Source organism: Panulirus ornatus, chromosome 20 (genome assembly GCF_036320965.1).
Source record: "Panulirus ornatus isolate Po-2019 chromosome 20, ASM3632096v1, whole genome shotgun sequence".
Taxonomy (NCBI): Eukaryota; Metazoa; Arthropoda; class Malacostraca; order Decapoda; family Palinuridae; genus Panulirus; species Panulirus ornatus.
Genome location: NC_092243.1, coordinates 61420702 through 61709059, shown reverse-complemented (window position 1 = coordinate 61709059; position 288358 = coordinate 61420702). Strand labels below are relative to the sequence as shown.

The 288358-nt window shown below is 43.6% G+C and overlaps 4 protein-coding genes and 1 long non-coding RNA gene across 17 annotated transcripts in view; 2 read left to right on the top strand and 3 right to left on the bottom strand.

Moving 5' to 3' along the window:
• Positions 1 to 31867: 31867 nt before the first annotated feature.
• LOC139755822 (uncharacterized) lies at positions 31868 to 34797 on the top strand. The gene is made up of 2 exons (XM_071674427.1): positions 31868 to 32786; positions 33125 to 34797. The coding sequence occupies exons 1-2, from the start codon at positions 31992 to 31994 to the stop codon at positions 33542 to 33544; spliced, it is 1215 nt and encodes a 404-aa protein (XP_071530528.1). The 5' UTR covers positions 31868 to 31991; the 3' UTR covers positions 33545 to 34797.
• Positions 34798 to 47251: 12454 nt separating this feature from the next.
• Positions 47252 to 73487, bottom strand: LOC139756066 (glycosyltransferase 1 domain-containing protein 1-like). 3 transcript variants are annotated; one of them, XM_071675073.1, is made up of 8 exons: positions 73362 to 73487; positions 67854 to 68164; positions 65815 to 65972; positions 65031 to 65189; positions 63923 to 64366; positions 59124 to 59251; positions 58144 to 58277; positions 47252 to 48909 (listed from the first exon to the last, which is right to left on the bottom strand). In XM_071675073.1, exons 2-8 carry the CDS (start codon positions 68140 to 68142, stop codon positions 48653 to 48655), a joined length of 1569 nt encoding a protein of 522 aa, XP_071531174.1. In that variant the 5' UTR covers positions 68143 to 68164; positions 73362 to 73487; the 3' UTR covers positions 47252 to 48652. The 3 variants fall into 3 exon arrangements, with proteins under 3 accessions (XP_071531174.1, XP_071531173.1, XP_071531176.1); XM_071675072.1 differs by lacking the exon at positions 73362 to 73487 and adding an exon at positions 72672 to 72900; XM_071675075.1 differs by lacking the exon at positions 73362 to 73487 and adding an exon at positions 71221 to 71344.
• Positions 73488 to 77558: 4071 nt separating this feature from the next.
• Positions 77559 to 134415, top strand: LOC139756065 (uncharacterized). Of its 3 annotated transcripts, none has more exons than XR_011714253.1 (4): positions 77559 to 77788; positions 106009 to 106272; positions 117443 to 117621; positions 134056 to 134415. It is a non-coding gene; the product is annotated as an uncharacterized lncRNA (long non-coding RNA). The 3 variants fall into 3 exon arrangements; XR_011714252.1 differs by lacking the exon at positions 134056 to 134415 and adding an exon at positions 128347 to 128484; XR_011714251.1 differs by lacking the exon at positions 134056 to 134415 and adding an exon at positions 128532 to 128663 and having other exon boundaries at positions 77560 to 77788.
• On the bottom strand, positions 86898 to 165984 carry LOC139756063 (uncharacterized). 7 transcript variants are annotated; one of them, XM_071675068.1, is made up of 4 exons: positions 165147 to 165984; positions 114545 to 114599; positions 106049 to 106265; positions 86898 to 88963 (listed from the first exon to the last, which is right to left on the bottom strand). In XM_071675068.1, exons 2-4 carry the CDS (start codon positions 114581 to 114583, stop codon positions 88461 to 88463), a joined length of 759 nt encoding a protein of 252 aa, XP_071531169.1. In that variant the 5' UTR covers positions 114584 to 114599; positions 165147 to 165984; the 3' UTR covers positions 86898 to 88460. The 7 variants fall into 7 exon arrangements, with proteins under 7 accessions (XP_071531169.1, XP_071531170.1, XP_071531168.1 ...); XM_071675069.1 differs by lacking the exon at positions 165147 to 165984 and adding an exon at positions 162369 to 162655; XM_071675067.1 differs by lacking the exon at positions 165147 to 165984 and adding an exon at positions 128524 to 128657.
• An 11760-nt stretch (positions 165985 to 177744) lies between these two features.
• The window catches only part of Clic (chloride intracellular channel protein 5), a 153723-nt gene continuing 43109 nt past the window's right edge, over positions 177745 to 288358 (bottom strand). The window contains exons 2-7 of one of the 3 annotated variants that reach the window (XM_071675064.1): positions 252886 to 252951; positions 205332 to 205474; positions 196369 to 196531; positions 194033 to 194207; positions 191888 to 192027; positions 177745 to 179459 (exon numbers count right to left, since the gene is read on the bottom strand). In XM_071675064.1, the coding sequence (XP_071531165.1) occupies positions 179382 to 179459; positions 191888 to 192027; positions 194033 to 194207; positions 196369 to 196531; positions 205332 to 205417 (642 nt within the window). In that variant the 5' untranslated portion in view covers positions 205418 to 205474; positions 252886 to 252951 and the 3' untranslated portion in view covers positions 177745 to 179381. Of the gene's footprint in view, positions 179460 to 191887; positions 192028 to 194032; positions 194208 to 196368; positions 196532 to 205331; positions 205475 to 251429; positions 251466 to 252885; positions 252952 to 288358 lie in introns of those variants that run through there. The other 2 variants (XM_071675062.1, XM_071675063.1) reach the window with 2 other exon arrangements.

Here is a 288358-nt window from a genome sequence, read left to right as displayed (position 1 = left end):
TTGTTCAGTGAAACATTCGGTTGCCATGATGAACCATAGTCATTCATGACGTATTTACCTTCAAATTCTTAATCTTGCTCCATGGATATATGAACGTGTAATACACACTGCTGATCGAGAAATTGTTATTGTGCATTACGATGGCACTTGACCAGGGGGAAAATTGAAGGCGACAGACCTCGAGCAATTGACGTCTGAGACAGTTGAGGAATATTGGCTCGTCGACTCTTCGAAATCCAATTAAATCGTCACGAATAATAAAACATCTTGACCGCCATGATGTCTCGTGAGAATTTCCTAACGGTAACTGGTAGAGTCATTTCCCATTTGGCGTAAGAGCAGTTTGATGTACCGGTGATCAGTAGGATGTAGCTCCTTCCGTCTCATGCGATTGGATCCTTTCACTTGCTCCTGCTTCGTTCGTTCTTGAATAGCCAGCAAACCATGTTAACGGTAGTTAGCCCAGAACCAAGTCATGGTGGTGTTCGGCCCAGAACTCGGTCGCCGTTTTCTGTCCAAAGCTCAGTTCACGACGTTCACCCCTAAAACAGGGTCATTGGCTTTTGGCCTTTGACCGTACCTCCTCTCTCTCTCTCTCTCTCTCTCTCTCTCTCTCTCTCTCTCTCTCTCTCTCTCTCTCTCTCTCTCTCTCTCTCTCTCTCTCTCTCTCTCTCTAGCCTCCTCATCCCTACACTGCCTGACCATTCCTGATCACCTTCTCTAGTGTCTCATTACACCAAATTCTATTACTGACTCGGGTTAGCAGGTCAGTTCAACCTTCTTGTCACTATCCATAAAGACCTGTGCTACATTTTTTCCCAGCCTGAGAGGTTATGATATGATAGGATGGGGTGGTAGAGTGTAGAGTGTTTGGGTCGGTGAGGTATGCGAAGTGAGAGAGTCATTAAGAAGTGTGTCAGGTGTAAAGAGAAGAGGTGTGGTGAAAAAATCCTTGCATACGATGAAGTGCTACTTGCTACAAAATGGCACAGGACCCCTTGCTAAGTGCAGTCATCAGCACCATATGCCAAGCGAACCTGTGTAGAGAGTTTGTGCACATACCGTGAGCCTCAAGGACGTGGATGCTCCCCGGGTCCACGAAGTATATAGAGGTCTGTCTCCGTGAGCTTTCTAACCCCTGCTGGCTGCTGATTGACTGGGTATCTGCTTTCCAGGGTACTGTGGCCCCACTCTGTGTCCGGCGGCGCTGCAAGTCTTGAGACACACATTATATATATTTGCTGTGAAGTATACCATTACTCTGTGACATATATCTTTATCTGTCATTCGATGTGAGTTGTTTGGTTCTCACTTTACCAGTGATATCGTACTCCATCTAGAGCAATACATATGATGTTTTATCTGAAGGACTTTATGATTTTTTTTTTTTTCCGGTATGAGGGTTAGTAAACGTAAAGATCCATTATCAGTGGTTGAACTGAGCACTCTAACCCCTTACGACTTGCTGATGAGTTGGTGTTCTTTAAGTCGTTTGTACATAGTCGAGGGATATTCAACTCGCCTTGTATACACTCGACGGACTCTTAACTCGCCTTGTATACACTCGACGGACTCTTAACTCGTCTTGTACACACTCGACGGACTCTTAACTCGTCTTGTACACACTCGACGGGCTCTTAACTCGTCTTGTACACACTCGACGGGCTCTTAACTCGTCTTGTACACACTCGACGGGCTCTTAACTCGTCTTGTACACACTCGACGGGCTCTTAACTCGTCTTGTACACACTCGACGGGCTCTTAACTCGTCTTGTACACACTCGACGGACTCTTAACTCGTCTTGTACACGCTCGACGGACTCTTAACTCGTCTTGTACACACTCGACGGACTCTTAACTCGTCTTGTACACACTCGACGGGCTCTTAACTCGTCTTGTATACACTCGACGGACTCTTAACTCGTCTTGTACACACTCGACGGACTCTTAACTCGTCTTGTACACACCACTCCACTTCCCCTCTCAGTAACCTCCCTGCTGTGAGATCTTTTCTACCACCATTGCATGTCTAATCTTCCCTGACTCCTGCACCATCCTGACTACCCCCTTTAATCATCCCTGTTAAAAGCCATGTTCCGGCCTGTCTAGCCTCCCTGCAGAACCGTACATAACTCAAACAATTAGGGAGATTTATGTTTTCCTGGTAACTGCTTTCTCTTAAGAATCACGGCTGAAGGAGGCGCTGTCTGCCATCACCCACTGGGATGTTCTCGCACCACAGGGGTTCATAACCACCTCCCTCAACTCCATCCTCCTCTGCCTGCTCCCTCCCTCCTCATACTCCTCTGCCTGCTCCCTCCCTCCTCGTCCTCCTCTGCCTGCTTCCTCTCTCCTCATCCTCCTCTGCCTGCTTCCTCTCTCCTCATCCTCCTCTGCCTGCTTCCTCTCTCCTCATCCTCCTCTGCCTGCTCCCTCTCTCCTCATCCTCCTCTGCCTGCTTCCTCTCTCCTCATCCTCGTCTGCCTGCTCCCTCTCTCCTCATCCTCCTCTGCCTGCTTCCTTTCTCCTCATCCTCCTCTGCCTGCTTCCTCTCTCCTCATCCTCCTCTGCCTGCTTCCTCTCTCCTCATCCTCCTCTGCCTGCTCCCTCTCTCCTCATCCTCCTCTGCCTGCTTCCTCTCTCCTCATCCTCGTCTGCCTGCTTCCTCCCTCTTCATCCTCGTCTGCCTGCTTCCTCCCTCCTCGTTACTACACATCCCTCATAGAGAAAACTCTGTAAACTCTTTGTAAACTCTGGACGCTGCTGTTAACTTCCTTACCCCCCGTTTTCTTTATTTAGTGCATCTTATGATTTTACTTCTGGTCTTGCACAGTACCTGGTATCCCATGGTTCTCTGGTGCTAGGGGTGTCCACACTCTCTCCTACACCTTCACCTTTGCTAATCTTTTTACTCTTCATTATTCAGCTTTCTCCACCTTGCCCCCATGTTCTGTCTTCTGTCGATAAACATGCGACTGAATTTTTCATTTTTTTGCGAGATGGTTCGGCTTCTCGCAAGACACGTTAAGTCTTCCTTCGGCTGCAGTGTTAACTTTTGATGGCTGTGTCCTCTATTCTTACTGACTCCTTGAGTCCATCCTTCGTCCGATGCTGTGACCATTGTCTTCTGGTCTAGATCTTCCACGAAATCCCTTTGTGTCGTTCTTCTTATTTTTTTTAAGGAATCCAGTCCACTTTACTGCCCTCTTTGGCCTTTGTAAACCCCCATCCGATCCGTCTCTTTCCGCTTCACGTCTCATTAATGTTGGATTTTTTTTTTTGCCTTATCTTTTTTACGCTCTCTCTCACCATCCATTGTCTGTACTCTATAGCCGTCCAGACCAAACTCTCCATTTCTCCCTTTCCCATTATAACTGCCTCTCCCTAACTCCTAACACTCCCCTTTTAACCCCATTCCCAACGTCTGTATAACCCCTCAACCCCGACACCCTCCCTCTGCCCTTGATATCACTGAAGAAGCCACCAATGCCGCTTACGCCACTAACCTCTGATGATGAAGCCACTACTGCAGCTCACGCCACTAACCTCTGATGATGAAGCCACTACTGCAGCTCATTCCACTTAACCTCTGATGATGAAGCCACAACAGCAGCTCACGCCACTAACCTCTGATGATGAAGCCACTACTGCAGCTCATTCCACTTAACCTCTGATGATGAAGCCACAACAGCAGCTCACGCCACTTAACCTCTGATGATGAAGCCACAACAGCAGCTCACGCCACTAACCTCTGATGATGAAGCCACTACTGCAGCTCACGCCACTAACCTCTGATGATGAAGCCACTACTGCAGCTCACGCCACTAACCTCTGATGATGAAGCCACAACAGCAGCTCACGCCACTAACCTCTGATGATGAAGCCACTACTGCAGCTCACGCCACTAACCTCTGATGATGAAGCCACAACAGCAGCTCACGCCACTTAACCTCTGATGATGAAGCCACTACTGCAGCTCACACTACTAACCTCTGATGATGAAGCCACTACAGCAGCTCACGCAAAGCTGAAAATATTCACTGACCTCATTGTCTCATCTCCATTGATCATAAGTAAGTCTCTTTCTCATCTCCACTGATCACAAGTAAGTCTCTTTCTCATCTCCATTGATCATAAGTAAGTCTCTTTCTCATCTCCATTGGTCATAAGTAAGTCTCTTTCTCATCTCCATTGATCACAAGTAAGTCTCTTTCTCGTCTCCATTGATCATAAGTAAGTCTCTTTCTCATCTCCATTGATCATAAGTCTCTTTCTCATCTCCATTGATCATAAGTAAGTCTCTTTCTCATCTCCATTGATCATAAGTAAGTCTCTTTCTCATCTCCATTGATCACAAGTAAGTCTCTTTCTCATCTCCATTGATCACAAGTAAGTCGTTTCTCATCTCCATTGATCACAAGTAAGTCTCTGTCTCATCTCCATTGATCACAAGTAAGTCTCTTTCTCATCTCCATTGATCACAAGTAAGTCTCTTTCTCATCTCCATTGATCACAAGTAAGTCTCTTTCTCATCTCCATTGATCATAAGTAAGTCTCTTTCTCATCTCCATTGATCATAAGTAAGTCTCTTTCTCATCTCCATTGATCATAAGTAAGTCTATTTCTCATCTCCATTGATCATAAGTAAGTCTTTTTCTCATCTCCATTGATCACAAGTAAGTCTCTTTCTCATCTCCATTGATCATAAGTAAGTCGTTTCTCATCTCCATTGATCACAAGTAAGTCTCTTTCTCATCTCCATTGATCACAAGTAAGTCTCTTTCTCATCTCCATTGATCACAAGTAAGTCGTTTCTCATCTCCATTGATCATAAGTAAGTCGTTTCTCATCTCCATTGATCACAAGTAAGTCTCTTTCTCATCTCCATTGATCACAAGTAAGTCTCTTTCTCATCTCCATTGATCACAAGTAAGTCGTTTCTCATCTCCATTGATCATAAGTAAGTCGTTTCTCATCTCCATTGATCACAAGTAAGTCGTTTCTCATCTCCATTGATCATAAGTAAGTCTCTGTCTCATCTCCATTGATCATAAGAACAGCGTCGTTGCCCAGATGAGAAGCCTGGGAGCCACACTCCAAAAGATCAATATTTTTGAGGTGGTTTCCGTTGTTCGTCATCATAACTACTAATATTCTGGTGGTTGTGTGGAGGAACGTCCTACGAGAAGTGGTTCTTTCATTCAACAGCCTCTCTGTTCCTTGAAATGTCGACATCCACTTTTCCTTTTAACGTATACAACATCTCTACAGATAAAAGACATCTAGTTATTTTTTTCCACAAGTGTATAAATTTCTGGGAAAGATTTATAGTTCCTACATCATTAAAAAACCTACGACAGTCTGCCCAGGATAAGAAATTCTATATGGAGAGGAAGTCGGGCGGATGCGCATAGATGCCTAATCGTGTTGAAAAAGATTAGAATCTTATTATGGCCTCCTGCCTAAGGGGATACGAGCGTAATACATGTCTATAATGGCAGTAGACAGGAGCTCTAACGCCATTCCTCGAGGCTGGAGAGGAAGGGAAGGAACCAGGGAAGAGACCGGGGTATACATAGATGGGAGGGAAAGTTGAGAGTATCTTGGAAAGAACAGACAGACGATAGGTACGAACAGAATGGTATATTGGAGACTGAAAAGCTGGTTCCTATTACTCGCTTGCCGCCTTTCAACAACTATCAACCTCCCTCATGCTAGCTCCTTCGTCTCCAGAACCCCCTCTACACCGTCTTCAGGCGCCGCCTGAGCCATTCAGCTGAGCCGCAAGTTCCAAGATGTAAGTGGTTCCCATCTGGCTCCCTGGAGAAGTTAGGAGCAACTCCACCTCTCATGTAAGATAAGTGACAGAGATCCGTCGTCACTGTGTTCTCCATCTGAGGATCATCACTTCCCGGGCCAAGTACCCAGACTTCTGAGTGTTGATATCTGTGTATATATATATATATATATATATATATATATATATATATATATATATATATATATATATATATATATATATATATATATATATATATATATATATATGACAATGAGATGTTTGAGGACAATGTGTGGTGTGAGGTGGTTTGATCGAGTAAGTAACGTAAGGGTAAGAGAGATGTGTGGAAATAAAAAGAGCGTGGTTGAGAGAGCAGAAGAGGGTGTTTTGAAATGGTTTGGGCACATGGAGAGAATGAGTGAGGAAAGGTTGACCAAGAGGATATATGTGTCGGAGGTGGAGGGAACGAGGAGAAGAGGGAGACCAAATTGGAGGTGGAAAGATGGAGTGAAAAAGATTTTGTGTGATCGGGGCCTGAACATGCAGGAGGGTGAAAGGAGGGCAAAGAATAGAGTGAATTGGAGCGATGTGGTATACCGGGGTTGACGTGCTGTCAGTGGATTAAATCAAGGCATGTGTATGGGGGTGGGTTGGGCCATTTCTTTCGTCTGTTTCCTTGCGCTACCTCGCAAACGCGGGAGACAGCGACAAAGCAAAAAAAAAAAAAAAAAAAAAAAAAAATATATATATATATATATATATATATATATATATATATATATATATATATAATCCCTTCCCAGCGTCAGCGAGATTGTGCTAGGGACAGACAAAGAAAGAGCCGCATCCGCTCACATCCATTCTCTAGCAGCAATGTGTACTGCGCCTAAACCACAGCTTCCAGTTCACTCTATCCTGTGCACTCCTTTCACCCTCCTGCATGTTCAGGACCCGATCGCTCAAAATCTTTTTCACTCCCTCTTTCCGTCTCCAATTTGGTGTAAAAGAAATCATGAGGGATCGGGGCCTGAACCTGCAGGAAGGTGAGAGGCGTGCACGTCTCTCTATCACGTGTAATGAAGGTATGTCACCAGCCGCTAGCTGGAGGACGATATTCCTCAGTGTTGCATTATCTGAGGACCACAAGCGTTTGGGAGTTCGATCATACAAACTCAGTGGGCTCGAACCTGCGACTCGCTTTCCACACCACTAGCTCGACCCTGCGACTCGCTTTCCACACCACCAGCTCGAACCTGCGACTCGCTTTCCACACCACCAGCTCGAACCTGCGACTCGCTTTCCACACCACCACCATCTCGGTGACATCCCAAGGTTTCCATTTGTCGTCTGCAGTCCAGTTGATCGCTGTGAAATGTCAAGCCAGCTCTTGAATCATCTATATTTGTTATGATATATAACATGCAACGTTCACCCGTTGCTTCATCATCTGTAAATGACTTTGATAAACAGGGAAACAACTCGTTGTGTTTGCTCGAAAATTTATTCGTAAGTCAGCCCTCTGTGAACAGCGTATTTTACCTGTCCGTTGTTTTGTCATATACTCCACAAAGCAATTCAATTCATATTCCTGACAGTTACAATCCAAGTTCCAATTGCAGTACAATTTTTATACTTTTCAAAACACTCACACACACACACACTCACACAAGCAAACACGCACCACATACACACAAAGCTGGCTAAAAGATAAGCTCTCTCCCGCTCTATCCAGATGAGTACATGATAGCAAGAAAGGAAACGACGAGTGCACAAAGGAAGAGGTTTGACCTTCTTAGAGAGCGAGACCACAAACGAGGACTTCGTTGATAAGAGACAACGTAACAATTTCGTATATAAGGAAAGCTGGCCCATTGAGAGAGCACATTATATTAAACATTACAGGAAGGTCATCTCACACCATGACTTGAGTTCCTTTTCCTTACCAACAGGGACGACTGGGCCTCACTGTAGCTACCTTTGAGATACCCCAAAGACCCCCGAGTTTAACACCAGACCAGCTCCCTCCGAGCCACCAAGCCTTAAACACACAAGAGTCCTGCTAAAATTTGAGACAGTGTCCTTAACGCCTATACTCCCAGGTAATGTCACAGCGAATTACACTTATTTGTACCTAATATCCACCCATCCCCCGCGACACAGACACGCGCCTACTGAGATCATGGCAATGATTCCCAGGGCGCTGGATCATGTCTTTGTTTATCTCTGGTCGCCTAACAGTGCTACCAACCCTGTCGACACGCTCTTCCAGGATTGCAACAGACCCCGTTATATTAAAATCTCACTAAATCCACCCTTATATGTACACACACACACACACACACACACACACACACACACACACACACACACGCTTTACTTTTCTGTTGCAGAAACGCTTTCTATGGAACTCCTTCAGTGCTCAGGGAGCTGGACTCATCCACTGGGAGGGACCGCAGGTCAATAAGGAGCAGTAGTATTTTTATGATTGCATAAGAACAGTGCAGGACATCTGAGGTGTGTGTGTGTGTGTGTGTGTGTGTGTGTGTGTGTGTGTGTGAGTGGCCAGCATCATGAGATGGAAGTTACATCATATGGCATGACAGATCCTGTGATGTGATGTGTGGTGTCTCGAATGTAAAGTAGAAAGTGTCACTCGAACATGCCGAGGGAGAGTAGTTTTAGATGTATGTGTAAGTGGGGTAAAAATTAAGACTGGGTATGGGAGGGAGTTGTATGGTGCTTGTCAATACCACGTTCGTTTAGATGTGAAGATGGGAAGCAGGACTAAGTGTTTTATACTTCTACTGGCCTTAACGTAGCATGGTTTAGATGGAAGGTATTGAAAAGGCTTTTGAAGAAAACTGGTTGACGAACATACTGATGAACTCTCTGTTTCACTTCGCAGGTATTCATTGTTCATTGTTGTGAGGCAGTCAGTGATTGTTCTGAGGGCCGTTGTTTTGTGTGGTTCGTAGTTTTGTTATGTTTGCTTTTCACATGGCCATTGACCAAACACTCGAGGCGTTGTTTTGGCTGGAGCAGAGTTGAAATGTTTGTGGAGGATACAAAGGAATTCTTACCCTTGTCCCAAAATGTTGTGGTAAGTATTTTTAGGGCGATTAGATATTTATGACCTCGTGTTTGCTCTTTGTGGTGTGTCGAGTAAATGTCATGTGACTGTGTGTGTGTGTGTGTGTGTGTGTGTGTGTGTGGAGAGGGAGGGAGGGGAAGGGCGCATGTGATGCCTAGTGTGGTTGAGGTTCCGTTGAGAGGAAGAGTCAGACTATCAAGGGTTATGGGTGGGTGAGGGTTGGTATCGTGTCCGTCCGATGGTTTTGGTTGAAGTCATCCAGGATATGTTTTGTGAGCTCTGTGTACAGTGTTCCAGCGGGAACACTTGAGTCTAAAGCTATGCTGTGTGGCTGAGAAAGGGACTTCCTGCTGGAATCTGCTGTAGATCAGTATTTTGCAAAGGAACCCCATCCTCTCATTGGCTGCTGAGCGTAACACATCCTTGGGCTTCAGGAGCTCTTGCAAAGAGGGGGTCTTGGTGTAACATCAGCACCCTTTCAGAATAGGAGTCTGTGGGAAACATAATTTTTCTCGTGACAAAACAGTACTTCCAATCACTGCTAATGTCTTTGCTAGGTATTGTCAGTGTCGGTCCATGACAGGCCAATGACTGCTGCAACAGTGCAGCAGGAGAGGCAACCACGCCACTGTTAGTTGAATATTGTAAATACAAGTTCTCGGTGTATTCTACTGAGAAGGGTATCTTGAGTGTACTTTTTTCTCTAGCTCACATCTACTTTCTCAAGACTATTCCATAATGTTCCTTTTCCATCTCATCTAACTTTCTTCGTGTGTATTGAATGCTGAAGAGTGTATTCAACATGAATATCAGGAATATATAAATTCATGTCAACACCTTACACTCGATAAGGCTCATCTTCTAGTAAATCAACTTCTCAGTAACTGACTAACTACACCACTGTTGATCATCATAGCTTAAGCTTAGACTTACTACACCACTGTTGATCATCATAGCTTCAGCTTAAACTAACTACACCACTTTTGATCATCATAGCTTCAGCTTAGACTAACTACACCACTGTTGATCATCATAGCTTCAGCTTAGACTAACTACACCCCTGTTGATCATCATAGCTTCAGCTTAGACCAACTACACCACTGTTGATCATATAGCTTAAGCTTAGACTTACTACACCACTGTTGATCATCATAGCTTCAGCTTAGACTAACTACACCACTGTTGATCATCATAGCTTCAGCTTAGACTAACTACACCACTGTTGATCATCATAGCTTCAGCTTAGACTAACTACACCACTGTTGATCATCATAGCTTCAGCTTAGACTAACTACACCACTGTTGATCATCATAGCTTCAGCTTAGACTAACTACACCACTGTTGATCATCATAGCTTCAGCTTAGACTAACTACACCACTGTTGATCATCATAGCTTCAGCTTAGACTAACTACACCACTGTTGATCATCACAGCTTGAGCCTAGATTAAAGAACTTCCTCTGCCTTCCTAATATACAGTTTCCTCATCCAACCTCCCACCTGCACAACTTCTCTCTTCTGACTTCCCATAATCCTCCATATACGCACCATTTCCCTAGATAACTTCTCTTAGTCCTCCACTTCGTCAGATAACTTCCTTGAGCCCGCCACTTTCCTGGATGACTTTCCCTGTTCCCGCTATCCCTCCACTTCCCTTGATCACTTCCCCTATCCTACCACTTCCTTAGATAACTTCTTGTAGCCTGCCACTTCCCTGGAAATCTATCTCCCTTACCCGTGCCACTTACCTGAAGAGCTCCTCCCTCCCCCGCCACTTCCCTCTAACCAGCCACCTGCACCTGGCTACGAGGGGTCACCATAGCAACCAGGAGAGACGACGACAACCCAACCTGCTGGTTCGTATGGCCGGGTTATTCCTCTCTTCCCTTCTTCTTCTTCTTCTTCTTCTTCTTCTTCTTCTTCTTCTTCTTCTTCTTCTTCTTCTTCCTCTTCTTCTTCTTCTTCTTCTTCTTCTTCTTCTTCTTCTTCTTCTTCTTCTTCTTCTTCTTCTTCTTCCTCTTCTTCTTCTTCTTCCTCTTCTTCTTCTTCTTCTTCTTCTTCTTCTTCTTCTTCCTCTTCTTCTTCTTCTTTTTCTTCTTCTTCTTCTTCTTCTTCTTCTTCTTCTTCTTCTTCTTCTTTTTCTTCTTCTTCTTCTTCTTCTTCTTCTTCTTCTTCTTCTTCTTCTTCTTCTTCTTCTTCTTCTTGTCTCTCTCTCTCTCTCTCTCTCTCTCTCTCTCTCTCTCTCTCTCTCTCTCTCTCTCTCTCTCTCTCTCTCTCTCTCTCTCTCTCTCTCTCTCTCTCTCTGTTTCACGTCCATTCACAACCTTATTTCTCTCTCAGTTCGTCCCACTTTCCTCGACCAACATCAACCTTATCACATATCAAGCAATTATGATATAAGAAATACTAACGACATGGCTCAGCGTATCGGAGAAAGTGATACTAAAGAATGTATTTCTACCACAAAGGAGTCACAGGATATCTCTCAGCGAGTGACAGTCTATCACAGATGATAAGCAAACCTTGAACCAGTAGCTCTCTCCAAGAAGCTACGAGCTTGGCAGACCTTCAGACAGACCACGTAAGCTGAGGAGGACACAGTTATCACTCACTCATCAACCCTACAGTAGATGTATAGGCCATAAGGTGTCCACGTCACACCACCTGCCTGCCTCTGACAGGTACTACTGCTCTTCTACATCGGGGATTCTCAAGCCTGAGGGCGTCAAGCCATTGAGATTTCTCCAGTGGCTGTCAACACCAAATTTGGTGGTTCTCTTCCCCGCGTTCTTACGTTCTGTGTCTTTGTGTCCCCTGCGGCTTCTTGTGGGTCGATGACCTCTACGTCTGTACAATCTTTGAGCAGTAGACAAACACATCACCTGACCTCGCTCTAGCCTCCTCAGTGCAGTTCCTTTGTACTTTCTCTAAAGGGAGTTAGCACTAGCGTTAGTATGATTAGAGTGGAGGCTGTTCACATTTTATTTATGGCACCGTAGGAGAAAACAGCTTTGTTCCCAGACATTATAATACAGAGGAGACAAAGACAGTTATCCGTGCCCTGGTGTAGTGCTGGTCTTAGCCCCAGTTTGCACAGAGTTTATTCTGAGATAGGGAGCAAGTCGATCTATATTTTAGAAGACATATATTGTACCTGAGCTGTTTTGCTGTGTTTGGTGTATCTTGTGACCCTAGGCTCCCTAGCTTTCCCTAACATTCTGCTTTTGATTGATAATTCTATCACAAATAAGCTGTTTTATTCTTGATTCGATTTGCAATAACCTTCGAAAAATTGACATGGGTTGTCATAGATTAGAAGCTGATACCCACTCTTCTTCAGTGTTCCGGCTACATCGAAATCTGTGTGTATTTCCAAGCAAGAAGCCACAGCCTCTGACCAGCGTGTGTGGAATCGACATGATGATCATCTTACTGCCAAGTGAAGGCGACAGACTGAAGCACATCCATAAATGTTCAGATGAGGCTTGTGTTGTGGTAGAAGGATCGAATCCCTTTAGAACTTAGTGGAGCTCCTCCAAAGAGGACACCTGAGGAGAAGATCCAACATATTGAGAAAAACTTTGCTCTTTCAGACATATGGACGAGGACGATGATGATGAGAAGTTTCGTTAACAACAACGAAAATCTCGAGAGTCAAGAAATGTCTTAGATGTGGACTGCAACTGGCATATGGAACCACTAGCTTTGATTAGATTAAATCTGCCCCATGGAAAGACCTTGTCCAGATATGAGGGACAGAAGTGAGGCAAGACTCAGTACCTTCTTGTAAGGAAGGATGGTATTCACTGGGAATGAAAGCAGTGCATCGCTCTATGTGTGTGTGTGTGTGTGTGTGTGTGTGTGTGTGTGTGTGTGTGTGTGTGTGCTTCGGGGTAACGTTCTGCACTCGTAAGACCCCCGACATTTCTGAGCCCTACCCTTGTCATACAGTATCTTGAACGTTTTTAACGTTCCCCTCATTCACTAGTTTAGCTTGTTCATACACTTGTGTGTGTGTGTGTGTGTGTGTGTGTGTGTGTGTGTGTGTGTGTGTGTGTGTGACCGTTCACTTGAGCGTACTAAGACATCACGTAGGGTCCGATTTCTGAGCCTCACTTTCCTATTTACACTCGCCGTTTCTTCAGAGAGCTTGCTCCATTCCTCCGCCATCCTGTAGCTATAAGAGTGGTGCTCCTCCTCCTCCTCCTCCTCCTCCTCCTCCTCCTCCTCCTCCTTCGCATCCCACTGCCACCCTGAACGTATCAGTGTCGTCAACTGCTGAGTGTAAAAATAGTCGTGAGGTCAAACAACCCTCCGTTTTTTTTTTTTTGCCCCTCATGAGAGACCCACGTGGATGAACTCCCACGAGCCGCGTCTCCACCTGCAGGAGAAATCCCAGGCTTCGAGCGACGCTGTTGATTCTACGCTAACCTTAGCGCTGGAGAGAGACGAAGTTACCAATACTTTCTAAACAATTGTATTTAGGGGAGTATCGAGGCCTTTCTTTGTCTTCGGGAGAGACTCCTTGCGCGGTTAGAATCGCTCCAGTGACCTTTGAGTGTCTGGTAACGTAAATGGAAGTATTTATTGTAGAGGGTGATAACACCTACCTTAATTATATAGAGCGTATTGACCTATTGAAACCACTCACTGGAAGGATATCTATCTATCTATCTACTTATCTATCTATCTATCTATCTATCTATCCTGCAATTTCAAGGTTGTGTTACTTCCAGCAGCAGGGAAATGATGGAATCCTTGAGAGCGAGAATTTCTTCGTCAAGACTGTACCTTCTGTAGAGCCTAGCCAAAGGTGTCTTTTCACTCGCTGTGTAACCTCAAAGCAGAGGCGGAACCAAGTCATCGTCGACCAGGACTTGGAAATCAGATATTTACTTTTTTGTCCTCAATTTAATAGAACAGTTCCCTTTGTATCCCACCATTGCTCGTGCATCCATTCCCTCTCGTGTGTGTCTTGTGTCCTTACGTCATGAGACGCAGTCTCTCACTGCCTCTCCTGTTCTTATCATCCTGTAAGCTCCTTATATAATCCCACTGTATGTCAGTATTAATCACAAATAGGTAAAACTAAAGTGGATCATTTTCATTGATCCCTATTGGTCATCAGAGGTCAAATGATTCCTCAGTCAATAATCAAAATGAGAGTTTATGCCGTTCTTCTAATCATCCTTAACACATGAAGAAGATGGTAAAAGATTTTATGTGTTGGTGTTGACAGCCTTTCAGTGACCCTGGCGATTGACATGTGCCCAAAGCCAAGTCAGCCAACCACCCACGATCTTGTTGTGATCTCCTCTAGGTTCAGTGGAGATGGTTGCCACTTGAAGGGTTTACTGCCACCTAGAGAATGTGCAACAGGTCAGTAGCATCTGGGGAGCGCAATGATACCTCGAGGCATCTGAGGAGAATTTCGATGGTTGATGCTGTCTAGGAAGTATACACAGTATAGTGCCAGCTGGGTATCACAGGCGGTTAGTGCCAACTATAAGTAGTTTGTAAGTGGTTTGTTCTGGGTAGTGCCAACTATAGGTAGTTTGTAAGTGGTTTGTTCTGGGTTGTGCCAACTATAGGTAGTTTGTAAGTGGTTTGTTCTGGGTAGTGCCAACTATAGGTAGTTTGTAAGTGGTTTGTTCTGGGTTGTGCCAACTATAGGTAGTTTGTGAGTGGTTTGTTCTGGGTAGTGCCAACTATAGGTAGTTTGTGAGTGGTTTGTGCTAGCTGGGTAGTTAATTCAATGGGGTTGTACCCAACTGGGGATGAAAGGTCATTAAAACTAGGTGGGTAGTTTTGTCTTTCACTTACTAAATATCTTATCTTCAAGCCACACTGCTGATAAATGCAGTAATGAACTGTAGTAAATCAAAACTGTAAAAACGAATGAGACCTAGATAGACACCTGGCCATATCTATGATGATAGAAGTTTTAAATTGTCGATTAGTATCCAAACATATTCAATTCCCCGCCTGATAGTCACTTGTTTACTTAATCTTCTCAACTCATTTTTATGAGACATTTAACTATCAAAGTTCCGGACGGAAGTGATATCCTGAAGTGGATTATTAAGATTTTGTTACAAGCTGCAGAAAAAGTGTTCAAGATGGATGTGAGACGTGATGGGAAGAGTTGTATCATTACGACGGACATTAAAACGGGGATGAGAGGGACGGGAGCCCTCGCTCTGTTACCAGGCCTTTCCTGACGGTGCTTATACCCGTGTTACCAGGTCTGCAGCTGTGTTATCAGGCCTGCCTCGAAGGTGATGAAGGCTGTGTTATCAGGTCTCTCCTGACGGTGCCTTCTGCTGTATGACCGGGTCTCTCTGACAGCTGTGGTACCTGGTCTTTCCTGACGGTACCTGCAGCTGTGGTATCAGGTTCTCCTGACGGTGCTGACAGTTGTGACAGTATGGCTGACCCTGGGCAGGTAATGACAGCGAAGTAGCGCGGCTGACGCTTATGAAGTGTTCGATCAAGTCCATGGCAGAGACCTGTAGTAGTGGTCCCTGAACGCGATTGGGTGACGTAGGAAGAGGATCAAGAATTTTGTCCCTCGTATTTCGGATCTAGATAGATTGCAAAAGCACGTCTCTCATCTCACTGCTTTACGCTCCACGATCATACGCATCCAACATCTGCGTAGCTGGAGGGCGGGTTCGGGAGTGAGAAGTGTGCGGGAGCCACGCAGATGCAGAATTGTAAGCAAAACATCACAAAAACATCACTAAACCCTAGCCACCACTCTGCGGAGGATCGTCTGTGTGTCTGTTCGTATTCATGTGTGTGATTATTATTTTTGTGTTACACGGAGAGAGAGAGTCTTACACTCGTGTTGCCCAATCTCAACTTTCTATTCATGTCTTTATTTATATGTGTTTTCACACACACACACACACACACACACACACACACACACACACACACACACACACACAACAATCTGAGTCCGATGTGTTATGTATGCGTGTTTGTGTGAGAATTTACAACAAAAATCTGTTAATAACAAAAACTTTTCAAAACATAAAGGAGAATTTCTATAGAATTTTTACATATGTCTGTGTAAGATATACACGTAGTAGATTGGCCATACCCAACATCCCTCACAAATGAGTCACAGACAATATTCATTCCAGGCGGTGAATTCTAAGGCTGCAAATAAGACTAGTTTTCAATAATGTTCATCCTGGAGTTTGAACACGATCGCTCATTTGTGACGGGTGACCCAGGTTCACACTGTGATACACCTGTGAGTAATATGATGAAATTTTAATCGCCACCTAATCATTGACTATCCCATTCAGAGAGATATTACTCGCCACGTAATCATACATAATCCCACTGAGACATTTCGTTACTATATATTTTTCAGAATGGCTCCTACAGGTAGTAAGATGACCTCCTTATTCTGATAGCCTAATGAATTGTTATATCGCGATAATTGTCATACAGTTTTTTTTTTTTTCAACTCATGGTAAAGACGACCTCCTCTCTCTCTCTCTCTCTCTCTCTCTCTCTCTCTCTCTCTCTCTCTCTCTCTCTCTCTCTCTCTCTCTCTCTCTCTCTCTCTCTCTCTCTCTCTCTCTCTCTCTCTCTCTCTCTCTCTCTCTCTCTCTCTCTCTCTCTCTCTCTCTCTCTCTCTCTCTCTCTCTCTCTCTCTCTTTTCCCACCCATGAATATCCAAAAAGTCTCCATGACCTGGTGGCCCCAAGGGCGATACATATACATTGGTAAAAGCTTCATCTGAAGACCAAAGACGATTTTCGCACGTTTCAGAATTTCAGCCACACATCAGGTATGCAAATGTCTCGGGTCCGTTTACCCTACGGCTGCCGGGAATTTATACAGATGGTCACCGAAAAGTTTATCTGATGGTCGATGAAACCTTCAGGTCGAGTCGCGATAGACGTGTAGTTTATGGCAGGCTCTTGAGACGTCAGGAATGGAAGTGCTTTACGCTTATACCTTCTCCTCTGAGGGGGATAGACCATGTCCTCCGTATGGGGGATGCTTGCTTCGAGGCTACCTAGACAGAGGAATCGAATTAGAAAGCCTACAAAGCTATTGATTTTTACCTTAGAAAGCCTACAAATGTAGGAGAGAAGCTATTGATTTTTACCCTTATTCTTTCATTTGGGTATTTTTCAATATCTACGATTTTAAGAGTACTTGCGGGTTAATCATCCACTTCTTTCACCTGTTTTCCTCACATATTGGTAATGTATAGCCATCTGAACGGTCGGCGAAGACCAGCAATTAGCTGAACCTGAACCCTTCGTAGACCTGCATGTGAGGGTGGACCTTAGCATGAAGCTAACAGTACCTGGAAGGAGAATCACATCACAGACAAGTGAATCTATCTTCCCGTACCATACTAATCTATGAGTTTCTGATCTCTTAACGCTGTCACAAACAGCTTCGAAAGGACCCATTCCAAGCTGGTCTGTGGTGTCGCTGTTTGAATTCCTTTGTGGTCGTATGTCGGTCCCGGTCACTAGGGAGAGGTGGGTCAGTAAAAGACTGACACAGTAACTGTTGTGACCGGACGAAGCCAGACGTGTGATTTCCTGTAAAGTCACAAAGGACGGTTTCACTAGTCTGAACAGCTTCATTAGCTCACTGTTCCAGTTGTGTGTGTGTGTGTGTGTGTGTGTGTGTGTGTGTGTGTGTGTGTGTGTGTGTGTGTGTGTTTGTGTGTGTGTGTGTGTGTGTGTGTGTGTGTGTGTGTGTGTGTGTGTGTTACGGGGAGGGAGTTTTATACTGCTGTTTCCCCGTCTCTTAACCTTGTACATATATTTACCAAGTCTTTACTCCTATGTATATACGTACAAAAATGCACACACACACACACATGTCCCAGCCTAAGCCAGGTTTGTGTGTGTGTAAGAGAGAGAGAGAGAGAGAGAGAGAGAGAGAGAGAGAGAGAGAGAGAGAGAGAGAGAGAGAGAGAGAATATTTGTGATTACTGTTTATGTTACGGGAAACGGTGTTGCCCCGTCTCATAACTGTGGTACGTCTGCCGTGTCTGTACTCTTGCATGTGTGTGTATAACGTACGGGAGGGTGGTGTACACTCGTGGGGGGAGCCCCCATCTTTTGACCATATTCTGGTGCCATACAACTTTCTAGATGTATGTATGCCGTCTGCATTAACCAAGTCCTCAGGCGTTCTTCTCCGTACATCCACCAAGTCCTCAGGCGTTCTTCTCCGTTCATCCACCACTCATACTATAACAGTACTTCCCATCTTTTTCAACGAGGTTCTTGCTTGATTTTATGTGAGGTCCTCAGGTTCTTCTGTACCTTCATCTCTCGACGAACTGCTCACTGTCTGCGTCATCAATCTGTTCCAAAAAAATGAAAGATTGTGATCCTGTCACCCCTAACTCTATTTTCTCTTCCATGTTAAGCAGAGCTAAAGCTTCTTGCCTTCGCCTATAACTCTGCTCTCTTAATTTTGGTACCATCTCTGTTGCTATCCTGTAGATCTTCTCTATTACCTCTTTTAGTACCATCTCTCTTGCTCTCCTGTAGATCTTCTCTATTACCTCTTTTGGTACCATCTCTGTTGCTCTCCTGTAGACCATCTCTATTACCTCTTTTGGTACCATCTCTGTTGCTCTCCTGTAGACCATCTCTATTACCTCTTTTGGTTACATCTCTCTTGCTCTCCTGTAGACCTTCTCTATTAACTCTTTTAGCTTCTTTAGTTGTAGCGACCAAACGCGGGAAGCATATTCTAAATTTGGCCTCATGTAGGATATGAACACTTGATGAATATTTCCTCACCCAAGAAGTTGAATGTAGTTTTAATACTTGCTAACAGACATCTGATCTCCGTAACTACTTTCCTAATGTTGAACTCTGGCGGCAGGTTAGGGATGATGTCTTTCTTACACACAGGTTCCTGCCGCTTTCATTTCCCGCTAGCTGATATTCTTATCGAGGCCTTCTTTCTGTTATGACTCATTTTCGTTACTTTGAGTTTGCTCTGGTTGAATTATATCGTCTATGCATCAGACCAGCTTTGGAGTCTGTCAAAGTCCCCTTGTAACTTGGTGCAGTCACACTGACCCATTTTGAAAAAAGACTTCCCCTGACATGCGTCTTTCGTACCTTTCCATAAAGATGATCTTCTAACTATCGAGGGAGTTTCCATCTTATCCCTTCTTGGTGATCCAGCATCTTAATCGGTCCTCCCATTCGGTTACAGTGTCAAATGCTTTCTGGCAGTCCAGATATGAGCAACCCGCTCAGCCTTCTCTTTGGTCCAACGTTGAGTCGCGCGCTTGTAGGAACCTTTCCATTAAGATGATCTAACCATCGAGGGAGTTTCCATCTTATCCCTGCTTGGTGATCCAGCATCTTGATCGGTCCTCCCATTCGGTTACAGTGTCAAATGCTTTCTGGCAGTCCAGATATGAGCAATCCGCTCAGACTTCTCTTTTGTCCAAGGCTGAGTCGCTCGCTTGTAGGAACCTTTCCATTAAGATGATCTTCTAACCATCGAGGGAGTTTCCATCTTATCCCTGCTTGGTGATCCAGCACCTTAATCGGTCCTCCCATTCGGTTACAGCGTCAAATGCTTTCTGGCAGTCCAGATATGAGAAACCCGCTCAGCCTTCTCTTTGGTCCAAGGCTGAGTCGCTCGCTTGTAGGAACCTTTCCATTAAGATGATCTTCTAACTATCGAGGGAGTTTCCATCTTATTCCTGCTTAGTGATCCAGCATCTTAATCGGTCCTCCCATTCGGTTACAGCGTCAAATGCTTTCTGGAAGTCCAGATATGAGCAACCCGCTCATCCTTCTCTTTGGTCCAAGGTTGAGTCGCTCGCTTGTAGGAACCTGAGATGTTCGTCACGGAAGACCTGCTTTCCTTGTAGCCTTGTATGTGAGTGTACCGCCTGGTGGATCATTGTACCACCTGCTGGATGATTGCACCACCTGGTGGATGATATGTCCTTCTGCTGGATGGTTATACCACCTGATCAGTGCATGTACCGCCAGGTGGATGATTGTACCACCTGATGTATGATTGCACCACCTGGTGGATGATTGAACCACCTAGTGGATGATTATACCACCTGATGGGTGAATGTGCCGCCAGGTGGATGACTGTACCACCTGGTGGATGATTGCACCACCTGATGGATGATATATCCTTCTGCTGGAAGATTATACCACCTGATGGGTGATTGTACCGCTAGGTGGATGATTGTACCTGGGGGTGGGTGATATATCACGAAACCCGATCTTTTTCGATGATCTTCCGTGATGTATGATGGCCCGCGTTGTGATGACCCTCGCTATACGAACCCTGATGACTCTTGCTGTGATGACCTGCACTGTAATGACCCATACTGTAATGACCCCTCACTCTAATTAATCGCACTATAATGACCAACATTATGATGTCCCACACTATAATGACCCACACTATAATCAACCGCTCTATATTGACCCGCATTATTATGACCCATACTATAATGACCTATCTTATAATGACCCACACTATAATTAACCGCATTATAATGACCCATGTTATAATGACCCACACTATAATTAACCGCATTATAATGACCTATGTTATAATGACCCACACTATAATGAACCACACCATAACCACCCACTTTATACCGACCCTCTGTGTAATGACTCATGCTATAATGACCCACAGTGTAATGACCTGCCTTGCGAAGACAGACCCCCCGCACTATATAATAACCCGCGCTGTAATCACTTATGCAATAATGTCCCATGATATAATGCTCCTCAGCCCCAAATCCGCCCTAATGACTGACGCAGCTGCTCTCGTGGAGTGGCGCGTGCACCAAGTGTGTCTGGAGACCTCGCCAGGACCACGATAGACAGCGGTGACGGGTTACCTGGAGGAGGCAGGTGAAGGCGCCGGGACGCACACAGGAGAGACAGGGATAGACAGAGAGACAGAGAGATTATACATACAACCTCATGCATATAACCACCTACATTAGAGCCACGGACATCTGTCATCAATACCATATAGCCAAATATGTATATATATATATATATGTATATATATATATATATATATATATATATATATATATATATATATATATATATATATATATATATATATATATACAATACTATCCACTTAACGTAGTGGGATGTCTTAGAGCACGTTCACCCTACTTATACGTATTCTCAGTATGCTGGAAAGATGTATGTCAACACGTCTCCCTCACCCGCGTGCAATCACCTGCATAAGGAGGGCGAGGCAGGAGGAATAATGCATGAAATCACCACCTCAGCCATACGACGGTCGACACCCACCCTTAACCCTCCCATCTGTCTGACTTGATATGTTTACACCACCATCACCGTGTAGCGACTCTGTAGCTTACTTGACTCCACTCCCTCAGTGCCTGTGGAAATGCAAGTGTATTAAGCGTTCTTCAGGTAGATTTAAGCCACGCACTCAGCGGCAAATGAAAAGACAGCCATCAGTTAATCAATAACAATATAATCATTGACATATTCTAGTCGCCTTCTACGACACGCAGGGAATACGTGGGAAGTATTCTTTCTCCCCTATTCCCAGGGATAATATATATATATATATATATATATATATATATATATATATATATATATATATATATATATATATATATATATATATATATATATATATATATATTATCTGTCATCAGACTCGTGCAGAATATTTTCTAATCAACAGTCCACGAACGTGTACTGGCTCAGTGATATACCAATCTGCTTTTCTCTACTCGTATCATCATTTTTTTTTCCTGATTCATTAGTTTCCCTGGATGATGAATAATGGTCCGCTTAAAAGAGTTCGAACGATCATTCATGCATTAAGAGTTGGGAGCTCTCAGATAAGTTGGCTTACAGTGCGTGCGTGCTTGCGATAATACGACAGACGATACTTAGGGGAGCATCTGAGAAGATGAATGGCTGCTGCCTCGCCCCCGCCCAGCGAAGACTGACGCCATGCATGCGATTTATAACACCCGTGATGCTTGTGGGGTGTAGGTAGTGTGTTATAAGTCCGGCATGCCGTACAGCCTCTCTCTCTCTCTCTCTCTCTCTCTCTCTCTCTCTCTCTCTCTCTCTCTCTCTCTCTCTCTCTCTCTCTCTCTCTCTCTCTCTCTTGAATATATATATATATATATATATATATATATATATATATATATATATATATATATATATATATATATATATATATATATATATATATATATATAAAGTATTTCCAAACTCTCTGACCCACTTCATCTAAGCTCCGTCTAAGTTTCGGCAGTTCCAAGAACCAATGCATCATCTCACCTCCCCAATAAATCTCAGCTGAAGATAGCGATTTACTGCTACGTTCAGCTTAAACTGTTTCAACGGGCAATCTGCCCCTCACATAATTCCCACAGAAGGCCTTGGTTCTGATTATATATTCGGCCCATTTGCACATTTATCGCCGTATTGAATCAGCGACTTGGAAGAATGTAAACAAGCACTCCCCTGCCAGACGTTCAATGCACTTTAAAGGATCACAGATAATATACTGAAGGGAAGGAGAATTGGATTTCCATAGCTTTCTTGATCGTGTCTTCCTGAATCCTTTCTCCAGGTCACCCATCATGACTACGTGTGTGTGATCGCATTCTTCAATCACCGTTATTTGCTAATCCAATACTATCATAAGTTGATCAGTTATGTGTTAAGTGTTCACTGTTCGTGTCACATTTTAATCAGTCACTTATTTTAGTATCATCATTAATGGTTACGTCAGTTGTCTTCATAAGATAACAACATCTGTTAACCAGGGATTTTCCCGCTTGATAAGCTGTTCCACTGTCCACTTTGCTTGACAGTGACGGAGGGGAAAAAAAAAGTGAAGAAAAATATATGTATTGGTTGTATAGCAATGAAAGTGGGAGATCTTCACGTACCGGTATCGAAATGAGTACAATTGTTCCCCAGTATGTGCCACCGTGGACCATACATGAACTCTGCATGACAGTGACTTAATGTAATGGGGTGAGACACCTGTTCGTACTGTGGATACATCAGGTATAGTTCTAAGTACAGTCGAGGATTGATTTCGTCCATTGTGTCGAGGGTACAGAGAGGTTTTGAAACAGGGAGTCACCGACAGATTATATACGACTTTTCCAGGGAGATTTCGATGCTGATTTTAATGTTCTTCGTCACAAGATACACGCCTTATTGACTATAAACTCCTCTTTATTCAAGTAACTTTTCTTCCATGTCATATGTTCTTTCATTTTCTCAGTGTTGCTCTATCATTAGGTGGGTGATCAAACACCAGTTGCCCAGAAGTAGATCTACTTTATTTCAGTCAAGCTTTTGTCTTCACATAGGCATCATCAGGAATCTACAGAGAAGAGAGAGAAAATCCTGCGTCACCTGCTGGTAGATCAATATTGAGAAAATTCAGAACTGTAAATGCGCTGTCGCATTCAGTTCTTTGTTCATATATATATATATATATATATATATATATATATATATATATATATATATATATATATATATATATATACGGCACTAATGATATGGCCTTAATTAGGTCATTTAGTTGCCCGTGCCGACCCAGCTTATAAAAGAAAGATTATCATTACTAGAAATCCATTATGATGATGATGATGATGATGATGATGATGATAAAAATGATAATGGTGATGATGATAATGATGATGATCAGAATGATAATGATGATAATGATGATAATAATGATGATGAACGAGCCTTTTACGCTCGTTCAGTGTGTCATCGAGTCCATCATATGATGATGATGATGATGATGGTGATGATGATGATGATGATGATGATGCTTACATACATCCGGCAGGTCCCTGTGGGGGCCTCGGCATCCTGTCCTCAGCCCCCAGGAAGCCACCGCCGTCACAGGACGCGTGTGGCAGGACTCCGTCATGGTGTGAGCCGCTGAGCTGAACGATGATGATGACGGATCATCTGGGTCATGGTGGTGACACATAGGCTGCAGTGACCTGTGGCACATGAGTCGTCGTCAACCACTGGAAAGACGACGGAACGACTGAGTATCAAATGACTACGTAGCGCTGTTATTCTTCAACTCCTTCCCACCCCTCAACCGTACTTGATCGCCGTTTCCCTCCGTTAAGGGAGGTAACGCCAAGAACAGACGAAGAATGGTCGCGTCCGCTCACATTCATTATCTAGATGTTGTGTGTAATGCACTGAAAACCACAGCTTCCTGTCCACAACCAGGCCCCACAGACCTTTATATGCTAACGCGGGAAATGGGGAATATATATATATATATATATATATATATATATATATATATATATATATATATATATATATATATTTTGTCGCTGTCTCCCGCGACATATATATATATATATATATATATATATATATATATATATATATATATATATATATATATATATATATATATATATATATATGTATATTACTTGGCAGGCTCCAGTCACGATAGATTTCCACATTAATGCCGGGTCTTAATTTAAATGTGGAGCGGTTAATGAAAGGGAAGAAGAAAACACAAGGGGGGAATTTATAAATTTAGGAGGAAGTGAAAAACCTGCCTTACAAAATGTGCCACGTCATAAGTGTTAGGCAAGACATGAGAAGACAGAAAGTTCCAAGGCTTTGAGGTGTGAGGAAAGGAACAGTCATCAAATCGGCCCACCCTTGAGTTGCCAATGACCACATAGTAATCGTTTGACACAGCAACTTGCCGAGTGTTGTGTGGTCTAGCTAGTGGTGGGGGGTACACATACAGCCAGATCCCGGGAGCAAAAACCAGAGTAATATCTATCAAAGAGGGAAAGTGAACCAACATTGCGGCGTAGGGTAAGAAGGTCAAGTTTGGAAGTCAGCATGGGAGAACCTATAAGTCGGACCGCTTTCGACGCACGTAAGGATGCAGAGCTAAAACCACCCCAGATGTGAGGGCAGTGCTCAACACAGGGACAATTCAATCCTTTGTATAAACGGAGCAACTGTTCGAAAGGAAAGAAATTTCGACATCTGAACAGGACACCGAGTTTCTTAGAGGCAGACTTAGCTAGTCCCATAATCTAGTATTTCCGAGAAAAGAGTGGATGTTACTGTAATACCAAGGATGTCCACTGAGTCAAGTGGTGGAATTACATAACCGTCACAGGAGATACGAGAGTTGTGAGGAATTTTCGATGGAGAGTTGGGTAGAAACTGGATCTTGGAGGCAATAAACCAAACTAGATTTCGTATATGCTGTTAGCCACCAAGAAAATCAAACAAAGATTCGATCGCTTTTGTAAATATTTTACATATTTAGGAATACAGAGATAATAAGCAAATGTAGATTTAAAGGCATATATATATATATATATATATATATATATATATATATATATATATATATATATATATATATATATATATATATATATATATATATATATATATATATATATATATTATTATATATATATATATATATATATATATATATATATATATATATATATATATATATATATATATATATACAATCTTAATTTTGATCTTTACGTGGTTTTGTATACGTGCATATAGATATATATTTATGTATATATCGCAAAGTAATGCGACGAATTACCAAATCATAGAAAGAGGTTAGTCATGTCCATCAAGCTATCGTACTCGTTTACCTCCAGGTTTTAAATCTGAACTGTGGAACTCTTTCGGGCTCAGTATCCCTTGAGGTGTACTTGATCCTCCTTCACTGATGGTGGTGATGACCCTTGCCACCTCCACACACGGCTCAGTGACGAACCTCCAGTATCATCTGGACAAGCGCTCAGGGTATGTAGTGAGGCCCAGAATGAACAGTTTGGCTCTTATTCTTCACACACGGGAGAGAGAGAGAGAGAGAGAGAGAGAGAGAGAGAGAGAGAGAGAGAGAGAGAGAGAGAGAGAGAGAGAGAGAGAGGTCAGATGCCCACATTATATAGGCTGATGAAGACGTTTTACCCCCTCACCAAAACGTTATTTTCCTCATGAATTTCACCCTCCTGACCTACGCCACAGACGACCTGACATGGCGTGCAAACTCCCAACCCAAAAAATGATAACATGTGATGATATAGCTGACAGCGCCATGGGTTTACGTAGGATATGATCACAGAAGGTGATCAAGAAGGTGAGGGACACACTACCAGAGGTCTTCAAAAGACCTGCGTCACTTCATGGCTATCCTGGAACCTCTCATGCAGAGATACGCACAGCGCACCGGTAGATCATTTGGAGACAAGAGAAGGGATAGATCGCTTAAAAGAATAATATATACTGAATAACTTATATAGAAAAAAAAAAAAATCTTTGTCTTCATCCAGCCTGTGATGATACAGACGCATGCTTCGCTCCCGCCTTTGTTTCGCTCACTGTCTGGCTTCATTTTCATACGTGTGAGGCACAAACATACCCCTAATACGTCATCTCCCGTGTGATTTAATCCTGGCAATAATTTCCAGGCATAGATAACGCAACAGCGATCATTAGTAATGTTTATGGGCAGTGGTGGAAATATATTTGTATCCCCCAGAGCAATGTACGTCTGTTGTAAGGGTGATGGCCTTTTAGTATGTTTGTTGGTATTATGGGTATTTCTGTGAGGATTCGTCCACCTGCAAACGAATGTGAGTGACTCATTAAGTCTATTGATTATTCACATAAATTTCGTGGTTTCATGAATACGTTTCTAGTGTGAAAACAGTCAAGAAAACGAGGGCTTTTAAAAGGATAAATGGTCGAATCCCTTACCGAGCATAGGCTAACATGTGCCTTAGTCTCTCGGTTATATATATATATATATATATATATATATATATATATATATATATATATATATATATATATATATATATATATATATATATATATATATATCCCCTGGGGATAGGGGAGAAAGAATACTTCAAACGTATTCCCTGCGTGTCGTAGAAGGCGACTAAAAGGGGAAGGAGCGGGGGGCTGGAAATCCTCCCCTCTCATTTTTTTTTTAATTTTCCAAAAGAAGGAACAGAGAAGGGGGCCTGGTGAGGACATTCCCTCAAAGGCCCAGTCCTCTGTTCTTAACGCTACCTCGCTAACGCGGGAAATGACGAATAGTTTGAAAGAAAAGAAAATAATATATATATATATATATATATATATATATATATATATATATATATATATATATAAATATCTATATAATCAAACACTACTTTGTTGAGATAAGGTAATGTATATGCTACCCTCCCTTCCAGACACATATGACATAAACATTCTAATGGAAAGTTGGCATATCCGAAAACAGAGACACCGCCGTTGTCAACGCATTCCCTCATCCTGTGGCTAGTATTGTCGTAATATCCCTTCGCCTCTTCACCACCTCGCACTCGTAACTCACCACAAAGATACTGATATAGTGCCATGTATGGTTCAGTGAGCAACAACCACACCTCATTCTCTAAGATGCGTCGTTTGTCTTGCTTATGTATTCGGCGAGTGTGGGCGCTCATCGCCTTTATAGACCAGACGATCGGGAGAATGTTGGCAAACACTCCACCATCAGGCGGTGCATGCATCTGAAAGGATTACGGAGATGTGAAGGGAAACAGGATCGCATCGGGTGAATTTGCCGGAGCACTTAGCCAACCCTTCTTAACCCCATATGATCATTGCTCATACAAGAAGTATAGGTTGATCACGCATCCTTAAAGTCATATGATACGACCGATCAACGATCCTCATTTGTTATTCAGGATCACGCGTTTGCTGGTTATCGTCGTAAGGTGATCAGTCTCCATACGTCGCCATCATGTTGGTCAATCTAATCATCTATATGTTACTCAATCATCTTTCTATGATGACCGTATGATGATCAACCGTCGTCTCTTTCATACGACCAACCATCGCCATGTATATTACCCAACCCCCCTCTCGTCTGTATGTTGATCGTTAATCACTTACCATTTTAAATTTAAACGCACTGGCTTGATTAGAATGTCTTCTCACCCAGCAGGTCTAAGAACATCATTTGTAAAGAAAATGGTAAAGGAAGAAACATCGAGACACTACCATTCTCACAGACAGTAAAGCCCCTGATGGTAGAACATTCAAATGACAAAGAGATGGACTGAGAGAAAACGAAGACTATGCCTGTATCACTGTGACGTCCTCAAGTCTGCGTAGAGCAGAGGGAACCTAGTACGATGGCATCACTTGGTGTTGTAACCAGACGAAGACCTCATTGAGGTGACACTTGCTGTTGCCTCTTGAAGCTGACACACATGACTGGCCCACGGCCGTGATGCCTTCACTTGGTTATGGAACTCGAGACGAGAACGGTGAACCAGCCTCATACACATCTACGTGCCGTTCGATGAGTCAAAATACGAAACGTCCCAAGATATACGACGCTTAACGGAAGTATTTAGACACCTTGACCTGTTGATAATTCTACATTTAACGAAGCTTTGTCACACAGTTGTAGATATAACGAGACAAAATGAAACGTAAACATCAGATGTAATATCTCGAAGGATATAACTTATTAATCTATCAACATTACGTATTAATCAATACACTCAGTAGGTATTTGATTACCATAGCACTACCAACAGATTACATTGCTACATAAGCTTCTGACGTTATATACCAAGGACCGGCGAAACTAGGAACGAACAGACCGAAGAGAAGCTTAACATAATAACTCGTGGAGGTAAGAAAAGTACCACGAAACGACACGAACTGAGACTGACACATATGATACGCCCTTGGCCACGTACACAGTGAGAGTGTACTGGGTCGTAGGATTATCCTTAACACATGAAGAAGGTTTTGTAAGATTTGTCACATGACGGATTTAGCTTGACGTTCTCGGTCTTACAGATATACAGATACACTGATATACTAGATATACAGATATACTGATATACTAGATATACTAGATATACAGATATACTGATATACTAGATATACTAGATATACAGATATACTGATATACTAGATATACAGATATACTGATATACTAGATATACAGATATACTGATATACTAGTTATACTAGATATACAGATATAGTGATATACTAGTTATACTAGATATACAGATATACTGATATACTAGATATACTGATATACTAGATATACAGATATACAGATATACTGATAACAAATAACGACGTAAACTTAATCTCAAATATCAGCGCCTCACAAAACCGAGCCGCAGTACGAGGGCAGTTGACCGTATCCCGTAGTGGTCTACTCCCAGCTGTCATGTCAAGGGTTCATGACACATCTTCGAGGAATTCTTGATATTTCTTCGAACTCTGCGTTGCCAAGGACGACGTGAAACTCACAAAAGAGAAATTTGGAAATAATCTCAAGGTATCTTGATCCAGCCCCCTCCTAAGCACACACACACACACACACACACACACACACACACACACACACACACACACACACACAGAGTATATTCAAAGGAGGAGCAATGTGGAGTGACTGACGCTCACAAAGCGTATGATGATGGCTGGTAAATTGGCCTTTACACCTGTCATCTGCCTGGGTCATTAAGGCAGTGAACGTCAGTTCATAACCACCATTTCGAACGATACTGAATCAGGCGCTCAAGTTAATTCTGTGGCCATGCAAACCCTCACTGTATGTATGGCCCTTGCATACTTCACACTTCAGTAGACAAACTCTAGGGGCCTTAAGACTAAATACTGTTATTAGTATGAAAAGCAAAAATGGGTATGTTTGAAGGAATAGTGGTTCCAACAATGTTGTATGGTTGCGAGGCGTGGGCTATGGATAGAGTTGTGCGCAGGAGGGTGGATGTGCTGGAAACGAGATGTTTGAGGACAATATGTGGTGTGAGGTGGTAATTGAATGCCGCTAGTTATCAAGATAGATACCTGACAAGCAATTATTTGTACGTGCAGAGTGAGAGAGAGAGAGTATGTATGATGATGTTAGGAAACAGTCATGATCATGTAGTGCTTAGAGGGGTCAGAACCCCATTGCCACTCCGTCTGATATGGCCAAGAAGGCAAATGCGGCCAGTGCTCCCGTGGTCATGTCGAGCAATACGGCCACAGTACAGTTCGACCTGTTCATGACTTGTTCATGAGTACGTGGACTCTAATAATCATCCAGCGCAACTGTGCGTCGGGGTTAATTAAACAATGGGCAGCAATTCAACTAACCAGGACCTTGCTCGCCAGCCTCATCTCGCAAGCCGTAATGACCCTCCGTAGCAAGCGAGTTAATTATTTGTGTGTCTCAAAGTTAATTACAGTTTCCCTTCGTTAAGTTTGCCTGTAATTGGCTTAGCAGTCTTGGAGAGCTGTGTATACCCCAGCCCCTGGATATTCAACCTTAGTTGGCACGGGGGTGAGGAGAGGAGGGGTGGAGGAGAGGAGGCCGTTGTGTCTGGCTTTGTTCTGAAGTGGCTAATTGCATGGTGTTGTTGTGTGCCGGACTTCAAGACGCACGTTGCTGGCACTGGGAGGATGAGTGAATGTTAGACATATGCAACAAGTTCCCTTCATTAAGATTCACGGAGTAGGTTGGGTCTCTCTGTATACACCAGCTGCTGTGTTGACGTATGTCGTCCGGATGTGTGGACGAAGGTGGACAGGAATGACGTGGTAGGTGTCTCCGTCAGGTGGTCAGAGCTCAGGGGAACCAGAGAATGGAGCGATGGAGTATAGATAAGGAATGCTTGGAGGAGAGGGAGATGTGAGTTTACTTGCCTATTGTCATTTAGAGAGATGTTAGTGTTAGATTCCTTATCAGTCACGTCTGGGGTAGAAACTACACTCAAACGACACAAGTAGGACTAAGCCACACTACCATGAAGCACTGAGCCACATATACCCAGGCACTGCCATGTTATACATGTGCAAATCTGACGCAGGATATAGGTATGGAGAGTTGAATCACATTAGTCCAAATTCTCTTCAAAACAATCGGTAGTTATTGACCTCAAAGACTTGTAACCATCCATGTTATTGTATAATAACTTCCATCCATGATTTCTTTTCTTCTTGTTTATCTTAAGAAATTCTTATCTTATAGCCATATATTCCGTCTAATAACCATGAACGTAATTGCTTTCTTGGTTATGGTGTGACGTCATATGCTGTTCTTTATCTGTCACGTGAGCAAGCGTCAACAAACAATGCTTCCTGTGCTGAAATGCTCAGGATCATCGGGCGCGTTGGACTGCCATTATAAAGGAAGAAATTACTTGATGGTGCCCCATATTCTGCACTGAGCTGCTCTTCATACGGATCTCTTACTTCCGCTCTGGATATTGTGGAATAGACGTGATGCAGTGAACAATACGTCTCAGTAACATGCAAATGCGGTGATTATATATCATTCTGCGTGTTGTTTACGAGATGTAAATTTTGCACATTGATGAAATATTGTGGCTCAGAGAATACTAATGGAAATGGGAGTTTGTAGCGACGTAGCTTATAGGGATTTTTGGAAATTGTGGTGAGGCAAGTCGGGGAATCATTTTCATTATATTATGCCGTTCAATGTTTATTTTTGAAGTGATAACCTTTCATGGCATTTGTCTTTGTTGAGGCGATCACAAAATGATTGTGTAGACCTTGGGATTCCCAGTAGTCGAGTGGAACAAGAGCGACCTTCCACGTCAGTGTGATAATATCGTGTTGTTAGAATTCCCTCGAAGTATGAATGGCTGGTCAGCTCTTGCGCAAGATGCTGGCCGGCGTGTGTGAGCCAGACTGGTCAGGTAGGGAGCAAATGAGAAGAACAAAGACAGTGAGTCAGCCTCGCTACGTTCATTTGTTTACGTGCGAGGCATTCGCCTCATATCCCTGAGTCACATCCTTCAAGATCCTAGCCCATCCGCCCTTTGCCTGTGGCCAAGACACTCAGTGGTACCCTGGACCTCCACCACGACGGACAGTGGCACTCCAGGGCACGGCAGTGAGGAACAAGACGGTTGGTTGTATTGTATAGTTACCGACTCTAGAAACCCCAGGGGTATCCCCGAAGACGCCACTATGTTATCCCTGTTGCCGCTAAGTGTCGTCTTTTGTTTGGCTGTGTGTAGTCACGGACAGAGCATCATAACCACACGCAGCATCACCCCTCCTCCAGAGCCTAGCGATAGCAGTCTCTTGCCAGACACTGCTCTAAGAGACGAAGTGAAGCCTTATGCCAGATATGCCTCAGAATCGCTTGTGATGGATGACGAACACCTGACGCGGAATGACGGAGAGGTGACTGGGGTGAAAGACTGCAAAATCGTCAACGCTACAGCATCTCGCTTAGGCCTTCAGGAGATCCAGAGGGTGAGGGAGGAAGCTCTGACGTTCTACGTGCGCCCCAAACCCTCTTTCAGGAGACTGGTGTTCAGGATGAGGCTACGGAGTGTATTAGATCTATCGGACGAATTTTACTCGGGGGACGCGATAGACGTCGACACCTCCGACCTAGAACGGTCCGAATCGGAGCCATGGACGGTCATCAAAGTGAAGCATTACCAGCATGAGTCTAGAGGGCCCGACTCCCACGCTCTTCGCGTAACAGCCGGCAGCACGACGCTGTCGTTGGTGACGCACTACTGGTGGCTCTACAATTACGAAGGCTTTGTCGTCTACGCTGAGGGAGGAGCAGAGATCCTCTTCAACTGCTCGCCGCAGGATCTTCAGGCGCCACGTGTGATCAGTGGGGTCTGGCTGATGGCTGGACTACTGATCACAGCGATAGTCTTGCTGACGTTGCTCTTCGGCGTGTGGGTATCTATAAGGTGTCGAAAGAAGAGTGAAGCAGCACCAACGCTCCCTCAGTACCCAGTGAGTAGAAAGTAAATCTCTTCGTATTTTAGGTTCTACAGTGAAACACATATATTTTCTCTCCCTCTCTTTTTTAAACCATATGAAAGGCTTGTGCTTTGAAGAACATCTATCATCCTATCAGAGTAAACACATTTCTGCAATGACTAAATCTAGAGCCAGGATGAGACTCTAACTGTGCTTAGTTATCAAATTGAGCCATCAATTAATGTTTGATAATTGTCGTTTTCATCACAGGTTTGTGAAAGAGTTTTTATACAAAGGTCCTCATTTAATCATAGCCTTACAACAACTTACAAAGAGGAGCTAAATGATTTATTTCTCTTTTCCAAAAACAGGTTTACGACGAATTCGATGAGGAGGTCTTAACCAACATCCGGAAGAAGGTTGAAGCGCTCCGAAGCGTCAAGTCTCAAGATGGGAACGCGCAGACGGAGAACCCTTACGTGGTGGAAATGACTCTATTGAAGGAAGCTGACCCAGCACCAACAACCGAGCAGAATGACAACCTGGACGAACGTCTCTATCAAAACGTGTACCATGTGAGGCCCACGCCTGCTGTCAGGAAGACCAGGGAGTCACAAGATGCTCAGGCACACTATCAGAACTTGTCTTCCCTTACGAACCCCACGAAGGAGGTTGGCGACGAAGAGTCCACAGAGAGAGGTCCTGCTGATGACATGGGAACAGAGGGGCCCTACCAGAATTTGTCTTCCCTCTCAAATTCTCGAGGAGATGCCACCAACGACTTGTCCTGATGAGGCCCTTTGTTGTATGATGGGGTGCCTCATTGTGTGGTGGGGTGTCTTATTCTATGGCGGGGTGCCTCATTGTGTGGTGGGGTGCCTTATTGTATGATGGAATGTGGCGCCTCATTGCGTAGTGGGGTGTTTCACCGTGTGCTCGGATACCTTACCGGTTGTAAGGTGTGCCTCATCCTCGCTGTATGGTGTGGTACACCTCACTGTGTGGTAGGGTGCTTCACTGTGTGGTAGGGTGCCTCACTGTGTGGTAGGGTGTCTCACTGTGTGGTAGGGTGTCTCAAAGTGTGGTAGGGTGCTTCACTGTGTGGTAGGGTGCTTCACTGTGTGGTAGGATGCCTCACTGTGTGGTAGGGTGTCTCACTGTGTGGTCGGGTGCCTCACTGTGCGGTAGGGTGCTTCACTGTGTGGTAGGGTGCCTCACTGTGTGGTAGGGTGCCTCACTGTGTGGTAGGGTGCTTCACTGTGTGGTAGGGTGCTTCACTGTGTGGTAGGGTGCCTCACTATGTAGTGGTTTGTCTCGCTGTGTGGTGTGATCATTCATCCCTCACTGTATGCCGGGTTGCCTCACAATATGATGAGTTGCCTCACTGTATGGGAGATTGCCTCACTATGTGGCGCTGTGCCTCCCTATGTGGCGGAGTACTTCACAGAGTGCCACTGGCTCGCTTAGCTCGTTTATAGAGCCCATGGGTTGGACCACAAGTTGGGAGAGCTTCCTTGCATCTCGTGCCTCCGTCCACTCAGCCCCCGGCAGTAGCATGAGCACAGTGAATGGTGAAAGACATTGGAGGCAGACAGGTGGAAAGGACCATGAGGTCAAAGACCACTCCACTGAATGAGACCCTCATCCACTGCAGGTTATCAATGTTCAAGATTCAAGGATTCGGAGATTCGAATGAGCTCGATCTCGACTATGAATCACTATTGTATCTCTTTAACTTATATTCATGTCATGCAAACCATCAGACTTTTACCTGATCCATATTCTCCATATATTCATAACGCGAACACCTTTTTTTTTTCCTCCCCTCTGTATGTTCACTGCAACAGAAACTATGAATATAATCACACATGTTTCTGTTCTGAAAACTTACAGCCGATAGACCACGTAGGATGTATACGTTCAGTGGCTCAATGTAAGATTTTTGTATCGCATTTTGTATCTATAAATACAGAAAACGTTCAGTGGCTCAATGTAAGATTTTTGTATTGCATTTTGTATCTATAAATACAGAAAACACATTCTGGCTATTGATTTTGATGTCCTTTTGTTAGTGGTACGTAAGTGACCATTAAACAGTTCTTCATGCAAATATGAAGAACAACGCTCTATTAAGGCTTCTCAAACAACGTTCGCAATCTGGGATTTTAAACAGATCAAACGTTTATTGACTACAGTGTTAGATTATGGCATCATGTCCATGGTAAGTGTATGTTCATGGTTGTGGGACCGATAGTAGTAGTGGAACACAGAAGATCATTATTGAAACCCAGATTTAAACACCCTCCGAGGCAATGTCTTTGAGAATAGAGTTATACAACCAGGATTGTACCGATAAGATAAATTCACGTATCTCCGTTATGCATGAGAGTGGTTGTCTATAGAGGAGGAGGAAAGGAAACACCCCCACATGGCGTCGAAGTAAGTCTTGGATGGCAAGGCAGAAGAGCTGTCGTCTTAACTAGAATGTTACAACACTTGGGACGGTTTCGACCACGTTCGTGACGCACACTTGTGTATCCGTTCGAGGAACTTAGGAGACTGCACAACCACTTTGGCGTTTACAGATCCTCCCAGACGAAAGAAATTGTAAGGCCACACAGACTTCTCTCCTTATAGAAGACTCGACCATAAGACTCGTTCATCACATTCATCAGACTTTTCATCAAACGTTGAGTTAGTTACTTCAGTTGAACTGTTATGATTTTAGGGTGTTTCTCTTTTTTTTTATTTTTTAAACTTCGTTTGACATCACTAATTACTGCATTTTTATAGATTTGATATTCAAATGACGAATGTAAGTGATTGAAGAAAAAAGTGATACTTTGGTTTATACTGAAGAAAACGGCTGTGTGTGTGCAAGCTGTATGGATGAGTCAAGCAAGACTCGAGTCACAAAGGCGGGTGTGGCTCGCTCTCCACCCAGGTACCACTGTGTGAGTCTGTCTCTCACAGAGTCGTGTGTCTGATCTTCCAGCTTCACACTTCTCTCTGAGCCTGATTATCAGAGACTCACATATCTGGCTCTCCAACCTGACAAACGCCACTCTGAGACTGTTATGTGTATCGTGTGTGTGTGTGTGTGTCGTGTGTGTGTGTGTGTGTGTGTGTGTGTGTGTGTGTGTGTGTGATTTCACTATCCCATATGTATATCATTTACGTCTCGTTTTTTATAGACGTATTCCTTTATTTTTTTACCTTTTTTTTCTTAGTCTCGTACGTCAATGTTTCTCTCCTAACAAAACCTCCGAAATTACTGATCAATATACCCTCATAACTCGACATGAATGTCTCTACTACATCCTCACAACTCAGTAAAGATGTTCATGGCTATTTTCAGGAGAGAAAATTCTTGATCACACCTTCGATAGTTTGAATAGTGACATTACCTAAGCGCATTGCTATTGACAACTCAAGTAAAGCAGTGGCATGTAGCGGGTTGTATACCTCGCTCCCATACAGGATACTGTGGCCTTGTATGGAGTAATGAATCACACACAGTCTGTCTCGTCCCCACCTCCCTCACTCACTCAACGGTTGTGGGGAATACTGACCGCTTTGTGTCCAGGCTCGATCTCTGTCCTAGACACACACACAAAAGAGGTAACGGGTGCTAGCCACAGTGTGCCATCGAGGTCGCTTTGTGGCAGAGGGTGAAAGTCAGACACTCGGGTCTTTCAAGGGTTACTTTGATATATTTCAAAAGCGTTTTATTTATCTATTTTTCTTGACCAATGTCGTTATGAGCGAAGGCGAAAGAAAAAGATATGTGGAAACTGTCCATAAAAACTTTCGTCAAACTGATTGCTTTAGTATCGTGGGTGATTTGTGCCATATTGCTGCTCAAATCTGCTCCTTTTCCGTGATAGATCCTCGCGGAAAAGTGAATCAACTCGAAAAGGGAATATTTCAGAGGCACTGCTTGTGTGCTCCTGCTGGCATCCGTGGCGATGTGACCCAGTGGTCGGCTTACACTACCCTGCCTCAGAGATACGTTATTATCAGTTCCTTTGTACTCTCTCTCTCTCTCTCTCTCTCTCTCTCTCTCTCTCTCTCTCTCTCTCTCTCTCTCTCTCTCTCTCTCTCTCTCTCTCTCTCTCTCTCTCTCTCTCTCTTGGTGAGGCTCTCTTTTTTTTTTCTTAGTGGCCTTCGACACATCCCGAGCATTTCTTAAGCTTCCCTCCTGTAGTCTCTCTGCTTCTCTGTGTTTCTCGACGTCCGTATGAGTTCCTCTGCGGCCGATGCGTTGCTGTAGTTATTGATGGATGGATGGATGATATTCTCCTCCTCCTCCCATCTTATCCACATTGGTGTTCCTCAGGGTACTTGTCCGATCGCCCATGCTCCTACTTTTTCTCCATAGTTTATCTTCTTGCATTAACCTCTCACCTTATCCACTCCTTCGGTGATGATTCCACTTTACCCACTGTACCTCACTTTTCCTCCTTCCCCCATCCTCTCATTCTAACACTCGTGCGCTTTCTCGAACTGAAAACATATTTCTTCTCTCTCTTCGGATCTGTGCAGTATCTAGGATTAGGGAGGCAGTAGTGTGGTTAGATTAAGCGTTGCTAAGACACAAATTCTCCCTCTATCTCTGTATGAGTATCGCTCAAATCATCATGTCTAGTTTCAATACACCGCATTTCAAGCTTGGGCTAACATCAGCATGCTGGGCATAGCCATTGCCTCCACTCCATCCACTTGACCCCCTTCTCTGTTCCTTCTTTTGGAAAAGTAACAACTGGAGGGAAGGATTTCCAGCCCCCCCCGCTCCCTCCCCTTTTAGTCGCCTTCTACGACACGCTGGAAATACGTGGGAAGTATTCTTTCTCCTCTATCCCCAGGGATGAAATATATATCCTGATTATAATGATATTTAAGGCAATATCCTCACACTTCCAAGTAGCAACTCCATATGCGCTTGCCGCCAGCACAACTCATATCATAACCGGAGCAACAACGCTCTTACAACTCATTCTTAAAATATGAGTCGAAGCAGAAATCTGGATCCGTTGGCCCAGCCAGCCAGCCAGCAGCCAGCTCCTCCTAAACCACAGCCTTCCTCCTCCTCCTCCTCCTCCTCCTCCCCACACACACACACACACACACACCACCACCACACACCACCACCAACACCACCGCTGAAATGGTTTCCGTGGGTATTTATGACAACAGGCAGTTTAACCAGGGCCTGAAGGGGGGGTGGGGGTAAAAAAAAAAAAACTGCCAATGGAATAGATTTACAGTAAGAAGTAATCCGAACATACGAGTCTCGAGCCCTCGGCAGAACACATGAATATGTGTTCGATTATGTGCATAAATTTCTTACCAATACTCTGCTCCGATACAGAACCTATGGAACTTGGAATTGGGTTCGGACGTTTGAAGGCAACTCCTTCTCGACAAAAGGCTTTCGATTCAGAATTCCACCTTCTTAGCGTCAGCTCAAGCGGCCGATTCTGTAGCGACGTTCTGTTGGCTTGCCTGAACGCGATGGGATCTGCTTCCCCCGTGACGTATGACGTAGCCAAGGATTCGCTTGTGAAAGCGCGTCAGTCAGTTGTTGGTGAAGTGGTCGTGACTTGTCAATAGCCGCTGAAAGTTGGCTTCTCCTACGCTTCTAAAACCAATGGAGGTCCAGGTTACTTTCACCACACACACACACACACACAGACATATTGAAACTAAGGTATGCAAGTACAGGTGGATACTCGTGGTAGGTAAATGGAACAGAGATCGAATTACGGAAAAACAAACATGATACAGTTGGAGTACTGCAGACAAGACTTATGGTAAAGATGAGGTCTGGTCTAACCTGTAACATCACAGAGATACGTGATAACAAGTGGAAAAAGCGAAGGCAAGAGAAAAGAGAGATTAGCCCTTAATAAAGGTACATCCTTTAGTTTTAGAAGATACTGGTTAATAGTCCAATCAAATAGTACGAAACGGAAGGAGTAACTATAGGAAAGAATTGCATAGTGGTATTGATGACTTTCATTCCTCCAAAGAAATTTGATGAAACCAGAACACTAACAATGAATGGACAGTCAGGATGATACATGATGCAGTGAACTATACACTTCTCGAGGCAGTGAAGTTCTAATGATGAGGGATAACAGTGATAAAAGGAAAGATGGACTGGGAGAATTTGTCTTCTCATGCAAACAGGGAGTCATGGAGACACAGGTTCCCTACAGTGTATACGAGTTCCTGATTTAGATTGTCACTTGACCATACTCGAATCAGAGTGGCTAAAACACCATCAGTCTTATTTTCATAATCGTTAACATGGAGACTGACAGTATCATATGTGATACACTTGTTGAAGGAAGTGATCAATGCACTGCTTGACCTTGATGATGTGGTAATTGACGACATAAAAAGAACAGAGATGAAGCAAGTCTCAAAGGAGCTGCGTAATCATGGAAACAACGCGGGACTGTACACTTTCTGTCACAACACAAGTTAAGAAATGGAGTTCTGTGATCATGCAGCAGGTCCTCTGAAATACACAGTACTAGAGTAGGAACAAGGGTACCTTTCGCTTTCAGTGAAATGGGGCACTCAACGAGAAGAGAGATATATATGCTTAACTAAATGATGTCAAAAACCAGTAGAGCTTAGACAAGTGTTGTGAAGATACAGATGGCGCCACAACCAGCCAGGATAAGGTGGGAAAAGAAGTGAAACTATAAAGAGTAAACAAAGCAGGCGATGATCCAGAATTTTTCCATAGATTCTTCAGGGATAAATCGCCTGTTCACGAGCATCTAACCAGGCTAAGATATTCAGAAGGAGGAGTTGTGAAGGATGTTGTTAAGATGGGCGAGGAGCTGAATGACAAGTTCAAATGTGTTTCCACGGTGGAGGTTACATATAGCCCAGCAGTAATGAGATGGAATGGAGGTGAGATCTTGGAAAGCATTGAAATATCTTGAGAAGACGTAAACAGATTGACTAAACTTGCCTTGACGTGTGTGCACTTCATAGTCCTGATGAAGTTTCTCCACACGTGTGCAGAATAAGAGTTCAGGTACGATTGACAGACAATTTGTAGTGTTGGGCCAAGTAGTCGCTGGAGGACGCTAACGTGCCAAGGGAGTGGGTGAGGACGGATGTTATCGTACCTGTCTTTCAGAAAGGAGACAAGGGAAATTGGGCTGAACTACAGCCTAGGGATGTGATCCGTTGTACACTGAAAAAAAAAGACCATCAGAAAGCAAATGACTTATACCAAAAGGGAAGCTATAAGAGAAGATGGATCTTGAGACAGGAGTAAGAAAAAGACTCACTCGATGGACAGAAGAATAACTGAGTGGAAGAGAACAAAGGACGCAATGCCAAGGTAGCAGCCTTCTCGAGTCACTAGTGGCGTGCTGCAGGATTCAGTTGTGGGACCATCGCTCTTCTCTGCCAAAAGGATGGATGTCATTCACCTCATTCTAGAAAGTAGATGATGACAGCCCGCTGCTTCTAGAGGGCACTGTTGGCAGGTTGAGTGATTCTGGAGGGCAGTGGCGGACCTGCTGTTTCTGGAGGGTAGACATCGCAGATCTGGTGCTTCTAAAGGGTAGTGTTGACAGACCTACTGTATTTGGTGGTGGCAGGCCTCGTGCTTCTAGACGGTAGTGGTGGCAGGACTGGTGTTTCTAGACGGTAGTGGTGGCAGGACTGGTGACTTCCAGAGAGCAGCGGATATGAGTCAGTGTTTGGCCAGTAGCCGCCACCACCACTACGACATAACCCTTCCCTAAGTTCTACTGCCAGGTGACCAGTCACGGCCACACACACACTCACTCTCTCTCTCTCTCTCTCTCTCTCTCTCTCTCTCTCTCTCTCTCTCTCTCTCTCTCTCTCTCTCTCTCTCTCTCTCTCTCTCTCTCTCTCTCTATCCATGTCTGTCTATCTATCTATCTATCTATCCATGTCTGCCTATCTATCTATCTATCTATCTATCTTTATCTATCGATCTATCTATCTATCTATCATTCATTCATTTCCCCCCTTCCCCTCGTCTTCTTCTCACGTGTTCACAGCCACACCTTCCCCCCTCTCATCCTCTCCCTTGCTCTGTACGTTAACCTCTGTATCTTTCTCGGAGCCTCACAGCGTAGCCGGCCATTATAATCTGAGATCATGTGATTATGAAATCGTGTCTAGTAGGAGAGTAAGGCTGACAGAAAGACAGATGGACAGTCGGGTAGCAAAGGAGACAGATAGAGAGAAGATGGAATGGGTTGATAGACAGGCTGTGGAAAGACAGTTTGACGAAAGCATCTATGGTAGGGTTAGACAGGTCACAACACAGACAGGAAGAAGAGAAGGAGGTAGGTAATAAGGCGGAGAGGAACTCATGCAGTGAAGGAGGTGGTAGACATGAGGCAGGTTGGTGCGTGAAAAGATACATGAAAATCAGGCAAATAATCAGCGAGAGAAATAAGATCGAGATGGAGAAAAACGATTAGTAGAGAAAAAAAAACATAAAAGCAACATATGTAACACAAGAAAAGCTAAAAAAACAAAAGACTTACGAAAAACAATCAACAAAAGACACCCAGGAGATCTTAAAGACATAAACTGACGTAAGAAAACGTAAGAAAATAGAAAATGGAATTGAGAAAATAAGATGCGAAATGAACAATTGCTAAAGACTGGAAGAGAGAGAGAGAGAGAGAGAGAGAGAGAGAGAGAGAGAGAGAGAGAGAGAGAGAGAGAGAGAGAGAGAGAGAGAGAGAGGAAAAAGAAAGTCCTTCCTTCCGATGCACACCTCTCCTCCTCCTCCTCCTCCTCCTCCTCCTCCTCCTCCTCCTCCCACTCCCCTCGAACACGGGGGAGATGTGTGAGTCATCCCCTCTAACTCCCCAGGCCACACGGAGGACGTCCACCTCCACCCTGCTACCACTCCAGTGATTCGAAGGGCCACAACAAGTAAGTGTACCTGTGCCATAGGGTGGTCAGCGCCACAAACACCTCTACGACCAGTCATTCCTGTGCCTACCATACGTGCACTTCCATGGCCCACCACAAGAAGCACTGCTGTTCACTTATGTACCTGCCACACACACACACACACACACACACACACACACACACACACACACACTCCCATGGCCTGCCACACCACCACCACCACTGCCAACACCGCCATTCGCACGCATGCCATACATGCTCCTGTCAAAGCCCCTTCACTCCCAAAACCAGCCATATGGCCAATCTTGGCCCACCACTCTCATATGGCCCATCATGGCCCACCACTCTCATATGGCCCATCATGGCCTACCACTCTCATATGGCCCATCATGGCCCACCACTCTCATATGGCCCATCATGGCCCACCACTCTCATATGGCCCATCATGGCCCACGACTCTCATATGGCCCATCATGGCCCACCACTCTCATATGGCCCATCATGGCCCACCACTCATATGGCCCACCACTCTCATATGGCCCATCATGGCCCACCACTCATATGGCCCATCATGGCCCACCACTCATATGGCCCACCACTCTCATATGGCCCATCATGGCCCACCACTCATATGGCCCATCATGGCCCACCACTCTCATATGGCCCATCATGGCCCACCACTCATATGGCCCATCATAGCCCACCACTCTCATTTGGCCCATCATGGCCCACCACTCTCATTTGGCCCATCATAGCCCACCACTCTCATTTGGCCCATCATGGCCCACCACTCTCATATGGCCCATCATGGCCTACCACTCTCATTTGGCCCATCATGGCCCACCACTCTCATATGGCCCATCATGGCCCACCACTCTCATATGGCCCATCATGGCCCACGACTCTCATATGGCCCATCATGGCCCACCACTCTCATATGGCCCATCATGGCCCACCACTCTCATATGGCCCATCATGGCCCACCACTCTCATATGGCCCATCATGGCCCACCACTCATATGGCCCATCATGGCCCACCACTCATATGGCCCACCACTCTCATATGGCCCATCATGGCCCACCACTCATATGGCCCATCATGGCCCACCACTCTCATATGGCCCATCATGGCCCACCACTCATATGGCCCATCATAGCCCACCACTCTCATTTGGCCCATCATGGCTCAACGCCTCCCTTCCCACCTCCTGATTCCTTTCCTCTCACTTGGCTGGCCCATCAATGTGTTGCGTAGCACAGATGATTTCTTGATAAGAGACGCTTCATAAAATCTTTTTGGCTAACTTCTATTTGCATAAATGATTTCCGAGGCTCACACACACACACACACACACACACACACACACACACACACACACACACACACACACACACACACAGGTAATCTGTTACTGGTTTCACTAACGGAATACCTCGTTCACTGAAATGTACAATTTATCCACAGTTTTCGCTAAGTTTTCCTTGCTCTTTCGCATTTCCTTCCTGAGCAGTTCCTGAACGGATTTCTCTGTACGATATGTGATCTTGATTCTTTGATAACATCGTCGAATCTGAATGACGGAACCAAACGCGGCTTCATCTTTCGTATTCATTCATTTGTTATGATCAACTCGCCTGTTGTAGATAACGACAGTAGATTGTTTCCTTACCTTATGCCAACAGTACGAACGACATCGTCCAAAGATGGTATCTTAAAGTCATACGCCCCTAATCCCACGGCTCACATTGTATCGTTACACCTTAGTGTCCCTTCGTCAAAGGCCATTTAAAGTGATGGGAATGTATGTATCCTGGTATTAACGTACTCTCAGGTATGGATACCTTCATAGGCGGTGGGACAAGCCCTGTTGCCTGTATGTTACAACAGCGTTGGTGCAGAGGTTGTCAAGGGTAGATGTCTGCAACGCTGTTCAAGTAAGCACCTATATGTTCACTTCTGTATAAGGACGGGTCCGGTTTGAGTTTTTGAGGCCAGGTTACTTTGCGTCTGTAGACAGAAGTATGGTTCTCAGAGAGAGAATTGGAGGTAGGTAGGAGGCGATGAAGAGAGGTCAGCTTGAGTATTGGAGGCAGGATGCAGGGAGATCCCCAGCTTAAGCGATGAAGGCAAGTTAGAAGGGCTGCAGGGAAATCGCCAGCTTGAGCGATGGAGGTAGTACTAAAAGCGTTGCAGGAGGTTCCTCATCTTGAGCGATGGAGACAGGATAGTGACACTGCAAGAAGGTCCTCAGCTTGAGAGGGGAGCGCACTGCAAGGAAGTCCTTAGCTCGAATATGGTACGCTAGTTGGGTGTACTGTATGTAGGAACTTAGCTTATAGAGTGGAAGACAGGCTTGAATTGCTGCTTGAGCATGGAAGGCACACTGGGGGTTGTTACAAGGAGGTAATTAGCTATTAGCATGGGAGGTAAGCTGCTAGAGGCACATCATTGAGGTTGGATGATGATACCAACACAGCTGGACGTGAGCTCTGCAGCAAAACTGAAGAGTTTTGAGATTTTCAAGGAGACACAACAACACCTTCATACTTTCTTATGAAACCTTTGAACTTTATTGTTTTGGAAGCACAGGTGATGACAAAACATACCTGGGTAAGAATGTCTCCTGTTTTAATTCATCGAGTGCTAAGGCTGCTGGAAAAAAAAGGGACGGTGAAAGATAATCGGCTAATGCCTCAGTTCCAGTTGTGTTGCGAACGTCTGCTCAAGTGCTTCATTTTTCCACAGGTTACCGAAGCTTCCTCCTGGGTACGAAAACACCTTTCGAGGCAATCTCCACAGCACCTCGTGTACCACGTTATATGAACACTATCTGCTGGCCATGATTTATGGCTACTGCCTAAAATGGGACGATTTAGTTGCTAATCATGGACAAGCGAGGAGAGAAAGGGAGAGCAAGAGGATGGTGTACCTCTGCATCGCTGGGTTCGTCTATTACGAGCGAACGAACCTCTGAGGTGTTACGAGGTGGTAAAGATAACTGGAGAGATACTGTCCTAAGGGAAGAGAGGGAGGGTGTGGGGTGGGTGTTGACTAGACCATCAGGGGAGATACTCTAGGCTGGAGTGAGGGTATGGTAAGGCCATGACATGATCATCATAGGCGATACGGTGCTGGAGAAGGAGTATGGGACGATGAAAAGACCATCATGGGAGAGTCAGACCTGAGAGAAGAAGGGGTGTGGGATGATGAAAATATCATGTGAGGAGGTTTGTCTACCACGAAAGAGGGAAGACTAAGGGGTGACTTGATCACAGATTTTTCACCAGTCTGTTGAAGTCAGAAATGAAAAGGTCTTAGAGAGATACAAAATCAAAACAAACAGAGGTCAAAGCGTGAAATTAAACAAGAGGTTTTTTTTGAAATATGAAAATGGTAAAGTACTTCTATATCATATGAGCAGTGGATGAATGGGAGAAACTAGATGATGAAACTATGAATGCGTAACAGCGTACGGAAGTTTAACAAGACGAAAGACAGTAGGAAAAGTTTAATGAATTTGGGCCCACGAGTGTACGCTTCCCTTCCCGTACTGCACATATGAGTAATTGTATACACAAACACCAACCCATGTACACAGAACAGCATCTCAGTAATGGGTTCTCTCCAAAATAGTTCATCACGAATAAGTGCATCTTATCACACCCTCCCGGTGTCGTGAACCAGATAATTAGGCTCATTAAGCAAGGAATTTCTAATCCCCCAGTGTGTCATTAGGTTTGATGAGATGGGTGATTAGTAACTTCTTAATGTAACACATTTCTTTTGGAGTAATTTGTCCTAAGTATCCAATATCTGTAAAAGTAGCATTAAGAACAGGGGACTGAGACTAAGGGAGAATATCCTCAATTGGCCCCCTTCTCTGTTCCTTATTTTGGAAAAGTAAAAACTGGAGGGGAGGATATCCAGCACCCCGCTCCCTCCCCTTTTAGTCGCCTTTTACGACACGCAAGGAATACTCGGGAAGTATTCTTTCAGCCCTATCCCCAGGGATAATATATATATATATATATATATATATATATATATATATATATATATATATATCATACAAAGCTCCATCAGCCAGGATCGAACCTGGCTGATGGAGCTTTGTATGTTCTATGAAGGTGCGCGTTCATATACACTTTATTCGTATATATATATATATATATATATATATATATATATATATATATATATATATATATATATATATATATATATATATATATATATATATATAAAACATACGTTCACTATTGTCAACAAACAGTATGTATGAGATAGTGAATATTCATCAGATAATGGTACACACATTATTCACAAAGTGTCCTTACGTATTATATTACGTCTTTGTAATTACACTGACACTATTCCATATCCTACATCAAGTTTCCATAATAGAACATCCGGTGGGTTCACAGCCCCTCCTTCATGCTCTGGGTCATACAAACGTCCGTTGAAGCTATGAGGAAAATATACCTTGAAAACGTCTGTATTAACAGTTGTTCTGTGAGTAGTGAGAGAGAGAGAGAGAGAGAGAGAGAGAGAGAGAGAGAGAGAGAGAGAGAGAGAGAGAGAGAGAGAGAGAGTTAGGATGTTCCAGCGACTGCCTAAGATTTAACGTTAAGGAAAACATTTTTTCCCTTAGTGTTCGTGGTCATTATCGTTAAAGCTGTCCATAACGTATGACGCATGGCCTTCCCATAATGGTTATTAACAAGGCTGTTGGACAGAGATAAGCGAGAAATATGAGTATTTCTTTCTTCTCTCTCTCACTCTCTCTTGCCGGCTTTACCTACCCAAATCGCTCTATAGTGCTGGGCGTTTTCTCTTCGTACGTTCTCATTCAATTCCATTGCCAAGAGATTCTAAAACTGTGGTATCTAAGACACCCCCCTTAATTTTTTCTTCTTATTTTTGAACATCAGTCTTTTCGTACGTGGAGGGATGTCTGTAATCAAGTCGTGCACCGTAGAAAAGAAGTGATACTGAAAAGAGAATATCTCATAGATTGATTTCTAGAGATCATAAGAATGTCAGTTCATGTCATAACACAATGTTGTACCACGCGTCTCCTGTTAATGATATGAACCAGTATAGAAGACATGTGATCCCCATTACATGATATGATAATCCTTTGGGCCATGGGCCACCAAGTGTAACGTGAGAGTGTATATGTGATCTCACAATATCATTTCCATCACCTTGAAGATCGTGTTCAAGATATTTTTCTTCTTGCTTCCGTGATGTAGTAGTTTGACGCTGACGGCCTTACTGACCCTCCAGCACGTGGAAAGACCTGTTGCCCAAGCAACGTCTCCCTGGTCTTCGAGTTACCTCTTAATACCCGAGGGTGTTTAAGAGATTTTTCGGTGGATGATATGCTGACGTGTACGGCCTTAACGATCCTGGCAGTTGATAAGCGTAAAACCCAGTTAACCTAACCAACCATCTCTTTGGTTAGTGGGTCTAATCGGCGGACCCCGAAGACTGAAACATACCCTGTACTTTCCCGTAACCTGTAACCTGAATGATACAGGATAAAGACTGAAAGTACAGCGTCATACAAAATTTATTTTACTCTTCCAAACAGTTTACAAAGATACATGGGAGATACAACTGAGCTGTTGTTGTACGTATGGTTATTTCCAACCTTCTTCGGTTTTCTTAAAGGAACGTAGGCCACGCCTTCCTTCAGCTGGATGTAGCGCTACCACCTCACCTTCTCACGCACCGAACTCATGCACAAAATGTTGAGCTTCATCATATTGTAGAATATACACTTCTGAGCCTCGACCAGAAGGAAGAGTGAGGCAGTAAAACTTGCCTCGTCGATAAGAACATGATCTTTCCATTCTTCAACAATGATGCATTGCATGCGCGACCTCGCAAGGTCTAAAACCATTTCATGAACGTATTCCAGTTCACCAAACGCTGCTAACGGCTCATTTTGCAGCCAGATCAGGATTTTCTTTCATTTCTTACGAGAGAGAAGTGGTGCTGAAACACAATATTATTTTCCAACCACTGTACAAATTTTCCTCGAAAGATACAATCTAATGAAGCAATGGAAAAGATAAAAGACGACAACTCCTCCGATATATATATATATATATATATATATATATATATATATATATATATATATATATATATATATATATATATATATATATATATATTCCTTCCCTAAAGCACATCTGACATCTTGCCAATCAAGGGATACGAACCATATTTTTTTTCTTTTCCTTCTTGAGCTGTACTTGTAACTTTCATAAGTTCTCTGTCGCTGGTGACGTTCCCAAGCTGCCTCAGTCTTCGAACAAGTCGGGTCAGTTTCTCTTTCATTCCCCCAAGAAACTCACAAACATGTTTTCCACGTCTCCATGGGGCACTACGTGAAGCGGCAGTCAACATCTTTATGACGAGAGATGACAATCTTGCCTCTCCCTCACATAAATCAATTACATACCCTTTTACTCTGGAGAAGTTCGAATGTTCTTGTATAAATTGGTCTCTTAACTCTACCATTGCTTATATATATATATATATATATATATATATATATATATATATATATATATATATATATATATATTGGAAAGGATCACAATTTTGCGCGTGATCAACATATTCCTATGAGTCCACGGGGAAAATGAAACACGATAAGTTCCCAAGTGCACTTTCGTGTATGTTTTGGACAATCACATGTTTACCAAATGGCGTCCTAGCTTCGTCTCTTCGATGTATATCTACTGACTTTTATTTCTCTTTTGTGTCTCCCCTGATGATGTGATTATTACACGAAAGTGCACTTGGGAACTTATCGTGTTTCATTTTCTCCGTGGACTCATAGGAATATATATATATATATATATATATATATATATATATATATATATATATATATATATATATATATATATATATATATATATATATATACGCTGGAGGACGTCCGTTAAGGCCCTGCAGGCTCCACTCTTTCCACCAACCCTTGAAGGATCCTCAAGAAGTTGTCTCGTTCCCGCTCGAGGGAGTGGTGGCGTCTGACTCGATCCTCGGCGGCGGCGACGAGGGAGGCCCTCAGGTGTGGCTGGTGCAGGAGGGCGTCGAGGCCCTGCAGGAAGGTGGCCGGGCTGGAGAAGACTAAGCCAGTCTCGCCATGAGCGACGAGTGAGGCGTTGCCCGGGATGTCTCGCGCCAACACGGGCGTTCCTTTAGGGAAAGACAGAGAAAAAGAAAACGTTATCAGGATTGGGCTGAAAACTCTAAGTGGGAAGAGAGTACTGTTTATATGTGGATACATGAGAAAGATTTTCATATGTAGAGACGCTCGATCGACCAGTTTTCTATCAAGACAAAAGAAAGGAGAGGGGGGAAAAATGGTGACAAATGAGAAGAGGGAAAATTCAACATTTCAAGACACGAAAGACGAAAATTATCATTTTGCAGTAATAGAACTAACAGACAATTCTTACGCCACATGAGAAGGAACAAACATGGATAGAAGTACGTACATCATTATTGCATGTCAGAAAAAAAAAAAACTTAAGATTTATTTCTGTGAGATGAGATGGTCCTAAGGAGTGGTGGTCCTTGGTGATCTGGCGCACCGTAATTATCTTCATACATTACCTGATCCCTTGACTGGTGGTGGGCAGGTTACGCTGTGGCAAGTCTAAGATCGAGTTATTCAGCCTCCTTGAGGGTCTCAGTCCTCAGGCAGAACTTGACGACGATGAACAGTGACGACTGTGATTATGATGGACGTGAGGACGATGAACAGTGACGACTGTGATTATGATGGACGTGAGGACGATGCCCAGTGACGACTGTGATTATGATGGACGTGAGGACGATGATCAGTGACGACTGTGATTATGATGGACGTGAGGACGATGACCAGTGACGACTGTGATTATGATGGACGTGGCGACGATGACCAGTGATGACTGTGATTATGATGGACGTGAGGACGATGACCAGTGACGACTGTGATTATGATGGACGTAAGGACGATGAACAGTGACGACTGTGATTATGATGGACGTGAGGACGATGAACAGTGACGACTGTGATTATGATGGACGTGACGACGATGATGTGAGGTGATGTGAGTGATGATAATGATGACGACTGTGATTATCTGTAGATTATTTTAGATTGTCGCCTCATCTGATAATTGATACTTGTATGGAATGGTACGAAAGTACAAGTAGACTCAGTCTTGTACCTAACCACTGCCTCACGAATCAAACCTGGTCAGGTGTAAGCGAGTGTTCGAACGATGGTTTGGTCGGAGATAAGCGAGACACTGAGACCTTAAGTGTTGATGCTTCGAAATGTGTCATATATGTCGCGATACATTGCTCCAATTTTCATACATTTTGTACTTTGTGTGTGTGTAAGTGTGTGTGTGTGTGTGTGTGTGTGTGTGTAAATAAGCGAGTTCACCCCTGGCAGAATATTTACGCCCACAGGCATTCAGATGTAAATGAAAAAAAACACGCGAGACCTTGTACTTGCACCAGATCCCATAAAGTCCATGGAGACTCGTCCTCAACAAGGTACCTGGCACTGGAGACCTCCAGAATATTAGATATGAAAAGTCTGCAGTAATCCAGCTTGCCTTTCAGATACTCCGAACAATATCCCCAAAAGAGACAGACAGACAGACAGAGGAGAGAAAGGGAGGGAGGGAGGGAGAGAGCTTTCCAATAATCTCAGTCCGTGTGAGAATTCCAGACACAACCTTCAGTATCATCCTATTGCTGGAACCTTTATATAAAGGCCGAATGAAAGAGCTGTTCCTCCTCTCCATCATTTCCCTCAACTCACCATATCAATCCTTCTACCATCAACAACAGTCCTTTTTCCCGGGCGACGAATGTAAACATGAAATTTTCCCACCGACGTAGACCCCCCCACCCGGGACTATAGGGGCTCTCCATGGCTGTGAATCTTGACGGAACACCGTCAACAAACGCCTTTGTCGTTGTTCACAGCCGGGAAAGGTTTCGCGCACCAGAGAGTGCCCCGTGTATCCAGCTGTTTGCCTTCCAAACAAGACTCGAAAAAATCCCGACGCCTTTGAAGCCATCGACGGGGAAAAGGCAACAGGAGTCTGTTGTAGAGAGAGTTTGTGGAAATGGAATAATTTGTATCGGCAGGTAAGATGGCTAGCTTCGGGTCACTTTTACTGAGCCCCTGCAGCTGTCAAGGCCATGCTCCAGGTGAGAGCAAGGTAAGATAGGATCCTATACGGAGAGGAATGCCTAGACAACGCCCTGTACTCCTTTCCGTCTACTGATGATATTACAGCCTCGATATATGTGAATATATATCATTTATATTTATTATTATACTTTGTAGCTGTCTCCCGCGTTAGCGAGGTAGCGCAAGGAAACAGACGAAAGAATGGCCCAACCCACCCACATACACATGTATATACATAAACGCCCACACACGCATATATACATACCTATACATTTCAACGTATACATGCATATACATACACAGACATATACATATATACACATATACATATTCATACATGCTGCCTTCATCCAATCTCGCCGCCAACCCACCACACACCACCCACCGCGTGCGCTCGAGTTAGCTCTAAGAAAAGACAACAAAGGCCACATTCGTTCACACTCAGTCTCTAGCTGTCATGTAATAATGCACCGAAACCACAGTTCCCTTTCCACATCCAGGCCCAACAGAACTTTCCATGGTTTACCCCAGACGCTTCACATGCCCTGGTTCAATCTATTGACAGCACGTCGACCCCGGTATACCACATCGTTCCAATTCACTCTATTCCTTACACGCCTTTCACCCTCCTGTATGTTCAGGCCCCGATTACTCAAAATCTTTTTCACTCCATCTTTCCACCTCCAATTTAGTCTCCCACTTCTCCTCGTTCCCTCCACCTCTGACGCATATATCCTCTTTGTCAATCGCTTGTGAGTTTGTTCGTTACGTGAAAAGCTACCCACGCCTTCACAACTAAGCATTACACGATCATTTTTCCAGTTGGTGTATCATGTATGATAATCTCAATATCATGATAGAATGTGTGAGGATAAGATGCAGCAATGATAGTATTTCCCTCCGTCTCACCCTAGTATGTACACTTGGTGCTATGAATTTTCCCATACGTATTCATCGATACTTGTCTCCATGAACCACTGTCACCATGAGAATCCACAAAGTCCCCCAAATCTGTTTCTCTCTGAGTGACACTCCCCATTATCAGTACTTCATCTTCTGTGTGAAGCGCATGCTTTCTATACCATCTTTCAGAGTTCCTCCAGCGTCATCATTGTAAGGGTTGTTTTGAATCGTTGAGATTATTTGGTGGGCTGCGCGATGTCTACCCCACTGCGCACTTCATTCTTACACTCACTTTCTCCCAGTATTATGTACTGTCTGAATGGGTTTATTTTCCTGATACGTAACATAAGGCTGTCTCTTCCTGGAAGGTGCCAGTCTTCATCCTTCTTTTGTCTTCTCTTTCCCTCCTTACTATCGTTTACCCGTCTGGACAGAGCGGGTGAGGTCGTCTCTCTTCAGTAACTTTTGCTTCCACAACTTGAACATGATCAATTGTTGGTACTGGAGATGCCCATCTGTTACTCTGGATAACTCGCTGGCACTGGAGATACCCATCTGTTACTCTGCATAACCAGCTGGTACTAAAGATGCCTATCTTTTACTCTAGATAACCAGCTAGTACCAAAGATTCCTATCTTTTACCCTGGGTAACCAGCTGGTAATGGAGATGCCTATCTGTTACCTTGGATAACCAGCTGGCACTTGAGATACTCGTCTGGAACTTCAAGTACCATCAATCCATCTGGGACACATACGTCTCACCTGACAACTTAAGAGCCACTTGAGACAGCCAGCGGCCACTTGAGACAAGCAGCTGGCACTTGAGACAAGCAGCTGGCACGTGAGGCCCTCGGCGGATATGAACAGCACCCACAGGAAACCTTGGGAGGGCACGACCTAATGGCACCCGAGGCGCCTAAATGACATTTCAAACATCCTGTTGGCCATGAGGTGCCCAGTACATAGTACCAGACAAATCTAGGTGACACGTGAGGCACCTACGAGCACCTGGGAGAGGGAAATGCCTCTTCAGAGGTGCAGTAGATATATGAGGAATATACCCCACGTCTTACGTACCCAGTTGACATGTGAGGTATATAATTGTCACCGTAGGCAGCCACATTTTTCGACGCCTGGGGCAACAAACAGACATCCGAAGGAAGCAGCGAGCGAACTGGCGAGACGCGAGGAGGGGGATTTCAGACGGCTGTTCAGTGGGTCAGCACGTCGTAATCGAGTGATTCTCTAGACTGCATGACCCGACGACTCGGGGGTCCATTTCCTTCAAGATGGAGCGCTTGGGTGAGTTCCCTCGCATCACACACGAGGGAGTTCCCTCCGACATGTGAAGGAGGTCGTTCTACACACGTGTCTCCACACACACATATGACACGAGACGTTCACACATTGGCACTGCGTGTAACAATAATAATGATAATGATAATAATGATAATGATAATAATAATGATAATAATAATGATAATGATAATCATAATGATAATAATAATAATAATAATAATAATAATGATAATAATAATTATAATAATAATAATGATTATAATAATGATAATAATGATAATGATAATAATAATAGTAATAATAATATTAATGATAATAATAATGATAATAATGATAATGTCCCAAAATATACAGAGAGACACCCACTAAAGACATCGGGTCTACAACATAAAGACAGAGTATCAGACAAACTTTACAAACAAAAAACATTATGACGTATGTAAGATGTTCACAAGGGTTGGAGTGAAGACTATTGTTGTAGCAGTCAGTCAGTTTGTTTTGGATTGGTTGTCGACGACGTACTTGGCGGTAGTCTGGCTCCGAAGCTTGTTAAAGGTGTTCTGGAGGGTTGTGTGGTTGTTAAAGGTGTTCTGGAGGGTTGTGTGGTTGTTAAAGGTGTTCTGGAGGGTTGTGTGGTTGTTAAAGGTGTTCTGGAGGGTTGTGTGGTTGTTAAAGGTGTTCTGGAGGGTTGTGTGGTTGAGGTGACGATCGTCAATGTGGACGCCAGTGACTGGATTGTCTTCACACCTACATGGAGCGAGGGATTACACTAAGGCATTGTTTATGAGGATAAGGAAGCACTGTGAGGGGTTTCAAAGGAAGTGGAGATGGCCCCCCTCCAACACGTCCATACTGGCAGCGCTCACCCAGTAAGTCTGAAGTCGTGGAATGATATTTCTGCGCAGCCCAGTGCTGTTGAGTGATATTTCTGCGCAGCCCAGTGCTGTTGAGTGATATTTCTGCGCAGCCCAGTGCTGTTGAGCTCATCTGTGACTATGTTATGGATGAGTGGGTCAAAAGCCATGGTGAAGTCAATGAAGGTGAGAACCATAGAGGTCTTGCGTCTCCTTAGGTTGTTACAACCACAATCTAAGAAGCTGACGAGGTAGGATGGTGGCAGACGTCTTGAAAATACCCAGTTGTTGAGAGTCTGTTAAACATGCAGTGTCCATTATAAGCGACAGGCTGTGGCTTACTGAGAGACTGTGTAGGTGTGTTGGCTCTGGTGCTGGGGAGACATATGCTGAAGTCTCCCAGTCTATGGGGCATCTTAAGTGAGGGATGAAGACAATGATCACGGAGCAGGAGTGTTTGCTAGCTCGGGGCAGAACTCCACCTCAGTTTCATAAGTCATTGGGTGTAATAGAGGGCTTGACCTTAAGGCTGGGGCTGGAAGGTAGGATAGGAGGTGGGTAGTGTCGAGGAGAGGGAGTCTCGCTCACTCACATGGCTATGAAGTGGTGGTCGTTGGCTTCTTCGTCGGAAAGGTGACCGACGCAGGGAGAGGAGGACATGTGCTTGATCAGACCTCTCAGTCCTTTCCTCTTCCTGTACCACTGGCTGATCTCACACTGTCCCTGGCGTTGTGTCTCGGTAAGGAGAATGGAATTTCCTCTCAGGATATACATCGTGAGTCACTCGTGTTACACAGAGCCCTGTAGAGACTCGTGCTGTTGTAGAAGATCCAGTCTGGATCCTGCTTGGGTCTCTCAGTGTGGAATGTGATCCAGAGTACGTTCGATGGGTGGAGTCTTAACAGATTTCTCCGGGAAGAGGTGTGTGTGTGTGTGTGTGTGTGTGTGTGTGTGTGTGTGTCTGTCTGTCTGTCTGTCTGTCTGTCTGTCTGTGTGGTAAAAATTATTTTCTTCAAAGCTTTCTTCAAGTGCTTACACTAAATCTTTAAGAAACTGTTTCTCAGACACTTAGTTTCTGATGTGCGTCACTATTAAACCTGTGTAAATCTCTCTCTCTCTCTCTCTCTCTCTCTCTCTCTCTCTCTCTCTATATATATATATATATATATATATATATATATATATATATATATATAGTATGGTTTTCATCGTCCCACTTTAGCTACATGTCTCGCGCAATGAAACAAGAGTTTTCATTTTCTATCATTTCAGATTCTCGTTCCACTAGAGACATGCTGTATTCTTTCTCCTCCTCCTCGACAGCTTTACTCCAGCAGGCTCCATCCCAGGAGTCAAGTTCTCAGTACTTCAAAACACAAAGTCCGCCCCAGGGGAGTGTGTGTGTGTGTGTGTGTGTGTGTGTGTGTGTGTGTGTGTGTGTGTGCGTTCGTCATTGTGTGCGAGCTCCCTGACGAGCCAGTTATTCTCGTTTTCTTCACACATACGGAGGGAGGGAAGATGAAAGACTCTCTCGCTTCGTTAAACCTGCAGATATTTTACAGAACGTCAGTTGCGTTTTTTTTTTGTAAACACCGCTCATGCATAGAGACTAACCATTTTTTTTCGTAATATAATTTCAAAACATTAAATCTGACATAGATATTTGGTCATGTATGATTCATGGCTTATTATCTAATCAATAAACCAAGTTTAACGAAGATCATCGTTTGATCTGTAGGGAAACACTACCATGGTCAATGCTATGGTTGAGACTACATATATCCCCTTGTGACTGATATGTCTCTACCCTCGGGCAGGCTGGCTGCTGGTGAGGTTAGAAGGCCTCTCTCAGCGCTGAGGACACTCCCACAGTGTGTTCGTGATGATGTTTGTGAGGTGCCCTTAGTGCTGAGGACATCCTGTGGGGTCCATCACCCTCAGTGTATAGCGATGGTTGATAGTGAGTGTGTGTCCTCCCTCAACGCTGAGGACACCCTGTGGATCACCCTCCCTCAGTGTGTGTGTGTGTGTGTGTGTGTGTGTGTGTGTGTGTGTGTGTGTGTGTGGTGGTGCTGGTGATATGTGACTCTCCTTTCATCCCTTGGGGAACGTCCCGGGTCAGAGTTAGTCAGCGCCGCGTCATGTGGTGGGTGCGGCGGGCTCTGTGGTGAGTGTGGTGTGACGGACACACACCCACATGAGGTCAAGGCATTGGGGTAAAGACATGAGATATGAGCTACTCCATCACTCACACACACACGAAGTGACGTGAGAAGCCCCTCTGGATTGCCATCACCACCACCACCACGACGAGAAACGACGGGATATCTTCTTTTGTCCCCTGTGACCATAAAGTCTTTTCTTTGTTTCAATCTGGAATACGAACAACAGAGCTGGAACAGACGGATATATTCTAAGACTTGAACGATCGCCACTCACGCGCGCGAACCAAAGGCTGGAACCAGTAAATCAAGACGCTGTTCCAGGAATACCTTCCAGGAGGACAAAGGCAACACTCGAGGCATGGCTAAGTGCCACACCTCTTGCCTTTGTTGTTGGCACTTGGACCTCAGGTGCCAATTTCCAGCCTGGCAGAGAGCCATTATTATCTCTGCCGCTGACAGCTGTTGTGCCCCAAAGGCAGTCCATGTGTGTGTGTGGCTTTCTGAATAAGAAATCCATTTTCATATTTCATGTGATGCTGCTGACGTCATACGCACTCCAGGAATGCCAAGAGCATCTGGAGGATACTACAAGTACCGGAGGGAAGATAAGAACACCACAGGGACACTACGAGAACCAGAGAGAAGATAAGAGCACCCCAGGGTCACCACAAACACCTTAGGGAAAAGGTGATCCCGAGAGCATAAAGCTACGGTGATGGCAGTGATGTTAGCAGCGCCACAGGAGGCCCCCCTAGATGCACTGACGTAGGGCTGTAATCATGGTACTGACCCCAGAGGCACAGCAGTGTAGGCCACAAGCACCGCGGTAACACTCGGAGCAACACAGTGCGGAGGAGCATAACAGTGTTGCCAGCAGCAGCAACTCGAGGACGTCTAAGAATCACCCAGTAACATTAGACAATTTAGTCATTGACAGCTGGAAGCATTAGACGTGCGTCCGTCAAAATCACGTTCAAAGTGTCGACGATGCATCTGTAGCACGTCAGTAGCCTTAGAAACACGTCAGTCTCATTATAAGTATCACGAACTTAAAAGTCAAAAGTAAAAAGTACCTACCCTTGGTAGGCACAGTTGGCCACTCAGAGAGAGAGAGCCATGGCCCCGGATGTGGACGCTCATGGGTTAACTTGCGACGTGTTACTCCTAGCTGTCTGGTGACTGTTGCCCGTCACAACTGTTGTGCTCTGCCCCATCCAGTGTTGGTGTCCTGCTCTTACCTACCACCCAGAGGAAGGATGAAGCGCTGGGTGATCTGTGCGCCGTCTGAACCGCGCCGGGGGTTTGAGAGGTTTGGAGGATCTCATTCACGTCGAAGTCACTTCGCAAGAAGAGGTCGAAGAATCAACAGTGAGACATCCCCTCCAAAAGAGTTGCATTTTGAAGTGTAGCAAGCAGAGAGAGAGAGAGAGAGAGAGAGAGAGAGAGAGAGAGAGAGAGAGAGAGAGAGAGAGAGAGACCAAACACAGGGGGACTACGAACGTTGTGTGTTCAGAACAAGGACACGCGACGCCCTGATCCAAGTCAAGGAGACACAGAGTAACGACATATTCGTATCGTGACCACAAGCTACACAGTGCATGGGAGACCAGGGAGACTTGACCACCAGAAACACGTACGAGAATGTCATGCAAGACAAAGACATGCATCATAGCGACGCGCACCACGGACAAGTACTTAGAAAACAAATAAACACCCATATCAGAACGTTACGAACAAAGCACACACACACACACACACACACACACACACACACACACACACACACACACACACACACACACACACACACACACACACACACACTTCACGGACATACACCACAGATAAAAACTAAAAAAAAAAGAAGAAAATAAAAAGGAAGAGAAAAAAAAGCACGACAAAAGCACCGGTGACAAAGACATGCTCCACAAAGAAAACATGACAAAGAGGCGGCTGCAAGGGAGAGCTCTAGCTGTGCGAAGCCCCTCACTCGTGAAGCAGGTGGTACTCACCAAGCAGCATGGCCTCCAGCAGGGAGGAGGGCATGCTCTCAGAGAGGGACGAGTTGACTAACACGGTGGCGCTCCTCATGACGGCCTGGCATTCCCGTGGGGGTAGGCTGGCGGCCACACGAACTCCGCTCATCCTACAGGAGAGTCAGTTAGGTTTATACGTGGTAGAGATGGCTGATGATGTGTTGGTTCTAGATATTCAACGAGACATAGTAAGTTTTTACCTCACTTCTTGGGTAAATCGATTGCCATTATAAACATGTTTTTCAGTCAAGTATGTTGTTATATTCCACAAGATGCAGGGGTTCGTTAGCCTCTCTCTCGTCTCCTCACGCACCTCTCACAAGATCTCATCATCTCATCTGTCGTCAGTTACTTGCTCTTTATCGCTCACTTAACCCCACCTCAAGTTTTCCTTTTTTTTCCACAGAGTACCCCTGGTCCACATCTTAACTTCCATGAGCACCTCTAGCCGCACACCCATCTACCATGGGTATATCTGGACCCACATTCATATCTAAGCCCCCACTGGCCATATACACGTCTTCCATGATCATTTCGGGCCCCAGGAGTTAACTATCTGACCCACAAATACATCTTCTATGAGCATCGCTGGCCCCGTAACCCATCTTCCGTGAGCAAAACCTTTTGCCCCTCTACCCCTCTATGAACACCCCTGACCAAACATCCATCTTCCATGAGCTTCTCTCTCTCTCTCTCTCTCTCTCTCTCTCTCTCTCTCTCTCTCTCTCTCTCTCTCTCTCTCTCTCTCTCTCTCTCTCCACCCACCCCCCCCCCCCGTCTAATCCCCAAAACCCATCTTCCATGAGCATCCCTGACTTCGCCAACGCTGACCATCATTCACACCCACGTGACACTACACACACACACCCTCCTGCCTCAGCCCGCACCGTGAAGCCTCCCTCTCTCACCTCCACCTGTTATCCCCCCCCATAATATATCCTCCCCCCCATACTCACCTTGCAGCTTGGGCGTGGACGTGGGCGGCGTAGTCAGGGTCTAGGGTGGGGCCGAGGATGACCAATCGACCACGCCCACCGTGCGTCCGGTGCCACGTGCTCCACGCCTCCGCCACGTACAACACGTCCTGAGGGATCACGCGCGCACCGGTGACCGTAACACGTGCAAGGTAAAGGGTATCAGGAGGATTACGTTGGACATGGGGTATAGTGAGAGTGTGAGTATAAAGATGAACGTGTACACACACACACACACACACACACACACACACACACACACACACACACACACACACACACACACAAATTGCACTGCAGCCAGCCACCTTATGCATGGCACAAAAGAGCAAAGAACATATACAGCAGGATAAAGAAAGGAGAAACAGCGAAATTTTGGGATGAATATTATGAATATTTGGCATAAATAAGTCAGAAGTTGATTGTTAGATAAAGACCAGCCAGTCAGGTTAAGAGATAAAGAGGGGAGGAAAATAGATGTGGATGATGTAAGGATAAGTGAGGAACTGACAAACTAACTGATTCAAAAGTGTTTTCACAGTGGAAGACACTGTAGCCCCTCCACTAGTGACATGGGATGGGCAGGAGGTTTTAGAAAACCTGGAGATATCTAGAATGGGCATTAAGAGAATACTAAAACAAGGCACATGATGATGAACTCTCCACCGTATGTGCTGAAGATTTGTGTGGATACCATAGACAGACCTAGCGAAACACTGTTCAAGATGTCGTTGGAGAAGTCAGAGTGCCGAAGGGGGTGGATAAGGGGCAAACGTCATATCTGTCTGTGTGAAAGGCGACTGGGAAGAGGCACTGAACAACACTGACCAGTCTCCTGGACGAGTGGAGTCTGTAAGGTTCTGGAAGATTTAATCGGAGAACAAATGGATGACTTTCTACAGAGGAGAAATTATCTAAGAGGCAACACGGTCTTAGGAAAAGGAGATCATGTATAACGAGCCTCATAGCTTTCTATAAGAGATGTGAGTTCTGTCTTAGACAAAAGGGAAGTTTGGGTAGAATGCTTGGTATCTGGACTGCCAGAGAGCATTCAACACTATAGCATAAAGGAAGCTTGCAAAGATGGATCTCTAAAGCAGGAACAAGAAGAAGACTATATTACATTCAGCAAGCTGTTTACCTCACACATAAGACCAACACTGGAACGTGCTTCTTAGGTTTGATCTCCACAGTTAAAAAAAAAAAATAGTTCAAAAGTCAAAAAGAGAAGGTCTGAAGGAAGACAACATCAAACATGGTACCAGAATTAAGAAAGCTGAGTTATATGTATAGGTTAGAACCCTTGAATTTGTCCACCATTGAAGAAAAAAAGAGTAAGGGGTGACCCAATCAGACCCTATAAGCTTTTAAAACAGTCTGATGATGTAAGGTGTGAACGGCTCTTTGAAATATACAAGGAGAGAACAACCAGTGGACGCAACAAAAAATAAAGCAAAAAAAAAGTCAGGAGAAATATAAAGAAGTACTTGTATAAGAGTATTAGATTAATGAAGTGCACGGAATGATAAAAGTGTAAATATGGACAGTACAAGGAAGTTATTGATTCATAGGTGGTTGCTATTTCCCGCACGAGTGAGGTAGTTCTGAGAACGGATGAATAGGGACTTAAAAGAATGTAATTCTTCATTGGCTCTCACCTCTGTTCCGTCTTTTGGAAAGTAATGCACGAATGGAAGATTTCTAGCCATCTGCTCCCGACCCTCTTAGTCGCCTCCTACGACACGCAGGAGATAATGGGCAGTATTTTTTTTCCACTATCCCCGGGGATTTTTGCAGGGAAAAAATGAAATTGAGTGGGAGACGTATAAAAGAAAGAGACAGGAGGTCAAGAGAAAGGTGCAAGAGGTGAAAAAAAGGGCAAATGAGAGTTGGGGTGAGAGAGTATCATTAAATTTTAGGGAGAATAAAAAGATGTTCTGGAAGGAGGTAAATAAAGTGCGTAAGACAAGGGAGCAAATGGGAACTTCAGTGAAGGGCGCAAATGGGAAGGTGATAACAAGTAGTGGTGATGTGAGAAGGAGATGGAGTGAGTATTTTGAAGGTTTGTTGAATGTGTTTGATGATAGAGTGGCAGATATAGGGTGTTTTGGTCGAGGTGGTGTGCAAAGTGCGAGGGTTAGGGAAAATGATTTGGTAAACAGAGAAGAGGTAGTAAAAGCTTTGCGGAAGATGAAAGCCGGCAAGGCAGCAGGTTTGGATGGTATTGCAGTGGAATTTATTAAAAAAGGGGGTGACTGTATTGTTGACTGGTTGGTAAGGTTATTTAATGTATGTATGACTCATGGTGAGGTGCCTGAGGATTGGCGGAATGCGTGCATAGTGCCATTGTACAAAGGCAAAGGGGATAAGAGTGAGTGCTCAAATTACAGAGGTATAAGTTTGTTGAGTATTCCTGGCAAATTGTATGGGAGGGTATTGATTGAGAGGGTGAAGGCATGTACAGAGCATCAGATTGGGAAGAGCAGTGTGGTTTCAGAAGTGGTAGAGGATGTGTGGATCAGGTGTTTGCTTTGAAGAATGTATATGAGAAATACTTAGAAAAGCAAATGGATTTGTATATAGCATTTATGGATCTGGAGAAGGCATATGATAGAGTTGATAGAGATGCTCTGTGGAAGGTATTAAGAATATATGGTGTGGGAGGCAAGTTGTTGGAAGCAGTGAAAAGTTTTTATCGAGGATGTAAGGCATGTGTACGTGTAGGAAGAGAGGAAAGTGATTGGTTCTCAGTGAATGTAGGTTTGCGGCAGGGGTGTGTGATGTCTCCATGGTTGTTTAATTTGTTTATGGATGGGGTTGTTAGGGAGGTGAATGCAAGAGTTTTGGAAAGAGGGGCAAGGATGAAGTCTGTTGGGGATGAGAGAGCTTGGGAAGTGAGTCAGTTGTTGTTCGCTGATGATACAGCGCTGGTGGCTGATTCATGTGAGAAACTGCAGAAGCTGGTGACTGAGTTTGGTAAAGTGTGTGAAAGAAGAAAGTTAAGAGTAAATGTGAATAAGAGCAAGGTTATTAGGTACAGTAGGGTTGAGGGTCAAGTCAATTGGGAGGTGAGTTTGAATGGAGAAAAACTGAGGAAGTGAAGTGTTTTAGATATCTGGGAGTGGATCTGGCAGCGGATGGAAACATGGAAGCGGAAGTGGATCATAGGGTGGCGGAGGGGGCGAAAATTCTGGGAGCCTTGAAGAATGTGTGGAAGTCGAGAACATTATCTCGGAAAGCAAAAATGGGTATGTTTGAAGGAATAGTGGTTCCAACAATGTTGTATGGTTGCGAGGCGTGGACTATGGATAGAGTTGTGCGCAGGAGGATGGATGTGCTGGAAATGAGATGTTTGAGGACAATGTGTGGTGTGAGGTGGTTTGATCGAGTAAGTAACGTAAGGGTAAGAGAGATGTGTGGAAATAAAAAGAGCGTGGTTGAGAGAGCAGAAGAGGGTGTTTTGAAATGGTTTGGTCACATGGAGAGAATGAGTGAGGAAAGATTGACCAAGAGGATATATGTGTCGGAGGTGGAGGGAACGAGGAGAAGAGGGAGACCAAATTGGAGGTGGAAAGATGGAGTGAAAAAGATTTTGTGTGATCGGGGCCTGAACATGCAGGAGGGTGAAAGGAGGGCAAGGAATAGAGTGAATTGGAGCGATGTGGTATACCGGGGTTGACGTGCTGTCAGTGGATTGAATCAAGGCATGTGAAGCGTCTGGGGTAAACCATGGAAAGCTGTGTAGGTATGTATATTTGCGTGTGTGGACGTATGTATATACATGTGTATGGGGTGGGTGGGCCATTTCTTTCGTCTGTTTCCTTGCGCTACCTCGCAAACGCGGGAGACAGCGACAAAGCAAAAAAAAAAAAAAAAAATATATATATATATATATATATATATATATATATATATATATATATGTTTGTGCGTTTGTGTGGAGAAGGGAAGAAAGAAATCTTTCTCCGTATGTGTCGTCGAAGGTGATTAAAGGGGACGGGATCAGGGGGCTGGAAATCCACCGTTCTTATATTTAAAGTTCTGAAAAAAACGGAACAAAAGAAGGAATCAAGCGGAGAGTACTCATCCTCCTCGAAGGCTCAGATTGAGGTGTCTGAATGTGTGTGGATTTAACTAAGATGAGAAGAGAGGAGAGATAGGTAGTATGTTTGAGGAAAGGAACCTAGTGAGAATATACGAGGAATTGGAGGTACTCAAGGAAGCAGTGCTGGCGTGTGCGAGAGTGGTGACTGAGAGGGTGAGGGTATGTACGGAGCATTAGATTAGGGTGGAATAGTGTGGTTTCATAAATGGCATAGGGTGTATGGATCAGGCATATGCTTTCAAGAATGTGTGTGTATATTCTACGGCCTGAGTGGAAGAAGACATTTCATAATTTATGCTTGGCCACAAACCAAGGGTTTCTAAACGAGGAAGCAATATATATGCTTTAAAGCGTTACAGTATGGAAGAAACGGGTTAATCATGTCTACAATAATACCTTGGAAAATACCATAAAGATATGAAACAAATGAGAAAAAGCTCGAAATAGATGGAAAGGTTGATACATGTACTACCACGTAAAGGGATGAATACAGAAACATTAAAGAAAATGTTAATGGCTAAAATCAGTTCTAAATGAGCCCAAGACAGACAAGTATACAATGTGCGTGGAAGCTAAGTAAAACAGTATCGTTAGGCAAGCAATATGGACTGGCCCATACCTCACTAGCAAAATGTCACTACAGATACTCGTAGGTAGGTATGTAGGTAGAACAAACCTTGACGGGTCGCAGGCCTGCAACTAGTAGTACTAACGGCTGGAAGATCTCTGGTAAGTCATGAATACTCTCAGGTGAACTCATCTCTTGTAATGGTGTGATAGACTTGCCTTTCTGTAGAGTTTCTGTCGATTTATTATTTTGTTTGAGTCCCCCAGGTAACACTTCACAACAATAAACATTTTCTCTGGGAGCATCATTTTCTTTTACACTCGTCCGGTCTTTTGAGGGGTGTATATAGTTTTCTTTAACCGACACATTTGTTATGGTCACTTTTGAATCAACGTTTTGCGATAACTCCGACATTTGGTCATTATAGAGTGGACGATGCTTTTCATGATCGTTGTCTAGAGTCTTGAGGTAGGCTGATACGTCAACGTCGGGGCTAGGGTCGACAAGAACAGCTTGAGGCAATGTAGACATCACCCCTGGGTCAAGTGTTGGCTGTTGGAGAAACAGTGACACATTTGATGACAAATCCACTTTCCATCGTTCGAATTCAGTTTCGGTCCTTCACAAATCCTCATCATATTAGTACTGTTTATTATTAATCAAGAAGAGGATTACAGTTGAGATGCAACTACATGTACTGGAGAAATGAATATCATTTACACTTTAATAATAGCCATGATAAGACAGAGAAAGATTTTGTGAAATGCATAGCATAGTAAGTAGTTAACCTAATCTGATCACTCTGTTATCGGTAAATACTAGATGATCATGGAAAGTTGTATGGTGCCTGATTGTGGATAAGGAGCTGTGGTTTCGGTGCATTACACATTATAGCTAGAGACTGATTGTAGACGAATGTGGTCTTTTCTTCGTCTGTTCCTTTCGCTACCAGGCAGGGGGGAAAAACAGGTTCTGACACACTAGGCAATTTACCTCCCACAAGTCTTTCTAAACTACTTCAGATCAGCCAAAACCACCACAGTATGAACATGAACCAAAGACTATGACCTTACAATAATTGTTCTTGTCCCACAAACCCCTTCACTTACCTACCCTGTCACTATCCTACCCACGTAAGACTTACCGCTTCATTCATGCCCTAACTCCACAAGCCTCGACCTGACTTACTCAGGACCTGCGGGCAGGTATGACTCACCCAGGTAGCGAGCACCAGGTCCCGCATGATGCTGTCGAAGACCACCAGGTGCCTGGCTCCGCCCACCACACGCCTCATGACCTCCAGCTTCGTCGCCTCCTTCGCGCACTCGTTCATGTCCGTACCTCCGAACACCACCACGTAGGGCACGCCCACCTCCTGCAGGGGAAGATATATAGACAAACACACACACACACACACACACACACACACACACACACACACACACACACACACACACACACCTAAACCATCGCTCTCGTGTCCATAAAACTCAACACGTCATCTTGAATAAACCCCAGGCTTGATAAACCCCAAACTAAATACTCAGCCAAAGGCAAAACAGACCTCTGCCATACATATGGACTTCGTGATATATATGACCTGCCCTCCATATGACCTACCTTACACAAGGGCTGACTTACACATGACCCATCAATACACATGATCTAGTCTACATATGAGCTGCCCTATACATGATCTAGTTTACATATGAGCGGCCCTATACATGCCCTACTCTCCACACAAGCTGCCTTACATATGACCTATCCTAAATATGAGCCCTGCACATGACCTACCCTACATATAGGCTGCCCTACACATGACCTACCCTGCATATGGGCTGCCCTGCATATGACTTACCCTCAATATGACCTACACTACGCATAACCTACCCTATATATAGGCTGCCCTGCACATGACTCACCCTACACATGACCTTTCCTACTTATAGACTACCCTACACATGACCTCTACATATGGGCCTACCCTACACATGACCTACCTTACAAGCAGAGAGGACGTGAGCGGTACGATAAGCGTGCAGACCTACAACGGCAACGATATTATGAGACCTGACCAGGTGCTGGAGGGACCCGAGGTCAGGCAGGTCATCCAGGTCGCGGGTCACGCCCAACCATCCACCGCTCCCCCGCGTAACGGCTGCCGGACGAGGTCAAAGTTCAAGTCTTAACATTAAAACTAATAAGGTCATATTCTCAATCCTCTGTTCTGTTATATCGACGAACTTATTCATACGTATTTTAAGTATTTTTTTATATATTTTTTATATACTTTCATAACTTTCATCATCATCTGTTCTAGCAGTATTTATTAACGTACTTTTACGACAGTACCAACGCTTTTCACTCAACATAATCTATGAGAAGGAAATTTTACCCGGGTAATTTGTCAAGATGCCTTGAAGAATATCTGTCATTATGACCTTTATATATATTCAGAACAAAAGTGAATGACTAAGAGAGAGAGAGAGAGAGAGAGAGAGAGAGAGAGAGAGAGAGAGAGAGAGAGAGAGAGAGAGAGAGAGAGAGAGAGAGAGAGAGTTAAGGAGACGTAGAAACAGCAGTTGCGTAATTAACAGGCAATCAAACTTCATCATCTTTTAACGAGGCAATATACAATCATTATCCAAGTGCCTGTGAAAGCCTCATTAAACCCCCAGCTTACTCTTATGACCACACACTTAAAAACCTCCTTGTAGTTGGATCTCCTGACTTTACATTTCAGAATCAACGGACAGTTAAGTGTTAAGTGTCAGTTTCTGTTCCAAACGTTGAGTCTTTCGAATTACTACAGAGCTTCAGATAAGTGTCTTATCAAGCATTTAAGTGACGTGTAGTAAGTGTAAAAGTATTTAACTTTAAGACGCTACTGAAGGATAAGAAAGTACTTATTTTAGTGGCAGAGACAATATATACGTGTATATGTTTGAAAAGGATCACAATTTTGCGCGTGATCAAGATATTCCTATGAGTCCACGGTGGAAAATGAAACACGATAAGTTCCCAAGTGCACTTCCGTGTAATAATCACATCATCAGGGGAGACAAGAGAGAAATATGTCAGTTGATATACATCGAAGAGACGAAGCTAGGACACCATTTGGTAAACATGTGATTGTCCAAAACATACGTTTTTGTCCAAAACATACGTTTTGGACAATCACATGTTTACCAAATGGCGTCCTAGCTTCGTCTCTTCGATGTATATCAACTGACTTATATTTCTCTCTTGTGTCTCCCCTGATGATGTGATTATTACACGAAAGTGCACTTGGGAACTTATCGTGTTTCATTTTCCCCGTGGACTCATAGGATATATATATATATATATATATATATATATATATATATATATATATATATATATATATATATATATATATATATATATATATATATATGCCACTGTGACTTACCAATGGTGTACAAAACTGAAGTGTGTTGTGGTCAGGATTTAGAAATATCTGATTTGTTCAGTATGAGGTGTTCAGTGTGCTGCTCAGTGTCAAGCAGATGCTCAATTTTCAATGAAGATTCGCCGTTAGGTGTTCTTTTGACACTATCAGGTGTTCAGAAGATACCGTGCCGTTCTATAGTGTTCAGTGTTCAGCAAGTATTACGTGTCGTGTTCAGTATTCTGCACCTTCGCTGTGTAGCGGTTAGCGTTCCTGACTATGACGCATTCGCGGACGGGCCGCCCAGGGTCGAGTGCATTGGTTCGAATCCTGGTTGCGACAGTTGGCCCTACAGTCGACCCTGCTGTTCATCCTCCCCTAAAGCATGGTTTTAAGCCATGTTTGTCTGACGTGAGGTGAGGAGTCTGGTTTAATTACCTCTAACCACTGGTAGCCATTATAACCAACAAAACATGTATATGATGTTCATTATGTATTCTAACCCCTTGAGTAGGACGGTACGACCCCCCCCCTCGAGAACGAGCGAACGATCCTCGAGATCAACGACTTGCACGACCGTGAAGCCCGACTGTACACACACACACACACACAGCTGGACACACTCACCACAGTCGGGCCAGGGTGGTGGCGTTCCCAGTCTCCCTGATCTTGCACTTGCCAACGAGCAAGATCCCAGGTGGTGCCTCGGATGGTCTAGCCTCCCCTGGCGGTGCTGTGGGGAGACCTGTAGGTGATAGTGGCTGTCTGGCCTCCCTAGGGAGTGCTGTGGATAGTCCAGCAAGTGGACTACTCTCCCCACGTGATGGTGGTTCATGTGTACCCAGCTCCCTGGGCGCACCCTCCTCCACACCGAGACACCGGAGTTCCTCCACTGATCGTTGTTCGTCTTCGTCATGAAGCAGCTTCTCCATTTTGGTCTGAAGATGAAATACATAGGTGATCATCACGCCCACGGCAGATGCACTTATAGCTATGCATTACACGTATCCTGTTGATCATAAAGACATCAGCAGTGAACACTACTTTTAGAAGAACGCCTCAGAGCTTAACTCTCAAGTTGCTTCGATTACTTTCAAGATCAAAATGTAAGTAAGCATATTACAAAGACGTTAGCGTCTGCCTTTTGTAACGTAAGACCTTTGATCTTTGGTTATCATAAGAAAGAGAAACCAAATATATACGACATATTAGCTTAAGCTCATCCTTTGTGATATGGCTCAAAAAAAAAAAAGTTATATCACATACTGGTTTATAAACCACTTAAAACCAGAGCAGCAAAATACAAGCACAAAAAAAAAAAACTTTCTCTTTGCCCAAAAACAGGGATCTCACAGACAAGCCCTACAGCGTCGTTGTTAATGTTTACATTCGATTGTCCAGTTAGGCAACAGACGCATCGCCCGGTACAACGCTCACAACACAACCTGGTGACAGCTGTGTTAGGGTACACCCCATGATCACTAGATAAGGGAACAGAGAGGAATGTACACACCTACAGAGAACTAGACTCCTCCGAGGCAGTTTAATGAAGGTCGAGAGAGAGATGGGAAACATTGAGCTTTGTGTGGAAACGAAAGCAAAATCATATGCCTTGAGGAGAAACACCTGCGAGTTCTTTTGACTTCGAAAGCGCAAGTAAGTCGTGGGGTTAAAAGCAAGGTGATTACAGGGTCTACTTCCAAACATATCACTGGCGTTGATTCTGAATACTTTCATTGCAGCAGTGCCACTAGAAAAAAAAAAAAAAGAGTATATTGCCTCTCTCGTAGAAAATCGTTTACTTACGAATATGTATTCGTCTCTGCGGGTTAAATCAGACTTATCTTCTCTAGATAAGTGTTGAGATAAGATTGTTGAAGCCTATGTTATCTTCTCGTACACAAGTGTTGAGATAAGACTGTTGAAGCCTATGTTATTTCTAAATACCTGTACTTGGTTACATCTTAACCCTCTCTTTTCCAAGTGGAGTAAGTTAACGGTCGTATATATTGTTGTCTCCTGTAGGGATTTTTTCCCTTCAGTCTGGGAATGATCGGGGTAGCTCGCTGCTGTCCTCTGTGCCTTATAATATTTTTTTTTTCAAGTCACTGTGACGAAAACTGGAATGGAATTTCAAGGTGGGGTCGCACCGGTAGATTATATAGATTGAGACTTACTTTCTCAAATTAGATCCGAATGGCTTGCTGATGAAAGCTGATAAGTGAAGAAGACTTAAATACTGATCATAGGAGTGAATGCTCTACGTCTATATTCTCCAAAATGAAAACATGTAATCCTTATGTAGAAGAGTATAGGTGTGTGTGTGTGTGTGTGTGTGTGTGTGTGTGTGTGTGTGTGTGTGTGTGTGTGTGTGTGTGTGTGTGTGTGTGTGTATGTGTGTGTGTGTGTGTGTGTTTACCCATCTCCGCAGTATGTGGAGGGATGCCTACGCTCATGAGACCCTCTGATTAATCGCACTAATTCTTTCTATCCCATGCACGCCTTACACCCTCCTGCATGCTCGGTTCCCGATCACTGATATCATTTACACTCCGTGCTTCCATCTCCAAATTGGTCTCCGCCTTCTCCTCGTTCCCTCCACTACAGACATATAGAGCCTCTTTGTCTGTCTCTCCCTGCTAATTCTCTCCATGTGCCCAAACCATTTCAAATGCACACCCACGGTACAACTCCACTTGACGAGGATTGTGAAGAGCTTGCTTATAGATATTACAATTCTGTTAACATACATGGATAAGGAAATTAAGGGAAATCATTCGCAGCGTATGTCATGCCAAAACTGAGGCTATGCGTCTCATGCCTGGTCACCACAGTCAAAGAAGAGTGAAGCGATAACAGAAAAGATCCAGAGGGTACGAGAGACGGTGCCAGAATCTGCTCACCGTAAAAGAGCAAAAGAGTGAGGGGTGACTTGATCACGGATATCAAGTCTATTAACCAGTTTGACGATGGTGACAAGGAAGTTATTCGAAAGATGCAGTATAAGCAGAGGCTATTACAAGGATCTCGTTAGGAAGTATATATATAAAAAAAAACCACTTTTATTAAAGTATGAGAGTAATGGGATAATGAATGGAAGAAGCTAGCGTGATGAGATAGTAAAGTCTCAAAACTTTGAACAGCTGTAAATACAGTAGGAAAAATTCAAGAAATGGGACCTTCCCCATTGAAAATCTCCTCCGCACAGTTCAAATAGATGATAACTAGTAGATACATCAGCTAAGGTCGATGGTCAGTATGTGTGGTGTGTGTGTGTGTGTGTGTGTGTGTGTGTGTGTGTGTCTGTGTCTGTGTCTGTGTGTTTGTGTGTGTTGTAATTACAGTTTGTATGTTGCGAGGAGAGAGTTTTACGCCCGTGTTACCCTGTCTTGTAATATTGTATGTATGAAATCTTTACTCTTATGTACACACACACACACACACACACACACACACACACACACATACACACACACATACACACACACACACACACCAGCCTTAGCCGGATACCCTATCATCGACTATCCCCGGGGGAAGGATGAACGCCTGAGTTGGATGTGGGACGAGTGCCACTCCCAAGTTTCGAACCTCATGCAGGCCCGACCCTGGGCGCGCCCACGATGACTCATGGTCATTATTGCTATCCAGTCCACTACGGATGCCCTTGTGTGTGTGTGTGTTTGTGTGTGTGTGTGATTTGTGCAGCATTATATATCTATATCACCCCTGTTATCACTCCAGTACAACTCCCTTCACTCACACTCTCTCTCTCTCTCTCTCTCTCTCTCTCTCTCTCTCTCTCTCTCTCTCTCTCTCTCTCTCTCTCTCTCTCTCATCATCCCAGGATCATGTGTCTGTACACCAACACAATACTGATATAAGTACGACCGAACCTAACCCATTATGATATGCCAGGTAGGCTGAACACCGTAGCCAGCTCACCAGTACTCACACCGCCACCTCCAATACCACATGTCAATGGTCTGTTTACCTTCAGTGACTCGCTCACAAACCCGAACTCAAACCACCCGGGTACTTCATGACGTTCCCGGAATCGCTGTGGTCCTGTTCACCATCACGTAGTCCTCCTCACTGAGCTAAAGGAGTGAACTGTGATCTATCCACACGACCAGTGGTAACGTTTTCCCGCGCTGCCCTCATGCCTGCCCGGTATTGCCAGCCAGTCAGCGTATGAGATGCAAGTGTCACACTCTGCATTGATGGCGGTTCCTTCCATCTCTCTCTCTCTCTCTCTCTCTCTCTCTCTCTCTCTCTCTCTCTCTCTCTCTCTCTCTCTCTCTCTCCCACCTACATAATTGCTTGTTGCAGTCGGAGAGCTTTTGTGGACCCCGTCATTCCGTATTACTCCCAAGGACGACCTGTTTGTGGTTTTGAACTTTGATCGATCAACCTGACGGCACTATACTCATATCCACAACCCACCCAAAATGATCAAGAAATGATCTATTTTTCTGTCTGACGAAGACTTTTCCCAGAGCTACGAAACGTCTCCTGGCGATGCTTCTGTTAACGAACAACATTTGGCGCGAACCTGACACCTTAAGTGAAATTCATGGGTTAGTAAGATAGGAGAACAATAGACCCACATACCCTCTGAAGGAGGAGGAGGAGGGTAAGATGAAGTAGCCAATTCCTATGGGCACAGATCCTGGACGAGTGAATAGCCTCAACACTGTTGATAAAGTGTCCACATGAGTTTGGTGCTAATTCGCATCTTATAACTCTACAGCATGAAACTGTATGTTAGATATCCATTATTTTCAAAACTACTACCTTGTTTCCTTCACTTGCTGGGTCGTACACTTGACAGATTCATTGGTAAGGACCTTTGTCACGGCGGTTTTACTACCATATCTCTACTTCCTTCCGTTTACGTCCAAAATCTGTTCGTATTTCCCCCGTCGTTACATCCGTTCGTAACGTTCCCGTTACGTCTGTCCTCCTTACGTCCCTTAGTCACGTATATCCCCAAGATACTTCAGTACGTGTGTATACCCTTTATGAGTCCGACCTAAGTTCCGTCTCATCGTCTATCTCCTACGTTATGTCTGTCCGTACGTTCCTTAAGTTGCCTTTCCGTGCCCTCTCTCACCGCAGGTTCCCAGGTCTTGCCCGTCCGCGTGTACCCCAGTCCTAAACGAGGCTGGGCGACCAGCCGTCGTGCGTTGCTCACCAACAACGAACGAACGTAAGCGAAATTCTAGACCACTTGTGGCACGCGTCATGCCTCCCGCAACCCTATACCCTTCCTGGCCTCATGTACATGACATTCTTCCGTCGTCATGCAGTAACACAGATGGTTAACCTTGACCCCATGACTCTCAGAGGTTACCACTCACTCACTTTCATTTACATTCTACATCTGGTCCTCCATTTGTGGAATTCCGCTCATGGACAAACAAGATGATCTTGCCAACTTACGCTTTCCGCAGGTGATAAACCTTGCCCTTATGAACGTGAAGGAAACCACTGGTTATTATCCACTTGATATATGTCGAGTAAGATAAAAGCACGATTAAATTTCACTAGCCAGGTTGCTAGATTCACTCGCCCACCAGTCGAGACAAAAACACAGCCTTGCCCATGTCGGAGAGCTGGCAATGTGTGGGCCCGGGTTGTCGACCACTACGTCACCGAGTGGTTGCTGCTGCTCACAGGCTTCCTTGATCCACACCTCCGCCGCCCCTCCCAATGCCCTCACTCCATTTGCCGTCGTCTCTCCTCCCTCCCACCCTTCTGACAGTTCGTAATGAGGGGCAGTAAAGGACGACAGGTGTGAGTTAAGACTCTTATAATCGGTAAATTGCCACTCATACAACAGCGTGTCTGATTGATGTTAAGCAAGTAAGCTGATAACTCCGAAGTGATTACGTAACGTTAGTTGACGACGGTGACCTGGTTTCTCAATTCGATAATACGAAAGCGAATTTTCTTTTTTATCATAATAACGCAAAATAACGAATTGATAACCAACATTTATCGATATGAGGTGTGCCAAGTGCTTGCGTGGAGTTCACGTACTGGCTCCAGTTATTACGTCCGGGTAGTATTATTACAACACATACTCAAAGCAGCAACCTCAGCGCTTGCGTGCCTGAGCCACTTCCTCACCTCGCCTACATTTGTAGCAGAACCGTATCCTCTTATCCTCCGTCCCTTCACCTCGTCTGCTTAGTGTCCCTCAACACCACACACCACACACCATCCTCGCCTCGTCTGCAGGTGCATCTAACGAACACCCTTGCCGAAGCTGAGGCTTCGAACTTGGGTTGTAAGTTGAGGCTGTCGATATCGTCCTTGACTATGGGTGAAAAGTCGACAGAGTATCTTTCTGAGTAGGATGATAACATCCTCTCAGTGCACTAGACCCTAAAACTGCAGTCGATCATATATCTCATGAAGCAGCACAGGTCTGTATGATGTACACTAAGGCTAGAGATTCGAGACTTCGAATGAGGTCGCACAGCCCGTTATTTGGGGGCTTCGAACACTCATCCCGAGGCGTGAAAAGCAACGAATCGTGAAATATGGGATTACGTGACAACATATCTTACGGATGCCTTGACACACATGGTACTGAACAGACTTGTTCTTTGTATATATAAGTTCATCTAGAAATGTTCTCCCTCTTCTAAATGATTACATTTAAGTAATGCTCTTTTGATATGCAGAAGTTCAGCTGCCAAGGTCCCTTGTATCCCCAGTTGCACAGTAATCTTATCGTACCAGAGATGGCTGGAGTGTTGTGTTTGTCTCTGTTCGCTACTGCTGTCACCACTCATGGCTCCCAGCGTTCGTGAAACTATCCTTTATTCTTTATTGATTCATCTTTTTCTTCTCTTAACTGTTTCATCTACCTTCCCAAGAATCAGCACCTTGACCCTAGCTCAGTCAGGGAGGTCAGACGTGTTCTCACCCGGGACGGATTAACAACAGGGCTTGAATAGCATAGGTCGGGGGCCCCTAGAGTGTCTATGAGGAACACAGGCCTGGGGCCCTCAAGTGCCTGAGGAACATAGGCTAGGGCCCTCAAGTGCATGAGGAACACAGGCCAGGGGCCCTCGAGTGCCTGAGGAACATAGGCCAGGGGCCCTCAAGTGCCTGAGGAACATAGGCCGGGGGCCCTCGAGTGCCTGAGGAACATAGGCCAGGGGCCCTCGAGTGCCTGAGGAATATAGGTCGGGGGCCCCAAGAGTGTCTGAGGGACATAGGCCAGGGGCCCTCGAGTGCCTGAGGAACATAGGCCGGGGGCCCTCGAGTGCCTGAGGAACATAGACCGGGGGGCCCTCGAGTGCCTGAGGAACATAGGCTAGGGCCCTCAAGTGCCTGAGGAACACAGGCCTGGGGCCCTCAAGTGCCTGAGGAACATAGGCGGGGGCCCTCGAGTGTCTGAGGAACATAGGCGGGGGCCCTCAAATGCTTGAATAGCATAGGTCGGGGGCCCCTCGAGTGCCTGAGGAAATAGGCCGGGGGCCCTCGAGTATTTGAAATAGATAGGTACATTCTTTCCCATGTCTTTCCCTCTGCCGTTCCTCATATCATGATTCCCTTTCAATTTCCATTCCATGTAACGGTAATCCTCTCCTTCAGACTTATAATGTATCCTGCGCTCACCAACAGTTCACAAAACTGAAGTTTAACAACTTGTCTTAATCTCTCTTGGGTTCACCTTAACAAACTATATTCTTCTTCATAAATATTTCGAACCAGTTTTTCAAAGGACATTTTGCACTTTGGTTTAAATGTTCTTCACCAGTGCTGTAAGATATGATAGATTTTCTCTCTTCATTTGGTATTCCCTCCCAGACTTTCGTAGGTTTTCTAGACAATTTTTCATGTTAGAATAACAATCAATTCGACTTCCAGAAACCTCCGTTACGGAAAATCGTTAGACAGTTATAATTGTTCAGTTTTCTTGTGACCAAGTTAATTGAGCGAAAGTGTTTGGTTGTCTGTCATAACATCACATGATCTCTAACTTAGTCCTACTACAAAAATTGATTCGAAACCTTCCATACTTTTCAAGCTTTAAGCTTGATACATTATGAGCATCTTTTACGGATTCTGACATTGATTGTTTAAAGGCTAAAACCGATTTTGATGTAAGCCCAGACTCCTTTCATGACGACATTTTCAAAGGTAGTCCGTAAATGTTACAGTGAAATAATATCCCCAATAAGCGTGGGAAAACGTCATTAAAAAAAGTCAAAGGCTTATTCCCGCATATCTTATGGTATTACTATGTAGGCTACGTATGCTACAGATCATGGTTGTACATAATGTGAAGACCTGTCCTTCCTATTTACAGCAGTGTACCCATGAAATGAACAAAAAGAGAACGCTAGTTAAGGTCTTCATAGAAAACGAAATATTTACTTCCAGGGTAACTAAACAAAATTGCAATTCGCAGTACCGTTCACGATATTCATATCTTTCACGTACAAAAGTTGGTATTTCTATGGTTTACGGTCTACGGAAGTTATGAAGTTTTTGTCATACACAATCGATAGATCTAGTTTCTTCTAGCTCCACGTTAGTTTAAGTGAGTTGAGGTAAAGTAAGGTGAGTTGAGGTGAGGTTAGGTTGGTGAGGTTAGGTTCTTCAACATTTCCTGAAGCCACTGAGGGAAAGGTAATGAAAGTGAATCATGATTTTCAACATGTTTCATTGAATAAGACTCCATATTCAGCGTTTATCGGTTTCTTACTTATGCTATTAACTTTGTTTCTCTTATGAATAACCTGGCCAAAGTTCATAACAGGGGTGGAACTAAATCAATTTAAAAGCCAGTTGTATAATTCTTCTTAGGTATATAGTAACGTAACGTAACGGTAAGTGACTCGTGTCACATTCTCAAGTGTAAAGACCGTACGGCATGATCTGGGTTAATGAACTAAAGTCAAAAATCAAAAGAAAATTTCTTAACCAATGAGAGATGAATACGGCAGGCACCTACCCCATTCTCTCACCAATGAAAACTTTGGTAATAGATAATTAGATTTATTATCTGATCGTCTTTGGTAGGCCTCAGGGTTTTCTTGATTATGCCCTTGACCACACATTCATCCATCTTGTTATGAAGTGGACATGAAGGCCGAGTGGTAAAGACAGATGGAGTCAGGGGGCGCTGTCTGATTTGGGAGCGTCTGGTTCGATGGTTGTCTGATTGTGTGGTTCCCTCGCTACCATCTCTCCCACGTCTTGCGAATAGAGGAGCAGCTACGTGTATGTAATTGGCTCCCGACCAGGCGTTATATACGTTCTGCCAAAAGTGCATAAGGATGATTGTTCCCTGTGATCTATACTCTCGGCGATTTGCCCTTACAGTTTAGCTAAATTCGTAGTTCCAGTTATTTCACCAATAACTAATAATAAATTTACAACAAAGGATTCTTTCTCATATGTAAAAGAAATATGTAATATGGATTTCAGCAGTCGCTTCATGGCCAGCTTGGACGTAAAATCTTTGTTTACTGACGACCTGTTCAGCGAGAGAAACACAGCTCATAGGTTAACTAAGTCTTAGTTTAAGGAATTATTATCTTCATCTGGTGATCGTGCTGTTTATTCAATGGCGATACATATAATGATGGGTTCCCACTGGGTCCAATATCAGCTAACGAGTTTTTATGCCACCGTAAAGTTAGATGGCTGGGTGAGTGTCCATCATATTTCAGACCTTTGGTTTATAGACAATATGTAGATGATACATTTTCTGTCTTTTAAGTCTGTGAATGATATTCCATTAGCTTTGAATTGTTTGACCTCTACATAACAACATTGAATTCATCTCGGAAGTGGAAAAACACTGATATCTCTCCTCTTTTCTTGCAATTAAGTAGATATGGGAATTCCTCCACAACATCAGCACAGGAAACCAACATTACTAGTCTTTGCGCGAAATTTACTTCTTTTATATTATTCTGATCGAATGTAAATAAACACAGTGGTAACCCTAGCCACGCGAACACTCTTTATATATGTTCTGATTATCTTAAATTCCTCAGAAATATAATCACAGTAAAAGCATCATCTGTTCCTGGGATGTGATATATTTTCCATACTCGTTCACTGAGAAGGGTAGTTAAACGTTTCGTTAAGATACTGACTATATCATTACGTGAATTTTACCCACAAGTTAACATTAGTCGTCGTTTTTAAAAGCAAGAAAAACAATTCAGTCATTTTTGAAGATCAAGGATATCTATCATTCCTACGGAGTTGCAGTCGTCATTTGTCAGCCAGTATAAGTGCAACAACTTCAGTGCTTTGTATATTGACAAGACGAAGCGGCACCTCAGGACGCGCATTCATGGACACCTTGGTCGGTCAGTACGAACGAACTGCTTAACTACCATACCTCCCCTTCTCAACAACACGCTCACAACAGTAGCCAGCCAGTATGGGCAGCAAGCTTCCCCGTGCTGGCCAGTGGGTCATCAGACACCGATCTGTTAATAGTGTAGTCCTGCCAGTCCAACACGAACAAACCCTCTATAAGCAGCAATGAAGTGTCGCCCGAGTTATTGTGTTATTAGGTAAGTTTTATTAGGTTTGAGGAGAATTGTGTAGTTGTTTTGGAATTTATATCTTAACGGTAGGATATTTAATTATGAAAAATGTAGAATTCTAAATTCTGGACTAGGAAAGATTTTGAATTTGTTATAAGTTACGCTTTAATGTATTTTGGATAGGGTTGGAGTGTTGGTCATCAATATTCTTTATTCCTCCCGGTTGTTCATTTCCATTTGGGCTTTTATGATGTATATTTTTCATGGAACATTTTAGACATTATGCATTTAACAAACTCGTAACGTATACATTACATGCATATTATTTCTTTATTTGCTGTAATGATTGGTTATGTGATTACCGAAACTTCAGCCAATTCAGCCAAATACATTCGTCCTAGCACAGGTGATTTTCGTTTATATGAAATGAGGGAAGTTGACAAGTAGTTAAGTAGTCTGTCCGGGGATTGGTAGCCGTGAACAAATAATAGATTTCATTTCCGTTACGTGTAGAGGAAAATCTTACCGTTATCTTAGCAGTTATGTGGCCGAGCTGTGGAACAAGGTTGTTGTATATGGTGCATAGAGTCATGGTCGTGATAATTTTCGGGAATACCTGGCAGTGAGATTGTTGTTGATTTTTAACACGAATCAGATGTTGGCGACTCGGCTTCGTCTGAGGGACGTTGGTCGTGAGACGACGCTACTCTATCCAGAATTTGTACAGCAGGTTCTGTCCTGTGACGCTGTGTCACGGACGGCCGCACTGAGGCCAAGGGATACCTTAGGGAGAGGAAATGTGCCATGTAAGATCTACCTGGTCCTGTGGAGTGGGGTACAATCTTCCAAGCTGTAGGTAGCTAGGCTGCGCGGGTATTGATGCTAAGTTGGAGGGAGTCGATTACACTAATCGTGAAACGGATTAGAATACGTGTGAAGTCAGTGTTGGGTTAGACTTTAAGTGCAACAAAGTGGTGATGGAGTTAAGGGTTTAGCGTGTAGAGAAGTTTATAGGCACAGACAGGGTAAAAGTGAGTGAACTGTTGAATGACTTGAGTTGCCAAGCATTGTGTTAATGGTCACCACCGTGGATGGGAACTACTTGCGAACGTTTTGAGAAATATTGTACTTGATGTGAATAAGGTTTCGTTTAGTCTTGAGAGGAATTTGACTTTTTCTGCATTTGACAGATTATTCTTTCAATATTTCTTATGAGTTTTTTTTATGAGATGCAGGAATTCATCCGCACTTTAATTTTCTCTGTTTGTGAGGCGAGCCCTGTGTCAATTGTGTCCGAGGGCAGTTTCGCCTCGTTACTGAAATGGTAGCAGACCCTGGTTGAGCTCGTCATTTTGGGTTAATTAACATCACTGATTCCTGCTTGGGTTCAGTAGTATATACGACATGGCGAGTTATAATTATGTAACAAAGGGAATGATTCCCATTCCCTGGTCTCCATAGAGAACAGAGTTGTAATTGTCACCAGGGATTGAGGACTCCCTGCTTCATTTGACTAACCAGGCTGGCCATCTGTGGTGGAATTAGGTCAAAGGGTGTCTGGTGTTATGGGGTCCAAAGATATTGTTCTCTCCCGGTCATCGCCCTCGATTCAAATTCTCTGGAAGACCAGAGCAGGTTTGGCGTGAGGGATACAGAGGAGGATTTAGAGCAGATAGGCTTGCAGGTTCAGGATGCAATCGCCAAATTGTGTGGATTTTTGGAGCGTCCAGCCTTTCCTAAGGTTCGCAACAGGCGTGTGAACAAAGCCAGGGGAATTGTTCAGTCGTTCGCAGGAGGCTTCTTAGGGATAAGGTAAGTTATGTAGAGCTGGAGAAACAATTCAAGGGACGGGCTGAGCAGCTGCAGGAAGTGTGGGCGTACGATTTTATGTTAAGGGAGATGGGGAGGGGGGGGGGGGAATTTGCATTAAGTACGGCATAGAGGCGCAGAAGAGCGGAAGTGGTTGATGCATACTTGGTTTTGTAGGAATCTGAGAGGAAAACTGGAATGAAACTGCAGATGAGGTAGGAGGAACATCCCACTCCATCATGGGAATAGCTCGTTCATCGTGCAGAAGACAGAGTGAGGGAGGCAGAGCGGACGGACGCAGGAGGAGGATTTGAGGAAACCGATGAGACCTGGGAGAGTGGTGAGAGGTGGATGTGGAAATGTTCCCACGCCATGCTGTGTTCTGTGTGGTCGACGGACATCGTGGGTGTCGGTGTGAAAGATTCAAAGATTCCGATATCATACGGCCCGGGAAACTGTTATGAATAAGGTTCCATTTAGTTTTGAGAGGAAATTGAGTGGTTTGTTTTGTATTTGACGGAGATTATTCTTGCAATAGAATGGCTATGCGTTGATGAAGGGTATTTGTGTCTTCTCAGATTATGATTAAGGTGGCCAGAGGCAAGTGCTGTGTACCGTTGGCCAGTGAGAGTAAAACGGACATAGAATTCGGGCCGCAGCGGAAACTTGCTAAGTGTCATATGGACGGGACGTGAGAAAAATGTGTTAGCAACCATACAGTTGAGGAAACCGTGTCCCCAGAAGTGGCTTGGGATTTTCTGGTAGCGTGTGAGTGTGCATGTGGAAGAAGACGGTATGGATCAAAGCCATTTGCAGCAGATAGATCAATCACTGTTTCGGTATACGTGTGTTTTTGTCGAGACTGGTACGAGTTGAGCTGTGGCACTGAGATACACCTCGCGAGTGAAGTACCAGTTCGGTTACCGTATAGGCACGATTCTCCCAGTACTATGACCGAGGTGGAAGCACTCGTAAAGGGATTGTTGGAGCAAGGAGTGGTACAGGAGAGGTGCATCCTTATGCTGCACGTACAGTATTGATGAGGAAGAAAGAGAAAGCATTAGGACTGTGTAAATTACAGATGGTTGAATGAGATTATTGTCAAGGATGCTGCCAAGGATCCAGGACACATCAAATGCTCTAGCAGGAGTACAGTACTTTCCCTCCTTTGACCTGACTGCTGGGTATTATCATTTTCATATGTAGGCAGAAGCTAGTCTTAAAACTGCCTTTGTGACGCCGTTTGGACATCATCAGTATGCGAGGCCCGATGGAATTGACTTGCTGTCCTGCTACATTCCAGAAGCCTATGGAATACATGTTCAGAAATCACGTTTTTTTTTTTATTATCATTCCATAGTGCACCTGAATGCTTTGTTAGTCTTTGGTCGGATTACTGATGATCACTTGTATAGGGTAAAACTTATTCTGGAGTTGTGTACAGACATGGGTTGAGGTTGAAACCCTCCAAATGTCGTATTTGGAAACCTCGGGTCAAATACATTGGGTTTGTAAGCTCAAAAGAAGGAATCCGCAGTGACCCAGAGATGATCCCGGCTGCTTAGCAATGGTCTACCACTACATAATGTGAAAGAAGGCAGATTGTTTGTGGCAATCCTGCTCTTTTTAAAGGAGGTTCGTGGCAGGGTTTGCTAAGATGGCTGCTGCTCTGCATACTTTGATGAGTCTGCAGTCAAAAACAGAGTGACCAAATACTGAGAAATAGCAGAGGCCGAGACTTTTGAACAGTTCGAGAGAATGATTCGAGCCCCCATACTATAGGATGCTTATTACACTTAGCACTTCTTAGTAGAGGCTAATGCAAGTTTTGAATGAATAGGGGCTGTTCTCTCGGGGGAGCATGAAGGAAAATTAACCCCAGTGGCATTTGCGAGAAGAGGGTTGAGATCTGAGAAAGATATGAGTAATTATAACACCAGAAAGCTAGAACTGTTGGCTTTGATGTTAGCAGTGACGGAGCAGTTGAAAAACTGTGTGGCTGGAGGACAATTACTTGTGCTAACGGGGAACTGTAAAGTTGGGGGCAGTAGAAAGTAAGAGGTTGGGTGATGTGAATGGATTTGATTTTATGGTAGAAAAACTTTGGAAAAAAAAATGCCAATACGGATAGGCTGTCGCGGAAGCCGCGCAAGGAGCTGAAGGAAGAGGCATATGAGATGTGGTGGATGTCTCGGGGACGTACTTCAACAGGAAGAGTAGCAATTCTGAAGAAATGGGCAAACGTCGAGTTTAGATAAAATGAGAGGAACCCAGAAACCGTTCTCCATAATAGGCAAGTTGTGGATGTAGATGACTGGGAAGCCCTGAAACCGTTCCCCGTTAATAGGCAAGTTGTGGATGTAGATGACTGGGAAGCCCTAAAACCGTTCCCCGTAATAGGCAAGTTGTGGATGTAGATGACTGGGAAACCCAGAAACCGTTCCCCATAATAGGCAAGTTGTGGATGTAGATGACTGGGAAGCTAAAGTGTGAAGTTTTAAAAACTCTACCGCAACTAACTACGTTTAGGCAGCTGTGGAGAGTAAGGAAGTCGTTGATCATGAGGACCAGTGAGATTCATTGGAGAGGATCTCCTGGTAGTCGCTGCACCTGGAGGCCAACCAGTGTTACTGGTAGGCAAACGAAAGGAAGTTCTACGAGCAGCACGAACAATGGTGCCATCAGGGAATGGCTAGGACCACAGCTCTACTGCTTAGGATTATATGATGTTAAGACCCATCCATGCTGCCTAGTGTAAGAGCTGTGCTGTGGATAAAGAGGAAGATGTGCGGGTTAAAACTAAGCTGGGGACAGTGGATGCTAGCAAGCTTTGGGAGAAGCCATTGACTTCACACTTTTAGACTCTTCGAGATGGGAAGGGAAATGTGTTAATTGTGACCGATGCGTTTCCCAAATTCTTTTAGGGTTTCCAATTAAGAACCAGAAAGTTCCCTCGTTGCCAAGATTTTGGTGAATGAAATTTGTAATGTTTGGCTCTCAATTGAGGCTGCATAGTAACCAGGGTTCTGAGGGCCAGTTGGTGTGGGAGCTGTGCAAGTATTACCACATTGACGAGTCTAGTACTACGCCCAACCACCCTTAAGGAAATGGTACCTGTGAACGATTGGGCTGTATGATAAAAGGCGACACTAGGCAGGGAGCAGAGGCTTAGATATTTGTCAAGTTTGACGGCGATCTATATTAGTACCCAACACCCGGTCACAGGATTACCTCCCTATTGCCTCGTGTTTGAGGTGGAACCTCATCTGCCCTTGCACTGAAGAGGCCACTGGAACCCATTGTCAATGGATAAAAAAAAAAGATGGGAGAATCACCAGACTGCCTGCCTGGAGAGTGGCTAAAGGGAACATACATCGGTACCAGGTGGAACGAACAGGGCAAAGCGGTGCTGTTGCAGTTGGGGACAACTAGTACTACTGAAGACCCGTCATATGCGGTGGGAAGATCCAAGATCCAGCCCAAGCATGGTGAGGAGGCACGAGCAGTAATGGAGGTGATGGATGACGGCAGTGGAGTTTATCTGGTGAAACTAGAGAAGGAATAAGGACCTAGTAGTGCTGCACCGGGGAAATTAGCGGCCATGGATGGGGATGGAAGAATCGGACTCGGAGGAGCAGACAGAAAAGAGGAAGTTGCAGGATGAGGGGACTTTAAGGAGCATTGGAAGCAATGGAGATGCCTGGTATGGCTGAGGTTTTGCGGATTGGTGACGACAGACAGTCTGGAGATGACTGAAGGAGAGATTGATGACGATATGGTGGAATAAGATGTAGAGTTGGAACCCCCGGAAGAATTCGGGGACGTTAGGGTCGCCGCCCAGAGCAAGGATGATTAGTGTGGAGGGAAGTGGGAAGAGAGAAATGGGATGGATGCGGAGGTAATTCCTCCCAGGCTTTCCTTGAGAATTTCAGGTCGGGTGAAAGCTGGTTGTGTGAGTGAGGGCACGCACAAAGATTTACGGGCAGAGTGTAATGAGGGAAGTTAGCTGGTTGAGGTTGGCAGGCCTGCGGCGAGCCTGTCCGGCAGGTTGGTAGCTTGGGGAAGACATGTATATCTGTAACAACAACACCTCCCGAACTAGTTGAAATTTTGCCTTTATCTATGCAAGTATATGGACGAGTTGTAGATCAAGGTTTTATATGGTGCATAGAGAGTCATGGACGATTATGATGACTGGGGGGAATGACTGGCAGTGAATGAATTGTGTATTTTTGACGGGAGTGTTGGCGACTCTGAGTCGTCAACAGACGCTGGATGTGAGTGGGTACATTGTCACGGACGGCCGGATTGAGGCCACGGAATCCCTTAGGGAGAAGAAATGTGCCACGTAAGATCTACCCGGTTCTGTCGGGTGGCATACAATCTTGCAAGCTGTAGCTAGATTGCGCAGATATTAGCGCTAAGCTGGCAGACCTCGGCTAAGCTGGCGGACCACGAGGTTACGAGGAAGGGTCGCTTTAACTCAGGCTGGGTTCCAGATCCGAATTGCATTAGAATGGCAAGGCTAATTAACATGTAGAGTTAGAGTTTAGAATAGAACTTTGAGTATGACGGTGATGCTGGAGTTAAGGTTTAAAGCGTACAGAAAAGCGTACAGAAGTTAATGGACGGAGGTAGTTAGGGTAAAAGTGGTTAACTGTTGAATGACATAGTAAGGTTTGGCCACAATGACCAAAGTGTATTGTGATTAAGAAAGATGTCTGGGAGTGTCAGTAGTGAACACCCTGGATGCGAACAATTTGTGGACTTGTAGAAATATTTTATGTCGTAGGGTTTCATTTAGTGTCGTAAGGAACTTGACCTGTATTTTAATTGTTTTTGGCAGAGATTATTCTTGTAACATTTCTTTTGTAAATAACGAAGTATATTTTTGTTTCAATACGCCTATACAGGAATCCATTTATATTTTGATTTTCTCAGTGAGGTGAGGCAAGGCCTGTGTATTTTTTTTTTAGGGCAGTTTCGCCATATATGTAAAATTCTGTGAATAGGTTTCGATAATATTCCATCAATTGTTTCAGTAATGAGGGAGGAAAATGTCATACGAGTTTTTTTTATCTTTTTTTTACAAAATTGCGGATAAATGTATTTGCTAGTGTTTAGTATAGAGCAAGAAACAGTAACGCAAACATGTACACATCTCCACCTCTCAACAGTTTAAAAGAGTTTGATGATCTAGTTGGTGATATGAGGAAATATAGTCAAAGCGTATTGGTCTGAGTTTGTTGGCTGCTCTGACGTCACTATTAACCTTGTGGCTGACTGACTGAAGACGACCCAGCAGCGTGTTGCCTGAGGTCATTTCTCCTGCCAGGGGTTATTGTAGGGCTTCCACTGGCTTCCATAGGTCGGCTGCTTATGTGGTTTAGTTCCTATACAGGAGTTAAGGCCAGACCACCACGCTTGGACCTCTCTCTCTCTCTCTCTCTCTCTCTTCACGAACGAACCTCCACGACCCCAACACAAGCCATAAGATGGCGTTTTTCCAGTCACTTCGTCCTATTTCGTATCTTTCATACATAACATGGTTTAAGAGCGATTATGAAATAGAACTACATGTTTTGGCTTTCTGCTGCGGATATATATATATATATATATATATATATATATATATATATATATATATATATATATATATATATATATATATATATTGCTTTGTTGCTGTCTCCCGCGTTAGCGAGGTAGCGCAAGATAACATACGAAAGAATGGCCCAACCCACCCACATACACATGTATATACATACACGTCCACACACGCAAATATACATACCTATACATCTCTACATATACATATATATACACACAGACATATACATATATACACATGTACATAATTCATACTGTCTGCCTTTATTCATTCCCATCGCCACCCCGCCACACATGAAATAGCAACCCCCCTCCCCCGCATGTGCGCGAGGTAGCGCCAGGAAAAGACAACAAAGGCCACATTCGTTCACACTCGGTCTCTAGCTGTCATGTATAATGCACTGAAACCACAGCTCCCTTTCCACATCCAGGCCCCACAGAACTTTCCATGGTTTACCCCAGACGCTTCACACGCCCTGGTTCAATCCATTGACAGCACGTCGACCCCGGTATACCACATCGTTCCAATTCACCCTATTCCTTGCACGCCTTTCACCCTCCTGCATATATATATATATATATATATATATATATATATATATGCAAGGTTATTAGGTACAGTAGGGTTGAGGGTCAAGTCAATTGGGAGGTGAGTTTGAATGGAGAAAAACTGGAGGAAGTAAAGTGTTTTAGATATCTGGGAGTGGATCTGGCAGCGGATGGAACCATGGAAGCGGAAGTGGATCACAGGGTGGGGGAGGGGGCGAAAATTCTGGGAGCCTTGAAGAATGTATGGAAGTCGAGAACATTATCTCGGAAAGCAAAAATGGGTATGTTTGAAGGAATAGTGGTTCCAACAATGTTGTATGGTTGCGAGGCGTGGGCTATGGATAGAGTGGTGCGCAGGAGGATGGATGTGCTGGAAATGAGATGTTTGAGGACAATGTGTGGTGTGAGGTGGTTTGATCGAGTAAGTAACGTAAGGGTAAGAGAGATGTGTGGAAATAAAAAGAGCGTGGTTGAGAGAGCAGAAGAGGGTGTTTTGAAATGGTTTGGGCACATGGAGAGAATGAGTGAGGAAAGGTTGACCAAGAGGATATATGTGTCGGAGGTGGAGGGAACGAGGAGAAGAGGGAGACCAAATTGGAGGTGGAAAGATGGAGTGAAAAAGATTTTGTGTGATCGGGGCCTTGAACATGCAGGAGGGTGAAAGGAGGGCAAGGAATAGAGTGAATTGGAGCGATGTGGTATACCGGGGTTGACGTGCTGTCAGTGGATTGAATCAGGGCATGTGAAGCGTCTGGGGTAAACCATGGAAAGCTGTGTAGGTATGTATATTTGCGTGTGTGGACGTATGTATATACATGTGTATGGGGGTGGGTTGGGCCATTTCTTTCGTCTGTTTCCTTGCGCTACCTCGCAAACGCGGGAGACAGCGACAAAAAAAGAAAAAAAAAAAAAATATATATATATATATATATATATATATATATATATATATATATATATATATATATATATATATTGTGTGTATCAGTATCAACTAATCAAGATTAAAGCCTTTTTCGATTGATATATTTTATACGTTCTCTGTTCTTATCTTTGTCATATACATACATACATATCTAGAACTACTTCATAACCCATGCATCATTGTTTTTTAGGTACATGGTTACAGAGATCAAGGGTTTACGGTAGGAATAACATTTTTATCCAATTTACTGTAAATTTTATTTATTTATCACTCTAATAACAAATCTTAAAGGCTAATAAACGATTTTGCAAGTTTATGTAGGGGAAAATTTCATAAAGACTTCGTACTACAATTATGTATTCATAATTACCTTTTGGACTCCTTTCTGAAAGAGACTCTGGTGTTGCCCCAGGATACCTTTTCATCCTGCAGCTCGAGGCTGTGCTACACTCAGTAGCAGGGACATGGTGGCTTCCTTTAAAGCTAAATCTTTTTTTTAAGGGCCTGCTTAGGTTTCCTCAAAAGTGACACTTCTCTCGCGGTGTAACCGTTGTCTGGTGACACAACATATACAAAATAATATATAGTGCCTTGCTTTACTTTTTGTCTCACTTCTGTATCACAATTTGACTTGTATGATCCAAACATCAGCATACCCCCAGCAGAAGGCTTTTGGATGACCTAGTGGCACTAGGAGTCGGGTTCAAACCTCCATCAAGCCACACTAGCAGGTCTCGGGTTAGGTCTATAGACCTGAGTCGAGTCTGAGCCAGATCCGCTAGTCTCTGATTGGTCCCTAAGACCTGAAGGTCGTAAATGGCCACATAAGCAGGTCCCCTGGTTGGGTCTATAGACCTAACTGTTAGGTCTGAGCCAAATAAATGAGTCTGATTGGTCCCTATGACCTGAAAGTCATATATAACTACACTAGCAGGTTTCTGGTTGGGTCTATAGACTAGAGTCAGGTGTGAGCCAGATGAACGAGTCTCTGATTGGTCCATATGACATTAAAGTCCTATATGGCTACACTAGCAGGTCCCTGGTTGGTTCTACGGACGAGAGAGTCAGGTCTTTGCCAGATGAACGAGTCTCTGAAAGTCGTATATGGCTACACTCTCAGGCCCCTTGCAGACCTTGATGTCTAGTGTGTCAGCCAGATAAGCTGAGATGGCGTCCAGAAGTATATGATTTCTCCAGATAACATCACCATTTTCTGTCTTCTCTCTCAACACACAACAATATTTTGGTCTAAAGGTTTTTGAGACTCTGCACAACATGGGATCATCCAGACACTGATGCTTATTTAGTTCCGACAATATATATACAGGGATATTACTACACTACACACACACTCCCGTATACATGTGGAAAAGCTTTGCTTTGGCTACGTGGAATAGTAAATGTCGTATAATATGATTGTTCTCGTCTTACAACAACTTGAAATACATAAACCTACGAAAGACTGGGTTTGAGGAGTACCTATGGAGCACCGCACAAACCTTAACACTATGTGCTCGTTCACTGGCCGTCACGTAGCGGCGTTCGGAGGCCCATAGTGACTCTGAACGCCCCGTGTAGCCTGAGCAGCCTTATAGTATGGGAGTGCGCAGTCCCTCCCCACACACACACACGCGGGACTGCGCACTCTCCGCTTATTACTAGCGTGGCCTCCACACAGCGCTGCCCCCACACGTTTCCGCTTTGGAATATCTACAGTGAATGGACGATGGATGATTTGTTTTACATGACATGATGATAAGTGAAGCCAGGGGGGTGTGGCAGGAGAGAGAGGGAGGGTACACACTACTACCTCCGGTGGGAGTGTTGTCTTGGGGCGTAAGGTGGCGGCAGGTCGGCTATGGTGTGAGGGGCGGGCGGCGAGGCAATCACCCTCGAGCCTTGGCTACCTGTAGAGAGCCTCGAGCCTTGGCTACCTGTAGAGAGCATCGGGCCGACCACCCGCCTCCCAGACCGACCTCCTGCAGGGTACGACGCCGCGGTGTAACTCGGAGGTGGGTCTGGTGGGTAGTGTGGGTTTCTTGGATAGCTGGGGCTGTGTGGGTGACCATTACTCTGTGGGGGTATCTTGCTGGTGATGGGAGGTGCTGCTGTCCTTGGGGCGCGGTGGTGATGGTGTGGGGTGGTGTCCGTCTCGGGAGCCGAGGGCCTGGGACCTGCCTGCTGGTGGTGGTTGTGGGTGGTGACGCCGCTCAGGGTGAAGATAGAAGAGCCGTTCTCAGTACCCAGCTGGTGAGGAGGGTTCGAAGTGGCCAGGCAACAGCCCCCGCACGCTGCCAGCCCCGTCATGCCTGTCATACACAGATGATAATAGTGAACATGACATGACATGAAGTTAGCGAACATGACAAACGTTGAACAATTAATAATATCGCAAAAAGAAGTGCAATATCGTCAAAAAAGTAAACTTGATACAAGGATTAAGATTTTATACAGCCAGGAAGTCGGAATATTTGATCTAAAGTGTAGGAGGTAACATTTGACAGATGAGGAATGGAGTGTAAGATGTTAATATGAATCGGCAATATACGAAGGTTAGAGACGAGGAGTGAAAAGTTTAAGGGAGAAGCTAATTACAAAATATAACAATGATGTCAGAACACACACACACACACACACACACACACACACATGTAGCCACCGATCAGGGAGGAACTACACAGTCTTGGTATTAGAATTGATGACGACGTTGTTGTTGAGCTCGCGCTACAGTGGCCGTCAAATTCCATTCCCTGGCTCGGGTCGTCATCTTTCCTTTCTGCTTGCCTCGCAGACACGTGGTGTGTGGGCACTCGGTCGACAAACATATTTTTTTTTTCCCTTGTAACTCACAACACTTTCACTCCGAGATATTCATGCGGGGAGCAGTACGCGCAATCCCTGCTTTATACTGCACTTAACCTTGTTTATATATATCATATTTTTCCTCCTGTACACACACACACACACACACACACACACACACCGTAGTGTGCTAGTTAGCGCTATTGATCGTCATATATGCATGGGGTCGTCTGAGATCATACCCGCATAGGTTCGAATCCTAATGTGACAGCCGGTCCACAGTCCACCCATCTGCTCATCTTCCCCTAGCTACCTAGTACTGGCCAAGGTGTGTGTGTGTGTGTGTGTGTGTGTGTGTGTACTCGGGAGTAACGACACGGTACATATATATATACAAGGTTAAGAGACGGGGCAACACGAGCGTAAAACTTTCTCCATATAACACGCAAATAGTAATCACACACACAAACATCCCAGCCTAAGCTATTTACCCATATATCGACCAACCCCGAGGGGAGGATGAACAGCTGGGATTGACTGAGGGTAGATTATCGTTTCCTGGATTCTTAACCCATGCGCACACGACCACAGGCTAGTCAGTGTTGACTCATGGTCAGTAAGGCTAACTACTTCATCTCGTCCAGGGCATTTATAGTTTCCACATATACCACTGATTGAAATTGCAAACGACATATTGTAATGACACAATTTTTTACACTTTGTCTGATGGCAATATATATTACTTGATTTCGACTCCACGAATATTGTAACGCATGAAAAACATGTTTATATGTCAGGACTCGAGAGATCCCTTGGCGACTATAAACACACATCCCTCCGCAACATTGTAATCAATCGGTATGTTGAGGAATATATATATATATGCAGGTTTGGATGGTATTGCAGTGGAATTTATTAAAAAAGGGGGTGACTGTATTGTTGACTGGTTGGTAAGGTTATTTAATGTATGTATGACTCATGGTGAGGTGCCTGAGGATTGGCGGAATGCGTGCATAGTGCCATTGTACAAAGGCAAAGGGGATAAGAGTGAGTGCTCAAATTACAGAGGTATAAGTTTGTTGAGTATTCCTGGCAAATTATATGGGAGGGTATTGATTGAGAGGGTGAAGGCATGTACAGAGCATCAGATTGGGGAAGAGCAGTGTGGCTTCAGAAGTGGTAGAGGATGTGTGGATCAGGTGTTTGCTTTGAAGAATGTATGTGAGAAATACTTAGAAAAGCAAATGGATTTGTATGTAGCATTTATGGATCTGGAGAAGGCATATGATAGAGTTGATAGAGATGCTCTGTGGAAGGTATTAAGAATATATGGTGTGGGAGGCAAGTTGTTAGAAGCAGTGAAAAGTTTTTATCGAGGATGTAAGGCATGTGTACGTGTAGGAAGAGAGGAAAGTGATTGGTTCTCAGTGAATGTAGGTTTGCGGCAGGGGTGTGTGATGTCTCCATGGTTGTTTAATTTGTTTATGGATGGGGTTGTTAGGGAGGTGAATGCAAGAGTTTTGGAAAGAGGGGCAAGTATGAAGTCTGTTGGGGATGAGAGAGCTTGGGAAGTGAGTCAGTTGTTGTTCGCTGATGATACAGCGCTGGTGGCTGATTCATGTGAGAAACTGCAGAAGCTGGTGACTGAGTTTGGTAAAGTGTGTGAAAGAAGAAAGTTAAGAGTAAATGTGAAATAAGAGCAAGGTTATTAGGTACAGCAGGGTTGAGGGTCAATTCAATTGGGAGGTGAGTTTGAATGGAGAAAAACTGGAGGAAGTGAAGTGTTTTAGATATCTGGGAGTGGATCTGGCAGCGGATGGAACCATGGAAGCGGAAGTGGATCATAGAGTGGCGGAGGGGCGAAAATTCTGGGAGCCTTGAAGAATGTGTGGAAGTCGAGAACATTATCTCGGAAAGCAAAAATGGGTATGTTTGAAGGAATAGTGGTTCCAACAATGTTGTATGGTTGCGAGGCGTGGACTATGGATAGAGTTGTGCGCAGGAGGATGGATGTGCTGGAAATGAGATGTTTGAGGACAATGTGTGGTGTGAGGTGGTTTGATCGAGTAAGTAACGTAAGGGTAAGAGAGATGTGTGGAAATAAAAAGAGCGTGGTTGAGAGAGCAGAAGAGGGTGTTTTGAAATGGTTTGGTCACGTGGAGAGAATGAGTGAGGAAAGATTGACCAAGAGGATATATGTGTCGGAGGTGGAGGGAACGAGGAGAAGAGGGAGACCAAATTGGAGATGGAAAGATGGAGTGAAAAAGATTTTGTGTGATCGGGGCCTGAACATGCAGGAGGGTGAAAGGAGGGCAAAGAATAGAGTGAATTGGAGCAATGTGGTATACCGGGGTTGACGTGCTGTCAGTGGATTGAATCAAGGCATGTGTATGGGGGTGGGTTGAGCCATTTCTTTCGTCTGTTTCCTTGCGCTACCTCGCAAACGCGGGAGACAGCGACAAAGCAAAAAAAAAAAAATATATATATATATATATATAATTACGATTGCAAGTTCAGAAGGTGCGCGTTTAAGTTCATGGTTATCTAGTCTTGTCCTCCCTGTAGTTCTTGCTCCGAGCAGCAGCTCTTGAGTTCTCCTTGCCCTTTCAGGCTAATTTCCCTCCTGCTTTAGTATCAAAAGAGCCCTAGTGTCCACAGTGATGAAGATTTCGTATGGTATTTTATGGTGCCGTAGAATCTGTCTTATGCCCCACATGTCGAACATTGGCGTCGAAGGTAAAGTGTTTCGGCTTATCACCCAGCGTAACAGTTACATGTTGAAGGGCAGTCTCGCTCTCCGTGATGTGTGTCTGTGTGTGTGTGTGTGTGTGTGTGTGTGTGTGTGTGTGAGGACCATGAGCCGTTATGAGTCAGGTGTTTCAGGTGGTCAGGTTGGGAGGGCACAGTTGTCAAGATGTGGTCACTTGTAGCGCCTGATGGTGATGATGTCCTAGGGGGCCTAGCCTAGTCGACACCTCCTGACACCACTGTGTACACACCGTAGCCACACACACAGCACTTCCCTGTCTCCTCCCACATCATCCCTCCTCTCCTTCTCCACCATATGTAGACCTATTCCTACTCCTTGATACCCCACCACTCTACCAGTACCTTCCTTTACTACCGGTCCACTACAGTAGGCTCTTTCACCTCCTGATGCCCCATTCCATCCTTCAGTTTAGCCACTCCAGCAGCTCTGGAAAGGTGTTTCCCTCCTGTGGGTTTTAGACCGTCGAGAAATGAACAGATGAGGGTGTTGAACTGTTAAAGAGTTTCTCTTTATACATAAATGTTACATACACGAGTAGATCAGTAAAAATTATAAAACGGCAACATCTGAGGTTAAGCTTAACCACTGAGGCCCGGAGTGAAATTTAATCAGGATCTAATTTTTCACGAAGCTAAATAGAAATTGGTTGGTAGTGGGAGGGAAAAAAAATCGCACCTGCACTTGTCCTATTTACAGTCGAAAGGTCACGAGGGTAGAGTTTTACGACATCACCCCTGATGCAGGACGACGTCAAGCAGGCGTCTTGCACTGGCTATGAGAGAGAGAGAGAGAGAGAGAGAGAGAGAGAGAGAGAGGCGCCAACCAATGACCCTTGGTAAACCAGCCACCGACCAGCGAACCAACCGCGGCCGACAAACGATCCTGTGTGTGTGTGTGTGGTAGGTAACCCGAGGACCTGACACCCGAGCTGACCCACTGGTATGGAGACCATCACATTAGTCACCCGGGTCAGAGAGGAGATTGTAGGTCAGTCAGTGACGAGTGGCGCCTGGCCCACGCCACCACCACACCACCACCACATCGGCACATACAGCACACACAACACACACGCACACACAAATACGCCTCAAAATACAACGCTCGAGAGAGACGCGCATCCGACCTCTGCCGGGATTGGAACACGACAGAGAACAACAACAGATCTATACCAGAGAACAGTGATGACAGTAGCCCGTGCCAGGCTTGAATCTGGCGAATCTTTATACACACACACACACACATACACACACTCACTCACTCACACATATAGGCTTAAGGCTAGGGCGTGTGTGTGGGCGAGTTTATACATAGGAATAAAAAAATGGAACATGTATACGAAGTTGTGACGGGGCAACACGAATGTAAAACTTTCTCCCTTTAACAGTCAACATACACACACACACACACACACACACACACACACACACACACACACCTCATCAGTATGGGCCCAGCGAGACTTCTCGTCCCTGGTGCTGACCACATGTGAAAACCATTCTCATTTGCATCTCTGAATAATGTCTGTACACACACACACACACACACACACACACACACACACACACACATAGGTCTGTATGACTATGCCAGACACGAGAGAGAGAGAGAGAGAGAGAGAGAGAGAGAGAGAGAGAGAGAGAGAGAGAGAGAGAGAGAGGCAGGCGTTAAGTCTCGGTAAAGCAATGGTCATCAAATGCACCACGTCAGAGGAAGTGGATGAAGGATTAACGTAGAGGTTAGAGAAAAACTAGAACTCTAGCTAACACTGAACACTTTTCCTCCTCGTACTGTACTGGATGAGGCAACCACTGGACAGGATGGGGCAACACGTGTTAGAAATCTCAGTGTCACTGGGTGAAGAAAGACTTAAGATTAGATACGCTTGTGAAACTGTCATGAAAAGTCGTGACAGATTTCTTAAGGTGAACGCATTCCAGAACAGAAATGAATATTGTCAATTCACGCGTTTAGATTGAACATAAGAAAGTTAATGGTCGTTTTCATGAAATTCAAGTCATTGGCATTTTTTTCTTTTTTTTTTTTTGTTCAATTCTATGAAATCTTGCAGAACAAGACTACGTCTTCTGTGATCACACCTTTTACACAGATGATTTGTGCGTGCGTGTAACCCCGACAAGATTATTGTGCATCCCATGCTCATCCTGCGAGCGGTAGCGCAAAAGGATTGTATAGGTCACACACAAATAGTCGTTGGGGAAAGTAGTGATACAATTGTGTACACTTTTGCCACGGATGGAACCATTAATCTTAGGTGACGTGTTCTCTCTCTGTATCGTAGTCTGTTGAGCACCATCCTCTCAGAGACGAAATTCATCGGGTCCATAGAGTAAATGACCCGTGGTATAACTCGTATTATATAGGTTACACACGTCTTGGAAGTCTACTAATTGTCATTAGTGATAACATACTCCTTAGGGGCACTGCCCGCCCTTGCCTGTTGGTAAGAGCTGCATTTAAGTTCGAACTCCGTAAATGGCAACATCGCATTCATCACGTTGCTTGATTAGCATGACTTGTGTAAGATCTTCTCTTCCTCTGGATTTGTAGTACAAAACATTCCCTAGTCTCGGGTGGCCGCATGTTATAGCTAGAGGTATGAGCCCATTTCGTGATTAATGCGTTACCCTTCTGCAGTGGGATGGGATGAGGTACTTGACTGTGTTTCGTTCCAGTGGTTCTGTTTATAAACGTTCCAGGTTTGGCTCAGAGGAGTGTGTTGATTTAGTCCACAAACAAACTGTTTCCAGTCATTTTGTATGTGTTAATTCATTCGTTCCCTCGCTGCTACAAGAGATGTTTGAAATATTATTAGCATTTTGGGTGTTCGAAGCTGTCTGACCTTTAATTATTTGCCTAACTATAAATTTGGGCCGTTTCAGTTTGGTGACATTATAGTGCTGACGTGGCCAAGTGTGAGGTGCATTCTTTCTGCTCTCTGAAGTTGGCTCGCCTCGCTTAAAGAAGTTGTATATTGACGTCTCAAGGTTAACATTAAAAGTTTGTACATTTGTGGGTTCATTATCTTCGTACCGGTCAGAGATATGATCCAAGAACTTATCTGAAGTTCTTGTGTCGCTATTAATCTTTTTCTCTTCGGTGTGACGCCAGGGATGTTAGTTAACCTAAGCTACATGTAACCGTAACTCGTGAGTGGTAAGACAGATCATCAACAATATCAGAACTGCGAGTTGTGCCCGACGAGTTGAAGCCTATACACCCAGGTGTCAAGGACTCCTTTTATAAATGTGTGTTGCCTGATTCTTACTGATGCTTTGACTATAATCATATACATGTAGCAGTTTGATTAATCTTCTTCCACTGTGTTAGTGAAGAGATCACCCAGATTCTGGTGTCGAGTGTTTAGGGTCTCCAATTAAGACGGTAGGTTCAGTATGAATAAAGCTGGGCAGATCTTCTGTAGTGGAGGAGGTTGGTAGGTGCATAGGAATTTAGTACATTGAGTGTATATAATTGCCAACTGTACCTTGATATTGAGGCATAAGAATCCGTCTGGCTTTTGGGAAGATATTGGTACACGAGGTAATGCCTGTTTCACATACATTAGATAAGCGTTGGTAGACCTAGGACTGTGATTGGGTAATTTACGTGGGGGGGTTTACCAGGAGGCGTTCGACATTCTTGTAGACATATGACGTCAATGCCTTCGGTGATGACCTTGTGATGGAGGTCAGAATATCCGTTTTTTGTTGTTTTCGAAAGCAATGCTCCAACCGAGTGTTGTGATGCAACTATATTCTTGACTAATGTTCCTGTTGGCCATTTTCATTTAAAAGCTGCTTTCATCTTCCTTATGATGTCAAGTCTTTCATGTATTTCTTTACACCTGTTTAGCGCAACGCTTCTGACATTTCCAGTCCTGCAGAATGACTTAATAGGTCTCATTTTCTTTCACCAGCGAAGTCTTTTGGATTTGTCTCCTTCTTTCATCTCCTTGTCATCATCATCATCTACGAGGAGCAACACCGTATCTCCTGACAGTGATACACTGTTGTTGATCTTTTCATTTTTTAAGTATTATTTGTTTTTGCTGCTCGGTAACCTTCTCGCTTGCACCAATGTCATTTCTCGCTAAGTACATCAATATGAACACATAAGACCTCGTCACCATGAAGGATCCACAGAATCCTGCCTTCATACTCGCAGCCTTCTCACGACTCTTATTACCTCATGTATGTGTATACATTCAGTCCATCACGAACAACCCGTCTCCCAACAATCCCCACTCCCTTGGTCACACACACACACACACACACACACACACACACACACACACACACACACACATAGCGTCCTAGCTACGTCTCTTCGTCGTATATCAGCTGACAGTTGTATTTCCTTTCTTGGATCTCCCCTGATGATGTGATTATTACACGAAAGTGCATTTGGGAAGCTATCGTGTTTCATTTCTCCATGGTCTCGTAGGAATAAATATATATATATATATATATATATATATATATATATATATATATATATATATATATATATATATAGATAGATAGATAGATATAGATATATAATGAACGGAAAAATGGAATGAGGAGAGGAGCTTGCAATTGGAAGCACAGCCTTTGCGAATCCTTGTTTTACTATTGATGTCGTTATTGATGGACACGTGAGTGATGGAAGTTAAAATGGTGATGAGGATGATGACAGATACAAAACACTATGATTAACACCAGGACAAATTAGAGTAAAATATTAACCTTTAACAGCGTGAGAGGAAGGACCACATGGAAATTATCGGTTTCATAGGACAAGAGCTGAAGTTATGGGAGATGGTTTGATTATTTGCGAGTAGTGTAGTGGATAGTGTAGTGTGGTGAAGCCAGTGAGAACAGGAAGGCTGGCACTTGTGAGGTTGGGTATGGAAGCTGCTGACAAGAACCTTAGGAACCAAGACAGAAGCGAGTCAATGACGTAGTGTTGCCAGTCCTGTTGTACGGAGCAACAACATGGACGCTGACAGCCACTGAAAAGAAGAAAAAAGAAAGACTGAATGCCACTGAAACGGAACTACTGAGAAGATTGTCAACGTCAGATGTAAAGATTTTTGTAAGGTATAAAGATTTAAGGACATACAGTTGAACAGTTCCCAGAGAGACTGCGTCTCCGAACAGCGAGTATGAAATGGTCTGGACATGTGGAGAAGACGGGAGACAATGGGGAACCCAGGAGGGCGTTGAGGGAGGAGGTGCCTGGAGGTGGGAGGTGGAGGTGGAGATGATCTCGTGGTGAAGCCAAGACAGCTAGCTGGATGTGGTGACGCAGGACCTGAGGGACGCGGAACTCTGCGGGGAAAAGCAAACGAGAAAGAGTCGAGGATGAAGGAATGTGAGTGGGAAGACGTGGCATCAGCCTCATAGTGCTAGAGAGAGAGAGAGAGAGAGAGAGAGAGAGAGAAAGAGAGAGAGAGAGAGAGCCATGGTGCGTTCAAAAATGCATTTTCTTCACTACATGTGACATATTACTCCCCATCAGACATAGCCTGCTAATCAGACCGTATACACTTGTAGTTACTGCTGTAACTACGTACATCACAGTCAAACAATAACCAAATGAAACGATACAACCAACCTAACCTTGAGTGAATGGCTGCAACTGCTAGAGTGAAGTGGCGTACTTGTGTTACATTTAAACGTCGCATTGAAGACCGCAGAAATAATGTATGACTTTAAGTACACTTGCTATCATGCACAAGGACACACACACACACACACACACACACACACACACACACAATAATTAAGCTTCCATCCCTTGTCATTAATTCTCGATGACCCTTATAGATAAATAATCGCCAATCGCACAGTTTAGCTCATCTGATCCCATGATTATACCGATCTGAACACACTACCCGCCAGGTGATGTAAAAGGGATTGGCCAAAAAGCCGTTTCTACGGGAATGATTGTATCTGACGCCACGATCAGCAGCTACGCAATAGACGAAAAAGAATTTGTTTTTCCTCTCTATTTTTTTTTTTTCTTCTGGTATCATATCCAGGTTGCCCTAATAATCATACGGCCTCCACCCAACACTTTCACCACCAGACACTGTAAACGTCCAATCATATTTACAACTAGATATGATTTACAATCCTTACTAACTTTTTTTTTTTACTTCAACAGCAAACATTGAAAAAGATGAACAGTTCAAGATCACAGCTTACATGAAGGTAAACCTGGTTATCTGTTGGAGATTATGGACGAAAAGTATTGGAAACAGATGTATGAAACATCATTGTAGTATATATATAAGAATGCTTATCCAAGAAGGGAGATATGTAACGTAATTCATTTGAAAATTTCTATTTTTCTCTATATCACTGAGTCGCAGAAAATCGATTCATTTGTCAATTGTATAAAGGACTTTCATCCTACAATTTTGATGCGCATCCAAAATGCGAATAACACCGAAAATGTTTTGCTATTTCATTCTTATTACAGACTTCGTCTACAGTAATTTACCGTTGATGACAGTCAGTATCAGCATATTACTAGCACGTATAAGCCAAAGGCAATTGTCGCTTGGAATATTACGATTACATTTCTCACTCGTATCATTCGTAAATCGATTAACAAGTAGTTCGATTAACAAGTCCGTCACAAATTGTTTTCTAGATATGAATATACGACACATTTATCGTCACTCGTCTTTCCTTTCGCCTTCAGTGTGTCAGCCGCTCTCTTTGTCATCGTCTTTGGCTTCAGTAAACTGCAAGATATAACACGAAGGGGTTTTTTCCCCGGCAAGCGATGAGACATGATTGATCCAGAGTTGTTTCAGGACCTCGTATTATCATCCGTGAGCGAGAGGATCCGGAGACGGTATGCGGGAAGGTTGCCAATTTCTGCAACATCCGCCGAGAAAGGAGGGGGATGCTTCCGTTAGCCCCACTGAGGCATGGCTTTCCGTAATGTGTGGACTTTAAGATCGCTTATGACGGATTTACACAGGTGACTGCTATTTACTAAGCATATATGGTGGTCCGCGCGTAAAAATTTGCCTCACTCTTACGGTCAGTACTTGTTTACATGGCTTCACAGTATTCTAGTCTCCTTGGCAAAATGTAATTGTTTTTTCCTAATATTTTCCTCTTAAGTCTTTCGACTTCCCTGTCTTTTTCCCTCCTGCAGGAAAGTTATTTTTTTTTTTTATCATTTTCCGTGTTTTCCGTGGGGCAACCTGTCATTACCTAGTCTGTAGTTACTTGTTCGTGTTGTAAGGTGTGGGAGATCTATACTCGTGAGGCCGCCACACGTAGCTGGGGCATGGGATGGGAGTGAGGACTGATGACACACACACACACACACACACACACACATAGTGTATGTATACGTGGTCTTCACATAGTGTATGATGTATGTAGTCAATGACATACCCATAACACCTGAGGATGGTGTTCAAACGCTTTTCGTATTGATGGATGTAGTTTGATTCTGACGGCTTTAAAGACCGTGAGCAGTTAACCCCAACCACCCAATTGACTGACTTGACTGATTGACGGAAATCATAAGTGTTTGTTTTTTCCTTCGTGTCAGAAGCTATGTATGAGTGAGCCAGTGACAGTACGAAAGTGGTACACGAGACTGAAAGTTTTATTTGAGGACTACGTTAACATTATCCTGTTATCAGTCCTCTGTCATTGGTTTATTACAACTTGGTTAACGATGCTGTCTGTATTGCTGGTTTATTACAACTCTCTTAACGATGCTGTATTGCTGGTGTATTACAACTTTTCCTGCTTGATGGAAGTCTGAACATTTTTGTTACACAATACTTGATAGCTGCAGCGTCACAGTTAACCTTCGAGGCAACGTTGTCAGTAAGATTTCCATGAAATGTGGTCTCAGTCACTCGCATAATCTACACACACACACACACACACACACACACACACACACACAGAGGAGATGAGGAGGACCAGCGAGTGGAGAACCCCTCTACCCGCACAGTACATATAGGTGATTATCCATACACAGACGAACTCTCTCTCACACACACACACACACACACACACACACACACACACACAAACTAATACACCAATGTATGGAGATATTTGATGAAACTCAGCCAAGAATGGACGAACTATGAAATGCATCGGAGGAAAACACTCTTCGTCTGGTTCTGTCAGCTCGCCTGGGTTAGTGAGGTGTTGATCCGATAAAAAACAATAAATAAAAAGGTTCCCCATGGCCGAGCAGAACCCGGCCCACCGCCTCTTTACGTGACCACACCCTCATTCCAAGACACTGCCTCCATGAGAGGAGGATGAAGAATTTTTAGCTAACGTTTAGCTGTTTTCCCTTACGTCTACACAAGGCCTGCTACAGTGTAGCCAGTTGTCATCTGCCTAGGCTTCCTCTTGCCTTACGGTATCCTACATCGAATTACCTTAGCAAAATACTGCCCAGTTTTCGACCCTGGACAGAATATACGTTCACTTTCTACCCGTCCGAATATTTATGAGTAAAAATGCGTCATAGCTCAGACAACTGTGTGTGGGTCGGTATGTGTGAGAGAGAGGAGGTTGAAATGCGATTTTGAAGCGAAGATAGTGTGAGTTACTTATACGATGTCTGAAATTGTTTATTTTATGTTAGCCGACACATCACGGACAACTGAATGCCCTAATAAATGTCATCTCATTAACGGTGTATATATATATATATATATATATATATATATATATATATATATATATATATATATATATATATATATATATATACGCTAGTCTAAGCCAGACACCCAATTTTTCGACTTGACCCCAAAAGGAGGATAAACAGCTGGATTGACTGTGTACAGACTGCCGCAACCAGGACTGGAGCCTGTGCGCTCGACCCTGAATGCGTCACGGTTAGTAGCACTAACCGCTACACCACGACGGAGGAGAAAAAATACTGCTAATGGCGACGGACACAGCTCGAGCGAGACAAAGGAAGAGCGGTCGGCAATGCTTAGTAGCCTCAGGGGCCAACTGACTCTATGCTCGCCAACCACCGACCTTCACTACGTCCCCTTCAGGCAAAAACCTGAAGACCCTCGCTAGGTCCTGGTGGCTTGGCTAGGCCCTCCTTTGGTCCAGGGTACGACACACACCGCCCTCTACCCCCCCAAACCTCTTTCTTTACCGCTGCGCACCAGTGGGCTCCACAGAATCGCAAAGGACGTGAGGGGTTTCGAGAGCGAGGTGGTGTGTGCACTCGCTTGAGCAAGACTTCTTTTACAATGCTAGATGGTGAGGTACTCGTCCCCATTGACGGACAGGCCCTTAACCTGCCTTAGAACTGAAAAAAAAAAACTACATTTGTTCCAGTGGATAATACCACATTAGGGCCCATCCTGGAGGGTAGAAAAATGAGGAATTTCAGAGCCCCGTTTTCTCATGTTTTACCTTCGCCACAGAAGATTGATATAGAAAATGAATGACTTCAGGTTATTGCTAGTCTGTCTACGCACATGGCAACGGGTGGCATAGTTTGTGTGTGTGTGTGTGTGTGTGTGTGTGTGTGTGTGTGTGTAAACAAGGTCCTCCAAACAAGTTTGGGAGAAAAAAAAATTCTGAAAACCTCTTACCTTCGGAAGAGGACCCCTCACACCCTCTCCCAGCTACTCGGAAGAAGTTGGTCTATATTTCCGAGTATTGTGGCTCTTCCCATTCCTTCCCGGCCTCACAACCTACCTCTCCCTGAACACACATACACCCTCCTCTCCCCAGCGCCCTCGACCACTGCCAAACATATACTTTACCTGACTCTTTTTCCTACCGTTCGCCCGCGAGGCTACGTCGCCATGAAATTCACACCGCTTATTAGAGCCCCCATTTTTTTAACCCATCTTAGACGTCCGTAAGAACTAGTTCAGCTGCTTATGTTTGCCCTTGGGATGGAGGCCACAGAGTTATTTACATTAGCGTCTCCTCAGTGTATTGTCCTTATCATGGAGAAGGAAATCATGCGCGCATGATTCTTGAGCTCGTGGAGGCAATTCCAGTGAGGTCATGTTTGCTTGGTATATTTCTATGAAAATTATGTTCGAAATTTTCTTTTATAAATAACGTCGTCTGTGTCACCATAATTATCATGCAGGGGAAAAACTTGTTCACATGAACATGCACAAAATGATATGTATGCGACTCGGGTTGAATATACGGTCCTTCTTGTGTATAGCGCTCATATATTTCTAACTCCTTTCGTCACTGGATGGGATGAATCAAGTGTGCAGATTCTAAAAAAACACGTCCACGTCAATCTCCACCTCCACGTGACCGTGGGAGGATGAAATATCCTTCATATACATAGGATCTCGGCATGTTTTTCACTACCTGCTTCCCTCGTCCAGGTAAACATGCGTCTCTTACCCATCAAGCACCTCCATTGGAAACGGTGTTATTACCCAGTCGAAATCCCTCAATGTCTTGGCAATTCATTCATGACTACATTTGCCTCAATCTTTGTCCGCCTCCTCCTCGTATATCCTCTCGCACAAACTGTCGTAATTTTACGAGGACGTAATTTACTCGTCAACACCGTCGTAATACTTGTAAGACTAATTTACTCCCCATTACACATGCATGAGACTCTCACGACTTTTGTATAATGTACAGACGCCTCCACTTCCAACTGGGACAGCCAGCGTTTTCAGTTCTCTCTTTCCGTGAGATGTGAACCCAGCGAGTATCGACTCGCTACTTCGAAGCTTTCATTTGAATAGATTTAGCTCTCGTAGCCCGGTGTTCTGCTCATCACTTCGAGGTCGTTATTAGTCTCCGCAACCTCTAACTATATGTGTCGTTAACTTCGGTGTCGATAAACTAACTAACAAGGTGTTGTGATGTCACGCCTTCCTCTCTATGGCATGTGAACCTGAGATCAACTCGTGAGTTCGAAGCCAAAAGTGGGTCAACAGAGGAGGTGTCTGAGCTCGGGATGTGAGGCCACGCTAGTCACCCTGTGACGCCAGGGTGACTGTGGTGTCGGCTTAATTGTTCAAACACAATAATAGGTATATGGTAGGCATTTTCTTAGAGCGTGGCGTGAGTGTGGTGCGAGTTCTGTGGTGATGGTGGTGGTCACTACGGGATGGGTCACATATTAGCTAGGAGTCGTCACGAATGATTCATACAGATATCCTCCAGCTTGGCATCAGACGGTGAGATTACAGTGAAGTCTGTATTGCTTCGCCTTGTATATGAGCTTTGAAATGCCTTTTCCGAATATACCCCACGTCACCATACTCGATATGAACTGGAAAATGACAGAATTGGAAAATGACAAGTGGGCATTATCTGACCAACCGACATTTTCATTTATACCCATTTTACCAGTTTGCACAAATTTGCTTACGCGATACTAATTTACAATGTGTTATTACATTCTTCCTATCATTAGAATCATCAGATGAGCTTGTGATAAATCATGTTTCTCAAATGTAGCAGCAACCATTCTCGTGCTCTAGGTATTGCCGGAAGCGAACAAGGACCACAGCTTATATTTCTACATGACACAGCGGACAGGATGCAGTAACTTGTTACTTTACCGGGACCAAACCACCACCACAATATGATGCCTACCATTTCCACAAAGATTGCTTACTGACCACAACATATTGGCACACCTATGTGGTGTTGACCCGACCCCTTTCTCCTGACATCACAACATCTCGCTATACACACCGCCACACTGTAGCCAACACCATACTTCTGTTACAGCCTGTAAACTGGGATACATTACATGGATCAATTCATATTCGTTATACATAAGAATGTTTGGCAGCTTCCTGGGGCATTAAACTGAGAACGAAATGGTCAAGTAACTATTCAGATGCGACCTTTACTACTACGCGGGTCGTAAGAGCTGGCCCCTTACGACAAACCCAGCAGCAGGTGTGAAGGTCACCTTCGAGTAGATAACATTTTGCTTATGTCGCTGGAAGGAATGACGTGGCCTGTGGGTGTTTGTGTGTCTGTGTGCTAATTAAAGGTGGGTGGGTGGAGTTGCATCATCATCATCATGGAATAATCTCTAACACAAACTGCGAATAACGTCATAATTTGCGATTAACATCGCCCACCAGCATTTTTGCTTAGTCCTCCTTGTTTCGACATTTGTTTCGTACAATATTGCGTTGGATGTATGTAGGTGTCGACTACCAGCGTCGTCCTCTGTCACCCGTCTCCACTTCTTGCCTTGTCATTCCCCCTCACACTCCCGCTGCCCCAACCCAAGTTACTCGTGAAAGCTTCGAGGTGGTAGGTCGATTTCTCCCCCTGGGTTCACACCGCACGGAAACGGAGGACTGACAACGCCGACTGTCCCTTGTTGGAAGCGGAGGCGACTCTGCATAACTCTTACTCGCACCCTCATTTTCTCCAGGGACACCTCCTCTCTCCCCTTTAGGGCTAGCTACAGCAGCTTCCCTCTCTCCCTTAGAGTTAGAGCTTTCCCTCTCTAGAGCTTCCTTCCCTCCCACCCAGGGTTTGCACACCAGCCCCTCTTATCGTGAAGTCTGCACTTTGTCTGCTTCTCTGTGGCTTTGAGACTCGACTTCCGTTCCTTGAAGTACTCTAATATCAAGCACTGCTAACCCCCCCCCCCCCACACACACAAACACACACACACAAAGTCATCTTAAACGAATGCTTCTCCGAATCATTACCATTTAAACTGGCATTACGCTACTCTTTTCAAAGCACGGAAGCTTTGATATTAGTTGCATTTAATTTCAACTTTTACCACCTGCACCCTTCGTAATATAATACCTCTCTCTCTCTCTCTCTCTCTCTCTCTCTCTCTCTCTCTCTCTCTCTCTCTCTCTCTCTCTCTCTCTCTTCCTATCTATCTATCTCCTTCATCCCTTATTCAATGTCTCGTTTCCCTTCATTGTTTACCCCCTGCTGTATAACTTAATATTTGAATTCTCCGACCCCCTTTCTCTGAATATCTTTCTTCACTCATATCTATCCCCGTATCTACCATTATTTATTTGATCGTGGTCTCGCCGAGGACAATCTCGTGGAAAAACATCTCAATCCAATGGAGTCTATCCTTTCCCTACTACTGATTGCGGCGCAGCCTTGAAGCTGCAGAGTCACGCATGGTGAAGGAATCTTTGGGCTTATATGGTAATGATAATAATTAATAATAATAATAATGCGCTTCAATGTCTTATTTTTTTTTTTTTAACTTTTTCAGCTTTCCAGTATGTTGTACCTGCCTCACCTCGACGTCTTTTGATGTTGCATACCTCACCACTGTAGCAGTCTTAGCCAGTACGGTCATGGCGACACCAGCCATCCTTTGACTAGACCCTTTTTTTTCTTTTTGTCATCTTATGTTTCCATTTCCTAAAACCTCTCCATTCCCTCTCGTCTATCTTCCATTCACACTAGTCCCTAAAACATTTGGAGCACGTCAGAAACGACTTCATTAGCCTCGTTCCCAGCAGCCTAATTGTCGTATTCCCTCTAACCTAAACGAGGCAAATCTTGGTATCATCTACTCGAAAATATTCCCCCTTAAACTGTCATTCATATATTTATGACCGTTGAAAATTATACCCTCCAGCTCGAGTAAACTTCGCCTTTCAATCTCTTTTTTTTCCCCCATCCTGTTGCTTATATATATATATATATATATATATATATATATATATATATATATATATATATATATATATATATATATAATACACCCATTCCAATCGGCCATTACAATAGGCTTGTATATTTTCAGGTAACCGCGTCAAAGACAAGAGAGTGGCAATTTCTCTCACCCGCCAACCCAATGATGACGAGCATCACGGAGTCGCCACTGCTGATGCCCTCCTGGTCGTCGTCGTCGTCATCGTCGTCGTCGTCGTCATCGTCGTCGTTCCAGTCGCCATCATCGAAGGTGTGGGTCTTCAGGATGAGACTGCCGAAGACGATGACCAGCCCACTGAACACGATCACGAACAACAGTACTCGACGAGTTATCCTCCACGGACCAACCTGTGAGGTAGATGATGGCGTTAGTGACAAGTCTCTCTCTCTCTCTCTCTCTCTCTCTCTCTCTCTCTCTCTCTCTCTCTCTCTCTCTCTCTCTCTCTCTCTCTCTCTCTCAACCCCAAGCAGACACGAGCCCAATACACACCCTCCAGTGACGTTGATTGGACGGCCTCTCCCACTGCGCAAAACACCACACACACACACACACACACACACACACACACACACACACACACACTCCCTCACTCACTCACTAAATGCCCTTAGAACCCAAACTGACACCAGATCCGGACACTTAAATGAATCCCTCAACATCCTGTACACACAATCTATCAGCTGTGCTTAGACCTACCCCTCACCTGCCAGGTCTTCCACCCTCTCAAAAGCAAACATAACAGAGCTGCAAACCAAGGAAAATAGAGCACTCGGAACACTAACTGGCTGCTTAGCTACCACAAAGAATCTCGCAATACAGTCCCACCTCGGCAAATACAACGCTGACAAAAGACATACGAAAGCACTAACCAGCCGACATCATAACCCAGTCTTAACTAACTCCAACCCACAGACGTACTACACCCCTCAGAACCCACACTCCCTAGACACACACGAGTCGCACTCTGGTCCACGCTCTGGACATAACCCATCGTTTACATCACTACGAAACACCGTTTCATCCCCCAAGACCCTTCATGCCCACGAGGCAACTCCCATACAGAAGACACCGAACACATACTGCTCAATTGCCCTGCACGCACTACACATAGACGCGCACACATACACAACTCATTATGACATGATCCCGACCAGTGGACTTAGCCAGATGCCCTCAGTGCTGCAGAAGCCATATAAAGATATAAGGGACTTCTGAGGCAGGAAGTGTACACACACACACACAGTGATCGTGGCCGACTCGACACGAGCAATGCATGCCACAGTATGGAGTCATCCCAGACTGAAAGGGAGAACGAAGAATGGATCTTCCACTACGTTTCCTATTAGCGTAGGGTGAGTCGTGTACAAATAGCCTCCGTAACAACAGGATGCACATCCTTGACCCATGGTCAGTGTGACACGTTGACTTCAGTATTTCTTGCCGTGTCGCCCACAACGCTGTCTGATGACATCGAAGTCTTCACTCGCAACTTCGTGATCTCGAATATCTCAAGTTGTATTTCTGTTCTCTCACTGTATCTATCCACCTCCTCTGCAGTCAGCCTCTCTTCTTTAAGCCTTTACTGCAATAATATATATATAAATATATATATATATATATATATATATATATATATATATATATATATATATATATATATATATATATATATTTGCTTTGTCGCTGTCTCCCGCGTTTGCGAGGTAGCGCAAGGAAACAGAAGAAAGAAATGGCCCAGCCCACCCCCATACACATGTATATACATATGTCGACACACGCAAATATACATACCTACACAGCTTTCCATGGTTTACCCCAGACGCTTCACATGCCATGATTCAATCCACTGACAGCACGTCAACCCCGGTATACCACATCGATCCAATTCACTCTATTCCTTGCCCTCCTTTCACCCTCCTGCATGTTCAGGCCCCGATCACACAAAATCTTTTTCACTCCATCTTTCCACCTCCAATTTGGTCTCCCACTTCTCGTCGTTCCCTCCACCTCCGACACATATATCCTCTTGGTCAATCTTTCCTCACTCATTCTCTCCATGTGCCCAAACCATTTCAAAACACCCTCTTCTGCTCTCTCAACCACGCTCTTTTTATTTCCACACATATCTCTTACCCTTACGTTACTTACTCGATCAAACCACCTCACACCACACATTGTCCTCAAACATCTCATTTCCAGCACATCCATCCTCCTGCGCACAACTCTATCCATAGCCCACGCCTCGCAACCATACAACATTGTTGGAACCACTATTCCTTCAAACATACCCATTTTTGCTCTCCGAGATAATGTTCTCGACTTCCACACATTCTTCAAGGCTCCCAGGATTTTCGCCCCCTCCCCCACCCTATGATCCACTTCCGCTTCCATGGTTCCATCCGCTGCCAGATCCACTCCCAGATATCTAAAACACTTTACTTCCTCCAGTTTTTCTCCATTCAAACTTACCTCCCAATTGACTTGACCCTCAACCCTACTGTACCTAATAACCTTGCTCTTATTCACATTTACTCTTAACTTTCTTCTTTCACACACTTTACCAAACTCAGTCACCAGCTTCTGCAGTTTCTCACATGAATCAGCCACCAGCTGATATATATATATATATATATATATATATATATATATATATATATATATATATATATATATATACACACACACGAAAGAAGTGCATATGAACGTGTACTTTCACAGAACACATTATACCCTCCAACCGCCAGGGATCCAACTCCCGTAACTTTGCGTTCCCGACTACCACGCAGAGGTCGTGGGGTTCGAGCTGGGTGTTGGAGGGTATTATGTGTATATATATATAAATTATACTTGATCGCCGTTTCCGGAGTCAGCGAGGTAGCGCCAGGAAGAAGACGAAGAAAGGCCCATCCACTCATATACACATATGTATACATAGACGCCCATACAATCTCATATCCATACATATATACATACAGACGTATACATATATACACATGTACTTACATACTCATACTTGCTTGCCTTCATCCATTCCTGTCGGTACCCCATCCCACAGGAAACAGCATCTCCACCCCCCTGCGTTAGCGAGGTAGCGCCAGAAAAAGACTAAAAAAAAATAGGTCACATTCGTTCACACTCGTACCCCATGCAATACCTTCTACGTAAGCACACCACCCTAAAATGACTTTCAACCATGTGCTTCTCAAAAAAGATTTCCTCACAAGCATTAACTTTCTCAAATCAGTCTTTCATCTCGCAGGTCAACCATCTTTGGTGCCTTCAACCCGCACACATTCTGATCTACGTCCACCCGGGTGTTACTCCTTCGAGCAGGTTTTTGGCACTCTCTACACCCCACTTTGTTTTTTTTGTACGTTCGTCTTAGTTTTGGATACAACTCCAATATTTCCACCTTGTCCCTACTACTCTCGGACTTCAGCATTTGCCGTAACGTCCATACTGAACTACTCTCTCGTGTACCCAAACTCATCATCCATAGCCTCTAGTTCATCACAAGTCATACCAACATTACATCGTGAGTATCTCGCCATTTCAAAAACTGAACTCTTTCATTTTACTCCTATCAGTTTTCAGCACCCTCCTCCCACATAGATCATCAGTTTTCAACACCCTTCTCCCACACAGATCATCAGTTTTCAGCACCCTCCTCCCACATAGATCATCAGTTTTCAGCACCCTCCTTCCACATAGATCATCAATTTTCAGCACCCTCCTCCCACATAGATCATCAGAGCTGGTCCTGTGATCCACCCAACAGTACGGCGTCATCTGCATACAATTGCAGTAGCGACTTCCATCTTTATTCAGCCATGGCTCGTCTCGATAACCACGTATCGATAGTCCAGCCTCACTCTCGCCTCACGTGATCCGTAAAACCATTAAACAACCCGTTAGCCTTGTACAACCTTTGTCACTCATTTATATCACCTCTTACTCTCACAGCTCTGTACAGTATTCAGAAATCTCCCATCTGCACCATATTTCTCTCTTGTGTCTCCCCTGATGATGTGATTATTACACGAAAGTGCACTTGGGAACTTATCGTGTTTCATTTTCCTCGTGGACTCGTAGGAACATCTTGATCACGCGCAAAATTGTGATCCTTTCCAATATATATATATATATATATATATATATATATATATATATATATATATATATATATATATATATATATTATTGTTTTTGTGTATTATTCATGAGCTAGAGAATGGTTGAGGGGATGCGGCTTTTCTCCATCTGTTCCAGGCGCTATCTCGCCAACGCTGCAAACCGCGATCAAGGGTATATAAGTGTATATAATCGTCCAAATGCTGGAGTGGTGACGTTTCTCAAGGTCTCTCGGGACTTTGAGGGACGAAGTGGAGTGGCCCAAGGCCTGTGTCCAGCCCCTACCCTCCTCTCCAGCACTGCCTACACCCACCAAGAATAGCAGCGGATGGGCCGGCAAAATTATTATTTTCCCAACAAATTGTACTGTGCGTCCGAGTCGCATTGCTCGACTATCATTTTCATTGCTCGTGATCGGACTCGTAAACCTACGTGAACATGAACGTAGCAGTCAACCTAAAATGACGTAAATGTAACATTACCGAGCTTCGTCACGTATTCCTTTGTGTCTAACGAAAAAGAACTTCTCTACCCACTTTTTTTTGTGGAAAAACTCGACTTATATGTTGCATACTGATTTTTTTTTTTTCTAAAGTACGACCATTTTTAATGACCTTCGAATCACGTGGTCACTGCACACGAGGGTCCTGTGTCGCTCAAACACACTGGGCACTTTTTTTTTTTTACTTCCACCTCTGGAACGTGTCGGTCAGTTTAGATTTGTAGTCTGGATTTCCAGCGTCATCCGGCGGGCTGAGGATGCCTTCTGTGATGGAAGTATCCGGTGAAGTAAAGACAGTGACTGTGGCGATTGTTGTGGACATAAGTTACTGTCTTAAGATCATATAAGTTTGGGACAACTCACTGAATTTCGTGATGACCACTGAATTTCTGACGAGTCTATTCGTTATGTCATTGCGAGTCAAAGAAGATATCACTTCATGTTCTGAGCGTTTATAAAGAAACCTTCGGGGAAAAATGATTGACGCAGTCATCCATCAACGGGATGATCAATGTAATAAGTCATACCTCAAGGAATCTGATTATTAAAGCTGTTGGTTGAAGGCTGCGTGTGGCTTAAAGGTTACCACCATTACGGGACCTTGGCTTTACCAGGGGCCTGATGGATGCACGAAACGAATGATGTGTGAGAGGCTAGAGGGACGTGTCGAGGTTATGAAGAGAAGGGAAGAACAACTTGGCGTAAGATACAACGGATCTAATTACTGTGAAATTTTGTTACTCTTCTGTTCTCAACTTATTCCTTTGGTGCCGGGAGTTTAGTGTGTAAGGAGGTGTCGCGAGTTTAGTGAGGAAAGAGATAGTATTCCTTAGCTAGCGTGTCAACAGATGCTGTTCTTGTCAGTAGGAACTGCTTGGGTTAGTGAGGAACGATTCTTGGGTTAGTGTGTCAGTAGGAACTGATTCGTAGCTCTGACCTGAGCAGGTTCACAGTGGGGAGTGACGAGACCATCCAACCTTTGCAAGTGAGGCCACTGATGTAAACGTATGATGTGATTTCCTGTCTAGTGCGACTAGGTGAGGTGAACATGTGTGGTGAGGTGTCCCGCTGCTCGTGTCTGCTTCCTTTATAAGAGATCGAGTTCGTAACTTCACATGGCGTCGTAAGAACCTGGTTGTCGGGAATTTTAATGTACCTACACAGGAGTCCCTCAGAATAAGCCTAAGTGTGTTTATCGTCGAAAGTCGCTACGCATTTTGTCGACCAGTTGACGTATTGTTTTTACATTAGGCACAGACAGGTTATGAGTTCATCAAGGACGAGATCAGTACCCTTTTTTATCCACCCTTTTTTTTTATAAGACTGACGTGTATGTAAGGGAATCATGGGCTTCATGATCGAAAGCCTCTAAATACAGAAAGATATATTCGGGTTCAAGTGTCGTCAGGCAATGCTGTACGAATTCTGGAGGCATCAGAACTTCCCATGTGTACACTATAGGTCAACTGTGTTGGTAGAGTGTTTATAAGAAGGGGTTAGTGATTTCGAAGTAGGTGGTGCATCCCACTGGACGTGGAATCTTTGCATCTGACGGGTATAATTTTGCATTTTTCTTGTAGCTACTTTTAATAGCGATTAAGGATGGATGCAGTACACATTTCACGTTCCTTTGCCCGTAAGATGTTGCGGGTGAAACGGATCACTACGCTTTCATTATCCAACCTGGTACATAGATAGGGGTTTGACTAGATAGGGCTAGGGTTACAGCGGTAAGAAAGGATCATCTACAGATATATTGTTCAGTGTTTGGTGGGGAAAGACTTACAAATACAAAGGAATTCAAACAGCAACAGTCCAGTTGGTCGCTTCGAAGTTATTTGTCATAGTGGAAGATATCGGAAACTCGCATATTAGTGTGGTAAACGTTGGAAGCCTTACAGATACAGACTTGATCCATAACAATCTTGTGGTATTGGATCGTATCATCTTACTTGAACCATGATAGTTGTCTGGTATTGGATCTAATCGGTTTCCTTGAACCATGATAGTTGTATGGTATTGGATCTAATTAGCTTACCTGAACCATAATAATTATTAGGGATGACATTGTGTTCAGTTTAACAGTCGAGAGAAGTCATATCTTAGGATTCTGCTCGATTTACTTGAATGTGATTAGGTTGGCTGTTTAGGTTCTAAGCCAGTCAACTGTCGGGAGTCTTCCACCAACAGAAATGCCTTGAACACCTTCAGATATTAAATGTAATCCTCTTGAACACCTTCAGATATTAAATGTAATCCTCTTGAACACCTTCAGATATTAAATGTAATCCTCTTGAACACCTTCAGATATTAAATGTAATCCTCTTGAACACCTTCAGATATTAAATGTAATCCTCTTGAACACCTTCAGATATTAAATGTAATCCTCTTGAACACCTTCAGATATTAGATGTAATCCTAAGACGATATTACTCTGTGCATGTGCACTATGATGTAATTAGATACCCCACTCCCTTCACTTCTCAAGGAGCTTCCTCAGCAGTGTAACATAATGTGTGACGAGGAACCAGTGTTGTTCATTTGAGATTTATAAGTGAAGGATGAAGGTCACTATTTTCTTTCCGATATGATCGACCCCCTTAAGTTCTCAGGTGAGTGTTGAGGGGGGGGGTAACTTGCATCTGCCCCAATAGGTGTTGGTGGTTGATCCCATCAAGTGTGGTACAGCGTTGTCAGCGACTAGTGTGGATGGCGTCTGGGAGAGTAAGGGTGGGAATAGTCATTCAGTCATCTGTCGTTCGAGTGCTACACACCTTGTAATGGCCATGGCTGAACTCTCTACCAATATCGTTTTTTTTATCCTGCTATTCCGGATAGTATGAACTGGTTCTTGAGAATAAGTTGTCTCCCAGAAGAGATACAGAGAAGGCTTGAAGGCGTAAGATGGTAAAAGAACACAACACAGGATGACGTGTGTGTGTCTCTAGGAATTACTTCTGTCTGCATTACGAGGGTCATCAACAGTCGAACAGACACTCGTAATGGAACAGGAATTCACATAGTAAGAGATCTGAACACTGGTAAACCTACATGTTCATCGGGAAGGCTGAACACTGTGGTTTACATACATGTTCACTGGCAAGGCTGAACAATGGTAAACATGGTTGTTCACTGATATGGCTGAACACTGGTGAACCTATGTGTGTTCACTGACAAGGCTGAACACTTGTGAAATTACGTGTTCAGTGGCAAGGTTGAACAACGTGATGCATGTTCATTGGCGAGGCTTCAGTGATTAACGACGGGTCATTACTCACATAAACAGCAGACAAGATTCACACTCGCAACCACAAACAAACACAACTCGCATCCACAAGCACGCAAAAGCATGTCACACCCACAACCTTACAAAAACACAACTCTCACCCACAACCAAACAAAAGCACGACTTGCATCCACAAACACACAAAAACACGACTCTCAATCCACAACCAAACAAAAACACGACTCTCAATCCACAACCAAACAAAAACACGACTCTCAATCCACAACCAAACAAAAACACGACTCTCAATCCACAACCAAACAAAAACACGACTTAATCCACAACCAAACAAAAACACGACTCGCAAGTACACAAAAACACTAATCGCATCAACAACCACCAAAAAAGCACGACTCGCAACCACAAAAACACGACTTCCACCTAGGACCAAACACAAGCACGACTCTCGTCGACACCCGCACAAAAACACGAGTCCACATGATCCTCCAGCAGCAACAAATCAAAGCCAGTCCAGGTAACAGCTCGCGGCCTTGAGGCACACCACCACGAAACACTCGCTCATCGACCCTCTCCCATCCACTCACTCTCTCCCATCCATTACCCTCCCTCTCCCATCCATACCCTTTCCTATCTATGCACCCTCCACCCCCTATTCCATCCTTCAGCCACCCCCTCCCCCATCCATCCACCCACCCTCTCCCATCCAGACACCCGCTCACTAGGAAACCATCCAGGGACAGACTGACCTGCAAGGCGGCTTTCAGGAAGTGTTCCGTCTCATGCATTGCGGCTCCGGGGATCCTGCAGAACGAGAGAGACAAAGGATCAGTTTAGATTTACGATTTTATTAGTTTGATTTGATCTGACTTGTGAAATTTGATGAAAGGTGGAAGTTGCTCCTTTTATCATAAGAAATATTAAAAACTTTAAACAATTCACACACACACACACACACACACACACACACACACACACACACATATATATATATATATATATATATATATATATATATATATATATATATATATATATATATATATATATATATATAATATATATCTTTCTTTCTTTCAAACTATTCGCCATTTCCCGCATTAGCGAGGTAGCGTTAAGAACAGAGGACTGGGCCTTGAGGGAATACCCTCACCTGGCCCAATTCTCTGTTCCTTCTTTTGGAAAACTAAAAAAAAAACGAGAGGGGAGGATTTCCAGCCCCCCGCTCCCTCCCCTTTTAGTCGCCTTCTACGACACGCAGGGAATACGTGGGAAGTATTCTTTCTCCCCTATCCCCAGGGATAATATATATATATATATATATATATATATATATATATATATATATATATATATTAGATTCCCCTTAAATATATCTTAAGACTTAAAACTGTTTATATAAAACTATATATTTTGGCTTTTGAAATACATCTAAAGACTTGGTAAAACTTTTACCATCTCTTAGAATTATACATTTTGGATTCCTATAAAAGATATCGAAAGACTAGTTAGTTTTACACCACATCATAGATTTGGGCTTCCTTTAGAAAGATTATCAAAGTACATTAACTTTGTCTAAAACCTTCCTTATACAGTCCTCAACTCGGCCCGTCTGCACACGGGTGGCGTGAAACTCAGAAGGGTAAGGACAGTGTGTGTGTGTGTGTGTGTGTGTGTGTGTGTGTGTGTGTGTGTGTTGTTTTGTACATCCCGTGTTCTCGATTCGTGAATGGGAGCGAACTAAGGATATAGATGGAGTAACGTACGATATACAGAGCTGGGAGTCGGATGATATTGTGAGAGGGACTTTTGAATAAAGTGGACCTTGCCCGTAGGTGCTTCGAAATCAAAACGAAGAAATCTCTCAATCTAAGCAGCTATTGAGAGTTAAATTGACGGGTCTTTTCACTCCAAGTCATGGTAAAGTCATTCTTCTTAAAGAGGACTATTGATATAGGGAATGAGTCAACGATGAGTCATTGAAAGCAACGCCACTGTAAATTCTTTATGAACAGCCTTGACACAAACTTCGCATTATGTTCATTACTTACTTACTAACTTATGTTCATTATTTATGCCTCTAGTTATATATTAGATGTATAGGATTTTCACCTTCAGTCATCCATTTGGATTTCTCCCCTGCCCACACGTAACACTGTTACTCATCTCTTCATCTCCCTCAAACAACTTGGAATAGACCCAGTGCTCGACTGGTGTTTATCCTCAGTGAAAACATTTGATATGTGACCCTAAACGCCAGGAAAGATGGAGGTCAGCAGTCTGTATAGCACAGTGTACAACAACACCCTGACTCGTTCATCGTTGTGTGGACACTGAGGTACAACACTGATGATATCTTGAAGACTGAACCCCGAGTCGACTTGATTGTCTATGTTGTTGCCCACCAATACTGACCGACTTGATGCCTTCACCAATTTACCGTTCATGCTAGACTGTTTTCGTCGCTATATCTCGCTGTTTGTGTCTTATATACGTATACCAGTTACTCTTGCGTCCTTCTCCCATATTTCCCAGCAGTGCTCATTTATTTCTGTAACCATTTTAATCTATTTATGATGACACGAAAGTCTCCCCATCCCAATATACGAGCAGGCAAAATAAAGTTAATTATAAATTTTCCACTTGGTCATAAATATTTTCTACCCGTCGTTTTTTTTTCGCGTTTGTATAATACATACAGTAAGTTGCTCTATGTGCCCTCACTCCCTCGTCTCTGACGGTGTTCGCCTGTTGTACGATGTCATAAATACACGTCTCCCTCTCGTATGACGATGTTCACACCAAGTAAATTGCAAGGTTCAGGATAAAAGCGGTTATCACACGTCTCGGTAAAACTCCTACGAGGTCTAGACGCATCTTTTTTCCCTCCAGAAATACGTTACAGCTCACTAGAGAAAGAGATTGATGTGTAGGAACGATAAGTCGTCTTCATAATACAGATTCATTGTCTCAAAATACCAAATGAATGAAGACGTACATTTACGTCTGCTCCTGTAAATCTTTTCACAATTTACATTTTCACAATGTGTTTTTGTAATCACTCGAAACACTGTGAAATTGTTAAGTTCTTATAGAGAGTAAACTGCAAACATTCTAAGACTATTTTCTTCACCAGATTTATATATTCACTGAAGTTAAGCTAGTGAGAATACCTTGAGATTACCCTTGAACATATCTTAATTTAAAGCCTTGCTGTATTGTTGGCAATGTTTCCGTTTTCTTTGTCTTTTCTGTTTTGCCGCTGATAAAACGACGCTTCGGAAGTAACGTTTCCTTTTTATATGATATTCGATCATATCATAAAGTTAATAGTTTAATTGTTGATATATTTCTTAAGAATTGGTTCACGAGTCGTACATTCAGCGAGTGTGTGTGTGTGTGTGTGTGTGTGTGTGTGTGTGTGTGGATGGTCTCAAAATTATTCTTATCTTGAATGTCTTTGACGGTGTTCACGATTTTTCCCTTTTTAAGTTACCAAGTTGATGTTTGACGGCCATAATAGCTAAGCTGAGACGGTAGGTCTTTTAAGGCCAAGCAACCTTATCCGTTAAGGTCATTTTTCCAAGTCTGCTGAAACCAGCGACTGCCAGCAGTGTGGTAACCGCGTCTACCTTCTTCCTGTTAAGGGCGGGGTTGGAACTGGCGGGCGAGCGAGCAGCACGGAACAGCGGCTGCCTTCATGGCTTGCGCCCTCGTCCCTTCCGCCTGGCAGCAGCAGCAGCAGCGGCACCACCAACCCTGGATTACCTTGTTCTACGGGGCTGTTTTTGCTCCCTCCCCCTCGCAGTTCCCGCAGCATTTAAAGGTTAGTACTTAACGTGAAATGCTGGTGGTGTTTTGTCGCCTATTTTACATTTGTCTTCATTGTCTTTAAAAAGAGGAATGGTTCCTGACCGTCCTTTTGCCTTACAAGGATGTGTTTTCACCGCGTCAAGTCGCTTTTGGTCTTTCGTTCCGTCGCCTTCTCCAGCCGCTCTAGCTAGGAATTAAGGGACGACTTTATATATACGCCGTGAAAGACTAGCGTCTACCTTTCCTGCGTCTCTTATTACTCCCGACCTGGTAACGGCGGTGTACATTAACAGAGTGAGGAACGCTCACGGCACAAGAGCGTATTACGATAGAAGCTTTAGCGATTTTTTTTTTTTTTTTATCCATATTCTATGACGCCAGGAACTGCTGAAATAGAAGATGATCGCCTGGCAATCGTAAGAGGTGCGTGTGTATGTGTGGTCTTCCTGATGGCTTTACACAGATGCTACACCGAGCTCGTCTTGGTTACTTTAGGCATTAGATTTAATGGTATTTTCTCCTTTCGTTAAGCTTGAGATATTTTTGTAATGTCTTCCTTATAACCAATAGGAGCTGACTAGTTTTCGAATATGTTATTCCAAGGGTTTGCGTACGTATTTTTCCTAATGACAACGCTTTGAGGAGTTTAATCGAGAATATACCTTTGACTTTCGAATACGACAGAACAGCTAATTATTTCAGGTAAATGCCTTGGACAGGTTACAGCTTTCTACCCGGTGTAGTTAAACGTAACATCACACAGGACGTTGCCCTGCACTTGGAGGTGAGCATCATAACATATTGCGAACCCTGCCAACTCCCTTTGAAGGCCGCAGGGTGGGCCCATCCTCCTCGACCTTGACACACTGTATGGGATGCGCAGTGTAGCCACTCGCCTTACACTCTCCCTGAACGTTGATTCACAGCTTTTCATTTCGTTTTTTTTTTTTTTTTTTACTACACTGTGACGCCGTCAACCATCCAGAAATCTATACAGTTTTGATCTCTATCGTAACGTTAAACACACCACATCGAAGCTCATATCATGGATGTCACTGATACTCCACACGCGGAGTGAAGGATCAGGTTCTTAAAGAAACGAAACGATTGCGAATCCAACTTGGCTTCCCACGGTCGTGGTGTAGCAACATTTCTCCCGTGGTGAAGGGGAACTCCCCAACGCTGTCTCCCGCGTTTGCGAGGTAGCGCAAGGAAACAGACGAAAGAATAGCCCAACCCACCCACATACAGATGTATATACATAAACGCCCACGCAGGCAAATATACATACCTATACATTTCAGTGTATACATACATATACATACTCAGACAAATACATATATACATATGTACATATTCATACTTGCTGCCCTCAGCCATTCCCGTCGCCACCCCGCCACACGCGAAATGGCACCCACCTCCCCCCCCCCCCCCCGCACGCGCGCGAGGTAGCGCTAGGAAAAGTCTCTAGCTGTCATGTATCATGCACCGAAACCACAGTTCCCTTTCCACATCTAGGCCCCACAAAACTTTCCATGGTTTACCCCAGACGCTTTACATGCCCTGGTTCAATCGATTTCATATATATATATATATATATATATATATATATATATATATATATATATATATATATATATATATATATATATATATATATAACTCCAAAAACTCTCCATGAAAAGTAATTGTACACGTGTAGAATTACCGTATGATGATAATTCTTTTGCGTTAATTTGTTTTTTGTACTCGTCATCGTTCTCTGCCTCCGGTGTTTCTTCTCGTAACTTGTTCCATCATTCCATCTCTTCATTACTACTGAAACCTCTTTGTACATCTTTTACCCAGTCGTTTCTCGCTTCGACTCTTTCTGTAGCCTCCGGCTCATCGAATCTTGACTATTTCAGTGAACTGGTCACTATTGACCCATCGAATCTGTTAAGAAACGTGAAAATTGCATCTAAGTCGTTCTCTCTCTCTCTCTCTCTCTCTCTCTCTCTCTCTCTCTCTCTCTCTCTCTCTCTCTCTCTCCTCTGACATAGGTGAGTCCATACTATGCCACTACACCCTCACCCTGTGTAGCCGAGCTTCCTCCGTTCAGGCTCGTAGTCTGTGTCCCCTCCCACTGGTCCGTCTCGAGCAAGTGTACGTTTCTTTCAGATGGCATGACCAAACTGGGGACATGTGTTCAGAGCCAAATAACTGCTTTCATAATGTTCAACATGTAATTCAAGGTTAGTCTGACTGATCAGTATATTATTCGCCTCCTTTGTTCTTGTACTACTGTGATGTTTTTAGGGACACACTGGGACAGGGGACTGTGTAATCCCCAAGTCGCTTTCACACATTGTAGATTCCTTGTAATATCTCGCCACACTGTACACGGGTAAGCGTGGATCTCATTAGTCACATACCGGACCAAATGTGGAGTTGATCGACGTGTCTTTGCAAGTAGCTGCAATCCTGAACTCTCGTTATGTTTAATATAATCCTCGGATATATTTAGATATGATTCAAGTCCTTCTCGCCAGTCATTCTCACTAGGCAGAGAGAGGAAAAAAAAAGGCGGCCCCAAGACTAAACCCTGCGGAACAGCACCCACCACTTCAGTCTGAAAGCCATCCTCTTATAGAGGCCAGTCTCAAATGCCTTCGGGTGGTCCAAGAACATAGTCCACCTGTCCGTTTATCCTTTATTATTCATCTGTATTGATAGAGTTTATAGGTTGGACATGACCCCTTTTTTTCAAAACCCACGCTGCCTTGTCAGTACTACCCTTATCTGTGAGTCTTCAACCATTTGCTTCCTGTATTTCTTATCATTTTCTTGATCGAGATTTGTCAGTAATACTCAGTCTGTAGTTCAGTGTATCCTCCCTGTCGTCTGTTTATAAACAGCCACAACATCGTCAATACTTTCTTCTTGTGGCACTCCCTTGGCATTGTTCCCTCTACCCACGAGTTCCTAAACAACATCTCGGGTGTGACCCTTCGCTCGGTGGTTTTTGCACTCTTATTAAGCAAATAGTACGGGATTTCATCAGGGCCAGACGCTTTATATGGATCAAGAACCTTCACCAGCCTTACTTCCTGTTTGCGGCAAATCTCGTTGCTTTCTATGGTCTCCCTTGTTTTGACCTTGTCTGTGATGTGTTCTTCAGTGTGGACACATTTAGCAACACATTTAGCTCAAAAATTCCCTCGTCTCGTTCTGTAACCATTCCCTCGGGAGAATTTCGGGTCATATCATTTGATATTGAACGGGTAACTCGATCATTATATACTCATGACATAGTTTCACATTATCATTCTTTTAGTACACATATTTTTTTTTTTTTTTTTTTTGCTTCGTTGGAAATCTGTGTGTGTTCCTTCTTGAACCCACAAATGTATATTTCCCGATATCTGCTTCATCTGGAGAAAGCAAAATAGATGTTGTAATATATCTCCTCTAAAGTATGTCTTCAATTTTTGACGTTTACCTTTTTTTTGACATGTGTTCATTATGCGCTTCCCTTCTCTGACATCCTGTCTTCATACCCTGCTAGTAGCGCCAGACTTCTGATAACATTATTACACACCTCACGAAACCTCGTGTAACACTGTTCCATATTCTCTGTGGTATTACATTTCCATATCCATCCCTTGATCAGTTGTTTTTGGCTCCTTGTGTGTGTGTGTGTGTGTGGGGGGTGCATATATTTACGTATGTACACACACACACACACACACACACCTGTGGTGCGACACAGGGTTCAGTCCTGGATCGATTACACTTGATATATGTAAATGACTTGCCTCAACGACTGGGCTCACTGCCTGAATATATTTGCGGATGATGCCAAGGTCAGGAGGGGAAGTAAACGAGGGCGAGTATTGCATCAATTCACAGGAAGACCTGGACAAACTCCTGATACATTTGGACGAAATTCAATCCCAGCAAGTGCAAGTTAGCGAGGACGGGACACAATGGAAGAAGGTGCCTATACAAATATAATCTAGTGGGAAATAAGCTGCAGGAAGCTGTGTGTGAACCCCACCTGAGGAGAGTTGTAAGCAGAGCAATCATACTGTTGGCAAATATGAGCAACGCATTCAGGTACATGAGTAAAGAAAACGATCAGCCAACTGTTCACATTCAGCATCAGGTCAAAACCTGGAAAAGACGATGAGAAGGGAAAGGATGGCTTTCTATAAAGGATATATCCATCATCTATGTAACTCGACGGTTTTAGGGGAAAGGTCACCGAACTTAGAGATGCACAAATAACTAATAGAAAAAGTCCAGAGAATGGCAACACAGATGGTACTAGAATTGAGTGAGAAGAGTTACTGTGAAAAGGTAGACGCCATAACTTTATCCACTATAGAGGAAAGGCAAGTAAGGGGGTGGTTTGATTACGGCCTATATCTCTCTCAGCCACTTTGACGAGGTCTTTGAAATATGCAAAGGAAAATCGGCCATTAGTCATAGCCAGATGTCAAGCAAGACACTTTATGAAATATGTAAAAAAAAAAAAAAAAAAAAAAGTACTTGTATAGGATCAAGAATAACCGATGAATGAGATACATGTGAAGAAATTTTCGATACTAAAGGGAATACAGAATATTAAAATGATCTGCGTAATAGCATAAGGTTCCAGAAACAGAGCCCAATGAGTGCAGAACTACCTCATAGAATTATACAAATAAGCAGCTACAAAAACCTGTGAAGAGAGTTGAACAGTTTCTTTAAGAAGAATTGGGAAATGAAAATCGGCATGGAATACCTTTCCTAAAATAGATTCTTCACCTGCATGCACGCACACACTTCTGTGTATCACAAGTACACCAAAATCCACAAGATCAGAGATAAAAATATTCTGCAATATTTTTCGTGTATTACATGAAGTCTTCAAAGTAACGAGAAGACGGGTTTACTAAACCACCACAGAGGTGGTCCGAAGTAACCTGGAAAACCCTGTCTGACGACCTGTCAACTATAGGCCACGTCTGTAAGTGTCTGTCACAAATCAGGTCATAACCTGGAAGACCCTATCTAACCTGACCTGTCAGCTTTAAGTCATGTCTGTAAGTACCTGTCACATAACAGGTCAATGATCAACTTATCGCATCTAAAATGCCCTTAACCCACAGCTAATGTTAGAAATAACGACTCTCGCACTTCCCTTTCCAGAACACAATTTGCATTCATAATGGAGGATGTATTCCCATAGTCTGTATGATGAACACGAGAGGACTTTGTGCCGGAAGGAAGATTATATAAGCACTTTCGTCACTATATATCGAATTGTAAGTTTCTTCCTTAACAAATTTAATAACCATAAAACTTATCCCAAACCCTTACAAGGGATGTTATGTACACACTACCAGTCGCATCTTGAGGGATGTGTTCGATGCTTTTGATTAAATGTATACTGTGTGGCAGCTCTCTGCACTACAAGTTTGAGATATGAAGCAGTCGTCTAACGTGGCCCCTTAGGATGTGACTGGTAATGTATTAAGTATCCCTTCTTAAAGGTGCGATAGGATATATATATATATATATATATATATATATATATATATATATATATATATATATATATATATATATATATATATATATTCGTCAGACTAAAGAACAGTTAGGCACACGTATTAGCCTACACAAATATATAGTGTCACAAGTGGCCAACATAACAGTGCTTCATCTCAGCATTAAGTCTCTTGTTATCAATTTATTGACTGGGGAGAAACACTCCCTCTAGTATTATTACAAACTGTGTTCTGCAAAGGAATGTGGAGTCCTGTTTAACCTCGAGCACCTGTGATAGAATTGTTCGTATGAGCTATGTACATTTTCTACTTGAGCCCGCGACTGGAGGCGGTGACTACATAAGAAAACGGATATACATTACTGGACTGTGCCTGCTTGTGGCGAGTGAGATGTCACGTTTGGCGAAGGTGTATTAGCGTCATATGACGAAACACAGCCCAGTCTCCAGCAAACATTCTCACTACTGAGTGTGGTGATTATATATATATATATATATATATATATATATATATATATATATATATATATATATATAAGGCCGGGTCAATTTTCATTATTTTTGAAACTTAAAATGCTTGCGTGTGCAGAACGATGCTCCTTCTCATAGATATTTAAGGCATTTTAATTTACACAAATTAGAATCCGTTCTGACGTCACTGTTTTCCTCAACTCCATGAATTTTTTTCTGCCTTTTTCCCAACATTTGATCAGTTTGTCCCAAATTTCGTTGCAGTCCATTAGTATGTTATAAACTGAAGTGTTGGAAGATCTATTGTGCTGTATTTAACACTATTATTTTTTCTCTCGTTTCCAACTTGGACGATCTCTGTCCTTATTTCCGTGAAGTTTTGACTTTTTCTTTTTGTTCACAGGTGTTTGTTTTACTGCAAAAGGAAACCCTTACAAGTTCCTAATAGAACGCTTTTGTAATTACAACCCAATAATGCACGCTATCCTTCCTACTCGCATATGTATACTTATGTAAGTCTCTCTTCTTAATTCGATATTCTCCATCACCAGTCCTTTCTCAACACACAATTCCACAAAATGTTCTCCATTTCCATTTAAAATACTGAATACCCTATACCCCGCATTTAATTATACCCTCAACTGCCACATCACCCCTCACCTGCCACATCACTCGCCTCCGCATTCAAATCACTCGTCGCTAATACCGGATGTCTTGCATCAAAATTGCTGACACATTAACTCTGTTGCTCGCAAAAAAATCTTTTGTGATCTTTCTTCATATGACCCGTCTCGCCATCCTATTTCATTTTTATCCACATCGTTTTATAATTCATAGTCTTACATTCACACGTTTCAACAACTGCTTAGCTCTTGTCCTCCCACAAGCCCTAACTTTACTCCTCAAGACATATGCACACCATACATCCCCTTTACCCTTGACCTTCGTTTCACTCGGAGCCATTTTCTCCGAGTTTCTTTCCTGAAATATACTACCTATCTATTCTCATCTTGGTTACATCCACACACATTTAGACACCCCAGCCTGAGCCTTCGAGGAGGATGAGCACTCCCTGCTGGGCTCCTGTTCCGTCTTTTTGAAAGTGAAATATAAGAAGGGAAGGGTTTCCACACCTCCCACCCCCACACCCCTTTCTCGCTCCCGCCCTCTCCAGTCGCCTTCTACGACACACAAGGAATAAGATGGTAGAATTCTTTCTCCCCTTCCCTTAATATATACGGGTTTTTTTTTCATTATAATGAGTATGTGTGTAATACATATCAACCTCAACTTAGCATCTGATAACCACGGTTGTCGTCACGATCCAAACCCTTCTCGGACGTGTTCAACATTCTCTTCATAACCTCGTTGCACCAACCCCCTTGTCTGTAACAGTCGCGAAGAAAACGAGTCCAACAATATTGTGGCATCCACAATCCCGATGGAAATAATCACGATCTAAAGTAAGTTTGTATACGAGTTGTATTACAACGCAGCTGTCTCTAAATGTCACCTGCTGCAGCCCCATGACGATCCTCCCTCAGTGGGTGGTTAGGGAGGGAGGGAGGGAGTATGAGGCGGTTGGTAGGTAGGGGGAGGAAGAGGAGAAGGGGGAGTGTTCTCACTGCAGTCAGTCAGAGGTGAAACCCGCTAACTGTCGTCTGTAACATGCACCTTGAATATTCCAGAACCAAATTCACTTCTGAAAGGTTAGGTCCTTGAGAGGCGCGTCTTAACGTACATATGTCACGTCTCGAATAAGTTTGAAAGTAGAAAAAAAAAATATATGTATACTGCATGCATTAGGAGGAAAAACATTATTTGCACGAAACATCACCTCACTTTGAATATCCTCCTGAATATTCCATTAACCAAATATTGTTTCAATATGACAAATGAGTGAAATTACGTGACAAGAGTAGGAAGCATGATGATACTGTCAATAAATGTTTTACCGTTGATGGACAATGACATCCGGTGTCTAAGAGCAACTACGCATTGGTTCTACACTGCCAAGCCAAGCGGCCGGAAATGAATTGTTACAAAATAATCACACCTTCGTCCGCCTAGAAACCAAATTGGTATACCAGATTTTGACGACATCAACTTGCAAACACGCATAGAATAAAAAAAGACGGCCACTGTTTCGTCTGGAAGAAAGGGCCACATGCACAATATTCCTTAACCTGAAGAGGATGTTGAAGATCTCGGTTCTTCGGTGTAGCCTGACAATCTCGAGACAGTGTCACCGGACCCTAGCAGCTGTTGTAGGCCTAAAGCACACACAAGTCGCCAACCACCCAACCGTGTCTGCATCAGTCCACATTAGCAGGAACTTTGATAACGATTCATGGGGAGTGTGGTTGTGTGCAGACGGACACGAGTGATTCGTAAAGCTGTCTTCTGCCTTGTCATGGCGGCAGCTGGCCTGCCAGGGGAGCAGGACAGTGCGTGCGGGTTACGTCAAGGTCATGATGACGCTGAAGGTGGTGGATTTTTGTGCCTCCCCCAAACTCTCTCCACAGTGCTAGGCTCTTTACCGTCACAATAGTTCGACCAACTTATCTATTACCACAATTGGATTTTTTTTTTCGCTCTAGAAGCTTTTTCAGACTATATAGAGCTGTACATCAACTCTAATATCAAGTAAATAGTATCAATTAATATTCAGAAGTTACTATGATACACCAGCTATCTTCCTCGTTTTCCTTTATGATCTGAAATAATGATTTCACGTTAGGTTTTATATGTCTGGATGTTCTTGGAGTCAATGGGTATCAGTAATTGAAAGTAATCAAACCAAATCTATACCGTACGTCAACATGCAAAGTATAACAAGAAGGCGTTGTTCACACGCCCCGCGAATGAGAATGACTGAGTAGTAACAGTGGTGCCAGATGTACGATGAAATGAACTAAGGCCGCACTGCTCTGGAAAAAAACTAGTAGCTTTAATCAAAAACAAATGTTACTACCCCTTTAAAACCGGGTCCTCTGTTTACCTGCTGGCCCTGAATACCTAGGTAAACAAGTAGGTACAAGTGTAGCCAGGAAATGCGAGGAAATCTTGCCGTCTTTGTCAAATCAACCGCTTATACATAAGTTTGCCTGAATGCGATAACTTGATCTAATATTACAATTACAATTCCTAATTCGAGACTTGACGGTGTTCAATCATCTGGCTCTGCGTAACTGATCCTTATAAGATTGTGGACTTGAGTCAAGGGTGAAATTCTTATTAAACTAATTATAGATAAACCAGTTGAAACATTCTATTTTTAGTTATCTGTCATTACCACTTCTCCGGAAATTTAAATTTCCCATAATATCGTTTTTCTTAATTCCATTTCGCATTAGATACCAGATTTACGAAGATTTGCGACGTGGATATATAAACAAACGTAAAATATAGATTAACTTTAGCTACACGTCGGCTATGTAAAACAAACTCTTTTGAATTATCTTATCCCAGACACCCTTGCAGCCTAACGCCACATTACCAAAACCTGAGGGAAAATATTTTTCCTTTTAGCTAGGCTGCCCTGATCCTCCACACGTGCACCGTTGGCCTGCTCACAGGACGGATACCCACTGCCAAAGTTCGTTATTCAACAATTCGTTTTGAACTAAAACAACACGGAATGCTTTACTGGTGTAGGTCGTAAAGTTTATCATCATACTCGAATGAAAGTAATTACAGACATTGTACAACTACAGTTTCAAAAGATTTCATCAAATGAGGCAATAAATATTAAGAAACACCATGTAAGGTGGATGGGGACTCTTTGCAATGCATTCTTCGTATAACTAGAGACTGCCTATACTGATGTATGCATACATCTCAACCGCAGTATGAGTGACACGAACATTAGCACATATTTGCAGGCAAAGGGGAGGGAAGTTAACTACACGTTGATACGTTGTAATACAGTCTTCATGCAGCCAGTTCTCTGCTTATAACTTTGTAATTACAATTACCAGGAGCACGCGGGAAGAATATCATGCGTCCAGATGAATATAGTTTGGTAACGAAATATCTTTTCGCCCCACTACCTGAGGCCACTTCACTCCTCCACTTCCTTTTCTTCACCCCCACACCTTTCGTTGTACACTCACCACTTGAGCACCACTTTACATCTTTTTGATTTCACAACCTCCAGTTCACAACTGCTCATTTCCCCCATCCTGCCCCACTTACTCCTTGAACCTCTGACCTTTCACAAGGAAACTTCTTGTTGATGTTCGATACTGAATGTCACATGCGGGTCTCTCTATCTTGGCTTCCTGCTTACTCCTTATTTATAGTCCCATTATTTGGCATTAAGTATCATTAGCTCTTTGAATCAATACATATCATTAACTAGTCTATAAATCGTAACCACTTGTTCGTATGTTTACCAAGTTGGACGATACCACGTGCATACCTAGGCATATCCATCATTTCTTCCAACACTTAGTTCAGGTGTTCTTATAGCTCGCAAATGTTCATAAAACCGTGTATTATTTTACTTTTGTTAGAAAAAATAATTGCATTCATGTGTTCATAACTCATATATATATATATATATATATATATATATATATATATATATATATATATATATATATATATATATATATTTTGTGTGTGTGTGTGTGTACGTGTAAGTAAACAAACAAGATGTCTTGATACGTGGAATTGTGCCATGTCACTATAAACATGGCACTCATTTTGCTGTTATATTTTTCACAGGTATCGTTGACTCGTCACAGCTTACACATTTACTCATATCACTACTAAGTCACTGAACAAAACGTCCGACTTCGTCAAATAACACACAAGAGAGCGTTCTCCCTCACAACATAACTTAAGTGTCCCAAGCTAGTTAGTTTTACAGAACCCACCGTGAGTGACCGTATTGTTTCTCACGTGACTAGCGGAGCGATGTACACCCAACCACAGCTGCAGCGGCACTGACACCATCATCGGCTCAGCAACAGGTGACCGCGCGGGGAAGGTAGGAGGAGGAGGCAGCGGTTACCCACACTCGCCCCAAGTATGGAAGTGGCTGCCAACGACATATATTGCTGAGGACAATTTACTGATTACATGTGAATCTCAAGTTTAGAATGAAATTCAAAACAGTCATTAGTGTAACTTTGTAACATCTGGCCTACTATCATCGTAGTCCAACACCTTAACCAAGGCTGCTGCGTCTCCGTCCCGCGCGCGCACATCACTTCTGACATTCAAACTATCGCTCGCGGTGTACTTTCCTTTACCAACAACAATTCATTCCTCATTCAGATGACCCAACTTCAACTTAGCAAAAATAAGAATATCCCAGAAGGATTTTGAAATGCCAATAGAGTGTAGAAAACGAACTTAACGTTGATGAATATCCACGGACGGTGGGTTGGTGTTGAAACCAAGGTTGTTTTGGCCTGTGTAAGAGAGCGAGCTAGTTTTTGTGGCGCACGAACGGCAAAGGTCGTCTAGTCGGAGGGCCTCCTTCCTACAGTTTTTTTTTTTTTTCTGGTTTTCTTTCGTCAGTTACGTGTTGAAGTTGGAGGCTGAACTGATGGTTGAATGGAATAAAGCATTCAGGATATTTTTTGAATATATTTCTCCGGACGTCGAGATTTAACAGAAAACGGCTTTAATAATGTCGCCGCTAACACCGACCAAATCTTTTACGGGCAGATCATCGCGAGGGATGAAAACACAGTTTTTACTCTTGAGTGTATTGTTTATATTTGATGATTTACATTCTTTAACCACCATAACGCATATGTGGTGGGCGTATGTTGTGTCGCTGGGACCCTAGAGACCATAGAGTAACCTGGCCAGACCTATGATGACTTAGCCCAGATGTGACGCAGCGTCGCGTTCCACCATTCATTTCTCTTCCTCGCCCCTGGTGAGTTGTGGTCTGCTTGTCCGTGATTTAGCGTGCGGAGCGTGTCTCTACCCGGGTTCCAGCCCTTCTTAATGTCTGAGTGGTATTTAATATTTGTATTACATAGTTTACAAGGCAAATCGTAAAAACTTAATTTTTTGTTTAGGAATGATTGATGTGGAGCCACAGCTGACATCGTTTGGCACTTTACTAACGATCATAATTTGTTTGACATGATTACGACTTCCTCTTTATATGCACTGTTTATAGCATATATGTATCATGGTGTTGCTGGACTACGACAACTTGAAATTACACTTTGAATGAGGAGTCGACCTTTGCCGAGACTGTATCACCTTCAGTTCACGATTGCCTCGTCAAAGAACTTTACACTTTAATGGAATCCATCGTGTCTCTGCTACTTTGAGCGTCGAGCAGCCTTGAAGGTGCAGAAACCCTTAGAGTTCTATGATAATGATGATAATAATAGTAATAATAATAGTAATAATATTAAGAATTATAATACATCATAATAATTGTTTTTGTGCCTTGTGACAGCTTCTATTTTGTCTTGGGTGTTGTCATTCAACAGTATCGTCAACAGAGTGGAGTAACTTGTTCGTCACAGATGGTTTCCCTAGGCAGCTCCTTAGCACGAGGTTCACTTTGTTCCTCTTATGTGTATTATCGGCCGACAGACCTTGTCGATTATACCTCGTACTCCCACGTCACGAAAAGGCGACCCAGAGACGTTAATGTGCTCGGCCCTAAGTAGCGTACCGATAACACACGCTGGGGTACTTAAGTAAGTCTGAGAGTGTCTTACTGGAGGGAGTCCTTTAGTTACGTCTAAGGTTTGTTCCAATGTAGTGCCTTATCGAGAGTTTTAGTCGTAAAGTCGCCCGAATCTTTACAGTTTGAGGCGTAGTTCTCGGATTTTTAAGTCGAGATGATCTCATAATCTGAGTCAACGGTATGGGAAGTTATAGACCGACCCAGAAGCTGAAGTTCCCGTGTCCCAGCGGGCGTGATGACCATACGCTAGTGGGAACTTCTCACTGGGGGTGTCTCCTCCCCAGTGGGAGTCATGGTGGTTGTTTCTAATGGGATTTTTTTTTTTTTCCTTCGCGGGACCTGGGCTAGGCAAGGCTGCCTTCAGTGTACGGGATCCCATGGGGACTAGGCTTGGCTGCCTTCAATGTGCGGGACCCCAGGGGGGAATAGGCTTGGCTGCCTTCAGTGTACGGGACCCAAAATGTTGGTGGTGTACAGACTGGATTTTGCTGAACTCATGATCATCTCGTGTCCGAGTGTTATCGGTGAGGGACACGAGCAAAGACCCCTATGTCCCAAGATAGGTCACATATATCCTGACCGGTGTACTGATGATCCACGAATGGCACGAATTCGATGGAAAGTACGATATCCTCATGACGTTTTTGACCGTTGGTGTACAGTAGTTGGTTCTTCATCAAACACCTTTCACTAGCGTCGTCACAGATTTGAGTTACTAACTACAGTCTTCTTGTCCCACTGTTTTGACCCGAAAGATAAGGAGCGAAGATTATCTCTGTTTCGTATGGACTCTTATTTGGTACACATCAGGTACCATTTACTGTTATCTCTTATGATGGGTTTTAGACTTGTTTCGTAAGTTGGGTCTTTCTCCCTTAACCTGAGATTCAGAGTGATCTCATCTCTTTAACTGAAGATGTTGGTTGGGATTCCTACAGGTGAAGCTTCCTCCTCCTCCACGAGACCTGAAGTGGGTCGTGTGACTGGCTATACAGGTTCCAATTAAACGACTAAAGTGTATTTCCTCTCATCGTTAATTCGACCCTGAGAAATGTTCTTTTTTTTTTGTTGGAGGTGCATGGCATCTCTGAGGTCTTCGGTCACGCTCTTTGAGCAACGTCTTTTAACCCAGTTTTCTCCCCTGAGTTAAAAGGCAGATCTCTTGAAGCTTAATCGCGTCAAACAAGCATAAAAAAAAAAGTAATGGATTTCCCACGGTTGCCGCACCTCTTACAAACGTTTACTCATTGAGAAATAATGATTTTGTTGGAGGTGTTTGGCAGCTCTGTGGTCTCCGGGTGCACTATTTAACCAATGCCTTTTACAGCAGTTTGATCTTTTGGAGTATAAGGGCAGATCTCGTGAAGGTGAATCATTATCAAACACCAAAGAATGAGATAAAGAACCCCTTATATCCTCGTGGACTGACGAGGAGTTGATGTATCAGTTTAGTTTCAAAGGTTTCAGGCGTCGTCCTGTATACAGACACATTGATGGTGTTCGTACCTTACTCCTGTTTGCAGTGATGCCGCCCGAACCGTATATTTCAAAGTGAGGTTGATGCCTCCTCATGTTGCATGAGGTTGACCACCACGAGGTTGTTTCACATACAGTTTCGAAGACTACAGAGGGTCCTCATAAATCCATCGATGAGAACAGGCTATGGCCTCCCTCTCTCTCCAATGGATTAATATCGATCCAGAGAGCACCAAGATCCTTTTGGATTGGGACACACTTAATTAATTTGTCCCGGTATCCCTGGTAAATTCATTGTGTCGCCCACGCTCATTCTGTGAGCGAGTGGAGCAAAAAGATTACAGGGGTCACAAAGGGTCTTAGTCAGACCCCAGTGGGTTGATATTACGTAAGATGTTACGTTTCTTATCTCAATACATACTTTACATAGTTTCGTATGGTTTCTAAAAGAAGCCATAACTTCTGTAATGGGGAAAATAAAAGATATTTTTCTAAGCTACCAGATTTTCTTTATACGTTGAGTAGAGCTTTCAAATATACTAATGTCTGTGAACCTTTGCAGGCCACGACGACCGTAATAACTGAGGCATATTCGATCCTTGAGTTCTTCATGTTTTTCCTCCAGCTTTTAGAAATGACATATGTCAGAGTCCACATGTTAGCAAGGACAGACTTTAATATACTATCATTATTACGGCTGAAGAAAGTTTCATCTGTTACCGAATACAGGGAAGTTGATTTGAGACGTTTTGTGAGACGGTTATTACATGTCAATGCATTATTCATAAAGTTATGTATATCAGAAGGAATTAACAGCTGAGGTTTTTGGCAAAGTTGCAGAGTTTCCTCACCGCACACTGAGTAGCTGTTTGGCTAAATCTGATTAGAAAAGTTTTTAGGCATTGTCTCAGACAATCCTCACATCCTCATTAAGAACCATGAATAAGCTGTGTGTAATTAAGCAAGGAATGCAGGATGGAAGTTGTGCAATCTCTTTGAAAGACGAAGCGGGTAAGACTTTTTTGTTTTTAGTCATCATCCTTCTGCAAATCCTTCCCTCTCGTTGATGCTCTTCTAAAAAGAAAAAAAAAATCATGTTGAGGAATTCCATATGTGTTCATCATATTTCCTCTTTAGACAAGTCGTAAGGAAGCTGAGAGAGTAGACAGTAAGCTGAGAGAGTAGACAGTAAGCTGAGAGAGTAGACAGTAAGCTGAGAGAGTAGACAGTAAGCTGAGAGAGTAGACAGTAAGCTGAGAGAGTAGACAGTCAGGGATGGCCAGGCTAGGGAAGCAGCTGTCTCTATACCTTATGGAAGGTTTCAGGTACGTTCTCTTCTGTCTCCGATGGGAACACTCTCCCTTAAGGCTAAAGGTGCAACTACGGAGAAGAAACTCCATCGTGTTAAAAGCCGCGAGTTTTAGAATTGGAATTTAGAATGACTTCGATGTTACTCAGTGGAAGTTAGGAGGTTGACTTAAATACTTTCTTTTTTCAGAATTTAGATAATACGACAGAGTTACATACCTTTCGCATGTTGACCTGTTACTTAACATGGTTTTTGGAGAGTTCATCTGACTCTCTACCTGAGCGTAACGGACTAAATAAACCCCGACCAAACCTTTAAGAGATCACATCGCGGATATGGAAGGCAAAACGTGATGTACGCGACCAAAGGACTAGTTTTTACGGACATAAATTCTTCGTTAAGACGATAAAGGAAAATTCAGACTAGAAAAGGATAATCCTGGACCATTCGAGGTAAAAAAGAAATAGCGAATAAGACAACGGAGTTTTAGAACGACCGCAATAAAGAATGGACGCAAAATATTACGAGTGAAATGTGTGTGCGTTTACATTTCGAGGATGCTCGTTGGTATATTCCGATATAAAAGGATGAGGAAGTTCTTATCCTTCACTGTAGGCACGGAGACTTGATGGCAAATTCAGGGTAATGTCTGTCGGCCTAATTATACCGTCACAGGATTTTATCAGGTTAATTTCAACTTAATTTTTTTTTTTTTTCTAACGAGGCTAAAGTTGATAAAAGCGATAGTACTCGCTTACCTCGACGTTTATCTCATGACAAGAAGAGAAATGCACCAGACTCGAACAGTCTTGTATGTTTCTCAGATAACTGTTTTGAAGGCAAGTGATGAAATGAGGAAAAAAAAAAAAAGTTTGATAGTGGTTAAATGAAAAAAAAAAGACAAATTGATAGTTCCAGATTAGGAAATCACTTTGGCTTCAGATAAATTAGTGATCCATAACGATTTCGCTTTGCCTTCCAGCACAAGACTTTAACTTTCTGGAAACCAACGATGATGACCTTGCTAGTCCTCAAGGTGGTATATCTCTTCGCCATTTGGACTGCCTACAGGAGAAGTCCAGTTTTGCAAGGATGTGCAACGATGTGGCAAAGTTACAAGTCAAAACGGTGACCTTTTGGCCGAGTTAAGGAGAGAGGCGCTGCTGAAAAGTTTCCTCTGGAGCTTTGCGAATAATGATGTATAAAACCGGTGGCTTAAATAGCCTCGGTGGATACGCTGATGGTTTGAACAAAGGCGTCGGACTTTGGCTGCGTCATCAGTTTTCAGAGGATCAAACAGTAGTAGTAATATGGACAGGTACGCAAAACAGTTGGCAAGTGAATAAAGAAAAGAAATAAGGAGTGATGGTTGCTTGGCCGTACCTCTTTCGAAATGGAATGAATCCGGTTCGAGGGAACAGGTTTACGGTGGACATCACCACATCCGGGCAGCGTTTAATGTATAAAATTTCTTGTCATTCTCTTCTCCTTTTTTGGAGAAGACAGGTCGCATTCTTACTTAAACGCCCTCCAAGCAGGAGATTATTCAAACATGTCTCATTTTCTTGAAGGACTCCGCATTGTTAGGGCAGATATCCTGTTGAAGTCTAGGACTACGTACGTATGTCTACCTTAATGACACTGTCAGCGGCTGCCCTCGAAGCGATCCGGTCAGTAGGAGTAAACTTGCACAGATATCTTTCATGTAATGAAGGCCGACGATTTGATGCAGAGTTACCTTCCTGGAGGCGGTAGGGGTCTGCACTACGACCCCTTGGTTCCAAATGTCTGGACTTAGATATGTCTCTTTCCTCCGGTAAGGATTCTGGAGATAATGATGCTCATGCCTACATGGTTTCCGGAGTTTGATGACTCTACTCGACTCAGTGTAGCTGTGGTACAAGAAGGTGGTGCTGCTGCACTGTGTCATTTCCCTGACTAAGATTCTTCACACTCCGTTAAAGAATCATGGTCATCTAAGAAGGATCTAGCGTAAAATCTTTTCGAGTTTTGGACTCTCTGCTTTCTGACTTGCTGAGCTGTTTTTGTTTTAAGATCGTCGGACCTCTGTTTGGTCCGACACAGGTCTATGCCTGTCGGCGGCCCGTGAATTTGAGACGAATATTTGGAAGACAATACAGACAAAGTTTAACGGATTATCTTTTACGTAATATTCGCCCTTCCGCTCAAAGAAAATGCCGGTCGGTTTGGCAGTCTTTTCAGACTTTTCTGAGAGGAATTCGAACGCAACTGACGCTGTGTGTTTATAGTTTTTCTTCAATCTTCCATATTGAGAATCAAGCCAGTAACATATCATCGCTTCATCAACAAGTCCTTTCCTGGAACCTGTGTATGTGGGATTTCGTATCACTTAGCTTGGTCCTGTGTGGAGTAGGGTGTTAAGATTCTCTTTTCTCGGAAAACCTGTAGCTTCTCCATCTCATACCCAGGTGGGAGGTGTCGAAGGTCCAGAAACTTTTACAACCTGGAAATTTTACGTTCAATAAGGCGCCATCACGTTTTCCTCCGAAATTCTTTTTTCTTACAGCCTTGGGATGTTAAAGAAAAAAAAAAAGTGGTTGACTGGTGCGATTTAAGCTATTTCTGAACATATGAACCCACTTAGATCTGAAGGTCACCTTTTACCAATAAAATTCAGTCCAAACCCGAAGTTATTGGAAGAAGGTTATACTGTTGAATTTAGGAATAATCATGTTTTAATTCAACTCTGGAAAACTTCTCCATCGCAACGAATGGTGTAATGTCCAGCCAAGACATTCCTGGAAGTCCTTGATATTAGTGAATACTCCGTAGACCATGTTTCACTCAGGCTCCTGGAAACCCTTATCAGCAAGGAAGACATACAGTTGAATCAAAGAAGAAAAAGAGACGGTGCCGCTTCCTTAGCCCGGACCATCTGTTTCGAACCCACGGTGTTGAGATAAAGTTAACTAAAGGTTTCTTTCTTTACCAGTTTGTTCAAACGCCTCCATTACAGATATTATCACACTCTGGACCTGGTTGACCTTTCGTGTGTGTGTGTGTGTGTGGCGGGGGTTCATACCATAGCCTTCAGACGGTGACGATCCCGCATGGGAGCCAGACTGTCGCGATGAGTAAGATTTTCTCATACGTTGGCCAAGTTCTCAATGAGACCGCGAGTCAGAAATGGACGATTTCGAGAGACGGAAGCCATTTACGTATCACACTAGGAACATTCTTTTACTTTCTCCTTCCCTTTTCTTTCTTTTTTCTCTTTTCGAAAAACCAATGTCTTCACTCCGGACCATAGCAGACTGGGTGCAGATACCAGCGATCAACGAACGAACGAATGAATGAATGGACGAATGAATGAATGAGTGACGGTCGGTGTGTAGGAAAACGTGCCGCTACATCATTTGTCTCAGTTCAGTCGTCATGGGTCTGATGACTTGGTCACTGTGTGTCGTTGTTGGGTCCCTGTGAACGAGGGCATCTTGCGATCTCCTACTCGCTCTGATGGTTCCAAGTGGGTACAGTTCTCGTGTAGTCATCCTAAATTTACGGCAAAGAACCATTTTTAAATCCCTCGAGAGAGCAAGGGCTGCCTCAGATCAGTGGAGTAACTGATTTTATTTTTTCTAACCTCCATTCGTCATGCGGCCGCAATCATCGTGTTGAGCCTCGCCACAAAAGGGATTGCAAAGACCACAGTAAGTCTCTTATCAGACCTCAGTGATTCAGATGATTCTAACATTACGTGTTACAACGCTAGTTCCCGACACTGGGTTAGATGGGAGACTCGTTTTTCTTGATGTGGCAAATGTAAACATTTTCAAGATCCCAGATATCGTACTAGTGACTAGAAACGCTGGGGGGGGGTTTCTTGTTACGGGTCTGTTTAGACCCGTGTCTAGATGATATTCAGTATTTTCTCGTCTATTTGATACTGTGAAATATCATTGTCATATCGAATATACTCAAGGTGAAATCACACAAAGTCTATCAAATACACTCGAGATCACATGAATTTCATTCGATGCACTTAAGGTGAGATCAACTTAAAGTCCATCGAAACCGCTGAAGATTACATAAAGTCTGTCTAATAGACTCAAAGTGAGATCACGTACGGCACGAGTGAACATATTCTTAAGATGCCACTTGTCTACGACAAAATGATCCTCACTAGAACTCGTATATCTTGTAAGACTCGCATGGATTAGTCATCCTTACCCTTAATCTTACCTGTAGTATTACCGTTAATATTACCCTTAGTAATACCCTTAGTCTTACCTACAGTATTACCATTAATATTACCCTTAGTAATACCCTTAGTCTTACCTACAGTATTACCATTAATATTACCCTTAGTAATACCCTTAGTATTACCTATAGTATTACCATCAATATTACCCTTAGTAATACCCTTAGTCATGCTCTAGTATTACCATTAATATTACCCTTAGTCTTACCTATAGTATTACCATTAATATTACCCTTAGTGATACCCTTAGTCTTGCCTTAGTATTACCATTAATATTACCCTTAGTGATACCCTTAGTCTTGCCTTAGTATTACCATAATTATTACCCTTAGTCTTACCTATAGTATTACCATTAATATTACCCTTAGTGATACCCTTAGTATTACCTACAGTATTACCATTAATATTACCCTTAGTAATACCCTTAGTATTACCTATAGTATTACCATTAATATTACCCTTAGTAATACCCTTAGTATTACCTATAGTATTACCATTAATATTACCCTTAGTGATACCCTTAGTATTACCTACAGTATAACCATTAATATTACCCTTAGTAATACCCTTAGTATTAGCCGTAGCCTGATAAGAATAACTGGTTTAAGTTCACCACGTCCGATGCAGACCAGACGAGCTAACCTTTCATCTGTGTGAGGGTCACGTAATGTTACCTCTGGTGTCTCGTTATCATTACTCAAGTTGTTTTGGTAGAGTTTAGCCTCTACCCTCGCCAGTGGCAGCACAAGTTTGAGTAATACAATATACATACTGTATATATTATCCCTGGGGATATGAGAGAAAGAATACTTCCCACGTATTCCCTGCGTGTCGTAGAAGGCGACTAAAAGGGGAGGGAGCTGGTGGAATGGAAATCCTCCCCTCCTGAGAAGGGAGCCAAGTGAGGATTTTTTCCATCTAAGGCTCAGTCCTCTGTCTTTGATGGTACCTCGCTAATGCGTGAAATGGCGGTTATATATATATATATATATATATATATATATATATATATATATATATATATATATATATATATATATATATTTTTTTTTTTTTTTTTTTTTTTTTTTTTTTTCATACTATTCGCCATTTCCCGCATTAGCGAGGTAGCGTTAAGAACAGAGGACTGGGCCTTTGAGGGAATATCCTCATATGGCCCCCTTCTCTGTTCCTTCTTTTGGAAAATTTAAAAAAAAAAAAAAAAAAAAAATGAGAGGGGAGGATTATATATATATATATATATATATATATATATATATATATATATATATATATATATATATATATATATATATAAAGCGTTTACATGAAAACTTTTTTCGAATGTAATTCTTTTCCGGTTTAAAACTCTATTGTTACTAGTTAATTGAAAGTGATGATTCAGTGTCGACGAACAGAAGACCGAGATAATTAATCGGCCTTAATTGCGTTGTGTCGAAGTATTGAATAATGTCACACCACTTGCCTCGACATTTACCATTGAAACGACAAGATTATATTTCGGTTCGCATGAATTATAGATTGATTATATTAATACACAGTTATTTCGGGATCATACCATGTGAGGTGCAGTATTATGCTCAAGTTGTGGTTCAAGGTCCCCACCTCTATGGTTCATAATGGTACGTATGATAGATCGATAAACAGAAGCAACTCGTCTTGTGTATCTTCGCTCCCGGTAGACGAAGTGCTACCCCTCTCTCTCTCTCTCTCTCTCTCTCTCTCTCTCTCTCTCTCTCTCTCTCTCTCTCTCTCTCTCTCTCGTAGCTCCAGCTCATAATAATGATGTAGTGATGTAATGATGTAATGATGTAGTGTCTCTCGGTATGGTAGACAAAAAAAAGAGTTATAAGCCTCGTTAGATAACAACAGATATAGTATGTCATTATGGTCGACTGATACTTTCTTCATTTTCTTGTTCTGACGCTTATTGTCTCCGTGTTTTGTCATCTATTTGGTTCCCAGAGTCGATTTTAAAGTAGGTAATGGGATTCAATCCTTCACACACGGTATTTAATCTGTTTTCGAGGCGTCATCCTTCCTCTTTTTGGTGGTCTCTGCGAACGAAGACCACTTCAGCCGTGACATTTCACACGTAAACTGGTAGAGAAGCCGCGAGCAACGTCGCTCACAGACTACCTGGCAACAGGGAGGAGGAACGTGGGTGGCTGGTTGGTGTTGTAATGACCCCGAGGGAATCCTGACATGTGATACTTGCATCACCGAACAAACAAAACAGGCAGCGAACACTACCGTGAACGCACACCTGTCTGGCACAATGCTGCACCTCCTCCCAGGGTGGGATGGGACGGTAATGCGTGTCACAACCAGGCAATGCCACGCGGCCAGAGTTGGAATCCAACGCGCGGCAGTCGAACCCATAGCCATCCTAGGTGTTCATCCTCCCCTCTGTAATTATCTGTAAATGGGTGCCTGGTCTCAGGCTGGGGTGTGGCTGCGTGTGTGTATACATGTAGGAGTGAAAGACATGGCACATATATATATAAGGTTAAGAGACGGGGCTACGCGAGAGTAAGACCCTTTCTCCGTAACACTCGCATGGTAATCACTGATATTCCTTCATCATGGGAGGTAGATGCTGGATGATCGTTCGATGAGGTAACTCTGTTGAGAACACACACACACACACACACACACACACAAACACACACACACTACCAGTGTTCAGGTCACAACTGTTAGACTTGCTATCTTCTGTATAGGCACTAAGTACGAAATAAATAAAAAAGATAATAGAGATTATCAGATTTTTTTGGGGGGGAATCTCTAAAGAAACGCCACCAGTTTTGTTATTGATATCATATCCCTTTAACCAATCAAGAAAGTAAGATATATATATATATATATATATATATATATATATATATATATATATATATATATATATATATATATATATATATAAATCATTGCTTTTACTCGTGGCCGAAGGCTATAAGGAAACTCTAACTTTCTCGAAGATCAATTTTGTTTCAAACAAGGTGGAGTACAAGCGGACTGTTTCTGTCCCCAGGAAGCTGGAGGAGGTACGTCAGCCCACGTGGAGACCTGCTCGAGGGACTGAGAGAAAGACTGACCCGTGACAGCTTCCGGTACGGCTTTGAAAAAAGAGGTTGGTGTCGAGAGCATTGGACGCTGTCTGTGACTCGTCACATATGGGCAAATGAGAGTCTTCAGTACAGTAATGTCGTGATAAAACTCTTGTTTATCCTTTGGCTGACTGTCTTCTTCTATTTCCTCCTCCTCTTCTTCTTCCTCCTCCTACCACACGAGGTTGGAGTAATTCATTCACTTTAGGGCTGAATGAGTTGAACCTTTGTTGAAGACAACTTGATCACCTTTTCCTTTTTTTTTTCATTTTGGTATTTTAAATAGTTTTGTGTAGCAAAGGTTCAACATCCCTTACAAAGCACAAGACATAGTATTTAAGACATTTTGAATATCCTACAGAAGTCTAAAGTTCAACGAGGACACTTTCATTTATTTTATTTTGTTTATTTTTTTTTCTTCTTTTTTGAGTGGGGAGAGCAAACTTTGTCATTGTCTGTATTTATATCAGCCACTGTTCATGAAAATGGGCACAAAAAACATATGTTTACTCGCCCCACACTAACTGTATACCAAATCTGACGTTTGGTCATTTATAGTTATTCTTTAGTTTGGGGTTTCTCGCCATCACACGACCATACTTCAACCAATGTTCAATAACATCTCTACATGTTCCACACATAGTTCAAGACAGATTTGTATCTTGACCACTTCCCACTCGACATTCGAGGTCAGAGGTTACCAAACACTGCATTATATCTTTGCCAGTAACCCTACTGTATTTTCAACCAACGTTAGATGAAACTTACTACAGAGATTCGTCTCAATAGACTCCATGAAACACTACATTCACTCACAAATACTGACCTATTCCAATATCATTTTCTTTGACTTTTTTCCGTCTTCGATTCGAACCTGTAACTCCTTGTTTCGCAGTCCGTAAAGGCACCTCCATAATCTAATACTCTCTCTACAGATGGCTTCTCGCCTTACATGGTTCTTCCTAGTCGTCCACAGTCACGTAGTTCCCCAGCTGCTGCTAGCAGTGCGTCATGGCGCACCCACCTTATGGTGGAATGATACGGAGAAAATTAGAGAACATTAAAAAAAAGAAGGTTAATGACCAAGGCTAAAGGTAATAGGAATACGTTCATGATATGTTAGATATGTTTTGAGAACTGGTTGATATATGTATTTCACCATCGTGATGAAACCCAAGCTTCTGATAACAGTAAAGGGACAGGTCTATTTACATAAGAAAATTTCATGTTCCTATATATATATATATATATATATATATATATATATATATATATATATGTGTGTGTGTGTGTGTAAGTTGGGAGTAGGTTTTCTGTATTACACATAGAACTGAATAAGACAGTATATATGCAGTTACTAATCTTTTTCATGTTCTCTTTAATTTTCTAAATATTATTCTACCATTAGGTGGGTGCCCAAACGCCAGCTGTCCAAGTATGGCAGAAATAAGGAGTAGCAGAATGAAGGGGTAGGAAAGCCTAGGGAACAACCTCGTCTTAACCTTCTACCCTGTGAGGAAAAACTCATCCTTCACTGAGAAACTGTTTCGTCATTCGTCTACACAAGGTATATGTCTTGTAGTAATCACAAAATAATGGCATTGAAAACAGGTACGCAAAACAAATGACAAAAAAAAATAATGCATGATAATCTTTGAAAGATGTTTTGTAGGTTATGGAAGGTCGTCACTGCAACATATTATACGTATCTTGTATGACTGTAATAACTATATGACCCTATGAGACCAGATGGTGTAGAAAGAGAAATGGTCCCCCCCCCCCCCCCACAAAAGTCTTGTCAGCCAAATGGTACATAAACTGTAGAACTATAACCTTTATTTACCACTTCGCCTCAGAGGAAGTTCTGTGGTTATTTTCTACACCAACAGACCTGCCTGTGGTTGTTGCACGCCTCATTGACCTTGAGTACCCCAAACTTTCACATCATCTGGCTTGAGACACTACTATATCTGACAGCTACCACTGTTATTATCTCTAATACCACTTACTATACTCCTATTCTCTACGACCACTGTTATTATCTCTAATACCTCTTACTATACTTCTAATCTCTACAGTTTATGTATGATTTCCTCCATTATCAAAAATTCCTGTTTGAAAAGCCCTTGACATCCTCTGGTCTTCAAGTTGAAGGCCTTCTACTTTAGATTTCAACACACACACACACCAGAGGGGTTGGTTGCGAATCCTCCCACGCCAGATGGTGAGGAGGATGGGACGTTTATTAACCCGTCCATTATCTCGGCGATTTGGAGTACATTATCACACATCATCAACCATCCTATCCATATTCGTCTGACCACACACTCGTGAAAGTCTCCTTACGAACCACAACTTCTCCTTTGTATTCTTTAAACGTCAAAGTCGTATTACTGACCACAACTTCTCTTTGTTTCTTTAAACGTCAAAGTCTTCTTACTGACCACAACTTCTCCTCTTTCTCTTTTTTAAACGTCAAAGTCTCCTTACTAACCACAACTTATTCTTCTGTCTTCTTTAAACGTCAAAGTCTCTTCACTGACCACAACTTCTCTAACTGTACTCTTTAAACGTCAGTAATGACACTTCAACAGCGGTAACTGGACTGACTTAACGATTTTCAATGTCTTTACACTATTCTCGGTAAGAATACTGCCTCTCCTGGAGTGACGCCTCTGTCTCTCCTGGATGCATATCAGACTTTAATATTTCAGGAATTGAGGCACACATCCCTCCCCTTTCCTGTAAATGTCCCTTCTTCCAGTCCATAGTTTAACCAGTCCTAGTCTGATGTTATTCATACAAGGGCCCCGGGCATGTTAAACCTGGAATAGCTCTTGTTCCAATTCGCATTCGGTATATGATAACCTCGTCGTAAATCATCAGGGCTTTCAGTATCTCTCTCTCCTGAGTCCTCTACATGCTCTTGTCAACTCCTATTTCCCCCTAAAACATCTTGAATCTCAAGTTTTCGCTCTGATCTTCAGTATGGCTTTCGCAAGGCGAGATCCACTGACTGGTGATAGCCTTGCCCATCTTATGAATATCTTTTGAGAGGCATCTGAGATCCTTTGCTTGTAGTTTAAGGCTCGTAACAGGAATGTGTGGCATCAGAGTCGGATCTCTAAGTCCCAATCTCTCTCTCTCTCTCTCTCTCTCTCTCTCTCTCTCTCTCTCTCTCTCTCTCTCTCTCTCTCTCGTGTTACTCCACCTCCGTAATTCTTAGCTGATTAGCCTCTCCCTCTTTCGCTATCAACAGAGACGTTCCTCAAGGTTTTGTCCTGTCATCTCCGCTCTTCCTCCTATTTATCAACAATTTCCCTCCATCACATAGCCAAGCTCACTCATGCACTGACGTATCATCCTTTTCAAATCCCTCTCTCTTCGTTCAGATCCTTCCAGTCTTCTACTGCTCGATGTACGTACGTCTCGTCTCATCACAACTGCTTCCATAAAATCGGATGATGACAGAATTCCCCAATGGCACATTCCTAACATAGTTATGTTTAAAGTCTTAAGTGTGACAAAGTCCCTCCCATTTCCAGCTCCGAAAGCCTCAAACAACTTTCCTCAATCTTATGGTGGCTCAGAAACGTCTCTGTACTTAACACAGTCAACACACTTGCTGTCATCACAACAACTGACTCATCTTCGAAGCCCCACAAATAACTAAGCCTGCCTCTAAGAAACTGGGTCTTGCTCACATTCTGAGAATTCCCTTCTGACGTATTATACATAGGATTGATGAACCGTCCTTGAATATATATATATATATATATATATATATATATATATATATATATATATATATATAATCTTTCTTTCAAACTATTCGCCATTTCCCGCGTTAGCGAGGTAGCGTTAGGAACAGAGGACTGGGCCTTTTTTGGAATATCCTCACCTGGCCCCCTCTGTTCCTTCTTTTGGAAAATTAAAAAAAAAAACGAGAGGGGAGGATTTCCAGCCCCCCGCTCCCTCCCCTTTTAGTCGCCTTCTACGACACGCAGGGAATACGTGGGAAGTATTCTTTCTCCCCTAACCCCAGGGATAATATATATATATATATATATATATATATATATATATATATATATATATATATATATATATATATATATATATATATATATATTTGGGAGCGGGGGGCTGGAAATCCTCCCCTCTCGTTTTTTTTTAATTTTCCAAAAGAAGGAACAGAGAAGAGGGCCAGGTGAGGATATTCCCTCAAAGGCCCTGTCCTCTGTTCTTAACGCTACCTCGCTATCGCGGGAAATGGCGAATAGTATGACATGACATATATATATATATATATATATATATATATATATATATATATATATATATATATATATATATATATATATATATTTCTTCACATATTTGATACCTGAACTGATGATAAGAAAATTTAAGTAATTTTTGAGGGTGTTTATAATTTCCACATTAACAAAGTTTAACGTAAACTCGTTCCAGTGTTTGGCGCATTTACTAGTAGAAAAAAAAAAGCTTTTCCCCTCCTCATAATTACTTAAGTTACATTGGTACTTTAGTCCATATATACTAGTAAGTGTAAGAGCTGCATTTCAGAAACGGAACTCTCGTGAATTACGTTTTCGAATATATTCAAGAAAATGTTGAAAGTATTTAGTCGCAGTGACGTCAACGACTCGTACAATGAAAAAGAGATTTAATCTTCTTAACGATTTCTTAGCATTACGCACAGCAGATTCCTCAGAGTTGGAATCGGTTTTGTTCTTCCTGATCCTTTATTCTGTTGTATTCCAGGGACCAGAATGGGGCTGTATATCAAAGTGTCATCTTTCTTTCTTGTCAGAAGGTGTCAGAATTGTTTCCTTAGCTTTGAAGTTGATGTTCCTTGCAGTGAAACGTAGCTGTAGATTTAACTTTAACACTTGTTGTTAGTAGCTGTTTAGTATACTTCAGACTATTTCTGATAGAAAGTCTAAGATCCCTCACTTTACCTACTTTTGATCACGAATTTCAAAGTAGTTGTCAAGCATTCTTATCTCCCGAGTGCCTAACTTCATATTTGCGTACGTTAGATTTCGTCTCCACCTTTATCAGAATACACTGCTAGTTCAGCAGGATGTCTTTGAATCATTTTACCTTCGTGTCAAGTTATAGTTCTACCTCCTAGTAATACCCTATCATTAAATTTGGCGATCTTAGATGCGAGACCCAATCCTAGATCATTAATGTATATTGTAAATAGAATAGGGTCAAGGACCGACCCCTGTGGCACACCACTCGACTGCGTTCATCCAGTTTGAGGCTTCACGAGTTAGAGAACACGTTGCTCTCTGTCGACGAGTCGGTCACTGATCCATGCAAGTAGTTTGTCCCTCATTCCATATGATTTTCATCTACATATCAGTCTCTTGTGTGGTACTTTATGGAACGCCTTTGAAAAGTTCAGCGTGGTAGGTATTTCATGCAATGCCTATGGAAAGTAAAGGTGCAATAATCAAAGGGTACTTCTCAGTCCCACTTTCGAGTCTGGCTTATCATACGTAATATTTCGAAAAATCTGATAAATATGATACGATCATTGTTAAGGTGGACATTCCGCATGTCTGATATCATTTCATGATCTAGAGTTTTCGCAAATTTTGTGTCTATTTTTTTCCATCGTTGCGCCTAAGACTGACTTGAGGGTAATTGGAGGGTAATTTGAAGAACCTATGTTATGTCATTATATTCTTTTTGTACAGATATAGGAGTGACATTTGCCATTCTCCTGTCTTCAGGCAACTTAACCTCCGTTGACTTGTTAAATATCAAGGTTATAAGATGTATCGACAGCCATCTAACCTTCTCCAAGAATCTTTGTATTGAATTATTAAGGACATTCGATTTTTTTTTCTTTTTATTTAATCTAAGTTTTTTTACGAACCTCGGGACTCTTAACTTCCGTTAACCACAAATTCTTCATCAGATCCTCCAAATATTTTTAGCTGATCAAAGACAGTACGATTCTTCTTCGATTGTACATACAAAATTGAAGCATTTCTTCAGTATGGAGGTTACATACTTGTTGTCATCAGTTACTATAATCGGTTATTTATGGGGTGTATTGTATCTTTTATGGTCTTTCTTTGTCTGAATATTTGAAGAATTCTTAGGGTTACTTTTAGCATATATGGAAATTCTTTTCTTCATGTTCACATTTGAATTGCCGTATCACCCATTCATATTCTCCTGTATTTTCAGTGGTTCTTAGCGATTTTTTCCTCGTTTTCTATCACCTTAGATTCCGAATATATTCTTTTCCTAGACTAAGTTAGCTTTTCTCTTTTCCTACTCATTCAGGTTTGCTATTGATCAGTGTTGTTCGAAATATTCCATATCCCTACCACTATATAAGTATCAAGGAGTCTTATCCAGTTATTACGGCTAATGCCGTGTCGTAATTTCTCAATCTGCTCTTCCTTGTATGGGATCAGGAGCCTATCTAACCGACCGACTCTATAATTCCATTTCATCGCCGATAAACCAACACCCTTCCATATACTTTCATCCCATGTTTATGGTTATAGCTTCGAAGGTGAGAGGACTTGAACCCATTTGTTGCTGATGAACTCGGCCAGATTGTTTGATTCCATGAATAATAATATAAGACCAGAATAGAATGGCGTAACTACTTAACTATAACGCTATCAACCCTTTAAAAAACTATTGATTTACACCCTTATTTACAATGAAAAAAAAACTGTCTTTTGTTGAGGTGATTTTGTAATCTAATAACAACATTCTAAGTTTACATTTCGTAAATAATATGGGTTACTTTTCGTAAATAATACTTTTTTTTTCATAAATGGATACAACCATCGTATGGAATAAGAAATTGAAGGGACAGTCTGATCATATCGGCAAACCTTTTTATAAGAACTGGCTAATTGAAAGCCATATTTATGCCAAATGGGTAATTGAAGCTATGCTGATTACTGGTTAGCGCGAGTTATGAGAATTACTCGACCCCTTATTTATGATACGGGAATAACTGAGAACTGTTTATATCACGTTGGACTGTTGCTTCGGTGAGGAATATCGTTTTCTCTTGTAAACATAGACTGATCATATTGACCAAAGGTGAGAGTTTCAAGGTTTTCAAGACTTGATGGCATGTAAATTACGTTTGGTAAAGATTTTTACGATCTTTTCGCATGATTTCAGTATCGGCATGCATGCGTGTGTGTGTGTGTGTGTGTGTGTGTGTGTGTGTGTGTGTATGTTTCCCTGGGGTTATATGTCTGAGGAGTGAGGTTTTTGATGGGTGTTGTATGTACTGGGGGTTTGAATTTCAAGCTGAGTTGAGAGGTCGATTGTTCAGTGCTTGTCGGGATGATTCAGTGTGTATGTGGTATGTCAGTGTCATATTTGTTTGGGGTTGGGGTGTGGGAATGTGTGAGTAGAGGTTGCTGAAGTGTGAGGCAGGGGTAAGCTCTTATGTTTCGCGTGGGGGTTTGTGGTTCGTTATGGAGTGGTTTGGGTGGGAGGAGGTCTGGTGCTGCTGCATAGAGAGTTGGGTGCCGAGCAGGTTGAGGTGGGACTGTACCGGGAAGATGTTTGTTTCACTGTGAAAGTGTTTAGTACTAGTGATTGCCTGACATCCAGTAACAGGTCTGGGTGCATTATCTTCTGTGGTTTGCAGCTTTTGTCATAGCTGCCTTTGAGAGGGTGGAAGACTGGGTAGGTGAGGCGTAATTTAAAATGGAGAGAGAGAGAGAGAGAGAGAGAGAGAGAGAGAGAGAGAGAGAGAGAGAGAGAGAGAGAGAGAGAGAGAGAGAGTGGTGGTATGTCCTCATACGAGAAAAATCTGACAAAATCGTAGGTGTAGTGATGCTGACTTTAGTGTGTATCCTTCTATCACTAGCAGGACAATATAAAGACATTCTCGCTTGGAAAAAGAAAATATAAATGTATCCTTTTCATCTACTATTTTGAAGGAATCATCTGTTTCAGTAGTTTTTATGGCCAGACTACTGTGGTCTGTGTGTCAATTTGATTTTATGTAATATGTCACAACAATAATGTGGCTCATCAGCTTAGCGTAGATTAGTCTAACCTAACCATAGTTATTCATAGATCAACACAACCAAACCCACATACACATACGTACAAGAATATGCACATATGTACCCCATTTATGCAAACGCGAAAAGAAAATGAAATATGAAACGGAGGAACGAACAGCATCGTGGTCGCTGCAGCCGATGCTCCAGTTACATTTGAACAAGGAACCGGTTTTTCCCGTCTTCCCATTACTAGGACACACAGCTTCTCTCTATGGGGAACATCATCTTTTACCTTTTATTGTAGCACTGAATTTACTGTGATCAGACGATTTAGGTATAAGGAGATGTTCCTTTTTTTCAGTAGAGTCGTTACCATGTCCTAAACATACACTTGAGTTTGTATGTTGCTTGATATATATATGTGAGGCATCGAGTTGAAGCTTTCATTTCACTGGTTAAGGAAGGTCTTGTGTTACAAACACCGAGAACCGCAGACGAACTCGCAACCACAGTGTTGATTAAGCTGCACGTAAGCCGTTGGTCGATTAGGAACTTGTTCATACAAGCTTTTTGTTCTTATTTCTGTGACTAATTGGGCTCTTCAGAAGTTAACCCGGACATGATATGTAACCTTTCGTATGTTATGACTAATTACCTGTTTCGCTATTGTGTGGTAGCGTCTGGAGCGGATGAAGAATTGCCTCATTTGCACACAGCTACTCTCTCCCTGTCACATATAAAGTACCGAAACCTGAGTCCACCATCACTGCTTAGTCTTATACACGACTCCATGGTTCATCTTGACCGCTTTACATGCCCTGATTCAGCATATGAGCATGTCGCCCCTTATATACCACACGTCATACCACAAAGCCCACTTTATTCCATCCTATCATCTCCTCCTCCAATCTTTTTCATCTCCTTGATCCTTCCTTCCATTACTGACTCGAATCGTCTTTTTCAGTCTCTTTTTCACTCGTCCTATCCATATGCTCAAACAACCTCAGCACATCTTGCTAGGCTCTTTTCCATCAGACTGCTTCCGCTACCACACACACCTCTGATATCTATCGTCATCTCCCGCACAATCGACTGGCCTCGCGTAACATATTGTCCATGGGTATTTCAGTTCCATGATATTTACCATCTTGCTTTCCCTTGCATTCAAGGATCTCGCATTCGTACAACACTGTCGGAACTAATGTACCCTCAATCGTACTTGTTTTTTACCATTTAAGACACTGATTTCTCCTCACACATACGCACACTCCTTACTGTGCCCAGGACCTTAACCCACTCTTCCAACCTGTGACTCACTTCGGCCCTTATGCTTTTATCTACACCGATGCCCACTCGTAGGCATCTATATGCACCCCACTTCCTCCAGATCCTATCGATTTTAACTTGCACTGAAACTATCATGTCTCACCTCCCTGCTGTTCCTCATTATCTTACTTTTTACACGTCTTTCTCCATGTACACAGTTCCTCGAACTATGTCTCTCGAGGTATTATTCCCCTAGAGTTTCCTATTACAGCCATGTCATCCCACAAGCATGATCTCTTCCCCCATTTCCATTATACCTCAGATCTCTGCCATGCTTTGCGATCCTTGCATTCAACTCCTTCTCCACCCGGTCCATAGAAAAAAACCTTAAACAGCCATGGTGACATCACACATCCTTGACTCAGATCTTACATTTTCAAGAAACAACTCACTTCCTCCCTTGCTGTCCCTTCCAGATCGCACACGTACCTTACTCTATCCCTTCAAACTCCTCGCCGAGTTTAGTAAATATCCAGTTACCCCCCATACATCCGTAGCATATCCTTCATCCCTATCCTACATTTCTCCTCCAGATCCAAAATGCCATATACAATTTACTCTCCAGCTCGAAGTGTTTCTCTCACACGTTTTTCTGAGTAGAACAGCTGGTCTGTTTCACTCCCCTCACCTCTCTTGAAACTATGTTGCACCTTCCCAACCAGCTGCTTATGAGTCACGGGTGATGCATAGACTGTCCTGATGAGGCTTGAGTGACTGGTGACGCATAGACTGTCCTGGTGAGGCATGTGGGTGACTGGTGATGCATAGACTGTCCTAGTGAGGCATGTGGGTGACTGGTGACGCATAGACTGTCCTAGTGAGGCATGTGGGTGACTGGTGACGCATAGACTGTCCTGGTGAGGCATGTGGGTGACTGGTGACGCATAGACTGTCCTGGTGAGGCATTTGGGTGACTGGTGATGCATACACTGTCCTGGTGAGGCATGTGGGTGACTGGTGAGGCATGTGGGTGACTGGTGACGCATAGACTGTCCTGGTGAGGCATGTGGGTGACTGGTGACGCATAGACTGTCCTAGTGAGGCATGTGGGTGACTGGTGACGCATAGACTGTCCTGGTGAGGCATGTGGGTGACTGGTGACGCATAGACTGTCCTGGTGAGGCATGTGGGTGACTGGTGATGCATACACTGTCCTGGTGAGGCTTGTGAGTCACTGGTGATCCATACACTGTCCTGGTGAGGCTTGTGAGTCACTGGTGATCCATACACTGTCCTGGTGAGGATTGTGAGTCACTGGTGATCCATACACTGTCCTGGTGAGGCTTGTGAGTCACTGGTGATACTCATACGGTCCTGGTGAGGCGTGTGAGTCACTGGTGGTATTAGCATTGTCCTGATGAGATTTGTGAGTCAGTGTTGATACAAATTTCTGTCCTGGTGAAGCCTGTGAGTCATTAGTGATACGTACACTGTCCTAGTGAGGCTTGTGAGTCACTGCTGATACATACACTGTCCTGGTGAGTCTCGTTAGTTAAAGGGAATCCATCATATCACAACCATACGAATTCGTGTTTCCTCTTGGATGTGTTGACGAATGTGATGAAGGTGGACACGAGACCAGAGGATCCTGGCTGGCTGGTGTGGTGATTGCGTAGGTCAGGTACCACCACAGGGGCGACAGGAACCCTCCCAGGTGGATGCCCATGACCTTCAAACCAGACGCGAAACTACGTGAGGCCTGACTTGACCCTGAGGCATCTCGCGCCTCTTTTTTTTTGCCGAGCGGGTAAGTGTGTGTGTGTGTGTGTGTGTGTGTGTGTGGTAGTGGTGGCGGCGGTGGTGGGGTGTGTGTGTGTGTGGTAGTGGTGGCGGCGGTGGTGGGGTGTGTGTGTGTGTGGTAGTGGCGGTGGTTGTGGTGGGGTGTGTGTGTGTGTGTGTGGTAGTGGCGGTGGTTGTGGTGGGGTGTGTGCGTGTGTGTGTGTGTGTGGAAGGGGTTGTTGGGGGTTGTGGGGGGGGGAACACGGTAGCCATTACTGGGGGTGGCCTTTTTTCTGTTTTGCGGGGGGCCTTTTTTCTGTTTTGCGGGGGGTGGGCCTTTTTTTTTCTCTCTCTCTTTTTCGTGAGTCGTCACGCGGAGCAGGACTCGCTATGGTAATTCCTTCCGAAATACTCACGAACACGCCGTTCTAGGAAGTCGGTCATCAGCCCACCCCACCACACCCACCCATCCTTCAGTATAGTAGTTAAGGCAGCAAAAAAAACAACCAGTTTGCTTGGCCATAGCCCTTGGGAGGGGGATGGAGAGAGAGAGAGAGAGAGAGAGAGAGAGAGAGAGAGAGAGAGAGAGAGCCAGCCCTCGGAGCATTAACAACGCAACCCCCCGGAAGAGCAAGACTTCCCTCATTAATCTCTCTCTCTCTCTCTCTCTCTCTCTCTCTCTCTCTCTCTCTCCTTTTGATGCAACGCTTGATATGGTTCTGTCGGTCTCGACGCCGCCTCTTTCATGTACAGAAGAAGGGAGTGAGTTATGGGCATCCTGGTACACTGGGCGATGCGGTGAGATGTATGGGTGTAGCGTTATAAATGTGATGACCCCAGCAGCGTGGGGGAGTGACTCGTGTCCCTGGTACCTTTGGAAGACTCTTGAGATCTCCGACTCGGCTGCTAAACAAAGGTCAAGATCTTCTCTTTTTTTTTTTTTTTAAGTATAATTTCCGAAGATGGTTTCATCACCAGCACTTGACCTTTAGCATCCTTGGTTACTGTGGTAGAATGACCCAGATACAACGAGCTGTGTTAGATTTTAAGCAATATCGGGTCACTTGATGCTAATTTTTCTTTGCTAAGAAGAAAACACATCGAGACCTAACTGCACTGTGTTGGTTACCTCCAGGTCTTCCAGTGATAGTCAGTTTGTGGGAAGACTTCTGGTCTGTAAGAATTGTTCGAACTTCGAGAGATGGGATGAAGCATTTGTGGTATTAACGAACCTGGTTCTGCAACAAAGTCCCACTGACAATACCACTCATTTTAGGTTAGGTTAGGCTGTTTGGTTTTTAGGTTAGGTTATTTGCTTGATAGGTTAGGTTGGGTTGTTTGGTTGATAGGTTAGGTTGGGTTGATAGGTTTGGTTAGGTTGTTTGGTTGATAAGTTAGCCTAGGTTGTTGATAGATAGGATAGGTTAGATTAAGTCGACAGGTTAAGTTAGGTTACCCTAGGCGAGGTACGCAGCTCCTTTTTCCTCACAAGGCGATGCCTTGATGTCTTCAGAATAAGGTAAGAAAATGGAAGATTCTTACGAAAATGTTACACAACGGAGGAGTCTGTCACGGTGATTTTAGCCTCTTCGTCACTCAAGATTTCTCATGTTGGTATAATCTTGTGTAAGACATCGTGCCTCTTTCCCGTCTGTGGCCACCTTACAAAATTCTTAACCATCCAAGACCTAGATAGATTAGCACTGTCATCTACATACAAAGTCTCGTTCATTTTCCATCGTCAAGAAATCCCCCTCAACGCCCACTATGACAGGACCGTCAACCATCCTCGACCCTAGCCCTGTGTGGTAGTGCATGATGAAGCTGTGGGTCTTCGCTGACATCTCGCAGTTACGGAAGGAGACGCTGACGAAGGACACTTTCACCCGAGGTGGCCCCGGGTTAGCACCTACAACCCTTGTTCGCTACCTCCAGGGTGGAGTCCCGGTCACGAAGTAATATCCCACTGGGATAAATGGACACGGAACGTGGTATTTGATGAAGTATCCTAGAAAACGGAGCGAACGAGTGATTGATTGTGAGCTATATTGCTTTACGTAGTATGTTGCTTTGCATGTGTGTGTGTGTGTGTGTGTGTGTGTGGAGGGCAGACGCAGGTCCGGGAGCGTTACAAGGTCATTCGCTGGCTCCCATACCACCACTACATTCACAGCTCACCAGTAACGCCGGTTATCACATATGGTGCACGTTCACTCTGCCGTATGTGGGGTGTTGCCGGGAGAGAAAGGGTGGACGTCTAGTGGCAAATACCCACACAGAGACGGAGACATACTAGAGCCAACTTTACCACTGTAGCCCCGTCACTGTATTAGTCTACACACTCTCTCTCTCTCTCTCTCTCTCTCTCTCTCTCTCTCTCTCTCTCTCTCTCTCTCTCTCTCTCTCTCTTCCCACGCAACCTTCGCAGAGGTAAGACGGTCTTGAGTTAGCTGCACCCACCCTCCCCTCCTCCCTTTACCCCGCCCAGGTCACCCGGGTCAGTCCGGTCTCTTTTTTTTTTTTTTTTGTGTGTGTGTGTGTATGTGTGTGTGTGTGTGTGCCTTGTGTTTGGCAATAGGGAAATGGCTGCAGCTCCACGCTTCAGTTGCTCTGTTGTGAGATGCAGGTTTCTTTGATAGTGTTTTTTTTCCCTCCTCTTCAGATAACGTGGGAGAAAATTGCCTCTTTTGTATTTTGCATGAAGATATATCAAGATGGAAACTGAGTGCTCTGGCTGAGGATATATAAGTGATGGAATTACCCAAAATTAGGAAAATTGAAGTGTGACTCGGGGTGGCTGCAATAAATGCCACGAATGCTTGAAACATGTGAGGAAGGAATGAGAGTGATAAGACTAGCCTCGGTCCAAGGCCGAGGAACTCATCAAGAGGTAACATTTCAGTCGTCAGAAACAGGGGTTAAGTGTAAATATCCCAGAGCAGTTACGGTAACAAAGTCTCACAGTGTTTGAAAGCGTTGGGAGATAAGTCCGAGGTAGATCTGATGATATCAAGTATCGCGGGTGATTCTACGATAAGACAACAAGTTACAGAGTTCGTAGAGAAGATAAGGAGAAAATATAAGTTACAGAGTTCAGAGGGAAGATAAGGAGGAAATATAAGTGACAGAGTTCGGAGAGAAGATAAGGAGGAAATATAAGTTATTGAGTTCGAAGAGGAGAGAGAAAAAAAAAAACCGGTGCGGAAATAAAAGGATTAGATTCTGTTATTCTGGGGTTGAGATGGAAGGTATATATTGTGACATTTCTAATGATGCTGGAGGAGACACAACCAGAGATGCTTCGCTTGTGGTCCAGGCAGGAACAGTGTTGTCAGGGGCAGTAGGTCTGGGGGGGGGGAATAATGTGAAAGTAGAAGGTTCAAGGATAATGAGAAATGATTAGCAATATCTGGGGATTCTTTCTTTTTTTCACGATTTGGATTCAGTACATCATACATGGCAACTCGAGAGTGTGCCAATGAAACCATTGCTTTTATATTTTTGACGCTGCCTCGCTAAAGCATGAGAAACAATTGTTTACATGGAAAAAAAGATATATATGTACATGTTTACCACCGGCATAATCTTCGATATCGAGACAAGAGTTGAATGAATATGGTCTTGGGAGGAAAACAGACTTTGAGGATCAACGAAAAGAAGTCCACAATGAACAAGATTTTATTTGCAATAGCTGGACGACGGCACCTCAACACAGTGGATGAGTCTTGCTTCAGTTAAGAACTTGAAAACAGCATCGAAAAAATATCAGCAAAATGCGTGTATTTAGGACATCTAATTAGTTCGTCTGAGATGGAAAGTCGAGATCAAGTCACAAGCAACCGACCAGAGTAGACGGGAAGCAGTCGGCCACAAAACCTCGCATCAATCAAATCAATTAATCAGGTCAGGATCTCTCGCGTCAGGGTTGCGGGAAGAACCTTGCCACAGTGACCTCAGGTCAGACATATCGCTAGCGATGTACATCAAAAGTTCAAAATCAAACGAGTCCAACGAGGGTAAAATGAATCTGTCGCCTCGGGATTTCTGAAAGTGATAGATTGCATGAAAGACCTCATATTTACGACTATACTGTCCACATATCATTGGCAGGAGAGGAAAGTGCCTAGGAACTGGAAGGTGCTAATTATCACCTGGATGCCTAAGGAAGGTAGTAAGAAATGTGAACAAGAACACTCTGTACTCTGGAATGTTGTCCTGTTAGCCTTAAATCGCCAGTATTGAGGGAAATTATGTGATAGACACAGATCAACAAGGACTTTATAGCAGATGCAAAATTTTCATTTTTACCTAATGCTGAAATACTCATTTGAATATTAGAAAAAAAGTAGCTTAAGAGTTTTCGTTATGATTTCTTTGTCATTATCTATATTTTCTTCTCTTAGCGATGAAGTGAGGTTTGTATGGAAGATCCTATTTGCTCTTGGAATTCTGTTGATGGATTTTGAGTAGTGGTCGGTGATGATGTGCGAATACCACTGTGGCACCGTGTGTAGTCCTAGGCTTCTGTCTGGTTTCCTGGGAACTTTCCTGTTTGTTTCTCTTTCCCTTTTCCTCTGGGACAACCGCTCATGACTCGCGAGAGGTGGATAAGTTCGTGGTAGGAGGGATGTGTTCAGCAGTCTCCATTCGTCGACCCGGGAAAAAATGTTCATATCTATTTTGCACATTACACTTGGCTTAATGACGAATTTCTTCAAGGTTTTGGGAGAGGAAGGAGACGTATCCAGTAACTCGAAACAAACTACTACAAAACGAAGATGAAAAACCACATATTAGAGATTGTAAATCACACAAATTTAAACAGGAGCTTTACCGATGTTGAATTTGTTGCTTGGCCATCCATCATGACTGCTTTGAAAGGATTCTTAAGAAACGTCAAAGACTGAGAGACGTACACTGGTCTCGGGGCTGTTGGATAAATACTGTACACACGTATGGACTTCTGTATGACACTAAAGATCCACTTTTACACTACAATAACACTGAAGCGTAAATAGTATTCCAGGTTACTTCACAGAAAAATATCATTGCAACAGGAAATCAAGCAATCATCATTTTCTTTTTTTCTTTCCAGAGTGAAATTGGTATAGAAGCGTCGCGTTTTGGCATTCCTGACTGTGAATCACATGTGGGCTCACCAAGGTTCGAATCTTGGACCGGGTAGAAAACGTCAGAACCAACCCAGTTGGTCACTCTCCTCTCGGTAAATATTCTCCTGCATTTTTAGGAAATTTTCATGTTATAGTTAGAATCGTAATGGTTTTACACGTCGCCATAACTAGATTGTAGATGTATTGATTTTTTTTTAAGCTGGGTGTTATTAAATCACCATATCAGAATTAGCCAAATGCACATATGTCCGATAAATTTTTTTTTTTAGATATTGTTGACCTGTGTCTTTATCAAGGATAAGCTCATAAATTTCTCAAAGGATAGAAAACTGGCGACAGATATTGCAAGAAATTAGCAACATGTTAACATTGCCTCCAGAGCAACAAGATTTTGTCTCGCGAATTTATGAAAGTCCTCCAATGAAATATAAAACATCTGTGAAGTAGAAAATGGAATCTGATTTCATCTCTTTAGACTTTTTTTGAAAAGGCCCACGATAAATTTACACATGAAATATTATTAGCTTCAGTAAAATATCACACAGTACATGGCATTGGCACCTGTGGGAGGAAGAGACAAATTATTAACTACTTGGAAGAAAGTGGGAATTCTTGAGGCTTACTGCTGATCAGTGTGTGCCAAGAGAAGAGCCATCAAAAGTCTTGGATAAAGATAAGCTAAGGTTTGGAAACCACCAGTTTAGCCAAACTGAGATGGTAATCTGTGATGAAGGTACGAGTACAAAAGTATGATACAGTCATGTACCGTTTGCTGTGTTACAGGACGACGTTACTGTAGCTGGGGGTAAGAGTAGAGGATATGCTTCCTTGCATATCAACTTAGTGTCCTTGAAGGTGGCTGGGCAATTATGGTTCTCTCTCTGATGGTGAGATTGGCATGTTTGGTGCACGAGATCTTCTTCTGTCGTTCTTGTGACGTGATTGTAATCTGTTTTTGCATTTAGACTAAGGTAGTCTAACACGTCGTATATTCTCTTTCATGTATAAAGTGGAGAGAAGGTCTCTCCGTATCTGATTCGCTCTTAAGGGAATTCCACCATCGTCCTTTTATAGGATTCGTTTGAGCGAGAAAATGGACACTGGTAACATCCTTCAAATTCTTGTTTGTTGGCGGCCACAGCAACAGCATGTCGTCAGGCTTCGGGGGTAACCACCACACCGAAATGTAATGCAACAGATTAAAGAGGGACAGGCCACCTACCACCATATGGAGCGCCTCGTCCGGTTTCTCCCGTGTTATGAATACAAAACAAGTGTCCTGAACGTCTTCTGTTATGTTGTGCTGGACAGTAAGAGAGTGTAATCCTCCAGTTTAGTGACTCGTCCATGTTTGATTCTGATGCTCTGCTGGACAATAATAGCATGTGATCCCGAGTTTGGTGTCTTGATCTACGTTTAAATTTCATATTCTGCTGGACAATAAGAGCATGTAATCCTCAGTTTAGTAGCATGTTCTGCTGGATAATAAGAGCAAGTAATCTCCGGTTTAGTAATTCGTCAATGTTTGATTCTTGTGATGTCGACCTTAGTACCGTATTCAAGTCTGTATCCAGTACAGTTCTTTCATTGTTAAGGAAGTAGATCTGGCTTCCTATATCATGTAAGATGTATCTATGAATTTTCAAGACAACACATGAGAGAGAGAGATGTGTTCTCCAGTGAACCGAGATAAACAATAACGTGCTGCAGGGGTCATGAATAGGAATGGCCACTTTCGTTCACATACCTTAGGAAAAGCAAAACGAACAATTTAGATTGATGGAGTGCTCCAAAGACAGTTGTTAATATGTAAAGGACATTATTGAAAGGTATGAACTGTATCCACTTTCTAAGTTGCGGTCAGTGAATGATTTCATAGCCAGATTATCTGCTGATCCGTCGATGAATTAAGATAGAAAAGAATGATTTTATAAGCGATATTATCTGCTTATCTGTCGACGAATTAGGATGGTAATTTCCTAGCCTAATACCCAAAGGTGAGGAACAGCAAGCAGCCAGGACCAAAATGGCTCGCTTTCTCTTGGCGTGTACCCTAGTGCTGTGAACTACGTCACGTGGTATCCTCTCTATCTCTGTGGAACGCTATTGCCAGGCACTACACCGGAGTTCAATCAACACACGTCACATGCATGGCACGTGAAAGTTCTCCACGCAACATAACTAACCAACTCACTCCTCATCCAGCTCTTTAATGCCAGTGACCCATGCACCACTTTATATCATGGAGCGCAGTGCAAACGCCTCGGAGTGTACCATACTGATACCACTGCGAATCTGGAGCAATAATACAGGTGCCACTGGAACTCCTGTTGCATAATTCAGATGCTTCTGTTACCCTGGAGAATAATGCAAATGTTGCTGTGGCCCCTCAGCATGGTAAATGAGGAGCATGATACAAACACCTTCCTTCATATTAAGTGATGAATGTCTTGGCTTATAAAGTCAAGGTAATCTTTGCAGACCGATGACCTGGGTTTGACACAGCTTGCTGTACACAGTATCATAATTTTTATGCCGAATATCCATGAAGAACGCACCCTACCAGCGACCGCATTTGTCTGTGAAGCCCAAGCCAAACATACATACATATTTTTCTGCTCAAAACACTTTTTATTTCAAAATCTCAACATATTCAAACACTTATATACTTGAAATATTCAAGGAAATATATGATAATACTCTGTTACTAATAAATGAGATGGAAATGATTAGATAATGATTTAAAATTGATTTCATTTAACAGCTTAATCAATGATCACAAAGAAGACCAAACTGTATTTTAACCACAGATTTGTCTTCGGCATCAAAAGTAATCCATATATTAAGGTTTTGAGAAATTATCTTTTAGGAAAAGATCAAATTTGCAGATAGTAGTTCAGGGTATTTTTCTGCGCAAAAATGTTTTTTTTTTCAGATTTTAAACATAATATATTCAAACACTTTTTTTTTTTTTTTTTTTTTTTTTGCTTTGTCGCTGTCTCCCGCGTTTGCGAGGTAGCGCAAGGAAACAGACGAAAGAAATGGCCCAACCCCCCCCCCCCATACACATGTATATACATACGTCCACACACGCAAAATATACATACCTACACAGCTTTCCATGGTTTACCCCAGACGCTTCACATGCCCCGATTTAATCCACTGACAGCACGTCAAACACTTATATACTTGAAATAATCAAGGAAAATGGACCATAATGCTCTCAGTTACCGATAGATACCATTTACATAAGATGGATATTATTAGATAAAAATTTAAAATTGCCTTCTTTTAACATCTTGGGTTAATGATCATAAAGAAGACCAAACGGTATTTTAACCACAGATTTGTATTCAGCATAAAAGGAAACCCATAGATTAAGGCTTTCAAAGAAATCTATTTCTATCAAATTTCAAATGTAACATATTCAAGCACTTATATACTCGAAATAATCAAGTGTAATTCATCATAATGCTTTCTCGGTTACTGATAGATACCAAGTAAAGACATTGAAAATGATTAGATAATGATTTGAAATTGCCTTCACTTAACAGCTTAATTGATAACCATTATGAAGAGGAAACTATATTCTAACAACAAATTTATATTCAGCATGAAAAATAATCCTTATAATAATGTTTTGAAAGAAATCTTTTTTTTTTTTTTTTTTTTTTTGAGAAAATCAGTAAAATTGCAGGTAAGAGTTCAGGGTATGTTTCTGCTCAAAAAACCTTTTCTTTCAATGTTCAAACATAACATTTTGAACCACTTCTATACTTGAAATAATCATGAAAAATATATCAAAATGTTCTCAGTTACCGATAGATTCCCAGTAAATGCGATGGAAATACTTGTATAATGATTTAAAATTGCTTGCATTTCACGGCATATTTAATGGTCATAAAGACGACGAAACGATATTTCAACTCCAGATCTCAATTCACCAAAAAAAAAAATAATTCTTATAATAAGGTTTCTGAAGAAATTAATTTGAGAGAAATACCGAAAATTGCTGGTAAACTTCAGGTTATTTCCTTAAAAAAAAAAAACTCGTTATTATCAAATTTGAAACGTAATGTATTCAAACACTTCTGTCTGTAAACATGATGGTAGCACAGTCTTACCTCCGGTTGGGAAAAATAGTAACTGTACGATCATTATGACTGACGCAAGTAATGACTATTCTACTATTATCACCGACTGGTGAAAATAAAGTCTGCCTGAGGAGAATTTCCCTAGCGAAATCATATTTACGAATTCGAGTTGTTACCGACCTTATCATGTTTCCTCGACTAAGATTCACGACTGTATCTTACGTTGTCGACCATCCCTCACGACATCTTAGGTTTCAAGGGACAAAATATGGCCGTAAACAGAAGCTGCTTCACAAGGGCCATCGGGTCTTAAGCAGTTCCCCTTCAGTCTTTCGTTCTTACACGACTCGTCATTAGTAGAGACATGATCGTCAAACAAGGCTCAACTTATATAGCCAACGGAAGGTCGAAACATAGTCGCCCACATATCAAAATAAGGTTGTAGGCCTAATGACCTTCCTCATAGGCCGCTGTCCGTAAAACCCAACTAACAACAAAACATAATTGCCAAATATCGTTTATATCGGTTATAAAGTGAGACATCATGGCCAAATAGCACTCGATATATTCCCAATATAACCAACTGAAGCATCATGGCCAAATTGCACTCGATATACATCCCCAGTGATCAAATCTAACATCCGACATATCTACAATCAGTCGAAACATCGTACCCAAACAACATTAGACATATCACCCATTATTAGCTGAAACATAACGGCCAAACAACAATGGTCATAGCACATATAATTCATCAGTTATAACATCATGGCTAAACAACACTGGACATATCATCTACAATATAAACATTATGGCCACGTAATATTTTACATATCATCTATAATCTTGTGAAACATGGTTGCCAAACTAGTTGATAAACAGTAATCATGTTACCTTAAGTTGATAAATGATAATCATGTTACTTACCTTACGTTGATAAATGATAATCATGTTACTTACCATTAGTTGATAAATATTACGTAATTATGTTACTTTCCTAAGTTGATAAATAGTAATCATTACTTACCTTGATAAATAGTAATCATGTTACCTTTAAGTTGATAAATACTAGTCATGTTACTTATCTTGATGAATAGTAATCATGTTACTTACCTAAGTTGATAAATAGTAATCATGTTACTTACCCTGATAAATAGTAATCATGTTACCTTTAAGTTGATAAATACTAATCATGTTACTTATTTTGATGAATAGTAATCATGTTACTTACCTTAAGTGGATAAAGTCATGTTACTTGATTATTAATAGTTACCTTACGTTGATAAATACGAATCATGTTATCTTGATAATCGTTACCTATCTTCATAAATAGTAATCGTTACTTGGTAAATAGTAATCGTTACTTATCTTGATAAATAGTAATCATGTTACTTACATTTAGTTGATAAATAGTAATCATGTTACTTATCTTGATAAATAGTAATCGTTACTTAAATAGTAATCAAGTTACCTTAAGTTACTAAATAGTAATCATGTTACTTATTTTGATAAACAGTAATCGTTACTTAACTTAAAAAGTAATCAAGTTACCTCAAGTTGATAAATAGTAATCATGTTACTTGGTAAATAGTAATCATGTTACTTATCTTTATAAACAGTAATCATGTCACCTACCTTTAGTTGATAAACAGTAAACATGTTATCTTCTACCGGGCGGCAGGTGCAGCCGTTGATGCCATCAGTCACGTGTGGCGAGGTTCAGAAAACTTATCACTGTACCTACTTTCCAGTTAATCACATTACGTTTATTATTGCTGTACATCGTAGTTTCGCCAAACATTTCACTAAACTCTATAATTACTAACTGCTAATTACTAACTGCTGTCAGTTTTCCATGTGTACTAATCACTAGTCACGATATATCGAGATGATAAACTAATATTTTCAATATGTTGTTCACTAATCACTGATCCACACACGAGTGGAGGTAACAGTCAATATGAACAAATCCCAATCAATTAAATTCATAATGATAAACTTAACAGTTGATTTTCGAGCTAGAAATATATCCGTCTCAACAAAAGCATCCCAGATTTCTCTCCTTATATTCTAATTGGTTTAACGTTTTCGGGAAAAAAAATGCATCAAGTACAATAATGTTCCCATCGTATAACGACACTGAAGTTGTAGCGCATCAACACGCAGCAAGAACGCACATGATACAACATACACTTTACAGTTTCGTCAATACATCATCACGCAGCACGCACAATCAGCAGGGGTCCACCTCTCTCTCTCTCTCTCTCTCTCTCTCTCTCTCTCTCTTTTGCCTCCAGCACCGTCAGAGTGGAACTCACGATGGTCACATTGTCATAGGGACTTGAACGGACCATCGGATTAAAGTAATAACAAGCAATTTGACAATCTAATCTGTAATTTCACTGATTATTCATATCGTAAATACAAGGCTAAATTTGTGAAAGTCATCAGCTAATGTTAATAAATGCGTTGCCAAGATGTTATTATAATCAGGCTGATGGATTCTGGTTGAAATATACTGATATATAGGCAGACCTCCACAGGCAAACCAGATGGCGGTGCAACATTGTTGCCAGCCATACTTAGAACTACTGTGCCGGTATACTCGCGCGGCGTGACACGGTCACCTACGTCAGGTGTCATGTCATGCCACGTCCATTTCTGGCATTGACATGACGTACTGTGTGGTGTGTCAAACGTACAACTGCTAACATGGTTCCTTCTTTGTTGCAGGGACCGGCACGTTTTATGAAATGTGGCACAGTGTGTTTGTATACATCTCGCTATATGGAACTAAATGGCCAGACAACAGCCTACTTACTCATAGTGGCCAGACTGAGGTAAGTAACCAAAAAAACAAATGCTATTTCCTATTTGGTTATAACACTTTTCAATAAAAAAATCAAATATGCTACATGTTGCCGGCAGTGTTTGTTAGGTCTTGTGGCATAAGGAGACCCTAGTGTGGAGGGATTTGGGAGGCAGAAGGGGGAGGGGTTTGTTCCCTGGGTCGGGAGTCGGGCGGGGGACGGGGAAGATGGCTCGCCGTTTACCCCTCCACCATACTGTCGCGTTAGTAAGCTGATCTTCCTGCTGCTATGAATGTTGATACTTTCCCCTTTGCTTAGAGTTTACATTTGGGTTATGAAATAAAAGGTTATGGGCTTTAACGTGTTATCTGCTGGACGGTTGTGATGGTTGAAAGGAGACCATGAGGAGAGTGGTGCGAGTGAACAGGGGTATCTTGCACCAAATTTTGAAACCAGCACCACCACCATACTGTCATGTTAAATAATAAATGATCCACAGTCTCTGTTTATACTTCGTAACTGATGTGGTAAACATTCAGATTAACAAATATAACGGCATTGCCTCTTAAAGGCTGTTGTGTGATCATAGTTCATATGCTTGATGACAACTGTGGCCCAACGGAGCTGATACACATTATAACTCGTTGTAATAGGTGCTCATATACCTTTGCTAGGGCGAAGTTCATAATTATTTAGCATAGTATATTTCTGTTTTATATGTAGAAGGTAACCGTACAGTACACACACACACACACGACATTATTTCATTCAATATTTGACTGTTCTGTGATGCGTCCAGTCGCCTTCCTTCTCAACCACTACCTGTAATCTGTCTGACGGTTTTTTTGGGTTTTTTTGTAAACTGAGTTCAACGCAGACAGTTCCCGATGACCCTAAGTGTGGGTCACTAATTACTGTGTTCTTTCCCTGGACGAGCCGGCCCCCACGTATGAACCATGTCAGCCCAAATGTCTCCTCGGACCCACAGCTCGGACTAGGCTAGTCCACCAGCTGCAAGGTACCCTAACGTGTACAGAACACCGTGTTTAAGGGTCAGCGATCCTGCTCATACATGATGGGGTCGCAAGAACAAGGGAAAATTCATTTCTCAAAGAGACGGAAGGAAGAAATCCCGAAAAAAAATTTACCCACATTTTACTGGTCACATCGCCTACGCCATGGATGGAGATGATCCAGCCCGACACATTGCTGGTGACGTGTTCGCTCCGTGACTCATAGATATTTATGACGCGTCGTTGAAAATTAATATAAATCACACTCGCGATGTTTCATGATAATGATTTCATGGGCCAATCATTTGATATGAAAAGTTTCGTTGCTGCCACTTGGTTAGAATTACAGATCCATTATCCCTCTCTTCATTACTAGAAATAATCATCGGTTCCTGACCTTGAATGCACTAGTGTCACCAATCATAAAGAATACAAACTTACCAAATTTATGAACTGCCAGTATACTATCCATCATATCAGTGTGCCTCCCACTAGAAGTTTAATCAAACTCATCCTTTTTTCTCTTACTCATATTTGCTAACCTTACCGAGACAACATTAAAAACTCATCAGACCCATCTAGGAACATACCACTTTGACCGTGTGTGTTTCAGGTGTCATGTCATGCCACGTTCCCGTCTTCAACAGACCGGCGTAGCGTGGCAGTCACCTGTCATGCGTCGTGTCATGCATGCCACGTCCGTCTTCTACACGACATGCAGGCCCATCGTAATGGCGAGGATGCAGAGATTTAAAGGTATGATTATCGGGGCTTCCTCGTTGCTACAGCGTAAACCAACTTTTATTCAATCAGTGTGTGTCACTTTAGCGAAAACCAACTTTTATTCAATCAGTGTGTGTCACTTTAGCGAAAACCAACGAAAACAAGTTTCTTTAGCCGAATTTTTAGTATCGATAATATTAAGATTAGGGAACAGGTCTGAGGGTTTCTATTTAGCACTACGTAAATCACTTTTAACATATTATGTCACTGTGGGTGATATGAGACAATCTGAAGAGTTTTCCAGATAGATTTGTTAACAGTGTTACTATGAGCAACAGAACATTGTCTTAACAAGGCCGTTTGTCGTAGAACATCCACTCATTGATAAGCGTAATATGTGCGGAGAGACATTGTATTTTATTTTCAAAGAGGAAAACATAAACTTTTCGTATACCGAAGGTGGCGCAATTACTAATATCAGTCATACAAACATGGCTTTCGTGGACAAGTTTCAAACTAGCACATTGTTTCTGCTCTTCTACCTTTAACTTCACGATTTGTGCAATTCGCTATCTTTTATCTTTCCTTCTTGGGACACTATCGAATATAATTTCTTATGTAAACGTTCTATTTGTATCTAAAAAACTTGGCCAGCTTCGCTTTCATGAGATTATCCTTAAGATGTCACCAACAGAACTTATGATTAGGTTCTTTCGGTAATTCGTCTGTGACGAAGCGAAAAAATAAGAAAAAAATCTTTTTCTCTTCATATCATAAACAATAAAAGAAGACGCTTTTAAGATTTAGAAGTACAGTTTCCTTCAATACTTTTGAAAGTTTTCTGAAAATCCTATAAAATGAACAGATATGGTTCGCTCGATTGGCGCCACCCAGTCTTTAAATCAACCTTTCGCATTTTCGGAATCTTCCTCTTCATTATTTTATTTATCTCAAGTGATTAGTTTTATAGGTATTCTTTTATCTTTCCAACTCAATAACTCATAAAGAGTAAAGAAGTATAAAAAAAAAAAAAACACGAAAGAATGGCCCAACCCACCCCAATACACATGTATATACATACACGTCCACACACGCAAATATACACACCTACACATCTCGACATATATATATATATAATATATATATATATATATATATAATATATATATATATATATATAATATATATATATATATATATATATATATATAATATATATATATATAATATATATATATATAATATATATATATATATATTATTTTTTTTTTTTTTATTATACTTTGTCGCTGTCTCCCGCGTTTGCGAGGTAGCGCAAGGAAACAGACGAAAGAATGGCCCAACCCACCCCAATACACATGTATATACATACACGTCCACACACGCAAATATACATACCTATACATCTCAATGTACACATATATATACACACACAGACACATACATATATACCCTTGCACACAATTCACACTGTCTGCCTTTATTCATTCCCATCGCCACCTCGCCACACATGCAATAACATCCCCCTCCCCCCTCATGTGTGCGAGGTAGCGCAAGGAAACAGACGAAAGAATGGCCCAACCCACCCCAATACACATGTATATACATACACGTCCACACACGCAAATATACATACCCATACATCTCAATGTACACATATATATACATACACGTCCACACACGCAAATATACATACCCATACATCTCAATGTACACATATATATACACACACAGACACATACATATATACCCTTGCACACAATTCACACTGTCTGCCTTTATTCATTCCCATCGCCACCTCGCCACACATGCAATAACATCCCCCTCCCCCCTCATGTGTGCGAGGTAGCGCAAGGAAACAGACGAAAGAATGGCCCAACCCACCCACATACACATGTATATACATACACGTCCACACACGCAAATATACATACCCATACATCTCAATGTACACATATATATACACACACAGACACATACATATATACCCTTGCACACAATTCACACTGTCTGCCTTTATTCATTCCCATCGCCACCTCGCCACACATGCAATAACATCCCCCTCCCCCCTCATGTGTGCGAGGTAGCGCAAGGAAACAGACGAAAGAATGGCCCAACCCACCCACATACACATGTATATACATACACGTCCACACACGCAAATATACATACCTATACATCTCAATGTACACATATATATACACACACACACAGACACATACATATATACCCTTGCACACAATTCACACTGTCTGCCTTTATTCATTCCCATCGCCACCTCGCCACACATGCAATAACATCCCCCTCCCCCCTCATGTGTGCGAGGTAGCGCAAGGAAACAGACGAAAGAATGGCCCAACCCACCCCAATACACATGTATATACATACACGTCCACACACGCAAATATACATACCCATACATCTCAATGTACACATATATATACACACACAGACACATACATATATACCCTTGCACACAATTCACACTGTCTGCCTTTATTCATTCCCATCGCCACCTCGCCACACATGCAATAACATCCCCCTCCCCCCTCATGTGTGCGAGGTAGCGCAAGGAAACAGACGAAAGAATGGCCCAACCCACCCACATACACATGTATATACATACACGTCCACACACGCAAATATACATACCCATACATCTCAATGTACACATATATATACACACACACACAGACACATACATATATACCCTTGCACACAATTCACACTGTCTGCCTTTATTCATTCCCATCGCCACCTCGCCACACATGCAATAACATCCCCCTCCCCCCTCATGTGTGCGAGGTAGCGCAAGGAAACAGACGAAAGAATGGCCCAACCCTCCCCCCATACACATGTATATACATACACGTCCACACACGCAAATATACATACCTATACATCTTGATTTTACACATATATATACATACACGTCCACACACGCAAATATACATACCTATACATCTCGATGTACACATATATATACACACACACAGACACATACATATATACCCTTGCACACAATTCACACTGTCTGCCTTTATTCATTCCCATCGCCACCTCGCCACACATGGAATACCATCCCCCTCCCCCCTCATGTGTGCTAGGTAGCGCTAGGAAAAGACAAACAAAGGCCCCATTCGTTCACACTCAGTCTCTAGCTGTCATGCAATAATGCCCGAAACCGCAGCTCCCTTTCCACATCCAGGCCCCACACAACTTTCTATGGTTTACCCCAGACGCTTCACATGCCCTGATTCAATCCACTGACAGTACGTCAAGCCCAGTATACCACATCGATCCAATTCACTCTATTCCTTGCCCGCCTTTCACCCTCCTGCATGTTCAGGCCCCGATCACTCAAAATCTTTTTCACTCCATCTTTCCACCTCCAATTTGGTCTCCCACTTCTCGTTCCCTCCACCTCCGACACATATATCCTCTTGGTCAATCTTTCCACACTCATTCTCTCCATGTGCCTAAACCATTTCAAAACACCCTCTTCTGCTCTCTCAACCATGCTCTTTTTATTTCCACACATCTCTCTTACCCTATTATTACTTACTAGCTCAAACCACCTCACACCACACATTGTCCTCAAACATCTCATTTCCAGCACATCCACCCTCCTGCGCACAACTCTATCCATAGCCCACACCTCGCAACCATACAACATTGTTGGAACCACTATATATATATATTATTTTTTTTTTTTTTATTATACTTTGTCGCTGTCTCCCGCGTTTGCGAGGTAGCGCAAGGAAACAGACGAAAGAAATGGCCCAACCCTCCCCCCATACACATGTATATACATACATCCACACACGCAAACATACATACCTACACAGCTTTCCATGGTTTACCCCAGACGCTTCACATGCCTTGATTCAATCCACTGACAGCACGTCAACCCCGGTATACCACATCGCTCCAATTCACTCTATTCCTTGCCCTCCTTTCACCCTCCTGCATATTCAGGCCCCGATCACACAAAATCTTTTTCACTCCATCTTTCCACCTCCAATTTGGTCTCCCTCTTCTCCTCGTTCCCTCCACCTCCGACACATATATCCTCTTGGTCAATCTTTCCTCACTCATTCTCTCCATGTGCCCAAACCACTTCAAAACACCCTCTTCTGCTCTCTCAACCACACTCTTTTTATTTCCACACATCTCTCTTACCCTTACGTTACTCACTCGATCAAACCACCTCACACCACACATTGTCCTCAAACATCTCATTTCCAGCACATCCATCCTCCTGCGCACAACTCTATCCATAGCCCACGCCTCGCAACCATACAACATTGTTGGAACCACTATTCCTTCAAACATACCCATTTTTGCTTTCCAAGATAATGTTCTCGACTTCCACACATTCTTCAAGGCCCCCAGAATTTTCGCCCCCTCCCCTACCCTATGATCCACTTCCACTTCCATGGTTCCATCCGCTGCCAGATCCACTCCCAGATATCTAAAACACTTCACTTCCTCCAGTTTTTCTCCATTCAAACTCACCTCCCAATTGACTTGACCCTCAACCCTACTGTACCTAATAACCTTGCTCTTATTCACATTTACTCTTAACTTTCTTCTTCCACACACTTTACCAAACTCAGTCACCAGCTTCTGCAGTTTCTCACATGAATCAGCCACCAGCACTGTATCATCAGCGAACAACAACTGACTCACTTCCCAAGCTCTCTCATCCCCAACAGACTTCATACTTGCCCCTCTTTCCAAAACTCTTGCATTTACCTCCCTAACAACCCCATCCATAAACAAATTAAACAACCATGGAGACATCACACACCCCTGCCGCAAACCTACATTCACTGAGAACCAATCACTTTCCTCTCTTCCTACACGTACACATGCCTTACATCCTCGATAAAAACTTTTCACTGCTTCTAACAACTTTCCTCCCACACCATATATTCTTAATACCTTCCACAGAGCATCTCTATCAACTCTATCATATGCCTTCTCCAGATCCATAAATGCTACATACAAATCCATTTGCTTTTCTAAGTATTTCTCACATACATTCTTCAAAGCAAACACCTGATCCACACATCCTCTACCACTTCTGAAACCATAATGCTCTTCCCCAATCTGATGCTCTGTACATGCCTTCACCCTCTCAATCAACACCCTCCCATATAATTTACCAGGAATACTCAACAAACTTATACCTCTGTAATTTGAGCACTCACTCTTATCCCCTTTGCCTTTGTACAATGGCACTATGCACGCATTCCGCCAATCCTCAGGCACCTTACCATGAGTCATACATACATTAAATAACCTTACCAACCACTCAACAATACAGTCACCCCCTTTTTTAATAAATTCCACTGCAATACCATCCAAACCTGCTGCCTTGCCGGCTTTCATCTTCCGCAAAGCTTTCACTACCTCTTCTCTGTTTACCAAATCATTTTCCCTAACCCTCTCACTTTGCACACCACCTCGACCAAAACACCCTATATCTGCCACTCTATCATCAAACACATTCAACAAATCTTCAAAATACTCACTCCATCTCCTTCTCACATCACCACTACTTGTTATCACCTCCCCATTTGCGCCCTTCACTGAAGTTCCCATTTGCTCCCTTGTCTTACGCACTTTATTTACCTCCTTCCAGAACATCTTTTTATTCTCCCTAAAATTTAATGATACTCTCTCACCCCAACTCTCATTTGCCCTTTTTTTCACCTGTTGCACCTTTCTCTTGACCTCCTGTCTCTTTCTTTTATATATCTCCCACTCAATTGCATTTTTTCCCTGCAAAAATCGTTCAAATGCCTCTCTCTTCTCTTTCACTAATACTCTTACTTCTTCATCCCACCACTCACTACCCTTTCTAATCAACCCACCTCCCACTCTTCTCATGCCACAAGCATCTTTTGCGCAATCCATCACTGATTCCCTAAATACATCCCATTCCTCCCCCACTCCCCTTACTTCCATTGTTCTCACCTTTTTCCATTCTGTACTCAGTCTCTCCTGGTACTTCCTCACACAGGTCTCCTTCCCAAGCTCACTTACTCTCACCACCCTCTTCACCCCAACATTCACTCTTCTTTTCTGAAAACCCATACAAATCTTCACCTTAGCCTCCACAAGATAATGATCAGACATCCCTCCAGTTGCACCTCTCAGCACATTAACATCCAAAAGTCTCTCTTTCGCACGCCTGTCAATTAACACGTAATCCAATAACGCTCTCTGGCCATCTCTCCTACTTACATAAGTATACTTATGTATATCTCGCTTTTTAAACCAGGTATTCCCAATCATCAGTCCTTTTTCAGCACATAAATCTACAAGCTCTTCACCATTTCCATATTTCCATATATTATTATTTCCATATATTATTATTATTATTATTATTTTGCTTTGTCGCCGTCTCCCACGTTTGTGAGGTAGCATAAGGAAACAGACGAAAGAAATGGCCCAACCCACCCCAATACACATGTATATACATACACGTCCACACACGCAAATATACATACCCATACATCTCAATGTACACATATATATATACACACACAGACACATACATATATACACATACACACAATTCACACTGTCTGCCTTTATTCATTCCCATCGCCACCTCGCCACACATGCAATAACATCCCCCTCCCCCCTCATGTGTGCGAGGTAGCGCTAGGAAAAGACAACAAAGGCCCCATTCGCTCACACTCAGTCTCTAGCTGTCATGCAATAATGCCCGAAACCACAGCTCCCTTTCCACATCCAGGCCCCACAGAACTTTCCATGGTTTACCCCAGACGCTTCACATGCCCTGATTCAATCCATTGACAGCACGTCGACCCCAGTATACCACATCGATCCACTTCACTCTATTCCTTGCCCGCTTTTCACCCTCCTGCATGTTCAGGCCCCAATCACTCAAAATCTTTTTCACTTCATCTTTCCACCTCCAATTTGGTCTCCCACTTCTCCTCGTTCCCTCCACCTCCGACACACATATCCTCTAGGTCAATCTTTCCTATATATATATATATATATATATATATATATATATATATATATATATATATATATATATATATATCTTTCTTTTCTTTCATACTATTCGCCATTTCCCGCATTAGTGAGGTAGCGTTAAGAACAGAGGACTGGGCCTTTGAGGGAATATCCTCACCTGGCCCCCTTCTCTGTTCCTTTTTTTAGAAAATTAAAGAGGAAAAAAAAAAAACACGAAAGAAATGGCCCAACCCACCCACATACACATGTATATACATACACGTCCACACACGCAAATATACATACCTATACATCTCAATGTACACATATATATTCACGCACAGACATATACATATATACACATTTACATAATTCATAGTCTGCCTTTATTCCCATCGCCACCTCGCCACACATGGAATAACAACCTCCTCCCCCTCATGTGTGCGAGGTAGCGCTAGGAAAAGACAACAAAGGCCCCATTCGTTCACACTCAGTCTCTAGCTGTCATGTAATAATGCACCAAAACCACAGCTCCCTTTCCACATCCAGGCCCCACAGAACTTTCCATGGTTTACCCCAGACGCTTCACATGCCTTGGTTCAATCCATTGACAGCACGTCAACCCCGGTATACCACATCGTTCCAATTCACTCTACTCCTTGCACGCCTTTCACCCTCCTGCATGTTCAGGCCCCGATCACTCAAAATCTTTTTCACTCCATCTTTCCACCTCCAATTTGGTCTCCCACTTCTCATTCCCTCCACCTCTGACACATATATCCTCTTGGTCAATCTTTCCTCACTCATTCTCTCCATGTGACCAAACCATTTCAAAACACCCTCTTCTGCTCTTTCAACCATACTCTTTTTATTTCCACACATCTCTCTTACCCTATTATTACTTACTAGCTCAAACCACCTCACACCACACATTGTCCTCAAACATCTCATTTCCAGCACATCCACCCTCCTGCGCACAACTCTATCCATAGCCCACGCCTCGCAACCATACAACATTGTTGGAACCACTATAACATACCCATTTTTGCTTTCCAAGATAATGTTTTCGACTTCCAAACATTCTTCAAGGCTCCCAAAATTTTCGTCCCCTCCCCCACCCTATGATTCACTTCCGCTTCCATGATTCCATCCACTGCCAGATATCTAAAACACTTTACTTCCTCCAGTTTTTCTCCATTCAAACTTACCTCCCAATTGACTTGACCCTCAACCCTACTGTACCTAATAACCTTGCTCTTACTCACATTTACTCTAAACTTTCTTCTTTCACACACTTTACCAAACTCAGTCACCAGCTTCTGCAGTTTCTCACATGAATCAGCCACCAGCGCTGTATCATCAGCGAACAACAACTGACTCGCTTCCCAAGCTCTCTCATCCACAACAGACTGCATACTTGCCCCTCTTTCCAAAACTCTTGCATTCACCTTCCTAACAACCCCACCCATAGTCAAGGAGAAAACATTGAGAGTTGGAGGTAACATTAAATGCAAGTGTATGAAAGAACATTTGCCTTTGCATATCACTTCATTGTCTCTCACATTACATCCTTAGTGCAATGCCATAGTTATCAACTACATTTTCTATCTATCTTTCCATTTATATCTCTGATGCTTTTTCCTTCCTGGAACTCCCTCAAAGGGATGGTCACAGCAATAAAGTCTCCATAACTAGTGAACTCCAGTGCTTCTTCTCAGCCTTTAATGCCTATCCCTTAACAGGCCACTGAGGGAGGGCAACTTTTGTGCAGTGTTTAAAGAGGCTTTTACCTAATATTCATACTGATATGCTGTCAATGGACTAAACCAGGTCGTGTGAAGCATTCGGGTACATTGTGGATAGGTCTAAGGGGCCTGGTTGTGGATACAGAGCTGTGGTTTCATTGACTACTTCCTAATGCTCCTGCCTAATGTTCCTACTTACTAATTCTAACTGTTGCTCCAGCCTAAATGTTCCAACCTTCTACTTCTATCTATTGCTCTTACCATTTTGCCGCAGGCCAGGGTTAGCGCACAGTGCTCACTGCAGGAAAATCTAATTATGAAGAATGAGTTGCATGAGCTCATTGTCATGTTTGACGAAGAGAAATTGTGTTTGTGGACAGAATGCCAGTGGGTAAAACAAGACAGTAAAGGTAGCTACCTTGGTCAGAGGAGTGTAATTTGATGCAGCCGTCACCAATACCCAAATAAATATGCAGTTGTTTAAGACAGTACAATAGTTGTTCTAGTTCTCTAATTAGGATCATAGTATGGCACTGTGAGGACATTGTTCCAGCACACCAGTTGTGAAGCATTGATTTATAGAACTGTGTAACAAGCTGCCTGTCCTACGAAATCTTTATTTTCCATGTAATCTTCCCTTTCCTGTCTTTAGAATGCCATGTTTGTTTGATGCTGATGGTAGGTACTGTTGTCCCTAAGAATTATAGGTTCTGAAGTGACCTGCCAAGTAACTCTGCACAACCCTTTCATTACGTAGAGAGCAATGCTTTTAATGCCAGGTGTCGAAACAAATTTACATCTTTCATGAGCCTGTCTGTAGCTACAAGGCTATGCCACTTCCAGTAGTGAAATGATGGACTAGATTTCCTATATTCATTCCATATGCTCCTTCATTCAGGTCTCATATTCTTAGTGCTTCTAATGCCATTTTCAGCATCTACTCACCCCCTGCCTTTCTTTCAATTATCACAAATTAATATTACTATTAGATCCCTTAGTCAACAAATTTTCTCACCCAGTTTATCAATGATGTCTTACTTCTACTTTCTTATTTTACTTCCTCACCCAAGCCTTGCATCATTTGTCCCAATTTCTAATTACCTGTACCTCCAAGGGCTATCCTGATTGTAGCAAATTTCCAATCATCTCAACTGAAGAATAGAGTTGAAGTCCTTCCTACTGAACACTTTTAACATATTCTCCTTCTTTGTACTCTTTGTATCCCAATTCATTGCAACCCCTGTAACAACTTTTGTTGCATTAAGTGCAGCCTTTATTTTGTGCATTCTTCACACATTACTGTATCCACCTCGGCTCCACCATAAAAGAACTACAATACAATGGCATTCCAGCAGATTTCAAGACTGGACCAAGGTAAATCTATAGCTTACATATTGTTTCTGAAGTGGAAGGGACTAGAAGGGGTAGACTAAATTGAAGATGGGAATTTGGAGAGACATAGACTTTGAGGGCTTAGCACTGGAGTTCACCAATCATGGGGAGACTGTTACCAAGGCCACCCTCTTAAGGGAGTTCTAAGAGGGAACAGGCATCATAGATACAGATAGACAGATAGGGGTCTGAATAAGCAAGAGGGTGAAAGGCATAGTAAAATTGGAGCAATGAGATGTACATGGGGTGATGCACTGTCAATAGACTGAAACAGGGCATTTGAAGCAGCTGGGGGAAACCACAGAAAGAATGTGACTAGGGGGTCTGTGGTTTCAATACATTGCATGTGACTGCTAGAGAATGGATGTGAGCAAATGGAGCTTTTCTTTATCTGTTCCCAGCGCTACCTCACTAGTGCAGGAAATGGCAAACAAGTATGAATTGAAAAGAAAATAATACGTGAATTTTTTGAACCCTAAGAGAAAATTGAAGATGTGGTGGAATTAAGCTTCTAAAGGACTGCCCTTCCCCAATTAGTCTATTAGAATGGGGTTTTACTGTATGTAATCCACCAAGTCTCCCTTCATTTTATCTGAGTGATTGTTACCATTCTTCTTGTTTACCATCTTCTTGTTTACATCTTATTTCTCCAAATTGTAACTGTACTGCCTGAAGTGCAAATCTATTTATTATTTTATTTTGCTTTGTCGCTGTCTCCCGCATTAACGAGGTAGTGCAAGGAAACTGACGAAAGAATGGCCCAACCCACCCACATACACATGTATATACGTACACGTCCACACACGCAAATATACACACCTACACATCTCGACATATATATATATATATATATATATATATATATATATACACACACACACAGACATATACATATATACACGTACACAATTCATACTATCTGCCTTTATTCATTCCCATCGCCACCTCACCACACATGAAATAACAACCCCCTCGTGCGCGAGGTAGTGCTAGGAAAAGCCAACAAAGGCCCCATTCATTCACACTCAGTCTCTAGCTGTCATGTAATAATGCACCGAAACAACAGCTCCCTTTCCACATCCAGGCCCCACAGAACTTTCCATGGTTTACCCCAGACGCTTCACATGCCCTGGTTCAATCCATCGACAGCACGTCGACCCCGGTATACCACATCGTTCCAATTCACTCTATTCCTTGCACGCATTTCACCCTCCTGCATGTTCAGGCCCCGATCTTTCCACCTCCAATTTGGTCCCCCACTTCTCCTCGTTCCCTCCACCTCAGACACATATATCCTTTTGGTCAATCTTTCCCTACTCATTCTCTCCATGTGACCAAACCATTTCAAAACACCCTCTTCTGCTCTCTCAACCACACTTTTTACTTCCACACATCTCTCGTACCCTTACATTACTTACTCGATCAAACCACCTGACACCACATATTGTCCTCAAACATCTCATTTCCAGCACATCCTTCCTCCTGCGCACAACTCTATCCACAGCCCACGTCTCACAGCCATACAACATTTTTGGAACCACTATTCCTTCAAACATACCCATTTTTGCTTTCCAAGATAATGTTCTCGACTTCCAAACATTCTTCAAGGCTCCCAGAATTTTCGCCCCCTCCCACACCCTATGATTCACTTCCGCTTCCATGATTCCATCCGCTGCCAGATCCACTCCCAGATATCTAAAACACTTTACTTCTTCCAGTTTTTCTCCATTCAAACGTACCTCCCAATTGACTTGACCCTTAACCCTACTGTACCTAATAACCTTGCTCTTATTCACATTTACTCTTAACTTCCTTCTTTCACACACTTTACCGAACTCAGTCACCAGCTTCTGCAGTTTCTCACATGAATCAGCACTCTACTGGACACTGCAAATCTATATTGCAAATTTAATTTCTCCCACTTAATTTGACCTGTGCCTCCAAAGAAAAATTTCTTTGTTTAAATATTTCATAATCTAACTCCTTACTTATAGATATCTAATCCTCCGTAATTTGATCAGAAACATTGAGGACCACATTAGGGTCAAGCTTCATGGGAAAAAAAATTACAAGTTACAGACATGTGACATGTCAATGGATGACAGATTGCAGTAAAGAAAAATGAAAAGGTAAAAATTTCAAGCAATCTGAAGAAATGAATACACAGATGTACAATATAACAAATTTTCTATCTTATTCTAGATCCTAGTACCCAAATCTATTCCCCTAATGTCTCTTTCTCACTTACACAAAACAGTCTGAAATACTAAAAGAATATATGGATAGTCAATTGATTACAAAAATGTCAACAGGATGAAAAAATGCATTTAAGTTTCCCATATGATTTAATGTATATTTTCCACAAGTATCTTTAAAAAAAAAATCTGTAAAAATCAAGAGCCACTTAGACAAACACTCATGGTCACAAACAGCTCAATCAAAAATATTGATGGGCACAAACTTAAAACTCAACTAGGAATAAAGTCCATTTTAGTTGTCTCATATTAAGCCTATGTTTGAATGAATTATTCCACGTCCCCTAAAGGTGACAGAAAGAACAGGTTAGTGAAGACCCTTCTGAACTCCACAACTGTTCTGTACTTGCATCTCTAAGAAGTTTAACAATAAGGCAACTATATTCAGTAAGTTTACATAAACCAGCACAAATAGATTAACAGTAACTTACTAAACCTCTAATTCAAAACAAATGGTATTCTAGTATTACATGAACTGCTAGGTTTTGTCAGGTTATGAGAAAAACTTGAAATATGTATATTCAGACAGAAGTGACCAAGAAAGACAATAATGCAAAAAATGCATAGCTTTTAACTACATTATAAATCAGTGTTTGCTTGATCCTTGTTACTGCATATCACAAGGATTAGGCACAATACCTCACATACCTAGAAATAATCATATTGAATAAATGTACAATAACCAAGTAATAATTCCCACCGTTGATATATCTTTTGTATTGGTCAAATAACAACTCCATTTCTACATACATGAGGTGTACCTGCAAGTCCCCTGAGAGCCTTGCCTTACATTGAAAGAGTAATAAAAAAAAAAAAAAAAAAAAATCCATTTTGTATAAAACTAATATTATACAGGATTAAGTCTTTTCTGTTATATTGCAATGTTGGGAGTTGTATTTACAACAACAGGAAAAAGACAAATTTCTAAGTTGATACCCAAGAATCAAATGAATGAAACAACACAAACTTTGGTAATCGAGATATTTGGAAACCTTCTCAGTAATGCTTACAAAAACACATCTGGTAACCCAAGTGAGGCTTCCTAATGAGAAGTTTTTTTTAATGAGTAAAGAAGAGATTAATTCCAAAGACAGGATCTAAGGAACAAATATTAGATTGTGACAGTGTACAATAAACAGAAAAGATAATGGCTATAAACAAGGCACAAAATGTTACACTTTCTTAATTATAATTCTCTCAGGTATCATTAACTTTAAATTCCATATAATGGGCTAGGAATGATAGGATAATGTTTGGGCTTTAACTGAAATATCTTATTACAAATGACTTCTCACTAATGGCATTAGAAAATGAATCAGATAGGTCTTCTAAAACCTCTCTAATATAGAGGACATTTTTCTTGTCCATTTGTGAACATGTTATATATTGGTAAGAGGTAATATTAACAAAGTGCTCTCAACATCATGCCACAATTTTGGCTGTATAAATATGTCCTAAAGCAGCAAAGGTATAATGAATGAGTAAAAATCAGAATATTACTCACTGGATATTACAAAACAAGATAAAAATATGCTGGAAAATCTAAGGACAGACATAAAGGTTGATCTTATAAGTCCACAGTATTGGCATGACTTTATCACTGAGCAAGGAATGCTCTTATTACCTCTAACCAATTTACATAAACTGTAATGACAGCCATAACAGTGAGTGCCAAGCTTCAGCTGACAAGATGATAATGATTGGGAGCTCAAGGATGGATGGTGGCAGGTATGGATGTGGTGAATGTTGGTGTCTCCAATTCTTCATGCTTCTTCATTCTTGTGCCCTGTGAATAAGCAAGGGAATCCAGTTACATTTAAATTTCAAAAATTCAGCAGAAAATTTCAGTACAGCTCATTAAGGTACAGAATCAGATCATTAAAACACAGAGCAACTCCAAGAAGACTGCTGAATGAGATCTCCGGTAACTCTTGGTGTCAAACAGAAAATTACTCAAGAAGTAATTTTCTTTACATATGGGAAGCAATTCATTTTTCATATCAACAAATACTAAATCACATACAAATGGCCAGAGTTCAGCAAACTATCTACCTACACTAATTTTTCCAAAACACATCTGTGTGACTTAAGCAGAAATTTCACCAAATTTCATTTGCTGATCTACTACTCATATTTCAAATACAAAAGATCAAACAGGAAAGCATGAAATGATGATGTATCAAGCATGATGATTAGGTTTATAATAAGTAAACATACAAAGAGAGACCTTAAATAGTCTTGTTCTGTTTCACACTATTTAGTTTTAATGCTCTCTTGTCGGCAATTTGTCTTAGCCACAAAATAAAATCCATCAAACAGCTCAAAATTCCCACCTAAAAACATGCAACATGCATATATTTTTTCTGTCTATGATGTGTATCATATTTTTGCATTGTTCTGTGTGCCGAAAGGGTTTATCATTCTACAGAAAGGCCAGCAGGTGTTAAGTGTTGGTGCTGTGGGCATGATGAAGCTCCTTTCTTCCATTTCCAGTACCAAAGTCAATTTAAATTACTGTATTTTTTCCTATTTCTTTGTGAGCAAGTGGCCCATAAAGTCTAGGAAAAGGCCTGCAGGTATTAGTGTTGTTAATGTAACAAGAATTAAAGGAAAAGCAACAATCTATATGTGAAAGTGCAGATTATATAATGTGATAATGGTCCTAACAGCCATATCTACAGTACCATGGTCGATTTATTTATTGTATCTTAATCTACTTTTGCGTGCACAAGAGGCCCATCAGGACTGGAGAAACTCCTGTAGGTGTTAGTGTTGGTAGCAAGAGCAAGCATGCAAAGAAGTGCAACAGTCTGAAGAGAAAAATATAGGTTATCAGGCAGTAATCTTATGCTGATCCAACCAAATGCACTTGTGAGTACTGTAACATAACTTACATTTTCTTATGTTTTTATCATTAGAAATCATTTCTATTACTTGTAATTTTATCTAAGACATTCATCAAGTTTACACAATCATTGTTCATGCTATTACCACTATCCCAGTGGAGCCTTTTTATAATGCTTATAGGTGAACTATGGTGCTCTTTATACACACCTCGATGGGAGCAATGTTACAATAGCCCTATTTAGCACTTTTTTCTGGTTAGCTTTCTTTGACCAAGAATGCATCCCCAGTGCTAATAAAAGTCTGCCTGTACTGTGTGGAAATTACAAGGACTGCCTCAACAAATACACAGAAACCTTGCCATCCGATTCAAAACACTGGAGTACCCATGTGTCCTAGCATTTGAGATGGTATTCAAATAAAAACAATGAGGACCTCTATCACACACAATATAAAAAAAAAACTAAATTACTGAGACAGGCTAAAAGCTCCAAAACTAAACCCATCAGAACATGCATGTATTTAAGGAAAACACGAGATGGCTTTATCCGTACCCTACATAAAAAGAGCCCTTATTGACAATAAAGACTGAGAAGTATGTGCAAATCAAATCTCCTGAAGTAGGAGTTTGAAAATAGTCATCAGGATGCCATTAACAAATTCATTATCACATTCAAATCATTTGGCAATGTAAATGACATAATGTTTTTCTAATTCTCTAGAGCCATTGATATAGACAACCAAGTGAGTCATTATGTGCACGTTAGCCAGCTTACTTCTATCAGTTATTCTTTTGATTCACAAATCTACATTCCTCATAAAGACTTATTCATCATAAAATATTACACATCAGTTATTTTCATTTTTATTTATTTTTTTTTTTTTTTTTTTTTTTGCCCGCTGTCTCCTGCGTTTGCGAGGTAGCGCAAGGAAACAGACGAAAGAAATGGCCCAACCCACCCCTATACACATGTATATACATACGTCCACACACGCAAATATACATACCTACACAGCTTTCCATGGTTTACCCCAGACGCTTCACATGCCCTGATTCAATCCACTGACAGCACGTCAACCCCAGTATACCACATCGATCCAATTCACTCTATTCCTTGCCCTCCTTTCACCCTTCTGCATGTTCAGGCCCCGATCACACAAAATCTTTTTCACTCCATCTTTCCACCTCCAATTTGGTCTCCCACTTCTCCTCGTTCCCTCCACCTCTGACACATATATCATCTTGGACAATCTTTCCTCACTCATTCTCTCCATGTGCCCAAACCATTTCAAAACACCCTCTTCTGCTCTCTCAACCACGCTCTTTTTATTTCCACAAATCTCTCTTACCCTTACGTTACTTACTCGATCAAACCACCTCACACCACACATTGTCCTCAAACATCTCATTTCCAGCACATCCATCCTCCTGCATACAACTCTATCCATAGCCCACGTCTCGCAACCATACAAAATTGTTGGAACCACTATTCCTTCTAACATACCCATTTTTGCTTTCCGAGATAATGTTCTCGACTTCCACACATTCTTCAAGGCTCCCAGGATTTTCGCCCCCTCCCCCACCCTATGATCCACTTCCGCTTCCATGGTTCCATCCGCTGCCAGATCAATTCCCAGATATCTAAAACACTTTACTTCCTCCAGTTTTGCTCCATTCAAACTTACCTCCCAATTGACTTGACCCTCAACCCTACTGTACCTAATAACCTTGCTCTTATTCACATTTACTCTTAACTTTCTTCTTTCACACACTTTACCAAACTCAGTCACCAGCCTCTGCAGTTTCTCACATGAATCAGCCACCAGCGCTGTATCATCAGCGAACAACAACTGACTCACTTCCCAAGCTCTCTCATCCCCAACAGACTTCATACTTGCCCCTCTTTCCAAAACTCTTGCATTTACCTCCCTAACAACCCCATCCATAAACAAATTAAACAACCATGGAGACATCACACACCCCTGCCGCAAACCTACATTCACTGAGAACCAATCACTTTCCTCTCTTCCTACACATACACATGTATATATATATATATATATATATATATATATAGGGTAGTGAGTGGTGGGATGAAGAAGTAAGATTATTAGTGAAAGAGAAGAGAGAGGCATTTGGACGATTTTTGCAGGGAAAAAATGCAATTGAGTGGGAGATGTATAAAAGAAAGAGACAGGAGGTCAAGAGAAAGGTGCAAGAGGTGAAAAAGAGGGCAAATGAGAGTTGGGGTGAGAGAGTATCATTAAATTTTAGGGAGAATAAAAAGATGTTCTGGAAGGAGGTAAATAAAGTGCGTAAGACAAGGGAGCAAATGGGAACTTCAGTGAAGGGCGCAAATGGGGAGGTGATAACAAGTAGTGGTGATGTGAGAAGGAGATGGAGTGAGTATTTTGAAGGTTTGTTGAATGTGTTTGATGATAGAGTGGCTGCTGCCTTGCTGGCTTTCATCTTCCACAAAGCTTTTACTACCTCTTCTCTGTTTACCAAATCATTTTCCCTAACCCTCGCACTTTGCACACCACCTCGACCAAAACACCCTATATCTGCCACTCTATCATCAAACACATTCAACAAACCTTCAAAATACTCACTCCATCTCCTTCTCACATCACCACTACTTGTTATCACCTCCCCATTTGCGCCCTTCACTGAAGTTCCCATTTGCTCCCTTGTCTTACGCACTTTATTTACCTCCTTCCAGAACATCTTTTTATTCTCCCTAAAATTTAATGATACTCTCTCACCCAAACTCTCATTTGCCCTTTTTTTCACCTCTTGCACCTTTCTCTTGACCTCCTGTCTCTTTCTTTTATACGTCTCCCACTCAATTTCATTTTTTCCCTGCAAAAATCGTCCAAATGCCTCTCTCTTCTCTTTCACTAATACTCTTACTTCTTCATCCCACCACTCACTACCCTTTCTAATCAACCCACCTCCCACTCTTCTCATGCCACAAGCATCTTTTGCGCAATCCATCACTGATTCCCTAAATACATCCCATTCCTCCCCCACTCCCCTTACTTCCATTGTTCTCACCTTTTTCCATTCTGTACTCAGTCTCTCCTGGTACTTCCTCACACAAGTCTCCTTCCCAAGCTCACTTACTCTCACCACCCTCTTCACCCCAACATTCACTCTTCTTTTCTGGAAACCCATACAAATCTTCACCTTAGCCTCCACAAGATAAAGATCAGACATCCCTCCAGTTGCACCTCTCAGCACATTAACATCCAAAAGTCTCTCTTTCGCGTGCCTGTCAATTAACACATAATCCAATAACGCTCTCTGGCCAACACTGAACACCCCATGTATACCAATTATTCCCTCAACTGCCACATTACTCACCTTTGCATTCAAATCACCCAACACTATAACCCGGTCTCGTGCATCAAAACCACTAACACACTCATTCAGCTGCTCCCAAAACACTTGCCTCTCATGATCTTTCTTCTCATGCCCAGGTGCATATGCACCAATAATCACCCATCTCCATCAACTTTCAGTTTTACCCATATTAATCGAGAATTTACTTTCTTACATTCTATCACATACTTCCACAACTCCTGTTTCAGGAGTACTGCTACTCCTTCCCTTGCTCTTGTCCTCTCACTAACCCCTGACTTTACTCCCAAGACATTCCCAAACCACTCTTCCCCTTTACCCTTGAGCTTCATTTCACTCAGAGCTGGTGACTGAGTTTGGTAAAGTGTGTGAAAGAAGAAAGTTAAGAGTAAATGTGAATAAGAGCAAGGTTATTAGGTACAGTAGGGTTGAGGGTCAAGTCAATTGGGAGGTGAGTTTGAATGGAGAAAAACTGGAGGAAGTGAAGTGTTTTAGATATCTGGGAGTGGATCTGGCAGCGGATGGAAACATGGAAGCGGAAGTGGATCATAGGGTGGGGGAGGGGGCGAAAATTCTGGGAGCCTTGAAGAATGTGTGGAAGTCGAGAACATTATCTCGGAAAGCAAAAATGGGTATGTTTGAAGGAATAGTGGTTCCAACAATGTTGTATGGTTGCGAGGCGTGGACTATGGATAGAGTTGTGCGCAGGAGGATGGATGTGCTGGAAATGAGATGTTTGAGGACAATGTGTGGTGTGAGGTGGTTTGATCGAGTAAGTAACGTAAGGGTAAGAGAGATGTGTCGGAAATAAAAAGAGCGTGGTTGAGAGAGCAGAAGAGGGTGTTTTGAAATGGTTTGGTCACATGGAGAGAATGAGTGAGGAAAGATTAACCAAGAGGATATATGTGTCGGAGGTGGAGGGAACGAGGAGAAGAGGGAGACCAAATTGGAGGTGGAAAGATGGAGTGAAAAAGATTTTGTGTGATCGGGGCCTGAACATGCAGGAGGGTGAAAGGAGGGCAAGGAATAGAGTGAATTGGAGCGATGTGGTATACCGGGGTTGACGTGCTGTCAGTGGATTGAATCAAGGCATGTGAAGCGTCTGGGGTAAACCATGGAAAGCTGTGTAGGTATGTATATTTGCGTGTGTGGACGTATGTATATACATGTGTATGGGGGTGGGTTGGGCCATTTCTTTCGTCTGTTTCCTTGCGCTACCTCGCAAACGCGGGAGACAGCGACAAAGCAAAAAAAAAAAAAAAAAAAAAAAATATATATATATATATATATATATATATATTATATATATATATATATATATATATATATCTTTCTTTTCTTTCAAACTATTCGCCATTTCCCACATTAGCGAGGTAGCGTTAAGAACAGAGGACGGGGCCTTTGAGGGAATACCCTCACCTGGCCCAATTCTCTGTTCCTTCTTTTGGAAAATTAAAAAAAAACGAGAGGGGAGGATTTCCAGCCCCCCGCTCCCTCCCCATTTAGTCGCCTTCTACGACACGCAGGGAATACATGGGAAGTATTCTTTCTCCCCTATCCCCAGGGAACATATATATATATATTTTTTTTTTTTTTTTTTTTTTTTTTTTAATACTTTGTCGCTGTCTCCCGCGTTTGCGAGGTAGCGCAAGGAAACAGACGAAAGAAATGGCCCAACCCCCCCCCCCCATACACATGTACATACACACGTCCACACACGCAAATATACATACCTACACAGCTTTCCATGGTTTACCCCAGACGCTTCACATGCCTTGCTTCAATCCACTGACAGCACGTCAACCCCTGTATACCACATCGACTCCAATTCACTCTATTCCTTGCCCTCCTTTCACCCTCCTGCATGTTCAGGCCCCGATCACACAAAATCTTTTTCACTCCATCTTTCCACCTCCAATTTGGTCTCCCTCTTCTCCTCGTTCCCTCCACCTCCGACACATATATCCTCTTGGTCAATCTCTCCTCACTCATTCTCTCCATGTGCCCAAACCATTTCAAAACACCCTCTTCTGCTCTCTCAACCACGCTCTTTTTATTTCCACACCTCTCTCTTACCCTTACGTTACTTACTCGATCAAACCACCTCACACCACACATTGTCCTCAAACATCTCATTTCCAGCACATCCATCCTCCTGCGCACATCTCTATCCATAGCCCACGCCTCGCAACCATACAACATTGTTGGAACCACTATTCCCTCAAACATACCCATTTTTGCTTTCCGAGATAATGTTCTCGACTTCCACACATTCTTCAAGGCTCCCAAGATTTTCGCCCCCTCCCCCACCCTATGATCCACTTCCGCTTCCATGGTTCCATCCGCTGACAGATCCACTCCCAGATATCTAAAACACTTCACTTCCTCCAGTTTTTCTCCATTCAAACTCACCTCCCAATTGACTTGACCCTCACCCCTACTGTACCTAATAACCTTGCTCTTATTCACATTTACTCTCAACTTTCTTCTTCCACACACTTTACCAAACTCAGTCACCAGCTTCTGCAGTTTCTCACATGAATCAGCCACCAGCGCTGTATCATCAGCGAACAACAACTGACTCACTTCCCAAGCTCTCTCATCCCCAACAGACTTCATACTTGCCCCTCTTTCCAGGACTCTTGCATTTACCTCCCTTACAACCCCATCCATAAACAAATTAAACAACCATGGAGACATCACACACCCCTGCCCCAAACCTACATTCACTGAGAACCAATCACTTTTCTCTCTTCCTACACGTACACATGCCTTACATCCTCGATAAAAACTTTTCACTGCTTCTAACAACTTGCCTCCCACACCATATATTCTTAATACCTTCCACAGAGCATCTCTATCAATTCTATCATATGCCTTCTCCAGATCCATAAATGCTACATACAAATCCATTTGCTTTTCTAACTATTTCTCACATACATTCTTCAAAGCAAACACCTGATTCACACATCCTCTACCACCTCTGAAACCACACTGCTCTTCCCCAATCTGATGCTCTGTACATGCCTTCACCCTCTCAATCAATACCCTCCCATATAATTTACCAGGAATACTCAACAAACTTATACCTCTGTAATTTGAGCACTCACTCTTATCCCCTTTCCCTTTGTACAATGGCACTATGCACGCATTCCGCCAATCCTCAGGCACCTCACCATGAGTCATACATACATTAAATAACCTTACCAACCAGTCAACAATACAGTCACCCCCTTTTTTAATAAATTCCACTGCAATACCATCCAAATCTGCTGCCTTGCCGGCTTTCATCTTCCGCAAAGCTTTTACTACCTCTTCTCTGTTTGATGATAGAGTGGCAGATATAGGGTGTTTTGGTCGAGGTGGTGTGCAAAGTGAGAGGGTTAGGGAAAATGATTTGGTAAACAGAGAAGAGGTAGTAAAAGCTTTGCGGAAGATGAAAGCCGGCAAGGCAGCAGGTTTGGATGGTATTGCAGTGGAATTTATTAAAAAAGGGGGTGACTGTATTGTTGACTGGTTGGTAAGGTTATTTAATGTATGTATGACTCATGGTGAGGTGCCTGAGGATTGGCGGAATACGTGCATAGTGCCATTGTACAAAGGCTAAGGGGATAAGAGTGAGTGCTCAAATTACAGAGGTATAAATTATATGGGAGGGTATTGATTGAGAGGGTGAAGGCATGTACAGAGCATCAGATTGGGGAAGAGCAGTGTGGTTTCAGAAGTGGTAGAGGATGTGTGGATCAGGTGTTTGCTTTGAAGAATGTATGTGAGAAATACTTAGAAAAGCAAATGGAGTTGTATGTAGCATTTATGGATCTGGAGAAGGCATATGATAGAGTTGATAGAGATGCTCTGTGGAAGGTATTAAGAATATATGGTGTGGGAGGCAAGTTGTTAGAAGCAGTGAAAAGTTTTTATCGAGTATGTAAGGCATGTGTACGTGTAGGAAGAGAGGAAAGTGATTGGTTCTCAGTGAATGTTGGTTTGCGGCAGGGGTGTGTTATGGATGGGGTTGTTAGGGAGGCGAATGCAAGAGTTTTGGAAAGAGGGGCAAGTATGAAGTCTGTTGTGGATGAGAGAGCTTGGGAAGCGAGTCAGTTGTTGTTCGCTGATGATACAGTGCTGGTGGCTAATTCATGTGAGAAACTGCAGAAGCTGGTGACTGAGTTTGGTAAAGTGAGTGAAAGAAGAAAGTTAAGAGTAAATGTGAATAAGAGCAAGGTTCTTAGGTACAGTAGGGTTGAGGGTCAAGTCAATTGGGAGGTAAGTTTGAATGGAGAAAAACTGGAGGAAGTAAATTGTTTTAGATATCTGGGAGTGGATCTGGCAGCGGATGGAACCATGGAAGCGGAAGTGAATCATAGGGTGGGGGAAGGGGCGAAATCCTGGAAGCCTTGAAGAATGTGTGGAAGTCGAGAACATTATCTCGGAAAGCAAAAATTGGTATGTTTGAAGGAATAGTGGTTCCAACAATGTTGTATGGTTGCGAGGCGTGGGCTATGGATAGAGTTGTGCGCAGGAGGGTGGATGTGCTGGAAATGAGATGTCTGAGGACAATGTGTGGTGTGATGTGGTTTGATCGAGTAAGTAATGTAAGGGTAAGAGAGATGTGTGGAAATAAAAAGAGCGTGGTTGAGAGAGCAGAAGAGGGTGTTTTGAAATGGTTTGGGCACATGGAGAGAATGAGTGAGGAAAGATTGACCAAGAGGATATATGTGTCTTAGGTGGAGGGAACGAGGAGAAGTGGGAGACCAAATTGGAGGTGGAAAGATGGAGTGAAAAAGATTTTGAGTGCTCGGGGCCTGAACATGCAGGAGGGTGAAAGGCGGGCAAGGAATAGAGTGAATTGGATCGATGTGGTATACCGGGGTTGACGTGCTGTCAGTGGATTGAATCAGGGCATGTGAAGCGTCTGGGGTAAACCATGGAAAGTTGTGTGGGGCCTGGATGTGGAAAGGGAGCTGTGGTTTCGGGCATTATTGCGTGACAGCTGGAGACAGTGTGAACAAGTGGGGCCTTTGTTGTCTTTTCCTAGTGCTACCTCACACACATGAGGGGGGAGGGGGATGGTATTCCATGTGTGGCGAGGGGAATGAATAGGGGCAGGCAGTGTGAACTGTGTGCATGGGTATATATGTATGTGTCTGTGTGTGTATATATACGTGTACATTGAGATGTATAGGTATGTATATTTGCATGTGTGGGCGTGTGTGTGTGTACATTGTGTATGGGGTTGGGTTATGCCATTTCTTTCATCTGTTTCCTTGCGCTACCTCGCAAACACGGGAGACAGCGACAAAGCAAAATAATAATAAAAAAAATATATATGTGTGTTGTTGTTGTATGTATATTTGCGTGTGTGGACGTGTATGTATATACATGTGTATGTGGGTGGGTTGGGCCATTCTTTCGTCTGTTTCCTTGCGCTACCATGCTAACGCAGGATACAGCAATAAAGCAAAATAAATAAATAAATAAGACAAGGGAGCAAATGGGAACTTCAGTGAAGGGCGCAAATGGGGAGGTGATAACAAGTAGTGGTGATGTGAGAAGGAGATGGAGTGAGTATTTCGAAGGTTTGTTGAATGTGTTTGATGATAGAGTGGCAGATATAGGGTGTTTTGGTCGTGGTGGTGTGCAAAGTGAGAGGGTTAGGGAAAATGATTTGGTAAACAGAGAAGAGGTAGTGAAAGCTTTGCGGAAGATGAAAGCCGGCAAGGCAGCAGGTTTGGATGGTATTGCAGTGGAATTTATTAAAAAAGGGGGTGACTGTATTGTTGACTGGTTGGTAAGGTTATTTAATGTATGTATGACTCATGGTGAGGTGCCTGAGGATTGGCGGAATGCGTGCATAGTGCCATTGTACAAAGGCAAAGGGGATAAGAGTGAGTGCTCAAATTACAGAGGTATAAGTTTGTTGAGTATTCCTGGTAAATTATATGGGAGGGTATTGATTGAGAGGGTGAAGGCATGTACAGAGCATCAGATTGGGGAAGAGCAGTGTGGTTTCAGAAGTGGTAGAGGATGTGTGGATCAGGTGTTTGCTTTGAAGAATGTATGTGAGAAAAACTTAGAAAAGCAAATGGATTTGTATGTAGCATTTATGGATCTGGAGAAGGCATATGATAGAGTTGATAGAGATGCTCTGTGGAAGGTATTAAGAATGTATGGTGTGGGAGGCAAGTTGTTAGAAGCAGTGAAAAGTTTTTATCGAGGATGTAAGGCATGTGTACGTGTAGGAAGAGAGGAAAGTGATTGGTTCTCAGTGAATGTAGGTTTGCGGCAGGGGTGTGTGATGTCTCCATGGTTGTTTAATTTGTTTATGGATGGGGTTGTTAGGGAGGTGAATGCAAGAGTTTTGGAAAGAGGGGCAAGTATGAAGTCTGTTGGGGATGAGAGAGCTTGGGAAGTGAGTCAGTTGTTGTTCGCTGATGACACAGCGCTGGTGGCTGATTCATGTGAGAAACTGCAGAAGCTGGTGACTGAGTTTGGTAAAGTGTGTGGAAGAAGAAAGTTTAAGAGTAAATGTGAATAAGAGCAAGGTTATTAGGTACAGTAGGGTTGAGGGTCAAGTCAATTGGGAGGTGAGTTTGAATGGAGAAAAACTGGAGGAAGTGAAGTGTTTTAGATATCTGGGAGTGGATCTGGCAGCGGATGGAACCATGGAAGCGGAAGTGGATCATAGGGTGGGGGAGGGGGCGAAAATTCTGGGGGCCTTGAAGAATGTGTGGAAGTCGAAAACATTATCTCGGAAAGCAAAAATGGGTATGTTTGAAAGAATAGTGGTTCCAACAATGTTGTATGGTTGCGAGGCGTGGGCTATGGATAGAGTTGTGCGCAGGAGGATGGATGTGCTGGAAATGAGATGTTTGAGGACAATGTGTGGTGTGAGGTGGTTTGATCGAGTGAGTAACGTAAGGGTAAGAGAGATGTGTGGAAATAAAAAGAGCGTGGTTGAGAGAGCAGAAGAGGGTGTTTTGAAGTGGTTTGGGCACATGGAGAGGATGAGTGAGGAAAGATTGACCAAGAGGATATATGTGTCGGAGGTGGAGGGAACAAGGAGAAGAGGGAGACCAAATTGGAGGTGGAAAGATGGAGTGAAAAAGATTTTGTGTGATCGGGGCCTGAACATGCAGGAGGGTGAAAGGAGGGCAAGGAACAGAGTGAATTGGAAGAATGTGGTATACCGGGGCTGACGTGCTGTCAGTGGATTGAATCAAGGCATGTGAAGCGTCTGGGGTACACCATGGAAAGCTGTGTAGGTATGTATATTTGCGTGTGTGGACGTATGTATATACATGTGTATGGGGGTGGGTTGGGCCATTTCTTTCGTCTGTTTCCTTGCGCTACCTCGCAAACGCGGGAGACTGCGACAAAAAAAAAAAAAAAAAAATATATATATATATATATATATATATATATATATATATATATATATATCATTAAATAAGTCTATAAACCTTAAAGAGCTTGCACTGCTTTGAAAATTTTAAAGACTGTAAAATGGAATAACATTAAAAGCTAGTGAAGCTCTGAGTTTGTCAATATTTGAAACTGGTTCTGAACTACAGAGGATAAAGTTCACTTCCTTTTCATATATTCAAAAGACAGTTTTCATGATTTTATAGTTACTTATGAAATAATAATCTCTATAACCAAGAAATATATATGCACATCGACTTCCTTTACTCATTACAAACAGAATGCAACTGAGCATTTCCCTTGTTTTGAATAATGCAACAGTATACATATCTCTCTAAAGATAAGAAATCGGTTGTCTGCTTTCTGCATCAAAGTAAACAAACAATTTGATTTGCGATTTAGCTATGAAACTAAATATTCTCTCAGGGATATTAGGTTATCAATTAGGCACATCATATTCATCTAATGGGTGTCTATGGTGACTTATGCTCAAGTTTATCATATGCATTTGACTTAATATTCACTACTAATTGCACAAAAAAAGGTTATAATACTAGATACAAAATAATGGCATTACAAACCTGTTGTTGTTTGTAGTGGTTAATGATATCCTGATCTGCTGGGCAAGACTGTGTGAAAGCATCCAGTTGATACATATGGTACATGTATCGCCAGAGGTGCTCCAGTTCCTCTGGGATCTCAAAGTCAGCAAAGTATTTGCCTGAAAGAAAGGAAATATTGTGTGCTACATACAGCTGATTCAAAAATAAGGCAATATCTGGGAAACTTCTTGTAGAAGCAGGATGTTTCCCAAGAAAAACTATTTCAACCTGATAATTTATATCATTAAGAACAATTTTTGGGCCAGTTTTTTCTATTAATATACCTTTCACTTATCACATACCATTCATTACCACAGAACAATAATCAAATAAATAATAAACAGAGCTTTTAAACAGTCATTATATTCATCTGCACCTCACTAAACACTGGTCTTCCTTATTTATACCAGGGTTGCATTCCCAAAAAAAAAGGTTAACATTATATAAGCAAATGCTACACATACAAAAATAATGCATAAATGAATATAAGTTACTGTATAAAGGAGGAGAGTTCTGTTCTGAGCCAATGCCAAAGTCCCCCTTGTGAAAAATTCTGGACTGTATTAGGTTTTCAAACAAACACTTATAACAATCTAAAAAGAAAACACTGTAGAAGTTACTGAACGAACATCAAAACTGAGAATAAAGTGTAAACCAATAATCTTGTATTTTCTGCAAGACATTAGGTGAATGTAGGGAACTAAAAAGGTCATGTAAAAAAAAGGTTGGTGTATGCGCTGGACTTGATGTAATATGCAAGACCAAATGCTAGAGCTCCCTCACCATTCCCTAATATTTTTATTTAGGAGGTGAAAGGGGAAGTGGTAACAGGTAGTGGTGAAGTGACTATCTTCAAGGACTGTTGAACATGTTTGATAGCATGGTAGTCGATGTATGGTGTTTCAGTCAGAGTGGTATGCAAAGTGAGAAAGTCATGAAGAGTGTTTTAGTGAAGAAAGATGAGGGAATGAAAGCCTTATGAAGGACAAAATGAGGATGGCTGGAGTATATAATATGGTGGTTCAATTTCTTAAGAAAGGGAGTGACTGTGTTGTTGATTGACTAGTTAGGATCTTCAGTATATGTATGGATATTGGTGAGGTGACTGATGACTGGCAGAATGCATTTATAGTGCCAGTGCATAAAGGCAAGGAGGGTAGTCAAACAGGGAGTGAAGGCGTGTACCGAGCATCAGATTGGGGAGGAACAGTGTGGCTTCAGAAGTGGAAAAGGATGTGTGATTCAGGTGCTTTCACTGACGAATGTGTGTAAGAAATACTTATAGAAATGGATGGATTTGTGTGTGGCATTCATGGATCTAGAGAGGGCTTATGATAGGGTTAACAGAAGCTTTATGGAAGGTCTTAAGAATACATGCTTTTTTTCAGTACACAACTCCACAAGCTCTTTACTATTTCCACTTATAATAATGAATACTACAAGCACATCAATTATACCATCAACTGCCACATTACTTACCTCGGCATTTAAATCACCTGTCACTAATACCTGGTCTCATGCACAAAAGCAGATGACATACTCACTCAAATGCTCCCACAACATTTGCCTCTCATGATCTTTCTTCTCATGGCCAGGTGCATTAGCAACAATAACCACCCATCTCTTGCCATCCACTTTCACCCACATCAATCTAAAATTCACTTTCTTACACTATCACACACACCCACAACTCCTGCTTCAGAAGTAGAGCTACTCCTTCCTCAGGTCTTGTCCTCTCACCAACCCCTGACTTTCCTCCCAAGACATTTCCACACCATTCTTCCACTTTACCAATGAGCTTCATTTCACTTGGAGCCAAAACATCCAGGTTTCTTTTTCCACAAAAAAAAACTATCTATCTCTCCTCTTCTCATCTTGGTTACATCCACACATATTCAGACACCCAATCTGAGCACTCCCTGCTTGACTCCTTATTCTGCTTCCTCTTTAAGAAATTGAAATAAAATACCTTTCCAATAAATGTCTTTTGAATGCATTTTACACCAAGTTCAAGCTATTGTAATCAATCTCTAATTCTTGCCAACAACCTTGTCAACCATAAAGTACCTGCTCAAAAAAAAACTAGTACTATTATATGCATCACATTTAAAAATTAAGACATACCAGCCACACGAATATGTTGCAGCTTTGGCATGAGTTCACAGTCAAAGCAGCACATGGTGTCCCCTGTGAGGAAGCGGGTCCCTCTTTCACCTAGGTGTTCATTGATCTTGCGAAGGTGGGTCAACAATATGTTCTTGGAGCTTTCATCACGCTTCAGCAACATCAGCTTAAATTTCTGAAATTGAGAGGGAAAATTCAAGAACTGCACACCACAGTAATAATACCTAAAGTCATAAAAGATATCATTGAAATACAACATATTGAAAAAATTCAAGTCATCACATCCTTCAAAATCAATTTAAAGCAAAATTTTAAAGCTCATATCAATTTGCCCTTTCTTGACTTCAAAAAGACCTTGAAAAATCCTCCAACACCTTGCAGATGCCTCGAAATAAATAATGGCAAAATCATGAACATCTTATTGAAATAAGAAACAAATGTTTGTAAATAATCAGTCTCAATTACTCAAAGCAGCACAACTGAGGTATTAAGGGACTGTAATCAATTTTTCCCACTACATTCAACCTCTAGCACTAATCTCTATTTACTACTATTTTGCAGAATGTCATTTCCATCCACGTGCAAAAGCCACCATTCCTATAATAGCTTTTATTGTGGATAAAGCCAAAGCATGTGCAGTTAGTCAAGATGACCCTCATGTCCCAATCTTATGACTACTAAAGTTTCTCTATATGAATCTCTAAACAATACATTCAGTTAAAACACAAGATAAAAAATGCAATAATATTCTTGTAAAATGCAGCAAAGGGACAGGCAGTTACCATCCATGATCCTAGGAGACCTGTACAAACTTTTTTAAACTAAGAGTGCTTTAACAAGATACAAAAATGAGATATCAGATAACCAAAGCAGAGGTTTAACCATGCTATACAATATTCTAGGTTTTACAACCAGTGAGAAATAATACTGCATTCTTATGATTATCCTACAGTTAATCATGTCTTCTCTATACAGTAAGATATATTTTTTTCATCATACTTTGTCGCTGTCTCCCATGTTAGCGAGGTAGCCCAAGGAAAGAGACGAAAGAATGGCCCAACCCACCCACATACACATGTATATACATACACGTCCACACACGCACATATACATACCTATACATTTCAACATATACATATATATATACATACACAGACATATACATATATACACATGTACATAATTCATACTTGCTGCCTTTATTCATTTCCTTCATCACCCTGCCACACATGAAATGACAACCCCCTCCCCCTGCATGTGCGCAAGGTAGTGCTAGGAAAAGACAACAAAGGCCACATTCGTTCACACTCAGTCTCTAGCTGTCATGTATAATGCACTGAAACCACAGTGCCTTTCCACATAAAGGCCCCACAAAACTTTCCATGGTTTACCCAAGAGGCTTCACATACCCTGGTTCAATCAATTGACAGCACGTCGACCCCTGTATACCACATCGTTCCAATTCACTCTATTCCTTGTACGCCTTTCACCCTCCAGCAGGTTCAGGCCCCGATTGCTCACAATCTTTTTTACCCCATCCTTCCACCTCCAATTTGGTCTCCCACTTCTTCTAGTTCCCTCCACCTCTGACACATATATCCTCTTTGTCAATCTTTCCTCACTCATTCTCTCCATGTGACCAAACCATTTCAATACACCCTCTTTTTAATATCACACATCTCTCTTACTCTTTCATTACTTACTCGATCAAACCATCTCACACCACATATTGTCCTCAAACATCTCATTTCCAACACATCCACCCTCCTTCCCACAACCCTATCTAAAGCCCACGCCTCGCAACCATATAACATTGTTGGAACCACTATTCCTTCAAACATACCCATTTTTGTTTCCAAGATAATGTTCTCGCCTCTCGCCTTCCACACATTTTTCAACGCTTCTAGAACTTTCGCCCCCTTCCCCACCCTGTGGCTCACTTCCGCTTCCATGGTTCCATCCGCTGCCACATCCACCCCCAGATATCTCCATTCAAACTTACCTCCCAATTGACTTGTCCCTCAACCCTACTGTACCTAATAACCTTGCTCTTATTCACATTTACTCTCAGCTTTCTTTGTTCACACACTTTACCAAACTCAGTCACCAGCTTCTGCAGTTTCTCATCTGAATCAGCCACCAGCACTGTATCATCAGCAAACAACAACTGACTCACTTCCCAAGCCCTCTCATCCACAACAGACAGCATACTTGCCCCTCTCTCCAAAACTCTTGTAAGATCTATACCATTTATTCTTTCAGAATATGTAGGTTCACCAAGTACAGTCCAGCTCCTTATAACACTCTAATAGAAATGACACCACAGTGAAACCTACACTATACACATTCTCTGTTCGCTGGGCAACATCTTTGTCTTGTACAAAAAGATTGTGGCCTCCAGGAATGTTCTTCATAATGTGTCTCTCGATCTTGTCATTTTCAAGGACAGCAAGGCCATTATCAATCAGGATGGGTGGGGGAGTTGCCTCAAAATTTGACCTGGCAAAGAAGAAAATAAATACTAAGATATGAAAACGTATGATGATCTAGGTAGATGAATGATACATCAACCTTACAATACATCTACAATTGCAGTCTTAATTCTAGATTATTTCGCCATCCTAAACAACAAGAGAGGTTACTTTAAAAAGGAAGAATTGAGACAAGAAAGGAAGACAGATGGGATAGGAGAAAGGAGAAATGACTGACATATATGATAATCTTCAGAGATAATCTTCAGAAGAAATGTCAGAAAATAATAAGAATCAGTAAGTAAAATCATGAAAACAGCATTGCAAAAATACTTCAAATAAAACCTGAAAGATTCTTAAAAATAAAGGTAAGAGACACTACAGAATAACTAGGATAAAAATGGACCTTCCTTAAACAAAAATCTACTAAAAGATGGAATTCATTCTATACAGATGAAGACAAAAGCTAACAATTTATATTTCAAGCACATACAAAGATACACTGATAGTGAAGGAAAAATATGATGGATGAGAGAATTTGGAAAGATAGGGAAGGTCAAACAATTGTTCTTCTTTACTCCTATTTGTCATTTTGTGTATTATTGAAGTAGCCTCCCCCCCCCAAAAAAAAAAAAAAAACATTTGTTCACATACTCTAGCAATCATGTATAATGTACCAAAACCAGAGCCCCTTATCCACAACCAACCTGGTGAATACCTAGTATAGTATTTGGGGGTCTTCTACCCCAACAGCCCCAAACTTTTCCATGGCTTCCCTGACCACATCAAATACCATGACTTGGCCCACTGATAGAAACCTACACCCTGCAAAATCCTTGCTCAAATTCTTTTATCATACATGCACCAACCTCCTGCATGTTTAGGCCCCGATAAATCAAAGCCTCTTCCATTCCCTCCTATTTCCTTCTTGGTCTCCTCCTTCCCCTTGCTGCCTTCACTTCTGAAGTATAGTTACTTACTTTCTTCCCTAAGAGTCCCTAGTGAAGGCTGTGTATTGGTTGTCAAGTTGCACTCCTCTGATCCAGATAGATGTCTTTTCTTTCAGCCTACCCGCATGCGGACTGCTGGCATTTCTGCCCACAATCTCTCCTACTCACAAAATACTTGACAACTTTTAACTCAAGCAATTCTTTCTTCCTAACTCTAGCTTTTCCTGCAGTGACCATTATGCATCAGCCACACCTTTTGGCAAAATGGTTAGAGCAATGGACAAAAGTAGAAGGTAGGAACATTGGGCAGGTGCATTATGTAAAATTAGAAAGTTGAAACATTATGCAGGAACATTAGGTAGAAATAGTTGGCAGGAACATTAGGAAAGGAGCCTCTGGAAATGCTGCACTAGAGTTGTCCTCTGCCAGCAGCCTGTTAAGGGTGAAGCTAAGGCTAAGACACGGCACTGGAGCTCACCTGTTATGGAGACTCTTTTGCCATGGCCACCCCCTTGAGGAAGTTCCAGGAGGGAATGGGCATCAGAGATATAGACAGACTGGCAGAATATGAATCTGTGTTAGGGAGTCAAAAATGATCTTAACCTAACCAAATTCTTCCCAAACAGTACTCACTCTAAGTCATATATAGCAGATCTCACCATTTCACTACACGATTTCTAGCAGATTATTAAAAATGTGCCTATGAACTCTGATCCACACTGCAAACACTGAATATCCTCTAAACGAAAATTCTGGATTCTGGCACCACTCCCAAGAGTGTGACGTATGTACTGAAGTTCATATAATGAACAGACTTTGTAACAACCCATGTTATATTAACCCAATGGGGTCTGACTAAGACCCTTTGTGACCTCTGTAATCCTTTTGCGCTACTGCTCACAAGATGAGTATGGGGTGCACAATAAATTTGCCAGGATACTGGCACAGACCAATCCTGATAATGTTAAACTGACTCACAACATCCTACTCCACAAAGGAGGAAGCAAGGCAATCCCAAAAACTTACTGACCAAAAGCAATGGAATCACATCTTTGAAATCTTTAAGTGTAGAGAAACTGGGGAACAAACAGAATACTAGTGTACCTTTGATAACTATGTTTATAACATAGCACATAAAATACATAAGATAGGAATAACTGGTAAAACTTGAAAAATACACAATTTTTTAACTAACAGATCACAACTTGCTGTTGTAAATCAGACTATTTCCAGCATCTCCAAGGTAAAAAGCTCAGTCCCAAAAGAAATGTACTAGCATCTGTTCTGTTCCTCATTCTAATATATGACTCTAATGGAAACGTGAGTAACAGTTCCATATCCTTTGCAAATGATACTAAAATAAGTCTCTCATCAATAGCAGACAATGAGTAACTGCACATGGACATAAAGTCTTCCACTGGACCACTGAAAACAACATGCTTTTCAATGGGGATAACTTATAACACCACTGGAAGAATGAAGAAGTCAAAAGTATGAAATAGCAAATGGACAAAAGACATTGTCACTTCAAGACTGAAAATTACTAAAATAATATCAGGCGACCTTACCTTCTGCAACAAAACTTGGCAACAGCTACCTCTTCCAAAAAGATGGTAGGATAGACCTTGAAAACTTTCAAGACATATGAGGAAAAATTAATGATGATGCTCTTCAAGTCACCAACAGTCTCGTGAACAGAGTAATGCTTAGTGCTGACATCACCCCACAAGGCAAACAAAATTGAAGAATTAAATTCAAAGCATTTAAAGATCTTCTACAGTATGACATGGTAAAGAAAACAAACTTAGTCAACATATGATTCAACTAACCAGCTAGAGCCCAGCCCAAACTGTGAGAGTAGAAAAACCTCTGATGATTAAGCCATATAAACCCCTGATAAAGAAAACAAATACCATACCTGGACACAGAAAAAGACCACGAAGAGTGATTTTAAATATGATTAGAGAAAAACTTTATCTCCAAGCAGAGAAAAAGAAAATAAAGGAAGACACAATTGGTCACAGGGTACATTGTGGCTTTAAATGAAGCCAACACAAAGATGTAAATACCTAAGCATCATGCCTCGAATTAAACATCTCCCACACATTTCAAATAGCTCAGTCCTCCAAGGAATTATACTTGTAATGCTTCAGTTCCTCAGTCTTTAATCTGACACTGATGCAAATACAAAAAAAATTCATACCACTCACTGCAGATGACACTAGATTTAGAATGAAATAACATCAGGAAGAGAATGCTGAAGGGCTACAAAGAGACACAAAGCCCATCTTCCATTAAGTCAACAAGAACATTATGTTTTTCTGTGGGGATAAACTTCAACTCCTCCAATATGGGAAAAATGAAGAAGTCAAAATGGAGACTTCGAAAGTATTCAGAAATCTTTCACAGGCCATATTGACATAGCAAAGGATCTAATTTACTGGAAATGACAGGAGTGGTGTATCATCTATAACTGGACAATTCTAGAGGGCATAGTCCCTAACTTACACACAGAAATAACTTCCTATTGGCAAGACAAACATGAAAAACTTGATAAATACATACTACTCCTAAAACACAGTGTAATATAAACAAAAAGAGGCATATTGCCAATCTGCAATTGAAAATTATTCTCTACTAGCATGACAGGTATGGAAGACTATAAAATATTACCACTGAAATCAAAAGGCACAAAAAGTAAAGCAAAATGTTAGATATCTGGAGATATCTGTGGCACAAAACTGTCTCCAACCACTTGCAACTTTACAAACTCCTCTGCAGAAATGTAAAGGGGCCCAGAGAAGTAACTGGTAAGTGTGCCTGACCAAGCAAGGAAGTGGTGGTCAAACATGCCTAAGAATTACAGCCTCCAACAGCCTGACTGAGAAGTTTGGTCTGCAACCAAGTTGTGAAAGCAAAAGACCTTTAAAACATAGTAAACTTTACACAAGTTAACATAGTTTCTGTAGCAAGTGATCCCGTTTACTGGATTCTTTTAATGAAGTAAAGAAAAAAAATGGAATACTATAACAGCTACAGATCTCATTCAAGTAAATTTCCAAAATGCCTTGATAAAATCACATGAAAGACTACTGTTTACACATCACATGGAGATAGTAGTGAAATGTGTAGCCCTTCAGCACTTTTACAGCAATGAAAATCAAAAGAGGGAATTCATAGTGCACTGCAGCATGAACACCACAGGGAGCAATCGAGTGATCCATCTTAACATGTACATTAGTTCAAAGATTCACACCACTAAGAATGTGCAGTGATATAGTGAGGGGTAATCATAAACCTAAAGACTTATAATGGTAAAGCCCTCCAAGAAGGTGTCAAATGCCTAGGCCATATACAATCAAAGCTCAAAAATCCAAATTTCAAAAGTCCATATTGCTCGAGAACCCAGTTTCCCAATGAAAGCATATTACTTTTACTATTACGCAAAATTCTCAACAGTTACAAGATCTAGACAAGGGTCTTTCAGCATACAAACTCAGAACAGCATAGTGTTGGAAACACAACAGTTTATGATAACAAGAGGCAACATGACAAGATCTTGAAATTCTGTGCTGACAGTGAAACAAACAAGGTCATGACTAAGTGTAAATCATAGCACACAGCAAGGTAAGCAGAGCATGAATTGGTGTATAAATAGTTCAAGCTGAAATGAAGAGGTGCCTACTTCTGGATCCCTTTTGTACAAAAAGAGTGACACATTCATCAACAAAAAGGAGGTAATTTTCAGAAGTTACATGTTGCTTGGTCCCACAGAATTTGGGGTTTTGAGCTATCTAAGCATTAAGCCACTGTCAAAGGTGAAAAACAAAAAAAAGAAATAACATATGTAGAATACAAAGAGCCAACAAAGATTCAAAACAAGCCCATCAACCAACTGCCAATGGTTGAAAATAAGCTGCATTACAATAAGGAAGGAAATAATGAAACAAAAGTGGAAAATTCTAGATGAAAGACTACATGCTAAGTTTTGACAGATCAGAATGAAGCATGGTGTCACTGGGTTGAAAGATAAGAGTACAATGAGAATGGTGAAATGCAGAAGAATTCTTGGAAAAGTTCTCTACAGAAGCACTCTAAACATGTACCAATATCATAGCAATGTAAAACATCCTAAATACAAAGCAGCAAATGCTCATTTTCAAGATGGGAAGATATGAAAAAATATTATTATGATGCAGCAAAGGAAAGCAAACCTTACTAAAGAAGAGAGGGGATGCAGATTCAAATCATCAAATGAAAAAATTACAAAGAGAGCCATGAGAGATAAAAGTAACCCTTACTGCAAAGTCCAAACTAAGTGATTTGAAAACAATGTTATATGGTTGCAAGGTGTTGGGCTATGGATAGAGTTGTGCAGAGGAGGGTGGATGTGCTGGAAATGAGATGTGGTGTGAGGTGGTTTGAGCGAGTAAGTAATAATAGGGTAAGAGAGATGTGTGGTAATAAAAAGAGTGTGGTTGAGAGAGCAGAAGAGGGTGTTTTGAAATAGTTTGGTCACATGGAGAGAATGAGTGAGGAAAGATTGACAAAGAGGATATATGTGTCAGCGATGAGGGAACGAGGAGAAGTGGGAGACCAAATTGGAGGTGGAAAGATGGAGTGAAAAAGATTTTGAGTGATCGGAGCCTGAACATGCAGGAGGGTGAAAGGCGTGCAAGGAATAGAGTGAATTGGAACGATGTGGTATAACGGGATCGATGTGCTGTCAATGGATTGAACCAGGGCATGTGAAGCATCTGGGGTAAACCATGGAAAGTTTTGTGGGGCCTGGATGTGGAAAGGGAGCTGTGGTTTTGGTGCATTATTACATGACAGCTAGAGACTGAGTGTGAACAAATGTGGCCTTTGCTGTCTTTTCCTAGCACTACCTCGCGCACATGCAGGGGGAGGGGGTTGTTATTTCATGTGTGCCAGGGTGACGATGGGAATGAATAAAGGCAGACAGTATGAATTATGTACATCTGTATATATATATATATGTCTGTGTGTATATATACGTATACGTTGAGATGTATAGGTATGTATATGTGCGTGTGTGGACGTGTATGTATATTCATGTGTATGTGGGTGGGTTGAGCCATTCTTTCGTCTGTTTCCTTGCGCTACCTCGCTAATGCGGGAGACAGCGACAAAGCAAAATAATAAACAAATAATGAATAACATGGAGATAAGCAAAATACCAGCAAGGAAATGTGAATCAGTGTTGAGTAAGCCCTAAATCACTCTAAAACTTAAGACTAAAACAACTTCCAAAACATTAATCACCCATTTTACAAAGAAGAGCTCATTATCCCCCACTGGTCCTCAAGAAGGCTACTGACAACACGCTCATGCATTTTGCTCTAGAACAAGACTCTTACTGTTGAGTTTTTCTTAAAAATGAAGAGCACAGCTTAGGTACCATATACTGTCTACAAGAAAAGAATGGACACAGGAGTAATCCCAGAAAGTTTAAATGGAGTCAAGAGCTCCACACCATTACAGATGATGCAAAGCACTCCACAAATATCTAACAGCTCTAACAACACACTCTTAAGAGATATTGAGAGTGCTTTGATGTAAACTGACTGACTATTCATTCTAATCTAATAGCTTGTTCTGTTAGTGGCATATGAATCCATTTTCTATATTTTGCATGTACTATTCATCGAAATTCTGGTCATCATTCATGTCTGTTGGGGATTACTTCAAAAATCAATTCATTTGACCTCTGCTGAGAACTGATGTTTAAGAGGTCCTCTGTTTTCTTTAACACTAATACAAACATTTCTACACTGACCTCAAGTCATCTATGAACACACAAATCAAAATGCACCTGCAAACCCATTTTAGATTTTTCACAGCAAGATGGGCTTTGAAGGGCCTTAATAACTCAGTTTTCATATATAATTACTGCACTGTGCATAGATGCCGCTGCTCTGATAGCTATTTAAATAAAAGGAGCTGAATAAAATTGTAGATCATTTGGAAGAAAAAAGTGTACAAAAACTATGTGGAAAGTAAATGCAAGTAAAGGCAAGTTTCTCACTTTTGAAAAAGATGGTCAGTCAGTGTACTACAGTATCAGTTTCCATTGAAAATCAAAAGCTGTTAGAAGTTTTATCTGTTTGGAAAAGGGGAATAACATGGATAGCACTGGGAAAGCCTGCATTACAATCAGAATCATCCAAGGTATCCGACAGCTCTAACTGATGAACTAGATTTATGAGAAGAATATCAAACATGCATGCATAATGAGAGTGCTTGTCTCATCACTTTTTTGGGATGGGTATGAATCCTTCATTTTTCTTGGGGATATAAAATAAAAAAAATAAGAGCATCAGAAATGTCAGAAATATATTACTTATGTGGAACAACATGAGTGAGGAATCTTGATTACGAGTAAAGAATGAAGACGTATATGAAGAAAGATATCATTAGAAAGATGCATGGATAATAGCCTTTCAGGATGATCTGCCTATACAGGATGCATATTAATGATGTATGATGAATAAAATAATTGGTATTGGATGAAAGTACTGGAAGAGGTAACTGAAAATGAATACATATAAGGAATGATGCATTCAAAGTGACAGATATATAAGATGATGCCAGAGGATTTCTTTTTCTTTCACTGGAAGCATTAAATTTAGTGAGCTGAGAAAAATTCAGAGTGATTACAAGACTTTGATCCCTCCAAAACACAGTGGACAAACATTGAGGGTATATCTAAGTGAACTAAAATGATGTATACATCTGATAATTTCCATTTCCATTGAATATGGTATTAAACTAGTCAAATGAATTACCAATGTTATGCTTGATTTTCCTCCAAGGTAAATAAAATAATTCCACTGATGCAGTGTTTAACAACACCCCTCATGAGCTTGAAATTAATGCAAACAATAAATGTACTGCTATCTATCTATACATGTGGGAGGGAGCTTGACACTTGCACCACTCGTGCTGCCATTCCTGATGAGCTCATAGATTGCTTATTTCCATAGACTGTTTGGGTTTTTTACAAACATTTTCAACTAATTTACTTTCTTTTTATGTCAATATACTTTCCCATCATGTAACATAGTAAAGTACCTTTATATAAATAAACAGTAACACTGGTCCCTTAGGCTTACAGGGACACTCCATTGATGCCTAGAAAATATTTTGAATATATCATATTTCATGTTTGTTTTACTAAAATGGTATTACTGTACTCTACACGTTGATTTACCTAACATTAAGCAAAGCATAGAAACACAGTTATCTTAGTTTTATCCCAGATGAAAAAAAGAATACAGTACTATTATTGAACATCCCCAGGACCCTTTACCAAGGGGTTCCTTCAGCACTACATTCAGTAACAAGGACAGGATGGATTCCTTTGAAGTGGGAAAGTTTTTGACTTTCTTTTTATCAACTGACAATGATAAAGCTTCGCCAAAGGTGACTCTTCACCGATGTACCAATCCTCACTGGTGTCCAGTAACAGGTTAAAAAGTATATGTGCATTTATGTAGGAAACTACGGAGACTTGTGGCATTTAAAAATATATGGGTTATGCTTTGGAATATCTTTTGGCCTTCTTGGAATAAAGTGAGCTACTTATTATATAATCTACTATGCATATTTTTCACGATTTTTTATCATAACATGAAAAATTCACCACAAAACAGTTTCAACCTGCTTCAGAGCCAGATATGTAAACATTTATTCTAAGTGAAATGACAAAATACTCATCTAAAAGTTTAAAGACAGATGAAAAATTTAACATCAAAGCACTACACAGGTTTTCTGCAGTGGTATTAGTCTTAGATAATCTCGGAAGTCAGCTATTCTAACAAATCTCAAGTATCACACAAAGCATTTTAAGCTCACCTGAAGTCTGGCGGTGGCTTAAGCATATCCACTGTGGTGACTTTCAAGGAGATTGTCTTAAGCTCAGCCAAAAGATATAGGTCCATGAAGTATTCCTGGCAGAACAGACATGCCCCTTTTCGACGACCATCAATTGTTGAAGCCTGGAACAAAATATAACAGTTAATCTTCCTTAAATTCACAAAACAAACAACTGTCATTCCACATAGAGAGGCAGACGATAGGTTGTTAAAAATTATTGAAACAGGAATATGAGTAAGGGTGGGTTAGCCCTGGGAACATGAAAGAAAGAACAACATCCATGTAAATCCCATGTGTTGTAAATGATAACCAATGGGGGAAAAGCACAAGACAGGAAATCTGCCCCTCCTGTATGGCCATTTCAAAGAAAGAGGAAGGAGCCAAGAAATCATCTTTCTTTTTTCTCCATTCATGAAACCATCTCACTAGGCTATAAAAGGCAAGAATCAAAAAACAAAATTAGTTTACACACACACACACATACAACCCACACAGGCAACCCCAAATATACCTCATCATTAAATTCACTCAATCCTATGAATGCCTTTCACTTTTGCATATCTATATACTCTTTTCTTATACATGATCATCATTTTTTCTGTTAGTAAGGTAGTGCCAGGAGCAAAAGAAAGAAAGGTAGCATTCACTCACATCCATTCTCTAGCTGTCATGTGTAATGCCCTTAAACCTCAGCTCCCTATACCCTACCAGGCACCACAGACCTTTACCTCATCTGCTTCACATGCTCTGTCCGTTAACAGCAAGGCAACCCCACATATAACTTGTTGTTCAATTCAATTCACTATATCCCATCTATGCCTTTTACCCTCCAGTACGCCCAAACCCAGATCACCAAAAACCTTTTTCACTTGCTTCCTGACCTAAGAGTTCCATTTTTATGAATTTCCCACAGCACTCAAGAAGCTGACCACATCCACTGAGCAGGACCCCATTCACATACTCGAAACAAAGTACAATTAAACACTCATGTTATCAAAGAACCTTGAGTATTTCGCTTAGAGTCTTTGGAGGTCTTCATCCGCACAGCCTGGGATAGGCCTAGGCTGCTGGATTGGGCCACTGGTAGACCGGGCCATTGTAGACCAAGTTGTTGGAAGCCACAGCCCTCAGGCCTACATAGCCTCCACAGCCTGGCTGGTCTGATATACTTTTAGGTACTTGTCCATAGCACTTTACCCTGCATCCCAAGCAGTTTCTGATGGTAGATGACATGGTGCTGAAAAGTGCTTTACCCTGGATTTTTGGATGTTGTCTCTTTTCTTGCATATCACACCTTTGGATTTCTGATGTAATATTTTACAAAGTCTTCCATGCCTGTCATGCCAGTAGCATACTATCTCCAAATATAAGATGGATACCATACCTTCTGGGAGTTTCCAAGTGTAGATGATGATATATCTCTTCTGTCTGTGCTCCAGGGGGTATATAACCTTCGTGATTTCAACAATTGCCAGTATCAGTTTCCTTTAACAAATCAAATTAATATGGGGTGTGAAAGATTTCTGGACACTTTCTAAATCAGCAATTTCATCCGTCTTGCAAGAAATCGATAGAGCACAAGATTCAAATTATGAAAAAATTAGTAGCATGAACATCATCATTGGTTTTCCTTCCCTTTTCTTGAAGGTCCATAGGATCAAGCAGGACATCCTTCTGCATGAGGCAACCATTATTTTATGTTCACTCAAGGTTAGGTCATCAGACATTATCACTCCAGACTTTCACTTTATTCATCTGGTTTCTGATACTGTCTGTGTCTGTCCAGTATTCTGTGATGTTTTTGATTTCTCTATTTTTCCCCATACCAAAGGAGCAGAAATATGTCTTCACTGAAAAGCATGCTGTTCTCGGTTGCCCAGTTAAAGACTGTTTATGTCACATTGTTTCCAAGTGTAGATGATGATATATCTCTTCTGCCTGTGCTCCAGGGAGTATATAACCTTAGTGATTTCAGCCATTCCCAGTATCAATTTCCTTTAACAAATCAAATTAATATGGGGTGTGAAAGATCTCTGGACATTTCCTAAATCAGCAATTTTGCCCGTCCTGTAGGAAGACAATAGAGCTCAACAAGATTCAACTTATGAAAAAATTAATAGTATGAATACCATCATCATTGGCTTTTCTTCCCTTTTCTTGAAGGTCCATAGGATCCAGCAGGCAAATCCTTCTGCATGAGGTAACCATTATTTTGTGTTCGCTCAAAGTTAGGTCATCAGATATCATTACTCCAGACTTTCACTTTATTCATCTGGTTTCTGATACTGTCTGTGTTTGTCCAGTATTGTGATGTTTTCGATTTCTTTATTTTTCCCCATACCAGAGGAGCAGAAATATGTCTTCACTGGAAAGCATGCTGTTCTCGGTTGGCCAGTTAAAGACTTTTTTATCACTTTGTAGCCTTGGCATCATCTACTGATATGATTTTCATACTCTTCTATCATCTGCAAAAGATGATATGGAACTGTCTCACGTTAGTGTCATGACATATATAAGAATGAGGAACAGGAGGGGTGCAAGTGCATTTCTTTGGGGGACTGAATTTTTTTCTATGGAGACATAGGAGATGGCTTGGTTTACAACTATGCACTGTGATCTATTAATCAAAAAGTTGTATATCCATCCCCCAATTTTTCTGGTTATTCCTATCTTTCACATTCTATGTGATATGACACTCTGGTCACAGTTGCCAAATGTTTTTACAAAGTCTGTGAAAATCACATAAGCATTTTCTCTGTATTCCAGAGCTCAACAATCCTTATCATAATAATCACGCAACTATGAGGGGAAAGATATTCCCAGTCTGAAAGCATGGTGTCATGGGTTATGTAACTTGTTCACTTTCATAAATTCAGTCAGCCTGTCTCTCAGGACTCTTTGAAGATTTTAATGTGATGCTAATGCTATCAGTCGTTTACAGAAGTAATCAAACTTCTGAAAGATCATAACATACACACTGTCCTTATCCAAGAAACCAAACTTACACCCTGATCCTTTCTGCTTCCATTCTATAACTGCAAAACCCTAAGACATGACAGACAACATGGATAAAATTCATGACACATCCATAACACTATTATTCTAAGCACAAATCATATCACAAACAATAACAACACTCAAGAAATACAATCCACATAAATACAACTATACAGTGCTTACTATTAATCAAAACCTATATATCACCCACTCCCTTCCTTTCTTCCTACCCTTCCAGATTATCTCCCTAATTGCAAAACACGGCCAACATGCCTTGCATCCATCTATTTGGACATCTCAGAGAATACAATCCTGCATGGATGAACATTCTCACCCTAAAATACCCTAAGTGAACTATATTCTTAAACCAACTGCATCCTTTCAACATCCTCAACCTATGCAACGTTAACCAGACTTCTATCCACCACATCCAGAAGCCAACAACGTTAACCAGACTTCCATCCACCACATCCAGAAGCCAACGTCGCCAGACAGTTTTTATACCAGCACTGCACACAAGGTCCATCTGAAGTCCACTACACGAACGCTCCTCTAACCACTTACCCATTCTGTTAGCTTTAAGACTATCCAACCCACCGCACAAAGCCGCCTTACCTCTCTCCCCCCTCCCACTTTTCTAAAAAAAAAAAGAAAAAAAAAAGTAGGAGAGCAATTACTTTTGGTGTACAGATTCACTGATTCTGATGTGCCAAACAGCAGTTTCACAAATTCGAATCCATACTAAAGACGTAACTGTTCACCTGTTCTCCAAACATTCTTAACAATTAATGACGCAGCTGGACCATGTTGACTGCTGGCCTTGGGTAAATGCTGCTGCAGTCAAACCCAAGTGCTGGCAACATGGTCCACCTACCTCGTATGGAACTACCTTGAATGAAAAGTTTCGAAGGGTTTTACGTCATTCCTTTCTTCCCTATTCCATTAATCACATTACTTATATGAACTGTATCAAGATTCACAAATTACAGCATTATCACGTTCCAATGTGAAGGCACAAATAATGACTGGGTCTATGCTGGGGAAGAGTGAGGAACATCTGCGTTTATCTGCAGACGAACCCAAGCGCAGCAGAAGCTATGCAAGACGTAAATGGCTATCCCTCGTGGGGAAAACAGTTTAAAGACATTACTACTGAATTCATTTACGATTTCAAAAGTTTATTCTCAAGAGAAAAGAGATGCCATCCATAACACGAAGAGCCGCCTACAAGGCCACCGCCAAACTGATTTTCCAATATATTTTTTTTTCTTTTTTCAATTCCAAGGATATTCACTTTTTGTGCATGTGTGTGCGTCCGTGTGTTGGTGAGAGGTCATAAGGAGCGTGGAGTACTCGTGCCTGGGCCCGGCACCAGGGTTTTCCCAGCTTACAAGAACAGCATCATTTCTCCGGGAGAAAGGGGGGGGGGGGGATATTTATAGTCGTTATCCCTTCACTAAGACCTACCATGATAAGACACTACTTCTGATATAAGTATATATCTGGGATGAAGGTACGGGTTACTTAGGGGAACTATGCTGCAGAGTGAGGGTGGTGGCAGTAAAGATGCAGTGATATGTGGTGGTAATGTGCGGGTGGTTAGGAAGACGCTAAGGGTGTGCTGGAGACGGGGTTGCAGTTTCAGCAGAGATGTGGTTGTGGTGAGCGTTAATACGATACTGGTAGGAAGCTAAGAGGTGCATAAAGATGTGATACACAGCCCAGAGATGTAGTGAGTGGTCTGGATATTACATGTGGTGACGGTGACAGCGGAGGGAAGATGCAGTGGATTGGTGAATCGGTCATGTGGCGGACATGTGACATGAGCGCAGATAAAGTTATGAAATGTGATGGTTTAAGCAGTGGAACATCGTGCTGGATGGAAATGCAGCTGTCAAATGCGGCGGCACAACTCGTTCTCCCAGACGATCTGGTCCCACAGTGCCGTCTATACCCGACTTTCCTATAGTGGTGGTAGTGTGGAATGGTTCGGAACGACATACTTAGCTACTGGCCTAGTGAAGTAAGGATGTGGTTATTCCTGTGGTGAGATGTGGTGGGCTCGCCAAGCGGTAATGGCAATGATGTGGTTATGACCCTTGGTAATAATAGAAGTCGTGGTGATGTGGTGGGGATGAGTTATGTAAAGACGTGTGGTAGAAATGTAAACGAGGGAAAGCTGTAGTACAGTGGTGGTGCGGTGGAGGCATTGGTGTAAAGGGACATGTGGTTTTCTGATGTGGTGGCGACTATCGCCACGCATCCTGTTGACGCTTCATCTTGCCACACACACACACACACACACACACACTTCAGCAAAGAAGTCAGTAGAAATATGTAGTAAAGAAGTACTTTTATAGTACGACTGGGGTGAATGAATGAAATAATCCTAATAAACACCATAATCAGAGATTCTTCACAGTAATCGCTACAGGAGAGGAAGAGTTCCACTAACTGTAATGGAACCCTTGGTGTGAATTTCGTTTACACAGGTAAGTTAAAGTTATTTTCGCCGCGCCCGCAAAGTACATAATTACCACAATCTCTGAACACTGGTGCCGAGATCAAACATCTACAGGCAGGAGGGTTTGCAGGCCGCCCCAGACCTTATAAATTTTGGTTTTAGTTGCGCTGTTGTAATCTGGTGTTATTTATGTCTAAAAGCTAACCGAGATCGAGCTGTGATGTATGGAACAGGTGAAGAGCTGCACACAACAGTCATTCCCTTCATTAAAAGGACGATAATCATAGGGAGAAAAGATGGAAAAACAGATTTCGCACGGCTACCTTCGTTTATATTAAGGTCACATTTTCAATACCCCTAACACAATGTATAGCAATAAAATATAACACAAGCTGGGTTGGGGCTGAAGTAAGTTAGCTTAGATTAGCTAGGTTATGTTGGGTTGGTTTGTCAGGTGGAGTTAGGTTGGTTCCGTTATTTTTGGGTAAGATTGTTAGATTAGGTTAGGTTAAACTAGGTCGTTTGGAGAGATTGTTAGATTAGGTTACATTAAAAGGCCTTCGTTTGGGGAGATTGTTAGGTTAAACTGGGTTCATTTGGAGATGTTAGAATAGTTTATGTTAGGAATAGCTTGTTATATTAGCTTAGGTTGGGTTTGTAGTTGGATTTGGTGTTTTAAGGTAAAGTTATCATGAGACTAATTGGAGCGATCTGAACGTCAAATTTACAGGAAGTCAAAGAAATATGTAAATAAATTTCTGAACTGTGACTTTTCCTTCTTTCTTTTTTCCTTGTGCTATTTTTCCTTACTTTCGGTTACGCAATTCCTCACATATATTATGTAGCTGTGCAAGCTTCCTTCGAGTTCACTGTCATACCATGCGAAACTATAACTGATGCGCTATAGGGAATCAGGAAGTGTGTGTGACCACGGCAAAAAAGTGTATGCCAATGCAAATTCCCTCGAGACCAAGCTTTCATCTGCATTCATGTGAAGCTGTTATCCACTCGTCCACGACGGTACTCGGCTATAAATACTCAACAGCCTACGAACTACGACTCTGGAACTACGCACGAATTGAGGGACCGATTACACCAAGAATAATGTGTGGTCGTGTCAACAAATGGCATGCGGACGACGATGTTCATGTGCGGTATTCGATCAATAGCGCTGGGATCAAGCTTCACTTAATCCTGAACTCCCCTCACCCCACACCATTTTTTTAAATTCTAGATTTGCATGACAGAGAAGCTATCAAAACTCCGGAAAGAAAATGCTTACGTCTTCTTAACGCAATCAACATGGAAACAGTTTGTGGAAGGAGAGCAAATAAAAGGTTAGGAGTTTTATACGCTGACCCAAGGTAAAAGCCAGGCGGTCTGGCCTTAACACTGTAAAAAAAAAAAAAAAAAAAAAACTTGCTTAAGTAAAGGCTCTCTACCTACCCTCCACTCTCTCCGAAAACAGACAGGACGGAAAAACAAGTAGAAAAAAAATACCTTGTAGGATTATTATGCCCAAGAAAAATGTTTATGGGAAAATCGCAAGGTAAAATGAACATGAGTCATGCACCCCCCTCCCCCCCACCACCAGCAGCATGTATTCCTTCGCTTTTTGTTATAGAGACAGTAGTAAAGATAACCTTGAGCTCCAGCCTCTCGACTTCCAAAGCCTATATCATCCCTTAAGCTGAAGAATGATACAATACTTCTTTTCTTTCTTGTCTTAAAGCAGGGAGAGATCGGTGGCTGAGAAGGTTGCATGATATAGCACTACGTTATAATGACTGAGTAAAAACGAATTATTCAGTACCGGGAAGTTGAAAAGTGACGATCAAGCCCTAATTTTGAAGATACTGGGAGTGTTGCTCTGAACATATTCTGCGAGTCTGTTCCGTGTAAATATGTCGATCAAGAAATATTTTGTACAGTCCAGATCAACCCCGTGACCTCTTTACACTTTAGTTAATTTTCTCTCGTTGGTGGGGCTGGCGCTACTGTAAAGGGATTTTCAATAACGACGTTGTTAAATCCTTTAAGTATTAAAAAAATCTATCAATTTGCTTCCTTAGAGAGAACAACTTTAATTCTCGCCATCTGTGCTGATATGGTTTGTTACGCAAGGCAGTAATCTATTTAGTTGCTCTTCGCTGTACTGCCTCCAGGTTAAGAATATCCTTGCTTAAGTGGGGTGGGGGCAGAACTGCACAGCTTTTTCGAGGTGGGGGTCTAACTAGACTTAAGTATAGTGGCAATATCACATCTTCGCTTTTGTATATAAAAAAATTCTTAGTAAATCTTGACATTCTATTAGCTTTTGTGGCAGCTTCGTTACGAGCTGTTCGAGACTGACCTCTAGATCCCTCACAAGGGGGTATTCTACATCTTGTGGTCCATCAGTTCATTCAGTTCATCGAATTTATTTTGTTGGGTTCTCCTATTTGTAACAGCTGACATTCACTGACGTTAGATGGCATATGCCATTTTTACATCATTCAACGAATCATTCTAGATCCACTATACGATCTTAGCCTACATTCTTCAGTTAATATGGCACTGCTGATCTTTGTGTCATCTCCAATTTAGACTCTTAAGTTATTCAGCCCTACGTCAATAATGTTCGTATAAATGAAGAAAAGTATAGGCCCAAGGAAAGGACGGATCTCTGGGAACCCTACTGGTGACCATGGAGAAGGTTCAAAAGATCAATTACGACTCTCTGTTTCCTAACAAGTGAGTAACAAGGCTTCTATCCAGTTTCCTATGCAACTTGTAATCCCCAAGGCCCGGACTTCATGCATCAATTTAACGTGAAGGACTTTGTCGAATGCCTTTTGAAAGTCCAGAATATATATCTATTGTTTTTGTCTTATCGTGAGTCCCGAATAATTCATAAAATTCAAGGAGGTTTGCAAGGCATGATATGTCTCCTTCTAATACTGTGTATGCAAGGAAACATGCTTATCACGTAGAATTTTATCCTGTTTTAATATCGATGGCTCTGATCATGCACGAAAATCCTCATACAAAACTGGCGAAAGTTACAGAAGTAAAGGGATGAAAGGAAAGATGTGTCCTTCACAAAGATGGGGAGAGGCCATAAGGAAAATCAAAGAAATGTACATGACAAGGAAAATGGTTAAAACAGAATGGCTGCAGGACAGGCCAGCCAGAACACTAATGCAGACCACGAGTGTCACCAAGAGGCCAAAAAAAATATGTAAAGATCTTGCTTCTTCAAGTAGAATCACCGCACAACACAGTTAACATATGAGGAACGACGGTACGACCCTTGGTCATGACGGTACGATCCTTGCGCACGACGGTACGATCTTCACGCACGACGGTACAAACCTTGGTCATGACGGTACGATCCTTGCGCACGACGGTACGATCTTCACGCACGACGGTACAAACCTTGGTCATGACGGTACGATCCTTGCGCACGACGGTACGATCTTCACGCACGACGGTACAAACCTTGGTCATGACGGTACGATCCTTGGGTACGATGACCTTGAACCTGTGACTCGACCCTTCTCGGTCAAGTCAATCAGGCCATCACAACTAAGAGTTGTACCGTCACACTTCAAGGGTTTACATGCTGGAACTTAGGCTGGAAAAACAACCACAACCCACCCAGTAGACGCTCTCCCAACAGCTTTTACAACACATCTCCTGAATTTGTACCGAAAGAAAATACATAAAGAATAGACCGTCGATCCAGCTGAGACGTAGTGTTGTAAGACTATGCAACATACTGGGTGATCATATGCAACATAACCCATGAATAAAGACACTTAACAATCCATCTAGGCCATGCTATCGGTCTTTCCAGTCGTGTTAATCTATAAGGCAGTCGTCTATGTGACATGACGACCTTGACAAAGTCTTGTGGGACAGAGACTAGCTTCTTCCTTAGTCAAAATTCCATTTTCTTCCTGTTTCACCGATCAATTCAGGCATGCGAATGACACTGTGATAGCCACAAATACTACATGTACCAGCGGTGGTAAGCCATTCATGAACGCATCTTACTGACTATATAGCTTTTTTTCTCTGTCCTTGAGCCGAGCGTTGGCGTCAGGGGAAGGGTGTTACCCAAGATGCTGTGATACAGTTTTTGGTATAGGGAACAATGGATCTAAGGCACGTTGCTCACCATGATCGTTACACTACTCACTTACTTACACGAGTACTTACGGCGAGGTTCTTGCCTGCTACGTGTCAATGACATCAGCACAAGTGTGGGTAAGCCAGAAGGAAAAGACAGCAACCTGGGCCGAAGGAGCGAAACCTGGCAGCCACTGAAGTTTTCTCTCACCGCGCGCGAGAGAAAGAATCAAAACAATAAGATGATCTACAATGATCCCTTCCAGGCAGACAAGCAGCGTTAAAAAAAAAAATATATATACATATATATATATATATATATATATATATATATATATATATATATATATATATATATATACATACATATATAATAAAATCCCATTTAGTTGTCCCATTAATAACTCCCCAAAGTCATATAAAACCCATTTTGCTGTCTAATAACTCTCCAGTACTATATCAAACTCATTTACCTGTCTATTTCATAACTCTCCAGCTTTAAGTAATTAAAGTCTTTAATTAGCCAACCGAGACCAACATGCTTCTCAACGGAGACAAGTTTCAACTCCGGCATGGGGGAAAAAAATGAAGAAATGAAAAAAGACACAGAATATCGGACAGACAGGCGCTAACATGAACCAGCTGAATAACGTGAAAGACCTCGGAGTAATAGTGTCTGACGACCTAACCTTCAGCGAACACAAGACAACGGTTGCCTCATGCAGAAGGATGGCAGCCTGAACTCTGAAGCGAACATAGAAAAAAAAAAAAAAACAACGGCTGCCTCATGCAGAAGAACGGAAGGCTGGATCCTGCAGACATTCAAGACAAGAGAAGAAACACCAATGTTGATCTATTCAAAGCGATAGCTGTTTCACGAAATGAATACTGTTGTGTCCTAACATCACCCCACAACGCGGGCGAAATGGCGGACTAGGTAAATGTTCAGAAGTCTTCCACATCCCATATCAATGCGTTAAAGGATCTAAATTACTGGGAACGGCTGAAATCTCTGAGGTCACACTCCCTGGAACGCAGGCAGGACAGTTACATCATTATCTATACCTGGAAAATCCTAGATGGCATGTTACCCAACTTACATTCGGTAATAACATCCTTTTGGCACGGAAGACTGTAAAATACCACCTCTGAAAGCCAAAGGTGTTATATGCACAAAAAGGGAGAACACCTGAAACATCCAGAAGGCCCGAGACTCATCAACACCTTACCAGCCATCGACAGAAACAGGATGTGAAAAGCACAGTGGAGAAGTTTAAGGTCGCACTCGGCAAGTATCTACAAAGTGTACGACGTAAGCCAGGCTGTGGAGGATATGCAGGCCTCTGTGTGGCCGAGGCAGCGAGGCGCCGTACTCAAGGTTCGAATCCCTTTGTTGGTGTATATACATTTGTCTGTCCATCGACATATGTGTCACACTACCGGAGCTGCGTGAGATTAAAGTCATTGCTACCCCAAACAAGATGAGGTTGGGACACACGTAAGAACACTAGAAATCTAGTGTTTATTTTTTGGGTGTACAAAAATTTGTCTCCATATATATATATATATATATATATATATATATATATATATATATATATATATATATATATATATATATATATATTATTTATTTATTTTGCTTTGTCGCTGTCTCCCGCGTTTGCGAGGTAGCAATATATATATATATACACACATACAATAGTGCGTGCGCTTCAAATGATTCTCATATTTTACAAAAATCAATTCCATTCATCAAAGTAAATCTTAATTCTGAATTTGGAATACAAATCACTATTCTTTTTATTTCTATGAAACACAATATTGCAGTATTAATGACAGACCATACAAACGCTACGGAAAGCATTTCCTTTCCTAGTTTTTTCTTCATATTACTGTAGACAGCGAAGTCATGACTACACACCACACACCGCCCTTGATCAACACCACCACAGCTCTGGTGCAGGGGCTAAAGCCTCCTGCTACGGGCTATGGTTACGGTGACTCCTCCTCCTCTCAAGGAAGAGGCTACGCCGGACTGTCTGCGCCTGTCGCCAACCTCGCCAAGAGGCCCACCACATATATCATCCCCTCCAATAACCATCTCTCCAGCCCCGGCACCTCACCAACCCCGACAGTCTTCCTCACCCCGCGCTAAACTTCACGGAGGACTTTACAACCTTGTGTCATTACGTATACGAAAAGTACATAGAGACTTTCTACATTCCATCTTCCTTGTACCAGCAAGAAAAGTCATTTCAAATGGCAACCACGCTGAGCAAAGATGGTGCGATCGTAAGAGGTCGACAGTACGATTCCTGAGCACGACGGTAAGAGCCTTGAGGACGATGGTTCGATGCTTGAGGACGACGGTACGATCCTTGACCCTTGTTCTGATGCAGTTTGACCTGACGGTGCAGGGCCAGGTCAAAGGTGGGATCGGTGTATCATTACCCGACGGTCGTACCGATGCGTCGAGCCCGAGGACCGCACGCACCCCTCGTGTGTTCGTAGGGCTGCTATCACCACAACCTGTACAAGACCCATCAAGGCCTGTGGTTCACTGATAACCTCACGACGGCCCGTGTCTTGATGACGAACCAACATAGGGGGGGGGGGGGGGGGGGGGGGGAAGGAGGGGTGGGGGTGAGTCCAGTTACCATACTGACGATTCCTTTGTGTGTGTGTGTGTATGAGAGAGAGAGAGAGAGAGAGAGAGAGAGAGAGAGAGAGAGAGAGAGAGAGAGAGAGAGAGAGAGAGGAATCCAGGTGCTACACACCTAGTGACCTTGGCTTTCTGGATCCCTACGTTGAGTGGCCTAGCTGGCTGGCGGGCAGCGGAAGCCCACACGGTGCTGTCTGTGACCAGTTACTTAACTGTGGCTAAACTCCACATCTGCCATCCTGCCACCCTCCCCCCTCGCCTCCAACACACACACACACACACACACACACACACGGTAAAGGGGAGTGCGTCTAAATAATATATACCGGTTTATTGGATGTACGTAGCGATTTGGCTGCGAATACACGTTTGAGGTATTACAGACATTACAAAACTGGGAGGCCATGATGGTTTCTAGTTAACCTAATCATACAAAGAGCTTACGACTAAGGGTGAGGTGGGCATTTCCACACAATGGATAAGCATGTGGGTTAGGTACATTTCGACAGCCAAAGTGGCAGGTATACAGGGATGTTTACCGAATCAAGTGTTATGTTTTACATACATAATGAGCTCGACTGAACATAAAGTGATGAACAGTTAAAGTAATACAGCAGCTGACATACCACGTAGCCTCATTTAACAGGACACTGAGCTGTTCACTTGCACAGCCATGCAACTGTTCAGGGGTAGTTCGTGAAGTTCACAATGGTCGGTGTAAGACTCTTCTAATATGTGTCTGTACGAGCTCTGAGCGGAACAAGACGATTGTGGCGACAAAGAGCGGTCAGTGGTGGAGGGGGAAAGGTCGGTTCTGCGACGGGGGAGTGTCAGCAGTTCATTGCCAAACTGCCGTGTTGAGCTGCCGGTGTTGGTCGGAGAGGGTGGGACAAGTTCACCTAAATGAGGGCCTCCTAGGGTGTGTGTGTGTGTGTGTGTGTGAAGCAGCTGGGTACACCACGGAAGGGTCTGGACGTGGGGCCTGGCTGTGGATGGGGAGCTGCGGTTTCGGTGAAAGGCACGTGACAGCTAGAGAATGGATGTGAGCGGAATGTGGCCTTCCTTCGTCTGTTCCTGGCACTACCTCATGAACGCGGGAAAAGGCGATTAAGAGTGAGACAATATATATATATATATATATATATATATATATATATATATATATATATATATATATATATATATATATATATATATATATATATCATCACCACGCACGCGCATCCAATGGACTTTAGCGTTAAGTTCTATGACGCCACAACGCTTGACCAACAGGGTACAACCCCGGGGTGCGATGGCTGGCCTGGTATACCACGTCGGGTCAAAGACTACCCCAGCCAGATCGCACCATGGCGTCCGGACTTACACTTCAAGTGTCTGGCCACAGGAGCAACCCCCTTGTTCCTCGAACTCACTAGTCGCGTCTGTGATGGTCGATGTCTCCGGACTTGGAGTCACAGCTCTGGTGCTATATTTCCAGCCCAAGGTGGTGGCCATTTATCTACCAACCAGAGGAAGGATAGCTAGACGGATGGAGTCGACGCCCATGCCGAAGATCGAACCCGAACCAGTGGATTCGAAGTTAGGGACGATAAACCCCAAGCAGCGTTGTTTATAAAATACAAGATATAAGCCAATGAGTGAAGGCTCTGTGTTGTTCTTTACGCTGCACTAAATATTCTAAGGTGATATAATACTATCTCATTGTCACCAGGAGGACCCGGCACAGTCAGCAGTTAAGCCTGTCTCCTCTCATGATCATCGGAACCCGACAATGTCAACAGTGAAGCCTCCTCTATACCACTTACCACAAAAACCCTCGCTCGCACCGCTACAAACAGCAAGGCAAAACAGCAGTAAGATAAACCGAATAATCATACAAATGAAGATCTCGAAGTTAAACTGTGACGCATCATTACCCTTAAACATGTCAATTCTCATCACAATACACACTAGACTTGCATTAAATGAAAACTGCTTCTGACAGTCATAAATGAAAGAAAAACAAATGAAAGAAACAGGAGCTGGTCTTGTTTACTAAAAACAAACGAAAGAAACAGGAGATGGTCTTGTCTAAAGTCAAAGAAACAGGATCTAGTCGTGTTTCCTAAAAACAAATGAACGAAAAAGGAGCTGAACTTGTTTAGTACAATAAATAACAAAACAAGATGGAGGTTTTTAATAATAACAAATGAAATATGAGCTGGACTTAAGGAACACATCTTTATGAAACACGACACGTTTCTAACAATTCTTGCTTAGCACTTCTTTCTTGTACACATTTTCCACTTGTTTCGGGTCATATATCAACCCTTTATACACTCGGGTTATATATATATATATATATATATATATATATATATATATATATATATATATATATATATATATATATATATATCTTTCTTTTTTTCATACTACACGCCATTTCCCGCGTCAGCGTGGTAGCATTAAGAACAGAGGACTGGGCCTCTGAGGTAACATCCTCACCAGGCCCCCTTCTCTGTTCCTTCCTTTGGGAAAAAAAAAAAAAAAATATTGAACAACTAATCACATTTGAACGAGCAAATTTTATTTATTTCTCACCAGCTCTGAAAACAGTTTTACAACAATTCGTTTACACACGTTTTCCCACACTATCCTGAACTAACAATTATTTACGTGTCTGAAAACCGCCACTCCAGACCCCCAGGGTCAATCAAATAAGGCACCCGGTGGTTGGAAGGTTCCCCTCCCCCCCCCACCCCCAGTGGGTCAGTCATTACTACATGGAGTTCCTTCCTGAGGGAACGAAGGTGGAGGAGACCCCGGCTGTCTGGCTGGCTGTATATACCCGGCCAGCGCTACAGTGGCGGTAGAGGCTGCCCTCCATTATCTGATGATGAAGGCGGCGGGGAAAACCAGGCGTGTGGAGCAACCATGATGGTGTTGGCTGCGGGTTAATGGAACAAGAAAGCTTTACACTTGCGTTACTCAGTCTCTTAAATCTGTAATTTGTGTGTGTGTGTGTGTGTATATATATATATATATATATATATATATATATATATATATATATATATATATATATATATATATATATATATACTTCCTAGCTTACGCCAGGTACACATTTATCGAACTGGCTCGTAAGGAGAGGATGAGGAGTGGGTCGACTTTGATCCGGCTACCTGTCCTGTCCAGCCCCGTCCGGTGTACGAACCCGGGCCTGTTTATACAGTAGGGTCGCATCGCTACCTCAGCGCCACAGATGCATCTGGACTAAACGGTCAAAACTGTGATGATAGACGAAATCCCCGCGTGTGGTGAAACGGTGAGGGAACCAGTACATGAAGACAGGAGCGGTTGAAAGCTAAAGACAAGAGCATCTAATATATATATATATATATATATATATATATATATATATATATATATATATATATATATATATATATATATATGTGACAACGCAGATGGTGGTGGAGGAAGGACGAGACCAGGAGAGACCCCCGGGAGTCCGGCCGCCCGCCCGCCGGCCCACCACCCACCAGCTGCCCTCGTCAAGGTCACCCCAGACCGGGGAAACATTACCGCCCGGGATTATCCACGCGTCCATTCCTGCCTGAAGCGCGGCCAGCACATGGCTGAGGCGCATCACGTTACGCTAGCGGAACGACACCGCCGCCACCGCCGCCAAGCATTTCTGTCATGCTTAGCGGCCTGAGGCGCGACGCACCGCGTGCTCTCGACTTCCTCAACCCGCTCTGCCACGCTCTCTTATCACCAACTTCCGCGGTACACCCGGTCACAGTGACCAAACACACACACACACACACACACACGGACACTGGCGCGTTACTGGTGTTACTCTACGTGTAACGCTGCTCGTTACAACCCCATAGGTGATGGCATCCATTTAGAGGCCTGGTTAGGTACGTTACATCTCTGCAAGTAACGGTCCGAACGCTCGTGGACGCACCACACGGCCAGTTCCCGGCCTCCGAGACAAAGGCAGATCGTTAGAAGATAAGACACTGTGTGGTTTGGCTTCTTACGTAACTGTTGACATGAGGAGTGAGTGAGGGGCCAGGCAGCGGCGTGACGTGGGAGGGTCCCACCTCCCGCCTTCCTGCTTCCTTACAACTTACATAATGTTGACAAGACCTACCATACTACTTACACCAGTCAAGACCTCCCATACTACTTACACCAGTCAAGACCTACCATACTACTTACACCAGCCAAGACCTACCATACTACTTACACCAGTCAAGACCTACCATCCTATTTACACCAGTCAAGACCTACCATACTACTTACACCAGCCAAGAACACCATCCAACTTACAAAGTCAAGACCTACCATCCTACTTACACCAGTCAAGACCTACCATCCTATTTACACCAGTCAAGACCTACCATACTACTTACACCAGCCAAGAACACCATCCAACTTACAAAGTCAAAACCTACCATCCTACTTACACCAGTCAAGACCTACCATACTATTTACACCAGCCAAGACCTACCATCCTACTTACACCAATCAAGACCCAACATACCATTTACACCAGCCAAAACCTATCACGCCCAGGCCTGCACAATTACCCAGGTGACCTGAGCGCCTGCCCATGACTCCACAACTACCCAGGAGGGTCGATTATTCGCCAAGAAACTGCACCCAGCAGCCAACCACTGACATACGTTGTAGCAGGTCGCCAGTAGACCCAGATAACAAGCCGCCGCACAGCTCACCAATATGGATTTCTTGGATGAACACGACACGGATAATGGTTTGTCATGCGCTGCTTCTGTACTTATGTCTTGACACAGCATTTTCTTTTATCACAGTACACGAATAAATGTTTTATTCTTAAAACCGAGACTAATGCTACATGTTACCGAACCGTTGAGCACGACGGTAGTGAACCCCTGAGCACGATGGAACTGAACCCTTGAGCACGACGGTAGTGAATCCTAGAGCACGACGGTTCTGAACCCTTGAGCACGATGGAACTGAACCCTTACGCACGACGGAACTGAACCCTTAAGCACGACGGAACTGAACCCTTGAGCACGACGGTACTGAACTCGAGCACGACGGTACTGAACCCTTGACCACGGCGGTTCTGAACCCTTGAGCGCGATGGAAATGAACCCTTGAGCACGACGGATCTGAACCCTCGAGTATATGACAGATTCTGGCCTCTGACTTGGAGCTCATTAAGGTAGGGTCAAAGGCCGGGTTATTATCCCCAGGGGGTCGTGCCGTCGTGCTGAAGAGGTCCAAGACGAGAGCATAATGAACGACTTCGTTAAAAGAAAAGAAGAAAAAAGAAAACGTTGCGGGCTGCCAGCACCTGGGAACATCGTAAGCTCTCCCGCCACACTCGATACCCTTCTTCCCGCAGCTGCTGACACCAGCAGAACTGCAGCTGCTCCAGATGCAAGGACGCAACTTCCTCAATCATCACCACCAATCCCTCCTTCCCCTCCCTACACACACACACACACACACACACGCGCGCGAGATATACTCCAAGATGGATTATTCATTTCCTAAGCCTTGGAAACCAATGGAGCCCTCCCTCCGCAGCTTGGCTGATCCAGTTCACTGTACGGTTAATCACCGAGCGAGTTCTTGCACAGGAACTGGGCTGAACAATTCCGGGTCTCTGATCTAAAAAAAACAAACTTTCATACTGTTATCTTCATTTCTATCATGCCACTAGAGCATGGCTCCTGAGTGCAGAGTGTGGCCAAGAATCCTCAGGACACACACTACATGTACTATGCAATACTCCTGAGTGCAGAGTGTGGCCAAGAAGCCTCAGGACACACACTACATGTACTATGCAATACTCCTGAGTGGAGTGCATACTGTGGCCAAGAATCCTCAGGACACACACACTACATGTACAATGCAATACTCCCAAGTGTAGTAGTGTGGTCAAGAACCCCCAGGACACACACACACTACATCCCTCGCGTCTGCACTCAAGGAGAATCATTTGGTTTCGGTTCATTCCAGTGGCTGTGGTTCTTCACGCAGACTGTGACTATGATCGTCGAACATTTTCTTGATGGAGGAGAGGGTTCGTCGTCGCCTTGAGGAAGAGATATGTGGAGTGTGTAAACCACCTGAAAAATTCTCTCTCTCTCTCTCTCTCTCTCTCTCTCTCTCTCTCTCTCTCTCTCTCTCTCTCTCTCTCTCTCTCTCTCTCTCTCTCTCTCGTCTTTCTCAAAGGTTCGCAGAAACCAACGTTACTACCATCTTCCTTAGGAGTTGGCACCAGTTCCTCACTGAACTGGCTGAAGGGTGACCGCGGAGGGGAGGTAAGGCGAGGTGATAAAAACATGGGATAAGGAGGGGGTATGTATGAGGCATCAGGGCTTCGAGGTCGACCTCACTCTCCAGCAAGGGCCAGATAACACCAATCACCCTGCACGCCGTACGGTATTACAAAGATAACAACACACACACACACACACACACACACACACACACACACACACACCTTCAACACATCTACACATCTATGTTGACAGAGTCAAATTTCCTCAGAACATAAGAGGTAAACTCGACGATGAAATCCAGACAACGTGAAAGACATAAACCCTGGGTTTATGAACAATGGAATCCACACAATGTGAATGAAATAAACCTGGGTTTATGGGCAACAGAATCAAGACAACGTGATAGACATAAATCCTAGGTTCATGGACAATAGAATCCACACATTGAGAATGAAATAAACCTGGGTTTATGGACAACAGAATCCACACAATGTGAATGAAATAAACCTGGGTTTATGGACAACAGAATCTAGACAATGTGAATGAAATAAACCTTGGGGTTATGGCCGATGGAACCCAGACAATGTTGATGCTAAACGGTCACCGGGCCATAGCGTAACACAGGCGCCTGAGGTCTTACACTTCGTACCCAAGAAACACAGTCGCTCAAAACACTCGGGTCCCACAGCTCACTTCTTGTCTGCATTCCCGATGCCGCCGAGAAATCCTCACCGTTATGGAATAACCGAGACGTACAGGTTAACTGCTACCCCCCCTTCGCTACATGGAAGCCCCCCCCCCCACCCCTAGCATGACAAAGAAAAAGGGGAACGTTCCTTCGTGGGTTGGTGAGAGACATTCGCAATAGAAAATGGTCACAGCGGTTGTTTACACTGTACCACAAAGAGGACACCGTGCGTTACTCGGTCTCTGACTCTGCAGTTGTGGTGGTGACGGCGAGCCTGGTGTGGATGAAGTCTGGGGCAGAGGTCAAACTGAGTGCCAAGCATGCAAGAGCTGATTCTAAACATTACTACCACCTGCACCATGATAAATGGTTCACACACACACACACACACACACACACACACACACACAAAACACCATACACTAATACAAACAAAATAGACTGATAAAGACATGTGTTAATAGTGGAGGGGACAAGACCAAATTGTAGATGACAGGGAGAGTGAAAAAGGTTTTGTTCTCAGGGGGCCTGAACATGTAAGAGGGTGCGAGGCGTGCACAGGATACAGTTAATTGGAACGATGTGGTATACGGGGGGAAGGTGCTGTCAGTAGACTACACATTGGCATATGAAGCATCCTGGGGAAGCTACAAAGAGGTCTGTGGATCCTGGTTGTAGTTAACGCATAGCCGTAGAGAATGGGATGTGAACGAATGAGGTCTTTTCTCCGTCTCTTCCTGAAATCATTTCGCTAACGAGGGAAACTGCAAACAAGTATATTCATGACAAGATCGACCCAACTCCCTCTCACACGGATTCCTGCTACATACATTCGTATCAAGGTCTTCCTTCCCCACCGTCCTGACCTTATTACTCTGCATTTACTCGTATCAGACCAAGTTTTGTCTTCTTTGTCCACGTCTCTTCGTATGCTGATGCAATCCTCATCACTCCTGCTTCCCTCATGACCTTGACATCGCTCACAAGCATATTCGGATACGAGTCGGTGACTTCTGGCAAGTCATTTACGTGGATAAAGAACAACAGTTCACAGACCGAGAGAGCCCTCCGGCACATCACAAGTAACCTCAACCAATATCGGGAGCAGCTCCTCCGACAGCCGTCCTTTGTTCCCTTCCTCGGGTAATTTTCTATCAATGCAGCGTCCTCCTTAACCCTGCCTGAAGACCCGGCTTCTTTAACCTACATCCTGTGTTGGACAGTGTCAAATGATTTCCGGTGGTCTAGATAAAAACTCTCGCCCCTCAAGTCCTTCTCTTTGGTTTAGAAGGGAACTCACTCACATGACCTACGTACTTAACCAAATCCATGTTGTCCCTCACTAGGGTAGTTTCTCTTTGGCTAGTATTCGTCCATTTCCTTCCTGATTATCTTTTCCAGGGTTCCACAGACCACAGACGTCTAAGAAACTCATCAGTAGTTCAACGTAAAAGTCCCATCTCTTTTTTTTTTTTTTCATTTCACTTCCACTTCCTTGGCACGTTGACTTCCTCCAACAACATGCTGAACAACGGTTCAAGTGGCAGGTCGCGTGAATCGAGTTACATCTTCCTGTGTACCTCATGGGCCACTCCAAATAACCACTTAAGACATCTTGACGGTGTGGGTGGGGAGTGAACCAGCAGGACAACGTAATGAGGCTGATATAATCTTCAAACGACATGTGTGTGTGCGTTTCGCGAGCAGCTGCTGAAGGGGGGTCAAGCTCACGCGCACTGCAGCATTACTGTGCTACACACACAAGAGCAACGACAGGATGTACTCCTTTGAAACAAGAATTTCTTTGTCGACGCGCTGGAGAACCCTCATCAGCAACATGACCTCAAATGGGTCAAGACCCTTTAGCCGTGTGTTTGTATGTCTTTGCTGGTAATTTCACCGCTTCGTAAGACCTGCTCTCTTCCACTCCACGTCCCCGGTGTTGCAGGTGTAGTGTCCCTCCACCATGACGAACAACTGCACTTGTCCCTCAGCTCTCCGCTTATCTTTACAACATACTCCACAACTCTTCCCTCAAGACTCCCATATCATAATTAGCCACTCCTCAACTGACAATTTACTCCTGATGACTTCATGGAAAATTTTTGGATTATTTTCAGCTCTGTCCACAAAATTATTTTCAAAGTTTCTTCGTTCTTCCTTTCGTACCCTCGATCCTTGCTCCCTCATATCTCTTAAATGTTGGCTGGCTGGAAAGTCAACTGCATCTCCTCCACGACGAACCCCAAAATGTTTTTGCCTTTTCACTATTTCACGGCACCACTTCTCTCTTTTATAACCTCCACTCTGTGTTTGTAGCTAAAAGTGCGTTGGGTATTTCTACTCCATTGTTTATCTTGCAGAACCATCCCTGTGAAAGGTCTATACCATGGCTACGTGACTCCAAATCCCAACCCAGGTTTTCAAACAAAATCGGCGCTGTGTAGTATCCACAATCCTATCTCCACCTTAAGTCTGATTTGTTTTCTCTGGTCTTTTCTTGCCCTCGTCCACCACCCACTCAAACTCGAGCATTACATGATGAACTTTTCCCACCTGAAGCATGATATCTACTGTCAGTCAAAGATGCCATCTGATATGTGTCCTCTGTATACACTCCCTTACGAACCCTTGTCCATGAATCTGGCTGGCGTCACTCAGGCTATCTCTACACGGATGACTAGAAACGTACCCTCTCTTGAAGAGTGTGTGTGTGTGTGTGTGTGTGTGTGTGTGTGTGTGTCACTGCTTCCTGTACAGTCCTGGTTGTTCCTTCATCATCTGCGTCCAAGCGTGTTTTCCAACACACCGACCACCACAACACGGACGCTTTTTAACCCAGGGGAATTATATGATTATCATACTAAGAACCAAGCACGGAAAACATCGTATTTTTCAAGGGATCTGGGATTTCCCCTCCCTCCCCGTCCCAAGCGCAGGTGGGGGGAGTGAACCAGCAGGACGATGTAAAAACGGTGAAATAAATTTCAAAGGACGCGTGTGCGTCGCCAGCAGCAGCCGCCGAGGGAGGGAGGAGCCAGGTCTCCCGCATTGCAGCAAATACAAGACTCCCTCTCCCGGCTCCTCCTGCACACTGGGTAGTTCCACTCTCTCTCTCATGCCCGTCACTGAAGACAGAGTACTTGAGACCAGTCTTATGAAAGGACTGAAGCTTCTGCCTGAGGATTCACATAATGTTATCTCTTGTAATTGTTACACCTCATATACCGCAGCACGAGTGAATTTAAACAGACCCATGTGACAGCCACTCACGAGGTGATGTTTGGGGTACATCAGCTGGTTCAAAACCTGGAAGCAGCAGCACTTCCCTCCTTCCTAGCAACTAACTCCTTTCGACATCACTACAGCTACTTATAGATATGAGAAAATTGATTGCTTACAATGTTCGCCTTCAACACTAGGCCAACACCAGTGTTCTTGATCATATACAGAAACTCCACACTGACAATAACACAGCATCTATACTGACGGCTCTCTCTGAACTCTGCCACTGGAAGGGCAAGTATGCTACCACTGCGATCCAGCCCAATGGTAAATGATTTGAGAGAAATGGTATAATAAACAACTGAGCATCTACCCTTCAAACTGAACTGCCAGACATACTCATCGCTTTCGAGTTTGTAGGAATCACTGCCACAGACACACTGATCATCCTTGATCCTTCATCTTCACTACTTGCCCATAATGCCCGAGATTAGCATGTAACGTGCTGGTCTCCGAAGCCTGAGGCAGATACTCGAACATTATTGCTCAAGGGATTCAGATGAAATTGTTGTGAATTCCCTCTCATACAGGCCACCGGGAGCATGACCAAGTTGATGTTTTAGCCAAACTTGCATTTCGTATAGAAGCTGTTGAAAACAACAGTAGGTTGTCAATCAGAAATCTTAATACTGTAGTTAGAAAGGAACTACCAGACCTCAAACGACTTCAGATGAGCACAAGTAGAATCATTTTCCATCACCATGAACTGTGTGCAGTAAAAACTTGTGTATGGAGAACGTAATACGTTCAGCGGATTACGTCATTACTACACTAAACCTACACTTTAGGCTTTAACTTCCACTAAAATTCTTAACGTGGGTTTGAACTGCCTCCAAAATTCGTATAAAGAATTTTCCTTGTCTTTTTCTTTTCCCTTTCACTATACGTCTTTACATTTCCATTAAGGCCCAGCCTGAATGATAAGGACTTTTGTCCGTGACTGGAGCCTCCAGAGTGGGGAAAAAAAAAATCTGGAGATGATAATCTTGTGAACTGTACAGTTTGTGTCCAGAAATATAGACAAAAAAATAGAACAGTGTGTCTTTGTGAAAAATCATAGTGTTTTAAGAATAGGTCTAACAATCCCTGCAGGTACCAGCACACAACACCTAAACTTTTAAGACTGTATCCACGTTTTGCATCTAGACGGTCAAACTTACTATATGAAAGACTCTGTAATGCATGGAATGAAGCTTATGTAATGAAGCCATTTTTACAACAATTCATGAAACGAATATCAACTCACTGGGGTCCGACAATGACCCATTGTGATCTTTGTAGTAATACTTTTCTGCTATCCCTCACAGGATGAGTATCGCCGGAACAACCAATTCAATGAGGATACCCGAGCAAATCAGAGCAATCTCTCACCCACACCATCCCCCACGACATCTACCCACCACTATCAAGCCATCCCCGCCATATGTTCAAGCCCCACCCGTATCTCAACTCATTCACCCTACTCATCCACCTGTGTCCACTAACTACTAGTACAACTATCCATGCCCTCTGGTCTAGCCAGCACGCTGCCAGCCAAGCCGCCTTCCTTGCTAACCCCGTCCCCAGGAAACTTGGAGGAACATCCACAGGAGGACAGAAAGAGGTAACTGGGTCAGGTAAGATAAACGGCAGAGGCGAGGAATCCTGAAGCAGTGAAAGAAAATACAAGACAAAGTAACGGAAAAGGAAAAAAAAAAGAAAACAGGAAGCAAAGCAGGCAGGAGGAGGGTAACATGACAATGAAGCAAGAAAAGAAGAAGAAAAAATGGAAGCGAAAAGAATGCGTCAGAAGAGCGAGAGGAAAGATCCCCCCGATGAGTAGGATAGGAGGGGGGCTGGTTGACGTCAATGTCAACAACCGAGGGACTGATTGAAGCAGCGAACGTACACTGCAAGACCCCCCCGTCCCCCCCCAACACAAACATACACACACACACACACACACACACACACACACACACACAACCCTCTGACCTCACCATCACCACTCCTTGGGAGACCGTTCTGGTCACCACTATACCATTATCGTAAAATTTTACCCTATGGGCAAAGACAACGTTAACCGCTCCTCCACTTGAAAAAAACAAAAACAAAAAAAAAAGATTCAATTGAAAAAGGAGACGATGTCTCTCATACAGACAAGACGTGTCCGGAACACTCGGGAGAGTTCAAGCGAACCCGGATATTACGAAATAAGAAATGTGGCGGACGTTATTGATGGAGCGACCTCAACACTCTTAAGGTTCTAAGAGACGAAAGAAATATGAATTCTGAAAATGATTTATTGATGACAACTGACCTTAAACGTGCTCCTGCCAAACTTAAGAGCGATTATGTTATAAAGGAAAATGTGCTTACTAATAAAGATTTCAGGTTAGTCTTAGGAATTTATAAATTACGGGACGACGTGCTTCATTCCTTTGTGCGTTGCATACGTTGGACTGGATGGTAATTAATATGCTGACACGATGGCAAAAAATGGCGAACTATAAGATATAAAAATTCATGAACGTAAACATACATGACATTTAGAGAACACTGTCAAAAGCAGAGTACGAAGTATTGTCAAGAAAATATATTAAATAAAGCAGCAACGGTAAGATGAGGCAGACAGAGGTGTAGGTTATTATACATATGGAAAGAATGAGCGTTAAGGATATTATTGTTGCTGTATGAACAATAGGATGGGAGAGTGGGTGAGAATATGAATTAAGTTCCAAGGACGATGATGAACGATAATGAAAGACGTGTTTTGCGGAAGAATACGGTACACAAACATCTTATTCACGACTGTATCGAATCATCTCATGAATAAGAAGATATGATCAATAATGATCTGGTATTAAAACGAAGATTGCCGACTGATGATTGTATGTATGACCGATGCATGGTGAAACTTGGTATTGTGGATGAGCACCGCTTCCCCTTAAAAATAATATTTCTGATACGTGTCGCCAGAAGCCTGGTACCAGAACCCATCACACTAACCACTCCTGCACTACCAAGTTAGTCGGTCACACCAACCCTCTTCTCACACTACCCTACCTACACCTCCCTGCTGACCACCACAATACCCTACACCTCCCTGCTGATCACCACACTACCCTACACCTCCCTGCTGATCACCACACTACCCTACACCTCCCTGCTGATCACCACACTACCCTACACCTCCCTGCTGATCACCACACTACCCTACACCTCCCTGTTGATCACCACACTACCCTACACCTCCCTGCTGATCAACACACTACCCTACACCTCCCTGCTGATCACCACACTACCCTACACCTCCCTGCTGATCATCACACTACCCTACACCTCCCTGCTGAGCACCACACTACCCTACACCTCCCTGCTGAGCACCACACTACCCTACACCTCCCTGCTGAGCACCACACTACCCTACACCTCCCTGCTAATCATCACACTACCCTACACCTCCCTGCTGAGCACCACACTACCCTACACCTCCCTGCTGATCATCACACTACCCTACACCTCCCTGCTGATCAAGCACACTACCCTACACCTCCCTGCTGATCACCACACTACCCTACACCTCCCTGCTGATCACCACACTACCCTACACCTCCCTGCTGATCATCACACTACCCTACACCTCCCTGCTGATCAAGCACACTACCCTACCCTATTACTAGCCTAACACAATCCCTTAAAACTTATCATTACATTTATATACAACGAGTTAAGAGTTGTCGTGTACTTCACTCCCGGCCAGTTTTCACTCGTCCAACGATATAGAAAAAGCGGTGTTCCTGTTCCCCTCCCGGCCGGCCCGCCCGACCTTGACTCGAAAGCCTCGCTCTCTCTCGGAAAAACTGACGTCAACGTGTCTGGACCAGCGGTGGTGGTGGTGTTCCTCCTCTACGATTCTTCATTAAATGTTATACATCTCTACCGAATGTATCAGCGAAGGAATGAAGGAAACAAGTCATGATTCACTGTTTTTGCCTTTGGAGGGTAGACACAGCAACCCCCTCACCCTTTCCTGACCAGCCAGCGTCTTAAGGACGTCAGAGAGAAACGGATCACTACGAAACAGGAATATTCTTTCTTTTCTATCTTCTCGTCCACTGGAGAGAAATACTCGGGCTGTACTCTGTAAATACATGACAGTTGATCCGAAAGGTAATAACAGCAGTACTACAAGGTTGTTCAAGGCAAAAATTTTATCCGCGCCGCAAAACCCTCAAGGCCACCTGGCCAATGCTGAGGAAGAAAATGGAAGTCCTTCAAAAAAAAGAAAGAAAACGACCTTACTAGACCGTTCATGTCTAACGGGCGTTCGTTTTAAAAGTGGTATACACTGATACTCCCCCCACACCCCCATGCAGTGCTGCCGTTACAAACGAACCTGTCCAAGTCAGACATAATGCGTTCTTATCAAACTTGTGAACTTCATTATCTGATGTGAACGGGCGGGCAGCAAGAGTGAAAGCAGCAGTGCCGGCATTCATCATTATTCAGGGCTATTTACCACTTGTCTCTGAAGCGTCACCACAAACGAGTGTCTTTCATGAGTCTCTCTCACCCACCGACTCCTCTCCACTACTCCCGCGGTTCCACGAAGCGCTTGCCCGCGTAGCGTTGTCGACTTCGAGTGGAGGAGCCTCGCTCACCCTTCACCGAGGGTGTGTGGCCGAAACAGCAGCAGCAGCAGCTGCAGCAGGAGAGAGGAGGCGTCACATAGCAACCATCCCGGACTCTGTACGCGGACGGCACCTGCAGGAGTTCCAAGATGGTGGTCGAGTCGTCCGACCGTAAACATTACGGGATTACGAGGATGGCTGTGGGATTACGAAGGTGGCAGGGGATTACGAAAGTGGGGGATTACGAGTGGAGGGGACTAAGAAGTTAGGGGATTACGAGTGGAGTAGAGTACGTAGGTGGCGGGGGATTACGAGTGGAGGGTATTGCGAGGGTGACGGGGGATTACGAGTGGAGGGGATTGCGAGGGGGGCGGGGGATTACGAGTGGAGGGGATTGCGAGGGTGGCGGGGGATTACGATGGTGGCGGGGGATTACGATGGTGGCGGGGTTTACGAGTGGAGGAGACTGCTAGGGTGGCGGGGGATCATGAGAAGAGAGGATTGCGAGGGTGGCGGGGGGGATTACGAGTGGAGGGGATTGCGAGGGTGGCGGGGGATTAGGGGTAAAGGGGATTAAGAGTGGAGGGAAGAGTCATGTGGGAGGCACACAGCAGTAAGGAGGACGGATAGATAAGAGACCTGGTAGGTCCATGACGAGGTTATCGCCCGTCATAATCTCATTTGCTGTACTGAAGTACATAACACCAACATGCTGGGCCACCACCACACACTCTCTCTGGCTCAACACCCGGCAAACACAAACCTCAGAAGGTACATCATGCAGTACCGGGAAGGTAGTCTGACCCAGAAAACTTTAATAGGAAGGTGTAAACGAGGAAAGTCACTACACTAACTGCAATGGGATAATCCCGAGGAAAATATATGGTCACTATTTTCCCCCCCTTGTCGAAACCATGCATATTAAACTTTTGATAAGAGGTATCAACGAAATATTTGTTTAGCCTGGATCTGAAGGTACACATGCACTCCCTCCTTACTCTCGAGCCAGCAATTTCAATTTCAAAGCGTTATGTCTGGTCGTGTAACTCTACACACGCGAAAAAATGTTCGTATGCTTTCGTGAAATTATTTAGTCATTCGAAAGTTTTACTGGATATCATCCGGGTCTGTACATCTTTTTTTTTTTCAGTAATTCTAAAACTACGAATCTTTCTTCATCAGGGTGACAAATTGAGTTTTGTGGCTGCTCCTTGAATTCGTTCTAGTTTTTCTGCATCTCTGGAGAAGTCGCGTTATAAGAACTGGACAGCGCGTTGCAACTTAGGTTTGACCAAGGAGGACGCTATATGAAGAGTGAGCACTGCTACATTAGTCTTATAATTCTGGGTACGAAACACAGGATCTGTTGGCATTATAGGCATCATTTTTCGTATTCTTCCGTCGTTACTGATATATTCAATCCAATGTCTAATCTATTCTAACTCTAATAATAATAATATAGCCAACCATTTCATGTTCATGATCTATATTTCTAATGCAAAAGTTAATCACTTTGCATCTGTGTACGTACGTTTACCATGTTTCCCACAATTCTTAACTCGTTTAAACCACTGACTCTTTCAGGCAGTGTACCTCGAACTGGGCTACATTTCCTAGGTTCGTGTCATCAGCAGATTCTGAAATTCTGCTTGTTAGTCTTACATAGTACACCTGAGGCAGTCTTCGGGGGGTCTGGCTGGCCCTAGGCTGTTGGAAGCCGTAGCCCTGAGTCTGGTCTACGTAGCACCCACAGCTTGGCTGGTCCGTTACACTTTGTAGCTACTTGTCCTGTACACTCTTGAACTTCTCCACTGTGCATACCATCCTTAGCTGTGATGGTGGCTGACATGATGTTGAAGGGTCTCTGGCCCCCGATGTTTAAGGCGTTCACTTTTTGTTCATCATCGCACCTTTAGGTTTCAAAAGGAAGTATTTAACAAAGTCTTTCATGCCTGTCGTGCCAGTAGGATGTTATTTCCGAAATCATAAACTTCTGGGATTTTCCAGGTACAGATAATGATACACCTCTGCCGTCTGAGCTCCACAGAGTATATAGCCTTGGAGATTTCAGCCGTCCCCAGTAATTTCGGTCCTTTACCACCTTAATATAGGCTATTAAAGATCTCTGAACATTTTCTAATCCCGCAATTTCGCCCGCCTTGTAGGATGATGTTAGGACACAACAAATTTCAATTCGTGACCTACTGACACGGAGGGTGTAAGATGGTTCCGGTCATCACCTCAACACTCCAAAGACATGAGGGAAGTACGTCCCAGGGCGGCTGCTGTCTACAACCTACTGACACGGAGGATGTAAGATGGCTCCTGGCCATCACATGAATACTCCTACGACAGATATACTTCCCTGGACGGCTGCTGTCCACAAATTACAACCTAAACTTCCATCACCAACACTTTCCACACTTCAACTCCTACCCAAAGCCACCTACACACACAGCACATCCACGCCATCACAAGGCGTACATTAACTAACAAGCAGCAGGTCGCCTTCGACACTATACATACTCCACTACACTCTCTACAGAGGGTTGATGTCGCTACCAGAGGCTTGGCTTCACCTATACGGTAACCAGGGATCTTCCAACCATCCGAAAGGTTCAGGTTAAGAACAACAGCACTACTGTGTCTACACTAAGTGCTGGAGAGCTGATATACGTGTGCATTGTCTATCAATCTGTTCTGTGCTAACATCTTCGAAGATATCCGTTATGAGAGAGAGAGAGAGAGAGAGAGAGAGAGAGAGAGAGAGAGAGAGAGAGAGAGAGAGAGAGAGAGAGAGAGAGAGAGAGACCCAAATATGTTACGGTCTCTATCCGCGAACAACGGATGAGAGCTGCGCGCCACTTCGTCATCATGCCACAACTTCAGAAGGTCAAAACACAGTGCACTGGGCATAACAACACACTGAAGCAATCCAACATCATGTCAGACGAACAAAAAAAATATCTCAGTGCAGATCTGTCAAACAGGAATTGACCGCCATGCCTCCATTACTTTGACGTATATATTATTATCATATATGAGATCCTGCAAACTGTGAAGTCTGAGATCAATGAGGCAAGAAACATAAATTCACTTTGCTTACAACTTTTTAACACAGACTCGCCGATGAAGAGCTGTGTGTGTGTGTGTGTGTGTGTGTGTGTGTGTGTGTGTGTGCGTGCGTGTGTGTGTGTGTGTGTGTGTGTGTGTGTGTGTGTGTGTGTGTGTGTGTGTGTTAACAATACCAGAGGCAGATTAATAGATTAATCATCACATCAAGTCTCGTCATCTTCCCAGCTCCCTCACGCGCGCCCCAGCTCAGTAACTCACAATTGGCACGAACTCCTCAATTCAGAATGACCCAGTGAACGATGAGGACCGGCGGAAACATGTCACTGGCAGACAAAAGATGTACAAAGAGAGAAACAGTGTCGAGTTTCACGCACGCCTGATCTTCACTCACGATTCTTTTTTCGGGGAGAGAGATCTTCAAATCCCGTGTGAAAAAACGATCCACCGCGCATGGTGGCGCGCACGTCAGCGCGTCACCGACAGCTAATCTTCCTCAACCCAAAATGTAGCTATTTAACCCACCACCCATCTTGGGTTTACACCACACTACAGTGTACTGTGTTAGCCTAGCTGGCCCGTAACACTTGAGAGGGTGAACCGAGATCGAAAGACGCAAACACACACACACACACGACATTAAGATACGTTTTGACACATTTCAACAGCGTAAGGAGCGGGTGGGGGAAGGCGAGCGGGCGGGCGGGGCAGACGGACGGCCGAAGCCCTCAGGTAATAATGAATGAGATGACTGGCTGAACGACATGACCAGGTGTGTGTGTGTGTGTGTGTGTGTGTGTGTGTGTGGACCAAGGTGCGACGGCCAAGGTCCCTTGCCCGCCGGCCTTCACCAGCCAGACCATTCAAGGGTGCAGGAACATTCTGGTCAAAACAAACGCAGAGGCGCCATTCTCTTCCTCATGCCTGGCGCCCGGGCCAACGCCCTAACCCCCCACCCAACCCCAGTCTAGGCTGCCTCATATGATATCTACCCCCTCCTCGTCACTGCTTCCAGGTCATACATGACTCTTGCTTCCAGGTCATCCGTGACTCCTGCACCTCCTTCACGGTGTCACCTCCACGGTCGAAGTTAAAATCAAGATATCCAAGACGCGTGCGGCCCGAGTGCCACTTGTTAACTCTCTCTCTCTCTCTCTCTCTCTCTCTCTCTCTCTCTCTCTCTCTCTCTCTCTCTCTCTCTCTCTCCAATGCTACACGACTCACCTCCCATGCCCACACCTCCACTCTCCCTCCCCACCTCTCCCTCACAATCAACAGCAGACAAACGTTGTGTAGCGCAGAGCAATGGGTGGGTTACGGTGTTTTCAGAGTCTGTCCTCCAGCCACACGGCCTAGGCTGCATCCAAGCTTCCCTAGCAAAGAGCCCGGTCTACCAAAACTGTTTGATGTTGCACTTCTTCATACAATAAACGACGTGCAACTTGTATAGTCTGATCCTGATGCCTCGGGAAGTGTTCAGTTCCTTTTATGAGCACTGGTGGTAAGTTAAACAGACGTGGGTCCGTGACATACCTTTTCCATAATATTTCCTCCAACAACGCTGCTCTCTCAGTGGATTCCTCGTCAGTCTTTACAACACCATGGGGGAATATCTTCATACGAAGGTAAGGCAGTAAGCCTTTCCAGTATTCCGCGACAGTATATAATGTATCTCACGTCTTGATTTTTCTGAGAACGGTTTTTCTTTTTTAGAGTTTTTTTTAGGTAAAATACCTTATTCGATGTTGGCGATGAAGGACGCCTTTGAAAACATCAATCATCTTCACCAGCCCCGTATGGTGATGTCAGCACCTAGCAACATTCCAGTCGGCGAAAAGTAAGTGTTTGAGCGATGCCACCACCAGCCTTGCTTCCCTGGTTTTAACATTCTCTTGTGTCTAGTTGATCATGACCAAAGACCGCGAACGCCCGAACATCGGAACCAGGTCGGAATGCGAGTCGACTTCTTTTACTACTTCCGCAGCACAGATGAAAATTTCCCTAACTGGACATGCTACATCATTTCTGGCGGCCTATTGGAAGACTCGCGATATCTGTATGCAACAGAACTCCTTTGAAATCCTGGCAACATTCGCTGAGGATGATAATATGTACCTACGTGTACCAAACATATCCATCGAGAACCAGAAGAACAGCAAGCAAGCATTCCTCCCCGTGACAGAGCACATCTCATACTACTGATGCCTAGTTTTGTACAATTAACCGTTTCTGTTCAAGACCAATCTATACAATTATACGTCCAACTTTGTCTGTCAATCCCACTGTATCTATTCTCTTTACAACATTGCTCGAAGACCATCTTTACCCAAGGTTGTCCACAAGTTCGTCAAGTTTCTCTGAGACAGCTGCGAGATCCCATCTGTACTGGGTTATTACGTTATTTGGAACTTCAATACATTCGGTCATCCTTTTTCCTCTTAACTGCCTCTCCATTACCAGTGCGACGTATGATGTTACCTCACTTTGGCTCCAGTAAGTCCTTGCTCTTTCCCTCGTCACGGTAGAGGAACTGTGTCAGGTAGGTCTCGCTCGCCGGGTTGATACTATTGTCAAGACATCTACCTCACAGCCCTGACTTCCATCAGTTATGATTTGTTATGTGGACAGAGGCGAGGAAAGGGTGGTTCTGGGGCAGAATCCACGACCCTACAAATCAATAACTTCGGACTCAAGAGGGAGCACAAGTGCTTTCTCATGTGTTTGTCGCAGGGAATAATGATTATCGGGATTTATATCGGATCTTCAGTCCAGCGAAAGAGAGGGTTGTGTCTCTAGGCTCAAACCTTCACAGATTTTCTTTTGTTTTTCGTGTATGAATCTTCCTCAGTCCACAAGGAATCAATAACAGATGATGTTTTCCATTTCTTTTGTTTTTCTTTAGGGCTTTCCTCGTATATGTTCTGATCTTGTCGAGGCACTATAAATTTTGGCTCAAAGGGTAAATGATCCTTCGCAAGAGGAGACTGTGAACACTGGGGAGAGAGCCGGGAGCACTATGAGAGAGCTGGGGGCGCTGAGGAGAGCGAGGCACTCTAAAAGAGCTTGGACATTGGGGAGAGCTAGGGATACTGGGGAGACCTGGGGATACTGGAGGAAAGACAAAGACGCTGGGGAGTTGGAACCACTAAGGAAAACCTGGGGGTGTGCTGGGAAAGATCTGGGAGCACTCGGGCTGAAATGGAAGCATAAGGCGGGGTTGGAAGCAAGCTGAAGGGGTGGAGGGGGGTGGGTGGTATAACGAGGAATGCCTCTTCGTCTCTTTCAGAAACAAGCGGCCACGTCGACCTTCTCGTCTCAGTCAATATCTTTCCCAATCTTCTTTTTCTCGTCTCTTTCAGGCACGGTGTCTGGCACGTGCCTGCAGTGCGGGGTGGTGTGGTGTGGTGAGGGGACACGCTACTCTAACTGTAACCACAGCTCTTTGTTATTCTCCAGCCAGTGTACGAGGTCTGTTGCCGATATCAAATCTGTCGAACAATCCCTTTACGGAGGTCAAGTGCTGAAGGACCTACGTTAACCGTTCCTTCCACACAGTCTGTCTGTCGTGGTCTAGAGTATACGCTGTTGTCTGGTGACCATGATACGACTAAATCCTCCGTTGTTCGTGAGAGCAAGGGAAAACTCTCTCTCTCTCTCTCTCTCTCTCTCTCTCTCTCTCTCTCTCTCTCTCTCTCTCTCTCTCTCTCTCTCTCTCTCTCTCTCTCCAGTATTGTTGGATTTAAAGTACATATGCAACTACAAACAGAGAAATCTAGTCGTCCTAATAAATAAAGAGCAGGTCCACTTCAGCCACGCTTCGAGTTCAGCCTTTCCTCGAGGGCACATTTAGGTTTACCATGTTCGGTGGGGTTTTTACAAGTCGTGCGTGTTGCGCAGGCAAGTCTGATCGTTAAGGGGCAAGGCAGAACTTCCCGAGTCACCTCACCTTTCTCTGATGGTACAGATACTTTCCAATGGCGGTGGTAAAAGCAGACGTCTCTGTGTGGCTCTCCTCAAATCAAAACATCCGGGAGGTGGCATGCATCATGAGATGGGTGGGTCTGTTATGCATGGGGGAAAGAAGATTATAATCCCATTGCAGCACTAAGGGCGGGATGGGCGGGTCCCTGTGAACTGATCCAGCCCTAGCGGAACCTCACACACTAAGTCCCCTGCCTGGCTCGGCATGGCGGCTCCTGCCATGTGGTGCGGCTGGAGGTGTGTTACACATCATAGCAGTATCTCTCTCCTCACACTCTCCTCACATGTCGATCAGGGATCCTCTGGGTTGAGCAACCCGAACCCTGCGCCTGTCCTCGAACACACATCAGACTTTACTCAGCGAGTCCTGGTATATTCGCGGTCGATGATGGAAACTTACATAGTCGTCCGTTCGCTGTGCCTTACCCGTGTAACCAAAACGCAAATAAATTGTTCAGTTTACCTATTTTTCTAAGGGGGGTTGGGGGAAAGGAGCTGCTTTGCACTTGCACTAATGCTTCTCCTCCTCCATCCCCCTAATAAAGAGGTTACGTCATCCATCACCGAGCTATACAGTCTTGTCGAAGAACTTCACTTTAAAATAGTCCCATCATTTCCCTGCTGCTGGAAGAAGAGCGCAACCTTGAAGCTGGGCTTATCTGACAACAACAACAACAACAACAACATCACAAGTATAGACGCCTTCCACCCAAAACCACTCCATCACCACCAACGGCCAAGCAACAATGAAAAGCTTACCCCAGCTCCACCACATCAGAGCCACCTGTACTTACACATCTCCCACAAACACAGCACTTAACAAAACACGTACCCGATAACCACTAGAAGACCGCCCTGCCAACTCGATGAAACTCTACTCCAACACACACACAAACACCCACACACACACACCTCAAACGACACTACCCAGGCAAATAAGAGCTACAATTTCTCGTCTGCTTTCTCGTCGCTAGCCATTCCTCCATCATTAGAAGCACCGGTTTAGTAGATCATAAGACTCCTCCTGCCCAAGATGTAACTTAAATAACAACAACTGATCTTACTACTGAACTTTCCTGCACACACACACACACACACACACACACACACACACACACACACACACACACACGGATTCCATATCACACTTTTCAACCTTTGGCACCGCCCAGTGAACGTGGCCTGCTTCCCGTGAGCTGCAGTGGCTTCATGGAAGGAGTTCCAGAGGAAAGTGTGTGTGTGTGTGTGTGTGTTACCGGACTCCGCCTGCTTGGTGTTACGCCGCGCGTGAAAGGTCACCTTCAGCGAGGCTGTTATCATAGTCTACTGACGTGAGGGAGGATAGTCTCGTCCGAGGAACTTCTCACTCTAAAAGGAGTCCATCATTTCCCTACTACTGGAAGTAGCGCAGCCTTGGAACTGCACCAACTCCTGGACAGGCTTTCCACGATACATACATACATCTTTTTTTTCATACATACTTGCCATTTCCCGCGTTAGCGAAGCAGCGTTCATGAAAACATGACTGAGCCTTAGAGGGGAAAACTCCTCATTTGGCCTCCTTCTCAGTTCCTTCTTTAGGAAAAGTAAAAACGGGAGGGGAGGATTTCCAGCACCCCGCTCCCTCCGCTTTCAGTCACCTTTTAAGACAAGCAGGGAATACGTCTTAAGAATTCTTTCTCCCCTCTCCCCAGGGATAATATACATTATATATATATATTATATATATATATATATATATATATATATATATATATATATATATATATATATATATATATGATCCAGAAAGGAAGCAACACTTTCAAAACATCCTCTGCCTAACACATTACTGTTATTTATACTTTGGGAAAACCTAGAATGCTGGGTCCCCTCCCCCCAAACCTACCACTCGACACTAGTTCCCTCCTGCCACCACACACACACACACACACACGCACCGCTGTGGGGTCTTACCCCTGAAACCAAAACATGCGACACACAGAGAGAGAGAGAGAGAGAGAGAGAGAGAGAGAGAGAGAGAGAGAGAGAGAGAGAGAGAGAGAGAGAGAGAGAGAGAGTGAGTAAACACCTCGTACATCCGGGGCGCCACCCCTGGCTGCTCATCACATTCCTCACAAACCATCAGAGACACGGTGGGATGCAGAGTCGAGAAATGGGAGGAACATCTGGACAAGTAATTACACAAGTACAGCAGACCAGCCAGGAGGCTCTGTGGTGGGTGGCCTCGGCGGGCCTGCGGAACGCTGCCGCCAACAGCTTCGTCGACCAACGAACCAACTCAGCAGCAGCCTGGGCCCCAGCCCGGGTTGTGAGGGGGTCGAATATCCCCCCCAATAACATCTCCAGATATATTACAGGTACGTTGTGCCATTACTATCGGAGTCTCAAACAACACAAATCTATTTCTATCATGAGCAATGAAAGGGACGGAGAGTCGTCCACTTATCACATGCACAACACGAACTCGCACGCGCGCGTGAGCAACCATAACACGCCAGGTAGTCTAACTACCCCTTAACTGCTGCTGATGATCACAAACATAACACGCCAGGAAGTCTAACTACCCCTTAACTGCTGATGATGATCACAGGGTCATCACGGCGAGTGTGACTGGTGGGTAGTGTTATCACACTGAGTGTGACAAGTGGGACGTGTTATCGCACTGAGTGTGAATGGTGGGACGTGTTATCACACTGAGTGTTGACTGGTGGGACGTGTTATCACACTGAGTGCTGACAGGTGGGACGTGTTATCGCACTGAGTGTTGACAGGTGGGACGTGTTATCGCACTGAGTGTGAATGGTGGGACGTGTTATCACACTGAGTGTGAATGGTGGGACGTGTTATCACACTGAGTGTTGACAGGTGGGACGTGTTATCACACTGAGTGTTGACAGGTGGGACGTGTTATCACACTGAGTGTTGACAGGTGGGACGTGTTATCGCACTGAGTGTGAATGGTGGGACGTGTTATCACACTGAGTGTGAATGGTGGGAAGTGTTATCACACTGAGTGTGAATGGTGGGACGTGTTATCGCACTGAGTGTGAATAGTGGGACGTGTTATCGCACTGAGTGTGAATGGTGGGACGTGTTATCACACTGAGTGTTGACTGATGGGACGTGTTATCACACTGAGTGTTGACAGGTGGGACGTGTTATCACACTGAGTGTTGACTGGTGGGACGTGTTATCACATTGAGTGTGTGGGATGTGTTATCACACTGAGTGTGAGTGTGTGGGACGTGCTATTACACTGAGTGTGAGTGTGTGGGACGTGTTATCACACTAAGTGTGAGTGTGTGTGTGTGTGTGAGTGTGTGGCTCGTGAGTGCGTCTCCGGCTAGTAGAGACACACTTCCGGTGGATGTGAACGTCCGGCCCAAGCATCACGTCACCCCAGGGTTTAAGCCACTTAAGGTGGTATCAACTGGTATCATCCCCTCAAATATATGCGCAAGCTCTTACCACCACTTCCGATACACTCGACACACAACTACGGACGCGTCATCATGCTAACAATAAGCATTAAGTGAGCGTCATCATGCTTACAAGAAGCATTACGTGAGCGTCATCATGCTAACAATAAGCATTACGTGAGCGTCATCATGCTTACAATGAGCATTACGTGAGCGTCATCATGCTTACAATGACCATTACGTGAGCGTCATCATGCTTACAATGAGCAGTATGTGACTACTGCTTAATAACACCACGTGGCGCTTCTCGCTACCAAGGACCCAGCCATCACACCCGTAAGTCGCTTCGTCATTCTCCACGGGTTAAATAAGACACAAGAGGAGAACGTTTCACGAACGTTTCACGACTCCATTACGAGTATTATGCAGACAACGACCATTCACCGATGTTCCCAACATATATATACATATACCCACACGGTGCCGTGCTAAAATCAACAGTGACAATCGTCTTTTATAAGCGTCGATATGAAATCAACCTCATGGTCAGGGAAAGGCTTTACCATACACAATACTTCATGACGCTTCCGGAGATCTTGCATGGCTATACCCCGCTTGTGACTCGCCTCACTCCTCCTCCGCCAGACCTTACACTGTCAGCTGACGCTCCGGCTGGGGTAGTCGTCCCCACTCCACAACCCAGCGGGGGTGATATCCGCTTTCGTTGGGGGAGAGGGTATGACAGTATGACCCCCCCAGGAGGAGGACGACGAGCTCCCCCTTCCCTCACCATCACACACACACACACACACACACACACACAAACACAAAAACACAATGGCGAGTCAGTCACGTCCCCGCGAGCGTCACAATGGCAGGGGAGTCCAGATACGACGTCACGCACGACATTACCTAAAAGACGTTAGGTCGTGCTGTGTGGGAGGAAGGGAGGCTCACCTTACTACACGGTCCTTGGACGACAAAAACGTCTCAAGAGACTCTTTTCATAACTTACGACAACCTCCTCCTGGTCATGATGATGATGATGATGATGTTATGGGAGGAGGAGGAGGAGGACACTGACTGACGTTAAGGGCACGGCGGTCAGCGAGGCGATGAATGCCACGCTAAACACGCACGTGAGGGATGTCCGAGCAAATCGTGTGGAGGCTGCAGTAGTTTCCCCTCCCCGTCTTGGGGTATGACCAAGTTGATGAGCCAACCAGCACCAACAGCAAGACCCCCGACCAACCGACCGATCCGACCCAACCAAGCCACGCCACGCCACGCCACGCCACGCCACGCAACGCCGGACGGGCGGGCGGGCGCTGCCTCAGTCACATCGTCACGATTATTGCAGGTCACATCTCGCCAAGGAGATAGATAACGCTTACCGGATGCCTCATCCCCCGGGGCCACAGCCTCACTCAACCTCTTGCCGACAGCGATGAAGGGCTCGCTCTCAGGTATAATCTCCCGCCAGTGGTGTTGTGTAACCTCTCTCTCTCTCTCTCTCTCTCTCTCTCTCTCTCTCTCTCTCTCTCTCTCTCTCTCTCTCTCTCTCTCACGTTTTAATCATAAACATCGGCCACTTCACCCGTGCCAGATCTGGATATAACTAGCGCCCTCCACCATCGTCCTTCCCACATCCTTGCCGAGCCCTCGCCACTGAGTGCGTTATAATAGCCACCTCTCACAGTCATGCGCGGGACCTTCCATCGTCCTGGTACACTAAACCCTTCGGTGTGTTCACTGTTCCTGTGACTATTACCTCGTGAAAGTGCCTCTCCAGCGTCTACGAGGGATGCACACACTGGCTCTTCATCTTCTCATCTTCATCTTCTTCATCCTCACTTTCTTTCTTCACCAGACCCAAGTTGACTCTTCCTCCTACTGACATGGGTTTGGTCTCCCAGGTTTCAAGGTTTCGTATGACACACGACTAACGTCATAAAGACACTTAACTCAAACATACGTGAGGTAGTGGCCTCTAGCGATGCCCTCAACCAGACTCGAGTCACGTCAACAACTTCCCCAGAATCAGCGTCGCACTACACCATGAATGCATCCACTTACACCATAAATGCTTCCACTTCCACCATGAATGCATCCACTTACACCATGAATGCTTCCACTTCCACCATGAATGCTTCCACATGAAGAGCTCTCACCTTCATAACTCCACCATATCTTCGTTCTACACAAGACTGGTCCAACAAGCCACAGTTCTTGTTAATCTCCTTCAAATTTCATCCCCTCCTTCACTTTCCCCCTGCGCAAAGTCTCCACCCCTCACCCCACTGTAATACCCTCACGATAGCCTCCCTGACGACCGAAATCATCCGTCGTGGGGACAAGGAACACCCTCCAAAGCAGGCCGTGTTGAGAGGGCGCCCCACCCGCCCCTCAGCAACCTCAAGTGGAAGGGCAGTGTCCCGATTCTCTCATTATTAACAGTCACGATCTGCCCCCCACCCACCAATACAGCGGCTCAGACAGCTACTCTTACGGAGCATATATAGCCAGTGGGGGAGGGGATGAATCAGGCTGCGTCTGCTTCGTAAACAAGTACTGCGGTACACCTCTCCTCCCCATCCCTCCCTCCACAAGGAACCTACTACCCCTTTAACGACTGGCTTTTAATCTCTTGACCTCGACGACCAGGACCATCCTCGAGCAACGATGATTAAGACCCCTCGGGTATGGCGGTCTGAACTCTTGACCTGAACTTTAAAGAGAGTCAAAGTCAGAGGTCAAAGCCATCATATCCACGGATCGTACCGTATGTGTTCAAGGGCTGTACCGCCGTGCTCGAGGGTCGTGTACCGTCTTGCTCAACAGGAGTTAAAACCGCTCCCACGTGTACACATTCCTTAGGAAACGCTGTTATCTGCGAGCGAGTCCTTGGGTGCTCTCATAACTGTAACCTGAGGAAGGGTTGGTCTGTGAGCTGATATTATACTGATAACAAAGGATTATCTTGATAGGAGGAGAAAGGGGGGAGCGGTGGTGAAGGGGAGGAGGAGTAGAGGGAAGATGGAGCAATACTGAGGGAGGATACATGAAGGGTAAGGGAAGGACGTGGTGTGAGTGATGGCCGTATCTGCCGGCAGTTTAATCTTACACAACAGTGAATTACCACACAATACCCAGCCCTACACACACACACACACACACACACACACACCCTCCCTGCCTGCCTGCCTGACACCCAGCCAGCCACCAGAGACACCATCTCACACACACACATACACACAAGCCATACGCGATACACCCTCACATCAGCCATATCCACCTCTCTACACCCTCCCCCAATACCAGCTATGATAAGCACTTCTCATTACACCAGGTACATACAACGAAGAACATATACTACATCCTCACATCAGCCATGAACACTTCTTACAACACCAGGTACACACATACTACCAGCCAACACCATCTCACTACACCAGGAACACATACTGCAACCGCACAACAGCCATATCCACTTCCAATTATACCAGGAATATATACACATACCACACCCTCACGCCAGCTATACCTACCTCTCCCTACACTTTCACACAAGCCATATGCATCTCTAGCAACACCATGATGGTACACAGCACCCGCACATCCATACCCGCCTCTCGCTACACCAGGAACGTGTAGTACATCATTACATCGATCACCACATACCCGCCACATACCCGCCACTCACCATATAAACGATGAAACACACGCCCGCCCGCGAGTCAAGTCATCCCCACCACAAGGTACCTAGCGAAACAGGTCCGCCTCTAAACAGGATACGGCTCAGCCACCTGAAGGAAGGCAGTCAAGACGAAGACGACTAACGAAGGGCGTGTCATCTGATCAAGGGCCTCCTGTACCCTCGCATCTGGGCAGCCAACACAACCAGTTAGCGGTGGACCAAAGTACACAGGTTGAGCTGCATGTGTGGCGAGATGTGCCCGGTGTCTCGGTTATGGAGGCGAGTTCAAGATGGGCTTTAGAAACATTGAGCCTTTGTTTACGGACAATCTAACAATCACCTTCGGTAGCCACGAGAAGATATATCGGCCAGGCACGGGATATGCTCTCCACGGTAGAGTGACCTAGTGGCATGGCCGGTTGGCAACAGCACTATATATATATACATATACACATATGTGCTTCAAGTGGCAGCAGATGGAAAGGATAGCCTGGTGGTGGAGGAGCAGCAGCAGAGTGGACGGTGTGGGTGGTATTTGTGAATACTGTTTGTGTGTTACGAGGGGGAGAGAATTTCATAATTGTGTTGCCCCGTTTTTGTTTTTGTATTTTTTCTTTCTTTTTTTTTTCAAAAGAAGGAACAGAGAAGGGGGCCAGATGAGGATATTCCCTCAAAGGCCCAGTCCTCTGTTCTTAACGCTACCTCGCTAACGCGGGAAATGGCGAACAGTATGAAAGAAAAAGATATATATATATATATATATATATATATATATATATATATATATATATATATATATATATATATATATATGGACTCCACCTCCGCCTCGATAGGTTACATTGCGAGTGAAAAGTTACCTCTGGCGAGGTTGTAATCATCGTCAGCTGACGCAATAGAGTAGCCTAGAGTTCCATCATCAATGAGCTCGCTTCAAAGGAAAACCAACTCGTCCCTGCTACTGAGTGTAGCGCAGCCTTGGACTGCAGGAGCCACTGGAAATGGGTTCCTGGGTAACATCAGGACCCTTTCAGAAAGGGATCCAGTGATAACTATAAACAAATACACTGGTGTGTGTGTGTGTGTGTGTGTGTGTGTGTGTGTGTGTGTGTGTGTGTGTGTGTGTGTGTGCTATTTCTTAAGGGTAGGAATCTGTGGATGTGAAGCCAAGCGTCAGCTCATCATTACTACTTAAGGGAACTGGTGGTTTGGATGAGGAGGGTCGAGTGCTGCTGCGAAGCCCCGAGTGTCCAACAGCGGAGGGCTTGTGTTGTGGGGGAAGGTGTCTTTCATTGTGCAGGTGTTGCTTGTGTTGTGGGGGAAGGTGTCTTTCATTGTGCAGGTGTTGCTTGTGTTGTGGGGGAAGGTGTCTTTCATTGTGCAGGTGTTGCTTGTGTTGTGGGGGAAGGTGTCTTTCATTGTGCAGGTGTTGCTTGTGTTGTGGGGGAAGGTGTCTTTCATTGTGCAGGTGTTGCTTGTGTTGTGGGGGAAGGTGTCTTTCATTGTGCAGGTGTTGCTTGTGTTGTGGGGGAAGGTGTTTTTCATTGTGCAGGTGTTGCTTGTGTTGTGGGGGAAGGTGTCTTTCATTGTGCAGGTGTTGCTTGTGTTTGTGGTTCGTTAAGAGAGACAGTGATTGATGCAAGTATTCTGATCTGTGTGGTGGTCTGCCGCTCTGCTGTGTTTGTTTCCGACTGGATGGGTGAGGCAGGCAGGTGAGGCATAGTCCCGGGCGGGGAGAATGATCTCTGCCTGTAGAGAATGTTTAAGGAATTCTTTCTCTTATCAAATCTGGATTGGATTGCATTACAGAATTTAGGCTTATAAGCCAAGCAGAGGAGCTTCTAAGGCTATCCAACGCTCCTTTGTCACATCTGGAGTCAATAAGTGATCTGAGGGCGTTTGTTACGTGTGCTGCGTTTGTGTTGATGTTCATTAGTTTAGGAAGTGAATACTACGACTCGCGTACGTAATGAAAGAACAGAGGTGGAATTCTGTTGAGCGGGGAGTGATAGGCCATCCAGGGAGATGGAGGGTGCGATAGCATTCCTCTCTGGAGTTAATTAGATAAGGTGATCTGAAGACTTTATATGGAGATGCAGACGTTCTGTTCCGGTTAAACCTGTGTTTCTGTGTGTGTGTGTGTGTGTGTGTGTGTGTGTGTGTGTGTGTGTGTGTGTGTGTGTGGCTGTTGCCGGTCTAGGGACAGGGTGTTGTCATGTAACTAACACGGTAGAAGAGCTTTACACTCTGGTCAGAAAGACATGCACTCATCGGTGGCAACAGTTGGTCATACTCACAAATACCCACTGGTGGTAACATGACACCGTGACAAATACTTTCATGTCATGCTCAGATACACTCACCAGTGGTAATACGTCATGCCTACAAATACTCACCACTGGTAAAACGCCATGCTCACAAATACTCACCACTGGTAAAACGTCATGCTCACAAATACTCACCAGTGGTAACACGTCATGCTCACAAATACTCACCAGTGGTAACACGTCATGCTCAAAAATTCTCACTTGTGGTAACACGTCATGCTCACACACACTCATCAGTGGCAACACGTCATGCTCACAAATACTCACCAGTGGCACCACGTCACGCTCACACACTCACCAGTGGTAACACGTCATGCTTACAAATACAAGTGACACCACGTCATGCTCACACACACTCAACAGTGGTAACATCTATTTTCAACTCATTATCTCATCACACACTCATCATTACATCCTCACATATGTACACATACAAGATGTATACAATAACTTTCACAGTATAAGAATAGTGGATGAACGGGATAAGATGACCGAGAACATTGCTAACGCAGACGACATACAAAAATTAAACTAGTATGGCAGGAAAGAATGTTAGCTTGCGTCCGTCTGCCTATCCATCAACCAGCCAGCCTTGTCGGAGCCTGGAACACTGACACATCAGAATGGTGCGTACACAGCGTTACCTACCCAACGATGAAGGTCTTGTGTTACAGTGTTACTTACCCAACAACGAAGGTCTTGTGTACCGTGTTACCTACTCCACAAATGAAGTTCTTGTGTATCAGCGTCACCTATCCAACAATGAAGGTCTTGTGTCACAGCGTTACTTACCCAACAACGAATGTCTTGTGTTACACAGTGTTACTTACCCAACAACGAAGGTCTTGTGCAACAGCGTTACCTACCCAACAATGGTGGTCTTACATATAATTTCTATTTATGTAAGCTGAGACGGTACGGGCAACTGAGGCCCTAATCGAAGCTACACCAAGGAGGTCCACACGTGCATGTGTGAGAGTGGTGGGAGGGAGGGATGAGCTAATAACGAAGCGACCATCAGGATAAGCAAACGCCCCAGGCCAGGACACGAGGCACGTACGTACATTAATGGTTGCTCCCATCTCCCGAGCATCTCCCACTCCTCCCCCAGAGTGGCTCACAGTGGCTCATGTCCCAGCCGTGGCCAGGTAGCTGCTACACACACACACACACACACACACACACACACACACACACACACACACACACACACACACTGGCGAGAGGGAGAGAGGGGTATACGTCTGGTCTAAAATCTGCGAGATGAGAGAAAGTGGTTTGGGACATCTGGGGGACAGTGGAACGTAGGGTGCGAGGGAACGTTAGGAGGGGGAGGGGAACAGTGGAATGTAGGGCGTGGGGGAAAAATTAGAGGACAATGGAACAAATTGTACGGAGAAACACACTAGTGGGATAGTGAAACGGACTGTGCGGGGAAATATTATGGGGAAAATGGATCAGAGGGTGCAGGGAACAGTGGAACAGAAGATGCGCGGGGAAACATTAAGAGACAGTGGAACGGAAACTGGGTGGGGGAGTATGGAGGGAGAGAGGGGGTCTCCTGGGGACGAAGGCTACAATCACATTACCTTTAACACCAACATTTCCACTAAACACACACACACACACACACACACACACACACACACACCTCTGGATAGATGGACACCAGTTATGAGACGCAAACATCACTACCTAAGCGACAAAGATCACTAACCTTGCAACATACGTCAAAAACATCACTAACCTTGCAACATACGTCACAAACATCACTAACCTTGCAACATACGTCACAAACATCACTAACCTTGCAACATACGTCACAAACATCACTAACCTTGCAACATACGTCACAAACATCACTAACCTTGCAACATACGTCACAAACATCAATAACCTTGCAACATACAACATAAACATCACTAATCTTGCAACGTCACAAACATCACTAACCTTGCAACATGTCACAAACATCAATAACCTTGCAACATACAACATAAACATCACTAATCTTGCAACGTCACAAACATCACTAACATACAACATAAACATCACTAACTTTGCAACATACAACATAAACATCACTAACTTTGCAACATACAACATAAACACACTAATCTTGCAACATACAACATAACCATCACTAAGCTTGCAACATACATCATAAACACAATAACCTTGCAACATACAACATAAACATCACTAAGCTTGCAACATACATCATAAACACAATAACCTTGCAACATACAACATAAACATCACTAAGCTTGCAACATACAACATAAACACAATAACCTTGCAACATACAACATAAACATCACTAAGCTTACAACATACAACATAAACACACTAATCTTGCAACATACAACATAAACATCACTAAGCTTACAACATACAACATAAACACAATAACCTTGCAACATACAATACAAACATCACTAGCCTTGCAACAGACAATTAGCAAACATTACTAACCTTGCAACATAAAACGAGCATCACTAATTTGCAACATTGAATTTCAACACATCCCGTCCCCAGGTCGTCACAGTGGCACATCCAACTTCAGAGACTCACTTGAGAACATCGACTATTTCAACCCACAACACCATTGCTAACGCACGCAACCTCTCCAGACTGACGCATGACAATACTGCCACACCCGCTCTCTATACATAAGGCTAAGTGACAGGGCGCGGATGGTAACAGCCCCCGTAGATCACACGCACGAGACACTGGATACAAGGGAGAGGCAGGGAGATAATCCCCGTGAAATTCTTAAGGGAGGGTTCATCCTGCTGACGTTTACAGCTACCTTATCTCAACGGGTACATAGCATCCATCCTCCCTCCCTCTCCCTCACCAGTCCACCGTGTGGATCCACGACTCCACCACAAGCCTCATCCACCCCCAACCATCAAGTAGAGCTTCATCCACTCCCTTCGTCCCAGTCAGGTCGAACTGTTCGTCTGGACATGTATGTAGTAGCGAGTGTTACAAAGCGTTGCAGTGGCCACCAATGCTCAACTCGGCTCCTCACACCACGGCATTCAAAGAGACGGGAACCCCACCACCACGGATGATAAAACTCCTCCCTCCCCGTGCAGCACAATCAGGTAATTATCATTACACCACCACTTACCTTTCCTCAACACACCGCACTCCATGCCAATACCTCCACACCCATCCACACACACACACACACACACACAGCATCAGGGGTACACATACCGGCCCGGCCCCACACACACACACACACACAGCATCAGGGGTACACATACCGGCCCGGCCCCACACACACACACACACACACACACACACACACACACACACAGCATCAGGGGTACACATACCGGCCCGGCCCCACACACACACACACACACACACACACACAGCATCAGGGGTACACATACCGGCCCGGCCCCACACACACACACACACACACACACACACAGCATCAGGGGTACACATACCGGCCCGGCCCCACACACACACACACATGCCTCGCAGCATCCTTCCAAACCTGTTACTGTACCGTCAAATTCCCCCGGCTGGTCTTTAAGGATGATGTGAGCAACAAGCGCTCCACAAACGATAACTGAATTTGCAGACGACAGAAAAAGGCATGATAGCGAACTCCTGCAGGTGGGGGGGTTAGCACGTGGCCCCTGGGCACCTGTCGAGCGAAGGCCCATGAATGAAGAGACCCGAAATATGAGCAAACAAATGACATTACCTATATCCTGTAGGCACCGAAGGGCGTCCATGTGTACAGCGAACACTCCTACATCACATAACAAACTACTACTATCTTATGAATCGCTGCATCTCGTCTTATTACAGAATATACCATGACTATCACCTGCCCTACACTTAACCCGTCACCACCATACCAACACCATCCTACTCCCACAGCTAATATTACGTCACATACCAGGACGGTACCACACCCCGGTACGGACGGTGCACACGTCACGACCGCCCTGCTGGCTGGCTGTACCTGGAAGACAAGAGAGTCACCATAAATGGCTGTAACCTGAGCTGAGTCAGTGGTATAAATAACACGAGGAAACCGAGCCTGAAGCACCAGTATTCCGCCTTACCTTCTTCTTCTTATATATATATATATATATATATATATATATATATATATATATATATATATATATATATAATGATGGCGATGCCAGAAGATATGGGAAAGCAGAAGAGAAAGCGGGAAAAATTTGAAGAAAAGAGAGATATGCAAATGGTGTGCGGACCACCCTGCTGGATGTGAATAATAATAATAATATATATATATATATATATATATATATATATATATATATATATATATATATATATATATATATATATATATATATATATATCACTGCTCGAAATCAATAAGTTTTTATCTTTATATATTATAAACACATAAATATATCTATACATAACAGGTACCTACTTTTATGAGTAACTATACAATGAACATCAGAGCAGAAACTTAAACCAATGTTAACGTTAAGATGTATAACGAACCTGACACAATGTTATCATCAATGTTAGGATGTAACAGGTAGTTCTAAATATCATGCACGGCCCTGTTATGCCTTGCATGATAACCAGACATGGCCCTTCCCATGCTCCAACAATTAACGTAAAAGGGTATTACACCCCGTACGTGCAAGGGTCGTGTATCCATGTGAATACATAATACATGGTTATTCACGTGTGTGTGTGTGTGTGTGTGTGTGTGTGTGTGTGTGTGTGTGTGTGTGTGTGTGTGTCACCTGACCCGTCATGCCCCCACCTCTGCCCAAACCTGATGACACAGAGTTAATATTGAAAGACAATTCCATTATTACCACCCTTGCCAACCACGCCCCCCTCTCGCCCCCTACCACCAGCACCACACTTATCCTGGCGTCAGACACCAGCCATAACCCACCCCACCCCAGCATGTGAGGGTGATGACCTACTTACCCGTTAATCTCCCCCGTCACTACACCCCCACACGGGGAGAAATTCACCACAGATGTCAAGCTTATGTCAAGGAACGTTCACAACAGGTGTCAAGCGTTCGCCAAGGAACGTTCACAACAGGTGTCAAGCGTTCGCCAAGGAACGTTCACAACAGGTGTCAAGCGTTCGCCAAGGAACGTTCACAACAGATGTCAAGCTTATGTCAAGGAACGTTCACAACAGGTGTCAAGCGTTCGCCAAGGAACGTTCACAACAGATGTCAAGCTTATGTCAAGGAACGTTCACAACAGGTGTCAAGCTTATGTCAAGGAACGTTCACAACAGGTGTCAAGCGTTCGCCAAGGAACGTTCACAACAGATGTCAAGCTTATGTCAAGGAACGTTCACAACAGATGTCAAGCTTATGTCAAGGAACGTTCACAACAGATGTCAAGCTTATGTCAAGGAACGTTCACAACAAGTGCCGAGTGTGTGCCAAAGAACGTTCACAACAGATGTCAAGCTTATGTCAAGGAACGTTCACAACAGATGTCAAGCTTATGTCAAGGAACGTTCACAACAAGTGCCGAGTGTGTGCCAAAGAACGTTCACAACAAGTGCCGAGTGTGTGCCAAAGAACGTTCACAACAGATGTCAAGCTTATGTCAAGGAACGTTCACAACAAGTGCCGAGTGTGTGCCAAAGAACGTTCACAACAGATGTCAAGCTTATGTCAAGGAACGTTCACAACAAGTGCCGAGTGTGTGCCAAAGAACGTTCACAACAGATGTCAAGCTTATGTCAAGGAACGTTCACAACAGATGTCAAGCTTATGTCAAGGAACGTTCACAACAGGTGTCAAGCGTTCGCCAAGGAACGTTCACAACAGATGTCAAGCTTATGTCAAGGAACGTTCACAACAGATGTCAAGCTTATGTCAAGGAACGTTCACAACAGGTGTCAAGCGTTCGCCAAGGAACGTTCACAACAAGTGCCGAGTGTGTGCCAAAGAACGTTCACAACAGGTGTCAAGCTTATGTCAAGGAACGTTCACAACAGGTGTCAAGCGTTCGCCAAGGAACGTTCACAACAGATGTCAAGCTTATGTCAAGGAACGTTCACAACAGGTGTCAAGCTTATGTCAAGGAACGTTCACAACAAGTGCCGAGTGTGTGCCAAAGAACGTTCACAACAGATGTCAAGCTTATGTCAAGGAACGTTCACAACAAGTGCCGAGTGTGTGCCAAAGAACGTTCACAACAGGTGTCAAGCGTTCGCCAAGGAACGTTCACAACAGATGTCAAGCTTATGTCAAGGAACGTTCACAACAGGTGTCAAGCTTATGTCAAGGAACGTTCACAACAGATGTCAAGCTTATGTCAAGGAACGTTCACAACAGATGTCAAGCTTATGTCAAGGAACGTTCACAACAAGTGCCGAGTGTGTGCCAAAGAACGTTCACAACAGGTGTCAAGCTTATGTCAAGGAACGTTCACAACAGATGTCAAGCTTATGTCAAGGAACGTTCACAACAGATGTCAAGCTTATGTCAAGGAACGTTCACAACAGATGTCAAGCTTATGTCAAGGAACGTTCACAACAGATGTCAAGCTTATGTCAAGGAACGTTCACAACAGGTGTCAAGCGTTCGCCAAGGAACGTTCACAACAGGTGTTAAGCGTACGTTAAGGAACGTCCACAACAGCTGTCCAGTTCAAGGAACGTTCACAACAGGTGTCAAGCGTTCGCCAAGGAACGTTCACAACAGGTGTTAAGCGTACGTTAAGGAACGTCCACAACAGCTGTCCAGTTCAAGGAACGTTCACAACAAGTGCCGAGTGTGTGCCAAAGAACGTTCACAACAAGTGCCGAGTGTGTGCCAAAGAACGTTCACAACAGATGTCAAGCTTATGTCAAGGAACGTTCACAACAGATGTCAAGCTTATGTCAAGGAACGTTCACAACAGATGTCAAGCTTATGTCAAGGAACGTTCACAACAGATGTCAAGCTTATGTCAAGGAACGTTCACAACAGATGTCAAGCTTATGTCAAGGAACGTTCACAACAGATGTCAAGCTTATGTCAAGGAACGTTCACAACAGATGTCAAGCTTATGTCAAGGAACGTTCACAACAAGTGCCGAGTGTGTGCCAAAGAACGTTCACAACAGATGTCAAGCTTATGTCAAGGAACGTTCACAACAGATGTCAAGCTTATGTCAAGGAACGTTCACAACAGGTGTCAAGCTTATGTCAAGGAACGTTCACAACAGATGTCAAGCTTATGTCAAGGAACGTTCACAACAGATGTCAAGCTTATGTCAAGGAACGTTCACAACAGATGTCAAGCTTATGTCAAGGAACGTTCACAACAGGTGTCAAGCTTATGTCAAGGAACGTTCACAACAGATGTCAAGCTTATGTCAAGGAACGTTCACAACAGATGTCAAGCTTATGTCAAGGAACGTTCACAACAGATGTCAAGCTTATGTCAAGGAACGTTCACAACAGGTGTCAAGCTTATGTCAAGGAACGTTCACAACAGGTGTCAAGCTTATGTCAAGGAACGTTCACAACAGGTGTCAAGCGTTCGCCAAGGAACGTTCACAACAGGTGTTAAGCGTACGTTAAGGAACGTCCACAACAGCTGTCCAGTTCAAGGAACGTTCACAACAGGTGTCAAGCTTATGTCAAGGAACGTTCACAACAGATGTCAAGCTTATGTCAAGGAACGTTCACAACAGGTGTCAAGCTTATGTCAAGGAACGTTCACAACAAGTGCCGAGTGTGTGCCAAAGAACGTTCACAACAAGTGCCGAGTGTGTGCCAAAGAACGTTCACAACAAGTGCCGAGTGTGTGCCAAAGAACGTTCACAACAGGTGTCAAGCGTTCGCCAAGGAACGTTCACAACAAGTGCCGAGTGTGTGCCAAAGAACGTTCACAACAGATGTCAAGCTTATGTCAAGGAACGTTCACAACAGGTGTCAAGCGTTCGCCAAGGAACGTTCACAACAGATGTCAAGCTTATGTCAAGGAACGTTCACAACAGGTGTCAAGCGTTCGCCAAGGAACGTTCACAACAAGTGCCGAGTGTGTGCCAAAGAACGTTCACAACAGGTGTCAAGCGTTCGCCAAGGAACGTTCACAACAGGTGTCAAGCGTTCGCCAAGGAACGTTCACAACAGGTGTCAAGCGTTCGCCAAGGAACGTTCACAACAGATGTCAAGCTTATGTCAAGGAACGTTCACAACAAGTGCCGAGTGTGTGCCAAAGAACGTTCACAACAGGTGTCAAGCTTATGTCAAGGAACGTTCACAACAGGTGTCAAGCGTTCGCCAAGGAACGTTCACAACAGGTGTCAAGCTTATGTCAAGGAACGTTCACAACAGATGTCAAGCTTATGTCAAGGAACGTTCACAACAGGTGTCAAGCTTATGTCAAGGAACGTTCACAACAGATGTCAAGCTTATGTCAAGGAACGTTCACAACAGATGTCAAGCTTATGTCAAGGAACGTTCACAACAGGTGTCAAGCTTATGTCAAGGAACGTTCACAACAAGTGCCGAGTGTGTGCCAAAGAACGTTCACAACAGATGTCAAGCTTATGTCAAGGAACGTTCACAACAGGTGTTAAGCGTACGTTAAGGAACGTCCACAACAGCTGTCCAGTTCAAGGAACGTTCACAACAGGTGTCAAGCGTTCGCCAAGGAACGTTCACAACAGGTGTCAAGCGTTCGCCAAGGAACGTTCACAACAGGTGTCAAGCGTTCGCCAAGGAACGTTCACAACAGATGTCAAGCTTATGTCAAGGAACGTTCACAACAAGTGCCGAGTGTGTGCCAAAGAACGTTCACAACAGATGTCAAGCTTATGTCAAGGAACGTTCACAACAGATGTCAAGCTTATGTCAAGGAACGTTCACAACAGGTGTTAAGCGTACGTTAAGGAACGTCCACAACAGCTGTCCAGTTCAAGGAACGTTCACAACAAGTGCCGAGTGTGTGCCAAAGAACGTTCACAACAGGTGTTAAGCGTACGTTAAGGAACGTCCACAACAGCTGTCCAGTTCAAGGAACGTTCACAACAGGTGTCAAGCGTTCGCCAAGGAACGTTCACAACAGGTGTCAAGCGTTCGCCAAGGAACGTTCACAACAGGTGTCAAGCTTATGTCAAGGAACGTTCACAACAAGTGCCGAGTGTGTGCCAAAGAACGTTCACAACAGGTGTCAAGCGTTCGCCAAGGAACGTTCACAACAAGTGCCGAGTGTGTGCCAAAGAACGTTCACAACAGATGTCAAGCTTATGTCAAGGAACGTTCACAACAGGTGTCAAGCGTTCGCCAAGGAACGTTCACAACAAGTGCCGAGTGTGTGCCAAAGAACGTTCACAACAGATGTCAAGCTTATGTCAAGGAACGTTCACAACAGGTGTCAAGCGTTCGCCAAGGAACGTTCACAACAGATGTCAAGCTTATGTCAAGGAACGTTCACAACAGATGTCAAGCTTATGTCAAGGAACGTTCACAACAGGTGTCAAGCGTTCGCCAAGGAACGTTCACAACAGATGTCAAGCTTATGTCAAGGAACGTTCACAACAGATGTCAAGCTTATGTCAAGGAACGTTCACAACAGATGTCAAGCTTATGTCAAGGAACGTTCACAACAGATGTCAAGCTTATGTCAAGGAACGTTCACAACAGATGTCAAGCTTATGTCAAGGAACGTTCACAACAGATGTCAAGCTTATGTCAAGGAACGTTCACAACAGATGTCAAGCTTATGTCAAGGAACGTTCACAACAGGTGTCAAGCGTTCGCCAAGGAACGTTCACAACAGGTGTCAAGCGTTCGCCAAGGAACGTTCACAACAGATGTCAAGCTTATGTCAAGGAACGTTCACAACAAGTGCCGAGTGTGTGCCAAAGAACGTTCACAACAAGTGCCGAGTGTGTGCCAAAGAACGTTCACAACAAGTGCCGAGTGTGTGCCAAAGAACGTTCACAACAGGTGTCAAGCGTTCGCCAAGGAACGTTCACAACAGGTGTCAAGCGTTCGCCAAGGAACGTTCACAACAGGTGTCAAGCGTTCGCCAAGGAACGTTCACAACAAGTGCCGAGTGTGTGCCAAAGAACGTTCACAACAGGTGTCAAGCGTTCGCCAAGGAACGTTCACAACAGATGTCAAGCTTATGTCAAGGAACGTTCACAACAGATGTCAAGCTTATGTCAAGGAACGTTCACAACAGATGTCAAGCTTATGTCAAGGAACGTTCACAACAGGTGTCAAGCTTATGTCAAGGAACGTTCACAACAGATGTCAAGCTTATGTCAAGGAACGTTCACAACAGGTGTCAAGCTTATGTCAAGGAACGTTCACAACAGATGTCAAGCTTATGTCAAGGAACGTTCACAACAAGTGCCGAGTGTGTGCCAAAGAACGTTCACAACAGGTGTCAAGCGTTCGCCAAGGAACGTTCACAACAGGTGTCAAGCGTTCGCCAAGGAACGTTCACAACAGGTGTCAAGCGTTCGCCAAGGAACGTTCACAACAAGTGCCGAGTGTGTGCCAAAGAACGTTCACAACAGGTGTCAAGCGTTCGCCAAGGAACGTTCACAACAGGTGTCAAGCGTTCGCCAAGGAACGTTCACAACAAGTGCCGAGTGTGTGCCAAAGAACGTTCACAACAGATGTCAAGCTTATGTCAAGGAACGTTCACAACAGATGTCAAGCTTATGTCAAGGAACGTTCACAACAGATGTCAAGCTTATGTCAAGGAACGTTCACAACAGATGTCAAGCTTATGTCAAGGAACGTTCACAACAGGTGTCAAGCTTATGTCAAGGAACGTTCACAACAAGTGCCGAGTGTGTGCCAAAGAACGTTCACAACAGGTGTCAAGCTTATGTCAAGGAACGTTCACAACAGATGTCAAGCTTATGTCAAGGAACGTTCACAACAGATGTCAAGCTTATGTCAAGGAACGTTCACAACAGATGTCAAGCTTATGTCAAGGAACGTTCACAACAGATGTCAAGCTTATGTCAAGGAACGTTCACAACAAGTGCCGAGTGTGTGCCAAAGAACGTTCACAACAAGTGCCGAGTGTGTGCCAAAGAACGTTCACAACAGGTGTCAAGCTTATGTCAAGGAACGTTCACAACAAGTGCCGAGTGTGTGCCAAAGAACGTTCACAACAGGTGTCAAGCTTATGTCAAGGAACGTTCACAACAAGTGCCGAGTGTGTGCCAAAGAACGTTCACAACAAGTGCCGAGTGTGTGCCAAAGAACGTTCACAACAAGTGCCGAGTGTGTGCCAAAGAACGTTCACAACAGGTGTCAAGCTTATGTCAAGGAACGTTCACAACAAGTGCCGAGTGTGTGCCAAAGAACGTTCACAACAAGTGCCGAGTGTGTGCCAAAGAACGTTCACAACAGGTGTCAAGCTTATGTCAAGGAACGTTCACAACAGATGTCAAGCTTATGTCAAGGAACGTTCACAACAGATGTCAAGCTTATGTCAAGGAACGTTCACAACAGGTGTCAAGCGTTCGCCAAGGAACGTTCACAACAGATGTCAAGCTTATGTCAAGGAACGTTCACAACAAGTGCCGAGTGTGTGCCAAAGAACGTTCACAACAGGTGTCAAGCGTTCGCCAAGGAACGTTCACAACAAGTGCCGAGTGTGTGCCAAAGAACGTTCACAACAGATGTCAAGCTTATGTCAAGGAACGTTCACAACAGGTGTTAAGCGTACGTTAAGGAACGTCCACAACAGCTGTCCAGTTCAAGGAACGTTCACAACATGTGTCAAGCGTTCGCCAAGGAACGTTCACAACAGGTGTCAAGCGTTCGCCAAGGAACGTTCACAACAGGTGTCAAGCGTTCGCCAAGGAACGTTCACAACAGGTGTAAAGCGTACGTTAAGGAACGTCCACAACAGCTGTCCAGTTCAAGGAACGTTCACAACAGGTGTTAAGCGTACGTTAAGGAACGTCCACAACAGCTGTCCAGTTAAAGGAAAGTTCAAAACAGGTGCAATGCGCGCGTCAAGCAACGTTCACAACAGATGTCCGGCTTAAATAATGTTCCCAGCAGGTGTCAAGCTTATGTCAAGGAACGTTCACAACAAGTGCCGAGTGTGTGCCAAAGAACGTTCACAACAGATGTCAAGCTTATGTCAAGGAACGTTCACAACAAGTGCCGAGTGTGTGCCAAAGAACGTTCACAACAGGTGTCAAGCTTATGTCAGGGAACGTTCACAACAAGTGCCGAGTGTGTGCCAAGAACGTTCACAACAGGTGTCAAGCGTGCGTCAAGAAAACTTTCACGGCAGGTGTCCACCGTCGAGGAATGTTCACATCAGATGTCAAGTCGTCGAGGCACGTTGTTCACAACAGGTGTCAAGGCCTCAGGGTACGTTCACCTGCAGGGCCACCGTGTCGGCCGTAGCGAGCATACTCTACTACACCATCACCCTGACAAGACACACCTCCTACCCTGCACAGGTGAGTGTGTGTGTGTGTGCTGAGGGAAGACGGGAGTGGCAGGCGAGAGACATGGGTCTGCATTGTGCCAGCGTTCTTCCTACTGCTGCGGCACACACGAGCGGTTAACGAGGATAAGAGAGTTCATGGGTGAGGGGAGTGACCATATGGTTAGGGGATCTGGTAAACATACGCTGTCATTTAGTGGCAGCATCTGCCAACCATGTGACACTGATGAGTAGTTTTAATTCTCCAGGGAAAGCGTACGACCCTTGAGCACGAAAATACCCCCCCTTTACTTGCGACGGAACGACCCTTGAGCAGTGGGTTTGGCCTGACCCTCCCAAGAAATCATCCCCCATGGACCAGCCCAGACATAAGCAAACGCCGTAACCCAAGTTCATGATGGAGACTGTCGCATAAGCCTTCAAAAACAACGGGGGAAGAGAAACGTTTGACGGGGGGAAAGGGGGTGGGGAAAACTTTTCCTTTCCATATAAACCTTAAAAGGAGGGTGGCAAACTGGCAATGTGCCGTGGTCAACGGTGGGACGCGTGTAGAGATAGAGGAACAAAAAAAAAGCACATGTAAATGAAGTCGAAATTGTGGACTTCCCCAACAGACGGGTTCAACCTGAGCAGCTGGCTCTAAATTCAACAGCTGGCCAACAGATGGGTTCAAATTCAACTGCTGGCCAACAGATGGGCTCAAATTCAACAGCTGGCCAACAGATGGGTTCAAATTCAACTGCTAGCCAACAAATGAGTACAAATTCAACAGATGGGTTCAAATTCATCAGCTGGCCAACAAATGTGTTCAAATTCAACATACGGCCGACAGATGGTTACAAATTCAACTGCTGGCCAACAGATGGGTTCAAATTCAACAGCTGGCCAACAGATGGGTTCAAATTCAACTGCTAGTCAACAGATGAGTACAAATTCAACAGCTGGCCAACAGATAGTTTCAAATTCAACTGCTAGCCAACAAATGAGTATAAATTCAACAGCTGGCCAACAGATGGTTTCAAATTCAACAGGTGGCCAACAAATGTGTTCAAATTCAACATACGGCCAACAAATAAGTATAAATTCAACAGCTGGCCAACAGATGGGCTCAAATTCAACAGCTGGCCAACAAATGTGTTCAAATTCAACATACGGCCAACAGATGGTTACAAATTCAACAGCTGGCCAACAGATGGTTACAAATTCAACACCTGGCCAATAGATGGGTACAAATTCAACAGCTAGCCAACAGATGGATACAAATTCAACAGCTGTCCAACAGATAGGTTCAAATTCAACAGCTGGCCAACAGATGGGTTCATATTCAACAGCCGGCCAACAGATGGGTTCATATGCAACAGCTGGCCAACAGATGAGTTCAAATTCTACAGCTGGTCAACAGATGGGCTGAAATTCAACAGATGGGTTCAAATTCAACAGCTGGCCAACAACAGATCAGTTAGATCCAACTTACAAGTCAGTGGGCGAAGGTCTGGTGGCATTCGTCATTTGCCTTCATTTCCCAGTGACCACGAATAACACCAGCGAGTGTGTTCAGTACAAGATACAACAGCTGCCTTCGCTGACCAGCCGTTCGTGGTCGACGACTGGAGGCCAGCCAGGATCACCACCACACTTCACACGTCCTCCTGACGGAGCACGTGTGTGTGTGTGTGTGTGTGTGTGTGTGTGGGCTGGTGGGTTCCTGTGGTACACACACGGGAGCCTTCATCACCCCATGTCACGTAAGGGGTTGGAGGGGAATCCTCCGCATGTTTTACTGTATGTGGAACACCTTGCATTTCCTGGGGAAATAAATATTCTAGAAGACATTTCATTCATAACAAACAAGATTCTTTACTTGTTAAAATGTGAGGTAAAGCTATTTTTTTTTTTTTTTTTTTGTCGTTGCTTGCGCCTTTTCGTTATCCAAGTCGCATCCGTATTTCGTTGCTTGGAACTTCTCGTTAACCGAGTCACGCTCGTATTTCGTTGCTGGCAACTTCTCGTTAACCAAGTGACACACTAACACACACACACGTATCATCATCAGAGCCTTATCTCCCGAGGAGTGGGTTACTGGCCCACTTGTGAGGTTTAAGAATACGTGAACTCTGATATCTGGCTGATATACGGACGTATCACTCATGAGAGCCGCCTCTACTTCGGTACACATGATAGGTTTTTACAGACTGAAAGTTTTTCTTTAATGTTAGACGAGACGGCACGGGTAAATATGGCCCTAAATCTAGACCATCCCATTAAAGCTATATATATATATATATATATTTTCTTTTCTTTCATACTATTTGCCATTTCCCGCGATAGCGAGGTAGCGTTAAGAACAGAGGACTGGGTCATTGAGGGAATATCCTCACCTGGCCCTCTTCTCTGTTCCTTCTTTTGGGAAAAAAAAAAAAAAAAAAAAAAACGAGAGGGGAGGATTTCCAGCCTCCCGCTCCCTTCCCTTTTAGTCGCCTTCTACGACACGCAGGGAATACGTGGGAAGTATTCTTTCTCCCCTATCCCCAGGGAAATATATATATATATATATATATATATATATATATATATATATATATATATATATATATATATATTCGACCAACCCCTAGGGGTGGATGAACAGCTGGGTTGACTGTGGACTGACTCCCACAACCAGGTCTCGAACCCGTGCATTCGACCCTGGGCGGCCCGTGAATGCGTCACGGTCAGAAACGCTAAGCACTACACCACCATATTGCTGTTAGCTCAACACATCAGCCATGAAGTGATTCATCCAGTACTATGAATGTCTGATCTTGGACCATCACATATTTACCAAATGGCGTCCTAGCTACGTCTCTTCGTTGTATTATCAACTGACTGTTATATTTCTCTCTTGCGTCTCCCCTGATGATGTGATTATTATACGAAAGTGCACTTGGGAACTTTATCATGTTTCATTTTCCCCGTGGACCCTTAGGAATATACTTGATCACGCGCAAAATTGTGATCCTTTCCTATATATATATATATATATATATATATATATATATATATATATATATATATATATATATATATATATATATAATATACAGAACAACGGGACACGAGGTGAAAATTTCCTATCACCAGCAACACAACCAGTTACCTGTGCTCTTATCTTAACACAGGAATGTTATCTCTGGTATTGTCAGAGCTGTACACGCCAACCAGGCCGCAGCCACAGACCACCACACTAGCAGCCACCACCACCACACTACTGCAGGACTACCACACTGCTCACAGGACACTTCGTGTTAAAGACTCAATCCCTCGACATGATATCAAACGTACGATAATCTGGGAATTCGGCTGCGAAATCAAAATTAACAAGAATACGAGAAAACAGCGAGGCAATGGAGAAAAGGAAAACACTAAATAAAAACAACCAGATGACATATGGATAAGCAAGTGGAAGGGAAACGTTTTAACTTGAAATGACAATGTCAGTCGAGCGATAAGGGAAATGAGGGAGGGGCCCGGCATCAAGGTGGACCAGGTCATCCGCCGCTATCGTGGAAACACTGATGACGTGAGTCTGGCACCCACACCCTCCAAACTATCACCTCCCCCCCAGCTCGTCGCCGCCCCTCACTCCTCGCTCGGCCGAAGATGTTAAATAACGTCTACTGGAGATGAACCTCCCTCTCCCAACACACACACACACACACACACACACACACACACACACACACACGTATAACGCCAACAATCTCTTTCGAACTCCTCGAACCCCCGTTGATCTCTTCAAACCCTCTCTCGAACTCCTTAGCCTCCAGCACACTCCTCACCTCGTGTGTCCAGCCCCTCATGCTTACCCTCTCGTTGAACTCGAGCTCCGCTTCGAACTCATTTTTCATCTTAACCCACAGGAAAGCTCTCTTGCGACGCCATCTGCAGTGGTGCTCTATCCTAAACCTGTTCTCTTTCTCATCTCTCTCTCTCTCTCTCTCTCTCTCTCTCTCTCTATATATATATATATATATATATATATATATATATATATATATATATATATATATATATATATATATATATATATCAATGATCCTGATTACGAGTTGCAATGAAAAACATCTATATCTGTAGACAATACTTAACTGGGAGCCAAACATGCAACTGAAATCGAGCACCTGCAGCTTCAAAATAACTGGTGGGCTGGGCTCACAGGTGGCAAATGAATTCCAACGTGGATAAGTGGAAAGTTTTACATAACGGTAGGAAAAAACGAGAAAGCAAACTACTGTGAATTCTGTTGAGCTGTGAAAGGGAAATAATAATGATAATAAAAGACTTTAGGTGTAATAATCTCTGGTTATGTAGAGCCAAGGTAACAGAGCACAGCAGCCGTAAAAACTGTGAACGGAATTCTTGGGTTAATATGTAAGTAGAGCTTTCAAATACAAGTCTAGGGAAATCATTATTACTTTACAGTTCACTGGCGCATGTTCACTGGGCGTCTCCATCTTGAACACTGTGTTCAGTTTGGGTTGGAAGCAGTATTATGGATGCTTTTTAAGAAAAGGTTTGAAAAATAATTCGCTTCAAGCCTCCTTTTTGTGAGGTGAAAAGTTTGTAGTTTTTTCCCTCTGAAACATCTGGAGTTTTTCTACTCTTACCACACGGAGTTCCTGACCATCTTCCAGTGTCACAAGAAGCCTCGAAAGGATCCAATGGTCTGTTGCCATTTGAATTCCTTTGTATTCACAAGTCGTCCTATCCTGATCCTTCTCAAGTTCCCCTATCCAATCCCCTTCCTTTCAAAGTTCCCTTATCCCCATCCCTCCTACCTTATTCTCATCACTTACAAGGTTCCCCATTTTCATCCTTTCTAAGTTCCACTATTCCCGTCCTTCTCAATTTCCCTATCCTCAATCTACTCACGCTCCCCTATCCTCAGCCTTCCCAAGATTCTCTATCCTAATCAAGCTCTCCAATACATCCCATCTTCTATCAGAGCATCCCACCAGGGAGGGACTGAAGCACCATCCCCCTACGAGACCTGTGTGGCAGTCATTTCCGAGTGAAGGGCGGGGCCGTGTGTGTGTGTGTAAGGACTTACGAGTTATCAAGAACACCTGAAGGAGGTGTTAGAAGACATTTCGATTAGTGGTTACCAACTACTATTGCTAATGCTATCACTGCTCCTGCAACTACTACTGCTAATGCCATCACTGCTGCTGCAACTACTACTGCTAATGCCATCACTGCTGCTGCAACTACTACTGCTAATGCCATCACTGCTGCTGCAACTACTACTGCTAATGCTAGTACTGCTGCAGCAACTACTACTGCTAATGCCATCACTGCTGCTGCAACTACTACTGCTAATGCCATCACTGCTGCTGCAACTACTACTGCTAATGCCATCACTGCTGCTGCAACTACTACTGCTAATGCCATCACTGCTGCTGCAACTACTACTGCTAATGCCATCACTGCTGCTGCAACTACTACTGCTAATGCCATCACTGCTGCTGCAACTACTACTGCTAATGCCATCACTGCTGCTGCAACTACTACTGCTAATGCCATCACTGCTGCTGCAACTACTACTGCTAATGCTAGTACTGCTGCAGCAACTACTACTGCTAATGCCATCACTGCTGCTGCAACTACTACTGCTAATGCCATCACTGCTGCTGCAACTACTACTGCTAATGCCATCACTGCTGCTGCAACTACTACTGCTAATGCCATCACTGCTGCTGCAACTACTACTGCTAATGCCATCACTGCTGCTGCAACTACTACTGCTAATGCCATCACTGCTGCTGCAACTACTACTGCTAATGCCATCACTGCTGCTGCAACTACTACTGCTAATGCCATCACTGCTGCTGCAACTACTACTGCTAATGCCATCACTGCTGCTGCAACTACTACTGCTAATGCCATCACTGCTGCTGCAACTACTACTGCTAATGCCATCACTGCTGCTGCAACTACTACTGCTAATGCCATCACTGCTGCTGCAACTACTACTGCTAATGCCATCACTGCTGCTGCAACTACTACTGCTAATGCCATCACTGCTGCTGCAACTACTACTGCTAATGCCATCACTGCTGCTGCAACTACTACTGCTAATGCCATCACTGCTGCTGCAACTACTACTGCTAATGCCATCACTGCTGCTGCAACTACTACTGCTAATGCCATCACTGCTGCTGCAACTACTACTGCTAATGCCATCACTGCTGCTGCAACTACTACTGCTAATGCCATCACTGCTGCTGCAACTACTACTGCTAATGCCATCACTGCTGCTGCAACTACTACTGCTAATGCCATCACTGCTGCTGCAACTACTACTGCTAATGCCATCACTGCTGCTGCAACTACTACTGCTAATGCCATCACTGCTGCTGCAACTACTACTGCTAATGCCATCACTGCTGCTGCAACTACTACTGCTAATGCTAGTACTGCTGCAGCAACTACTACTGCTAATGCTAGTACTGCTGCAGCAACTACTACTGCTAATGCCATCACTGCTGCTGCAACTACTACTGCTAATGCTAGTACTGCTGCAGCAACTACTACTGCTAATGCCATCACTGCTGCTGCAACTACTACTGCTAATGCCATCACTGCTGCTGCAACTACTACTGCTAATGCCATCACTGCTGCTGCAACTACTACTGCTAATGCCATCACTGCTGCTGCAACTACTACTGCTAATGCCATCACTGCTGCTGCAACTACTACTGCTAATGCCATCACTGCTGCTGCAACTACTACTGCTAATGCCATCACTGCTGCTGCAACTACTACTGCTAATGCCATCACTGCTGCTGCAACTACTACTGCTAATGCCATCACTGCTGCTGCAACTACTACTGCTAATGCCATCACTGCTGCTGCAACTACTACTGCTAATGCCATCACTGCTGCTGCAACTACTACTGCTAATGCCATCACTGCTGCTGCAACTACTACTGCTAATGCCATCACTGCTGCTGCAACTACTACTGCTAATGCCATCACTGCTGCTGCAACTACTACTGCTAATGCCATCACTGCTGCTGCAACTACTACTGCTAATGCCATCACTGCTGCTGCAACTACTACTGCTAATGCCATCACTGCTGCTGCAACTACTACTGCTAATGCCATCACTGCTGCTGCAACTACTACTGCTAATGCCATCACTGCTGCTGCAACTACTACTGCTAATGCTAGTACTGCTGCAGCAACTACTACTGCTAATGCCATCACTGCTGCTGCAACTACTACTGCTAATGCTAGTACTGCTGCAGCAACTACTACTGCTAATGCCATCACTGCTGCTGCAACTACTATTGCTAATGCTATCACTGCTCCTGCAACTACTACTGCTAATGCCATCACTGCTGCTGCAACTACTGCTGCTAATGCCATCACTGCTGCTGCAACTACTACTGCTAATGCTAGTACTGCTGCTGCAACTACTACTGCTAATGCTAGTACTGCTGCAGCAACTACTACTGCTAATGCCATCACTGCTGCTGCAACTACTACTGCTAATGCTAGTACTGCTGCAGCAACTACTATTGCTAATGCTATCACTGCTCCTGCAACTACTACTGCTAATGCCATCACTGCTGCTGCAACTACTACTGCTAATGCTAGTACTGCTGCAGCAACTACTACTGCTAATGCTAGTACTACTGCTAATACTACTGATAGTACTACTTCTATACTACAACTATTAATACTATTGCTACTACTACTACTACTACTGCTGCTATAACTACTAAAATCACTGCTACTGCTACTATTACTATTGCTACTACTACTACTACTGCTACTAAAATCACTACTACTACAACTACTTTTATTGGTACTACTACTACTTCTATTATTACAACTACCAAAAATACTACTACTACTACTACTAATTTCATCCTTTTTCTTCTCCTCTTCCTCTTCTAGCCAACATAACACGTTAATAACAAGAGGTTCAACGTTCAAAAATGAAGCACCAATCAGGCAGCAGAGCATAAGAGGAACGTCTCCACCACACCACGATCACGGGTGACCAATGAACTAAATATAATGGTTTCTATCCCTCTATCATCAGTCTCTCTCTCTCTCTCTCTCTCTCTCTCTCTCTCTCTCTCTCTCTCTCTCTCTCTCTCTCTCTCTCTGTTCAGGTATGTTCTTGTCTGAAGTAAGAATATATGTCAAACGGAACAGATTGGAAAGTGAAAGGAAGGGGGGAAAAAAAAGATAAACACAAGAAACCAAATGATCGTACGAGCAAAATATAGCAGAAGAAAAATCTAGAGCAGTAGGGCAGTCCCTCACGTGCAGATACACACACACACACACTGCCTGTCTGCCTCTGTACATCTACTACTGAAAATCCGACACTAGTAACACACCTTCGCTAATTCATCTCAATGGTCACCAACTCTTGAAATTCAATTCATACAACCGACCCCACCGGCACATTCTCCCCCCTCCTCTCCTCTCTGGCCCCGTCGCGTTAATTGTGACGATAAGCTTATCTTATCATATATATGGCTTAGAGTGCTTATGACGTAAGCCTCGCTCAGTCACCACACTAATAAGAGAAAGACTTCACAACGTATGGCTTTCCTAAACTCTTCTAAAGGTCTAAAGATACTAATATATATATATATATATATATATATATATATATATATATATATATATATATATATATATATATATATATATATATATTCTTTCTTTTAAACTATTCGCCATTTCCAGCGTCAGCGAGGTAGCGCCAAGAACAGAGGACCGGGCCTTTTTTGGAATATCCTCACCTGGCCCCCTCTGTTCCTTCTTTTGGAAAATTGAAATATATATATATATATATATATATATATATATATATATATATATATATATATATATATATATATATATATATATATATATACAGCGCCAAGAACAGACGAGGAAAGGCCACATTCGCTCACGTCCATTCTCTACATATACCTTTCCATGCATTCCCCGGCAGCTTCACATTCTCTGGTTCAGTCCAGTGAAAGTACGTCTTCCTCTATATACCACCTCGTTCCAATTCATTCTATCCCATGCATATCAATATATTCACTTCATACTTAAATTAGGTCTAACAAAAGCCCTCCAAAAAAAAATAAGACAACCTTAACAGGTAATAAAAGAAGCCTGAAAAAATATATATTCTTTTACTTAAAAAAAAAATATACAATTTGACACTGACTTCTATTGTCACCATAGCTCATGAGCGACACAGTCTTAAAAGATCAACAACAACAACAACAACCTTGGGGTCGAGTGCCCACAACCACGCAAAAAGATGATGTAAGATTAACATCATTTGGTGAAGCTTTACCAGCAACAGCAGTAACAACTACACACACACACACACACCACCACCACCACCACCACCACCCAGCCATTAAACAGCAGCAGCTGCTCAAGGAAACACAACCAACGGCTGTGAAAGGGCAGCAGCAGCAGCTGTTGCACGACGTACCACACCAACAGCAGCACCAGCACCAGCAGCAGCAACTGCTGCACGAGGAGCCACACCACCAGAGGTTGGAAACATGAACTAATCTGGTCAAAGATGGTCGTTCCCAAACATCACAGCTTCTCATGTATGTGTCAGGCGTAGAGCGGCAGAACATTCTGGAATCGTCGTCCGGGAACGTATCAGCGGGAGACACCACCCACTTCATCCGCGAATCGGCCAAGCCAAAGCGTTCATCATCACGTCGCCAAGGCTTTGCGAAGCATCCTCGACAGCCTGATCTACAGCTTAACAGCCTATCTTCACCCTAGACACAGCCTGGCTTACAGCTTAACAGCCTATCTTCACCCTAGACACAGCCTGACTTACAGCTTAACAGACTATCTTCACCCTAGACACAGCCTGACTTACACTTAACAGCCTATCTTCACCCTAGACACAGCCTGACTTACACTTAACAGCCTATCTTCACCCTAGACACAGCCTGACTTACAGCTTAACAGCCTATCTTCACCCTAGACACAGCCTGACTTACAGCTTAACAGACTATCTTCACCCTAGACACAGCCTGACTTACAGCTTAACAGCCTATCTTCACCCTAGACACAGCCTGACTTACAGCTTAACAGACTATCTTCACCCTAGACACAGCCTGACGTACAGCTTAACAGACTATCTTCACCCTAGACACAGCCTGACTTACAGCTTAACAGCCTATCTTCACCCTAGACACAGCCTGACGTACAGCTTAACAGCCTATCTTCACCCTGGCAGGTCAGTGGGGAGTCGTTCGTAAAGCGAGAGCGCATCAGCTGTGGTAGCACAACAGACAACACTCCGCCATCCTGAGCAATTCTAGATGTCACATCCGCCTCGACCTCTGACCTGACCTTGGATATTCAAGGATTCCGGAAAAGAAAAATAACAGCTTTGTGTCGTCACACACACACACACACACACACACACACACACACACACACAGCTTCCGTGGCGAAGTGGTTAACGTTGCTGACCATGAGCCATCACGGGCCCGTCCGGGGTCAGGCCTGCATGGGTTCGAATCCTTGGCGCTGTAGTGGGCCTACACCCAACCACAGTGTTCATCCTCCCCTCCGGGGCTGAGGGGTACGTACGTACATACATACACACATACAAGACATGGTATCTACATGGTTGAGAGCCCGGGCAAGACGTGAAACCTCCCCCCAGATCCAGTAATCACAAGTTGTAATCACAAACATTTCTCCCACAAGGGAAGGACTGACCCTTGGAGACGTTCGATGGGACAACCCAAGGGGCAGGCTATCTCACCCAAGGGTCGTACAGTCGTGCTCAGGGGGGTTTTCAGTCTCTATAACCCACACATCATACCACAGTCCGGCAGGGTGAGGTGTGTTACCGTCTGGTCGCCGAGTATCTGTGTTTCTCATTATATAATTCAGTCTGCTTTTCATCCACTCCCAACCCCCAGTCCCGTACTACCACGACCATCATTATCATCATGGTATCACCAACATTACCATCATTATCATCATGGTATCACCACCATTACCATCATTATCATCATGGTATCACCACCATTACCATTATCATCATCATCATCATGGTATCACCACCATTACCATCATTATCATTATCATCATGGTATCACCACCATTATCATCATTATCATCATGGTATCACCACCATTACCATCATTATCATTATCATCATGGTATCACCACCTTCATCATCATAGTATCACCACCATTACCATCATTATCATTATCAACATGGTATCACCACCTTCATCATCATGGTATCATCATCATTATCAACATGGTATCACCACCTTCATCATCATGGTATCATCATCATTATCATCATGGTATCACCACCTTTATCATCATTTGTTTATTACCACTAATACTAACATCGGATCCCCCCGCGGCACACACAAAGCCAAGCGCCACAACACGCGCCCGCGAACGACAGCGAGGCCCCAACCACCACCTTGCCTCTCTCTCTCTTTCTCTCTCTCTCTCTCTCTCTCTCTCTCTCTCTCTCTCTCTCTCTCTCTCTCTCTCTCTCTCTCTCTCTCGGAGCGGTCGGGAGCACCCTGCTCTTCTAAGGATTCCATCTGCATACCTGGCCACGTCCTTCACGCCAGGGGGCGAGGCGATCATGACCGTAGGGGGAGTTAGGGAGGGCGCCACGCCCTCCACCGTTTTCCCATGTGCATAACGACTCCATACCCCCGACCCCACCCTTTCAGTAGGATTAAACGACTCATCATTTTTTTTAGCACGTCGGCAAGGGGCGTTCGACGGTACACAAGGGTCGTGCCATTGTCGTGTTTAAGTCGAGAGGAGATAACTCAGTGATGAAGTTAGGAACGAAGGTGGTGTGTGAAACTCTCGCTAGCACACGGAAGGTGTATGTGAATCTCTCGTTAGTACACGGAAGGTGTATGCGAATCTCTCGCTAGTACATGGAAGGTGTATGTGAACCTCTCGCTCGTACACGGAAGGTGTATGTAAACCTCTCGTTAGTACACGGAAGGTGTATGTGAAACTCGCTCGTACACGGAAGGTGTATGTGAACCTCTCGCTCGTACACGAAAGGTGTATGTGAACCTCTCGCTCGTACACGAAAGGTGTATGTGAATCTCTCGCTAGTACACGAAAGGTGTATGTGAATCTCTCGCTAGTACACGAAAGGTGTATGTGAATCTCTCCCTAGTACACGAAAGGTGTATGCGAACCTCTCGCTAGTACACGAAAGGTGTATGCGAACCTCTCGCTAGTACACGAAAGGTGTATGTGAATCTCTCGCTAGTACACGAAAGGTGTATGTGAATCTCTCGCTAGTACACGAAAGGTGTATGTGAATCTCTCGCTAGTACACGAAAGGTGTATGTGAATCTCTCGCTAGTACACGAAAGGTGTATGTGAATCTCTCGCTAGTACACGAAAGGTGTATGCGAACCTCTCGCTAGTACATGAAAGGTGTATGTGAATCTCTCGCTAGTACTACGGAAGGTGTATGTGAATCTCTCGTTAGTACACGGAAGGTGTATGTGAATCTCTCGTTAGTACACGGAAGGTGTATGTGAATCTCTCGCTAGTACACGAAAGGTGTATGTGAATCTCTCGCTAGTACACGGAAGGTGTATGTGAACCTCTCGCTCGTACACGGAAGGTGTATGTGAATCTCTCGCTAGTAAACGGGTGTATGTGAACCTCTCGCTCGTACACGGAAGGTGTATGTAAATCTCTCGCTAGTAAACGGGTGTATGTGAACCTCTCGCTCGTACACGGAAGGTGTATGCAAACATATTGCGAGCATACGAAAGTAAACAGTTTACTTCTAATAATCCCAGTAATATTGCGACAGAATCGCTGTAAACGGCAGCATAATCTTTTAATCTTTACTTACCCATACGAAAAAAAAAAAATGCCCGTATTACCATGACCAGCATCATAAGCAATACCACTGTACCAATAAGGTTTGAAATCTCTCTCTCTCTCTCTCTCTCTCTCTCTCTCTCTCTCTCTCTCTCTCTCTCTCTCTCTCTCTCTCTCAATCACACTCTGGCTCACTGATCCCTCCGGGGTTCATCTACAAACATCCCCGGCCGTGAGAAAGTTCATGACGGCTTGAGGTGTGTACAACGTTCCCCCAGTGCTCCGCTCCACAACCCTCCATGAACACACACACACACACACACACACACAGGCGTCCAGGACGGTACACACGCTTCCACGACGGTACACACGCTTCCAGGACGGTACACATGCTTCCACGACGGTACACACGCTTCCAGGGCGGTACACACGCTTCCAGGACGGTACATACGCTTCCAGGGCGGTACACACGCTTCCAGGGCGGTACACACGCTTCCAGGACGGTACACACGCTTCCAGGACGGTACACACGCTTCCAGGACGGTACACACGCTTCCAGGGCGGTACACATGCTTCCAGGACGGTACACATGCTTCCAGGACGGTACACACGCTTCCAGGGCGGTACACATGCTTCCAGGACGGTACACATGCTTCCAGGACGGTACACACGCTTCCAGGACGGTACACATGCTTCCAGGACGGTACACACGCTTCCAGGACGGTACACACGCTTCCAGGACGGTACACACGCTTTCAGGACGATACACAATCTTTCAAGACGGTACACACGCTTCCAGGACGGTGCACACGCTTCCAGGACGGTAAACACGCTTCCAGGACGGTACACACGCTTTCAGGACGATACACAATCTTTCAGGACGGTACACACGCTTCCAGGACGGTACACACGCTTCCAGGACGGTACTCACGCTTCCAGGATGGTACACACGCTTCCAGGACGGTACACACGCTTCCAGGGCGGTACACACGCTTCCAGGACGGTACACACGCTTCCAGGACGGTACACATGCTTCCACGACGGTACACACGCTTCCAGGGCGGTACACATGCTTCCAGGACGGTACACACGCTTCCAGGACGGTACAAAAACTCTGAGGCACACAATTCCAACGCGGTACACAATTCATGTACGGTACAAAGACTAATGCAGTACAAATTCCATTGGGGCGTACAATTCCAGTGCGGTCCAAAACTCTAATACAGTGCATAAATCCAATGCGGCACATGATTCCAGTGCCGTGCACAGTTCCAGTACCTTACACAATTCCAATGCGGTACACAATTCCAATGCTGTACATAATTACAATGCCACACACAATTCCAATGCGGTACATAATTCCAGTGTTGTACATAATTACAATGCGGAACACAATTCCAATGCGGTACATAATTCCAACAGGGCAGACAATTCCAACATTGTGTGGGAAGTGAAAGTTCCCATCACCTGCCAGACGCTGTGTTCAGCCAGCCAGCATGTGGTATGTATACATCATTCAGCTTGTTTAATAATGTTGAGTACAGATGCATCCTCTCACTACTCACACACACACACACACACACACACACGGACGGACGGACGAGCTCCCATGGAGATGGGTGTGTGTGTGTGTGTGTGTGTGTGTGTGTGTGTGTGTGTGTGTGTGTGTGTGTGTGTGTGTTGATTACATTCACTAATTATATGCAATTATTTGCGAGTTACGAGGAGAGAGTTTTACACTCGTGTATCCCCCGTCTCTTATTAAACCTCATCTGTATGCTCCATGCCTTTTCTTATACGTGTACACATACACTTCCCAGCCTAAGCCAGGTACACATTTATCGACCAAATCGGGGTGGATGAGAGAGAGAGAGAGAGAGAGAGAGAGAGAGAGAGAGAGAGAGAGAGAGAGAGAGAGAGAGAGAGAGAGAGAGAGAGAGAGAGCTGAAGGGGTATGCTAAAATGGTTTACACACATAGAGAATAAGTGAGTAAGGGTTGTCAAAGAGAATACATGTCAGAAGTGAAGAGAACAAAGAGAACAGGGAGACCAAATCAGAGATGGAAGGATGAGCGAATAGAAAAAAAAAAAAAAACAGCGATCAGGGCCTGAACATGCAAGAGGGTGAAAGGCGTGCACGTAATAAAGAGTGAAATGGAACGTTGTGGTATACTGGGGTTGACGTGCTGTCAATGGGATGAACCAGGGCAAGTGAAGCGTCCAAGGTAAACCATAGATTGGTCTGTGGGGCCTGGATGAGGACAGGGAACTTAGATTTCGGTGAGTTACACATGACAGCTACAGAATGGATGTTAGGGGATGCGGGTATTCTTCGTCTGTTCCTGGCGCTACCTCGCTAACACAGTAAACGGCAATCAAGTGTGTGTGTGTGTATATATATATATATATATATATATATATATATATATATATATATATATATGTTCAAGATCGGAATCCTAGGAATGTAAAACTGGCTTGCCGTTAGGCGCACTTAACACAGACACGGGCGGCTCACACATCCTCAGGGACACGCATTAAGATCACATTACTTAACACGGAATCCTTGATAACAAACCGGATACAACAGCCCCGCGCAGCCACAGCAGGTGTCAGGCGCACAACGACCATGGCTCAACCTACCGACGTCCCAGCCATGCTCACACCAACAGTTCCCGCCTTGGCCCCAAGAGAGAATATATATATATATATATATATATATATATATATATATATATATATATATATATATATATATATATATATATATGGTCCGTTTAGAGTAATTCATTTTTTTAATGAAAATCAATTTAAGCACGACGTCACGACTACTGAGCACGACGGTACGACCACTGAGCACGATGTTACGACCACTGAGCACGATGGTACGACCACTGAGCACGATGGTACGACCCTTGAGCACTACAGCACAACCATTGAGACGGGACAACCCTCGAGCACGACGGCACGACCACCGAGACGTCGTCAAGACCCCTGAGTACGATGGCGCGACGACTGAGCACGGCGGTGCGACCAACGAGCACGACGGCGCGACCAATGAGGACGAAGGCACGACCCGTGAGCACGACGTGACTGTACGACGACCCTTGACCTCGACGGTGCGACCCTTGAGCATATGACGGTACGAGTCTTGGATACACTGCCTGCCTCGTCCTTTAAGGCCATCATACGGTACAGCATGATGGCAGCGTCCTCCTGGGCCGTCGTGCAGTGCGAGGTGAGGGAGGAGGTAGCCTCATGCCCGACGAGCAATGCCGTGCGTTATGGTCACTTCAAGCAGAGGGTGGAGTGCTGGAGGGAGGGAGTGTTGGAGGGAGGGCCGGGAAAGTGGGTAAGGTTACCTTGGACTGTCAACACAATGTGGTGTGCGTCTCCCTCCCTCCCAGACTCCCTTCCCTCCTTCAAACTTCATCACCTCCCCACCCACCACCTCAACAGCTGGGCGGGGGTAAACACACACACACACACACACACACACACACACACACACACACACACACGTGTTGTCCTTAACCCTTTGGTTGGTGTGGAGGAAGTCTTGGTTGGTGTCAGGAGAGACAGAAACCTACACTACACGAAGCTATCATGCAAACCATGGGAACTAGAGCTGCCTCAGTAGTTGCTATGCACCAGCAATCATATCGTAAATGAATTACAAACCAAAACAACATATCTACGCACACTCCTAGCCTGGTCCATTAGCTTAATAGATAAAAGAGGTGCGAGAGTCAGCAGTTTTAATGACTTGTGTTACGCTCGAGGCAAGACGAAGCCTAACAGTGGTGCCCACCCTGAATATAATACAACATTCTTTATGGAAGTTATACACACTCTCTCTCTCTCTCTCTCTCTCTCTCTCTCTCTCTCTCTCTCTCTCTCTCTCTCTCTCTCTCTCTACACTACTCACGATGAGTTAAGTGCTATATATTCAGGTTATGACTAAAACTTGGTTGATTTTCTAAACAGAGGACGGGTGCAGAGCACTCCAGCCGCCATATGGCCTCTTGACATACATGATGAGCTCATTCCTCCCAAGCTGACTGACACTAACGAGTCACAGATTGCGTTCTACGCTCTCGACCCCGACCATCTTAAACAGCACGTACTGCAGGGGCAGGTTGTCACGGGTCAGTCTTTCCAGGAGTCTCGATCATCTCTCCACCAGGAGCTGACGTACCTCCTCCAGCTCCATTGGGACAGTAGAAGTCCACTGTACTCCACCTTCTTGAAATGGAATTCATTTTTGATGAAAGAAGATTTTTCCTTTATATCCTACGACCGCGTCGACAAGGATCACATTCACCCATGAACAGTAACAGTGGAGTACCGGACTGTTCAGGCTCTGTGTGTGTGTGTGTGTGTGTGTGTGTGCATGAACAATACACACAGCAGGACCCTGGCCAGCACAGACGTGTTTCTGTGTTAAGTCTCCAGTTACAGGGGGGGCTGGGTGAAGGCCTCATCCAGGCCAGACCTTACAAGAAACACTACGAAGAAATAATAAATCAAGGCCTACATAGATTTAAGAAATCAAGAGACGACGAAAAGTATATACAAGTTCTGGAGGGAGTGGACCACTTGACATATAAAAAAAAAAAATAATGAGGGGGACAGGATGTAGCTGTTAGAATGGAGACTCGAGACGGATACGGAGCGTGGGTTCACGGCTTTCTTTACACCGGGGTGAGTAATAATGCGACGGATGACGCAACAACACATCCTCCTTAACTCACACTCCTGACGATACTTCAGTCCCTCGAGACTCACCTTATGAAAGACAAGAGACGTGTCCTTATCAGTCACAATCCTCAGTCGTATCCTATGTTGAGGATCGTAATCAAAAGAGATATACGATTGATAATCATAAGAAATGCATTCCTAGTTAATTAAGATAATAGGTGTGATGCTGAGGATTCTAATCGTATGAAATGCATTCCTAGTTTATATTCAGGCAGTATAAACAGCATGAGAGATATCACGGGGGGAGACATGAAGCACAAGAGACGAGTTCCTGATGGAGAAATAGTTGACACAAGGCTGCTGGAACATGTCAGAATATGGCCTGACTGTGTGAATGTGTGTGAGTGGGTGGCGGTGCTGCTGCTGCTGGAGATGGGCTGGGTCAAGGATGGATCTCCCGCTGAGTCAGACTCATATGGCCAGGCTCGGGGTGGGGTGGTAGGAGGGAGGGAGAGAGAGAGGAAGGGAGGGTAGCATGCCCAGGTAGTGAGTCAAGTTGGGAATGGCGGTGTGTGTGTGTGTGTGTGTGTGTGTGTGTGTGTGTGTGTGTGTGACACAGACACACAGGCCACGACCAACCTACTTGAGCACGATGGAGGTTATCCTCGAGCAAAAAGGAGGCGATTCTCAAGCACGATAGGGGTGATCCTCGAGCACGATGGGGGTGATCCTCGAGCACGATGGGGGTGATCCTCGAGCACGATGGGGGTGATCCTCGAGCACGATGGGGGTGATCCTCGAGCACGATGGGGTTGATCTTTGAGCATAATGGGGGGGGTGATTCTTGAGCACGACAGTACGATCCTTGAGTACGAAGGTACGATCCTTGAGCATCAAAGGTATGAACCCTGAGCCAGACCACCGTACCGTCGTGCTCCGAAGTCGTGCGTCGTGATCGAGGAGCACGAGGCAGCGGAGGAGGAGGAGGAGGAGGAGGAGGAGGAGGAAGGGCGGACCTCAGACCACTCGCTAGTGTCAACATTGGTCCCGGACCTTGTTCATTGCGGGGGAGGGGAGGGGGGGGGGTTCATACCCACTCCTCCTCCCTCCGTTTCCTTACCCCCCTTCCCCAAACTCGAACCACCTCCTTCTCCCCCTCACCCAACGACAACCATCACCGCCACCCCTTCCCTCCCACAACCACTACCACCCTCCCTCCACCCCAAACCCCTCTATCCTCTCTTAATCCCACGACCACCAACCCTCCCTTCTCCCTACGATCACCATCCCTCACACCACCACCACCATAACCATCGTAATCACCACAACCACCAGCACCAACCACCATCACCAGCACAGATGTAATTCCACCCGTCTCCGGGCTGGCCACCGTGACATTTCCTACCGCTACATCACACAGACAAACTGCTTCCACCTCCTGCCTCCTCCTCAACTTTCCTCCCGACCTGTCCAAAGTAACCCCACTCGTACACTCGTAATCCCACTCATACACTCGTAACCCCACTCATACACTCGTAACCTCACTCATACAATCGTAACCCCACTCATACAATCGTAACCCCACTCATACAATCGTAACCCCATTCATACATTCGTAACCCCATTCATACACTCGTAACCCCACTCATACACTCGTAACCCCACTCATACACTCGTAACCCCACTCATACACTCGTAACCCCATTCATACAATCGTAACCCCATTCATACACTCGTAACCCCACTCATACAATCGTAACCCCACTCATACAATCGTAACCCCACTCATACAGTCGTAACCCCACTCATACAATCTTCCTCAGACACCTAACATAAAACGACCCAAATGATCAAATCCATGAATTCCACCCACCTCTGACTTGTTCCTCTGTGATGAAGTCATTGTGAATTCCACCCTCCTCTGATTTGTTCCTGTGATGAAGTCATTGTATCTTAAATCCAGCCTTAATCACCCTGACCCTACCCAAGCCCCACCTTGACCCCCAGCACACACCCCACCATGACCCCAGATGACCCCCAACCCACACCTTACCATGACCCAGCCAACAACCCACCCTGACCCTGGCCCCACACACACACACCATTCATCATTTCCGTGTCCGAGGTTGTGCAACACACGAATGTTAGTTAACAAGTTGTTGTGTATTTGTATGACAAATGTTAAATGTTGCTTTGTAGTACACAGATGTTACTAATGTTGCTATCGCCATCACTCACTATCCTGTCACTATAGATCATGTATTACACAGATGTGACTTATGTTGCTACCACCATCACTCACTATCCTGTCACTATAGATCATTTATTACACAGATGTGACCAATATTGCTATCACCATCACTCACTATCCTGTCACTATAGATCATGTATTTGATGTATCCCCACTTGGGCCCACCTGTCACCCTCCTGTGTCGACGGGTTGTACCCACTGTACGCTCTTTTACTGGTCTCCACCTACCCACTAGATATGTGCCCTTCACCCATACTCTCACCGAAATGTCTTTCTCTGTGTATATCTAGACAATAAATATTTCAAAACTAAAAAACAAAAAAAAAAAAAAACCGCAAATACTCATTATATAAATTGTTATAATATCAACAGACTTTCATACAGTACATATACCAACTAGATGTAAAGAACGAATAAAATCTTAGAATATCAGGTCTCGTGTTATTCACAGTAAGGTATTGTGACATGATACATGCAGGGTTTGTTTACATCCATCTCTAAAAGTCTCTATTCTTCTTTTTTTCTTAACAGTCGAAGACAGTGTGTTCGTGTCCAAATCTCTGGCCACAAACTTTACAATTCGCATCATCAACATCTGCATCTGGGCCAAAGCGTCAATATTACCTCCAGTGTAGCCTGTGTTTAGTAATAACATCATCTTGGTGTTCTGGTGATCTTGGATACTTTCTCCATGTAACATGTTTTACTTGACACTTTTCAAGGTGATGGACAATGCTTCTACAAGTGCCTGTTTTCACTGGTCTACTTGCTTCACACAGGCCTTATAGCTCCTTACTAATGCTAGTCTTGAGACCTGCGACTGACAACCCAATGTTGTTTTGAACAGCTTCTTTACCCGAGGGCAAGTATGGCTTAAAGCATCAACTTTGTCATGTCTCCGGAGGCTTATATGAGAGGGATTCCATAACAATTTCATTTGAATCCCTTGCCCAATGATGTGTGCACACGTCTCAAGAATCAGAGACCAACATATAACATTCTGATCTCAGGTATTAAGGGCAAGTAGTGAGGATAAAGTTGATGCTTTAAGCCATACTTCTGTTTGTGGTGGTGATTTTTACAAGCTGTGGAGAGTGATGAGTATGGCGGACAGTTCAGTTTGTAGGACAGATGCACAACTGTTCATTCTACCCTTTTCTTCAATAACTATTGGGCAGGGTCACAGTGGCAGTACTACCTGCCCTGCCAGTGGCAGAGTTCAGAGAGCCATCAGTATAGATGCACTGGGCTATGTTATTTTCAGTCTGGAGTCTCTGTTTATGTAGGAGAACACTGGTGTTGGCCAAGTGTTGGAGGCGAACATTGTAAGGAATTAGATTCTCCTGTGGATAAGTATTTGTAGTGTTGTCGAAGGGAGATATTTGCCAGGAAGGCGGGAAATGCTACTGCTTCCTGATCTTATACAGCTGATGTTCCCTAAACATTACCATGCGAGTGGCTGTCATACAGGTCTATTTAGACTCACTTGTGCTGTAGCAGAAAAGGTTTAACAATTTTGTAGAGACAACACTCGGTGAATCACCAGGCAGAGGTTTCAGTCCTGTCATACAACTGGTTTTGAGTAATTCTGTCCTCAGTGCTGTGTATATTCTGTCCAGAGCGCTAGGTACATTCTGTCCTCAGTGCTAGGTATGTTCTGTCCTCAGTGCTAGGTATTGTCATGTCCCCATTGATGGGTATATTCAGTCATCAGTGATGGGTATACCTAGTTCTTTAGCCACCATAACCCAGTCAGCCCACATCATGACCCAGTCAGCCTAAACCACTGACCCAGTCAGCCCACATCATGACTCAGTCAGCCTAAACCATGACTCAGTCAGCCCACATCATGACCCAGCCCGCCCACACAATGCCATGAGGCAACAAATGAGATCATATTTACAGCCACAGGATTAACATCCCGTGACGTCACAGTATACACACGCTGTATATTCACCTCCTGTATACCTTGACAACACCTGATCCAGGTAACAACAACAACTCACGCCCCTGATCACAAAGGGGCGACCCTTGAGCAAGACGGTACGACCCTTAAGTATGATACCCTGAGCAATCAAGAGAAAGGCCCTCAGGCCATCATACCCAAGGGTCGTACCGTCGAACTCAAGCGTCGTACTCTGGGGCCGTACCATTGTTTTAATGGTCGTCCCGTCGTGCTCAAGGGTCGTACCGTCGTGCTCAAAGTGTCGGCAGTTTATTCAATACATCATTTCATGCTTAAATAACAACAAATTGAATATTTCCTGCCAAACAAAGGCACATCGATCCTTCCCAAACAACAGCCCTAAACACCCACTCTGCAACAGCCCCCCCGACTATTGTTGATGTGGAACACGAGGTAATGGGGGAATCCTGTTGTGGTGGCGCAACGAAACAAAAATAGTGAAAAATGCCGTCCTTGACATCCGTGGCAGCAGGCAGGCAGGCAGGCAGATGGTGCTGGTAACCTCGGCAGTGACCACGACACTGGAAACAACGGGGAGAGTTCACCTCCACACACACACACAACATCCGCTTGCTAGTATAAGGGCAAGTGAGGCACAGAGGCTTCACGCAGGGCGAGGTGGTAAAACGGCGGAAGGAAGGTAGTGTTCTTAGCGGATACCTAATGCAGTCTTCGGGGAGGTCCTCACCTCCAACAGCCCGAGCTGGGCCTAGGCTACTGGATTGGGTCGTTGGTCGACCAGGCTGCTGGAAGCCGTAGGCCACAGGCACCAAACACAGCTCCCCAAGAGCCTGGCTGGCTGGCATGGCACACTTTGTAGGTTAATGTCCAATGCACTCCTGAACTTCTCCACTCTGCGTATCCCATCCTAGTTCTGATGGTGGCTAACAAAGTGCTGAAGGGTCTCTGGCCCCGGATGTTTAGGGTGTTCACTTTTTTGTATATATCGCACCTCTTGGATTTCAAACGTAGTATTTAACAAAGTCTTCCATGCCTGTCGTGCCAGTGGGATGTCATTTCCGAAATCATAACTTCTCGGATTTTCCAGGTATAGATAATGATATACCTCTGCTGCCTGCGCTCCAGGGAGTATAGCCTCGGAAATTTCAGCAGTTCCCAGTAATTCAGGTCCTTTACCATATTCACACAGGCTGTGAAAGACCTCTCAACATTTTCTAATTCCACAAATTCGCCCGCCTTGTAAGCTTATGTTAGGCAGAAGCAATATCGAATTCGCGAAAGAATTAGTGCTTTGAATAACATCAACAGTGGTGTTTCTTCTCTCGTCTTGAAGGTCCGCAGGATCCAGCCTGTCATCCTTGTGCAGTTCGTAACAGTTTTTTTTGTAAAGTCTTACAAGTTTCCACGGACTGGCCGGTCAAGGTATCTTCCTCCACCAGATGGTATCATCAAGTCCCTTTTTTTTTTTCTTCTTTTACGCTGGAGGCTCCAGTTACGGACAAAAGCCCACATCAAGGCCGGGCCTTATTGGAAAAATAGACGATTATGAGAGGAAAAAATGAAGAGACAGGGGGAAGTATTTACAAATTCTACTGTCATAATACCGATATCTTTCCAGTAAGGCAGGTTGTTTTATCCTATCGATCCAAAAGAGATAAGCAAGGTTTACAACAGCCACGAGAGAATGGCTAGTTCAAACTGGTGTATACAGACTTGGCGAACTCGCACACACGAGTACGTCGCGCGGAAAAAATTCTACCAACTGGCCAAACTTATCACAGGTTTACCCACAGACTAAAGAGATCAAAGTGTCCACGAACTGGCCCGTCCAGGCGTCTTCCTCTACGAGATATCATTATAAGGAACCTCGTAATGTTAAAGGGAAATGCATTAATCAAATCATCATGGATAAAATCCTCATTAACATGCATTTTAGGGAGGGGAGGAAAAGGGGCTAAACAATCTTATCTTTTGTACTCTCCTCCAGCGAGTCTGTCTTCCTGCTTTCATTAATTTAAGCAAGATGTAAAGACGGCTTCAACCGGTAACCATACGTGAAGATGCTGCACTACACTGTGTAATGAGACGCTGTTCCTGGCTGATGATGTTACACAAGCAGCTCATTGCTTCACGTGTACGGCAACATCACCATCTGAGGACCCCCAACTCCACCACTGTCTATGTGACAACCTCCCTCCCTCCCTCCCTCCCTCGCTGCTACTGCTGAAGATCATCTACACGACCCATACACCACACAGCAGCTGGCGTGGAACCCCCATAAACCACCAACGTACCACTACCACCACCACACCATCGCGACATCTGTTACTTAATAAACTGCCATCATTAACATCGGATCGCCTCTGCCAACGTGATCCAACACGGGTTCGTAAACATTATCTACCACGTCAACATTTCAACCCTGACACCATCACGGAACACCTGCTCAAACCCCTACCTAGTACCGTAAAGTACATACTCTTTCTGACCATACTATCTTTGCCACCGTAAAGCACTTGCTTCGTACCACCTCCTCCATCACAAGGGGGCTTTAACACCATTACCACCAGAGAAGCACCTCTATCATCATTACAAGAGCTACCTTATCACCATCATCATCATCATAATGCCTTATCACCATCACCAGCTTCAGTGGAGCAGAATAACACCTCCATCACCACTACCACCACCACCGGAGGAGCACCTTCTATCATTGCTTCCATCCTGCAGGTCAGCTAGGGCCAAGGGCTTCTGGTGTCGTGCTGGAAATCAGTTCACCTCGTGTGACACACGATGACAGACCAGGACTGTCCCGCTCCGTGACACAAAGCCGGATTAGTCGCGCCCTGAGAACGGTCTGTACCACACGCCAGGGAACACTGTCATTACACACACACACACACACACACACACACACACACACACACACATATATGAGCATGCAGTAAAAAACCGCCGTGCAGGCATATGCTAATATGCAACCACATTCATGCACCCATGCCCCAGTAGACTCATTCACATACAATTATATTCATGGATACGTACACTCAGGCAAATTCAAATACCCACAAGCTACTGTACCAATATCCAGACATACGGACACACACAAGCAAATGTCCATGACACAGCCCTACACACATATACGAAGGGACACACACACACACACACACACACACACACGATAAGAGTTACATAATGGTACGACTAACTACCTCCACCTGGGAGAGACGGTAAGGTTGCTTAGCAACACCTCGTCCACACTGCCAGCAAGGCTGGCTCTCTCTCTCTCTCTCTCTCTCTCTCTCTCTCTCTCTCTCTCTCTCTCTCTCTCTCTCTCTCTCTCTCTCTCTCTCTCTCTCTCTAACGCTCAACCCACCAACGTGTTGCCATTGCAATGAGAGAAATATATATGTTAATGATGCTGGTAGTGGTGCCTGTGACATAGGCATGACAGAAAAAAAACGAGAAATGTCTGTCACGGCAAACTGCTGTCCACACACACACACACACACACACACACACACACACACACACAAGGTCGAGACACAAGATCTTCACTCAAGGAAAAAAAATGGAGTTGAAAATCTATTCAGTCTACATCGTGGGATGATGACGTCATGCCGGCATCTAGAGATGGATGCTGTATACAGGTTCCTCTCAAAGCTTTTAACACCTCCGTCCTGCAGGAGAGGACCTCTCTCCGTATACCTACACAACCATCCCCTCCTCTCTACGTCTTGTGCTTCCCACGTCAACTCATTACAGAGAAAGTAATGTCACCTCCTCCATAGCCTTCATGATAGCTGTCCAACATGGAACTCGCTCTTTATTCTTATCTCGTCTTTATCTGTTGCATGCCAGTCACCCACATCCTTACTTCTGCCGCGCGTGTTCTCTCATGGTTCGAAACCATGTTGGAAGTGGTCCTTAGTCTTCTCGTCTCTCCCGGCTCCTCGGGCCACTGCTACCTTCGTGGTCCTCCGAGAGTTCTTGTGGCAGGTAACACCTAAGCCATCTCCACCAGCCTTTTCTTTCTCCCGGCGGACCTCATCGATGTGTGCCACACCGATGATCTTTCGTATACCGTCACTTCGTACGTGATCTTGCCGCCGACGACCTCGGATGATCCACCAGTTCAAAGAGCGTGAATCCTCAAGTCTACCACCGACGTACACAAAAGCATTTTTGTGTGGCCGATCTGTACGAACTCCCGACCTTGGCCGGCCTCTCCATCGTCTGATGTGCTTTATGAAGTTAATACGGGAACTGGACTTCTTGGGTTCCCGTCTTTTGAGACGACCGGAGGTGCCTGAATGCATCCACGTCTTAAATCACTTCAACATTCAACAGAGAACCAGTCGGTCTGACCTGCGTAGGTCTGACTGATCTCCGTCTTTCGGATGATGATCTTCACTCAGGCTCCTCTCGCCAACTCTTCCAGTCTGTCAATCACTGTTCATGAACTGTATCATCTCCAATCGATGAATGCAACATCATATGTATAGTCTGAATCTCTCTCTCTCTCTCTCTCTCTCTCTCTCTCTCTCTCTCTCTCTCTCTCTCTCTCTCTCTCTCTCTCTCCTCTCTCTCTCTCTCTCTCTCCGCCTCCCAGAACTAGCGTCTTTTAATTTCCCTTTCGCTTGTCTTCAACAGTCTCCCTCGCTGGTCTCCAAAAGTCTCTCTCATTACAACATGAATATGCACAGCAAACAGAAGCGGGGACATCACCTTGCAGGACGCCACTTTCTACAATATACTCTGGAGAAAGTGTCCATCAAGAATGACCTGACATTTGCTGCCGTTGTGAATTGCCACCATCAGCCTGATATACTATTCATGGTCCTTCTAGGTGACAGTGTCCATCCTAGAGTACTGGTAGACAGGTGACGTCTAAGGGTTACTGGTAGACAGATGCTGTCTAGGGGTTACTAGAAGACAGAGTCCAGCCTAGAGTACTGGTAGACAGATGCTATCTTGGGGTTACTAGTAGACATAGGCCATCCTAAAGTATTGAAGATGAGCTGTCTACGGGTTACTGGTGGACAGCAATGGTAGACAGAGACCATTCAAAAATAATAACAGACAAACAATGTCTACGGCTCGTTTCTCTCTCTCTCTCTCTCTCTCTCTCTCTCTCTCTCTCTCTCTCTCTCTCTCTCTCTCTCTCTCTCTCTCTCTCTCGCAATCAAACGAAGGCACTC

Excerpts from the sequence above, each read along its gene's own strand:
- LOC139755822 (XM_071674427.1), top strand. The coding sequence starts at position 31,992 with ATGTTATCCCTGTTGCCGCTAAGTGTCGTCTTTTGTTTGGCTGTGTGT. Across the intron at positions 32,787-33,124 it reads CAACGCTCCCTCAGTACCCA|GTTTACGACGAATTCGATGA; the intron begins GTGAGTAGAAAG and ends TTCCAAAAACAG.
- LOC139756063 (XM_071675065.1), bottom strand. Across the intron at positions 106,266-114,544 it reads TCCTGAAAGCCGCCTTGCAG|GTTGGTCCGTGGAGGATAAC; the intron begins GTCAGTCTGTCC and ends TCTACCTCACAG. Across the intron at positions 88,964-106,048 it reads CGTCATCATTGGGTTGGCGG|GCATGACGGGGCTGGCAGCG; the intron begins GTGAGAGAAATT and ends TGTGTATGACAG.
- LOC139756066 (XM_071675073.1), bottom strand. The coding sequence starts at position 68,142 with ATGACGAAGACGAACAACGATCAGTGGAGGAACTCCGGTGTCTCGGTG. Across the intron at positions 59,252-63,922 it reads CAGGCCTGCGACCCGTCAAG|GACGTGTTGTACGTGGCGGA; the intron begins GTTTGTTCTACC and ends GTGATCCCTCAG. Across the intron at positions 48,910-58,143 it reads GCTGGAGGCCATGCTGCTTG|GAACGCCCGTGTTGGCGCGA; the intron begins GTGAGTACCACC and ends CTTTCCCTAAAG.